Raw genomic sequence first — 264,131 nt, 5'->3', positions numbered from 1 at the left:
TCAGCTTCCTAGTCCATTGGGCATACCCGAGACATAAGACATCAGGAACTGTTCTGTGAAAACATCTATAATTTCTTTAAACATACACCACATGCAAGCCAGCCACTAAATGAAGTGGGGGGAAATATAGACAATAAAAGGAACATTCTAAGTTTAGTCTGATTTTTGTTCTGTTGCAAAGGAAAAAACTGGAATGATACAGCAGAAGATGGATTTGTTTTCTACAATGTTTTCAGTTTGAAAGGTAACTCAAAAAGGTAGAAAAGCACTGTCATACCGTAAGCAGAGTCCAGCTCCAGAACTGCAATGTCATCTCAACTGTTCAGCACCACTTACAGCATTACAAAAGTCAGTAGTTAGCTGAAAAAAGAGTCACAATGTTGTTAGAATCATGGCAAACGAATTTTGAAAGGCCCATCCCTTGGATTTTGAGAGTGCACTTTTCATGTGGATACTAAGAAGAGACCAAAGGAAAAGCAGCTTTGTTCTAGCTGATAAAACCTTGTGGAGCTTTAGAATTATGAAGTGTCCTTTTGAAGTCAGAATGAAGGCATTGATAAGACCATCTAAAACCAAAAATAATTTGGATAAACCCCTTCTAGCTTCCTAAGACACCTAGATTATTTCACTGTGATATAACAAAGCAGTCAAGGAACCTTGAAAAATTAGAAGAGATGGATAAGAGGTTAGTAACAGAAAGAGTTCAAGACCTCTATTATAAATTAAATTATAAGATTACTAAGGTTATTGTAACACATCTATTACTGGGGAGTCAAACCAAACCTAAGCCAAACTGAAAACTTTAGGGGACTGTGGTGGTTTTTAAGCTAGGAGGTAGCTAGTGTGTGAAAATTTCTTGAATTTGACCTGGAATAAATCAATCACTGTTGAACTCAAAATGGAATAGAACTGAAAAAATGTCACACTTACACAAACAGTTTAGCATACAGTAAACATGATAGACTGTGATATTGTATGAAGCACAAGAAATGATCCAGAAGGCATGACATTGGCAAAATTCATTGACCTTAGGTGAGAACTTTGCCTGAGTGAAGCACCCATGTGGGTATTATAAAGTAATACACTGGATAAAATAACTCAGATTGAAATGTAATTCAGCAGATGGAAAATGTGATGACTAAAGAGATCAGCAAGACAATGCCTACGTCTGGTGGAATTACACATACTCTGAGCATTATTGTGTCCTGGGGAAAATAATTTATGTCACCTTTGATGTCAGGCAAAAGTTCTCCCAACCGGACTTGCACTGAAGCACTGATCTGCACAAGCAGAGGGGGTTTGTGGACACACCCTTGATCCATCAGACTCACCAAGAATGCAATAAAGCAGGAATTCACACAGGTGTGATAAAGCCAAGGCACAAATAGCACCAGGTCTGTTGCACTCAAACCCGTCAGAGTAGAAACACATTCAGAAGTAGCCAGGAAGGACTGCAAGAGTTATCTAATCCCTCTTCCTTCTCCCTGCTAGAAGGCAGGATCTATTATACATAGATTATTGTTGGCACAAATTTTTCTGCCTTGTTCTGAAAGACCCCAAGACAGAAACTCCCCATGCTCATCTGAAAACATATTCCAATGCTTTGGGCTCTGAACTGGTAGTTTTTCTTAACATCCAACCTCAGTCTGTTTTGTTGCAATTTAAGCTTTTAATATCTTACTTTCTCCATTATGGATGTAGAAGTCTATTCCTCCTCTCTTTGAACAGACTTCTAATTCCTCAAAGTACCTTTAAAAATGTTTTAACACCTCTCCTTGCCTTCTAGAAGCAAAACAATGCCAATTTCTTCAGACTTTCCCCGTAGATCATATATTACATAGTTCTGATCCTTTCTGGTATTCTCTGGACTTGCCAGCTGGTTTACATCTATCTCGTAGTATGGTACCCATAACCTATACTTCTGTGCAATACCTCTGCCTTGCTGAAGATTTGCCTTTTTGGCATCTGTACATCATTGTTAATCCATGTTTAGTTTGGGATTCTCTGCCTTTTCTGCAGAACTGCTAGCCTGACTTTCCCCCATCCTGTATTTGCTAGTTAAAATTACTCCTGCCAAAGCATAGTGCCCTGCAGTTGTCCTTAATGAGTTTCATCTTATTTTATTCAGATCATATCACCAATTTGTCAAGATCACTTGAAATTTTAATCCTGCCTTCTAGTGTTCTTGCATTCAGTTCCAGTTTTGCCTCATCTACAGATTTAATAAGCATGCTCCTTCTTCCATCACTGAGGTCACTAAAGAAAACATTGGGAGGTTTGTCTCCATGTCTGTATCCTCAAACTATGTTCCTGTTCATTAACTGTTCATTAAACATTATTCAGTCACTGAGGGCTGCCTGCTTGCTTGATGCAGTACAGGACATAAACACTGAACTTATAAACTCTCCAGACCACAGACGGTCTTGAACTTCTACAACAAAACAAAGTACTTTGTTACATGCAGTGGAAGGAGCTACCAGGCTGCAATTTTCAATGAGTCACTGACTATAGGACATCCAGATTCAGTGGTATCTGAATGCTTAGCTGATTTGAAAAATCCATCCTGAGTCACGGACTCTCTCTGAATCTCAGAGAAGCAAGGACTTTCATGACCAAAGAATGTCTCAGTTTTGGACTCTGATATCCTCCTACTTCTCTCAATTTCCCCATGGACCCAGGTTGCCTGACTTGAGCAACGCAACATGAATGGGAGTCTGAGTTCCCTTTCTGTATTGTGGAAGTCACATAAAAGGGAGTGGGCTCATCCCCTTCCTGACAAAATACACAAGTAAAGGCACAAAAAACAGATAAGAAAGGATTTATGGAAATAAACTCCCTCTTCCCAGCTCCTGCACACCCCAGATGTTGTGCCATCCACCCTGTGGAGCCAAGGAACAGAAGAACCGGGAGGGATGCAAGTGGGGAGACTGGAATCCCCTTTCCTCCACACAGCAAACCTGTATGTTCCATCCGTATTTTTCCAGCTTCTACTGATTTTTTTCAAATCTCCTAGGAACTTTCCCTGTGGGCCATGACAATGAGGCCTTACCACAATAGTCTGCTTTTCTTAGCTCGGTTTCACAGGCCCCCTAGAAGTTGGCTATGGTCCTTCAAAAGTTTGTGGGCTGCAAGCTGAAAATTGCCTCACTGTAGCCATTGCACAGGGACCACCACCTCTGCAGCATGATTCTGCCCAGCTAAGACCTGAAATTGCCTCCAGTATTTTCACCTTAGATGTCTGCAGTTAAGGTGGATTAATAGCAGCCATATGCTTTCTCCCTTTTCTGTCCTCTACCTTGTTCTACAAACTGCTTACCTGCAGCCATCTGTCTTCACAATGCAAACTTCTTGCTAGTCAGTGCCTTCCTGCACCATCTTTGCCTGTGTTGGACCTTAGCACACAGGCTGCAGGACCTTCTGTTTCCTCCTTGCTGCAGGTGTTTCCCTGAGCCTGCTCTGGCATGGCTTTCACTATCTCTGTGTGTTACTGGTAAACAGTCAGCCACAATCCAACTGTCATACCTGTATTTTCCTTACAATTCTATCTTTACCTTACTCTGCTCTACAGCACTGTGTATCTAGATTCACAGGACCCCACTGATAGCTGACGTTACATATTTCTTGAAGCATTCACGTGAGCGTCTCCCTTCTCTGTCTTCATTCTTTTCCCAAGATCCTATTTTTCGAATTAAGTCTTGTTTTCATGGACTTTGTCTGTTTCAATGTGATTAATCCCCTTCATTATTTTAAAATCATTGACTGAATCACAGCAAGATCTCTTTTTAAACAAGATAATACCAAAGCTCTTCAGTCTTGCTTTCTAACTCAGAGCTGAAAGGCAGAGTATTATTCTCTTTTTCCCTGTTTTATCCCCTTAATCATATCCTTCTTAGGTAGAGTGAGCAGTACTGGAAAGAGCACTCTGAACAAGAACTCACCAGTGTTTTATGTAATAACAATAACACCTTTTTGATATATACTCTATTCTTACCGTAATGCAACCCAACATCCTGTTCAGTTGTTGGGGTCTTTTTTCTACAGCTGTGTGTTAGGCTGAGAGCTCTGGGGATTATGTAAAGGGAATATTCTCCAGATTTATCAATTTACCTTTATGAACATTTTGCTCTATTCATTCTAAGGGGAGCAATCATGTAAGTAAACCCCAAAACTGTTCAGTGGCGCGGTCTTGCTCTTTAGCTAGCTCTCTACCTAATCTCCTCTGTTGAATCTTACAGATTCCCCCATGGAAGCAATAAAAAGGCAGGTAAGGTGCTAAATATGAAAGAATCATTGTAAGCATTAAAGGCTAAAGTCACTGCAAGGCAATTGGATCCAAGTATTTCTTGGCTATGCACATGTACACTAATGCTAGCTTAGGTGTTCACAGTATACTCTAACGTCACCAATGGATACCACACCTAATGGGCTTGCTATCCAAAATCCACCCCTCTTCCAGGGCCTCTGGGTGGTTTTGTCAAACAAGCTGAGTCTGAGCACCTTCTTGAACAGGTTGCATGCAGATTTCCTTCCCCTCCTCGCTTCCATTTCTAAATGACCCAAACTGGAACTACTAAATTGTACTTTGCAAATATCCAGCTCCTTGCATAGAACACAGATCTCTCTTTCACCACAAGAAATGTTCTTCATCTCTCTCTGTTTTCCGTTCTGCCTAAGGGAGATCAGTCTCTCTACAGATGCAGAACCAATCCCCAAATAATCCTCTGGGATTACACTGGCTCTCAACCCCTCACACCATGGGGTCTCAGGCAGGAAGGATACATGGACTGTCAGTCTACACCCAGAAAGAATCTAGTTGAACTCCCTGACCTACCAGAGCCATCAGGCAATCTCTCAGTGCCTCCCTTTATAACACAGGGTTTAGTGCTTTGTTATATATCATGGCTATTGTAAGGATAATAAGAAATGGAATAAAATTGATATGGTATAAATAGTAAAAATAATGAAAGAAGAGAAGAAAAAAATAAAAGAAGCAAGATGAGATGTAATCTAAAGAGAGAGATAAATTGTTCTTTTTTTGGCAGAAGGAAATGATAAAGTCTGCAAGATACTATGAAATGTTTAAACTGATTGTTGCCCAAAAAAGAAATAAAAGCTTTTGACCAGACTAAGGAGATTTTTGGTATGTGATGGAATGGTAGGACAAGACTATCAGCCTTGCTGTGTGCCTGGAAAGAAGTGGCTCATAGCAAAACATTTTTTGGCTCAATTCACATCTTGAGTATTTAACTCTAAGATTGTTGTGAAAAACCCGGTGCAGTGCCCCAGCTGTAGGGTGATGCACTATTTTGCATTGAAAACAGGTGTTCAGCTGGCTGGCTTTCTAGCAGAGCACAGTAGATTTGTCCCAGATTTTCTGTACATGATCTCTAGGTAATACTTGCCTTTTTTTTAGATGTTTCAAGAAAATTAGATAATTATTTTCCATGTTCTGAGCCTTCCCTGAACTGACTGACAATAGATTTACAGAGCTGAGCTGTAGGTCAGGCGGAGAGGGAGTCTGGCCAGCTTACAGAGGAGGTAAGTGGACTTTGGAAAAAGCAGTGCTGCAATTCTGGAGCACGACTGAGAACAACCACAGCTTGTACATACACCCTGGCACACTGCAGTTATGGCTAGAGACCTACTGAGGTGCAGTCTCTGGCTGGGGAAGAGAAGAGAGCAAACAATCTTGATAACCCAACCGTTCATTTCCTTAGTTTTGAAGCTGTGTTAGGTAAAGAACTACATTAACTGAAACTCTCCACTGAATGTTTATTCATTTTATATGGCTTTGAGATACAGTTTCTTCAAAAGATCCTGTATAATCAATCTCCATTGTTCTGTATATATTTGCAGAAGATAACAGCTTCATTAAAATATGGTGTGCTATTAACAGCAGTAAATATATAGCCTTAAACCTTAAAATGTAATGCAATTAAATAAGAAATATGAACCTAAGGAGGTTAAGTGCAATCAACCACTGACATGTACATTTGATTTGAATTAAAAAACACACACAGAGGGAAATAAAGGGCCTCCGTACATACTTGGATAACAGGAAATCCCCTGGATGTTAAAATAGTGAATTTAAGAATGGAGAATATAAAGGTCTAGTTCAAATTAAAGATTTTTATGACTGAGGACTCCATTAAATCTTTGAACACTTACAGTAAAGAGCTTGGAATGTCTCCAGCCCAATTCTTTATGTTCTCACAAGTGACAGATTATACTTCTGAACTTCTACAGCAAAAGAAAGAAAGAGTGATTGTATTAATCCGTCTAAATCTGGAGCTTGCTAATTAAGATGAAAACTATAACAATCTGTGCTTAGGTGAAGCGTAGTATTTTTATAACCCCGCTCAAGACAACATCACTAGCCAAGCCAAAAGTAGAAGATTTAAGTTTTCAAATTATTGAAGAACAATAAAATAACGAACCACTTAATACCACATGATCAACAATCTGTACTAAATATGAACTCTTTTATAGTACTCAGTCTACTTCACTTTTTATATTTCCAAGACATTCCTCATGGTGTTTAAAATACATAGTACAGCACGCTGCTTCTAGCTCCACACCTACCTGCAGAAATGCAAGGATCTTCAACTGCAGCAAGTCCACAGTGGCAGGCCACATTCAAAGTGCCAGTCTCACACATAAGTGTATTTGTAGCCATAAGATATTAAGGAGGACCTTTCAAATGAGGAGTTTGCAAGTTAGTCAAGCATTGGAAACTAATGTACCACTTTTCACAGGTTTCAAAGGGAACTGAGGAAAATTATCAAGGCTACAGATTTTTAAGGCGAGGGCACAGAGTTAAGCATTCATCACTGTCTCCAGTACCTGAGCAAAGATTTGAGATCTTGTTCCAGACTCCTCAAAACGTACTAATTACTGGTATAAATCTGCTGTCTCTAATGGCACACTGCCAAGAGGTAATTGAGCCTTAAATGAAAATGAATGTGAGACATCTGAAAAGACAGCTGATTTGGCCCAGGATGTTAGCAGAAACTTAATGCCTGGAAGGACTGCAGGGTTAAGGAACTCCTGTGTTTGGCCATAAACTCCAAAGTAACACATAAGTCAAATCAGAGGATGAAAATGAGAGAAAACAAAATCTTCCTGTCAGTAAGATCTCCTTTCCTATAAGACCACGTGGCAGTCCCTCTAAAAACAGTACACGCTTTTTTGCTTGTTTTCTGTGAAGTCATTGAGGGTCTGGCCTTGAGTGAATAAATAAATCAGACAATGTTAATAAATGCAGACTCTTCCCAGACCGACAGACACCACAACTGTCAGTAAGAAACAAAACTTACTTTGAAATTTTGTATTCAAAACAAAAAGCATAAGGGTCTAATAGAAAAGGTTCCATGAGCCCTTGTGAATCACAAATAACAATAATCCTTTCATTGTCTTGTTTCAGTACCTTGTAGTCTACCACCTATGAAACCGTTTTTACCAAACATAAAGGTTTTTTGCCAAGCCCAACAAGGCTGCTATGCTCTCTTCTAAGAGTAAAGGGTGCCCAACACATCCCAGCACAATATTTCTCATTTCTCACCCATCAGGCTGTGTTTCTCTCTGACTGCTCTCACAAACAGGTATTGAGAACAGGTCTGACTAATGGTATGACTATATGCATACTTTAATTCAGTGTACATCTGCACAGTAGCCAAAAGAAATGGTCCCATACTTGTCCCACTTGGCCACGTTCCCATTGGTCCTCATTACCTTCTTTCTGTAAGCACCAGGTTTTTGTGCAGTTACACAGTGAACAGGTTCAGGGAGCTGATTTTTTTTCCCCCCAGAGGCATCAGACTAGTTTTCAATTGAATCAGTCCCATCTAAACAGGTGATTGGAAGGAAGCTAGATGGAGAGCTGGGGACATGAATGGAGGCAATACTACTTCTTTGAGTGGGTGGTGATACAAGTTTATGTCGTATGTAAAAGAGCATGCATCCACAGCATAAATTGAGTCCAGGCTCTGTCAACAGGCAGCAAAGACTCTCCTAAATAGATGCTTCCAACGGGTAATTTAGAATACCTAAACAAGAAGCCTAAAACTAGACAGCATGAATATGACAAGACCATAATGTCTCAGTACTCTTACTCCTACAAAGAGTTGAGGCTCTATTTACAAATGCAAATGATCTGGGCTTTAGCAGAAATACTTTTGCTTAATGTTTTTTTCCATGGAAAAATTGAAACTTCCCCCTGTGAGGCGGAAAGAAGACCCTCTGAAGGGCTCTCCTGCTAAACACAATAAACATCTGTGGGTTCTTTCCTCTCAAATGCTATTTTTCTAGGGGGTCCCTCTCTGATGAATTAGCAGTCCCAGCAGATCACGGCAAACAATCCTGCATACCACATCTTAAGAAATGGTACTTCTTGGAACAGATCGGTTTGGTCTGCCTTAACGCAGGCAAGTTAACACTACATTATCAAATGCAGTGAGGTCACCAACCTCCACCAGATGATCTGCTTGATCCTTTTCAGACAAAAAAAAAAAAAAAAAAGAAAAAGAAAAAAGCTTGGATTCCTTACAGAAATCTGAGTGCTCCAAGCTGGAAGCAGTAGGCTCGGCCACTCACAGCCCACCCACCTACAGATCAAGATGGACTGGAACAACCTCCTCCATGAGCCAGAAAAGTGAAGGGGGTTGGGAGGTGGGAGGAAGAGTTTCATATTTCATCTACCACTTTTAATAGAAAACAGAACATGGTGGGGGGTTGAAAGGAAAACGGCAAATCCCTGGAGATCCTAAGTGTTGGCTTTGCAAGTCAAAACTGTCAATCACACCATGTCCCCTCCAACTCTTGAAGGGAAGGAAAGGAGGCAATGGACTGGCGCATTTAGCCACTAGGTGTTACTGTTGCTCCACAGAATGCGATCAGAGCAACGACTCTAGACTAAGCAAAACATCTACCAGAGACATCATCTGCAGCTGTACCTTAAGATTTAATCCGTAGAAACTAAATCCTACTTCTGGATTCACATATTGTGACTCAAAAATCAGAGCACATTTTGGTGTGTTTTCTTGGGGGGTGTGTGGAGGTAGACTGCTGCTCCTTGTGTTCTGTTTATACATCACTGCATAAATGGAGCAAGTCAAATTCATCCCTTGGGAACTTCCACTGACTTTGATGAAGGTACTTAGGGGGAATTGGGCCTCTTAAGGTGTCACTGAGTTCATGTCCACTGGTCAGGAAAATACATTGGCCGCTGAGTTGTCTGCCTCCCTGCCTTCTCTGTGACTGGCCACAGCCTGCACTGACACTTAGAGGCATTTTAATTAATCTTAGATCTGCTGTCAGCCACATGGGTTCTTCAAGCAAGTCATTTAACCTTTCTCTGCTTTTGTTTCTCCATCTATAAAATGGAACTAAAGATCCTCATCTACTCTGGGAAGGACTTTGAGACCACAGATAAATCATTGCTGTAGTCCTTGACAATCTGTTGGCAAGAATCAAGCAACAGGTTTTGCATTAGCTTTTCCTTTTGATTCCAGAATAGGTTTTCTGAGAAAGACTGAACTGAGTGCTTACCCCTCCTTAGTAGCAACTTTTAAGTGAAACAGACTCATGATAAAGAACAGTGCTCCACTGCACCCCGTCAATGCACCTTAATGTCCTGTTTCTGTTTGGTCCTTTTTCATAGCTCTACCAAAACTTTATCCAGAACACAGCCACACTTCATCCAAACCTTCATCATTTACTTAATCAACTAGGCTTTGAATCTCAGAGACATATCCCTTCTCTGAGCTTCTTAAGCAACAAGCTTTGAGTCTACAACAATACTGATTTTCTCCTTAATTTTTAATAACAGGCTTCAGTGCACAAAAATAGGTGTTTCTTCCTTTCAATTCTTGTATTCTATGCCTTGCCCCCAAGTGAACCAGTATAAATAAACAGAGGATGTAATGCAGGTCTCTGCCTGCACCCACTAGAAAGCTGTTTCTGCACACAGACAATAAATGTCATGCAACGCACAACAAACGGGCATTTTCATGGTAAGTCTTGCCACGTGGTTGTACTTCTAACCAAGGCATTATTTTCACACACGATTTGAGTGCCCTAGGGTATGTTTTCCAAAGTTGGAAACATTGTTACAGGACATTAAACAAAGTACCAGTACTGAGCCACAAAATCTTATGAAATATTTTTTGAGTTGTTTGCATAGGAAAATTTTTATATGCCATATTAAATTATATATAATGCAAACTTAAAATACCATTCTCCGAAAGACTGAATGATTGGCAAGTGCTAAAGTATTATCTGAAAGGTGACTGGCACCATATTTTACTGCTGCTTCCAGTAAAACCTGTGGGCCTCTAACTTGGAGGCAAAGTCCTCTTATCTGCAATTCAGGCAACAAACATCACGTGCCTTGATACAGCAATCAATGTGTCTCAGAGTTTGAGTTCTCATACACATTCCTAGAGTGAAGAACAGTTTTATTGAAATGTTATTGATAGCCTGCAATTGCTTTTGGCTTTTGAAGGAAGAAGGAGGATCTGTCCATGGAGAATCACCTGGAGATGATAATTTTTGCTTGCTACCAAAAGATTATGCTGGCAAAACAGCTATCTAATAAATGCAAGACTTATAGACCATTACCAGTATTGTCTGGAAGTAGTTCACTTACTGCTGGAGTTTTCTCTCTGCTGCAGTCTAACAAAGAGTTTTCAATAAGTGAAACAAAATGGCCTTGCTGATTTGTACACGTGTACTCTCAGCAAACAATACATCAGTAACTAATGTAACTTTACCCATATGCCCAAGGCAGATGCTGATAACATCAAATGTACTTGACTTGGACGCCTGTGAAAACGTCACCCTAAGTGGCTTGGAAGCTTAATTCCCACTTTCTAAAGTGACTTCAAACCCTAAATCACATGGATAAATAAAAAAATTACAGCCTTAGTCAGCTGTGCTCTCCTTACTCTTCAGTGGCTAATATAAACACACAAAGACCCTATCTGACACTTCATCTAAAAATTAATCCTAATTGCTTTCTGGGCAGCTGCACAAACAGCCAGTTTTACCCAGTTTCAGTTACCTCTTACTCTTCCCCCCCGCCCCCTCCTCTTCTGTGCTGCTGTCCACAATAGGACCCTTTATAACACATTTCTCTTCATGTGCTAGGGGCAGCTAATAACATGTGCCAGCTAATAAGAGAGGTTATCCTAATTTCTTCTCTCTGGGTCACCCTTCCTGTCTTTTCTTTGGAAGTTAGTAGGTCTGAAATGTGGAAAACAACATGGCTGCAGAAAGGATCAACTAAGAGTTGTCCCAGTTCATTGTGAATTTGGTCCTGAATCACACGTGGATCTTCACAAACAGAAAATACACATCCAGTCTGCTACAGCAGAATCAAATTCAGTGCGAGGTGCAACTACTGTTTTTTCATTGTCTTTGTCCCACCAACCTGAAAACAAAGGGTTTTCTGAAGTTTGAAATACTGTGTGAATCATGTGATGCCACTGCTACACTGAAGCATCCTAAACTATCCCTATGTAAGGAGTGAAACAGCAAGTCTACAGTGTGATAGAAAAGACTCTACCTCAGTGAGAGCACAGCAATTCTGGTTCACATTTATTAGTAGTACTACTAATAAACATTTACATTATGGTAGCACCTAGAGGCCCTATTTGAAAGCTTGTCTAAAACTGCTATTGTACCTGGGCACTAAACAGCTCTGAAGCAGCACATCTGTCTGCCAGATGTTTTTTCCTTAGAAGCTGCAATTTAAAAAAGCCTCTTGCTTCCCCTAACAAGCCTTAATAAGAAACTTCAAGAGCTTGCTTCATCGTCCATTCAAGGAAAATCTGCAGTTAAAATCACAAGGAAACTTCAGGCAAGGACAGCACTTCTCAAGCTAGTGAGTGACACCAGAGAGGTGCATGAGCGCTGCGTGATTTTTAAGTGTGTTTAGTATCTGTTAGCCTGACTCTTGCTTTCCAGAGGACACAAAAGCCAAGTGGACACCTCTCCCGCAAAAGAGCGCGGGCAGGAGGATCCGCTGCCAGTCCCGCCCGATGGACACAAAAGCTGGCGGTCCCCTCAGGGCACACTGGTTAGGGTTTAAGGCCGTACAGGCGCTGCAAACCCCACTGCGGGCAGCCTGAGGGTGCTCACAGGGCCCGAGCCCGCCGCTGCCACACCGCCAGCTGCGTCAGGAAGGACTCGGGGCAAACCCACCACCAGGATACCTGCGAGGCCGCGTCCACCTCCCGCGCTACGGGCCCTGCTGTCTGTGAGGAGAAGAGGGACAGCAGCTGCCGCGGGCGGCTCAGCCAAGCGGAGCGGGGGCCAAGCTGGAGCGGGGACACAACGAGACACCCCCCGCTCCCTCGCTCGCTCCTGCTCCCCGCGGCAGTGCGGGGCTCCCCGCCGGCCGGGACGCCACCTCACGACGGGCGGGCGGCGGCCAGCCCCGCGCGCGCACCGCTCCCCCCCCCCCCCCCGGCACGTGACGGCGGCAACGCCAATCGCAGCGCGCCTTCCCCCGTTCCCCACCACCAGCGCCTCCCCGCGCGGGCAGAGCGGCCGCGTTGCTGGGCAACGGGCGGGAGGAGCTGCCCCCCTCCCGCCATGCTGAAGGCGAAGGTGCTGCTGGTGGGGCCCCGCGAGGTGAGCGCGCCCCGGGCCCGCGGGAGCCTCCCCCCCCCGCCGCCGCCCGCCTCCGGGGCCGCATTTACCTCGGCCCCGGCCCTTTGAGCGCCCTCCCCGAGGGCCGCGCCTGGCCCCTGGGGGCCGCGGTCCCTGCGGCCTGCTCTAGCCGGGGCCCGCTGTGGCGTGCTGGCGGCTTTGCCATTGAGGGGATCCGCCTGTGGAGGCTCGGGGGGGTCCCTGAGGCGGGAGGGCGGAGAGGGCGGGCCTGCATGCACAGGGCCTTAGCTGGAGGGAGAGCGGGGTGCTTGGATAAACACCGTGCTCTTCTCCTCGTTGTGGCTTTGGCACATTAAATTCCTACGGGTGACTTTCATTCCCGCTTTCTGCCAGTCTGGAAAGTCGGTGTTGGCAAACTTTGTTTCGGAGAGCATAGAAGGGATTGGCAGCTACAGCCCTACCCAAGGTGTAAGGTGAGCAAAACCTTGTGATGTGCTGACTGAATCAACCCGCTGACAATTGCCTGCCCCTCAGAAAGTCCTGCTCTCTGGTTGTGGTGGTGTGTAGAATGATACCACGTTGTATATCCACTCATTTTCACAGGATCCTGGAGTATGAGAAGCCAAACTTGAATGGTAACAGCAAGGGAGCTGGGTGTCGATTTGAGTTGTGGGATTGCAGTGGTGATCAAAAGTAAGCCATCATCATTGTTACTTCCTCCAGGTTACTTAATTCATAATAGTTCTGTTTACACAAAATATTCGTACTTAAGGGCTAAAACCAATGATCTGTTTGAGATGAGGAATATTCCTGACTCTTTACCCCATTATATTTTTTTATAGCTCTCTGCTATAAAGCATCTGATACTAAGTACTCTCTGCCATAATCCCAGCTGACACTGAACTTTGTTTTGGATAAAGACTGAGTATAACAGTAAAGTCTATAGCTCCTAGAATGAAATTACAGGTACAAGAGACAGAGGCCTGCTCTGTAATTGCCTTTATCTCCTTGAAGTTATTCTGCGAGTGGACTTCAAACAATGTATATATATGATTGAGGCTTTAATTTCCAAAAGATACAATTGAGAACTGGACAGATCCATTTTTAGGGAAAAAGTTGAAATAAGCATTTGACCAAATACTACATTGTCAGCAAATCATGGGACCAACTAACATAATAGGTAGGTCAAAATATTTGGAATATGATAGATCACTAGTAAGATTACTAATGTTATAAGAAAGAAAAAGTATTGAAATGTGTTCTTGAGGAGGAAAGAAAACTTGAGGAAGTTTGAGTGCATGTTTCTGTTTTCCAGCTATCAATCTTACCATTTTCCATGCACCTGTTTTTCAAGGTTTGAAACATGCTGGCCAGCTCTGATGAAGGACTCTCATGGCGTAATAATAATCTTCAATCCTGAGCTGCCTAGTCACCTGAAAGAAATTGAAATGTGGTACTCCTGTTTCGTGCAGCAGCAGCCACTGCTTGATAGTCAGTGTCTCCTAGTTGCACATCACAAGCCAGGCAGTGCGGGGGACACAGAAAATCTGTCCTTGGGTAAGGAGATGGAAAACTCAATCTGTAACTCAGAGTTTTTTATTGATCTATGTATCTTTAAAATTGTTCATACCTTATGGCTTGCATTTTTCATTTAAATCTGCTAATCAAAGAATATTAGAGTGCTCTGCAAAAACAGAAATAATTAATTTCAAAGGTTGTCTAGCAGGTGAGCAATATTCCTATTTCACAAAAGGGAAAGTAAAGGCAAGAAAAGTTTGAGTGACTTCCCTAAGGCCTCACAGTGGGTATTAGAACTCCTGTCATATTTCGTCATCACTAGTAGTTTGTTTCTTATGTTGAATTTTATCTTTTGTTAACTGACACTTTTGAGGCCCTTTAAGCCTGCATTTTATCGACCAAAAGAATAGGAGACCTTTGAAATAAAAGGCTAACAATCTTCCTCTTAAAATTCGTAATAGGTACCTTATATACTGCAAAATTATTTGTGGCTGTTTATACAAATGAGAACACACACTCCCTCTGGGCAACCTGTTCCTGTGTTCAAACAAATACATATTTATTATAAGTATTAATATATTAATACAAATTTAATGTAACAATATAATTCCATAATTTTGAAGTAATCAATGTCATATCACTTCAACAGTAAAATTGCAATTCAGTGCTGAACTGTTAGTTTCTGCTTAGCTGAATGTGAGACCAAAACCAGTACTTTAGGTTCTAATAATAATGTTTGAAGAATTTAATCTAGCAACAAGTTGTACTTGTTAGTGATGCTAACAAACTATGATGCATTTCTTCTTCGCATGTTATATGTTCTCTGGGATATCAAACATTGGATACTACTGAATTCCAACTGACTTCAGCATGAGCTGTCCCATGACCTTGACTGTGAATATTTCTTTTATAAAAGGAATATACTAATTATTTTTTACTTACCTTCAAAGCTTACCCGCTGAACAAGCTAAAACTAATACATTCCAACTTAGAAGAAGATCCTGAAGATGTCCGGATGGAATTTATGAAATACTTCAGAAGCATTATCACCTTAATAAATGAGAGCAGAGAGAGGGAAGAAATGTCGATTATCTCATAACGTTAAAAGAAATACTGAACAGGGAAGAGAAAGGATTATTTTTACTTTGTAAGCTATACTAGCCTTTGAACAGGTCCTCACAACAAGAATTTGCCAGCCTATAAACACTTCAGCCTATAAACAAGTGCTGACACCAGATGAACTGTGGTGCCAAAGGGATGGCTGCACATCCAGGAATTTGGGTAACTTTAGCTGCACTTTGGTTTCATTTGGCATCAGAGGTACAGGAAGGTATTGTTTAATAAGTTAGTGTGGACCAAAAGATAAAGGTATGGGTCATCACTTCAGAATCTCTTTTGTAGAGGTGCTAAGAGAAGAAAGCTTGACAGAACATAAGATTTGTGAAGTTCTGTTGAAGCATCTGCGTAAAGTGCTCATGTTAGCTGTGTTCCTGGAGAAGTTATGCTTTTGGAAGTCAGTACAAACGGATTGGAATAGAGATCTGAGAAGTAGTCGTGGTGTGGAATCCACATTTTTATGTTCCAAGTTCTCTTTATCTTTCTGTCCAGCATCTGAAGAGAGCACATTGCATAGCAATTGCCTTGGCAAGACAGAGTAGGTTGCAGTCTTTCTCAGGACTAGGTTTTTCTTCTATTCCAACAAAATAAACATCGTTGGGGACAATGTTTAGGTCTCTTTGGGAAGAAAAGAATTGAAATCTCAGTGTAGTGCAATGCTTCGACCTATGTCGGGAGCTCCAACAGACAAAAAAAAGTTCTGCATTCTCTAGAGGAGGAAAAGCTGTTTTGAAACTTACATTACTGTTCCCTATTGTATTGAAATAAGTGGTTTCATAGATAATTTACTTTCTGATTTGTTTGGTTTGCACTCATCCCTGTTCTTAGTGTGTTTTGCTGTGGAAGACTTTTTTTTGTAATATGCAGTACTAAGGCAATAAAAACATTTAAAAAATGCATCCTTTTTGTTCTCAAAGGGAAAGTTAATTATGGTTTTGTGGAACTCTTATTGACTTGCTTAATTTTTAGTAAGGAAAACAGTGATAAATTTGTAGTACATTTCACAGGGATTAGCTCCAACAAGAGACATTTACAGAAACTTGTCACCAACCCAAATAACCAAAGAAATGACAAATGAAAAACAGAAGCATGTATCCATACTGACACATGCTTTTTTTTTCAGAAGATAATGTAAAGGAGAGGGACTGGCAGCAAGAACTGCAGAAATCCTTGAGAAGCATCCCATTTCACCTTGTACTGCAGCTCACCTTGTGAAGCGTGAGATCAATGGCTTGTCAGAACTATGTCTCACCCACAGCACTAAATTTTACAGATTTTGTTTCACTGCATATTCGTGCCATACAGCTATATTTGAGCTGCTGCTGTTTTACAAGTATATGTTAAAACAGCCTCGTCCTCACACCTACATTGTCTTTTAGTAAACATCCTTTACAGAAAGTATGTTATAAAGCAGGAAGTACTTGATGTATTTTAGTTCAAGACAACAGGAGTGAGAGCTTCTTGGGTTTTTCAGTGATCAAGGTTAATTAGTCTACTATTTTTCCTATTTTCATAGTTTGCTCTTTTCTGAGTAATGAGTAGCCTGTCCTTGCGCAAATATTCTGTTTTCCAAGATGACAAGAACAGATGCCTCAAAAATCTACTCATTTGTTTACACATCTTTCTCCTGGCCTTCAAACAGTGTGCAATTGGGGCTTTCTCCTGGGTTTTGTCCGGGAAGCCTCAGTGAGAGCAGAGAGCAGTCGGTGTGTGATGCATGGCCACAGGCTGGTGTTAGCAGTAGCTCAGGTCTTGTCCTGGCCTCCTCAAAATGCCCACAGGTCTCAAGGCAAAAAATTGGCACTCCCTTTCTTTTGTCAGTCCCCTTCAATGGGATTAATTGTAGTGGCGTAACAATGATTGACTGTAGCAGCTCAAAATAAGTTACTTTTACTGCTGCTTCCAGGTAGAGGATTTTTCAGTTACTTTCATATACTGCTTGAAGCACTTCTACGAAGGACTTCTACATCATCATGCTCAAAATCAGCAAACACATTGCTAGAATCTGAAAGCCTTTTCATCTCAGTTGTGTTTTGTACTTCCCTGGGTATTTTTCTCTTTCATTATTAAGCCCTGTTTATTTAAAACAAAGGCATGTGAGGTGAAAGATTAAGAGAAGATGTTAGAACAGTTCCAAGTTGTAAAACTAATGGCTACAAATAACAAAACATACTGAGCTAGGCTCATACTTTAGAGAATTAGTATTCCAGTGATATGCTGGTTTGCTCAGGCTGGTACCAGCCGTGTGGCATATAAAGTTGAGTGCACACACAAATAACCTGCACTGTTCTTTTCTTGGGTGCTTGGTGTGCTCACAGAACTTGCTGCCCCAGCTTCTTTTCATTGTCTGCTGGCTCCTATTCTGCCATTAAAGCTAAAAGCTCCACTCGGTTCTGAGAGGAAAAGAGGGGGTGGTACTGAAAAGAAAACATCAGTGAGAGGAAGGACACCAGGAAAGAAAAAAGCAAAATAAGCAGTAAGAGATGAAAAGAAAAGGTTGGAGGCGAATAGTGGGAGGTTGGCATTTCAACATCTACATTTTATTTATATGACTTTCGAAACAATCAGGCTTTATATGTTTGCAATCAGTGTCATAGGGTGGTCTATTGGAGACAGTTATTGGAAAATTCACAGTCTAACTAGAGAACAAGTTTTTTACATGCTGCCTTAGATTATTTTTTCCTTGTTGCCAGCTGTGTGGTGCTGGAGCCAATTTTTAAAATATACTGCCTTAATAAATTCAGTTTTTCCCAATAGCAACATTGTGATACGCACTGGTAAAGACTGGTGTAAAACCCACCAAATATTTTATTTGGAATGTAAACCTGTGTTTGGGTGATTCCAGGGTTGAAAAGTCAATGAACTCTCCTATTCACCACCTTGCTTCATATAAAACGTTAATCATGATCTTACTTTAAACTCAAGAAAAGGATATAAATTACAGGTATCTATATACTGCAACACATTGTTCATTAGAGAAGAAAAATAATGTTAGATAGAACCAAAGACGGATCCCTAGACTTGACTTTATATCATCCAGAAAGGTCATAATATGTAAAAAACGTGGACCATCATTCATAAAATCTGGCCAAGAGATTAATTTCTGTGACTGCTGAAGAACAGAGTAAATGCATAGACCCACACAAAATTAATCCTTAGTATTGGAGAAGATACAGTGAAAGTATTTATTCAGAAGTATCATTTATTAATGATTTATGAAACAGCTCAACAGAGACACCCAGTTAGAATAGGGGTACGAGAATGCCAGATGAGCATACGTTATGTCTCTGTCTCTGCCTTTTACAGCCTGCCTTTCCTGTGCTATCAGGAAGTCTGCAGAGCTTCAAACGATGCCACATCACGGCATTACTCAGATTGGGGGTGGGCAGTACTATTTGTTTGCTTGAAGCAATGCGGTTAGTAAGTGACTGTTCTATGGCTCTGTCCATACTTCTGCTTTCGAGAGCAAAGAATTGCCCAGACAAGTGCAAAGGAAACTGGGAACATGAGGTAATCAGCCACAAGTTACACACAAGTCAGTTGGCAAGCCACAGGTTTAACTAGGAGTAAGAACAATTTAGGAGCAGAAGATAACAGCAAATTTGCAGCAAAAGCACTCTATTTTACTCTTCCACGCTGAGGACTTTACCACCATGCTTGGAAGTTTGGAAAGGCTTTTTGGATGACCTTTCGAAGAAGTGGAAGGGAAGGCAGAGAACCAGTGAAGTCTGTCAATTCCTTCAAATAAATGTAGCCTTCCCTAGGTGTCCTCAGTCCCTTGGAGTGAACAGTTCATGTCCCCTTCTCATTCTGTCAGCAGCCATGTACCCCCAAACCCCTGCTTTGTATGACCTGTGCACAAACTGGAAGTCTGAGTTCCTTTCTGTGGTTCCTTGTCCATACTGGAATTCAGTGGCTATTTGGTCAAGTGGCTTTTCTGTGATCACCTGCATTGTCATGGTTTGGGGAATTGAGGCTGGAATCAGGGGGGCATAGAACATTTTAAATATTAATTAATTGAAATACATTCAGCCTCCACAGTGCAGAATCCAGAGACTCCACGATATGCCAACAGTGCAGTGAGAAAACCACCTGTTTGTTACTTAAAGTTATTCAGGTGCAACACTGTTTTGCCACTTGGCATTGAGTATTGATAATCCCGACACCTTACATCGCTGTATTTATGATGTACAGGAATTATTTTCAAAGTTTTATTGCTGTATAGCTACAAAAATGTTTATACCTATAGGTGAGCTCTACTCAAGTTCACACTCATTTCCTACGAAAGTAGTTAGTAGATCATTGCTTTGGACAGTTGACCTATCTGGACAAAGAGACAGCATGGAAATTTGATAGGGAGTAGTCAGAATCAGAAGAACTCTGCAGGGCTAGAAATGCAGAATTTTAAGACTTCAGGGTCATATATAGAAAGTTAGCGGTTGTGGCTACCTTGCAGACTGGTGATTTAAGACATTTAAGCTCTTCAATTATAAAAAAAAGTTTGCTCAGGTTACCTTTTACAAGCTGTTTTCTGCACACGCAGAACATTATGAAGCCAATAACTACTTGTGATGATGAAAACAGTTACAGGCACTGCAGTCCAGATGTGTGGCTTCCAGGGTAAAAATCATACTTGTTTACAACCAAACTTTGGGAGTAGCAGCAAAGCCGAATGAAATACATTTGGACCTTACCAAAAAAATGCAGCTTTCCTTTCAAGTCATATATTTTGAAGGCCAGGCCTTTGGTCTCAGTTGCTCTCAGCAGTATTGTTCTAATGGACACAATAGACATAAGAAATCCTGTGTTCCTATTTCTATTATTGCCCTGCCAAGTGACTACAAGGAAGTCACGCAGGCCACCACATTTAAGTGTGCCCATCCATGCTGTGTTTTTACATGCTCAGTTTAAAACATGTAGGGTGCTGATGTGCAGACACTTTAGGAAGCAACTTCTAGAAGGTATCCAGGACCTCTTAAAATCAGGTCTTAAACGACTCAACTTTTCAACAGGAGTACCTTGCTCTGGAGGTCACCTGTGAGTATTTCCTCTTACCACTTTTCCAGAAGTCTTCACTGGTGGAATACTTCAGTGGTGCAGCAAAGATTCCCCAAAAGATTGATTTACCTTGTTGAGAAGTTGCCTCTTCTGAGATGCTAGAAACACTCTAACAGTAACTCACATAGCTTTAGTCAGCGCTCTTCATGCACAGATGCTATCGCACTTGTGAATAAAAGATACCATATGCTACTACTCTAAGCAGTTCAGGGGATTAATTCATGTGTGTGAAGCAGGCCCATTGTGGGTTCAGGCATATATTTTTGCATTGATGCATCTTGGGTTATTTACTTAGGACAAGATTCCCCCTTGAATGACTGAGGTTTACATCAACTAGATACCTCATAAAGGCACCAGTTTAGAATTTGCTGAGAATTCATCCTCAGAAGATCAGTCCTCTTCACAAACAATAGTATCTGGAAAGCTCTTACCTCTTGTAATCACCAATCTGATGGAACTGGCTTTGTGCAAACGGTGTACAGGTTTGGTCACGCATGCTCAGAAACCTACACTGAATCAGAAAAAGGCCACCCAAATGGCTCAAGAGGAAAGAAACAATTGTATGAGAAGTGTTTGGTTTTTTCACTCTAGCAACATAGGGAGAGAGGATACATGCTTGATTTCTGCAAATATATCACAAAGAAAGAAAACTGACTGTATTTACTTGGACTTAAGATAACAGGAGCAATCAGCAGAGCAGGGATGCTGTTGCTAAAAGGCTGGACCATTTTGACTAAGTTACACAAACCTAACTATAAAGCACTCTTATCACCCGCTCCTTTTGCTCACTCTCCCCCATGCCGCTGCCCTTGAATTGTAGGAGGAAATAGTTTGACCTTGAATACAAGGTGGCCTTATATTTAAACTCTTTTTTTTCTCCTGAAAGAGACAAAAAGCAGGAGAAACCTAATATTCTGGCTCACACATTCTACTTGTGTATAATCTAAACTAAACGACAGCTTTGGCACAATAATACATGTGAACAAACTAGTCATTAATAACTCTAGTCTGGAAATTGAAGAAGGTTTCTAACAAACAGAGTGGGAAAAACCTACCTGGTTTCAGAACGGTGCTTAATTAATAGTTTGTGATAGAGTGTCACTGGACTTGATCCTTCTAGTCCCTCTCTTATGAAAACAAGCAGCTTATTTCTTTTTTATCCATGCAGGTATTTTTTATTTATGTAGGTATTTTCTACAGAGGTGACAGTGAACCAGAACATCAGCTCCAAACTTCCTTGAACCTTGAGAAGCTTGGAATCTGGTTCACATTCTTCATCTGGAGATCAGTTGAAGACATAGGCTGTATTTATACATATGCAGAGGAAGTAAAGCAATTTTGTCAACTCATAACAGAAGAAAGGTAACAAATTTTTTCACGGGAGTCTCACTTTAGAGCGCACTGTCTGAGGATGGGCACTGGGTTTTGCTTGCGTAACTGTCAGACAGGAACAAAAAACCGCCATATGTTTTGCTGAGTTCCATTGTCTCTTCCTCCCTTTGTAAGGAAATGAAAGCCTATTTCTCTACTAGTTCCATGAAATCTATCTGAATCCTGGTAACATGTCTCTGAGAATTTTCTCAGAGGGAATAATAGACAAGGGTACACCCTCCATTGCTATGTTACTGTTCCATGAATTCCAGACAAAAGCATTTATTGTGGTTTGGCAGCAATCATCTATTCCTAAAACCCTGGGACTGCATTGTTCTTTACTTGTCAAAAGTTGATTTAGTACCTACAGGCACACATTTCAGGGTTCATCTTTTTAGGAAGGATCTTCAGGCTTTCTAGACTGCTGGGGTCAACTCTCACACCCAGTAAGACCACTTGGAGGAATCACACCAAAGCTGACTGTGAAGACCAGGCCCTCAAAGAAGCAAAAGGTCTGCTCTGCAATGAATATTCTGGGATTTTTATTCTGACCTAGGTTAAATGGTAATACTCCAAAAACTGAGGAACCAACTGCCAGGCCCATAATAATAACACTGTATCATTAAATAAAGATACATCTTAGGGAAAAATATTGCTAAGGCCCCAAGATTGTTTTGCTGTGTTTGGAATTCTAATAATGGTAGGCATGTTTGATTGGAACTCCTAATGATACAAAGATCTTGCAATCTTGCTTATCTGTAGCTAAGATAATGAGCCTGGGACCTAAACAATGCTATTAGGAGGCCCTTCTGTTTAGAATGGTGTATCTTTACTTTTAAAGCAGATCATTAAAAGCAATATCTAATGAAAACTCCATCTGGTTTCCATTGAGCATACACTTGGCTTTTTTTTCTTTTTTTTCCCTAAGGTTGCATGAAGCTTTGCAGCACACAGTGCTGACACCTTCACAACGTAACAGGACAGGCCAACCTTTGATGCAGTTCCTTTGTCCAGGGAAGTTAAATATCGGGTATATCTGGATCTATTAACATAAAGCTGAACTTTTGGACCTTTAATTTCTTTCATATCCAGGAACTGGAGAGAGATGTGCAAATATGGTAGTGGTGTAATAAATCTTAGGTCACACAAACCTGCACAGATCTGAGTCTCCAGACCATAGAGGTTATTTTACAAAGCATTAGCAATAAAACCTAAAACTTGCCAGTCTGTGCTCTCTTCTCTATTCAGCTAAATGGGAATTTCTGTGTCCTGTTAAGTCACAAGGTCTACGACACAAAGTTGGGCAGTTGTGATTCCTACAGACATTCCTACAGTTTTCTATAACATGAACCCACAGAAGCCAAACAGATACACATGCAGTTTCCATTACTTAATAATTCATTTGTCAGTCCCAGAAAAACCTAGTAGTAGTAGATAAACATTCTATGCTAAGTGCTGTTGAAGCCCTGTTTCCAACAGACTTGTGTCTTAAGAATTTACCCAAGTGTAGATTTTCTATCCTCTTAGAAGGGTCTTCCTCCCTTATTCTCTACAAAGACAAGGCTACCTATAGTAATGAATTTTTAAGGAATTTCATACCTTTAAGACTTCTCTCATTCTATCAGATGTGGTTGAAAATGGTCAATGGCTTAAGAAGGGACAGGTGAGATAAAAGAGCTGACACATAAGTAGACAGTATATTCTTATAGCCAGGCTAACAAAATTAAGTATGAAGATGGAATAACATGGCAAAGAGATCACTAACAGCACTTGTGTGGTGAGCAGGAATTTGCATGTGCTTCTTTTCTGGTAATATGAGCATACGCTATGTGGCTGTGGATTGCTCTTTGTTACATTGTTTGTTAAAGTGTAATATTAAAAAAAAAAGAAAGTCAGGACATTCATCCCCAACCATCTGCAGTTCCTGTTAGACTCTTGAGACCCCATCTGATTTCCTTTTTCTTTTACACCCAGACACCACTGGCCAATATCCATCATCCTGCCAGTTAAGAAAGACTTGGAAGACTTTGGCATAAGTTCCAGGCTGTGTCTGGCTTCCGTTTGTCAGTCCTGAAAGGGACCAGAAAACACGAAAAATCCATCCCAATCTTAATCTGCCAGGCACAGGGGAGATTCCTGGGTGATGGCTGCCTGCCACACACACCCTGGCAGACCCCTGGGATGGAGTGAGGCTCGGAGGAGGAAGGGGACCAATGTGGAAGATGGTGAGTTTAGTCAGATTCCACTCCAGTTATCTTTGGCTGCCGACATGTTTTCTTGGGGACCAGGATGAGCATTGTTCAGAAATCACTCACGTCTAAAGAATCTGAAGCAGGCCTCTGCAGCCAGCCTCCAAGCATGGCTGCTTAGCACCCACATGTGGGTTACTTCATAATACAGACACTGGTTCCAGCTGACAGGGTCTCCTAAAGGAAAAGCTCCACAGCAAGAACAGCCACAGTCCCAAATTTGGGTTTAAAATTTTCATTGCCATCTTTCTTGCGACCTTTCAAAGATCCAACTCAGATTTAGGGCTTAATCTGCCATTATCAAATATAATGAAGAAATCTGGCTACTTTGCAATAGAAGATGAGTGAGCCCTGATCTCTAGCTCTTGTTTTTTCCACGTGAAGGCTCCTCTTTAACCATAAACAGACGCCACCTCTTACATTGGCACAAGCGAAGCTGAACACATCAGATTTTGTCTGATCTACTTCTTCTACCTTCTTGTCTCATCTACTTCTACCTCTTGAATTATTGCCCCCCCCATGCTTTTAATTTTTAAATTAATTTTTCATTTACATTAAGCAAACTAAAGTAACCTTGCAGAAGATTAAAAAGACTTCCAGAATTGTCTTTCTTACAGGACTGCTCTCAAGATGTAAGCAGAAAATTGGATAGGTGTCATTTTTCTTTACTCTTTGTAACTTGAAATGTATCAAGGAGGTTTGAAAGAGGCAACTGTGATTTTTTTAAAGCTTTCTTCTTAAATCCTGCTGATGTTTTGTAATAGCCATATAAACATTTCTTAATCTAGAGGAAGCAAAAGTTACTTTTCCAATGCAAAAAGTAAGCAGAGAGTTTGAACGGCTAGTAGGGTTATTAATCAGAGAGATAATGATAAGGTTAATCAGACGTGTTATACAAGTAAAATGAATAAAATCAAGATGGACTTTTATTGTCACTGAGAAGGACGTGAAAGAAAAGTTAGCTTTGCTGAAGGTACAGAACCCTGACCCTTCACACGAAACTCAAGGAAGCTTAGTTTCCCAGGTCAGGCCCCAAGAAACCCCTGTCAAACCATGTGAAGCCTTGACTGGGTGTTATCAACATTGGAAAGATCAACATGGAAGGAACAGGGAAAGACTTCAGGCCTCTTATTTAGTACAAACAAACTAAAATGGCTATGATTTCCTCATTTTTTTCATGGTATCCTTAATTTTCATAAGACCCCCTTAGGCTGTGCAACAGTTCATCCTCCTATAGTCACTGAACTGAGACTGCTGCCAACCTTCCTACCACCCTTCTCACTTGACCAGTTCCTCAAATTATCTATGATCCACAGAAACTTTCCCGCTGCTTAATGTGACATATGAAAAATGCATGAAAAATTTGCTCTAAACAGCTAAAGCATGAAGGAAATAAGTGAAGGGCTGGCTATGAAGACTAACTCCTGCTTCCTTTACTGGACTTGGCACAGTAGAGCACATGCACAGTCTCAGTTTACTTAGATGGTGTAGAAAAGAACTAAGCAAACTAAGGGACATTCCTGGAACAAGAACAAGCATGCATAAAATGACTATGGAAATTAGAAAGGCTCTTCCTATCAAAAGAATGAAATTCTGGAGCAAACGCCCAAATAAAGTAGGAAATTGGGAGGATAGGACAGATGACAAGGAGGAAAGAGCATATTTTTGAATAGCACAATCTGTTATGAAAAAGATTGGGAATTTGGCTCACTGCAGAAGCAGAAGACTGGACTCGGCAACCCAAAAGGTCCTTTTCAATTCTAGGTTTCCTTTTTTCCTTTCCAAAACAGAACTGGTGAGGTCTAATTCTAAAGGAAAAACAATCTGTTCTTTGCATTTGCCTGTGCAAACATGTAAGTTAAAATGCATGTCACCTCTTTCCCATGCTCCAGCGAGGACAATAAAAAAGAATGTAATCTGTGTGGCCCATAACAAGTATAAATTAATGATGTTTTAATATGCATTCAATATGGCAAAAAAATTCCCATATTTCATAGAGCTTTACAAATAAAGCATATCTTACATGATTGATCACAAATAAAACAGAATGGAATCAAGCAGGTAATATACAAGGACAAAATATTGAAAAATAGATTCCTTTGCTTTTGTAAGAAAATGACACTCATCTTCACATTTGTATACATAACTGGTTCATAATTCCCACTCAAATTTGACATACTTGAGATACTTAATTCCTGTGAGTTTTGTGAAAGTAGATGGCAAAATAAAGAAGACAGATTATTCATCTCTCATTGAAGAAACAGGCTAAAATGAACTCAATCCCCATTAAACATCAGAGGGTCCATGCTGAAACATAATCCAAGACATAAATCCATAGGAAAAAAGATTTCACTGTTTGCAGAACTACTTGTATTGAATGAGATCACAGAGAGATAACATCAGTATGACAGAATCTAATCACCACTCAACAAACATTTTGGAAACAAGTCAGCAACCACATCTGCTTCAACAGAACCAGAGCCTCATGTGACAGGAAGCTTATTAGAGACCCTGTCTCTCATTATTTTGTTTTTGCTTATAACTTCCCAGCATGAATATTCAATATTGCAAAATAAAGCAGTTTCCTTCACAGACCGTCGAGAATGGAGAAAGAAATTGGGCCAGACATTCCAGATCCTGAAGAAATTGGTGCCTGTGGAGCTATGGATTTCTACCAGCAAAACATCTGGCACAAAATAGATTAAACACGAATAAATTGCATCTCCTTCCTCTTACCCTTGGTGTGAGGCAAGAACAACTCCACTGAAGTTTGCTTGATGTATCAAGCCTGAAAACAAGACAAAAGAGAAGAAAATCAGCCCTTTAAACATAGCAAGACATCTTAAAGGAATATACCTCAAAATATCTTATTTCCTCAATAGCATAAAATGTTACACTGAGAGACATTTTTCTTGGTTACTACATGTGAAACAGTTGCTTCACAATATTCTGCATGCAACTTAGGAATTCCCATTTGATGCTCTTTCGTGGCTTTGGTCATAGCTCCAGGAGTCAGAGCCTCTGCACAGGTAAATTTGGGCGATTCACAACACCACTCATCTGAAAATCTGCCCAGGAGTGGAGCCAAGTGTGGTAAGTCCCAGGAAGGGTAATGGGAGCTCTGCGTGCTCAGACTTTCTTAGCTGAAACATTTCCTGAAGTGAAAGGAGTTAATCTCAAACACATCTAAATTAGGTGGTCCATATGCACCAGCCCTTGATTTGCCTCTGCTGCCTCAGTTATTGAAGTGAAAAACATGTGACCCTGCCCTTCCTTGCTGTGCCCAGCAGTGGTACGTGCTTTGGAAGACTGGAGCTGTGGTTCTCTTAAGTATGGACACTTCCATCTGTTGTATGGCATCAGCCATACAACATGACAACAGCTCCCATTTCCCCTTCTCACTCTTCAACTCTGCAGGAGTTTTTATTGCACATAAAGCAGAACTGGCAGTGGGATCTGTCAGTGCTGAGCAGTGGGATACCATTCACTTCCCCTGGCAGGGAGGTCTTGCATGGATGTACCACTAGGTCCCTATGGGGGGCAGAGACGTATTTTACAGACAAAAACTCTCCAGCAGGGTTACACTCTGCAGACACATCAGGCAATACCTTCCCTAAGTCTCTGGATGACCACTCTTTCTTCTTTCTCCATCACCTTGAGGATAGATAAAAAGCCTTTCCAGGGAGATCTTAAGTCAGTGTTGCCTTTTCAACCCCACAGATGCCAAAGCGATTTTTATACTCTTTCTGCTCAACTAATTGCCAAGCCCCAGCAAAGGGACTTTAATGGGTTGCACCAGGCAATAAACCATCATCTGTTGGCTCTAGAAAGAGGGAAGCAAGAGAGGGAATGTAAAGCTGGAACAAAGCACAGACCCAGAGCAGGTCCAAATACTTGCAGAAACTGATTTATCCAAAGATTTGATACCAGATGTTCTATTCAGACAACTTTAACAGAGCTCCATAGAACATTAAATGCTTCTCATGTTTTCAGTATTCAAACCACTCCATCTGGGCACTTCTGCCACAGGGCACAAACAAAACACTGCTTAATATTAATCAAAAAAGTGAGTTCTGCTCTGCAAGTTCAATATAAAAAGAGTAAGAGCAAACACATGCTAAGTTGTTCCTGGGAAAGCTGAACACAACAGAGGAGCTGTCTTGGATTACAGCATTCCTAAATTATGCCAGCCCAAAGTCTGATTTTAGGGAGGATATAGTAGCGATATGTTACTACAAATATTGTGCTAAACTGGAGCACTCTGCATCTTTGATTAATAAATATCCTGTTCGTAATATTCCAAACACTCCTGGTTCCTTGTTTACCTAGAGTCTCCACAGATTGTTGCACAACTACTAGTCCATGGAAAAGTTGCATGCTTTTTATGGGACATCTATTTGGGTATCACTTCTTTGCAGATAATATTAATTTTTGCCTGTGCCCATTTTTAGCCTCATGGACTCCTTGTTCTCCTACTAGTTCCCACCAAAAGCCTGTATCCATATGTAATAAGAAGAATTACTACTTATTGCATGCTTCTGTGCAAAATCTTTTTCCAACTCATTTTCCTTCTTGAAATCCAGGACTACCTTCATTTGTCAAGCAATACAAGGCTGTTGAGACTGGGCAGTGGCAGCTGAAGTCACTTATCCCTTATTTTCTCAGCCACCAGTGCAACTTCCTAGCTTCTTTTTGCTGATTCTACTCTGCAAAGGGGAAGGATTATAGGATAAGGATCTGGCCCAATTTTCTCTCTCTGCTGTAGCTTCTTGCCTTCATGGATTTAACGTGCACACTTTTCTTGACCAGCCCCATCTATAACCACCTCCGCTTCCTCATGCTTGTGTCTTTTGCTCTCTCAATCATCAATAACTCCAACTCAGAAGACAGCTCTTCTTTAAAAGATGTGATCTTCCAGGTTGTCTCATGTTTTCCTGAAAGGTCGACAACTTTGCCGGTCTTCCCTTAGAAGTTCCTTCTATAGCTGACTGTAGCCTCTTTCTATTTAGATCATCATGCACCCCACCAGGTGTAGCTTGACTATGAGATGTGCAGAGATGCCTTTGTATCAATGCCATCGAGTTTTTGTGTATTTACTCTGATTAGACACTGGATGGTGCTCTTTGCACTTTCATGCCAGCGAAAGCACTTTCAAAGCAATCCCTCTTCTCATGAGAATTGTAAAAATTCCCCAGGGTTGGATACAGTTACATGTCTAAGCCTCTAAATCCTGTGGGAAGAGCATGTTTTGACTACAGAGAATTAGCTGAAGCTGCAGCAGAAGAAGCTCAGCTAGGTAAGGACAAATGCCAAATAAAATGTCACTGCCTATTACACACAAATCCACCAAGTAGTGGCTTTCACATTCCTCCTCAAATATTTTATTTGCTAATTTGTTCTCCATAGCAACAAGAGAGATGTAAGTGGCATAAAGCGGGCTGAATGACACTATGTCGGCATGTAAATGTAACTCGGATTGTGCATGGAGGAGATGATCTGGAGGAGCTTAACAATGTAATGTGAAACCTCCTGTGGTCTCAGAGGAGAAGGGAGCTTCTTAATGCTACATGAATGGTGAAAGAGTAAGGTAGGAAAGCATATCTCAGCAGCAAACATTTCTGAGAGAATTAAACGGAGATTCTGTATAAAATGAGTTCTTTGATCTTTTTACCTGCTAAGAAATACTTGTTTTACAACAGATGTTTGTCTTCAGCTATTTTTCAAAGAAGGTCAGAAGCTTTTTGATATTTTTGAAGGTGTGATGATTAAGCAAAGGAAATATACTTTATGGCAAAAAAAGCTATAGGGAGATAAGAGATACATGTTTGGGTTTTTCCCCCCCATTGCTGACTTTTGTGTATCCCCAGGCAAATCAGGCTCTCTCTCTGGGTCTTCCCAGCCTGTAAATATGAGATAATTTCTTCTCTTCTGGCTCTACTAAAAGGCTCCTTCTCCAGTGAAAGGTTCCATAGAAGTACAAAATATTTCATTTGTCTGCATCTAAGGGACATAGCTCTGGAAAAGGCACTCCAGTAAAAAAAATGCGGCAAATAGAGAGACCACTGTAACACCTAGGAGAAATCAGGGAAAATAGGGAATTGAAGGATTCATAAGGATGGGATAGCATTGATGAGAAACAGTTGGACTAGCTGGGTGAGCTGACCTAAGATCCCACTGACCTAAGGTGTGGTATTTAAGCTTGTATTAACAAGTATTGGAGCTGGTCCACCTCTGGACATACAGGCATAGGCAGAGCACCAGAAAAGGCTCAGGAATCATTGAAGAGTCCCACCTGGAGTAAGGCCTCGAGCTACACTTCTGGAGCTTCCAGCAATCCTACTTGGATTAAAGTGTTCAGAAGGGTGGGTTTGTTCAGCTGAAGGATTTGCAAAGACTTCGTGATCCTCTGAAATCCTATAGCATCTCTTCAGCTGCCTGGTCCATTGTTTACACAGACTGCTCCGTCTTCTTGGGTATCATGTTCTTCTAAGTATCTCCAAAGACAGTTCTGAAAGGGACATACTGAGAGTTAACAGTGGTTGGATTAATAAAACACTCCAAAATGAGCACTGTTGTTGATGTCTTAACATGGAAATCTTTTGGCTACACCATTTAATACAACACACATGGGACAATGAACTTCATGGTACTTGCAACACTCCCTCCTCTTGGCGAATGGGCATTGCAATCATTAGAATTTATGGGATATCTGATCTGCTTGTGCCTCAGAGGAAGAAAATGGGAGAAATGGCCCAATCCTGCAGATCTGACATGACTCATCTTACTGATGTTAATGAACGGGTCTTCTCAAGATTAGGAAGTTGAATGCACGAGATGCTACTGCTAACATGGTCTGTTGTTTTGAAAAATACTACTACATGCAATACTTACATGCAAAACAGCCTCAAAAAGCAGACCCCCGTGTTGTTATTTCAGGTTTTTTAAAGGAAAGCATAATCTCATGAACAGAGTGAAAAACAAGAGAGTTCTCTCTGGGGTCCCATTACCCTTGTTGTCCCTGCTGCTGGATCATGTTGGGCTTTGCTGGGTGAGGTCTGATGAATGTGTGGTGACTGACATGGGTGTTGCTGGTGCCTGCTCTCCTCTATTATAAAATCCTGCTACACTAACAGAGCTGGCAGGAGGGACTGTGTGTGTCCACACTTCAACTACTGCAATACGAAGTCCAGCGTCTCTACTTAAATCACTGATGAAGGCAGATTTGTGCTAAGGCTAAACACTGCATGGCTAAGTACAATCCTACACTCCACTGTCTCTGCTTCACTACAACAGTTCTCTCTAACACAAAGGCAGAGAAGGCTATAGGGCACTAGCAGTTTAAACCACTATGGGAAGGTTTGCCAGAATATCTGCTGAACCCCTTTGCATCCTTCTCTGTGTGTCTGTAGACAGGTGCAGATAACTTCGTTAATACAGGTATAGCGAGTCTGAATGGGTTACGGCATATTTTTACATCTTCCAATGGAGTGTGTAAGTACAAAGCAGTGTTGGTTTTGTGCCTCCCTGCAATGACAATTCTGATGAAGTATTGCTGAGCAAGGTTACCCAAAAGACTATGCTCTTAATGTGTCCTTTGTTATGCATACAGAATGAGTTTCTGATTCCTTGGTTATTCTGCAGTAAGAAAAATTGTTTAGTTTCATGGTACATCACAATATTCAATGAGTTTGCCCCTTGGGAACCCAGAGAGCTCTCAAATCTTAATATAGACATCTTTCAAATGAGATCATTAATGTGCATATATCTAGATTTAGGGCCAATGCAAACACTCTGATTTTTCCCTGCCAAATTTTCATTTTTGGCTTCATTTGCTTCCCATATATTCAAAGAACTGTACCACATGGAATCCTTTAAACAATAGATGGGATAACATAATTTTTCAATTGCTCTTGAAAAGGTTTTTAACCACATAAACTATTCCAGGGTTCGCTAAGAAGTTACCATTGCAAATAATGTAATTGTTCCAGAATGAATTCCTTGCATTCCAGAATAACTTTGAAGTGAAGAGCATGACTGGTTTGGGATTTTTAACCAACCTCTTTATGGTAATACTTAGATGAATGTAAATTTTCTCCAAACGCTTTGCATTAAAAAGAAAGGACCTACAAACACTCATATCTACAGAACTAATACTTAATGCTAATGACCCATCAATCTCAACAAAAGGAAAATAAATGTTTAAACATTAGGAAACCCTGAAACTTTTTTATTTTAAACAAATAAAAAAGTGAGAAAAACAGTAGACAAACTCTGGCAAACCTAGAAATACACAAAGTGCAAGCAATAAATTCTGGTTTTCCTCTTCTCTTTTGCTAGAAGTACATGTCCATTACTTGCCTTTTGAATGAACCCAAGGCTTGCTGTCCTGAGCAGCTGAGTCTCTCCCTGAAGATGTGTGCAACTTGTTTCCCTGGGCTTCACCTGGAGTAAAGAACACACAATTTTTTCTGGTCATATGTTTACTTTCCACATTCAAACCATTCTTGCTGCATTCATCTAAAGACAATATTGTTTCATGATTTGTCCAATGAAGGAGACTGTTACCAAAATCTTCACTCTGTAACACCTACTTGTAGAGTCATCGGGGATAGATGAGCTGCTGCTCTTGAAATTAATTCTCCTACTTGCTCAGGCAGAGGGTCCTCAGTTCTGCAATTTTCTTCCTCTATGAGTGCAGTGGAGTCTAGTCTTGGCAACCCACAAAACCGCTTCCCAAATCTACCTTGTTACTCAGCTTTCTTGGATGAATTGAATTAAACAGTGGGTGGTTTATGAGATGAACTACACTGGGGAGCAGGGCCTGTAATTCACTGCATACTCCTACCATACAGGGCACAATGGAATCAAACTTCTTTGTGGCCAGTAGGCCAGTAAAGCAACACAAATGGGAAACAGCACACTTCAGAGGGTCTTTTTGATCTCCATTTTGATTCTGTGCTACAGGCCAGCTTCTCATTTCCCACACATCAGCCTGTTTCCACTGAATTCACACCAGATGTAGACTTGGCCTTGCAAGTCCAGAACTTTAGTTTATCTTTTTAAAGACTTTGGTTTTTTGTAGAAACAGCGTAGCTGTCATATAAAACAATAGTATCTTGTACCATTCAAAACTAAAGGAATTAGCTCTGTATTTTATTAGCCTCACTTGCTATGAATACGAAGCTTTTGTGATCATACTCTTCATCAGACTGATCACAGCCCTGGCCCTCTGACCATCCACACCAAGGGACTTGCTGGAGTGTGCAGTGACCTCCCCCAAAGCTGTGTACTTTGTGGCAAGGGGTAGTACAATGTACGTAATGGACATAGCCGGGGTAACTCAACTAGACCTAGCACCTGGGACTAGTTTCACAGATAAACACAGCAATCGTTACATTCTTCAAAGCCTAATGAAAATAGATGCTTCAGTTGAGGTTAAAGTGCCCCAATTAAAAAAAAAAAAAAAAAAAAAAAAAAAAAGGAAAAAGCAAAGCCACACAGAGAAAAATCTTTCTACACGATCAAAAAAAAAGTAGGAAAAGTTTCATTTGGAACTTGTGCATTCATAAGCACTGAAGTCAATCAACCACAAGACAGATCTATTAGGAAAACCAGATTTAATTAGCTCATTTGCTACTTGTTTGTTTTACTTTCCTCAGGCAAAAAGAAAATACTTCTTCTCTCCTAGATGTGTTATGTAAATTACTTCACTATGCTTTTTGCAACCAAACAACCACGGTCCCCCTCAGTTTACTCCTGGTCTCCAGACAACCACCGAGTGTACACACTTACTGCTTGTGACTGGATGTTCCTGTTTAAACAAAAGCTGGAAACTTATCTTTTTCAGTAAGCCTGCAGGATTAAATTTCAGGCAAAGTGCAAGGTGACAGCTATTCCTCCAGCTTGTACTAACACAGCACACACTCTCCAGGAAGATGTATCTTCATTAACTTGTGTCCACTGCTTGTGGTACTGATGCTGAAAATGCCCATGTTAGACTTTTAGGCCAAATATATTTGATAAAAATGCATGGGATTCTAGGAGCATTATTATTTCTGGAGAAGCTTATTCCAGACATAGTCTCTGCCCACCTGCAGCTCTCTAGATCTGACCCATGCCTCACTGATTCACTAATACTGCACTTGTCCAACATTTACAGCATGGGGATTAGAATTCAGGACTTTTGGTCTCTGCTGGTCCTGCCACTGCAATAGACCTGTTTCTATGACTGCAAACTGCTGTTAAAACCTTGCTCACCTCTTTTAAAGTTTAGCTGAGTCATGTTGGGAAATTCTTTGAGATCAAGGCTATAAGAACTACAAGTGATTAGAATTAAATGGGACATTTTGGGAGGCACAGAGGAAGTTACCCAACTGTTCCAGGTTACAAGACATTGTGACTAGATACTACATAAACCTTTGCCTCTGTCAAGTCCAATTACTGTCCAGAAAAAGAAGGAAAGATTAAGTAAAAACCATACCCATAAAGCTAGTACAGCTTTAGATTGGAGAACAAGAAGTAAAAAAAAAAAAGTATGAGCCCCTTGAGAGTTTTTCTATTCTTCAAACTACTGTATAAAACCCATTTAATATGTAAGCTCAGGAGTTCTGGTAAAGATTTTGAAATGTTGCAATTCCAGTAGTCAATATTTTGTCTACAGAAGTGATGGAAGGGATATGATATTCATCCCTTAATAAGCACCTGTAGGTACAATAGATACCAAGCTTGATATTATCTTACATTCTGTTTGCAGCAGGAGTGATGCATAAGAGTTTGATCCCGGACCAATCAAAGGTGTGAGAGTTTTGCCTTGACATGAACAAGATGAAAGTAGCTGCTAATAGGGGTGGTTTGGGGTACCCATATGAACGCACACAAGGATGGAGTTTCAAAAGCTCAGTTCCCACAGTTAGGACTAGATTTTCAAAAGGATTTATGTGTTGAATGCTTATAATATCCAGCTACTTTTAAAAGAGCCTAAGCAGGAGCTAAGAAATTTGTAAATGTACCGCAAGTGGTAAGATACTTAGTCCTTTGATCATTTGTCACTAAGCCAGCAATTCTGTGAGCAATCAGCAGTTCTGTGTTCTCCAAACAGCCATGAAAAGAAAGCCCCACGTCTCAAGTTGGAAACACTGAAAAGTTAAGTCTTTAGTTTAAGCCTGCTTTTTACAACAGCGAAGACTGAGAAGATTTACCTCAACTGATCAAAATGGGCAAAATGTAAAGGAATCATTTTCAAAGACTCCCTATTTCACGTTTGCATTTGGTTTAACTGGGCAAAAATTCGATACAAAATGTAGAACCCCATGCCTTGCCATACCACGTACTTTGATACCAAGGCCTGAAAAACTGTGTCAACAAGTGAGATTCAGTTTTAAAATGACTGATTTTTAGGGTAGGCAAGCCATAAGAAAGGCTAGCTGTAAGAGATCCTGCCCTTGACAGGACTCGGTATCTTGCTCTCCACTCCAACTCTGCTTTCTGTAATTTTACATGCGCTCAAAGGATGCAAACCTACCTTTTTTACTGGTAAAACCCTGGAATTTAGACACAATCTCCCAGTTAGGTGGAAGGATTAATATCCTCTATCAGCAACACAGACCAACGCACCATGGGTGGTGGGGAAGCGCTCCAGTGCCTGGACAGGCTCCTTCCGCCACCCAGCCTGGTCACACCTGCTCCCCTCCCTGCGTTATACGACAGAATGGTATTTTGTTGGTGTCACTTACACCAATTCCCTGAATAATAAATACTAACGATCCTTTTAAGCTAGCCTAACCACGAGCAGCCCCGGGGATGTTTCCCGGCCCGGGGGAAGGCCTTGCTGCGGCCCGGGAGTCCAGCCGGGCTCGCCGGCGAGGCCGAGGGAACAGGCCGGGCGGAAGGGGCAGGCGGCGGCGAGGCCTACGACCGGGCTCCGGGGCGAAGTCGGGGCGGCGGGAACCCCGTCGGGCTCCTTCAGCCCCACCTGCTCCTCCGTCGGCCCGCAGCCGCCCCGGCCCTGCCCGTCCCGGGCGGAGGTTTCGGCCCCGCTCCCGCCGGAGCCGGCTCTGCCTCCCCTCTCGGCCGTTGGGTGACAAAACACCCCAGCGTGGGGCCGGGCGGCGGCAGCCGGACCGGGAGCAGCCACCCTACCCCTGCCTCTACCCCTACCCCTACCCCTACCCCTACCCCTGCCCCTGCCGCGGCGGCGGCCAGCGCGGCCCCGGCCCTCCCAGCCCCGCTGGCGGCAGCCGCTCCCGTGGTCTCACCGTGGGCGCCTGCGCGGCGCTCCTCCTCCTCCTCCTCCTCCTGCCGCCGGCGGCCGCTGTCAGGATGAGGCGGAGGAGGCGGAGGCCCAGGCCGGCAGCTCCCGTCTCTCGCCGGGGCCCCCTGGCGTAGCGGTTCCCGCTCCGACGCCGCGGCTGGAGGCGGAGGAGGCCGCGGCGGCGCCGCCCGCCCGCCGGAGCCATGGCCCAGCCCGGCCCGAGCCCCCCGACGGACGGTAAAGGGGGAGGCGGCCTCGCTCCGCGGAGCCGGGCGGCCGCGGCCTGCCCAGCCCCGGGCTCGCCTGCAGAACCGCGCCGGCCGGGGGGCGGGAAGGGGGGGGGGGGGGGGGGGCGGCGGTGGCCTGGGGCAAGGCGGCCTGGCCGGGCCGCGATGGTGGGTGGTGACGGCGGCGGGGAGGTGGGATCCGCCGGGACAGAGTGCGTGGGGCAGCGGCGGGGGCAGGCGCGAAGGGGAGACCTGCGGAGAGGCCTGTGGGGCCAGGAGGGAGCCGTGCCCGGACGGTGGCGGGGCAGTGGGAGCCGCCGTGTGAGGGGAGGGTGGGCGGTGGGCGCCCAGGGGGGAGCTTGGCTGGGAGAGGTGGGTCGGGAAGGCCTTGCGAGGAGGAAAGGGGTCATGGCAGGTGGTTATTTGTCTGTAAATGTGCCTAATGTGGAGCAAGGGCGGCTCCCCAGCGCGCACAAGGAGGGAGGATAATGCTTCAGAGGACGCGCTGCTCGCCGCTGCCAGGAAAGGGGCTCTCAGCCTGGGCGTGCGGTGGGACGAGGAAGGCCTCCCTGCCCGGGGAACGGGGGACCGCGGGAGGGGAGGAAAAGGGGGACGATGCTTGCGTCCAGGTAGACATTTCTCGGCCGGGCAGGACTCCGTCATTGATTTGGCCACGGCGGGTGATGTAGGGCTGAATTGGACGTGTGCGTGCAGTGAAGAGGCACTTCCAGAGGTTGAGGTCAGGATACGTGGCGTGGGCAGTTCGTTCCTGTGCTGGAGAAGACAAAGAAAATGACATCTCTCGAGATGGTATTTACCTGTGCAGGAGGAAGCTAAGCTTTCCCTGAAGGTTTTTGTTATGGAAAGGTTACTTGTTTCTGGTTTGGGAGGAATTACAAACAAGGAAGTGTTTTTTCCCTTGGAATGGGTTGCAGAACTGTATGCATATAGGTAATACTTAGCTTGGAAGGTGGCATTGGAGGGTCAATGTTTGCCTTATGGGATGTATAGGAAGGTGTGAGAGAGCAAGAAATTTAAGTTGAGGCTGTTCGTAATGTAGAAATAGGAGGACTAGAGATGTGCAGAATCTTGAAGGACAGGTGCTTACCCAGCCATGGGGCTATGCCAGAACTCTCTTTTTTTAGAGAGCAGATGAGTTTCCCTGGGAAAGCACTCTGTTAGAAAAGGGCAATGATATATTCTTAATTATGCATATCTAGGGAATTGTGTGGGCTTTTTTTTTTTTTTTTTTTCCTTTTTGGTGGAGTTACATGAGAAAGTGCTTATCCTCAGGGATTTCAGTCTACCTTTTCAATGTTTTAATGATGAAGGTGCGCAGATTGTGGGTTTTTTCCTACGTTAAGGTCAATGATTGCATGCTTGTTCTTTTAGAGCACTAAGGGGAAGGTGAATTTACTTGCTGTCATGCTTGTAAGATTGGTGTTGGTATGGGTTGCTTTTGTGTACTTTCTGGTGAATAACCATTGTTAATTGTTCTTTAGCCTTTTCTTCTGAGAGCTACAGAACAACTTCCAACAAATTTTCTTCTTGGCTCTTGCAGACTATCTGACTGCGGGTGTGCAGTGGAACTGCATTGTACAAATGTTTGCTGCCTCTTGACCAGGAAAGGTAGTTGTGTGTTAGTAGTATATTAGAATTTCCAAGTTGGATAGATTTTATTTTTTTGTTGTTGTTATTTAAAAAGAAGGCAAAAAGGTGCAAGTAAAATTTAGTAATTTGGTAGGTTGATGAAATCTTTCTTGTAGGAGGTACGGACTGCTGTCTTTCTCATGCTTTCTACTGTGGGAAGATGAGGATGCTGTAAATAAGGCACGTGGCGGGGGGGGAACTGGCTGCAAGTTGGATGGATTCTGAAAGTGGTTGCTGTGTTCTCGCACTAAAGAATTAGAGCTCCTAAAATGGCTCCTCTCCCCATCCTCCTTTGGCAGTAATAGGACCAGTTTGGGGTTTTTTTTACCCACTTTGATTACTATACTATTGTTCTCATGTGTGTTGGTTTTATTTTTAAGTAACTTGCCAAAAGTGTGCCCTAAAACTTCTCCATTCTATTTTAATGTAGAGAAAATATATTAAAGAAAGGAATTATTTAATATTTTTAGTTGCTTGCACTGAATTTATTGCTAAAAGGAGTAGTGTAACCTCTGATTTAAGATTACATGTAACAAAATAGAACTGGATTAGTATGTTCCCCTAAGGAAAAATAACGGCTTTTTATAATTACTTGTATTGATTATAAATACTTTATGCATTCTTTATTTGTGCAAGACACATCAGCTATGTTTGGGTTTTTTTTGAAAGCAAGTATAAAAGAACTACTTTTTCTACTGTAGTAGAAATAACATACATGGAACAACATGAGAGGAATATAATATAGAATGTATATTCTGTTCTAATGCCCATACTAAAATGGGCCCAAGAAGAGGGGAAGGAATAGCACAAAGAAATAGGAAAAGAATGGACGTCAGGTCCTACCCTGTTTTTGTACTTTGGCTTCGTATAGATGTTAATAACCCTCTGTTTCTTTTGTGTGGGGTAATAGAGTTTCCATATGATAACAATCACAGAAAGGCTAAGTGCAGAGTCCTTTGGCTGCTCGTGTAGCTTTGTGCACTGTGCTGTGAACTGTTAGTTAATAATGTCAACCTGTGTTACAAGTAGATGTGTGCTTCTTATTGAGCCTGGTCAAGGTCCTTTTTTTTTTTTTTGATATTTTAATTAATATGTGTGTTGTCTAGATTGCATGACCGGAACAGTAATGCCCTATTTTTCAAAATATTTTTATTTTTGAAGTTGGTGTGCTCTGAGCCTCCCTGGGTTTAATTCAGATCTGGATGCTTGCTGTCTCTGAAAATAAGGTTACCAAACAAAACATTTTGGCATAGTTATTCCTTATCAGAATGCTCAGGCTTTAGTATTATTCCCCTTCTCATATCTGGAAAATGCTTCTATGAAGAAACTGCAGTTACATAAAACACTAATTCTTCAAGACTAAAATTAATTACAATGATATGCAAATTATTAAACTGTTTTTACTGCACTAGTAAACTTAAACCATTAGTACAGTCAGACTGATAAATAGCATATCTGTTGATATTATTCTGTGATAAAGGAAATTGTTAATGGCATAGTCTATCAAATATTTCGGTAAGAATTTGCCAGCAGAAAGAATTAATACAGTATTGAAGTAACTTGTTCTTAGCCCTCTGCTTAGGCCAGTAAAAATGGTGTCCTTTTTTTATGGTCGGAGATTATGCCAGCTCTCAGTGGAGAGAACTGCTCAGCTCTATATAGAAGATTGGAGGATGTTGCCATATTGATTTTAGTACCACTAGCAGTGCCATGAGCTGCATTGTTTCCCTGTGGCAATAATATGGGATCCTTGCAAGAGCTGAGACTTGCTGTCGCCGTGCTTACCACATATCCCAGAGGCTGAGCGTTGTTAGTGGAGGGGTCTGGGATGTCATGTAGAAGATTAAGTAACAAAACTTAAGCCTTAGACACTTTTACACGTCTAGTTATTTTCCTTATAAGTATCACTTTTAAATGAAATTGAAGTATCTAAAAATGCTATTACTCATTTCAAAAGCTAGGTGTGGTTGATAGGGGACTGGTTTTGAGCACTGAACTTCAGCTCTCTGTGGTTGATGTAACTGTCAAATGTTAAACTCTTTTCTCTTGGGGAGTAACTTCAAAATTGTTGGTACTTTCCAAGAGCCAAAAACTTTCTTCCCTCACTTCCATTTTGCTTGATCTTTATTTTATTATTACTTAATAGTTACTAATATTATTAAACAAATATATTTTTAATTAAAACCCACAAACATTCACACTTCTTTTTTTTAAGCTGTATGTTTTTCCATGTCAATTCAGCGGACAAATCTGGGATTTGGCTTCAAGAGCAAAACAGACACCTTGAACGTATGTGTTTCCACCTTTTAGAATTTCTAAGGAAGTTTTGATCTGCTCAGCAGGTCAGTTTGCTCCAGAGTGGAAATACACACATTCAGGGTGTCTGTTTTCCTGTTGAAGCTGAGTCCCAAATGCCGCCATTTTGAAAAACACTGTGACCCTGATCTTTATAATTAGCTGTTGACTCGCCTGAAGGCACAATGAATATACTTCAAGACATGGACTGACTCCCTCTAGCATTTTGGACACTGGAAAATATAAATTCTTTGCCCATTTCTGTTCGTTCTTGGTCACCTCATCATCATCACAGAGAAGACGGCCTTAGTAAATGTTTTCTTGCCTTTCTGGCCTGGTGCCTCAGGATGCTTAGTTGCTTTCCCATAGCCCTTTGTGGGTGGAGCGGATTCCCACTGTGGAACTAGTTTGTGTGTGCTCCCTTGAAAGTGATTGAAGAAGGAATTTTGTTTTAAAACTTTAAAGAAGCTAAAACAAACAATGTCTCTCAGCATGGGAGTGGACCAAATCCCATAGGCTTCAGAACGTGTGATGGCTGAATGGCAGGCTTCCTGGGTTTTCACTCCAGGCACTTTATTAAAAAATACTTCTAAGATGTGAAGCTTTCTATATTACATTTAGGTATTTTATTACATTTGGTATTTTTCTAAAATCAAAGTATGTAGTTTAAAAAAAACCAACCAAACAAAAAAAACCCAAAAAACCAAAAAACCATGAGGTTATGGCTTTACTCTGACTGAAGTCTTCCAAGATAAGGATTGGTAACATTGATATGCAGCACTTACTAAGCACACTTCTAAACAGTCTCTGACAGCGAGGTTGGAAAAAAAGATGACTAGCTATAAATGCCATTGTGTGTGTATATTTAAGAGGAACATCTTTCACTCCAAAGGTCTAGTGCTTCTGAGCGGTTCATAGTCTTTACTTGCAGAATTGTTTCTAGTATCTGATTTAGTGGCGTCTGAGTTAATGGTACTAGCCTCTGCAAGTTATTCTATAAATAGTGTAAGCATTGTGTAATTTTAGTCGTGGTATATAGTCAGTTAAGCATGATGATTAATTACCACTGGAAAAATTTAAATCATTTGATATCTTTATATATATTGACATAGGAACAACAACTGAGTAACCTACCCTTAGTTAATATTTCTGTGTCTTTCAGAAAGAAGAGCATGGCTTTTTAGCTCTTCACTGAAATATACCTGGTGCTTGAGAAAACTTCTGGGTTGTCCTGTTGCTTCGTTAGCAGTGCCTATAGTACCTTAAGAATGCAGAACTGCAGCATGACTGCTAATATAGCAAGGAATTGCTGTGTTTATTTTATTTATTTTTTTCCATTCATGTCTGCTTCTGTCAGCCATGACTCCTGTTGGCATTCAGCTGACTTGAGCTTCTTCTCTCCTTCCTGTCGCCATCCTATGCCTGTCTTCCCTGGCCTGACTCCTGCAAATACAACGAAGAGGAAAAAGAAAAGCTTTTGAATCACTCTTCACATCTGTTTCCATCTTCCCTGGCAATTTCTGCTTCCACACAGTTAAGCGGCAGAAATGTGGCCTTACTTGACCTTTGGTCACAGATTTTTCCTCTCTGGTCAAAGAGCCAGTCATTTGACCTTGTCTTAGGCAACTACTGCTCTTCAGCTAATCCTCCGGTTTCCTCAGTCCTCCTTCCCAGCCATCACCTCATCTTTAAATATTGCTCTCCCTCTCGCAGGCCTTTTGCAACCGCCGGTCTGTGGGTGTCCTGTGCACCTTGCCCTTGTTTTGGCTGCTCCGGTCTTTGCTTGCTCTGCTCTGCAGTTAGCACGCCCTCACTCGCTGTTTCCTCCATGCCTCCATTCTTCTTCTAGAGAAAATCGCATGACCGTACAAACTTCCTCTGTGAAAAATGTCTTTTCCAAACAGCAGTGCTCCCTAGCTGTGTTGAATCTTAGCTTGTTTGCTGTTTTTTTAATATCTTTTTCTTTATTTAAGATCTCTCCAGTTTCTTTTACTGGGAAGGGAAGATCTTCCCGTGCTTCACTCTTGGTATAGAGCAAGTACTCATCTGCTTTTCAACCCTGCCTTATACATGTTCAGGTTCATAGTGTTTTCTCAGAATAGGTAATAGTATTTTGCAGGCAACAAACTTCAGTTACTCACCTATTTGACATGAGGTTGGCTGACATCTAATTCTTTAATACCTTGGTATCTTTATTTGTAAACCAAAGCAGTTAAGTGCCTCACAGATTGCAAAAATTAATTGCTGGAAGTTAGCTTATGCCTCTTGGAAAGGTAGAAAAATATGAGTTCCATCTTCTGGCTATCAGAGCAGTTCTGAAAGTTGGTATCAGTAGAGAGCAGGGCAGGAAACCCACACTGCTGCGATTTGCTTGTTTTGTTCTGTGTGCAGTGAAGAGCCCTGTCTTGTCTGGTGTGTCTGGCAGTGCTAAGAACTGAAAAATAGCTAAGATCTTAAAAAAATCCAAACAAACAACCAAAAAAAACCCCAGCCTGATTTAGTTACTTAATAAACAGAGGAGCCTTGCCTTACTGTGGTGAGTCACACCGAGAGAAGAAATTTGAATTCGGGTGGGATTTTTTTATTAATATTTATCTTCTTGTTATATTTTGTGGTTTCTGAAAATGTTTCTTAGTAAAACTATGGAGCAAAAATGCAATAACAGATAGAAGTTGTACATGGCAAAGTGAATCAGAATCAATAGTTGAAAGACAACAGAAGCATTAACCATGTGGTGCTCCAGAGGGAATGACCTGTAGGTGAGAGAAAAGGATTAACTGAGGATCAAACCAAACCAGCTTTGTTGATTATAGTGGTGTTGCCCATGCCTTTAAGGAAGTGACCTGAATAGACTGTATGTTTTTTATTGTATCTTTTGTGGATACATGTTTTTAACTTACAGATAATTGCAACAAGACTTGAAATGCTATTTAAATGGCAACAAAAGAGAGAAATATGCAAAATGAGAGAAGAGCGAGCTCTATTTCACCATTTTTGTCTAAGTGTTTCCATGTATGACTATTTACCCACCACACCCATGCCTTGGTAGGGTAACCTTTTTGTATTTGCATGGGTGGTCACCACTAAAATACTCCCCAACAGAAGTGATTTTTGTGTTATATTTTAATCTATGCTACATCAGCGCTATGCAAAATGATTAGACTAGCACCATGGTTGGTTGCTTTAAAAAAAAAAAAGAAAAAAAAAAAAGATACAGTAACTTGCAAACAGTAACTTTGATACAAGCACAGAGTATAAAACAGTCCTTAAATCAATATTTTCAGTGTCATTGGCTTAATCTACATTGGAAGAAACACAGATGAGTGCTAGAAGTTATTGCACAAGCAATAATTATGTTAACCATCCACTATAGATTTTCACGTCTGGTACCCTTTACAAAAATTGTCTTTCCTAAGGCCTACTGAAGTTCATATTAGACTCCCATTGACTTCAGACAGAGGAATTGAAACATTCATCTTGCATTAACGGTAGTCTGTGCCAAAATCACTGTGATATAATTTAGCTGTGGTGTTACTTGGTTTATTTTAGTGAAATATGAAGCATAAATTTGGCTCTGTTAGTTCAAATCATCTGACAAACTGGCATCTTTATGTCATATGCTACATCTTTTAAGTTTTCTTGTAAAGATTGGTTTCAAATAAGGTTTTCTTAATTGTCAGCTCGTAATGTCTGTTTATATCTTCTTCCTTGTGCTGTATCTAGAGATCCATGCTAAATTAATGGGAAAGCGATTAGCCAAACTCTGGATTCTGTGCTTGACTGACGCTTCTAGCTGTGAACATATTATAGCTGTCTGTCTGGTCTTCACAGCTTCTGTTTGAGTTTTAGATGAAACTGGAGATAAAGATGCTAAATCTCTAAATGGCGTAGAAACTCCTGATGTTACAAAGGTTACATTCATTTGAGGCACTGAGGCTTACATTTAGCAGGAACGGTTGTAATAGCACATTATAGGATTTAAACTAACTGCAGTTTTGTACTAGCATATTTACTTTCAAGAGTAAATGTGAGCCTAACCTCATTCTGAAATACAAATGTTTTCTGATATATTTTTATCTACAGCTCTAGGTTTTGTACCAGTGTAAACGGATCTATACTGGAGACACCCCTTCAGTTTCATTTGTTCAATACTTGTGTGTATACAAACACTGATGGGATATCTGAGCTTTGGAATTTGCTTTCTGATACAAATTAAGTTTGTAAGCTTCCCCTAGAGAGTCTGAATGGAAATCAGGGTTTGAGGAAGGTCATTTATCACTTACAAATGACAGTCATCAAGTGTTAAAAAGTAAGTTCTGCTGCATGACTACACCAATGTCAGTTGCCACAAGGGAGAGTGCAGGACAGAAGGAAGGCCAGGCTATTTCTTTTGGCAAGCAGCATGCACTTAGGTTTAAACTGATTATCAAACTGTACCCATAGGCTGTGGTTTCGTGTTACAGCTAAGCCAGTCTAGAAGCTTGCTGCTGCTGAAAGGAGTGATCCTGCTCTCTTCTTCCTGCTCCCACAATCGTGTTCCCATCATTTCCTTTGTGCCAGCTCTGTGCACCCATCACTGAGCCAGTTCAGCTCAGTCACCCAGTTGAGAACTACTTACTGCTGGATTAATGAGTCTGATTTAGTGAAAGACCTGATGAGCATTAGAGCTGGCATAAAGGAAGGGGTGGAGACCACACAGAAGTAATACACAAGTGTCCAAGGGTATAGTTCAGACTCTCTTTTTTTCCCATAGTTTAAACCAGTCTACATCCTTGCTGTCATGTCTGGTATATGCTCGGCCAAGTGATAAGCATGATCAGGGACCTGGTTTGACTGAAATTTGGCTTGACTCGCTCTCCTCCCACCCCCAACTTTTTGCTGTATCACTTCTCTGATCCTGTCACTGTGCAGCCTCAAAGGCTCTTGTAGCATGGTGAGGATAAAAGGCATGTGTGGTCAGGGTGAGGTGGTAGTACTGAGTTACCCTTTTAGATGACCACCAGTACTTAAGTTGACTTAAAATTATCATAACTGCAGGCTTAGTAAAGTCTTCATGTTCTGTATTGCTTATACCCCAAGCGTATTTAAAAATTTTTGAAAATTTCATGCTGGAGGAGGATTTTCTTCCATTTTAACTGTTCAGGAATTCATTTGGTTGACAAGTGGTGGCAAAAATTATGAATATATAGAAAGATGGCAGTGTTTTCTGTCAAGAAATAGATTATAGAGGCTTGGGGGAGTAGTATTCTGTTGTTCTCGGGGAAACTATTAAATTGCTGTAGAAACCTTCCTCCAAATGATAGGAACTGCATCCTGTTCCTTATCAAATAAAGATGTTAATCATCTTTTATTATTTGTCACACTGTATTTATCACCACAGTGTCTCCATAAATACATCTGGCAACAATATTCTCCAGGCCATTTATTAAGATTTATGTCCTTTAAGTGGCTACTCTAAGGTATCATGTTTTCATGCCTGCAACCTGCTTTTCTGACAACTAACACTTTTAAATTACTATTCCTTGAAACTAAGTCTCACCTTTCCCTTTCTCAGTTTATTCTGTCTACCAATTTGAGTGGCCAAATTATGTAGGAAGGGATAGGAAACCACAGACAGAAAGAAATCTGGTGTTAACTCCCTTTTGTGCTGCTTGGTCACATTCATAACTCTTGGATTATGGATGAATTACTGCTATTTCTGAAGCTTTTCTGGTACCCGGAGAAGTACAGTAGTGCTGTCTGGTAGCTGCACATGCAGAAGTGAGTTTGCATGCTATTATTGATTGTCAGCTTTTGAAAATGTCCACAAAGATGCTGATTTGCTTTAAATGGCAGTCTCATACCTGTAGCAGTGGTAAACTAGAGAAGCCATTGCCTATATAAATTTCACAAACAGTGACTTTTTTTTGGTTTTCTCCGCATTAATTTTCTTGGTTATGTGCTTATCTCTCCAACTGAATATTTCACTTTTGTTACCTTCCTTTTGAATTTTTAAGTGTATTAGGTCGTCATTAATTTGTTCTTTCTGCTCAGAAATTGGGAAGCAGAGTATTTGGGGTGGTCTGTAGCCTGAATGCTCTCAAAGCTACACCTCAATTGTTGTCACTATGACAAATGGCAAGACAGCATGAGATCTCAGACTAGTGGTATCTGGGGGAATTTTTGAATTAATGGAATGGTTTTGGTTTATATATTAAATTACTTCATCAAAGAGAACAATGCAGTAGGGTTGTTTTGGTGTGTTTTTTTCTTTCCCCTGAGAGCTGAGTCATACTTTATTCACTTTTTTCACCAAAAGAGGAAAGCCTTTAATAAATCTGTAGGTGAAGTGATAAACATATTATAAGGAGTTAAAGGGTTTTTTTTTCCCCTCCCACTGAAAATGAGTCAGCAATTATATTATCTTGAAACAAAATCAGTACTGAGTTTGTTGTCTGGGTTTAGCAAATGTTTATCTTTTAAGAAAACATTTATACTAGTGGTGTTAAGAGTGACAAATTGTGTAAGTGGTCTCCTGTATAGTGAAGTGCGTGTCACAATTTCTCCGTAAATATCTGTCAATCTGAAATATTCCTATTTGATCAGAACAGCAGATTTCTGATGGTTTATTAAAACAGACAATAGCCTCAATTTAAATTTTGTTTTTCTTGCAAGGCAAGATCCACTGAAAACCTCACTGCCAAGTGTAATTGCCACATGAAGTAGTTTAATCATGTTCTGAATTTTGTGGTTATATCATAAAAATGATGAGATGCGGTAGTGTGGAAAAGCTTGGCAGAAGCATTTCTGCATAAATACGAAGACTCATTGATATTTTCAGGGTTGCTTCGGTAAGAAGAATTAAGCGACTTGACATTTTGGGGGGACTTGCTTTAAACTACTGTGGAAGGTGAATAGGTGGCTCTGCTGGAGGTCTTGTTACAGGCTGAATGAGCCTCCTCTGTGTGTCTGCTTAAAATACCTTATGTTGAATGTTTAGCTTACCAGTTATTGAGGTAGGCTCAGACTGATGAAATAAAAGGAGTGGTGCATCTGTTTGACAGATGCATTGTTTAAGCTTAGATGTATTAAGTGCTCGAAAAGCTTTGCCAAGGGGGATCAAGTCAGGCTGTGACTGCAGGGTATGTAGATCTAACTAGGCTAGCTTTGAGCTGATAGTGGTGTAATCGTAGCAGCAATGACACTGAGTGCAAGCTGTGAACCCTTTTAGAGAAATGTGACCAATATGGGTACTTAATCTTCGCTGAGTTTTGTGCTGCCATCACCATGCTCTTGTTTGCTCAAGCAGTGACTAGTTTGAGTAAATGTACACAGCCTGTAGAGTAAATAAACCCTTCATAAACCCAAGAAGTCATCGAGCTTTTTTCCTGCTTTTAAAAATTGATCCTCTTGTAAAGAGCGGTTATTAAAATGAAAAATGGTTAAAGCAAGGGGAATAAGATACAAGCACTGAGAGAGCACGGAAAATGCTGATGATTGTAATGAGATTGGTAGCTCAGTTCTCTCCATTTTGTGTCGCTATAAATGAATTCAGAGTGTCTGTGTTCACCAGACTGTAGCTTGCCGTTGACTTTTGAAATACTCTGATATGCATTCAAGCTTACCAGGACTGCATTTCTGAGAAGATTCACTGATGGTAGCATTAGGATGCAGCCAAAATGCTTTATATAGGATACCATCTATTGTGATGTCCAGTTGACTTTTCCAACACTGTGGTTCATCCACTGCTGCCCTATTTAAGTTATCACTGAATTGATGAGGGACAAAGCGTGATTGATCCTCTTGAAAAAATGTGAACAAATAGTGTTTTCTTGAAATTTTATGAGGAATTGTTCTCCCCACCAAAACATCACTGGTGGCAATGAAAACTAATGGTGGCAAAACCTCTCACCAACTCATCGAGTTGAAACTTCTGTGGAGAAAATTAAGCGTGTGCACAAAACTGAGAGGTCTGATGGCAATGCTAGTTAAACAGTGAAGGAAAGAACCAGCTACTATGATAAGGGATGTAGGAAAAGCCAGGCTATAGTAATGGAAGTAGGGGACTGTCCTTGCGAAGAAATGGTGCTTTTAGCAAATGAAACGTAAATTGCTGGAAAAAAAAAGCCCACTTCTGTCAACGTGGACATAGTTGATTAGTATGATTAGTTGCATTCCTGTGATACTTGATGTGAGTGAACACTGTTCCATTGCAGTCTAATATAAATAATGTTTAACTAAGCATAAATGTAAAACTAGACTTAAGTTACCTGGGGCCAGAATGACTAAATGTGTAGAAGAGGTGAGGAGCATTACTCATCACATAAAGTGGGCTTATCAAAACTGGGAGGAAGTCAGGTCTGATTCCCCTTTATTGAGTACAAATGGAGTGTCAGGGGATGGAGCTTTGGACCCCAGAACAGCAACTGCCTGGGTTTGTGTCCAAGAAAGAAGATGAGGGAGGCAGTAACAAAGCAAGGAAGTAGTTAACATATTGTGAGCCCTGTGAAAAGGGAGAAAAAGTGGGAAGCGGAAGTGGAAAAAAATGGGGAAGGAGAAACAGTATGTTGGCTTTTTTCTGTGTAATTATGCATGAAGATGTTTGCTGTATAAACATACTTTGGGAAGAATACAGTAAAAATGGTTGCACATCAAAGATACAGGACGATATGTTGTCTTACTGACAAGTACTAAGTGACATTTTTGGTATTGGTGTTTGGCCTGAACCTGGAAATGCTCTCTCATACATTTGCCTGCTGTACAGTTCTGCATCGTTTTAAACCAGCAGCACCAGATGTAACTTTGGTGCTGATCTTGAACAATGCTTTATAGTGAATAGCAGCTACCCCAGCTACCCAGGAACAAGATCTTTAGAGATGATGCACATGTGAAATGCAAGCAACTCGTGTAAAATGCCATGAAGATGGTTATATAAACAGCTACGCAAGTTTTTACAATACCATGTCAAACATTACTTAGTTGTTATTGCTATTCAACTATGCAGGATTAATTAAGCCATTTAAAGGACCTGTGTTTTCTCTTCCATAATTCAATCAAGAAGAGAACAAAAACAAAGGGAAGATAATCTTCCCATTTATTCAAACACCTCCTTTTCTTTAGATTTTAATTATTTTAACTTGGTGGCGGCTTTTTCTTTTTTCTGAGATCCTTAATGTAGCATGTCATACAGTGTTTAACATAAAAAAGGAAAATAAAGAGTAGGAATAGGCAATACTGAGACCACAAGTTATAGTGGAAAGGTATGTGTCAGTCATTCAACTTCAATGAAAAAATAATACTACTTTCAAACTTTAATAGTATATTGCAAACTTCCACTTGTTAATATAGTATTTATAATGTGGTTAGATGTTTGTAACATGCAGTACTCAGTTGAATATTTTTGATCTTGCAGTTATTGATTTACTGCAATAAAGAAAAAGGTATTGTAACATATGATGCAGCAAGGCTCAATTCTTCATTGTGATATCTGCATTTGTCAGCAGCACTAAGTTTTTATGTATATAGCATTAAATTTGTACTGGATTGTTTGCCTGTGAGTGTTTAGTCAATAGAGAACAAATTGTAGATGTCAAATAGCCTTCAACTGTACAATAAACTAGAAATTGTTGGATGACTGCAATGTCTCAGAAAGCCATGCTGCCCAAAATGGGGAACTGCCTAACAGTTACTTCTGCAGAACTACTGGTGGTAATATTGGCAAGCAACAGCGTGTCTTCCATTGCACAGCTGCAAGTTAGAATCTCCCCCCCCCCCCCTTTTTTTTTTTCCTCCTCTTCTGTAGCTTAGTTATCATCATTGCATTCAGTGAAGTACTCCAGAAAGGAGAGGTGTGACAATCCAAAAGGATTTGTTGTCACTCTGAAAATGAAGGTGGTGAGGGAGAAGTCTGATGTAGTTCTCTGTCCTCAAATAAATCTAGAGAAGTGTATGCTGACCAGTAAGCTTTAGTCATTTGTCCAGGTAAATAAAACGCTTGATGCTTCCAAATGCAAGTTTGGGAAAAGCAAATAATTCTTTTCTTCCTCTTTTTTTATTTCAGTTTGGTCTGCTGCTGCTGAATATCTGTGTGTAAGGGCAAATTTTGTTCCTTGGAAATAAAGCAACCTCCATTTCATAAGTCAGGAATTATTTCTGTTCGATGTGCTTATTAAAAGAACCATAATCCGTTCCTTTACTTCAGGGTGCCTGTTACAGAACAACTGTATTGGAGTATATTTTAAGAATGTGGGGGTTTGGGGGGTTGTTGTGTTGGTTTTGTTTTTTTTAAGTCAAATCCTTTTTGAAGAAAATAAAGAAAAGCTTTTTGCAATCTAAATACACGTCCTAGTGGCAGACTCTTAGATTAAAAATTTATATAGTAATGTAATTGTTGTTCCAATGTGATGTCATGATGGATGAAAATTAGTACTCTTAGGAAATAAGCATGAAGAAAAATGGGTAGCCATATATTTTTATTTCTCCTTACTTCTGTCTCAAGCAATCATGACAGGAAAAGAAAGAGGTGGAAAATGACAGAAGTATGACCGAAGTGGGTTTCGGTTTTTTTGTCTCCAGAAAGTTTATTGTATATATAGGGTTTTTTTTCTGATCTGTTTTTCATATTTCAGCTATGTAGGACTGAACTCTTGATGTCATGTTTGACTCTTTAAATATCAAGTAGAAAGCTTTGTGGCATTAATTTTATAAATAGACCTAGTACTCAAAAATAGTCTTATTGATAATCAGCTTTGTCTGTCTTAGTTCTGGAATGGTCACTACATGTTTGTGTAACTGGAAATTTTGTCATACATAAAATTTAATCCTTTTGGGAGCTGATCTGTGGAACAGCATTTAAGTAATTAGCCAATAAGAAATGTATGTTTGTTCCTGTGTTTTCCTTTAATTGAAATTTTGCTGTGTAGTGGGTTAAGAGAAAGTTATATCTTTTTCACCAGAGTTTTTCTTTGTGTACTCCAATAATTTCATGGTTCTCCTGTAAATTGATGACTCCACTCTGAAATGAATTTTGCTGCCCTTCTTTTGAATTCTTCTACCTGATTAAGCCACATAATAGCATGCGCTGTACTTTGCTATAATCTTGGTGTTAAACAGGGAGATCATGATCCCTGCATCTGACCTGAAGTGTCTGCAAAATCTGTGTTGTTCATTAGAAACAAAGCTAGTAACTTAATTGGCATGTCTTATCTGTGTCATCAGTAGTCTATTTGCCCTAATATGCTGGGAAAAAAAGTGCGATTTACAACTAATAAATTGTTGGCCAAAGGGACTTCTTGTTTGTTTTTCAGTTTGGCATATCAATTTTAATTTAAATTCTTCTCAGTGCTATTTCAGGAGTTAACAAAATGGGTCTTCAGGTTTTTTGTTTGTTTCTTGATGAGTTAGGGCCCTAATTAGGGAATTAGCTCTTCCACACTACTGCTCTTAAGAAATACAGCATGTTCTGTGCCTGTTCTGATCTCATGTGTAACACAAGATCCGATTTCAGTCAGGCATAGCTCCAGCAGAACTGACCATCTATCGGGCTTTGTTTACTATATATTTCATCAGTGTTGCTAAACATTGATAGCTGCATTTCTGTGCACGGAAACAGGAGCACAGGGACAGTGACTCTGGCAAATTAATGAATACTGTCACCGCAAAATATATGTTTTGGTTTGGGGATTTTTTTTTTTTAAGTTGATAGCCTATGATGGCAAATAAAAAGTTTTCTTTTTCGGCTCTGTTACAGACCTGTGTGAGTTGGACCTAAATTCAGAGCAAGAAGTGAGCTATAAATGATAGAGGCCCAATTGAAAGTCTATGAATGAGTCCATTTACTGCCATTGACTTCAGTGCATGTCCAGGCGGACTTTAATCTGTGTCACGTAGCCGGTGGGTACCTGCATCAGGCAGTTCAGATTTGGGGTCATGCTTTCGTTTTGGAAAGTGGAGTGTCTGTATGGCTATCATACAAATCATACCCCCAGAGAAGAAAATAATTTTTTTGTGAACTGAATCACTACACTTAGTAGAAAGGAGGTAGTTGTCATGCTGTCTTAGAAAATAAACCTTCTTTTGCATTTACTTTTTATGCACCTGCGTTGTAGGGGGTCGATGTGTTGCATAGCTTATTGTCCTCAAGTTCATGTGCCTTGTATCACTGCAATGTAGCTATGCTAAGGTCTGTACTGAGCCATATACGTAGCACAGGTGGTAAAAACATTTTAAGCCTAGTATCTGAATAGAAAGAATGATGTTAATACACAGTTGCAGTAATGCATGACTTGCAGTTGAGATCTTAAACTGCTCATTTTTTTGAATGCCTACAGCTGGTCCTGACAGCTGCCAGAGCTCTGTTATGGTGGGGGTTGATTATTTATTTATTTATTATTTTTTACTTATAACTGCCAGGCTGCAGAGAGGGTGAATACTGTAAAGCTGTAAATATTTAAATTGTATTTCCTGCTTGGTGACTCTGCCATCCCTCTTTCTGTTTGGGCCAGAGGATTTTAAAAGGGTGAGTCTGTTGTTTCTCCAGCTTAAAGCGCTTGAACTTTCTGCTCTTGTGGTGATCTCTCGTCCTTCCATCCTCAGCAGAAGCACCTCTCACCTCTAGAAGAAATACGACTGGGTTGCTTTGCACAACAGCTTTCTGATGAGAGCAGTAGCACAGCTGCTACTGTCTCTCTGCAAAAGAAAGATGGAAAGGGAAACAAGTAAACAAGGAGTGCTTGAGTCTTGGCGGGGGGGTGTTGACTGATGTCTGCAGTTGATTTGTTAACTTTCAGAATTAGTAATTTTAGAATTAAACATTTTTTTGTATGGCTGTCAAACAGTGTTTGTAAGGTGAGCAATGTCCAGATTCCTCCTTGTTTTGATTTGAATGTGTGCGTGTGGCTTCAGGCCTCCTGACCGGTAACTGCATATGCAGAGCTGGCTGGCTGGACCTGTGGGGTTTAGCGACCTGCCCCTAACCACGGCTTACAGTTCACTTGGGCTTTAGTGCCTCTAATAGTTTCCTTTCAAGAGCTGAAACTGTGAGATCAAAACCACCTCCTTAGAGCCAAGCATCGCTTTTTGTTCCTCAGAGGTGTGAAGCAGGCGTTGCTGCGCAGGGGCCCTGGCCAGGGCCAGCAAGCGAGCTCCTCTCCCCCCGGGCTGCGGGAAGCAGCTTTGCTGGCAGCATCACCCTCTCTCAGAAGTCAGCGGGGAGTGGAAATGTAGGCAAACCCTTTCCCTTTGGAAGACTTCAGCAAGACATCAAAGGCGACTCTTGAGCCTTGGGAAGAGTTTTGCTACCTGGGCCTGGCTTCATGTGTGCTATTTCTTTCCTGGTTTTGATCCATCTGCTTTCCTAACTCACTTGAAGCTTTGCACTCAGCGTGTTGTCTTTGCTACAGGTTCCCTTTGTTTTCTGGAGAATAGTCCAGTGCAGTTGGCTTTGCACTATCCAGGTATGGGTTGCCGGCCAGAAAAACTGATGTGTTGATATGTAAGGTGATAAAAAACCAAAATGAGGTTTTCAATAAAAAAGCAACATAAACATTTCTTTCGTCCTGTATCTGCATGTACCTTTTATCTGACATAGAGTTGAACAGATTAAGTGCTGCATTTTGTAACACCATAAGCCCTCATAACCAGCAATCAGTAAAACATACCTGTGCTTTTAAAAGGTCCTTTTGTTTGTGTCTGCTCATACTCTTAAGTCATCTGGTACTAAAAAGAAATATAACTCACCCAATCTCAATGGCATTGACCGTCCAGTGTTTTACCACTGTAAGCTCTAGATCCGATTCCAGCTGTTTGTAAGGATAAATGTTTGCTGCTGAAGTCATGTAGCCTTTGTACTGTGTTTTCACTACTTGCTTTTGGTGGGAAGTGCGTTGGGTGTGATAAGTAAGCACTTCTGATGGATCAATATTGTATGTATCTAGTCTGTGCTGTACAGAGGCTATAACTGAAAAGAAGTGATTCAGCTTTGCGTGACAGTTGGGACACGTCCATAAAATGCTTTTGCAGAACAGATAGAGAATTGTGTAGAGAAACATTATTTGCCCAGTGCATTGCAGCATGGAGATGGATTTTGTTCTAGCTCATCTGTCTTTTTTTTCTACTTCATATTTGAATTCTGAGGTGTGCAATATGAAACTGTCTGGCATCTAAACCAGACCTATACTTCTTGAGGTGCAGAGAAGTTAAGATTGCACATGAAGATGAATATTACATGATTTTTATAGCATCATACAATGGTATTGTGTTTTTTCCAATAATAACTGTATAGTAACAATCTTCAGGTGCTTTGTGGACTTCCTACAGTTCCCTCTTTTGTCGCACCACCAGATCAACTGCTAATGTGGTAAATACTGGAAAATATGGAAAATAGTGTGATGTGTGTGTGCTCTTGAGGATTTTTACCTGCTGGAAATGAGGAGAGTTTGATCTTATGATCAGTTATTTCTCTATAGATTGTGGTCATCTTCTGGCAAACTTCTCTGTCGTCTGGTTTACCTTCTTTTGGTGAACGTGCAGAACTGAAGACGGGAAAGATAATGGCATCTAATTTTTAGCTTACGGGTTTTTCTGTGCTTTAGTTTTTAGCTGAGCAGCTGTCACTTTGTTTTCTTTGACCATAGCCTTTGAGAACTTGGAGCTTTGTTGCTCAGCCTTCAGACACTGTTCCTGTGCCTCGTGACTAAATTCCCAGTCTTTTGGAAAGAAGCACCAATAGAAATAATTCTGGCGGTGGTTTTTTTCGGTTTCTTCCTTCATTGTATATAGAAAATTGTGGTTTTCTTTGAGAAATTGATTGTTTTCTACAGAATTCCCTGCCACATGCACCTCTAGTGCTGTGAAGATGTCTAATTACAATTTGGTGCTACAGTCTAGAAAACTTATCTTCCTTTGTTGCTTAAAGGACTCTCACTAGTTGTCCTGGTATATCATGGGGCAACATCTGAGCTAATGAGTAAAGATATTTTTAAAAGAATAAGCCCCAAACCTCAAACTTGCAGAATGGGATGCCTTCACTGTTAGTGACATACCTTATCTTCTGTTTTATATTTAGTTGCTCTTCTACAGCGAGTAGCAGAATTGGAAAAGGTCAATGCAGAATTTCTGCGCACAAAGCAGCAACTTGAGCAAGAATTTAATCAAAAGAGAGCAAAATTTAAGGAGCTATACTTGGCTAAGGAAGGTAAGTTTTCAATTCTCTGAATTATTCTGAAGTTTATAAAACTTCATCTTCAGTTAATCCCCGTATGAAGAATAACCTTTGTAATGCCAACTACTACTCCCCATTTACCCATGCACACCACATGCTTTTTTTTTTTAGTTAAGGATAATTAGGATTTAAGGGGCTTTTCTGCTGGGATAGTTGACTGCATATTCAGCGTGGCTAGTGAGTTAAGACGTTGTTGTCTGATATGCCAAAAATGGAAAAATGACAGTAGTCTTTAAAACAGATATAATAACAGAAGAGACAAGCAGAGAGTAAAACTCAGTACGTGGCTATTTAGCTTCCTAGAATGAATTTTTAGAATTAAATTTAAAGATTTGCCTGCCTGGTTAGGAGTTAGCAGAGCAACTTGATGTACACTCAGAAACACCACCACCGAGTTTTAATTCTAACTTTCTGAAGTCATGCTGTGCTTGTTTTCTCTGAACAGCAGCTGATCTGGTAAGTGGAAAGGCATAGTCTAGATAGTGTGCTGTTTGTACTTTGTGGCTAGCTTTTTTTATGTAGTATTAATTTGTCTTAAATTTCCATCTGAGGTAGAATGTAAGCAGACAAACATTATAAAAGTTTTAATACCAGCCAAGGGCATCTATTTCAATAACATTCTTTATAGGAAAATTTGAACCATATGAGCTCAAATATCTGATGAAGATTTGGAGAGTAGAGATAGCTGTTGTTCTGAGAGCAAAATTGATTTATTTCTAATCCTGATGATTTTCCTGTCCTTAACATATGAAAGTAGAGCCAAAAAATAATGCATTAAGACTGCAGCTGCTTCTATAAGCTTATGAGGGCAGAAATACAACAGGCATAATGAAGATCAGATCATACAGAAGACCTGTTTCTTTGTATTTCTAGAAGCTGGATGAAAGGAAATTTAAGATACAAGACACTACTGATGAGATCAGCAATAATTCTTCCTTTTCAGAACAGTTGAAAAATAGAAAATAAAAATAGTGATGAGGGGAAAAAAAAAATAATCCAGGTTTCACATGTACTGAAGTGAAAGGATACCAGAGGAGAATATACAAGCAAGTACTTTTTTCTCTTCCCCCCAACCCCGCCAAAGCTTTTTTGCCCTCCCTGTTCTCCAAGACCCTTTCCTAAATGTACATTGGGACTGTTGCAACCCATCCTTAATACTGTTTTTTGAGAACTAAGTAATATAAATGCCACAGGATCTTGGTTTTTTTACATGAGGATTAATGCCCTTTTGAGTACCCCATTAGTTCTGGGTTCCATATTCTCTATCAAGGGGTAAGGTGTTGGGCACCAGGATTGATTAAGCTTTTTGGTATTGAGGGAAATACATGGAGATAGCTTGGTGTTTGTTGTACACTGGCCAGATGTTTCTGTTAAAAGTGCCACTGAAATAAGCTATATGGGCATAAAACTATATTTTGTGTTAGTGCTTTTGGAATGAATTGTATAATATATGTATATCTTCCAGAGCTTTTTGCTTCAGATTAACTGAAAACTCAGGAGGATAATGTGAAATTGGTTTAATTTCTGTTTATAGTTGCAACAATTAGAGAAGTAGTGGATGTTCCATTGAATGTATCCCTTTTTTTAGTAGAAGCTCAGTTTTAGCAAAGCCATGGTAAAGAGCAAATTAGGCTGCATAGTTTTCTTACATGGGCTCCATGTAGTGGTCACAGAGTGTTTCTGTTCAAGGAAGTGTTCTATCCAAATTCAGGACCAAGTTGGTGCCAAAAATGGGGGAAGAACTGGCTTCCTGTCTGTTCTTATCTGTTCCAGATTCTTTACCAGAATGAGTTAAATAATAACGAACTAATTAAAAGCACAGTTCGCTTTCATCAGGTATATTGATTCATAGGTTATATCTACAGTGTCTGCTTTGTGGCTGCATCCATGAGAAGGTACTTTTTTAATAAAAGGCAAGGGCAAGCGAAGTCAAGAAATAATATTCCCTAAAGATACCTGCTAACATTTGTTCGGTTGTTATGGGTAGGTGCTTTAATATCAGTGCTTCCTTCACCCCGTTATTAGAGCACTGTTCTTTGCCATAGCAACAATGGATACTTTGATTGAAGTACAGATTGAATTTATTAATCAAGCTAAATGTAAATAATACTTCCTTTCAGAGGACCTGAAAAGACAAAATGCAGTGCTCCAAGCAGCCCAAGATGATCTGGGACAACTGCGGACCCAGCTGATGGAAGCCCATGCTGAAATGGAGAACATCAAAGCTATAGCTACTGTATCTGAGAATACAAAGCAGGAAGCTATCGATGAGGTGAAGAGACAGTGGCAAGAAGAAGTAGCTTCACTACAAGCTATTATGAAAGGTAACAACCCAGCAAGCTGCTACCACTAAGATCAGACACCTCTTTAATATGCGTTTAGCGATTTGTGCCTGCCCTTGCACAGGATATGGATAGCTGTTTTTCATGGTTGGCAAAACTGGGCTACAGAACTGACAGATGAAGTGTAGTTCCTAAGTTTGTGAAAAGGAGCTTGGAGATTCTTTTCTGTTAATATGAGGATAGAATTTAGAAGGAATCTTGGAAATGGGAGCTCCCACATATATGCAAAGCATTTTTGTGATACTTCATCCTTCCAGGAAGATGAGTATAATGCATGTAATTTGACAAGTCTGAAAACAGCTTTAGACTGACAGCATGATTCTCTTTTCTTCTGTGTAAACATAATTCTGCTGTCAGACAGTTCAGTGTCCCTCCAGTACCATCACATGGACTTTTCCCCAAGCTAGTGACTGAACATGCATCAGTTGTGGGTCTTTTTTTTTTTTTTTATTCTTGATAGTTCTGAGATAATATTTGTTATGTTTGCATGTTGCACAGCTGTTGATGTTTCTGAGACAAACTATGTGCAAGGAACAACATGCAGGATGTAAACTGGGGACAAACTGTTGCCATAACTGGCTGTTTTCTTAAAGGTTCACAAACAGGATTCACAGTATCCTGAGCCCACAGCCTGTTGGCTGGCGGGAGTTTTTCCATCACCTGATTATGCTTTTCCCCCAGAGAAGACAAATCTTCATGTATATTCAGTACACAAATTTCTGTTTATTTATGATCTACAGAGATACATGAACCTAGATGAAGGCTCAGTTGTGCCAGCTGCTGTCCATATGTAAACAAAGACAGCCCCTTACCTGAAGGGGTGGTAGTAATAATAGGGAAATGAAAGCTGTGTGAGAAGTTCTAGTTCCTTTGCGTTTTGGAGTAGATAAGTAGGGTTTTGGAAGTTTGTATGTGCTTGGAGGTACAAAATATGCTGCCAAATAGGATGTTAGACATGTACGTTACTTTGAAATTAGGAGTTAGATGGTTTTGGGGGCTTGTTTGTTTGTGTTCTAGTGATGGTACAAATTGAGATGCAGTTCCTTTGGATGTTTTGCTTAATGTAGTTGGGTTTTGGGCAAAGAGTCAAAGGGAAGAGAGAGGAAGGAAGAGTTCACTGTTGTCATAGTTTTGATCAATTGTGATAAATCACTGACTGGTTAGAGATGGAGTTCCTAAAGCTCTGTTTTTTACCTTACATGAAAAATAAGTTTTGAAAATGCTGTTTTGTAGAGACTGTTCGTGACTATGAGCTCCAGTATCATCACAGGTTGGAGCAAGAGCGAGCTCAGTGGAATCAATATCGAGAAAATGTGGAACGTGAAATAGCTGAGTTAAGAAGGCGATTGTCTGAAGGTCAAGAGGAAGAAAACCTAGAAAATGAAATGAAAAAGGTACATTGAAATCTAGTTCTTCAATTTTTGTTTCAAGATACACTTGTGTTGTTATGCATGAGTTCATTTCTACGGCCTGCTATAATTCCTCAGAAACACACATAGCCTCGTTCTGCCAACTTTCAGCTCTTTGTTCATGGAAGTCATCATGACCTAATCCTGCATTTGAATCCGTAAAGGTATTGTACCTGATTATGTGGATTCAGTAAGAGGATTGCACCTGAGAAGATGGTAAGGTTTGGCCTTCAGCTTGTAAAAGCAGGAGGCCTTGTAAAGTCTCTTGTCATAATGTCAAATGAGCTCAAGTAAAGCCCCTTTTAGATTTTTCTGGATTGACTGCAGATTTATAGTTTCCTTTACACTTCTGCACCTTTATTCCTTTTCTCAGATCTTAGAAACTTCTTTTGAGGTTTTTAGTGGGCACTATATCTAAAATGTCTTTCGTCTTTAAGGTAAGCCATGTTTGTGCAACACAGTACTACTGGCTTCCTAGGAAATACAGAACCTTGCTGTCACAAAACAACAGGCTCTAGGTGATGAAAGGTATTTGCCCTGGAGCTTGGAAAGATTTTGTTGTTGATCAAAGATCTGTGACTTAGAAGAGTTCATAGAGGTAGATTGAGGTGCCTTGTGTTCAGTTTGGATTTTTTTTTTTTTTTTTTTTTTTTTGAGCTTGAAGATTTGGTGTATTTCTCTTTCAGGCAGGAAGGAAACTGAATCTGTTGTAACAGATGAATGTTTTAAAATCTTGTTTATCATATTGTAAAAACTTGCATTTAAGTGAATTTGTCTTCTCAGCAGGCGTACAGTAGTCTTCAAGGTATTCTAAGACAATTTTAGTGTAATAAATGATCCTATATTCAATAAAAGAATAGACTAACATCTGATAATCTGCCACATCACTGCATTTCCTTGTTTCTGCTTGCTGTCAACAGAAGAAATGCAGTATTGAATATCATAAACATTCCACATAATAAGTATTTTACCTATTTTTACTATGTTGTAACAAGCAATCAGTATTAGTGTTGCAAATTGGAATTCTTTTCCTGAGACTTATAAAGAGATTCTTGAATGTTGCTAGTTGTAGTTGCATAATTGCTGTTTGGTATTCAGTTAGACTGCTCTTCATATACTGCTGATTTATAAAGGTAGGAGTCATAGTAAAGCCTATTTGCCAATGTTCTGACTACAGAATTACTGCCACTGGAGTTTTAAGACTTAAACTGTTTTTAAGAGAAGGTTTTAGCCCTATTAAGAGAAAAAAGACTTTGGTCGAAGCTGGAAGGAAGGTTCAAAATTGAATCAGTGTGGTGAATCTTGTAGAAACAACCCAGAAGATGCAGAGTTCATAGTGTAAAAGTCCTGACAGTGCATTACCAACAAACTGCCAATAAGAATTTTCAGAAAATGATCTCTCTTGACTGAGAGAGTCTTTGCAGTAACTAAAATCTCAGCGCTTTTATTTTTTTTAATCTGAATGTATTGATCATGTAACAGTTGGAGTTGCAAGTAGCTCAAATGACAGCGCAGCTCACCTACGCTTAGTGGCTTTACTATGTGCAAGTTAGCATTTAGAAGTTTAGTATAGCAGATAAATAGCATTTTCAACTATACTCCTTTAAAAGGGAAATAAATATCCCTTGTGAGCCTAAAGGAAAAGGTGATTGGTTTATTAATCTCTGATTAATATGAGCTTGGAAAGCTTTATAGGCCTGTAAAGCAGAGGAACATGTACTTTATGTAATAGGAGGGGGAGGGGGAAATGCAGTCTTCAGAGTGCAGCTTGAAATAATTGCTTAAACTGCTTTGCATGGGTTTTTTAATCTTCTTTGCCATCAAACCTGTGAGTTTTTTCCTCAAGGAGACTAAGAATTAGACCACAATTAGGAAAAGGATGTTCAATTTTACCTAAAAACAAACGAGCAAATCCCAAGCCCATAAAAAGCTGTGTTTGGCTAGCAAAATAATGAATATTCATGCCTCAGCAGTCAGTGTGAAAGGAGGAGTTTTCTTGATCAGTTGGGATGTGCTGTTTGAAGACTTGTGATCAATTCCTTACGCAAAATGGCATTTCCAGCCGACAACGTTGTATTTGTCCTCCATCTTTATATGCTCCATTATAAGGGTGGATTTATTTTATTTTAAGGCATAAACTTGGAAAGTTTTAAAAAAATATCTTAATCTTCTAGCCAGTTCTAAGGAATCTCCAAACATCTCAAAGGAGTGAAAAAGAAAAAAAGTACTTTGCTCTCTGGGTTGTAAGTAGATGCTGTACCAGCATATAATATATCACATTTCTTAAAACTAGCAGAAAACCATACCATTGTCTAGCATTCTCAATGAGAGGTGAGGTGAGAAGAATGGACGGAGAAGAGAAAAGATTACAAGCCATATGTTTCAGTCCAGGACGCTAACCTTCTTGGCTCTCTTGACTGGATAGTATCTCAGTTCAGTTGTGTTCAATTTGGCTATAGAATCCATTTTAAACTACAGAGAAAATCAGTGAAATTTGATACTGTGTCCACATAATTGCTAACAATTATGCTTGTTGTCTGCATACTTTTTCCTCTGAAAGAGATGAGGGGTAGATAACAAATGTTGCTCCAAATTCTGTAAATATGTCTTTGAATTTAAAGTTTATTTATTTGGTTGACTGTACAGTTTTGGTATGTGTGCTTATCAGGCTTCCAGTGTGCATGTTATTTATCCTGGTTTGGGAGCGCTTAGAGCGGGTGGGTAATGTTTTGATAAGCATATTATTTTGAGCTGTATTTACTAGACTGTGACTACGTCGCCAGAGGTATCCAAGTCTAGCCTGCAAACCTGGCATTTGGCATTCTTGAGCATCTTCTTGTCAGAAAGAGTGTGTCTGGTGGAACACATGCACTTGTCTTCAAGCAGCTGTTTTGCTTTTCCATGTAAATATATTTCAAGTTGCAAATTGCCAAATCTCTGTAGGAAACTTGTGTGTTCTGTGATTTTTGTCATAAAGCAATGATTTCTAAGAAATCTGTGCTGAAAACTTTGTGGGTATTCTATAAATCTCCCTTCCCAACTCAAAAAAGGTAAATACTTTGTTCTAATGATAAGCATGCTTACCTAGTGATTCATCTTTCAGAAAATGTATTGGTGATTTGTAAAAATCTCTTTATCTTCCTGTTGCGTTGTAATACCAGATAGGTTTTGGGTTTTTTGTTATCACAGATGCTAAAAGCAGTCTAGCCATAGCAGCATGTACTTCCATGCAAGTTCTCTGCCTGGGAATGACTGGGCTCCCTCTGGATAATGGCTTGGTGGGAATCAGTCCTGCCCACTGGCAAAATTTGGCTAGTCCCTTTTTATTCAGACCTCATTTTCCATTCAGGAAATGATCTGGTTTGCTGTTGGAGCTGTGATGACTATAAAGACTCCTCTTAGCACAGTTGTGTCAAACTCTGAGTAGCAGAAACCTGCAGAATAGGTTGTTTTGCATACAGAGAGAGCAAGAAAGGACAAACCGCCTGTTATGAAGTGTGCTTACTAGTCAGAAGAGGGGAAATTGGAAGGGGGGAGTAATCTGATTTCTGTGACAGAGTTGGCCATAACATCTGATGTACAGTAAGCTGCTTTTGTTGGTAATGATAAAGAACAGTGGAATAGATTTAGAGGAACTTTGAATGGTTTACTCCTACTTTAAAGAGAGATTCTCAAATTGTGTCTGTGTTTTCTGCTTGTCTTGTTTTTAAGGAACAAATTCAGGTACAGTAATGCCTGAGATTTCTCTAGCCAGGTTTTTATTCTGCAAATGTTGGTTAGAATAACAGTAAAGGACGTTCAGGCTAGCAATGCAATGTTTTGTGTGGTGGTTTGGACTCATTTTTAGCATGTTCTCTCTGTGGTGTCATCTTCACGCTGTAATCTGCAGATCCCCTGCAGCGGGTTCTTCAGCTGCTGTGCTGGGGGAAGCAGGTTTTGCTGGGGCAGAAGTGGTTTGGGTGCTTTATTTTTAATTAGCTCACGAGTAAATACAAGCTGATAAGGTGTAAAACCTTGGTCTTTGGCAGTCAAATTAGTTTGGCAAAAAGTTTGAAGGATAAACATTTTAAGGATCACACCTCTGGAAGAGTCTGAATAACGCCTTTTAATACAGGAAATGTGATGCTGTGGCACCTCTTGCCACATGTGACAGTATCATTATGTAGCATTTTTCGACAGGATAGATATTTCATTAAAAGTTTGAGTGGGAACTTCAACCTCAATTTGGGCATCTTGGTAACTATACTTTACCTTCAAAGGCAGACCCAGTGACCAGCACTCATTTTGTTAGCAGATAAAGGCTAATTCTGAGTGTTTAGTTCAGTATCATACTGAGCTTTAATATGCATCCTTACCCCCTCAACCTCCCCTCCAGGCCCTTTTTTTTAAAGGAAACGTTTGCAATATGTTGCAACCATAGTGTCAAACTTCAGCTCTGTTTACCAAGCAGTAAAAGCTAGAGCAATTTTTCTGTCACCTGGGATTTGATACAGTTTTGTCTTTCCAGTTGGCTGCTGTTCAACAAGTATGATTTTGCTTTCAGAGAACTTTCTATTTCTCTGAACTGGTTGGTTCCAACATGGATGCATTTGTTGCTCTATATTCAGTGTTGAACCGTGTGAAATCAGACTGGTGATGAAATATTCCTGCAGTTATCATGAATAATTAGGAAAAAGCTTATTCAACAGTCTTAAAAATGTTGGGCTATCTTTAGTCCATATGAGCCGGCTACAGGTAGCATTAAATGAATAGAACTGATACAATAAATAAAATACAAAGCAATCTTTGAAGTTGAACTCCTGCTCCCATCTGTTCAAAAAATGTGACTGATGAGTTGCTGCCTGCAAGTGACAGGGTATGTATGTACATGTGACACCGTCACATGTCCCTGGTATTGAATTCACTGCGTCATGTGACGTCCCTTGCTTTCCTCACTGATTTTATTTGTACTCTTTGGACAAGCAAACTAGCAGTGGCAAAATGTAGCAGAAGTGAATGAAACATGAGGAAATTTAATTTTGTTTTGTCTATAGAGTTTTCTTTAAAGCTTTTTAGAGCCCAAGGGCCTGGTAGCATTTGTATAATTGACAGGTATTGCAACATTATTTTATTTTGTCTATTAATTTTAAGTTTAGAAAGCTTCAGTGGTTAAAAATATTGTCTATTTTTCTTCCTGAAAGTCTTGCTCAGAATACAGTTGTCAGTAAGCTTATCAGAAACTGAAAGTCAAATGAGTAGCCCCTAGGACCTGCATTCTAGTCTAGATTTAAAACAAGACATGAATGTTATCTTTTAGCGGCTGTCTTTGCTGATCAGGTTAGGAAAAGTGTCATCTTTTGAAACTTCGGCTTTGGGACATGGTTCTCTGCGTTCCCTCCCCTGCTGAGTTCCTCCAGTAGAAGACAGAGAACAATTGAGCATTCTGAGCCTTCATACATAAAACAAACCAAATTACGTTGCTTAAATTCTTTATGGCTTGAAGAATTTTACTGTGGTGAATATTTAGGCATTCTGCTTGCTGTTGTAGAGTCTATGGGAGCTGTTACTTTCACTTGGAAAGTTTTTAGTGCATCCATGAAGGAAAGCCAGAGCATTTAAGAAATGGGGAAGTCAGGGCTACTCTTTGACACGTGCAATTCTGAATTTGAACACTGAACACTAATTCTCATTTTAATTCTCGCTATATTTGCCCGGCTCTTTCTCTTCACCCCCCACCCCCAACGCCCCCCATATCAGTCTTCTCATTCTGTTATCCTGCTTTGATCTTTTTCAGAACTACTTTTTGAAAAAATCATGGGGGTTTTGATAAATTATCTGTATATAGTTTTGAAATATTTAGTACAGTAACACCCAAACCTGATGCTACATCCGTAATAATTTAAAGTTGAAAAATGGTCTTCCAAAACAGAACAAAGCTACACTATACATTACTGCGCAGATCCTTTTTCTGTTAAGTTCATGAGTAAATAAGTGAATGGCCAATAACTCACCATGCAGTTCTTGTGTTACACTTTTTTTTTTATGTGCTATGTGGCAGCAAGTTGCAGGACAGTTAGGCCTTTAATAACAGAAAAGTGTACGTATTTTGAAATGTCTGGTCCGTAAATTTTCTCCCAAGTATCAAGAGTGATAGATTTACTAACATTCTCTTTAAAAACAGATATTCATGGCCTAATCCATACATGGATTTAAAATTTACCTACGTTTTGTGAATGGAGTAATATCGGCCTGTTGTCGTAGAGAGGACTGCTGAACTAAATAAATAGCAATAAGGCGAGTATTGAAAGTGGAAGTTTAGTCAGCTATTTTTGTTGGCATAGACATTTTCTCCAAATGTCTCTGATAATGGAAACTGTTGTGGTGAAAACTATGATAATGTGTTATTCATAATTTATTGTGTTAACTTCAGGCCCAGGAAGATGCTGAGAAGCTGCGTTCGGTTGTGATGCCTATGGAGAAAGAGATTGCAGCGCTAAAGGAGAAATTGACAGGAGCTGAAGAAAAAATAAAAGAGTTAGAAGCATCAAAGGTGAGGTGGAATTGTAACTGTACCCTAATTTATATCTTGCATTGTGCTAGTTTGATGCAGATAAGTAAAGTCAAATTTTGTAAGAGAGAAAAAGGTGTATTGTGAAACTCTTCATGCGCAGTACATCTTTCCTCCTGTAGCTCAAATAACATATTTGGCCTATATATGTTTTCCCATCTTTCTGTTTTGAGGGTTGTGTTACATATGCGCGCACACGTGTGTGTGTACGTGAGTGTGATCTATGCTTAGCTTAAATTTCATGGCTTCAGGTCTACTGGTAATAAAAAAGAAAAAGCTCTAGAAAAATAGCTGCTTTGCGCCTCTCCAACAGCCTGGCCTTTAGATTGTTGTCATGCTTGCAGGCAAAGAAAGATTTGCATTTGGCAGAATTCTTTTAATCTACTTCCATCCAGCATCTGCTATATTTCATTTTCTAATCCTGGGCGTAAAACTGAGGCAATATCATCAGAATTTTTATATCTTAAAATTTAAGCAAATTTCAGATTAATAGAAAGGCGTACTGGTCATTGCTGCCAAGAAATCAATGTGAGTGACTTATCTAGCAATCTTGTATTCTTCAGATATGTCAGAACCCCTATTGAACTTTCTCATCAGCTGTGAAGGGTAAATAATATCTACATCACTGTAAGACAGTTGCATTTAATGTACTGTTTTATACAGAAGTGAAGATGTCTTCTGTTACAAATATTTTATCTTGGGAAGTCAAATAGGCTGAAATTGCAGAGTAGCTTACCATGTGGATTTTTATAAGACATATAAATAAATACCTTCCTTGTCTTCTGTATTCTCATTTAAATCATTTAAATAGATGCTCATCACTTGCTAGAATTCTTTCTCTCTCTCTCTTCCCCCCCCCTCCCCCTTTCCCTTTTATGCCAACTTGGAGGTCTGTCTGAGATTTAGGAGAACGGTGTAATTCATTTAACAATCTAAAAAAATTGTACTAGATTGAGAGTCCCTGCTTGAGTGTTTTCCTTCTTCATAGATTCTTTGTGCTTTATAGGTCAAATTTTTGAGATTGAAATGTTCCTAGGAATAATAGTTCTCCAGGTAGTTCTGCTTTTTCTCTTGACGCAAATAATACTTCCTTTCCATTGCCAGGATGAATTTCGGGAAGATGAGGAAACATGAACCTTCTCTTCTTGCTTGCTTGCTTGCTTGCTCTCAGAATGCTTTTTTTTTTTTTTTTTTTTTTTTTCTCCTTTTTATCTTTTCTTCTGTTCTTAAGAGTAGTCTAGAACTTTTCTTAGAACTTTTCTGAATTTGGTTTTAAAATTCATAGGTTGTTCTTGTCTCCCTCTTTCCTTACAGGCAAGGCCTGAGTAAAATTGATAGTGTTTCAGGACCAGGAATTGTGTTGGTGTCTTTGTCAGTCCTCTAAAATCTGAGCATGTCATTCTATGGGATGAGTAAAACACAAGCACGCATCTCTTGGAAAAAAAGAGAATAATCACTTTATCCATGCTTCCAGTTTATTGGGGTATTGTTTTTAAAGAAGTCTCACTTTAGATGGTGATTCTTACCAAAGAAAATAACTTAGGCCCTTAATTCTTACCTCTGGTCAATTCCATTTCATTATCCCTTACATCTGAAGTTGCCGATAGTCCTATTTCAAGTCACCTTTTTTAGCTTAATGGGAAAGAATTGCTATTTTCTATCTAGCAAGGAGATGTTTAAGCACAAACTTAGTAAGCTGTTAAAAGTACTTTAATCTATGGCACTATAAAAATGCGAGGTATTATTTACATGATTTATATTACTAGACAGGTATGAGGACTGATGTGCAGAATGAGCAATATATTTGGCTTTTCTGTTGGTCATGATGAAATCCCTCTGATCTGCTTAAGTCATGTAATTTTGTTTCTCAGTGTGGAGTATTTAGTTGGATTAGTGAAACAATGTGTTTCTTTTCTCTCCCTCTCCCCGCCTTCCATCCTTCCCAAGGGCTATTCTCTGGGAGTCAGATTTTTCTGTTTCAAAGGCTAAAATCCTAGCAGATAGAAGAGTTGGTATCCTAGGGCAGGAGCAGCTGTCCCTGCCATCAATGGCAAGTTAGAGCTGAAGGGCTGTCTTGAACTCTGAGTTGGTTTCTGTGGCTCCCATACTGTGTTGAGGAAGATGAACAGCAGCTCTGTCGAGCCAGTTAGGAATTGCCTGAAGGCTTTTGTTTCCTTTAAAATAAAAACTCCTGTGATTCCTGACTCAGCAAACTATAAAACTGAATAGTGCCATAAAGAAATCGTTCAACCCGTTCCTTGCTCCAAGATGGGATCCATTTCTACAAGCATCATGTTTGACAGGTATTTATGTTACCCTATCTTAAAAGATTCTCACTGGAGATTCTGCAATCTCTGCAGGATGTTCGTTCCAGTTCTTCTTTAGGTTTGCTATTTCAAAAACAAAAAAGAAGAAAAAAATCCTAGTATATTTCTTCAGTCTTTCTTGACGTTATTACTTTTCATTTGACAGATTTTCCTTTCTTTTTGCAGCAGTCTTTCATGGGTTTGAATGCATGTTTCCTTGTCTGTCCCCAAGTTTTCTATCTTCTTAGGCTTACCATCCCTGGTTTAATTCAAGCTTGCCTCATAGTCATGTTTTCTGACTACTGTTATTACTCTATTTTGAACCATCTCCATATCCTGCTTAGTTGTTGGCTTATCAGCACTGATTAAAGGATTGCTTCATTGTCTGCTTTTCTTAGATATTTGCGTCTACCATCTCTGTGCTCAGTGCCGCTGCTGTTGTGATCCAACTGTTACAACTATGATATGCTGATATGTTTGACTTAGCAGAATTCTAATGAGTAATTTATTCAGAAATAAATACAAGTACTGCTTGCACACTGGTAGTTGAATATTTGTGATTTCTAGAAATAAACTTGTCCTTCAGCACCTGTACATTACCCAAACAGGCCACACTATAATGCCTAACAAAAAGGAAATGCCTGAGAGTGTTCCCTCACTGAGATGGTAGATTTCCCTCTTTTTATTCAGGTTAAAGAACTGAACCATTATTTGGAAGCTGAGAAGTCATGTAGGACAGACTTAGAGATGTATGTGGCTGTTCTCAACACACAAAAATCAGTCCTGCAAGAAGATGCAGAGAAGTTGCGGAAAGAACTGCATGAAGGTACCTATTTAATAACAATCCTTTTGACTGTTTCACGTTAAGGATGCAAAAAACCAACATAGTTGTTTATTCTTTTCTGATTTCTTATTTGAATTGGATTTAAAGAAATTGTGGGAGGAGGAAGCAGTGCTTTTAAACGTGAAAGCCCTTAAAAAGTTTACAGAGTTGAATGTGGAGTTCTTTTATGATGGAGAAAAACAGAAGAGCCATTCATTCTCTTGAGGGATGCTATTGAATTTCTGCTAAGTTCTTATAGTATTGCAAGTTTCCTTCTTATTAAAGTGATTTTACTTGTGTCTTTTATTTGTGTACAATTATGAGCATTATTTCCACAATGTATTGATATGTCTCCCTGAGGTATGTCAATTCTGAATGCCTGGTGGTGGAATGGATGAATAAATGTACATGCATGTCAGTACAGCACAGAATCACTGTAGAGGAATGAAAAATGGAACCTCCTGTTGACATAAATAGGGATGTAGAAGACAGTCCTTTGAAACCAGCATTAAAAAAAGAAACTATTAGAATTCATGAATGAAGTTAAGGCATTAGTCTTCTAATTGGAAAATCTTAAACTGTCAGTAATACATCCCTAGTCAAAAGCCAAGTTTGGGAATAAAGGAAATGTCTTATTTCTTCCTAAATAGTTGTTGAACAAAGCCTGACTGTTCTTGATTAGAGCAATGATTACTTTTATTCGTGGAACATGCTTCTCTTTGGAAAAGAGGTTAAAAAAATTCTGGTTCAGAATGACTCTTTCTATTTTTGAATAGTCTGCCATCTCTTAGAGCAAGAGCGACAACAGCACAACCAGTTGAAACACACATGGCAAAAAGCCAACGACCAGTTCTTGGAGTCTCAGCGTTTGCTGATGAGGGACATGCAACGTATGGAAATTGTTCTGACCTCTGAGCAGCTCCGACAAGTTGAAGAACTGAAAAAAAAGGATCAGGTTACTTGCTGTTTTCCCTTTTCTTTTTTTTTTTCCCTTTTTTTTTTTTCTTCTTTAAATGCTGTAGATTTAATGTGATATAACAGGTATGGAAATCACATGTTGGAGACAAGTTATTTAAGTGTGTTTAATATTTCAAAAAATGATAGCTGACAGTTTTAATAGAAATTCTTCATTTGAATGACAGCCGACAGTTAAAACAGAAACTCTCCATTTGTGCAAATATTTTAATATTAATTTATATAGTAACTTTAAAAGTAATGTTTCCAATATTGTTAAATGAAAAAGTAATAATATCCAGAAGTTAATCTTGGAGGAAGAAAGTCATCTATGATGCAAAACATCTGGGTTAAGGATGTTAAGATAGCAAGTTTCACTTCTTTCTAGGTTTTTCCAATACAGTACCTAGCTCAGGCATAAATGAAGACCTTCATTTTAAATTAGCTTATGCAAGTGATTGTGTACATGCTTTATGACTTCTATGTTCTATAGATGTGTTCTATGATGTCTTTCTGTTGATTCTTTTTCCATATGTTATAGTCCATTGTTTAGAGTGATCAAGGCACTTCTTGTTTAATGTGCTGTTAGTGGGGCCGTTAGTGATGCAAATATGTTATCAGGTTCTATACAATAGCCAGTGTAACAGCTATTTTTGTTACTTATTTGGTAATCCCTATAATAAGAATTTTATCTAGGTAATATGTCTTCGAATAAAATTATTCTACAATGTGAATTGGTCGCTAAACTTGAAAAGTAAGTACTTATTTAAGTCAGTTTGGGTGCCTTGTGAAATGAACACTAGATTTTTAACCAAAAGAATCCTTATGTGATAAATACTGGGTTTTTAACCAAAATAACCTTTTCCAGTGCCGCCTTTGTAGCTTAGTTATCATAAAATATAATGTCATGACTACTACAGCAAAATTGAATCCCGTTTATATGTGTTCTCTATTGACTACTGATTTCTAGGAAGAAGATGATCAGCAAAGGCTTAGCAAGAGAAAGGAGCAGAAGCAAAAAGATTCAGATGATGAAACGAAAGCTTCATGTTCTCTAGCCCATGAGGAAGCCCTTACCCAGCTCTCTAATGAAGAGGTAAAACAATTGGATAGCTCAAAGCAACCTTGAGCACTCGTGCATTCCTCAGGGTGTTGATTATAAATGCAAAATTAGTGCCCTTTAGTCTCTGTAGTGCTTAATTCTTACTCAGCAATGAAAAATCTTTGGAGTTGCACTTGAATATATAAATTCTAATAAAGTTTGGAAGACAATACTTTACAATCCTGAGAGGTGCTGTTAAAAACTGTAATTTACCTTTTACGTACTGGATGTTTAACTGCAGTAATATTCTCTTTGGATATGTAACCACATTCTAACATACCTAAATGTTCAGAATTAAACCAATTATATCTGAACATTCAGCAAGTGTATTGTAGCTACTTTGCTAACCTACTTGTTGAATTCTGTACTAAGCTTACACTGGTTAGACAAGTCCGAGATCACCGATTGTGAAGTTAGCCAGTTGCTTAGCATGTGCAAAATAGTGTGATGTGTGTGTCTGTGTGTATTAAGCTACATCGAACTGTGCGAGTTGAGGTTTTTGGCCACATCTCTTCAGCAACCAAAAATAAGCTTTTTTTGGTTGAGCCAGTAGCTGGGTCTCAGCACCAAGTTTTTGCGGAAGCTGCTTGAGCTATATTAGTAAACCCATTATAACAGCCAGAAAAAGTGATGCTGCTGGATGTCATTAGTTAGCAAGCCATTTGGGTGTTGTAGATAGTCATACACTGGGACAAGCTGAAATTGTATTTGAAATTTGCCTAAGCTTGTGAGGAAACAAGTCCAATGAGCACATGGGTTGGAACTTGGAAACAATATCAAAATGGGCAGTTACTTATCCTTTTCCACTGCATTTTGCTTGTTTATCTGATCATCTGACAGGTTCCATTTTGGTTTTGTAAGTCAAAATAGGGACAAATTAATAAAAACAAACCAAGTTTTGTGCTATAGAAGCTCATGTAAGCTTCAAGAGACTGGTTCACACAATTCAGTGTGAACCAGTATTTTGCCTGTTTTGTTTATCCTTTTTGAGGGAAAAAAGTATATACTTCTAGAGTCTGCCTTTTTATTCTTATCAATGATTTATAACAGTTCAGAATGCAGAAAGATGTTCAGAATCATAACATCTAAATGTAGCTGAGATCTAGTTCTACCCTTTATCCTACATTAAGGACAGTAAGAATACAACTTTCTATTTCAAATACTGCGTTGCATACCATCACTTCTGTATCCAGATATGCAAATGAGACATACTGATGGTGAACAAAAGTTTTATCTTCTGATGGTTTTTTTTTAATCTCAGTTCCTAGGATACTCTGGAGCCCCTTAATCACAACATCCATTTAATTCTAGGAATTATACATAATGGAAAATCTTACATTTTGAGAAAGGGCATAGTTTCCAGAGTGGTATTGGTTTTGTTTATGGATTTGGTTTTGTTGCTATTTATGACCTTTTTTAACTGTACAGGATGTGTTTTACAAGTGGTAATGAATCATATTATCGGTCACATCTTACAACTTGTCATAATTTGACTTCTGAGCTCTTGTCTGTTGAGCAGTTTGCAATACAAACAAATTGTTAACTGTATCACCAAACAGTTGTTGTCTGAAGGTGCAATTTTATATGTCTATATTCTCTTGACTTTTTTGTTATGAACTTGAACTCACATGTATACATGTAAATATAAATATTATGCCTAAAAATTATTAAAACAAGGCATTTACAACAGTCATAAAAACAGTAGTAGATAATATATAGTTATGTTATAAACACCTATATGGAAGTATCAGCTGCCTTCTAGTCTCTGCTGGACCTATTTCAGAAAGTATTATTTTTCTCAAGAGGCTTGTTTTCGGTCTTATTTTCTTTACATGTCTAATGGCAAAGCAGAAGTGCATAATACATTGGAAGGTATCTTGAAGGCAGTCATATGCTTTTTAAATAAATCATTACTGCTCTCATTTCAGTGCTACAAATAAATAAAAATAGATCAAGAGACTTCATGTGCCTTATATATGTCACAGGATATTTAGTGTGGCTTTTGGTATTGGCATTCCCCAGGATACCTTTCTGTTTAAGCCCAGCCTTTACCCTTCTCATTTTGTTTTGTGTACAAATAATCTTTTCAAGAAAATATTTCTTTTTCTTACAATATTTTGTCAGACACTCAAAGCAGAAGAAAGAAGTCACTTGTCAGTATAGACTAGATTTTAAGTGTATCATTCTCCATTTATTTTTATGTTAATGTAAAGTTTTTTGTTTTACGAAAGACTTCTGAATTCACTTGTGGAGTATTTGCCTTCTGTTGTGTAGATCATAGTTCTAGAAGTGATATTGCAAGTATATCTCTTTAGTGGAAGAAGCACCTGGTTTCAAATACTGGAAGATGTTAGATGACTGTGTGTTTGGCAGGAAAATGGATTCTTACAAAAGCACTTTGTTAACAGAAGACTTTTTTGCTTGTTTGTTTGGTTTGGTTTTTAATTCTAGTTGGTACATTTCAGTTCTCTATCCTTTTGTCTGCCACCTTAAGCTTAGTGATCAGATGTTCTTGCCAAAGCCAATTTAAATTTGCCTTTTCCATGTCTGATAATTAGTGTCCAGCATTCCTCTTGTACGATGCTTCTAGAATGGAGTATATAATTTCTTCTTCCTTGTTTTTCATTTCCAGGAGCATGTCAATAGCACCCATGGCTCAGTCCATTCATTAGATGCAGACTTGCTTCTTTCTTCTGGCGAATCTTTCAATAAATCAGATAATGATATGTTTAAAGATGGACTACGGAGAGCACAGTCAACAGACAGTCTGGGGACATCTGGATCTTTACAGTCCAAAGCTTTAGGGTACAACAACAAAGCAAAATCTGCTGGGAATCTGGATGAGTCAGATTTTGGACCACTTGTTGGAGCAGATTCAGTGTCTGAGAACTTTGATACAGCTTCTCTCGGGTCTCTGCAAATGCCAAGTGGTTTCATGTTAACCAAAGATCAGGAAAAAGCAATCAAAGCAATGACGCCAGAGCAAGAAGAGACTGCTTCACTTCTTTCCAGTGTTACACAAGGGGTAGAAAGTGCTTATGTATCTCCTAGCGGTTACCGCTTGGTTAGTGAGACAGAGTGGAACCTACTGCAGAAGGAGGTGAGTACCTACTGCATGCATCTGCTGTGACCGCTGCCTGTGTGACAGGCTGCCTGCATGTTGTGGGCTGTCTGCTAGGTGAAAACTCTCTCTAATTTGCTTTACGCAGAGTCAGATGCAGAAGGAAATAGGTAGCATCATATGTAGCTATTCACTTTTCTCTCTTGGAATACTTCTGTAGGTGAAGCACATCTGACGTAAACTGTATCGGCTGACTCTGTTTGTGGGAAGGTCAGCTTTACTAAATACAGGATATTTTTATGCTTAGGGGAGGGTCTGGCAGAGGTAGCTGTTGACCTTGCAAATATGTGAGAGGGTGAAAAAAGATGGGAGAACTCAAAGAAAAGGAGAAAATGGGAAGCTAAGGAAAGGACGTTATAGCGCAACTGGGGTGACTAGGAAGGTGCAAAGATTAACAAAAGGAGCAGAGCTAACAGTGCTGTTTTGTACACCAAGGAGTTTTACTGAGGATTGTGCACGGAGTGCAATTTAGAAATGAGCAGCCAAGATATGCATAACACACAAAGCTACTACAAAGGAAGCTTCAGAAAGTTGTTGGGGACTTGCATCATCAGAAGCCAATTTCTGAGAGTGACAAGCAGCAGATTAGACTTAATGCTGTGCCAGTTTCAGTATGGGTGACCAAGGAAATTGTTGCTTCTGGGTGTTCTGCCTGTCAGTTTTTCAGCAGCTTTATATGATGCCAGTTCAAAGCTTGCATTTGGTTTCTTGCTGAAAAGAGGAGTATTGTGGAGCTCCTGTGGTTACTCTTGCAGGAGAGGCCAAGAAGTAACACTTTACAGGGGAAGAAAAGGCAGGGGGGAAGATAACAATCCATAATGGGTGAAAAGGAAGACAAGATGGGGGTAAAAAAAAAAAATGTAAGAATGCAGTAAAAAAGAAGAGGCCAGGCAAAGGACAGATGAAATTAAGAACTAGCAATATTTTATTTCCTCACCTTGTTGGAATTCAACTGATCTGCAAATCATTACTTAGGAGGTTTCTCCAAACCTCTTGTAAAGTTGCTTTTTTTGTGTTGCTACTAATTTGTAATATCTGGAGAAATTACGGTGTCGTGATCTTGGAGCTGAGTTAAATCCTCTACTCTTGAGTATTTCCTTGCCCTGTTGACATTTTGATGACACTTTACTCCAACCCTTTCTTAGAATTCAGAAAAGAAATGCGCTGCTTCCCACATGTTTCTGGAGGCAGGGTATGTGAATGCCAATCTGTGTGGGTGCGACATGGAGCAGCAAATACAAATACGATTTCAGCTCAAACCTGACTTGCAGCTGGAGCTTTGATAAAACTTCCATTTGTCCCCTTGGCCAAAACTGTTACAATCTCAAAATGGCAGCTGGTTTCCTCTTTGTTTCCCTGCTGCACACCCCAACCTTTCCCCCAACCCCCTCCCTGTTTGGTTTTGGGTTGGTTTTGTTTGTTTATTTGTTTTTAAATCTGCCTGTCTTCTACTTTATTCTTTCCCAATTGGTCTTTTAGCTAATTATTCAGTCTCTGATCCTCAGCCACACTGGAGGAGGGTATTAAAAAGTAAATAAAGCTTGATGACTGTTATAGAAGAAAATTAGTACATGCCATTGACAAATATTCAAAGCTCAGTTACAGGAGAAAAAAGATTTAAGGAAGTCCTGAGCTGATGATGAACTGACTTGCTTTTTAATTGCTTTGTGTTGATTTAAAGAAAAACTAAAAAAACCCCACCAAACCCAAAACCCAAACCACACACACACACAGAGACCCAGAAACAAACAAACAAACAAAAAAACACAAGCCCCCCAACCAGACACCATAATATTGTGTTTATAATTTGATTTGTAATACAAAATAATTGCATGAAAAAATGCTATGGCCTGTTGAAAGCTCTTCTCAGAGATGTCTGTTTATGTACAGGTAATTAAGTAATATATTTCAAAAGGACACACTGAATGACTTGATGAACGCTTGCATGTCATGGCTTATTGCTTTTGTGCTAATAGTAGGACTCATGCCAGGAAAAGCTGATATCCTGCAGCTGATTTACATTATCTGTTACTTTTAGAAAAACTTAATCTTGCCATTACATGATTCTACCACTGTCTTTTATCTGTAATATTTTGTGATCACACAACACACCTGAGAGTGTGTAGCACTCCTGCGTTCCTTGAAGAATTTTCTGGCCTTTATGGCAGGTGATAACTCTGTGTTCTCCAGGTGCAGAATGCAGGGAACAAGCTGGGTAGACGCTGTGATATGTGCTCGAATTATGAGAAGCAGTTGCAAGGTATCCAGATTCAGGAGGCTGAGACAAGAGACCAGGTAGGATTTCTCTTCTAGCTTTAGCAAGACTTTTGCAGCTATTCGAACTACTAAGGATGCAACAATGAACCATCTGCTGTTTTATTCATTGGTTTTAACCGAACAACGTCAGCATACTTAAAATCTGGATAACTTCTGACATGTTATTGACATAACCTGATTTGTTATTGGTATCTGGTCATGAGCACCACATGTACATATTTCTTAAGGATTCACCTTGGAGAACCACTTTATCCAGTGCTGTAAGACCATGCAGTAAAGGCATTGTTCTATAAAAAGTGGTGTGCTCATGCCAAAGTCAGTGTCTTTCATAATTTATATTCTAAAATGCTTGTCATGCATTAAATTCTATTATCTTTGATACTGCAAGAATTGCTAACAGCAAAGGAAAAATTAGAGGACCTCATCCTAGCAGCATAAAATGACTGTAAAGTATTGGAGGATGTTTGTTTCCTGCCATATACTGAAGAACAATTTTCACGTGGGTACGAAAGGCATGAGTCACATTCTGCTTTGAAATAAGTGATTGGAGACATTACATGGCTGTGGTCCAGTGCGGTTTGATGTCCCACGTTTCCTTATAGGTGTAATCTGTGATGCAGGGTGTTTCAGAACAACAACAAAGGAACTTCTTGTTTGCATAGCGTTTTGACGGATTTTGTTTTGTGGTTTGGGGATGCGGTGGGGTAGGTTGTATTTGTGTTCAGGAAATAAATGCACCCCAAAAGAATGGAAAATTAAATTATTTGTTGTAACAACACAGGTGAAAAAGCTGCAGGTGATGTTGAGGCAGGCTAATGATCAGCTGGAAAAGACAACAAAAGATAAACAGGAATTGGAGGATTACATGAAACAAAGTGCTGAAGACTCCTCTAATCAGGTACAAGCATTTCGTAATCAAGATGGTAGGAATCACAAAATGTTATTCAAAAGTATGTTAACAAGAACTCATCTTCTGTTAGATATGGATGGACTACCTGCTGTAGAGGCAAAAAAAAAAAAGAGAATTTATAGGGTTAGTTGTGCTCCACCTGAGTCTGCCAGTTTCTAGATAAGTCCAACATGTCTCTGATACCATGTTATCCAATTTTCGCCCTAAAGTTTCATCTCTAATCTTGAAATCCATTACAGAGGTGATAACTGGAATTTGAGTAGTGTTTGAGTCTTGAAGTGACCTGTGTATGAAATCACCTGAATGTGCAAAAGTAGCCCTGTGTTCTTGGTCACTGTCCTTATCAGTAGAAGAGCAGTACTAATCATACTACTTGCTCTCATCAATACTTGACATCCAGTTAATGGACTTGTGGTGAAGACATACAGTTAATGTGTAGCTAAGCAGGCAGTTAACAGTAGTTGGTCAAAATATGCACTAGACTTCTTTAAAATAATAGTCTGCTGAGAAGATTTTTCAGTCTGAGACTAATACGTAACTCTCTTGGAACAATGGAGCCAAATAGGACGTGTGGTAGTCATAGCTTTAAAAAAAAAAAAAAAAAAAAAAGTCACAGTCTTTGGCCTGTTAAAGGTTACGGTATTAGGTAAATGCTGTGTACAAGACATTGAATTTACTTCACTTGTGCTGGAAGACTTTCTCTCTTCCAGGCCACCCACTGTCCTTAGTAAGAAACAGTAGTCATTAGACAAAGTCTGTCTTAGATGACAGGAATATGTTTATACGTTCACTCTTTCGGCTGTACCAGGGTGCTCTTAAGTAATGCTTATCTTACTGTTAAGCATGTGTTGTAGAATAACTTAATTGTAAAGTTTTCGAAGATCTCTGCTTTTGGATAAAGGTACAAAAAATTACCTTAAAGAAAATACTGAAAACTTAGTAGCTCTGCAGTTTCCCTTCAGTATCTCTGAACTGGCTTACATTCAAGTTTGATTAGAATTAACTGTTTATTTGTTGTTTAGAGTTTGTTAAATAGAATACAAGTATATTATTGGTATAGAAGCACAGCATCTCTTCTTACTGACTTGAGCTGCATTACAGCTTTACTGAGTAAGGAATTAACAAAATAAACTTTAGTGGATTAGTTTGAAATTTCAAATTATTGACATTTCAAAGTATATATTAGTAATGATAAAGAGAACTTCAATGATTATTTCTTCTTCAAAATCTGTTTCATACTTTATATCTTTGTCTGTGTGGGTTTTCTTTTTTTAAGATCTCTTTGCTTATGGCTAAATGTCAAAAGTCAGAGAACTTCCTCAGTGAACTGCAGCAGGCGTTTTCACAAGCAAAGAGAAGCGTCCAGGAGCAAATGGTAAGGCAGCTTAAGCCCAGAGATCACTTGAACAGCACTGTTTGTCTAACCTTTGGAGCTCAATGAGTTTGTAAAAGGCTTTGTCTTGCTGCCCAGCCAAGCTTGGCTAGAGAGAGCTGGGCATCTTAACATGTAAAGATACTGATCAAGTGAGCTCTGATAGCAAGTGGTGGACCTGTAACAGTTTGTAGGGTCAGTCTGTCATACTTTCTGTGTGTATGCATATTGATTAATATGGAGATCACTCGTCAACTTCTTTTCCCCCTTATTCATTATGTACATTCCATGCCCATTTAGTATCTTATTTCACCTCAGATCTGAAGACAGAATAAATTTTCTCAAGATGATTTTTTAGGATTCATTGCAAGTACCATCACTAGTGAATATTTTCTTGAGTTTGAGATGAACGCTCAATCTTTCTACAGGTCAGACTTAAAATATCAGCCCTAACACCAGGAAGAGATGTCTATGGGAACTTAATTTTTTTAAACTATTTTGAGCATCTTGTAGGAATTAAGCCAAAGAATAGGAATAGGACCTCATTTTCTAGGGCAAAACAAAGTTTAACTTCCTTAGAGCAATTCATTCCCTTCTATATTAGAATCAAGTTTCTTCTTTTTTTTCTCCCCTGCACGGCATTGTGGGGTCTAAGAGCATTCATTCTCATGAATCCCAGTATTGCATTTCTGCAGTCTGGGATTGTCTGTAGGACATCAGCACATTGCTTGCAGAAATGTTCTGTTTGATGTTCTGCATGAAAGCACGCCTAATGGAGATGCAGGAGATTCAGTAAATGTATTGATCTGAATATGCTTTTTGTGCTGTCCACCTATGATACAAAGGGCAGCTTTTGTCAGAGTTCAAGTCCCTGTTTCCCTATACTGAAGCAATCATTCCTCTCAGAAAAGTTCACTGGATTTTTTTTTTCTTTTGTAATGCAAGCAAAACTATGTTTTCTTTAATCCTTTTTTTTTTTCATAAGGGGTCAGCTATTTTGATGTTTTCCTCAAAAGGCAGTGGGAGGCAGACACCTACCATTGAAAGTTTCAGGATGAATGTTTTAAGATTTTTTTTGAATAACCTGATCTTACAGCTGAGTTGTTAGGTGATTTTAATAAACATCACTGCCAGTTCCCAAAACCTCATGTGATTTTCCTCCCCTGCCCCCCCTCTATGAGCACACCTAGCTAATGGATAAATACGGAAGAAAACCGGGAGACTTAACAATGCTATATTTATCACTTGCTTCCTCCTATCTGCCTGTACAGTTAAGATTGATCTTCCCTTTATTTCTGGTGCATAGACCAGGCAAGAGAGAACTGATCGTGTTGAACCACACGATCATTTTGTTTCCCTTCTTTACAAAGAGTATCAATTCACCAGGCTGTTGAAAGCAATGCTAGTAAATGGATCATGAAGAGATCTGAGCATGACTCTAAGTGAGAATTTATGCTTTTCTTTGCATTGGAGGCTGTCCTGACACAGTCAAGGGAGCAGGTTTCAGAAGAGTTGGTGAGACTGCAAAAAGATAATGAAAGTCTTCAAGGAAAACATAGCTTGCATGTGTCTTTACAGCAAGCCGAAGATTTCATTCTACCAGAAGCAGCAGAGGTAAAACACTTTAAAATCATTAACACAAATAATGCACATGACTAGATCTCACTGGAACAATCTTCTTTATCAGAAAGCTGACTCAAATAGCACAATGAACAATAATCTGGATTTTAACCCTGTAAGTATATGATGTACAAAATTAGCAGTCTGATCCCACTGTGCCATAAGCATGCTTCAGAGTATGAGTAGATAATAATAAAATGAGTTAACTGTGGCCTGACATACTGTTGTCAGTAGAGCATGGGTTTATCCTAGTTCAGCTAGTGTAAGCTGTATTTTGCAACTGGGCACACAAGCGTTCAGTCACCATGGCTCCAATGTAGATATTGATTCAATAAATTAAGCTAAGTTAGTCACTTTAATTTCTGTCCAGGCATTAAGACCAGTAATAATCCTGAGCCTTGAATAATGATAAGCCTTGTCATCCTTTTCATGGCCACTCCCTTATGCTCAAGCACGTCAAGGTTAAAAGATTGTGGGGAGTGAAGGGCAGGGGGAGAGGCTCATAACGCTGTGGAGACACGAATCTTTACATGTTCTTCATTTACTATGGCCAAGCAAACTGTTTGCGACTTTGTTTTAATACCTTGCTGGATGCAAGATCTCGTAAGGTGGGACAAACCTCGGGGTAGCATAACTTTGGCTTGGATGCTGATAAACACAGTACTGCGTGTATCCGAAGATCATAATACAAATCTTTGCTAATCATTGATTCAGGAGCTCCGTGAGCTGATTTTAAAATATCGTGAAGACATAATTAGTGTGCGGACAGCGGCGGATCACCTTGAGGAGAAACTTAAGGCGGAGATTTTATTCTTAAAAGAACAGATTCAAGCTGAACAGTATTTGAAAGAAAATATAGAAGAAACTCTACAGCTGGAAATAGAGAATTGCAAAGAGGAAATAGGTGAGCAGGGGTAAAACAGTCTCAAAACAGGAATATTAGAAATCAGTAAGATAAGTGAAGACTTGATTTTGTGATAAGTAGACCTATCTGAATTTTAAATACTGTCCATTTTTGATAGCAGATACACCAAAACTGTGCAGCTGAAAACAAAAGTACAATTATTTGTTTATCTTTGAGGTACCTTTGATGTAGCACGTGCTTAATTCTCCTTTAAATATTAACAGAATTAAACAGGGTATGTCCAGTTTCCTGTGTTTTTCTTGTACTTAAGCTTTAATATTCTTGTTTTTCAGCTTCCATTTCCAGTTTAAAAGCTGAACTGGAAAGAATAAAAGTGGAAAAGGAACAGGTAAGGAGCCCTTTCACTGTGGGATTTTTGTTTTAAACAAAGAGAATAGGGTGATTTTTTTTTTCTGCTAGTTCTATCAGTGACACTGTGTTGCTGTCTTTGACATCAACCTCTTCACATCAGAGAAAATGAACGTTTTTCCTATCTGCCTTTGAGGTGTCGGTAACACTTAAGATATATTTTTGTGTGATGTTTAGTATGCCCAGTATTGGGAAGGAAAGAGAGCTGAACCAAGGAGAGAATTCTGAAACATGTAACATTATTGTTCCTCCATCTCAGCATGCTTGTGGGATGCTGCAGGGCTGGCTTCTTTGCATAGATAACCTTTCCTTTCTGTAAGAAGGAACACCAGTCTATGCATTTGCACAAATTTTTTTAGTGAAGGCACTGACACTGTACTGGACACTCTCAGTCTATTGCAACTCTTGGTATCAACTAAGAGTGTAGTTGCACCTGCATTGTAACTGCACCTGTGTAGCTTCTGTGACCATTTCAAAGGAAACACATAAAGTCATGCCTGGAACTTTGAAGGACAGAATAGCTGTATTGATGCCAGTGTAGGACTGGGACACATTCATAGTTCTGTTCCTTAAAAGGTGTTTTGTCTCTTTATTAATCTGTAACCTAAATATTGGGTTAACTAATTCCTAACTAATATTAGGCTACCTAATAATAACCTAAATGACAGGTTTGGCCATTTCTCTCCAGCTCCAAAAAGAAATAAATTGAGAGAAATAGATGTTATTTAGGCATTTTCTGTGTCCCTAGGAGAGATTATTTAGGTGTATTTCTGAGTCCCGGGAAAGACACTTAGGCTGTACTTACTGTTTGGAGGGACTGTGAGAAATTGAAATGTTAGGAGGTTTAGTTAATACTTTTTTTTATTATTATAATATAGTTGGAAAGTTCTTCACAGGAAAACCTGCAGCAACTGGAGAGTCTGCAGGAAACAAAAAACACTCTAGAAGAACAGCTGAAGAAGGAGACCGCAGCAAAGGTAGCTATGATGTCTCTGTATGAAGTATATATGCATCTTTTATGATGATCAAACTGTGGTCAGAGAATGTGTCACTACGTAAGAATGAAAAAGGAAACTTTTGAATGTTGATAAGATTCCGGCAGTGAAATAGTGTCCACTGGATGCGGTTTAAATCCTCATCCAATCACTTTGCACTTGGATTTGTAAAGCAGTTGATCTGAATTGCTGCTAACTTGAATATTTCTTTTGGGTTGTCTTCCAAAGTTAGGCTTCAGTAACATTTCTGCATATGGAAAGCTGCCTCACTAACCAGACCTTGGTTTGAATGCTTTGATACTTTTGCATAAATGTCATATTGCTCTTGCTGCAGGAAGGAGCACTACTTTGGCAGGCAGATGAATGAATTGTGATCTGATTTCTCTTTCTCTCTCTCTCGGTTTTGTGTGATTTTTTTTTTTTTTTTTCCTCTCCCCTCCCCTGCTCCCCCCCAACTCTTTTGACTAAAACTCAAGACAGCAAGATAGCTATATTTTCACCAGCAGATTACTGCCCTTCATCTACGGTCATGTTTCATTAAAACTCAGAAATCTGCTTTTTTATTTTGAGATCCTTGGGCATAGTGCTGTTAAAAGACCTGGGGCTTTTTCATACTTTAACCAGTCTAATGAGGTTGTTTGTCTGATGGGTATGTCTGATGGGTATGAGCCCTTGATTTTGCAGTTAGGAAAACTGAGGTGTAGAAAGAGTGATTGGTTTAATTTCTTGCCAGGACTCAACCATGCTTCTTTTCTCTAGTATAATGCTTTAATCAGTTTATACAAGCTTCCCCTTTTTTATTCAGTTTAAGCATAGCATAAAGGATCTTTTTCTCTTCAGGCAAACCTTGAACAGCTGGTATTTGAAGAGAAGAATAAAGCTCAGCGGTTGCAGACTGAATTAGATGTCAGTGAGCAAGTGCAGAGAGATTTTGTAAAGCTTTCTCAGACACTTCAGGTAAGGGAAGTGCAATCAGTTTGTAAGGTGCTACTTTTGTTTCTTTACTTCTCCAGAGCTGTGTAAAATAAGAAGTAGCAGTTGCAGATTTTCTTACACTGGTGTTTATGAACTATTTTAAAAGTTATTAGTATAATAAACTGATGAAGTATTCCTAGTATAATATTAGTATTAAAGCCTATTGGGGATTTTATTCTGATTGCTTGATTCCAACCAATTCTCAGCAGCAAAGATACACAATTATTGGACTAAAAGGAACTGTAGAGAGCCATAAACGATGGTATCTTTAGACCCTAGTATTTCATTGTCCATCTCCTGATGTTTTTCCAGTATGTTACTTTTCATAGCAAATCATTAGGGTACAAATATTTGAGGACAAAGTAAGGAACTTGTACTGTTTGATATGAATATATGAAATGGTTCTTCATGTTATATTTACTGCTTTCTATTTATTCTATCTAAAGTCTTATCCTTGCTGTTGTCACTGTCGCTATACTTCTGTTTCCTCCAAAAAGTAGAACCTGTGGTTGGCGATGAGATACCAAGAGGTGGCTGAAGGAAGGAGTTTTGGCAGGGGTGTTCATTGAGGCTAATTCCAGTTTGTCAGGCTGATCTCTCTTTCTTTTAACTGTAGAGAGCACAAAGGGACCTGCAGTTTTTGTGTTGCAGAGTGGCGAACTGTGTCCTCAGGAAGCCAGGCTAGATTGGTCTCACCTTCAGTGTCTGTGTTTTTAGAATTTGCATTCCCCCTCACATTCCAGCTCACTAGAAATCTTGCTCACAGAGGTACTGAATTTCAGCATTCTCTCTGAGTTTTTGGCCAGTCTACTCAGTGAAATTCAGCAGAATTAAAAACACAAATTTTTTGAGTCAAGTGTTCAGGTTTATTTGGAAAACTAAAACAGGACTATAGGAGGTTGTTTACTAGACAGAGTTTAGCTGGATGGACAATAGGCAACTGTCCTCTTTTTTTTCTGGCTGTTTCTGGAGGAGTAGGGTGGGACAAAGGAGACCATTGAATTGTCCTGGCTAGTGAAGTTGCTTCTTGCTTGTCATCATCCTCTCTCTCTTTTGTTTTTGTTGTTGTTAAGTACTGCATGTGCTGGTTTAGGCAGTTCTTAGAGCAAAAACCTATGTACCACTTTGAAGACGTGTGGCACGCTCTTCCAAAACTTGCCGATAGCTTAGTAGGCCTTCAATAACGAGCTCAGTAAGAGTGTTTTTGTGTATTTTGTGTTTTCTTTCTGCCCCTAAGCAGTTATTACACATTAGTTTCTCAGCAGTTAGCGCTTTCAGTTTAAACAATGGTTTGTGCCATCTCCACCTTACATAGTACAAGATCTGCTGTGTAACACAAGAGATTACCATCAAATAAGGATTTTGGTTTCTTGATAGCCAGACAGGGTTATTTCCTTCCTTGACCTTGTCAGTGGAGAGCCTGGGCAAGTATCACTTGTGTGAGGTGTCCACTGGCCAAATTAGGTATCAGCAATGCAGAGGAAGGGCTAAAAATCAATTAACGACTAGTTGGGAATTTACAACTGAAAGCCCAGATCCTAATAGAAAGAACATGAAAGTTTGAATGTAAAAAAAAAAAAAAAAAGGTGATATCTGCATTGATTTCAACACAGTTCTGCTGGGCACTTTTTTAGCATATAAGAAATAGCTAAGATAGATTATCAGAAAAGCAAGTAACAGGAGCGAGCTTGGAAATGAGACATTTCCTCCTAGAGCATTTTAGCTTTGATCTTGAGAGGCTTGAAGTCATATTGTTAGGCAGGTCTGTACTTCCTTTACATTCTTTCTGTGGAAGTTTACATTGCTTTGCACATCTTCTCTGGTTTGCCTGGCCAGAATGGTGTCAGTGACTGGTTATTAGGCAAAACATAGAGTGATGGTGAAGGCTTGCTTGAGCCCCCTAGAAAGTGGCTTTTTCTTGTAAAACCACAACTGCCTTATGTCTTCCTTCCTCCCATTCTTGGTTCTAAATTAAGCTTGTGCTCCTTCATGCCTTGCATTTTTCAGTGAATGATAATTTGATATCTCTTCTGCTTGCACAGGTACTAGGGATTGCTAACGTGGCCTGTTGGCTTAATTCTGGTTATGCGTCTATGGTCTTGCATCAGCACGTTTTACTAGCTCAATTGCGTCTGTTGGTTTTCTGTAGGTGCAGCTGGAGCGGATCCGGCAGGCAGATTCCCTGGAGAGAATCCGTGCAATCCTGAATGACACAAAACTGACGGACATTAATCAGCTTCCTGAAACATGACACCCTGATGAGCGGGCTCCAAGGCTGCATTTGGGGTTTTTAACTCATCTTTATAGCAACATTAATTATTATTTAACTCTAACCGAAAGAGCAGAAGACAACAGAGGGGAGCAATGACTAAGTTTTGTTTCTAGAGGGAAAAAGGTTTCGTACTGGGCAGGAAGAGAGCACAAGGGTGACTTGCAGTGTAGGAAGGAGAACTTTCTAATGGAAACACTAATGAGTGTGGTGTTTCGTGTTCCACTGAGTGGGATCAGTCCTTACATTCTGAAAAACTTCCCCTCTTTCAGCCGACTTCGTAACCTAATATAGAGTTTTGGAACATTTACCCCATCTTTCCCTCTTTCCTTTCCCCCCACTACTGTGATCAAAGTAGCTGCTGGAAACCATATTGTCCCTCCAAAACATTGAAGAGCAAAGTGGTTGAAGTTTTTCTGTTTGAATAGTCAGTAACAGTATTCAGCTAGCAGAGAGAATGAGGTGTAGAGTATGCTGTATGAATATTTTATATTAAAATATGACTTTATTAGCAGGACACTGGATATTGATCTTATTTCATAACTCAGTACTTTTTTTCTTTTTTTTTTTTTTTTTTAAACCATTGACTTTGTGTTGAAGAATCTGAATGCTGCTGAAATGTGGTGGACGTGAGCGACCTGTGTGTCTCCTGAACAGATAAATGCTAATCCAAAAAAAATGAAAAATGTACTGAGAATTTAGCTCCTTGAAATTTTTCCGTTGAATTCTGATACTTAAAGAAAAGCACAAGAAATGCACTGTTTTGTAATCTCTTTTCACAAATGTAATTTAGAATATGGAACTACAACTGGTTCTTTCTCATCTCTAAAGCTAAGCAGTACCTGTAATCCCTTCTCTGTGTTTAAAAAAAAAAAAAAAAAAAAAAGGCGCTAGTAAAAATCCTATGCATTGTCAGAGTATTGGCATGGGGTTTATGCAGGTTCGCTTTGCTCCAGTGGATGACACCAGATGTAAAGTTGCTAGCTTTCACTGGAAAGTGTCAAGGTAAGGTGCTGAATAAAGCAGTCAGCTTGACCCACCTCTTCTGGGTCAGCTTAATAGTATGCAAAACAGTGATTGCACTCTCAATCACAGAGCACAAATGCAAAAAAGCTGCATTATTCTGCTGGTTCAAGTTTGAAAGGTACAGTGCATCTCTTACTTTAAAGTATGGTATCATGGTATTGCTCAGAGTTGACTCCTACACTGTCCCGTATTTCTATAACCGTACATTTAAATTACACTGTGTAACATGACAGCAGAGGCAAGGAATTCTTGTGATCAGTCAGGTGCTGGGTTTAGGTTTCTTATTCTGTAAATGTATGGCAGTAATATGACCATTCCTCCTCCTTTTTCTCCTTTTGTTGGAGTTTCATGCACACAGTTGGATAGTAACGGTTTCATGTATGGCTGCAGGTGTTGAAATAATACTGGTGGTGCAAATTGAGTTCTTGAACTGGCCCCTACTTACAACTCAAGTAAAAGAAAGGAGGCTGAAGGAGCAGATCAGTACTGTCCAAAATTTGTAACTTAGACTTTCTTCCATTGCTTATTGTTTTTTCTTTACAAACCTGGCCATAGATCTGAAGGTGATGAAGAAAAACAGAAGTGATAGAAAATGCTCCAGACTGTAATGCACATGACTATTTTAAGTGCTTAAATCCTATTTTGAGCAGTGTATATCCTGCTACTAACATAAAGTTAGAACCAATGATTTTGAAGAGGAATGCCTTAAAAACAGCCAAAAAGAAGCATACAAGCTCAGTTTCTTGTCACTCATTGCAAGAATTAAAGCATTTTATTCACCCTAGCAATTAATTCCTTTCGTAATCCTGACACCCAAAAGCCATTTTTCCTACCTTAGTAATGACTAGACTACTAGATGGCAGAGTTGTCATCTTCTTAAGATGACGCTTAATTTCACTTAAAAGTGAAATTGAAATGTGGCTTAGGTTTGTTATTAATTGGCTATTACCAGATTTGGGGGTTTTTAACCTTTCTCACTATTTGCTGAACTGTGAGGTGACAGCAGCTGCCTCCTGATGCATAAATCCAATACCAGATGTTTTGCCTTCAGTTTTCCAATGGTTAGGGTCCTATTCTGTTGAGTAAACTTTGGAGAAAAAAATATAGGCCTTTATTAGGTGCTGCAGAAGGAAAAGCTTTTTCCTGTGTTCCCTTCCTTCCCAAAAACCAGCTTGTAACTGGCTACTGATACCTAACCTGTGCAGCGGTGTTTAAGGAAGCCTATTGTTGCATGGCAAAACTACAATAGATCCTATACATCTCTTCAGCAAGCTGAACACTTGCAAAACTGCACCTGAAGACTTACACAGACAAAGAATTTTTGACTGAGTTTCTGCACTGTCCTCCTAGTGCGAGAGAGCAAGGAAAGCAGCTGTTAATGGCCTTTCAGCATCCCTTTCTGGTCCCTGTGTCAGCGCCCGTTCTCAACAGCCCTGCCTTCTGTCTGCTCTCAACACCCGCGGCTGTAGCTGACCATTTTAGATTGTTTCAAATAGTACAGGGCTGGTGTGGCTTTTCCTTAGTGTATTTTTTACAAATTGTTGACATGGCTTTCTATAGGTGTTTCTATAGGTTGTCAGATTGCAGATGATGGCTGCACGGTGTCTTTCTGCAGTCCATAGGGGAAGACAGGTGAGTGGGCAATCAGTTTGTGATCTTTCATAGACACAGTAACAAATGTTAACAGTTGCCGAATGGAGTTCTGCACGTGTGTGTGTGCGTGTTCGTATGCATGCTTGTGTATTTTTTTCAGTAGGCAGCGATGGCACGTTGGTCTAGTTAGAGGAGGCTGGAGGCACATGCGGTAGGGCACGAAGGGGACTGAGATGAGAACCCACCTGAAAGGGGTGGTGCTGACTACGGGCTTCCTTGCTTTTAAACCAGTTCCAGTGAAGGAACTTCCTTTCGGTGTGGAAAGGAAGGGCGTACAATTGCTGTATGGTTGTTTTTCCTTTCTACCACCTTATTCCGTCATGCACCTGAACACCTTTACTCCTGTTTAAGTACTAGCTGTGACCATTTGAGAGTTGGAACGCGAGTGCCCTTTTTCACCAACTGCTGGAACTTAAGATCCTACCTTTTTAACAATTTCTTGTTTTTAAATGGAAAACCTGACTGTTCACAGCAGTGGTGGGAGATGTGCTCGCTACAAACAGCTGTCCTGCTGACCCAGAGGGGCTGTCCCTCCAGGGGAAGGAAAGCACAGCTTCAGAAGCACTAACTCAAGCTTCTGCTGAAATCAAACTTAAACTTAAAGGGGCCTTTAAAAACAAAATGGTGTGTGCCAAATTTGCAGAGCAAATTTTAAAAAACTGTAAATTAAGTGTAGTAAAAGCTCTTGGTGTAGATTACTCACTAGCTGGATTATGGTGTTATTGCTCATAAAACATCAGAAAACAAATGCTCTTCCCTCCAGTTCTTGGTGTTCTGGAGCTTGATTTGAGTAGGGTGGTAGGTTCTCCTCGCGTAGCAACAGATTCTTAACAGGCACTACTTCTAACCTGGCAGGTCAGCTACGATACACAGGGTGAGTGGATTACAAAACTGGATTCTGTTCATGTAGACTGTAAAAGGGACGAGATCAAGTTTTGTATGCATTCCTATACTTGTATAGTCTTAATCTGTACAAAAAAAAAGTGTTCTTGCAGCATGTCTGGTAACCTTGTTACCTAACGGTTAATAACAGCCCTCCTTTCCTTACAGCTTTACTTTGGCACCTCTTACTGTGCCACTTTTGTAGCAGTGCAGTACTACTTTTCAAAACTGAGCTTGACCATGTCACCTTTTCTAAGGGGTGGGGGGAGGGGACAACCAATATTTATTGTCCGCTAAAGTTTGTCTACAGCAGATAAACAATTAGCCTTTTAACATCAAGACGGACTCCAGAGCCATCTTTTGATAAAGGCAAACTGAGTGTTTGGAAGTTAATACTGCATTCCAGTGAACCAAGCCATTGGTGTCCTGTGCAATTGTGGGTGTAGAATTCTGCTGTCTACAGGATTCAAGTGTAACCATTTGTTAACTGTATTGAAGGTGTGTCCTTTATGAAGAAAGTGTTCCAAATTAAAAAAAGCTGCTGAAGTGTGTGCGCTTCTCTGGTCTTTCTACTCTGCCTTCTGCCACAGGCCTCCCCTGCAGTAACCATGCCATGGACCAAGGGCAGGAGAAGTCTCCCAGAATAACCCCAGGGAGCTTTCTGAAGGAAGTAGCAATTCCCACACTACCGAGCTAGCTGTAAGTATTACACTATCACCTACCTGATATAAAATACCTGCTGCACAGTCTCCTTCCCAGGAGAAAAGCAAAAAATCACAGCATGTAAGGAGTCTTATCAAAAGTATTTTATTTTGCAGTCCATCTTTACAAAATAATAAGTAAAAGGCATATTGTTCAACATACAAATGTTAAATATACAAGGGCAAATACCAGGGAAAATTAAAGCTCGTCCAGCCTTTCGGTGTAGGTTCCTCATCGTGGACATGTTAGAAGTTCACATGGCTTCTGATGTCATTGATCTGTTTTACCATTTCCCTTATGTGTTCTCCCCTTCAAGAAAAATAAATCCAAGTCAAAAGGCTGCAAGTCATTTTTGCTCGAAACTAATCAGGAAGGAAAAGACTTCATATGGTGGAGGCAGAGAATGGGAGCATTGTTGCAAATTATTTTGTTAATTATAGGCTGGATACAGACTGCCACAAGATCCTTGGGCAAAAAGCAGACTTAAACTTAACTCTGCTTTAATAGTGGCAGAAGATGGCCAGTGCTGCTGTCACGAGCTGGTGCATTTTATGCTTCAGACCATCTCAGCAAGCTCCAGCTGGTGCATCAGTCAGCCCCTCACGCAGCATAGAGGTTACATTATACCCTGGGCACTTGGATGGCATTGCTTATGTAAGTGCCAGGGCTGGAATTCTACAGGAGGATCCAAGCTTTAACTTACTCTTCTTTCAGGACAGTTTGGATACACTTGCTCTGGTAGGCACTGAGGGTGATGCTGGGTTTTCGGGGGCTGGTACCCTTTTCCATCTTTTTCTGCTGGTATTCCTTTTTCATTTTAACCTAGAAGTCATGTACAAAAAGACGACCCCGGTCAGTGTTGGTACTGCCTGACAAAGTGAAAGCATGTTATAGTTACAAACTGGTGTGTCCTACTGCAATGGATTGATTCTCTTTGGGTTGAAAATCTGCTTGCTTTTGCGCTCTTTCTCCCACAAAGAGAAGAAAATGTTACTTCTAGGATGGAGGAAGGTGTGTAGGCTTTCTTTCTTAGGGTTTATACTGGGTTGCAGAGGTTCTGTCTATATTACTAATAAGGATCAGAAGTTATTTTAGTATGTTGTTGCCAATTTAACAGAAGTACAAAGTTGCTCTATTGGAAGGACTGTATGCTATCAGCACTATCCTTAGGTGCGAGAGGTGTTCTCAACAACCTACCAGCTAGATAATTTGTTCTCTCACCTGTCTGATAGCATTGCTCAGGTGCTGCAGCTGGTCATGTATTGTCTGCAGTTCCTTCTTCATATCTTTTTCACTGTCTGATAGAACAGGAAGCTGAGAGTGGAAACTCCGAAGTACTTTCTTCATCCTTTTGATGTACCAAGCAAGAAATGTTGCTGAATTAACTTAGCCAGTTACGCTAAGACACCAACAGTCTTGCACTTCTGTCACTCTTCCCAAGTCTCAGGGGCTCAAGACTTCACTTTCCTCTTTCAGCTAGTCTCACATGGCATTTCTAAACAGCAGGCTGACTCGGTCTGGACCTGAAGTAGTACTGAAAAATCACCACTGAGCCCCAACAAAGAGAATTTCAGAAGCCCAGTCTTCAAACAAACCAGTGTGGCACTTTCTGCCCACTCTGTTCTACCACACTTGCAAACTTCTATTTAACAGCAAGTGATCTGTGATGAAACAGAGCATAGTTTGCACTCACCTGTTCATAATATCTTCTTGCTTCTCTTTGGCTTCCTCATACTTGTCCGCCAAGCGCTCAGCCATTTCCCGCAAACTTTTCCTTTATGCAAGTGAAAAATGTTTATTTACTTTAGATCTACATGCAAGGCAAGTCTGTATGTGGAAACAGGACAAGGAGCCTGAAAACCCAAGCTGGAGCAGGGAGTGAACCTACATGCTTAATTACAGCTGGAAATGCATTCACTTCTCACTTGTTTCACACAGGACCCTGTATAAAGTACTTTTCGCACAAAGGTGCATCATTCCTCACGTTTGACGTGATAAAAGCAGACAGATTACACTCACCTTTCCTCTCGACAGTAATTAAGATCTTCCAGTTGTTTCTTTTTCTGTCCCCACAGCAGCTTCACTCTTAAAATAAACACACACATAAAATCAAACCACCCACAACAGCAATCCAGTTGAATCGGGATTTACGCCACACAGAAAATATGACAGAAGTGATTAATGCTCCTGGTGGTACGAAGAACTAAAGATACTGAAAAATGGGCAGTGGTGAGAACAAACGCTTCCATTTTGTCCTAACTTTATAATATAAATAACTATAATTTGAAGAAGAGAGACTTAATGCAATTTTCTTTTGTTGGGATAATTACCGAGGTCAAAGGATCTGCTGCCATCCACAAGCACAGGCAAACTGACAACAGCAGAAGAGAAGTATTTTACGCGTGTGTTTACTTTTTTTCTTCGCCCTATGAGCCACTGTAGAGATCAAGTATTACACTCACCCCTGCTTTCCCTGGTAACTCAATTTTCAGTTCTGGTATTCCATTAGTCTTACCTGGGTACATTTTACTCATTTACAATGGTTAGTCCAGCAGAGGAGGTTGAGTGCTCAGTACTTAGTGCTGTTGTTTCACAGAGACATTGTACAGCACATATTTGTGAGGGTTTTGTATTACCTTTGCTGAATTTCCTCTTTTGCCAGATCTTGTTTCAGTATGTATTCCTCTCTGAACACTTGTGTGGCTCTGCTAAGAAGCTGAAGGCATTCTTCAGGGGGAGGAGCAGCATCTTTATCAGCAGACCTTAAGAATATGAGAGAGGTTTTTGCAGTCTTACTCCAACATGTTCCTTTGAAAGGCTAAACAACTTACAGTATTTATCATAAGGGCTCTGGGGGGCTCAGTTATGGAAGTGAGGGACTGTAATTAAATCCCTTTGCTATAAATCATTTTTCTGATATGAGGAAATCCTAAGGTATCTTAAGATATTCAAAACCAAATGGGACAAGCACTGAGCAACCTCATCAGCTGAGGTCAGCCCTGCTTTGAGCAGGGGACTGGAACAAGACGATTCCCCCCCCCCGCCCCCAACCTACATCATTACTTGATTGGATGCCACCCCTGTATGGACAGAGAGGCGCAAGTCAGCTGCAGGAGCTGTGTCCCCATTATTGCTACATCCAAGCTAATGCGCTGTTCAAGCAGGAGCTGATGAACACCCACTATTCCTGAGAGTCTTCCCTCTTCAGGTCCCCTAGGAAAACATATTTACTTACTTCAGAAGGAAGGGATTGGCAGAGCTGCGCTGCAGGATGCTTCGGATGTGCTTCTCAAATGAATGCTGTGACTCAGCCAGGATACGAAGAGGGGAAACAGCAACATCTTTGTCTTCTCTGGTACACAGCAGGGGAGGGGATGCAGGGTGGACTGTACTTCTACCAAAGAACATCAAATTGGAGAACACAGTTTAAACCAGAAACATTTAAACTATGTCAGAGTTTAAATAGTAGTTAAAGTGAGGAACTCATCCACTGTGGAATTAATGTATTGCAGGAATAAGTCAGAAGAGTTCTAAGAGGAAATATTTCAATTATGTGGTAAATCCAGCTCTAGACAAGGTTGGTAGAGTGCACATCCCCACATCTTTGGCCACAGCTGAAACCAGCAAGAATCATAAATATCCTTTTACTTAAAGAGAAGAAAGTTCCATAACAAGGCAAGCAAGTGCTTGAACAGCAGAATGCCCTCCTCTTCAAAGCAGCCTCCTAGGTCACTGTCCACCTTGACAGGCTCAAGAAGTGGGCCCATGCAAAGCTCAGGAAGTTCCACAAGGCCAAGTGCAAGGTCCTGCATGTGGGTCAGGGCAATCCCAAGCACAAATACAGGCTGGGTGGAGAATGGATTGAGAGCAGCCCTGAGGAGAAGGGCTTGGGGGTGTTGGTTGATGAGAAGCTCAACATGACCAGGCAATGTGCAGTTGCACCCCAGAAAGCCAACCGTATCCTGGCCTGCATCAAGAGAAGCGTGACCAGCAGGTTGAGGGAGGTGATTCTGCCCCTCTATTCTGCTCTCATGACACCCCACCTGGAGTACTGCATCCAGCTCTGGGGCCCCCAACATAAGAAGGCCATGGACTTGTTGGAGCAAGTCTAGAGGAGGGACATGAGGATGATCAGAGGGCTGGAGCACCTGTCCTATGAAGACAGGCTGAGAGAGTTGGGGTGGTTCAGCCTGGAGAAGAGAAGGCTCTGGGGAGACCTTAGAGCTGCCTTCCAGTACCTAAAGGGGGCCTACAAGAAAGCTGGAGAGGGACTTTTTCCAAGGGCATGTAGTGACAGGACAAGGGGCCATGGCTTTAAACTGAAAGAGGGTAGATTTAGATTGGGTGTAAGGAAGAAGTTCTTTACTGTGAGGGTGGTGAGGCATTGGAACAGGTTGCCCAGAGAGGTTGTGGGTGCCCCAGCCCTGGAAGTGTTCAAGGCCAGGTTGGATGGGGCTTTGAGCAACCTGGTCTAGTGGAAGGTGTCCCCGCCCATGGCAGGGGGGGGTTGGAACGAGATGATCTTTAAGGTCCCTTCCAACCCAAACCATTCTGTGATGCAATGTAATTTCAGATAATAAGGTTTAAAAGAGCTGTAAGAAAAACCTTTTTATGAACACTGCAGAAATAGTTAAAAAAAAAATAACGTGAGGTCTGTAAGAGAACCTGACGTTAATACTAGCTCTGCTGAAGGTACCTGTCCTACATTAAACAGTGTTCTCAGCAATAAATAAACTGAAAATAGTGCCCTCCGCTCAATGTGTTCACTTAATTGTGCAAATGCAAATCTACCACACTAGGCTGTATCTTTCCCACCACCCTCAAAGTAAAGTTGCTTTGGAAATGCATACTAAAATCCCACTACTTTAAAGCACTTGAAGAACCTACTTTTTTTTTTTCCCCCTTTCATGCAAACATAACCTTGGTGCCCATTAAGAATCTCTGTACTCCTGTCTGTAAACAAGTTTTTGATTTGCAGATTCTTCATTATAAAAATGAAGAAAAAAACCCCAACAATACTGTCAAGAACCTTTTGATGCAACTCTTGTCCTAATACTCGTTAAAAGTGATATAGATTAATTATATCCCCTACAAACACCTTAGTAGTAAATAACTACTATAGTAATACTTAAGTGCTCAGCCAGGGAGTGTTCAGAAGGCAAACTTCATTGTGTGTCATAAGAGGTGCAGAAGTCTGGGGTGAAAGGATCAAAGGAATGATTAAAAAAAAAAATATCTTGAGATCCTTTTCATGCAACAGTCACAGATTTCAAACCAGTTAAGAACCACGTACAAGAGAGGCCTTGTAATACACTCATAGGTGTTTGTGATGCAGATCATTGTGGGCCCCAGGATGTCAGAAACGATCCAAAATCCTCTAATCGGCGCAGGTTGCCTGAAAGGAAGAAAACACAAGAATTACCTGGTCAAAAGAGTTCTTTGTCCCTGCAGTTGTGCAAGTTCACTCTTTTGGAAAAGCTCCAGCTATAGCAATTGGCCTACGCCAGACACCTCTCACTAAGCTACGAACCACTCCCCAGAATGAGTCCTGCAAAATCGTTATTCTCATACCACACAATCTGACTGGCAGTCAGCTGTACCAGGACAAACTCATCCAGCCAGAGAGAGGGAGCACTTGTACAACTTCACTGTGAAAAAGAAGCAAAAACCTGCTGTGACCCAGGAAACATTACCCACTTTTAGTGCAAGGCACAGACCTCCTCAGGAAAGAACACAGGTGCTCCCACGTACCACCTTTTTGGTCCAAATGCCCTCTCTCCAGGTAACTACTAACAACATTGGAGGGTCACCACCAGTGCTGACTTAGAGAGCCCTTTAGATTAATGACTTAACACCTATGAATAAACATTTTTTCTGTATTTTTACAGCGTTTAATCCATAGCAGTCTATCGATATGATTAGGCATTATAAAAGTGAGAAAAAAAAGCAGATAAAGATATATTACATGGCCCAGCAAATGATGCCTCTTAAACCTGACCAAGCTCAAAAATTCAGATGTTCTTTTGAGGCATTGTTTGATCCTTAAAAAGCGGATGAAAGGAACATGTCAGCATTCAAGACTCTTAGCCAAATCAAGCCTCAGAGTCGTGCAGGGTTAAGTAAATGGAAGTGACAATTTCTGCTGGTTTGATAGATCATTTTCAGACAGTAACACAGGAATTTAAGCTTACTTCCCTAACTGCATTAAGAATTCTGATGCACAAATTGCTTATTTGTATTATTTGAATTCTTTTGAGCTGACTTCATTATTTTTAACAGCAAGAATACAGCAAAAGAGGGTAAATCATAAATATTTTCCATAGCAACTCACTGATTTGGAAGCAATAGACAGAGTTTGGTTTTTACCTGCATGGCAATGGTTTTGTACAAAGAATATGTTCAACAAAGCACTTCTGTTCTGCTCCCAACTCCTGTAAACTGTCTTTGTCTTCTTCATCTACAAAGAGATTTGTCAGAATGCATCAGATGCACTTTGCAGGGCAAGGGATTCTCGGCATTACCCACATCCACCAGCTTGTCACTAGAAAATTGTACGTGTTCAGATACTACTCTCTTCCCTCTACACGCAATAGAGTCTCGCTACTTACCTGAACCAAGGAATTTGTGCAGTTTATTGATCCATGTCAACCCCACACTATGGACACCAGCTTCATGTGTGCAGTGGTATCTAGAGGGACATTTCGGATCTGAAATTTAAACAGCAAATGTAGGAGAAGGCACTGAACTGAGCAAAACTCATCCTTCAAACCTGCATCGTTGAACATGCATATCAACTTACTGTCCAGTCAGCATTAACATCTTGTTGCAAGTTCTAACTCATCCCCATTCAAAAATTGAGCTAGCTGCATTAGCCACCTTATTAGAGTTCTGCATAACATAAAATTACACTTGAAATACCTGATGAATTGTTTTGAGCTATTCCTATCACATGACATCTGTATCAATCCACTAGATTTTAAAGGGAAGGTCAGTTAAAGCCAGCAGACCAGCATTCTGACAAGCTTCTTGTTCAGAAAGACCCAAACACTTTGTCCTACCTGACCTCCTGCCCCACAATTACATTGGATAGTCTAATAAGCAGATACCAATTCCTCCCTCAGGATTACCATCCCCACAGCACTTGCTTACATACTTAGGTCATCACAGATGCAACAACTTCTACTTTATAATCCACAGCTGAAAGAATTTAGTATTATGTGACCATATGCAATCTGCCCTTGGTTAAACACCAAAGCACCTCCCAGGCTTGCTTCTTCCACAGCTTTCTTGAAGACATCAGGCAAATCCTTATTCTAATACCACTGTTTATTTGACACCAATGATAATTTGTAAATAGCTTGATCCTAAATGCATGAAATAAAGCAAGTAAAAGCCAACAACCTGAGCGACAACCCTACCTCGATGCAGTTTGATTGGGCAAGAGAAATCAGACTCCAAAGGCTCTTCTTCATCTCCTGATGCCAGTTTCAGTGCAAGTTCCAGCTCAACACATTCAAACACATACAGGGAAGGAATTACATCAGATCTTGGGTCCCATGACTTTTCTGACTGTAAAGAGCATTGAATTCTTCTGTGAGACATTATTTAAATAGAAATGCCAACATAAACAGCATCAAGAGAGTTACATAATACAGGCAAGAGCATTAACTGCCAGGGAAAGTAGTTCAAGTCCCTTTTTTTTTTTTTTTTTTTTACTGTCCTAGTTTCAGCTGGGATAGAGTTAACTGTCTTCCTAGTAGTTGGTACGGTGCTATGTTTTGAGTTCAGTATGTGAAGAATGTTGATAACACTGATGTTTTCAGTTGTTGCTAAGTAGTGTTTAGACTAATGTCAAGGATTTTTCAGCTTCTCATGCCCAGCCAGTGAGAAAGCTGGAGGGGCACAAGAAGTTGGCACAGGACACAGCCAGGGCAGCTGACCCAAACTGGCCAACAGGGTATTCCATACCATGTGATGCCACATCTAGTGTATAAACTGGGGGGAGTGGGGACGGGGGATCGCCGCTGGGGGACTAGCTGGGTGCCGGTCAGTGGGTGGTGAGCAATTGCACTGCGCATCATGTGTACATTCCAATCCTTTCATTATTGCTGTTGTCATTTTATTAGCGTTATCATTATCATTATTAGTTTCTTCTTTTCTGTTCTATTAAATTGGTCTTATCTCAACCCGTGGGTTTTGCTTCTTTTTCCCGATTTTCTCCGCCATCCCACTGGGTGCGGGGGGAGTGAGTGAGCGGCTGCGTGGTGCTTAGTTGCTGGCTGGGGTTAAACCACGACATTTATTTAAAAAAACTTATCTCAGAAACAGGGTTTCTTCTTAGAAGATCCTCTTTAAAGTAGTTCATAGTAAGTTTGCTCAAAAACTGATCGGCCATCAGGATACACAGAATTGACATTTAAAATAAAAGCATCAGAGAATCACAGGGACTGGCTGGAATAGGAGGAAGACCCACTACCTCATTATAAAAGAATGCAGGTTTGGCACTTGGCATTCACGTCCAGGCATCCTGCCATCTTGCAGCCAGGAACTTTGGCTAGAATAGAAAAAAAAAAAAAAAAACCAAGAAAGGGTACCTGCTCGTCATCCTCTTCTCCATCCAGTACCACGCAGTGATAAAGCATTCCCGACTCAGTCGCAATCACCAGGATGTTTGGAACACAGGGCAGGCAAAGGACAGCACAGGCATCATAGCCATAGTTATCTTCTGCAGCAGGGTGCATGGGCAGAGGGCCAAGCAGCTTGCCAAGATTTCCAGTGCTGCAATAAAGAAGATGTGTTCACAACACAAGGTGTGGAAGGAGAGTTCCCCATGGTTGCCCGTGGGAGTTTGCTGCAAAATAACTATAAAATAAGGATGATCTTTAAAAAAACCCAAACAACCCAATGGTTTGGAGTTCTGTCTGATTTCCGTCAGATAGCAGCAACCCAGACTTCTGCAGATTAAGAGTCTGAACTACACCTGCTCGGTGGAGATCTCAGAGAAGAAACTGGAGCTCAGTAGTAATGTTTTATGCTTTGAAAGCAATCAAGCTACATTTCAACAAATTCAAGAGGAAACATTTTCATACAAGAAAACACAAAGTACGCATGGAAAGCTCAAGTTAATTACCTTTATCACTTAATTGGCTTCTCGCTTAATAAAGCACTTTACAAGCAGCATTTTGTGGCATGGCATTTCTCTAGGTAGAAGGACTAAGCCCATTTCATTGCCTACAGACAGGATCTGCTCAGTGCTGCATCATTTCTCATGCAAACAGTGCTGTTTCTAACCCGAATACCGCACGTTTTAATATTCAGTTACACTAGATCTAACTTGTAAGTTTTCCACCATCTTCTCAGTTTTCTGAAGTAATCTTTTCTTGTATTGTGTTTATATTCTTGATTCATATTCTTGACTTCTCATTATGGAACATGCCTGCAAACCTTCTATGATCTTGAAGTATTTCTTTTCCTAAGATGCCACTGGCTCATTCAGCCTCATCCAAAGCTAAGGATGTCTGTGCTGTGAACTGAATGCCCCAAAATACACCTTAACAGCCTCAGACCCACCAATCTTTTTAACAGTCCAGTGTCTTCATTTCAGATTTCTGACGGTAAATAACGGACAGTGGATTCTCAGCAGTGGAAACTGCACCCTTAATGTCTAGATGAAAAAAGATGACACACTATTCTTGGATTTCAGTCTATTAGCACTGCCGCAAAGAGATAAAACAGGCTGCAATACAATAAAACTCAGCCCAGCATCCATTACAGAGAGTCCCAGCCAAACTGAGAGATGGTTCTCCAACCCTAACGTTGTACAAACGTACAAGCGCCCCATGAAACCTGAGGATGAATGCGATCCTACCTCTGCAGCAGGCTGATATACGTGAGGAACGTCTCTCCGTTTTCATACAAAATGTAAAGCGGATAGGCCAACACTTCTTCACTCCCTCGCTGTCCAAGTATGTTCTTTGGGACCGGCACTAGCGGGCCAAAGTCAAACGCCACCGCAGTCTCTCCCAGCGATGCCGTATAGGCTCTCCTGGGGACAAGTCAGAAAAAGACCTGAAGTCAGCCGTGATTGTGAGAACACAAGTATTTAACCAGGTCCATCGGTACATGCTGACAAATTACTGCTAAACACCTGTCCATCAGTTCTTTGACATATGCTGTTTTCAGCAGCAAAAGCATGCAAGTAACATCCTTCTTATGGTACCTCATTTCTGCAATACGCCCACCAGCCAGCCCAGTTTCACAGGATAAAAGAGGAGGGCGTACTGGTATTTCCTGGTTAGTGCAACAGTTTGTGACTTGACTAGTAGAGACCCTCAAGTATTTCCTTTCCAACTAGGCTAAGAGGGAAATAAAAAGATCATCCTTTTTTTGCATTCCTCACTCAAAAAGCCCTTCTTAACCCCATTTTGAAGACAAATGACTACTCTGACAAACTGTGACTGTACAGTTTGTTACCACTTTCTTTTAGAAGGATGGGGAAAAAAGGGGGAAAAAAGAAAAGTGCAGTTACTGTGCTAGGAGGAAGTCCTAGCACTGAAGAAGTCCATGAAAAATATCACATCAGATTTTCAGGTAGATTTATCACTTATTCATTAAAAACACAACTGAAAATATAGAGCTTATTCTGTCAAAAGCATTTCAAAACACAAGAAGCCACACAAACCCTTTTTTGATTGTAAGAGTCTCCTCCTCAGTGTCTGAAAGAGCAATCACTTTGACAGGTGTCTGAGGTACCTTCAGACTATAAAACCTAGAGGAAAGAGACAGCAGCAATGTTCATTCAGCTGGCAGCATTGCACATGTCCCTGCTGATGCAGGAACATCAGTTGGTATCACTCTTAAATTTCTCCCATCCTATTTTTTATTGGTAATCCTGCTAAGAATGGCAGGACACAAACATCTAGCAAAAAATCAGACTGACTATGACAAAAGAAATACTAGATAATCAACTACAAACAGGTTTTACCTTATAGTGTTATCTGAAGTCAAGAGCACAATATGGGGCTCTAATGTCTCACAGGGATACCAGGCAGCATGCTTTAAAGTCAGAGATGTTGAGCTTGTGAAGAACCTTTCCGCAATGGGAATAGTGCTGAAATACAGAGCAGAAATGTGCACTGTTGTTATAAGAAACACAGAATTTACTTCTAAGGGGAAGTGGGGGCAAGAGGAGCTAGAAACCAAATTAAAAGGTTTCAAAGCCATTAGCTGTATTATTCTTACAGTTGGAGGGGCAGCTTTAACTTGAAACGCTTTGTTATTTCCATCTGGACATGCGTGCTTTTAGCTACCACAGCTAAAAGACCCCAGGAAGGCTAGAGCACCCCGCTCCTCAGCTTTTGCAACAAGTTTAGAAGGTCATTTATTTGGGTCCCTTGACAATCAGCAAGTCCCTGAGCCAACAAAATAACTTCATTTGCGATTGTCCCCCTACAACCCTGATACAACCAACGCCTTCCATATCTGTTTGGCCCCAAGAAGAGGAGAGGCTGCAGAGGAACGGCGGCAGGACAGGGATGCTGTTAACCGCCTGAGGTCTCACCCACCTACAGTTCACCGTGGATTTCCCACCTTCAAACTCCGAATTCTTCCCCCAGCGTTTAGGCAGCTCCAGCACCATGAGCCCCTTCGTACCGATGAGCGCCACATGATGCTGCGTGGGGCTTAGCAGCGTCTGATAAACCTCAAAAAGGGGTGGGTTTATGCAGATAAGGGTCTGAAAGTACAAGTATTACAGTTAAGCACAAGCCATGGAAAGTGCTCACGGAAGCACGGCACGTCTTTATTGCGGACGGTGACTTATACAACGGCTACGAGCTGCAGAACGGGGCACGAACGTGCTTCCAGCCACGGCCGAGCACAAAGCCGAACGGTTCCACTGAGGCGAGGACCCACCGAGAGCGGGCTGGAGGGGGTGACCACCCGGCCCGGAGCCTTCGGGGACCGGCCCCCCTCAGCCCCGCGCCCGCCACGACACCCCCCCTCCCCTTAACGGTCCCCTCACAGGGCCCGCCGGCCCCTCACGGCTCCCCCCCTCAGCGCCGGGCCCCACCTGGTAGCGGCCGAGCCCCGCGGGGTCGGGCCCGCCGAGGCGTCGGAGGCCGATGGTGTGGAGGGCGCTGCGCTCGCCGTCCCAGAGGAAGAGGTCGCCGTCGAGGCCGAAGAGGAGGTTGCGGATGAGGGGCGGCCGGGCGGCGGGGGCGGGGGCGCGCTCGCGGAGGCGGCTCAGCACCGCGTGCTGCGGCAGGGCCGCGCGCCACTGCTCCGCCGGGCCCCACTCGGCCGCCATCGCCGCCGCCGCCGCCGCGCAGCCGCTGGCGCGACCGCGGCGTCACCGGCCGCGCCGCCAATCGGCGGAGCCGCCGCCCCCCCCCCCCCCGCTCCGGTGCCGGGACTACATTTCCCGGCGTGCCCCGCGGCAGAGGCGCGCTGCGGCTGCCGGGCGGGCGATGGAGTCGCCGCTCCGGCGACACCGGGCTCGCTACAAGGGCCCGGCCGCGCCGCCCTGGAAGGAGACCTACCGCCGCGTGAGTCGGGACGCCGCGGGGGTCCGGGGCGGTTGGGTTGGGGTGGGGTGGGGTGGGGTGGGGGGAGCTCTGCCCGCTCCTTTGGCACCGGTTCGCCGCCTCGCCCCGGGCCGGCCGGGCTCGGTCCCGCCCGGGCGGGTGAGCCGAGCCGGGCCCCTTCCCAAGTCCTCCTCATGAGAGTCCAGCGCTGCCGTCGCGGGCTGGCGGAGGCCAACCCCCGGTGGGAGCTGTCACCCCGCTCCCGCGCAACCCCGTCCGGGATGTGACCGGCACTCGGGCCTCGTCCCCTCCGCTAACGGGCTCCGTGCGGTCCGCTCCCTCCCAGCGCTGCATGGAGAGGCTGAGGAGGAGCCGGGCGAAGCTGCTGGACCGGTACCGCCAGGCCGGGGAGAGAGTGTGCGGGCCGGCCACGGGCGCGCTGCTGGTGCGGGAGGTGATGGAGCAGGAGTGGCAGACGCTGCAGGCCGCGCAGGAGGGCCAGCCGCCCCGCCGGGGAACGGAGGCCCTGGCCCAGGTCAGTACGAGCTCCGTCGGGCCGATGCGGTCTCCAGCACCCTCGCGTCAACGCGCTACCTAATGCCGGCGTTCCGAACGCGCCTCTCTGCAGCTGTAACTCTGGTCTTTCGCTGGGTGGAGTTGGCAAAACTCGGGGCGACTGGGTTTCCTGCTCCCGCAGCTCGCGTGGGGCGTCGTGCTGTGAAAGTGCTTGCCTTTGGGCCCACGAGTGGGGAACTTCCTAGTTTCCTTCACAAACTGCCTGTGAGTCACGGCAGAGGGTGGGTTCCTCATCTCTGGTTTTTAAAGCCGGTCTGTCACTTCCCGCTCCTGAGAATGGGAATAGAAGTTCAGCGGTTTGAAAAGCAAGTTCTTGGACAGGCTGTGTTCAGACCCATTCTGGCTGGCTTTGCACAGGTGATTATATCATAGATTCCTTTACACGGCGCATGGTTTTGCAAGCACAGAGATTGACCAGACAGAAGAATAAGCAGAGTGAATTTATGTTACAGTGACAGTTCAGTCAGGTGCTGGAAGTTAAGTGAGAAAGTAGTCAGAATGGGAGAATCACTGACTGATGCACCTTTCAGATGCTAGAGGACCCCGATGAGCTAGCAGTACTGGAGGAGATCCAACAAGAATTGATCTTGCAAGGTAATGTCTCTACACGCTTTCTGACTCCTGTTTGATTTGTAATATTCCTGACTTTCTAGTAATCCATACTAGCTGAGGCTGCACTCCTTGGTTCTTGTAGACCACGTGATAGAGGGGAAGAGCCTCCTTAGGAATCTCTGTAGCCTCTCTAATGCATGAAGACCCTTTTTGACAGTTTTAAAAGTGGCATTTTAATGTCTGTGAGAAGCTAATAAGAGAGGAGACCAGAGAAACAGCACTGAGGTGTTTGGGAGCTGTAGGAACCTGTATAAATCATTTCAGAATGTTTCTAAATTGTTGGTTGGAAAGCAGAAAGTCACCCCCTTGAGACTGGCTAAAGATTGAGCCATAGGAAAAACTGGATTAGCAGGAATGATTTCCTCAAGTGTAGAAATCTGATCCAAAGAAAGTTCTTAGAAACTAGTGGCTGCCCCAGCCTCTACCTACCCAGCAGCTTCACGTGTGCTGCTTTGTCTTCAGTTCATAACCATAACGGATGCCTGAGGGTATTTTGCTGTGTTATTGCAGAACAGCTGGTTATAGAAGAGTATGAGCGAAGCCTGCAGTTTGATGAAGAATGTCTCAACGCAATGCTCGATGGCTTGGATGCTAGCGACAGGGTCATCTGCCCAGTGTGTAGAAAGTAAGCAAGCCCTTAGCATTGGAATGAGGTTCTCCTCTCCCCTACCGCAGTTTGCACTTAGAAACAGGCCAAAACAGCGGGCAAACGGAAGCCGCTGTTAATTTCAGCAAAATAATAAAAAAAAAAACTCATCTCCTAAACCTTAGCAGGTTTTTTTGCTAAAATCTACCTTTGTTCTGGTTGTTGTGATGATCCTCATTGTGTGCTCTTTCTAGGAATAACCTGACTGTGAGGAATCACTTAGTTTTTTGCCAGTGTGGATTATACATCAGCACGCAGGTAAGCTGCACCGTGAGTTAACGTGTTAAATGCGACATCTGAAGTCTGCTGCTGCAAAGAGGCAGTTTTAAGCTACAGACAGCAACTTAAGTGTAAGATTTCTTTTAACCCAATTTTTTTTCTCAGGATATGACAGAAGGGAAGCTTCGGTCACTTCTAGAAAACACTGTAACAGAGCACAGTCACAGGTGCTTGCACAACCCAGAGTTCACAGTTACCAGTGGAATGGAGGAAGAAGCCAGTCTCCTCATGAGCTGTCCGGTGAGTCTAAATGTCAGGTTCCATGAAAGGATCTCTGCTTGGATCCACTTCTCAATTACATGGGCAGAAATCACAAGCCCATTCATCCCATGGGTTTGTGTTGGCTGTTTTTCCACAAACTTCCTTGGAAATGGTTTTACTTTTGACCACCAGTAACCATAAAAAGAAGAGCCAAATTACACAACTTACCTTAACTGCTGGGTTAGGGAACGTTTCAAGGACCTACCGCGTTCAGTGCCTTATCTTTCTCACACCTTAGCCAACAACTTCCAAGTCTTGTGTGGAGCGTCTGTTCAGGTAAGTGGTTCATGAAGAGAAGTTCCAAAAATTACTTGTTTAAGCCTCCTTGAAAGGCTCGCCCATACCTCTTAGAAAACACATACCATCCCTTTGGCTCAAGCTAGAGCTAGCAAGTTCTTAGCTTTGCTGTTTACATAAAATTACTGAGGACAGTGCTAGGAGCAGAGCTTTCAAATAGTTCTGAACATTAATAATGCATTTTATACATTGCTATAGCTTCTCTGTTCAACTTACCTTTTGTAAAGGTCTGTGACTCTTGGACGATTCTCCTGTAAGTTGATTCAGCTGCTGCTTTTTTACCGGAAGGACTCCAAGACTAAAAATCCACCCAGAGCTGCTAGTACTTTTATGTATATATGTGTAATTAACTGCTGTGTCAAAAAGATACTTGAAAAGGCAGTAGTACTGCCTTGACCTGCACTTTTAATGGCACAATATATGTTTTGAAATAAATATACTTCATTTATTTCAGCCTTAGTGTTGTCTTTAACAATGCATTGGTGATCTCACGTTGGACTTTAGTTTTGGTTTCTGTTTAAACTTAGTATGACCTTCAGGCAACAACTGGAGACAGTGGCTTGAGTAGAAGACCACAGCTGCTGCCCTGCAGCAGTGCCTTTGACATCAGCAGCCACAGCCTTTCAGTCATTCTGCTGGAACTAAAGTGCTCCAGCCTTTCCACAGTATTTTGCTAAAACACCTACATTAATAGTAAAATAATAGGTTATGGCAGCACATCCCTTTTTAAAACGGCTCCTCAAACCATGTTCAAGACCCTGAATTCTATTCCCTAACATGTAGGCAGACAGCCAAGACCTCTAGAATGAGTCACGTACATAATTAGCACTGCTTGGCCAGCAACATTCCTCCTACAGACACAACTCTGACAGAGGGCACGCTGTGTGTTTGGAGGTGCTGGAATAGCTCTCTCTGGAGAAAACTCTGGACCAGCACACGCCATTGCTGCAGCAACAGCTCTGTGAGCAGCTGTATTCGTACCGGCTCAGGCACAGACAAACACTAGCAATCATTTTTATGGCAGCTCTCTGGTCAGCAATGGTACAGCAGGAAGAAGAGAAACCATCAGTTTTCAGTGATATGTTGAACATATTTTATTCTTCACATTCATCCTTAATTGTACAAAACCCACCAAGTAGGGCGAGGCAATTCTGGACCATAATGTCAGAGAACTTGATCTGGGCTGCAACATAAATACACGTCCCCAAATACAAGTAAGAATCCTCATTCTCCCATTCTCCAAATTCAAAGTTGCTTACTCTCCGTATCTGTTGTGAAGATATATTTGGGTATTGCTGGCTAGAGCAGTGCTGTGGAATACCCACACTTGAAGACAAGTTTCCTAGCCTGACCTACTGACATTTGACAAAGCTTTTAAGGTCTTCAAGGAATTTAATGTACTCCTGGTGCTCCAGTGCGGTGCTGAGCTCTATTAACTCATCGGCAAATGTGTTGTCCACTCCTCGATCAGCCAGGAAATCCATTAAGTGATCATACAGAGCCTGGAAGCAATGAACAGGAAACTTCCTTAGCAGAGTGCACCTGGGTAGGGGTTGCTTTTAAAATGTCCCATGGCAGCTGACATTTCTTTCTGCCAGGAAGATCAGGCCCACCTCCCACAGGAGACCAGGCAGCTCCCCATCCCCTTCTTGTCAGGCCTGGCCTTGGGTGTAACATTTGGAGGGAAGGGGCCATGGAACAGGTCATCCAAACTTTGTCATGTAAACCCAAACCCAACAAATACAAATGAGCTGTGCCCTGAAGATGATCAACTGACTATCAGAGTCAGCAGGTAAAGTCTCTCAAAGATTACATGTGCCAAGCTCTGCCTGTACCCCTCTATATAAAGCTACAGCCTTGGGGGTGAATTGTTTTAACACTCTGGAAATGGTGGTATCGGATGTAAAAGATTTACTCTTTCAAACAAGTATTTACAATCATCAACTTTTTTTTTTCTTTTTAATCCTGCTTCACTGTTGCAACTCCAGCATATGTTAATGCTTGTGGGTTCCCCCCTTGCTCCTCAGGTGAACAGATTTGTCATTACTGCGTAAGGCAGTAATGCTAATACCTGTCATGCGTTTCTTGGTTTGGGGGAGTTTTTTTGCTTGTGGGTTTTTTTTAAACAAACCAATATTACTGAGCAAATGATTCATTTTGGACTTCTGTAATCTGAGCAGATCACAAATCATATGCATTTTTAATTAATTTTCTGTCTCAAGTCAGAGAGGGATAAAAAAAAAAAAGCCATGTGGGATGTTCCAGAGCACACTAACCAATTTTAACATGCTTCCCAAAGAGAGATACACTCTAGGAATAAAGTTTTAAAAGCTTTTGAAAGCCTGGCATTGAGAACATATAAGCAGATGCCAGATTCTTGGGCATACTAGTTTTTAGTGTCAGCACTATAAAAACATACCTGGAAAACCCAGAAAACAGACATTTACACATGGCATCTGATAAGCTACGTTGTTAAACACACAGATCAAAAGATGTTTGAGCAAGTGTGAAAGCATCTCTAAAATGTAATATAGCTGCTGGGAAATCAACTTAATAAAGCCTGGAACAGAGCAAGTTTCGTTGTCTCAGTCTCCGACTGCCAGTAACGCCACCAGCACTGCACGACTGCTGGGACCATGTAATAATCCTGAGTTTGCAGAACCACTATCTCATGGCAAGCTGGGGCTTAGCAGGGGAATCCCCCATCCCAGGCATCCGGGACAGGACTCATTCGTAACTCAGGAGCAAACGGACAGCCAGGCAAGATACGCTGAAGTGCCCTCCGCAGCCTACGGCCATGTTAGCAACACTTACCCAATCAAGGGAATCCGTGTTGAGGGTGTAGTTGGTGTCCTTCCAATCTGATTCTCCAGTGGGCTGAAAACTGACCTCCCGAATTGTAAAAATATCACTTTCTTCCTCTCCCTCATGTCCAACCTGAAACAGGAAATGAGATGCAAGACATACAATTATCTCTAATCACTTGGCACCTTCAGCCATCTCATCCCAAAGCTAGGAATACTGCACTGCAGGCAAATCCCCAAGACCGGTACTAAAGCTGTGCCTCTCCCCCTCTCAACGCATGCCTTGAAGACAAGCACAGACATGCATGAGAACACAGCAAATCATGTCAGTCTACCAGCTCATGCTGCCAGAAGCAACCTGATGTAAGTCAGCAGCCTGGTTTTTACAAAGACATAAAAACCTCTTCTGTGTGGTTCTAAATCTGTCTTCACAAGTCTGTCTAACCTTTGTCAGTCAGGACTGCCTGCATAAATGATCTGTTAAGGTTTACAAAATAAACCACAAAGATCAGTCTGAAGCAAAGATCTCCATTTTATTCCTCCCGCTCTTTATTTAATCGCTACTTCTCGTTGTGACACCTCACAACAATGAGATTTCTCAGTTACTGACACACTGTATTAAATCTATCTTGTTTTGGCCATTCTTGTTTACCCCCTCAAGTTGCCGCACTGTTACAGTTAAGCCACGCCTCCCTTCTCTAATGTAATTCAATAAATGGGCCAATAAGCAGCTGATCAGAAACACCAGGTCAGGATGTGAGGAGTGCAATGGAACATCTCCTCCCCAATGAGCGTTCTTGAAAACACAAAGCCTTTTTTTTTGTGTGTGCTAAAAAAGAGGTAAGAGAAGACTGCATTTTCTGCAGATTCAGAAAACCAACAAACTATAAAGAGTAGTTAAGATTCAACAGCGGCACAATTACACTACAGTCAAGCAGGAAACGCACAGTAAGTTACAGATCAGAGTTGGCCAAGAGGCAACCAGTTTGGTACCTACCTCATCTTCGGGATAATGGCAGTCAAGAACAAGGGTCTGTTTTGTATCATCTTTTATTACTTCCACAACAAAGTTTGGAGTTGATGTAAGATCAGGCTAAATAAGAGAAAAATTGCATCAGCATTGGAGTCTGAACAGGAGCCAAAGTGATGACAGTACAGCCCAGCAACACAGCCCATCCAGTGCAGATTGTTCCATGTCGCCCTCTTTCTGGAGTCTCTGACTTGGCCTGGGCAACCCATGCCTCCCCCAGCCTCACCTTCAGCCCCTCCTCTGCTCCGTGGCTGGTCACACGCATAAAATGACAGCTGAGAGCATCTGCCACCCCCTGACAACCCAGAGAGCCTGCAGCTCGCCTGGATGGGTCCCTCCAAAGGGACAGGAACTAGGAAGAGACTCAACGTTGTTTTGAGAGCAGGAGCTGCTCGCGCCTGACCTCCTTTGTGGAGGAAACTTGGCAGGGCACAGAGACTGCCAAACACACGTACACGTGCACAGATCGAGTGCACTGCGCCTTCTCAGCGGACACAGGCACACCCAGGAAGGGAAGCAACGTGCAAACGTCCCCAGTATTATCCCACCCAGCTGAGTGCAATGCACTGGAACAAACACTACCCTTCAGAAAGTGCAACTAAACTGCTACAAACAGAGCAGCTGCATTCCTGACTCGTTCTGCATCAGTGTCACTGCAGGTGAAGCTGTCTGCCTCAAATTATATTGCTCATTTACAGTTTTTACTGGTATTTTGACTAACAGTCTTATTAAACGGGAGTGAAACACTTTTGACCAACAAAACCACACAAGTGGATTCATGTCAATAGCTTTGCGTTTTGTTGGCGTTGTCTACCAGCATTGTGAGTTACGCTAAGTACAAAAGGCAGTATTTATCGCAGGGGGTTGCGAAGGCAAGAGATACCAGAGTTCCTCTCATATCTCCTCATAGAGCCCTCTCACCCTGCTCTGCCTTTCTGCTGCAGAGAGGAAGGTCACAGCCAAGTGACAGGCAACCTAGAAAAATCTGCATTTTGTGACTTAAGGCTCCCAAATATCAAGTCAGAGGGGAAAAAAGCCTTAACACTTAAGGGCAAGGCTCTAACCTCCCTCTGTGTACCCATCACTAAAGTGCACGTCAAGACTAAGTTACCTCCTGCTCATCAGGTTTCTGCTCTTCTTGTGTTTCATCCTCAGCTGAGGGTGGAATGCTGTTATTGATGTTGAATGTGACTGTTATCCTTCAAAAGAAACAGAAGCAGTTACTCAACACACTCAAAAACCACTCATCAAAATTCCTCCTATTTGAAGCTTTTGTCGTGGGGACAGCATTACCGGTGTTGAATTCACACACCGTGAACAAGACCAGGTATTGCAGTGAAAAGTTTAAGACACACGCCTGAATGAACCTGGCTTCCCCCAACTGCTCTCATAAGCAAGCGTTTTTCAAGTTTTACTGGACTGAACTGTTATTTTTAATGCAAGAAGACTGCAGGAAACTTTGCAACACGCAATACAGTAGCAAACTTGTGCAAAAACCCAAAAAAGCGCATTGGGCCCAAGGTGGTAAAACAAAGGGCCTCTGCAACGCCTGGTTTGCACCGACTGAGCAGATAGCAATGAAACTAACAGGAGCGCAAGGACAGATCTGGTGACTCGTATCTACTGGTCCTCTCGGGTACAGGGACTCGCCCAGACGAATCCTTCCAAAGACCGCACTTACTTCTCGCCGGCTATCTTCCGCACCAGCTTGGCCTCCGTGCCGTGCACTTCCAGCTCCCACCCCCCGGAGACCTTGGGCAGAGATTTGTGTTTCTGGATCTTCTTCTCCTCCTTGATCTCATCCGTCAGGAACTGCGCGAAGGCTTTGTCACCTGGCGGGAAAATGGCGCCGGGGGGGGGGGGGGGCGTTAAGGGAAGGGCCCCCGCGCTGCGAGCGGGCAGGACGAGCCCTTCCCCCCCCCCCCACCACGTGCTGCCTGGGGTGGGGGGGCCCGGCAGCGCACGTGTCCGCCTCGCGCCCCGCCGAGGGCGGGAGCGCTCCGTGCCCCTCACAACGCCCCCCCCCCGCCCCCGGGGGTTTCCCTCACAAACGCCCCCGCCCCGCGGTCCGCGCTCCCCTCAGGGCAGGACTCGTCCCCCCGCTTCCCGCTCACCCTCGGTGTGGAGGCCGCCGCAGCCGCAGGAGACGCCGCCGGCCGAGCCCCGCCGCGGGCGGAGCAGCGCCGTCCGCCAGCCGCCGCCCAGCTGCCAGAGGGAGCGGGCCAGCGGCGGGGCGGCGCCGGGCGGCGGCAGGAGGGCGCGGGGAGAGGAAGAGGAGAGGAGGCGGCGGGGCGGGTGGCGCGGCGGCGGGCGCAGGGCGGCGGCGGCGGCGGCGCGTAGGGCCCGGGCGAGCAGCATGGTGCGGCGGCGAGAGGGCGGCGGGGCGGGCAGAGGACACGGCCGGCCCCGGAACCGCCCGCTCCGCTTCCGGCGACAGCCGGCCCCGGCGGCCCCCGCGGCGGGGAGATGGGGGACCCGGGTTCGAGGCCCGGCCCCGGCGGCCCCCGCGGCGGGGAGATGGGGGACCCGGGTTCGAGGCCCGGCCCCGGCGGGAGGGAGCGCGCCGACAGGATCGTTCGCTGCGGTTTTAACTTAAAATTAAAAAGCAAGGACAGGAGGAGGGGGCGGGGACGCCACGTACAGAGGACTGTGAGGTGAGGCTGGGGCACCGCTGAAGGCGCAGAGGAAGCTTTAGGGATGCGGGAAAAATGCTGGCGCTTCCCTCTTGACTGCAAGCAGAAAAAGCAGCGTACATGGTGAAAGCTTTACACCTGTACATCACCCCACTCTTTATTAGAATAGTCAGCTTCCCGGCAACACCTCACCAGTTTACTCAGAAAAAAGGAAAAATGAATTTTTTTTTCTTCCTTTAGCAATAAATATTTTAGAGGGAAGACTGACCAAGGCAAACTGTTTCCTGGCACGAAGCGTTCCCTTTGTCTGAAAGCTGGCACTATTGCCCTCTATTGAGTAGCAGCACAAAAGCCCCAGTGCTGCTCACTGCAATGCTGCAGGAGAGCATTGCCATCACCCCATCGCATCGAAGGACCGGGATTTTTACTCCCAGCTCCCCACTGGTGTTTGAGCACTGCACCCGTAACGACAGGGTCCGTTCTGCATGCGAACGCACCTTAACATCTTCAACATCTGCACGCAGACACCCCAGACTGCTTTAAAATGAAGACACTCCCACAAGAACTGAAAATGCTGGGACTTGTCCCATAGGGATGTCCTGTGATCATGTCTTCCATCCACACTGCTTTCGTGTCTCACAAAACAACACCCTGGACTTGGATTTTTGCCATCACTTCTTTATTTTGGGAAAAATATACAAATTAGTTTGAAATAAACACCCATCCCCTCCCTCTTAATTTAAGAGTCTGTTTAAGACTGCCCAAACAAACTGTGCTTATGCTCCATTTTCCCCTACAGATGCAAAGTCTATAAAACCAAGAAACGGATACAGTGCTTCGACAATTCCCTGCAATTCGTGTAAGTGAGAACAACTGAAATAGCCGCATACTCTTGAAATATCAATCCAAAACTGCAGCTGGTCATACATACAAAAATAGCAAGTCACCCCCTTTTTTTTTTTTTTTTTCCTTTTTTTCAAACCACTAAAGAACAATATTGCAAAGATGCACAACAAAGGGATGTGTGTGCCTTTCCACTGCACCCCTGCAGACATTCAGTATCACCCTTCCTAAGAACAGGCTGAGAGATGAGACCATTCCAGGTACACCAGGTACCTGCTTACACTCTTTGGGAGATGGCAATTTGCAGATCAGCACAAGTGACACTCCGGTTAACAGCAGAAAAAAGAACAAAGGAGGTATTTGCCCCAGTTTTCAAAGAGAAAACCAAGGTAAGCCAATACTGGAGCCCAAAGAAAAGGCATATTACAATGTGTTGTGTAACTGTTTTGCGTGTAACCAGAAAGGACAAATTATTACATGGCAAATGCAGCTTGTCCCCACAGATCACAAGCAAAGTCAGCAGCTTTCCCCAAGCAAATGGAGTGAATAAGGGCTTGCCAATAGTCAATATGACTGCATCCCTGAGCAGCCCTATTAATAGGTTATAAACTGTTTTTTAAAAAAAGTTGCTATTTGAAGGATACAAGGACAATCCCATCACAGCCCATGTAAACTAACCCCATTATATTACACAATGACACTGCATGTGCAGAACAGCTTCCTCTCCCACCCTTTCAGACACCTAACCAGCTTTAGTTCAACTTGTCCAAAAATCTGTATAAATTACACTATGTCAACAGACTCTGTTGAAACTGGAAATTACCTCTCCCAGAGAGGTTATTTTAGAAGTACTTAGGATATCATTTAAAAATATTTTTCCCCCCACCAACACACAGCGATAATGGAATAAAATCCACTTTCCTTCACATTAAATTCCTGCACATTAAAGAACAAGTTTTCCCTTTAGAGTGGGACTAGTTTCTTAATTCCAGTATTTAAAAAGACAATTAGTTTGGTATTGCCACTTTTCTCCAACGGGAAACAAAGAGATGGGTAGATGCCAAGGGAATATGGAAGAAAAAACCCAAATAATAGATATTAATGGTAGATCTGTGGTTCTTGACAACGTCAAGCTCCAAACTTCTAATGGAAAACCAAAGTATAACCGGCACAGGGTTGGTGGAGGCAGAATGGGGAAGAATCACTGGTGTCAGAGCAGAAGACACAAACATTTGATGAATCAAGGATCTTTAAAGGAAGTCCAATCTCTAAACCACATCTTCACTCTCATTTTGCTAAGTCTCCCTCAAATTGGCCTGATTAGCTCTTGTGGCTGGTGTGCCAACTCCAAAGCTAGAAGTGCACAGACAAGAGTCAGAAAAGCCAGAAGTATTTGCTGAGGAACAAAATGCCCTAACAGCAAAAGGGTGAACAAAGATGATGCCAAACATGCAGGCAGCTAGACAACCTCTCCAAGAAACCACTGCCAGCCCCTGAGGCTTAGACACAAACAGTGAAGACCTTGTCCAAGCAGGCATTCCCACTCCTGGCCTTTGTAAGGTCCCAAGTAAGACAGTGAACATGACATGCAGGCAGAAAGATGTTTGATGAAGTAAAAGACAGTAGCACCTCCCTTCTAGAAATAGTAAAAAAAGGCATTTTTTTCCCTGTATGTAGACATTTAAAACTTTTTTCTCCTATTTCCCCAATAAAACCTGCTAAGGATAAAAGCACAATCGTCAAAAATACAAAATCTGCTCAGAAGAGCTCTTAGGATTTCATTTCCTATCTAAGCCTATTAAACTTCAGTAAGTGTTAAAAACTGGAATCTGATACCAGCTCCCCTTTCGCCCCCAGTATAGGTTTATCACACACACATACACCCGCGCACAGAGTACATACTATGTTCCCCTTTTTACAGATTAACTGTTAAACTGTTCTAAGCCTCTAAGACACTTGTGAGGCCTGGCTCTCATGGAGAAGACACTTTCCTCTAAGATTTTTACCCATTTTGCAAGGCAAAGCTCTACTGCTCCCGTACATTCATTACAAAACAAAGTCTTTTAGGGTCAGCCTAAAAACCCTGAACCTGTTGGTCCCAGACCCACAGGTCAGTTCTTGGCTGTTCGGAGCTTCTTGCGGAAATAGTCAGGTGCTGCATCGTACAGCCAGTCTGCATCCACCACGCACAGGTCCCGCATATAGCACTTGTTGGTGTGAAGCAGCCCGTTGTAAACCACGCAGGCTGGCTTGCAGTGGAAGAGCACGGAGGAGGGGTGGATGGCCACCGACTGGTGAGAGTCCACAGTTCTGTAGGTGCCGTCCGGCTGCAGCTCCGCGGCGTTCATGAAGAGGCTGTGAGCCAGGCAGCGGCGGATGTTTCCCGTGTCTGAGCGGGAGGACTGAATCGGTATCGATAGCTGTTCAGCAGCATGAGACACAAGAGTAAGCAAGCGTGTATATGCACCCTCGTGGGGAAACACAGCCCCATGGTAGCGGGCTTCTGAGATCAGGCAATATTGTGCCAGCAATCCTGCTAGCGTGGGAAATATAAAAGGACCACTAGGAATTCAGCTCAGGTAGATGTTAGGCTAATCCAGACTAATAGCAAACAAAAGACGAGCTGCAAAATGGATCGAGATTCTCCTGGGAGTGAGTTTCAGGCCAACTAGCATTCACAGCAGGACAGGGGTGCTGAATGGCTGCTCCCATGTCACATACAGACTGCAGGCAATTCAGCAGTAGCTCCCACGCTGCGCCTTATGCTCTGTGACGGGCAGGAATAGTGCTGATGTGAAAACTGCTGTTAAATTGAATGGCTGACTCCATGAAGAAGCCAGCCTGCATGGGCTGCTGAGGCCGATACCACTCAGTGGCACACATAGCACAGTCACATCTAAACTAAAGCAGCGAAACGCCTTAGGAAAAACAATCCTGTAGCCGAGAAGCCTTCCCAGAGCTCCCCTTCCCTCTTCACATCTCCTCAACCCACCGAGCCCTGCAGCTCTGAGATTTTGGGGTGCAGCTGCAGAGTTAAGAATTTTACCTGACTATTCATGGGAGACTGAAAACAAAACCACATTCTTTCACTCCTGGGACAGTGAAATCAGTTTGGGGACAAACAAAAATACAAACAGGTGAAACAGAGAAATACAGTATGGCACAAGTTACCTTTACACAAATGTCCCTGAGCTGAGCTCTGACGTCTGACACAAGCATCATGTTCCTGCTGTTGACAAAGTTCTCTCTGCACCATTCCTGCAGCAGAGACACCGGGAGTTAGAAGGGCCTGTTTCTTCACCCAAGAAGCATGACAGTCTTCAGATACCATGAAAAGCAGAATCCTCCAAACACACTATCTTTCTCAGAGAAAAGGTGCTAACCCAATTCCTTGTCATATTTCTACCCTCGATTACTCCCCTCTGTCTACATTCCCTTCCACAGTGCTAAGAAACAGCATGTTGTTCTCTTCCCACTCAGAATTGCTCTGCAAGGCCACCGAGTGCTGCAAAACAGCACTTGCTATCCCACAGGTTGTGAAAACAAATCGCCTAAGAATGACAGATGCTGCAACGAATGGGGTACACTAGTCTACAGATCTACAAATGAAACTGAGGAGTTTATAGGGTAGGATAAATCAAAATCTGCTTGTAAATATGCTCAGTGTTTCTGCAATGAATCTTGCCAAAGAGCATGTCTAGGTATTTATCAGCAAGTCTCAACACTCTCCTACTCCCTCCTCTTTCCAGCTGGAACCAGTGAAGGAAGAGACCTGGCTCTGATTACAGAACTGGCCTCCTGAAGCTTTGATAACCAGTTTTGCTACAGCTTTCTGAGGAACCTTCGGCATTTGAACAGCTTTCTCCAATTGCTCAATTGTAAAGGATGAGTAAGTCCTCTCTTCTCATTGCTTTGGAAGCATGCATACTGCATCAACCACAAAGGATGCAGATGTCACTCTGCTGTATGCCAAAAAAGCTCCTCACCCCCAGAGAGCACTGGCATCCTCGGAGCATCCTACCTTGCTGCCACTGACATTTTTGAAGGCCCTGTACATGCTGAGCAGGGTAAGATGATCCCCCTCACTGGAGATGAATTTCTTCCTGACGGATTGCACTTCATCCCGCCGGGCAGGGGGATTGTAGAGGACACTGTCCACTGATAACAGCGACATGATGGTCAGGATCTCTTCTGTACAGTGGAATTTGGGGGACATGAGGATGGTCTGCAAATCACAGAACAAAACTGATTTTTGGTCAACCAAATCCACTTCAGGTGGGCAGACTTTTCTGCTCACTGGCACCCCAGGAACTTTACCAGGCATTGTTCAGGACAATTTCATAAGCATTTGGGCCTAGAGATAATGGTAAATCCTCCTATGGGCCCACCAGGCACCTTTAACAGCAACTGTCATGCTCTTTCCTGAGACTGGCCAGTTCATATACAGTATAAACGTGGCAACTAAAATCAACTACAGCATGAGGCACTTCATGAAACTGCTAAACAGTGCTACCAGCAATCCCAGAAATCGCAAGGAAATTAGCCTTGTTTCAGCTTCAGAGGTGCCAGAGGAAATAAATTATCTTTTAAAAGATCTCCCTGAATTAAACAACAAATGACAAGCAAACCAGCACACAGCTGCTGTAAATAAAGCTGTGCTTCATTAATGTATGGCAAATATACTAGTACAGCTGCAGTCACCCCAAATTCCAGACCTTGTTTAAGGAGTTTGAAAGACAATGTTACTGGGAAGAGTACATGAGATAAAAATTAGCTGATTTTTCTGCAGTTTTTACTTTAGAGAACTTTGGTTCCAGTGGAAAGGCTGCCATCTTCCTTCCCAGGGGGGTTAGGACAAGCTGATCTTCCTTTCGTTCCACAGCTCCCAGCAGGTCCAGCTCCTCAATTGCTGCTTGAATGGCATCTGTCAAAACAAGGATGTTCCGGCTGTGAGGCCTCGGGCTGGCACTGGCAGGGATGTGAAGGATGAGCTGGTACCATCACCACCTCTTTCCCCTGGTCAGAGGGACAAGTACTTTCTGTTTAGAGAAATTAGTGCCCCAAACTGTGGTTTATCCCCCTCTATCCAGTAGAACAATCATCTTTTCCAATTTAAGCAGCAAAAACGGAGGCAAAACGAAAGCTGTCATCTCTAGCTTTGAGCAGAGGCTGTGTGAGATTCTCTATGACTTTCCTTGACAGCCAAGGCACACCTTCATGTTCTTTATGACTCAGAACTGCTCCCTGCTCTGTTTGGAAGCCAGACTCTCCAGCTCTCTGCCATAACCATAACCATGGCTGCTCTGATGAGACTGAGCACAAGCAATGAGAAGCGAATGAATCTGAGACTTCTGGACCACCAGCAGAAGATGCAGCAGAGAGAGGCTGCTCCTCTTTCACAGCCCTGACCTTCCATACTCCATCTTCTCTGGCTGGCCTGAAGACATTATTTTTAAGCAATTCCTCAGTGACTCATTTGTCATTTTTTTTCCAAGGCTGCCTTTGTAACCACTTACCAGGAGATGGTTTGGACATGAAGTCAAAGGTGAGCACATTGGGAATTCTCAGGGCAAGGAGCTGAAGCATCACGCTGGCCAGGTTACACCTACATAGGCAGAAAAAATAACTGAGATTGTTCTCTTATTTTTTTAATTCTTTTTTTCTTTTCTTCTACTTGTCTATAAGCTGAGATAGAGTCCTCAGATCTGTGCTACAACTTGACAGAGACTAATGCAATGCTGGCTGGTGAAGCCTTACTTCCTAAACCAGAAAGGGTAAGAGGCAAGTCCAAGATTTGGAGGAAAGTCAAGAGAACTATTGCCCATGTGTTCGGAGACTCAGAGCCCAACTGTCCACCCCGAGCAAATGCTTCCTAATTTTTCTGTTTAGTCTCCACAGTTCATTTTTCTTAAAAGTCAATCAGTCAAACCCTAGATCCAGTTTTGCTGCTCAGTTCTTTACACAGCTCCATCCGTAACAGTACATAAAAGAGGTGTGGCAAGAAGTATGACAGTATCAGGGTGCTGTCCTCACCTCTGTATCTCAGGTATTGTCATTTTGTCAAACTTCTCAAACTCATCCTCTGTGTAGAGCCGGTAACAGATCCCACTGTCCTCTCGCCCTGCTCTCCCTGTGCGTTGCCAAGCCTGGGCCTTCGACACCCGCTGGACTGCCAACACTTCCAGACCAATTTCTATGTATGGAAAAGCATCACTTCAGTCAATGTCTGTGTAATGCACAGCTTTGAAGAACATGTAGGATTAACAACAAAAAAATCCCAGGGTCTGCCATCCAAATATTGCTCAGACTTTACTTGGTTTAGCACCCTGAAGCAAAGCTATCACGCACTGTGTCCTTGAAGAGAAGATTCATATTTGACAGATTTTTACCCCCACATGGCTGGTACTCAAAAAAAACAAAAAAACAACCAAAACCCAACACCAAAACCCACACCTAAAACCTGGGATATTAATTTAGACAGTGCAGAGGGTGTTTTAAATGAGCTGTCAGTGGGGCTCATTGCCTCAAATAACTTCTACAAAACTGAAAACAATCTCTGCATTGCTCCTTAGAATTCCTCACCAGGGCTGTACTTCTTTGCTTTGACCATGCCTGTGTCCACAACGTATTTTATTCCCGCAATGGTGATGGAGGTTTCTGCAATGTTGGTGGAGAGGATCACTTTGCGACAGCCCTGGAAGGAAAAGCAAACAAAAGCCAGTCAAAAGCCAGCTTAGATTAGCTGCAATGAAGAAACACTGCTACTTCTGGCCAGCATGGGCCAAGCCTACATACCGTTGCAGCATGTTATGACCACATGCCACGCTTGCTATGCCAGCTCTCGTAAATTAAGATAATCTCTAGCTCCTCATCAGTTTCTAAAACATGTGCTTACACTTGCAACAAAATACACCACCCAGGACAGCTGTTATCAATATGTCTTTAAACCATTTTGGTTTCATTTCTGGCACAAGTACAAGATCTGAATTCTTATTTATCTGCTAAATAGGTACAAAAGTGCCTGAGGCAGCGCAATTTCCTTTTCTTACAGCCCTGCCAAATATGCCCAGGTTTTTAGCTTTCTTAGTATTTGGCCCATTGACTGCTGTAGCTTTTTTGTGATATGGACATAAAATTCCTATGAAATGGGGCAAGTTTCAATTCCACTGCCCTTTTCACTCCCCCTAACCCTTCCTTCTTTTTATGATCCCAGATGACTTATTGTATGCATCTGTTAGTACCATTACAGATGCATTGTCTTATATCACACTGGAACCATTCAGCCTAAAGACAGTGGAGACTATCACTTACTATCAGTACATGCAGCTTTAGCCCTTTAAATTCCACATGCTTTTTCCAAACACTCATGCAAGCAAACTTATCCTGTTTACCCATCACATTGCCTCACCTTGGGGGCAGCTTGAAAGACGCGGAGTTGTTGAGAGTAGGGCAAAGAAGCATAAAGAGGCATCACCATCATCTGTGGGCAGCCATCAGGGAGATGCTTGGCAATGTCTCGACATGTTTTGGTCATTGCTTCAATTTCTTCCTGACCAGTCAGAAACACCAGGATATCCTGAGAAGAGGGTGCTTCCTGGAGCCAGAGGAAAAAGCAAGTGAGAAGTTAAGATGGTTTGGATAGGGAGAGAGAACTGAGATTGTAATGAGATGTTGTCCTGACAGCAAGTCAGCAAAGCAGGTAAGGAAGAAAGAAAAGACACACATGTGGTGCAAGGTATGCAACAGGCTGAAGTTCCTCATGGATTCACCAGAGGTGAAGAGTAAACTACATTTTGCAGGACTGAGTCTTAACAGGATGGAGGAGTCACTTAAAGTCACATGTCTATTTCATAAATAACTGTCCAGGACATGCAAATGAGAGAGCCAGCAAGCACCCAGGTACAAGCCAGTAAACAGAGAACTCAGGTGAGAGGAACATTTAGGTATTAGGTATGAATTGACAACAGAGAGCTTTGCTTAGCAGTCTCCTTTCAACTCGAGCCCTGATGTACAAGTCCCCAAATCCTAACAGCAGCAGCATCTTCAAAGCATTAAATGCAGTTTAATTAAATGACATAACCATCTGGCAGTTTTGCATTCAAACATTTAGTCACAAAATGCCTATAAGGTGTCATTTTAATAGATTTCTACTTGCTCTGCAGTTACAGTTTGACAGTAAATTAGAATCTTCTTCACGCTACTGTTAGCTTACACCTGGATTTTCCCCACACGAGCCAAGGCTCTTTACAGTTGACCACTTCCAATCTTTCTTTTCACTTTTAGAATAACACTGGCATTTGTCAACCCCTCCCTTGAGCCAATTCAATTCACTAACCCAGCATGCTCCCTAACCATCCATTTTTCCCAGAGGATGCAGTGAGCACTTCAGGGACATCTCTGATCTGGCAGCAGCAAGCTCAAGCCATTTCTTCTGCCACAGCAACCTGTGAGCCCCCCGATCAACAATCCATGGCCCCAGAGAGGCACAAACCTGACAAGACGGCCATACCTGGTGGATTTGGAAGACTGACACCAGTGCTGCTTGGAGGTAATCACTCTGAGGCTGTTTGGTGTAAAAGACCTGAATGGGATGCTGCCTGCCTTCTAAATAGAGAACAGGAGCTCCATTGAAGTACTGGGAGAACTGGTCAACATCCATCGTAGCTGACATGATGACCACCTTCGATATGAGCAGAAGATGAGTTAGCATGCACTTTCTATCCAGCAGGACACTTACCAGTCTGGACTAGCCAAAAGTCAGCTTTCTGAGACTGAGATACATGCTCAGAACAGCAAAAAGCACACAGCGTTTGGGACAGAAGAGAGTGATCTTTCCTTCTTAAAGCCATCAGCTTTGGTATCACACAAGCGTAACGTGTTGGTATGATAAAATGAGCAAAGACGTGCTAAAATTCTTTTCTGACAAAAGAATTTGTTTTCTTAACAAAGAGAGTCGAGTACCCACAAAGCTAGGCTGTAGAATGGTCTGTTGAACAAGGCTGTGCTAGGACCCTACCAGTCCCCTACATGCCTCCCCCATCAAAACCAACGTGCTTCCACACACTTCATTATGTACTCACATAAATTCATTACATGTCCACCCAACACACACGTGCAACCTCCTTCCCCAGTGTGAGCATATCATAGAGCTGTCGTATCAGGGAGAGAGCTCCTGTATCCAGGGTGCTCTCAGCAACAGTACCACAACTTCCCCCAACAATGCATCTAGTCTGTAGCTCACACCCAAAAGGCTCTTATGAAAAAAGGCAGCATGGAGGTGACCAGATACCTTGTTCAGATGTGTCATATCAGGCCCACACATAGCAAGTTGGCCACCCTTAACTATTCAGATTTAAAGGGACTTTTTAGGAACAGAAAAATAGTCAAGGCTGAAATTTCAAACACTTCAGCAAACCCCAGGAGATACTCATAGCACTCAGAGTCCAAGCCCCACCCCTTGCCCTTCGTTTCCATCCTAGATGTACATACTTTTAGTGGCAGTTTGCCCAGTTCCTTTCGTTTCTTTTGTGCAGCTTTCACCACTCCAAAGAGTACATCAGTATGGATCGTCCTCTCGTGGGCTTCATCCAGGATGACAATGCTGTACTTCCGCAGCATAGGGTCCCCAATAGCTTCACGAAGCAGCATTCCATCTGTTAAAAACTTGATTCTCGTTTCATCAGATGTAAGATCGTCGAAGCGTACAGTATAGCCAACCTATGGAAGTGAACATTACAGAAAGTACAAGCACAAAGTTACCTGCATTTCTCGTTGCCATCATACCATGAGGAAGGACTACAAAGCACTCTGGTCAATGCATCAGAGAGAGCCAACTAGAACTCCACGGAGGCTCTGGAAAGCGTAACAGTGTATTTGCAGTCTGTGAGCAGTTAATCTTGCAAATCTAATAATCCACCCAAAGGATGCTCTCAACACTGTATCCCAATTGGCTTTTTCCCAACTAGAAGTTTATCACAAATGCTCCAAGTTTCCTTTCCTTCCTCCCCTGCTAGAAACTACTCCATGCTCTCCAAAGTTTTTATGTAGGGGGAAGTCTTTCTCCTCCACTCTTCTCCTGCAGATTCACAGATCTCCACAGATTCAGCATTCTGCTTTCCTTGACAGTGACTTTTGATACAGGGAGCAATGGAAGAGAGCACAACATTTTTGTTTTATTCATTAACGAGTATTTTTTCAAATGGAGGAACACAGACAATAATCAAGAAGTAAAATACCACAGAGAGTGTCAAACATGGCCCGCCCCAAGCCAGAAGCAGGTAAACAGCCATTTTTTTCTATTGAGGCATATTATTAAATGAAGAGTACCTATTACCCCTGTGGCTGTTTTTTATCTTACCCATTAAGCCCTGATACAGCCCCATCGACACTGCAGTACTAAACCAAATCTCTAAAGACTCTGTAAAGCACCTACCAGTTTCCCCAGCTCTGTCTTCTTCTCGTCCGAGACTCTGGTAGCTAAGGCTATAGCTGCTACTCTGCGAGGTTGGGTCACAGCAATGATGCCTTGGCGGCCAATTCCCGCTTCGTAGAGGTACTGAGGGATCTGAGTGGTCTTCCCTGAGCCCGTTTCTCCTAAGGAACATCAAGGGAATAGTTTTTCCCTTTTATAGCATCTTCAAATGAAAGGTCCCTACCCATTTTTTTATGTTAACTTTTAACGATATTTCAGGATGTGGAGGCTGAAGACAGGAAGAGGTTCGACAGCTGGCCCAAAGTCACACCATAAAGCAGCAGCAGGCCAGAGACAGACCCAACACCTTGCTCTAGTTGCTAGACCACTCCTCTACAAAACTCCTTTCACCCAGGTTCTCTCCAGCCACACTCTGGTTTAGAAACACATTCCAGTCTGTCTAGGTATGAAGCGTTTGGTGTGTAACACAGCCAACATAAGAAGATAACCATGCAGAGCAAGGAATAGACATCAATTTGGTTTTATGCATATATTCACACTATGCACTAGGAAGTTTCAAAGTAAAGCTGTAAGCAAATTAAAGCTTTTGTCACAACAGCAAGTAGCGAGTTAAGGTTTGAGGCTCTCTTAGAGGAGCACTCAGGGCACCAACAAGCCAACAAGTCCTTCTCTGCGCCTTCCGGAAATCAGAGATGGTCCTTTCAGGCTCAGGTGAATGTATTCTCTGTCCATACAGCACTAGCACACAACATAACAAACACTATCCCATTTCCCCCCAGGTATATTTCCAACATGAACTCTGTGTAGACCCCTCTACCAAAGACAGGATACAGACAGCTACCATCAATACTTACCACAGTGTCAGCAGCAAAAAGTGTAACTTACTGGGCACACTATAACGTCGCACAAATCATAGTGCTTAGAGGCACCGCAAGTGAAACCGTCTGAAGTGCAATGTGCATGGAAAAGCAGAGAATGTTTTCAACATCGCTGTCGTTTTCCTGCACATTTTATTACAGCTTAAAACACACCTGTGACTCAAATCAGATCCCCTTCGGCTTTCTACTGGCCTGTTACAAGAATTGCTCTACGTGAAAGAGCGTGAGGCTCTGGAAAACAGTGCCCTGTACTCTCAATCCTTGCAAGACAGCAACAGCACAGAGCACATGGGGGAGTGAGGTGAGAACTGACAAGAGAAGGAGGAAGAAGCATGAGAAATTCAGAAGGATGGCCACCAAGCAGAGAAGAATTGGAAAGCCAAATTGTAAGCACTGCAGCTGCAGACTGGAAATCATGAGTGAGCTTTCTTACCTCACTCCACAGCCACAAAATTCTAAGTGGCATGTTATACTGTATATTTAGCAAGCAATAATGACGGTCTCAGGATTGTAGAGAGGAAAGGAGATAAATGCAGTCGCGCCTATCAGCTACCACGACTGATTTTTTTTGAAGTGTTCACTTATAGGAGTGAAATACAAAGCATTTCTCATTTAATTCTAATAAACGCCGAGTCTTTAGACTTCCAGGTGGGAAGCTGTACGTCTTCAGCTCCTGAAAGTCAGACAAACAGCTTATTAGTTTGGCCTCAAAGGAAACCTAATAAAACTAGCGAACGTCCCTGAAAATTTAGCTGAGGAGATACTTTTCCCAAAGAGTAGGGGTTTGCCATTTGGCTTTAAGCTGACTGAACTCCAGGCAGATGGCGAAACAGAGAGGAGAGAGAAATACTTTTGCCGTCTCCCTAAAAACCAAGTCACCAGCCGCCTCCGCCAGTCGAAACTCACGAACGGCAACATTACTAATTTACCACGTTTCACGTTTACGCCCAAACCGTTCCTTCTCACAGGCCGCGCCGTTCCCCGCCGCCCGCCTCGCCGGCGCTGAGCCCCGCTTCAGCGGGCGGCCGCGCCAAGGCTCTCCCCGGGCGGAGGCCGCGCCGACGGGGAGCCCCGCTCGCCGAGGCCCCGGACCCGCCCGGCCGGGCTGTGGCGCTGAGGAAACCCGCCGCCCCCCCCCCCCCCCCCGGCCCTCACCGATGAGGACGGCGCTGTCGAGGCCGCGGAGCTGGCTCAGCAGCGGCCCCCGCGCCTGGAAGATGGGCAGGCCGCGACGCTGCGAGCTGGCGGGCGGCGGTTGCCGGCGCGGCGCGGGGGAGCCGTGCGGCATGGCGGGGCGGGGGGGCCGCACCGCCGCCTTGGGCCGCTTGGCCGGGGGCGCCTCGCCGCCGTGCCGCATCGCGTCGCCGACCGCCGACCGCCGCCGGCGCCGCCGACCGCGTCGCCCGGGATACGGCTGCCGCCTGGCGAACCTCCGCGGCGTCATCGCGCCGCCCCGGCGGTCTCGCGCCGCCGCCGCCGCCGCCCCGCCCACGTGACTCGCCGGCCGGAGCGGGGCGCTATGGGAGATGTAGTCCCGGGGCCTCGCCGCGGAGAGGGCAGGGCCCGCGGCCTGCCCCGGCGGCACGGGCACCTCGCCCAGGCCTCTCTCCCGGCTGGGGAGCCCGCAGAATAAGGGCAGAGAGCCGGCTGGCAGTAACATCGCGGGGACCTGCGGCCTTCCCGCGTACCGTTCGCCGGCACTAACGATCTCCGGCCGATGACGCGCTCTCCCAAGAGGACTCTGGTACTTAAACACACCTCTTGGTGGGACTCGCTGCCCGAGAATGGCTTCATGGTTAGGTGGTAACCTGCCAGTAACAGTCCATTTTGTCCTAGGGTGCAAGCAAGCAACACTTCAAGGTTAGTCCCAGATACGGATACCGTGGCATTTCCCTGTAAAGAGGGGGGTACAACCTTAAATACCCCACCAGAGCGGAAGGAAGCGTGCGAGGAAAACAGCTTTGGAAGAGCAAGGATGGACGAGCCGTCTTATCACAACACAACTTAGAACAGGAGGTCATCCTCAGGAAGGGGCACATCACCTTGCCCGCTTCACACTGGTGATTTGCATTTACAGAAGGTTTTACCCCAGCCACAGGGCTGGCTGTCTTTTTGCTTCACCCCCACTCCCTAACTTCCCACCGGCAAACTACTAGGAGGCTCTTAAACACTGAACTAAAAACAACAACAACAACAACAACAACAAAACCACAACACAAAAACCCAACAAACAAAATCCAAAAAGGATTCCTGTCTCACAAGCTACCTTGAAGCAACATTGTCCAAAACATTTTTAGTACTCCTAGCGAGCAAGATTTAAAGTTGTTTTGGAAAAAAAAAATCTCCCTTAAATTTTCATAATCTTTAACAGATAAAATGCAGATACAAATGGACTCACCGATTTTTTTTATCAGAATCTAATACAATGCTTGTGGACAAAGCATTTGCCCGTGAGATCCCAACACATTCATCACCTGGACTACAAAACAAGTTAAAAACCTGTAACCAGTTTTTTAAGAACAGCAAAATCTGAGACTAATCAAGATGATCACATGTGTGTCAAGGGTGAGCCTATCCTCCCAAATTTAGGAGGAAGATGCAGTTTCAACAATATCTCTTTTTATCTATTACGATATAATCAATAAAGAGTTACCCAGTACAGACCATAGCATCTTATGAATGACTGAACATGACGAGCTGAACTGTGCTCTGAATTTGTTATGTGGCTCCTCATACAGATATTTATAATCAACATAACTTCACGCTAAATCCCACTCAGTGTCACTGACCTGTGTTGGACACTCAGTTCTCCCACAACAAGCTTCATACACAGACCACGAACGGAACATCTTGAGCAGACAATCCTGTTTCCTAGCAGTTCTGAGAAACACTGGTGGGAAAAGCTTGCATTAATGCCGTCTCTTCAGGGACTTGCTTTTTGCAGCCTCTGCTTTTTCACCAGCTGCCTCAAGGCTATAGGACTACACAAAGGATTAACAAAAAAAAGGATCCACAAGACATTTTATTCAACTTATTGTCTGAGCTATTTGAGCAGTTCTGACTCCAGACAAGTTTTCTTCCCTAGTGCTCCAAGTCATTTAACAACAGTTAGAATTGTGCATGTGTGGGGATGCATTTTGTAGAACTACCTATTTAAACAAACCAGTCAGACTCAAACTGGTCATCTGAACACACAGTCTTTGGGGGAAAAGTCATCAAAACATAGTCTCAGCCTGCAAGCGTATTCACACAGAGGCACATTCCAGAAACCCAACTGGCAAAGTGAAAAGACTGCATTATGCTGCACGTTGTACTTCTTACAATTCAAACAAGACTGGAGACAATAGCATCTCAGATTGAAAAACCTTTTGCCATTGAAATAGGGACTTACACATTCAACCATCTTGCAGCTGTTTTATCCAAGAATAAAAAAATGAGTTAAAACCCAAAAAGTTGGTTTTGTCCCCTGTAAAGTTTCCCATATAGTTTCCTGTATCAAATAACTTGAAAAAATGCTTTAGAAATCACTTTAAACAAGTACTTGCAGTCTTGTTAACTGAAGTTGACAGGAAATGGTTTCCAGTTTTAGGGTTTTGGCTCCACTGGATTAGTATTTTCATTACCAGCACAATAAATTCCCTGACTGGGAAAGACACTGGTAGCCTGGAAGTGTCCTGGATTAGACTGCCATTTCATAAAGTGCTTGTATTCAAAACCATAGAGCTGTCAAAAAGTCTCTTTCTGCCATGGGGAGTGAGAAAGTCCCCAGTATGGAACTTCATTCAGGTCAGTCTCTCCCAGTTGTCGCTGGGTTTTGGCACAGACACATTAGCCTCCAAGGCGCTGACCTTCTCCCCATGCAAATCCTCCCGGTCGTTCTTCTGGCAAGGGATTGTAATTAGGATCATCTTCCGGTGTATCAAATATTGCTTTCCTGGAAAACAGAAAAGATGGGGGTTTTTTTTTCCCTTTAGAATACGTGTTTCACAATAAGACCAAGACTGCTCAAATTCTGCACATGTAACAGCATCCTCCCTCAGAAACAGCCTGCCAAAGCACTGGTGATTTATACCCAAGCCACACTTGCTCTCCAATTAGGAGCCATCTGGAAGAAGGTCTAGAATTATGTGCCTAAATCAACCAAGACTGATGAGATTCAGCTGAAAGTTAAAATTCCACCTCCAGTGTAAAGCAGAATTTCACACAGCTAACATGTTCTCCCAGGACAAGGGAGCAAAATGTGAATGGGATATTGAAGACCTCTTCGCATCTTGAGACAGGGACAAAGCAAGAGTCAAATACAGGCAGTATTATCTCAATCTCACAGGCAAGATGCAGGCATTGACAAGCAGACTTGAAATCCACAGAAAAGTCTGCATTTGAGACAGCATTAGCGACTTGGAGTTTCCGATTTATTACAAAAATCATGCTTAATCTCGTAGGTTATTTTGCCACTCTCAAAACTAGTTTTAGAGGTTCTCTCTCTGTAGATTTGTTATCCAGAAACAAAAATGTAGTACATTCTTTGAAATAAACAAACAAAAAAGTCACAGGCTACATACAAGCAATCATTATATCAAATATGTCTTAAAAGTAAAGTGTGTTTAACAAGACAGCTTCAGAATAGCTGAAGGGATTATTTCTCCTCACCCAGAGTGAGAGGCCATTTCAGAGAAGTTTTCAGAACAGGAAAAAAGAAAATACCAGGGGTATTACAGGATTACAACTAACACATCAAAGAAAATTAAAGCATCCAGGAAAAAATCCACAATTCTAGACCCAGACAAGAATCATAAGCAGCCTTCCGAACACAGACATGTAAAAGGATTTTAATGGCAGCCTGAAGACAGGCTGACACTTTTTCCAGAGGAAGAGAGTTACTGAGACAGCACGCATTGCTCCAACAGCTTTAAGATTCCTCTTGCACTCAGCTGGGTGCATATACCCTCTGAAAATGGGAAATCTCAAATATACCCTTACTGCTCATGTGTCATTGGACTCTCAATTTGTCTAGAATTGCATTTATATGAAGGTAGCCCTCACCAGAAACAGCCTCCAGCTGCTAAGGCCAAGTTAGAACAGTGTAGGCCTACAAAAGTGACCAGCACAGCTGTCCTGGGACAGCCATTCCTGCAGCCATCACCTGGTACAATTACTTGCTGAAGACAAAGCCTATACTGAACAGAAATAAACTATCAGTGTAAGTGTACTTGTCCAATCAAACAGGTATGACCCATCAGTTAAACTAAGCAGGGGTCTGAATATGACATTTTAATTACTCCAGCTTCTGAAGGCTAGTTAAAAAAAAAAAAAAAAAAGACAATCAGTTCAGCTTTAGAGAGTTCTAAGAGTCTCACAGAGCTCAACTTTCAACATCTCAGCTGCCCTGTTCAGGCAAGCTTCTCTCACCCAGGCTGCTGTACAGCATTACAGGTGATTACAGCCCTCTACACCACTCAACAGTACAAACATTGAAGTCTTTTGCCAAAGTTGTGAAATAGAGAATGATTTACAAATAAAAAAAAGATTCGACATTTAACACCTCAGTCACTCTGTTTGTACACAGCAGGACTACTCTTACTCCTCACACCTCAATAAGAGACATGCATCTATGGTGCCACCAACAGGCAAAACTCAGCAAAGCCTAAAAAGTGTCACCAGAGAAATCAAGGGTTACAAAACCCCTTTAGCCCTTCTTCGCAAGAAGTTAGTTCCCACTTACACATCTGCTAAGACCCCCCCCCCCCCCCTTCCTTGTTTGGCAACACATGAGTTAACTAAAAGAGCTAGTACAGACACACCACAATTCTGCCTCAAGCTGTCTAATTTACCAGAAGTTGATGCGACTGAATTATAAACAGTTTTCCATGCAAGCACTTTTTCTACATCCATTCCAAATCAGACACCAATACTTACAGGACAGATGGTGTTCTCAGAAGCCTTCCACCACCAGGCTGATTGGGAAAGACATCCTCTAAGAAAAAATATATATGCCCAACGGCAATGCCTAGTATATAAAGAAAAGTCAAATGGTGATTTTTCAATACTTCTTTACAACTTCCAAATGGTTCACTAGAGTTTTCAACAAAAAAAAAAAAAACACCAAACCACCACACATTGATTCTTTCACGGAAAATACAGTAAGAGATACAGAAATACAAAAAACAATGAAGCACACTGACATCAGCCAGAAAGCTTAACTTACACTACAAGACATTAATACAAGGAAAACTGCTTGTCATTATTGAACATACTGATGTTATGGCTTTATTAGAGTTGACAAAAATAGTAATATAAGCTATTTTACTTCAATAGTCTGATGCTCACAATCAGATTACATACCTGGGCTGATTCCAACCAATAAAAAGCCAAAGCACCAGAAGCTCTTTCCATCCTTGTTACAGTACAAAATATGCTACAGTGTTTAGAAATCAAGAAAAGCCTGGTATAAATATAGCACCGTTATAACAGACTAACACCAAGTAAGAGGCATTTAACCATTTGTTTTTTCCACATTTTTTGTTTCATGTAAAATACTCGCAGAAACAAATCCTTGTGGTTGTTGCAATTCCTTACCCAGGAGATCCACAATGATGGAGTTCCCCAGAAGCAGTGAAAAGCCCATCAATACCCAGGGTAGAAATGGGGCTTGAAAGATGAGAAGACCAAAAAAGTTCATACGGACATAGGGATTCCTGCGGCTCCATACATACACGAGCATTATTGTGAATGCCTGACCCAAGAAAACCAAGTTCACAAACAGGCCAAAAAGCTGTGATGAGTCGTTAAAGAAAACAGTTCACCAAGTATGTGTTGTGAGGTCAAGCATGAGAAGAATTTCACAGCTTAACCTGTAATCCTATGTCTTCCATACAACTGCTAACTCTACTTTCCCAGGTTCAAGTAAATCAAACCCACTGTCAAATTCAACACCTACAGCAGGATTCAGGGTACCTGCAGCATGAATAATCTCTTTAAAGTATAATTTACCATGAAACCACTGAAGCACCAGCATTTCACCTGGACAACCTGAGCATGATTACACACTTGAGCAGTCCCCTTTTATCTGATAATCTCATTTTCATAATCCTGTAAAGCAGCAAAAAGCGTGAAAGACCAGCCCAGTATTTAACAGCAATAGTCCTCGTACTACAACAAAATATATTATCATCTAAGAAGATAAAAGTAACATCACGGTTTCAGTTCTCATTCACATATTTTAGCTTTACTAAAGCTGTTTGCAATAAAAAAAGGATACAGTCATTAAAAGTCCTCCAAAAAGGAACATAAATACAAAATCTGCCGTCCGACCTCGAAAAGAGCCTTCTTCAAGCATTCGGCAGTAACGATATCTGAAGTCACAGGTCAGGAAAATTTGATTGCAAACGAGTTTAAAGAAAGATCCAAGTGGAAAAGGATTCAGTTATACATGAGCTTAGATGTAAGTTTTGTATCAATTTACTTCATCAACCACCTCTTTCCGGGTGCCTCAGCAGAGAGGTCAGACCCAGGAGTTACTTGGAATTTTCTCCTGTATGTCAGAACCAACCTGAAGGATCAGGCTTGTATGACAAAATCTGAACACCACAAAAATAAATGGCAAAGTTCTTGACAACTTCTGAAGGAAATCCCATTGATATCCATTCATGACATCAGTGAAGTCGGCATCGCTAAACTCCCAGGAACTTCACGGTGGAGCAGAACTGAACCTTTGCCTATATGCACATATAGCAACGTGCCTGTACTCTGGAGCTCTGCTTTCCAAGGAAAGAAGACAAACTTGATGAAGGATACAAAAAGATCATGTTAAATAAAAAATTAAAGCCAACTGGTCCAAAGAATAAGTAGTTTGTGATTAACCTCCATACCTGGAAATAAGACAAATACAAGGACTTTAAACATGACAGCTTATTTTTATTGTCTAAATAGAAAAGCAAGTAACAACGTGACTGAAATCTCCTTTACAGTCAACAAATCTAAGACCTATGCTAAGATACAGTGATCGGCACTCTAGCTTCATTAGCTTTTTTAAAATATAACTTCAACATGAAAAGTCATAGTCATTTGTAACACTCGATTTTGAGAGGACACGCACTTGCAAACTCAAGAGTTCACTTAAAAACTCCCCATACTTTAGAAAACACTTACTTGAAAGTGTTTAAATATTAATTCAGGGTTGAAATACAGCTGAAAGGGTGTGATTAGTTCTAATTGCTGGAAAAAAAAAAAAGAACAGTTGATGGAATCAGAACACCAAGCAAAAGTTGTACACACCCAAATAAGGAACCCCCTTCCTCTGTACCAAAAAGAGCCCAACAAGTTCTCAATCAGCACAACAAGCTTTCTAGCAAAAGCCAGCCTCGACAACCAATTCAGCCCCCCTCACGTTGTTACTATTTATCTGTGCTTTGCACCTCCCCAGGTTTCACGGCGGGCTGACAGCGGGGGCTCTGGAAGCGCTGCTTTTAGGGAACCCCTCGGCTTCCCGAGGGGAAGAGACCCGGCCCTGGGGGGGGGGGGGGCGTCTGAGGGAACCCCTTCCACCCTTCCCAAGCGCACTCCTCTCCCCAGCCCGCCGGCACGGCTCCCAGGAGCCACCCCCCACTCCCCCCCCCGCCCCGTCCCGGGCACCCTCCGAGCAGCCTTCCCCTCCGCCGCCGGCTCTGTCAGGCTGCGGCCGGCCGGGGCCCCGCGGAGCCGGCCCCACCGCCCCCCACCCAGGGAGCCGGGCCCTCAGGAGGGTCTGCGGAGGCGCGGGCCGGAGGGAGCGCGGCCGGCGGGGGCGGGGCGGCCCCACTCACCACAGCGGCGGTGGTGAGGACGCAGGCGGTGGTGTAGGCCCGCGTAACGGGCGGCACCTGCAGGTACTCCTGCCGGAAGGTCTGGTACGCCATCTTAGCGCTTCCGCGCCGCTTCCGCTTCCGCCACGCCTCTGCGCCTGCGCGCATCGCCCGCCGCCAACCCCCGGCGGAACCAATCGGCGTCGCCAACGCCCGGGCGGTCGCGCTGCTCTCTCATTGGCCGAGCAGAGAGGGCGGCAGCTGGCTCCCCTCGCTTTCCCCGCCCCCGAGGGCTGGAGCGCTTGATGATTGGGCGGTGCCTTTGTCCTCGCGGCCACTGATTGGCTGCTGGCGGGGCTGCCCTCCTGAGGGAGTTCGAACGAGGCGGGAAGCGGCGGAGGGAGCCATAGCGGCGGCGGCAGAGGGGGGCTCGGCACCGCCACCGGCACCGGCCTCGGTCACCAGCCTCGGTCTGCGGCACTCGAGCGGGAGGAGCGGCCGCGGTGCCTCCGGTAACGGCTCGGGAGGCCGCGGCTGCGCTGGACCTCCTGTGGGAACCGGCTTCCCCTCAGCTGCGGGCTCGGCCTTCCCGCCTACAGCAAGGCCCGTCTTCCCCGGGCCCTGCCTTTCTCGCTCCTTTCCTTACCGGCTTTCCTCCGCCACCATGTCGGTCAATCCCATGGCCTACGAAGCGCAGTTCTTTGGCTTCACCCCCCAGACGTGCATGTTGCGCATCTACATCGCGTTCCAGGACTACCTCTTTGAAATGATGCTGGTGGTTGAGAGCGTAATCCTGAAGAAGCTGGACGGATTTCCCGGCTGTAAAATCGGCCCCTTCCAAATCCGGAAAAGCACGGAGAAATTTCTTCTCTTCATGAAGGAGCACTTTGATAAACTCTTCAGTAAAATGGAAGAAGTGCTTCTGCAGCTGGTGTTAAACATCCCTAAGAACGTGCTCCTTCCCGAGGATAAGGTCCACGAGCAGTACCCCTACAGCAAAGCACAGTTCCAGGCACTTCAGGATGAGATCCATCAGCTGCAGCAGCAGTACAGGGCTGAGGCATCTGCTGGGCAGGCACTGCGTGCAGAACTGGAAGAACAGAAGGCTGTTCAGGCTGAGCTTGAGAAGATTTTGCAATGGTTTGACGGGCTTGAGAATATCTGTAGGGAGCACGGGACCGGCAACTTGAAAGAAAGCTTTGCTTTCTTGACACAGAACTCTAAGAAACTGCAAGATGTGCTGAAAGATGTTGAAGAGAAAAGCAAAAAAATAAAGCAACATGATCAGTTATTGTAATGGAAATTCTGAAAAGGCAACAAAAATCATTTAGACAGCTTGCTTAAAATGATAGGGCCTTATCTTTCCAGAAGCATTTCCCCTAATCCCTTACTCCTCTAGTCCTGCCAGGATCTAGACTAAAAACTGTTGAACTGTGTCAGTTTGCACCTATTTAGCACCTCCCTAGGGAAGTAGGGGGAGAAAAAAGTCTGTAAAATGTAACTCTCATTGGGAATAAATTTTGGGTTGGATAACCTGGCTGCAAAGGTGCCTTCCTGACTTTATGAATGCTAACTTTGAACACAACATAGCGCTTGTTTATTTTAAGGATTATTAAAAAAAAACAAAAAAGCCCAAGTAAGACCTGTAAGGATATGTAAGTACGTTTCCAGCCTGATACCAGTTCAGGTAACAGAGTCGATGTTTCTGTCTTTGAGGACCTTGGGATTTGTACCAGTTTCCTGCAGGAGCCGTATTGCACAAGCAGTGAGTGTCTGGTTAAGGCTGAGATGCCGTTCACTGTGTTTTAAAAGCCAACAGCTAGGAAGTGAACAGAGAAGAGTGAGACAGTGACACCGTTGTCAAGGTTCTGATGAGAAATAGATCTATTTGCATCAATACTGAGTTTCAACCCAATTTCTGAAGTTTCAGGGTTACTTACCACTCCACATAAGTTTGCAAAGAGGTAGCTTGTGTTTTCTTTAAGCAAGGACAGCATGCTGCTCCACAGACCAAAGGTACAGAAGCCACTGGAGGAAATGAGCAACTCAATCACCTTGTCCTACTTTAGCTTATGTTGCTTTATACATATATTTTGCTTATTTGGTTGTTTTTATTTTTGTTGTCCAGTGTCCTTTTTCTACTAAATAGCAAAGGTCATTTTATTCACGTTTAATCAGATTTTCCTGTAAAAATGTTGTGAAGACTGACTGCTATGCTCGAGTTCCTTGAAGTGACTTAATTAAGCTTATTCTATCTGTACTTGATTCATAATACATTACAGTCTCTGTGCATCTTTCCGTTGGCCTCAGCAGGTTTTGAATCTCCTGTACAGACGTATCATGAAATAGCAATACTAATTTCTACTTTACTAGCATAGCTGTTTGAAAGACATTAAACTTATGAATAATTTAGAAGTTACTGCAATAAAAAAATGTATTAAAAGCATAAAATACCCTTTGCAATTCTTTCTTCCCCGACTTATGAAGACTTCATACAGAATCAGCTTGGTAGAACCAGTGTCTTTAAACATACATTGCTTTGATATGTGGCTGGAGGCCTGTGAGACTCGGTGGCCGCTGTTGAAATCCTCACAAAGGAAGTTAATTTCTGATGTTGAGCTCAGGACTTCTGTAGTGAATGTTAGCCTGTGTGGAGGCTAGAGTTCAGAGGAGGAAAAACTAGGGCATCAGGTAAAAATTAAGTTGCTTGTTTAGGAAACAACTTAGGGACTTAAAAGTTATCTAATATTCTCAAAGTTTGAAGAGTAGAAAAATGTCATGATTCATACAAGGTCCACTGTAGAAAATCTTGCTGAAAAAGTCTGTCTTCATTTACCGTTACTGTCAGTTTTGTTGCAGAAATCAAGCAGCCACTAGTCTGTAAATTGAATGCAAATATGTACATACTGTTTCATTTAATGCTAAACTGTAAAGAAGAACATTTGAAAAATCTACTACGAAACAAAGGTGGTAACTTGAACCCAAAAAGCCTATGAACATTTCCACAAGAGAAGAACTACAAGCAAGAATTTGACAAAGGGGAATAAAACAATCCATTGCTGCCTGTTCTTCAGGGCACAGTTGAGCGCAATTGCTGTCCAAATCCCATAATGTCATGATACATTCATTAACATCCTCAAAATTACTGCTATCTTGTATTAGAAATAAAGAGGAGGGAAAAGTGGTGTGCCAGATAGTACTGATGTATCCGAAACCTTTTACCTTCTGCCTGCAATCTGAAGAAAGGCATTGCTGCACACGGAGGGGGAATGTCCCGACGGTGAAGGGCGTCACGTGTTTTCATGCAACGTTTCAGCACCTGCACGTTCGGGCCTGCATCGCTGTGAAATGCTTTGGTATGTAGGCACTGGTGGACTAAAGGGTGACCTGACTTCTCTTGTTGAATTAGATCTTTTAAGGTACTTATTTCTGAAAAAGGGGTGGGGTTTTTTTTTGCTGTATGAATAAATCATTAATATGAACACATAAGACAGCCATTTACAGCTAGTAGAGGTTCTCAACAGGAGATTTATTACACTGACCTCTTTGTTTAGACTTCTCTTCAGCCACGATTAAATGCTGGTGGTCTGATGACAAGACCATTTAGTTGAAATATGGAGAAGAGCAGATATGTGAAGAAAAAAATGAACTTTGCCATGACCCCTCTGGAGATACCGGCTTCTGAAATTCAACTGCTATTAAAATCCTGTAACCTAATTTCTCCTCTTCATTTTTGTTCATAAAATCACTTTTAAGAATAAAAGTCTTGAACTGCAGGGGTGGTGGGTGGGATACATGGAGAAGGGTGTTGCCAAATATAATCTTCCAAAGAGTAATGAAAAGTCTTACTAGGAGATCCAGCATATTTCAGTAACACATGTGGTAGCAGTATATTGAAGAACAACTGTTTTGTGAGAGGGAATAATGCTATGGTTTTTTAAATGCTTACCTATGAAATTCAAATAAGCATTAAAAGTCCTTTTTTAAGAACATTTTCAATAAAACAGGGAATGAAATGGGTATCCACAGAAGTTTTAGTGGAGGGAGGGTAATACTCATGGGAGCTCACCTCACCTAATGCCAACGTTATGGTATGAAACTGAAAATACTGTCACAGTGCAAAATTAGCTCCAAGGAAGCAAAATCGTTGAGTCCCATCACTGGGCAAGAGCCCGCCTGGAGCTGCCCGGGCACTGAGATGCCACCACAGCCCGGCTGGGCTGCCGGCCGGAGACTCTTTGGCAGCAGAGGGCACCAGGAGGCTGGCCCAAGGCTTCGCTTCCAGAAAAGGCTGGTTTATTCCCCCCCCCCCCGGCCCATAACTTCCCTGTGCACCAAGAATTACCAAGTGTCTCCTCAGATAAATCACTTGTTTTAACCTTAATGAGTAGGAGACACTTTTCTTTGGGCATTGCATGCCACGGACGTGTTTGCAGAAAGCTGGATCAGGATGTACCGAGTTTACACATACCGATGCTGTGTTTTCCTTTAAAGAAGAATTATTCTTATTTTCACTCATTTGTCCTCAGACCTCTGCACTTTCCCCTCTCCCGACCAGGCAGCTTGCACAGTGCCAAGGTCTTCTCCAGCGTGTTCTTCATGACTGGAGCTGTGGGCGAGCAGGGAGTGCCGGTACTGGACATGATGGTTGTACTGGGATTTGCCTGGATGTTGCAATCGCTACATGACGCTTGTGTTGTGATTTCAGTGTATTGCTGTAACACGCTGCTAAAGCAAAATCCCCTGTATCGTCAAATAGGTAAATATGTCGAATGAGTAAATCTGATATTAAACATTCCACCCTCCTGGTGCGGATATCAAGCAGAGCCAGTCAGGGAGCGCTGGGCTCTGGCAGGGCTGTACCCACACCGGCCTCGCGCCCTCCTGCGAACACCCCTTCTTACCTGCTTCCCAAAATGACGTCCTGTCACGTGCGCTCCCATCAGTCGAGTCATCATAATGAAATATTTAAAAAATTAATTATTTCCTGATGCTCTGGAGAACAGTGCAGGAAACACCTTTGGCCAGCACCCCCAGACCTCGGGCAACGAGCCTGGGAGCCACCGCCACACTTTGCCAAAGCTCATTAGGCAGCTGCCTGCAAACGCCCCGCTCTGCTCCAGGCTGCCGCTGCCCGAATCCCTAATTGCCAGGGAAGCTCCCAGAGACTGGGCAATCCCCCCCGATTAACCTCAGACACTCACACAGCGTTTCAGCGTCCGGCAAAGGCCACGGGGTTTTCTTCCCAGATTCATCCGCTGCTGCGGCAGCTCATCCTTCAGCTGCTGCTTCCGACGGTACCGGGGGGGCATTCCCAGCCCCGAATTGTGCTCACGCATTTGTGGGGCCCCTCAAGGTCCAGACACTGGAAAGCAGCTCGATGTACCCTGACTCCATTCTCGGTGGCCTCTCTGTCCATCCTTGTCCCACTCTCCAGGGGCTCCCATCCCTCACAGCGGCTGATTCAGTGCGTCGGAACGGCGATGGCCACGGCACATGTCCCGTCGGTGACAGCGGTACGGGTACAAGGCAGGCAGAGGGAGGATGGCACCGAGCTGCTGCAGGAGCGGGACCTGGGGCTGGCTTTTAAAGAAAGGAGAGAAATTCCATGTGGGTGATGTTAATGCTCGTTTTCTCTAAACAGTTGTGCAGAGCTGGAAGATTCAGAGCCTCAGGCTGGGAGCGAGGTACTTTACAAGACCCAATATAAAAAATATAACCATTATCAAGAGCCTTTTGCAGGGGGAAAACAGCCTTGCTCTCATGCACTTCGTCCAACAAACACCCCAGCAGCAGAGCTGAGGTCTAAGGGGAACAAAGCCAAGCTACCCATTTTCTTACCGGGGTAACACGCGCTCCTGGTCCGGGGACACGCAGGAGCCCCGAGGCTCGTTGGGGCTGGGGATGTCCCAGCAGCTGGATACGCCATCGGGATGGGGAAAGGCTTCGAGCCCCGCTGCAGCTACCGGGACTATCAGGTTTTCAGCAAAACTCACCTCAGGGAATACAAAGTGCTCGCTGGCTGTGAGGAGGACGTGCAGCCAGGATTGGAGCCCCTGCGCGTGGAGGAGGGGGTCAGGTGCAGCGGGAAGGAGCTGGCACAATGTCCCAGGGGTGGGGGTGTCCCCCGATGCCCTCCAAACACCTGGGGGTTCAGTTCCCAATGCAAGGGGAAAGAAGATAAATAAAATTAAGAGGGTTTTTTGGCAGCATTCACAGCCGATTCCAGTGCTCAGGGCCAGGCGACGCAGCCCTCCTCAACTGTATACACTGAATGACGGTGTAATTAGCAGCCGTTAATAAACCCACACCTGGCAAAATGCCAGCCTGGGGCCGAGGCCGTTACCATATGTCTCCTCATTAAAAGCTTTAATTACAGGCAGGAAGCGCCAGTGGCAGCCACACAATTTGATTGCTTCACCTGAAGCTGGCAGCAGGTCAGCTTCCTCCCTTGCCGGCAATCCCACGGTGGCTGGGGGCTGCTGTCCCCATCCCCATCCCTGTCCCCATCCCCATCCCGCAGCAGGGCTGACGGGACCAACAGGGCAGGGAGGAGATGCTCATGCCACACCATCCCATGATAATGATGAAAAAAACCAAACCCTGTTATGCGAAAAAAATTCCTTTCACAGGGATTTTCGGCTGGCTTAGACTAAGCAAGAGCATCCCCCTTCCCAAAATACAGCCCTGAGAAACCTCCTCTGCCAAAAAAAAATTGAGAGGATGCAGGGAGACAGGCAGGCACTGCGAGGCACCGCGACTGACGCGAGTTAGCCCGGCTAGGGTGCGTGGAGGCTCTCCCCTAATGTGTTTGCACATCACACATCGTAAAATCAGATGGGAGTGAAAGTGCCGAGTGCCTCGGTGGGATTTATGGAGAGCTGCCCTGGTGCCACCTCCCCCTGCACCCCAGCCCCCGCATTAAAATAAATGGGGCACAGAAAATGGGCATTCAGATCACATTAGTGGCAAAACATTGATTTACTCAGGCGAAGAAAGTCGGTCAGGGCTTGATGCTGGCATTTCTTGGCTGTGTTTGCTGGACCTCCCTGGAAATTTCTTTAGAAAAGAACATGGTAAACAGCTTTTTCCTACTCAAGGAGATGAAAAGACAAATCCTGGACATGTTTGGCAACAAAGGGATCACTTTCACATGTAAGATCTTCCCCCCCCCCCCGATTAAACCATAGGAAAGAGGGAGCGTGATTAAACAGCCTTTGCTGGAGGGAAGCCTTGGAGGCAGCTGTGCAGCTTGGTGTGGAGCAGCATGGATAACAATAAAGGGTGAAGTTTATAAGGAGGTTACTCCTGGTTGGGGCTGTGTCTTCTGAGGGCGGATGACTCCCCCTTCACCGGGGACAGGAAAAAACCCCACATCCCTTGCACAGCCCAGCATGGCTTTGGGTGCTTCCCCAGCCGTTCATCCCACCCCCGCATCCATCCCACCTATACTGCAGTTAGTTTTAAGTGGCAGTCGTGGCTCTCAGGGCGAAACTTGGCATGACAAGATGTAATTCAGAGGTTAGTTTAGCTCCACCTTGGCTGTAACTAAGGACTCAGGCTTTTGCTTTAAAACCACCACCCGTTTGCAGCTGGACCATGCCCAAAGCCTGAGCAGCAACTGCTTACCAGCACCCAAACCTGCAGCTCATAAGGACATGCACCAGCAGCTAATATCAGACCCAGCAAAAACGTCTTCCCATCTTTTGTTGGAAATTAGTATAGGAAATTTAATTTCAGACTGAAGAGGAAATAAAAAGCAAACGAACCAGGGAAATAATGTCAAGGCAAGATTGAGCCTTTGGAGTTCATTTCCCTGTATGGATCCTGCCAGGTGGCGATGCCCCAAAACCGGACACTTTGGACCCAATGGTCCCACGCCAGTGACCCCTCTGCTTGGTGCTCTCCCACCCACCAGCAGCTCTGATTATTTTTGTCCCCTTCCCCCAGGCAGCTCCCCTGCCCGGCACCTCACTGCATACCTGCTGCCCAGGCAGCCCTGGCTCCCGTACGCCTGCTTCTGGGGATTTTATTACCTCTCATTTCCCCGTAGAAAGGAAATTCTCCTGCTGCTTTGCCTCGCTTATCCCTCCCGGGCTATTATTACTCCTACTTACACAACTCAGAATATTATTCCCTCCTGTCACCTTAATTTCTAATAATTAGTATTTGGTGTAACGCTACAGCAGTCAGCTCAATGAATGTTATAATAAGCACTAAATTATAATTTACTGCTCAAGAAATCCATTTTGAAATGCAGTCCATTTAAAAGAAAACGAGGGGGAGCAGCTTTCAAGCCATTTACCTGGCTGGATCAAACCCCAAATTGAGTTCCCAGCAAGATCCTAAAATGACCATAAACCCTGGGGGCATTTACTGCCCTGGGACACGTCACCGACCATGTCTCGGGGCTGGATGTGTGATGGTGGCAGCGACGTGACCCACCAAGGTGGGACCAGGACGCTGCATCCCCAGGGAACAAGCAATTACGTGACTTCAGTATTTTATTTACTCTCTGACAAAATGCTGGGGTATTAATCCACCTGGCATGGGAATGGGCAATAGCATTAATCCAGCAAAAGTGCTTGTGCATTAATGAGTCCTCGATGTCCCCATTTGCACACCTGAGCCTCTGCCGGTCCCTCTTACGCCGTGGTTTTCCTTCCTTTTGTGGTGCTGGTTGCAGTAGGTTCAGGCCCTTTGCTCTGGCCTGATGGGCACATCTGGGCATGTTTTTCTGAGCTTATCACACAAATAGCTTTGCCGATAGCACAAAGCAACGCGGTACCTCCCTTACCCACTAAGGCTCGGCCGGTCGGGATCGCTGCAGCACCGAATGACCTGGCCCCAAAGGGGGTTTCAGCTCTTCAGTCACTAATTAGGGGGTGCTGTGCCAGAAACAAGCTGGGAAAGCCAACTGGGGGGAAAAAAAGGAGGATAGAAGTTTAAAGTGATGTTCAGTGGCTGCCTTGAGCCCACAGGAGCTGGTGATGGAGCTCGTTCCCTTCTTTCCAGCGCCAAGTCAGCCCATGCCCCTTGCAGCCACTGAGCCCCGGCCATTTCTGCCGTCATTTTGGGAAAGCCGCAGGTGCCCATCCTCATTGCCAACCTGGAGAGGGCCATTCCCTTAACAAAAATGCAAAGACTGGACTTGTTAGGAAGAAACATCTCCAGGTGAGAAATAAAGCTACACAGCTTATAAAATTCAAGCAACACCCTCTCTGTTTTAATTTGGGCTGCACCTAAGAGATGGTAATCGCGTTAGCCTTCGTTACAAGTCACAGGGCCACAAAGTGCTTTTTGCTCAGTGTTTGCAAAATAAATAGCAGGTTTTTGTCTTTGTGTGGTTTGCTGGGAAACACCAGTCATCATCTCGGTGTGCAGCCTGCTGCTGCAAGCAGAACGGGAAAATGAAGCCGTAACATCCTAATTTGAAGCACGGATGTGCCTCGTTATCCTCCACCAGCTGTTGGGGAAGATGTGAGGACTGGCTCAGACAGGGACGTTTCTGTGACAGGATGAGAGTTTCCCACCACACGACAACTGGCTCACAGCACAAAGTGGGCTCCTGCTTTCTTCAGGGAGGAAGGAAAGGGAAGTTAGGGATTTCCAAAGCTGTGCCTACACTTGGAGACTGCTGAAGCATTTAGAAACAATGCTTGTCCCACAAAACTGAACTTTCACCCCCCCCAACGCATCCCCTCACGACAACACAACAGCAAACAGCCCAGCTCTCCTGGAAAAACACGCTTCAGGATATGATACATCCAAGTTTCTTCTTTTTCCATTTACTTTCACTGCCTCGGCATGGCTGCAGACCTGGACCCGTGTGTGAGACCATCCCTGGCTGGAAAGGTTTTTGGTCTTCCCATTTCTGTCCCCTGACTGTAAAGCCAAACAAATCAGCTTATGGGAAGGGGAAGCCGAGTCTGGTTTGCTTAACCAAAGGGACTGAGTACTGTGCTCCCTGAGCGATGAGCTGTTTCTGGGGACACGCAGTCCGGCTGTTCCCTTGTGTCAGGGAGACTCGGTTCCTCCTGGGCAGCTCACTGTGGTACTCGGGAACAGGCTGCAAAGGTGTCAGGAGAACAAATAAAGCCCAGGGCATCTCGGTGAACAGACCAAGACTCTAAAGCCAGTTCACTACAAGTACTTTGTAACTCGGGTCCTTTTACATTCAGATCCAGAGGGTGCTAGCAATTTATATATATGTTATATAAATAAATAAATGTATATTATATAAAGTCACATACCCATGAATTAACGGGTGTGTTTAGCATTAGCGGTTATTGGGCCCATTGTGTGCGTGTTTGGGCAGAACAGTAATGACAGGTGATGAGATAGATACCTTCATCTTTTTTTGTTGTTTGTTTTCTTTTTCAGTACTCTAAGAACGAGACGAGAGCGGTGCCTCTGTGTGCCTCACCTGGAGGAAGGTCCCCGGAGCACGGTGGGATCGGCCGGCCGGTCCTGCCCCACAGCACCAGACGAGCCCAGGATTTGCTGTGGTTTCCACAACCGTGCTGAGTTAGCTCTAGCCCAGGCCAACCCCTCTTCAAAGCAAACTGCATGTTTCTTTGGAAGCAAATGCAATTAAGGCAAGACAACTTCACAGGTGACATTACAGCAAGATGCTGTAACAGTTGGTGATGTGGTACTGAAGCACGACGGGTCCCTGAGCATTTTTGTCCAGGGAAAAGCCCACCAGGGAAAGGGCAGGAAGCACGACGGGTCCCTGAGCATTTTTGTCCAGGGAAAAGCCCACCAGGGAAAGGGCAGGGACAAAAGGAGTGGTGGAAGCCCTGTAAGCCCCTCTTTGCTGTAGCTAAAAGCACAGAGAGGGCTTGAACAGCAGAGAGCACGCGAGAGCCAGCAGCAAGTGCCACGTTAGGAACTGCACTTAGACCGAGTGTCATTTCTGTGGACTTTATTGTCATTTTCTCTTCAGTTCTAGAGTACAAAAGCATGCAAAAAATAGCCTCTCTATTCATGGTACATATTTACAGTGTAATGGCCACGTGCCATTACAGTACTGAGTGCATATACATCATGCTTGAATTATAGCAGAGTACATACAGAGTCATATATTTAACATCAAGTATAACAAGAGACTTAAATACTAACAGAACAGGCCTATAAATCAGAAACAGCAGCAAAGTTACGGCACAGAGGATCCGAATTATATCCTCAAAAGTTGCAATATATTTTTTCTTGAATTTACACAATTTTTTGGAACGCTTTGACTGATGGCTTGTGGTTACTGACCGAGGCCCTGGGCATCTGCTAGCAGCAATTCTGCCCATACATGGCTTTCCTTCAGGGAAGGGAAGGTGAAAGGCAGCAACTAGCTCTTGAGCTCCTTTCTTTCCCTGGTCCCACGGGGGGCTGCGTTCAGAGTAACAGAGTAACATGGGATAATCCAGGTTAAATCAGGTTGGGAGGGACCTGATCAGAGAGTGGTTTTCTGTAGGAGGCTCTGGGCCAGAAAAGAAATCCCTTTCACTGCTTTGCTCAGCAAACAACACTGTAAACGTGCCCTGGGAAAGTGGAAAAGTTTGGTACCTGAACTAAGTTACACAAAACCCCCGCTATCTGCTTTCCAGTCTCCAGTATTCCTGCTGGACACCCGACGTGCTCATGCTCTCATCTCAGCAGGACCCCCCAGCACTGCAGCACAGTACTCCTTCCTTTGGAAAGGTTTTTACATTTACTGAGATCCCTATCCCTCAGGGCAGAAAGGAGCCTGCCTATCCTGCTATCCCCATCCAACACAAAGGTGAGATCGCCTGTCTCAAAGAAGGACCATCTTTTATTGTAGCAGAACAGTAACACTGAGCAGCTAGCAAAACACCTCTATGCCTGGAAATCACCAACGAAGCTGTCCAAGACCATAAGTGATCCTTTTAACTCGCACAGCCAGTCTGCCCAGATGCAACACTGGAGAGACAACAGTCCTTGCTGCATTTGTTCTAAAGCTCTTGCATTAGCTGCCCCATTAAAGGATAACTTGCAATCATGCACCAGCTTCTCACATACCTGATTGTGCTGCTTGGCGTAAGAGAGCCCAAAGCACCAGCTACGGGATGTTGCTCGCTGCAGCCGGCGGGAGATGAGGGGCTCTGGGCACGAGCGAGGGCAGCCGGGACCCTTAGAGAGAGCCTGGGTCTCTGAGGGGCTGGGACGAAGCCCCTGGGCTGGCAGGACAAAGCTCATGGTTTGCTTGGGCAAGACACGGGAGGGAAAGCACTGAGCCGGAGGAGAGCAAATGAGCTCGCCGGGCCACACACCACAGAAATGGAGAAAAACCTCCTTCAGCCCCTGCCGCAGCGCTGCTGATGGCTTCGGGATATGGAGCCGTGCTGAAGGAACATAAAATTCCTCCCACCAGCTCCCCGCTGCAAGTCTGGCAATAAATAAGGAATTAAACCCCGTCCTGGGAGTCGTTTCATTGAGTTGCAATTTGTTTTGCATGGAGCAGCTACTCTGTCCCCTCGCCAGGCTCCCTTTGGATGCAGCCGTATACAAAAATAGCTTTCCTGCGACAAACCCGGATGCTGCTTGACCACCCGCTGCTCCTGCCTTCCCTGTTTTATTCCCCAGGAATATTTTCCAGGGCAGCATTTGTCAAACCACTGTCCCTAGGACCCGCAAACACCACAGCTTGAGTTAGCAACCCCCACACTGCAAGGAGCTGGGCATGTATTTAGCCTTAGTGGGTTTTGCACCATTTTGCTTGCCTTAAGGGCCAAATTCTGGCATGTAGCAGGTGAGATGAAGGCCTGCTGAAGGGGACAGGCATGCACACAACAGGGCATAGCGGCAGGAGCGTGCTGGGCTCGCCAGAGACCCTGTACTTATCATGTGTCCCCTCCGTGGTGTATCACAGGGGACATGCCAGGAGAAGACACCTCAAGCTGCCCCATTTTTCATCTCCAGCCCCGCAAGGTCTCTCTGCAGCGGGAAAAGGCAGCAGCCCGTGCTGGTGCCCCAGGCAGGCTGCAGCCCCCCGCTCCTGCAAACCTGCAACCCACATGCACCGCTGCCTCGGCACAAATCTCAAGGTGTGCTTTCAGCTCTGAAACGCAAAGATTTCTCTAACCTGCAAGATGCAAAAAGTGAACCAGCATCCGGACAGGAGATGTTGGCCCCAGACACGGCACAAACAAGATATGTAACTGATGCCACCATGACCAGCAAAGGACAGGCCTGACTTACCCACCCTCGAATGATGATAAAGAAAACATGTCAAAGACATGTGTGGCACTTGATCTTTCAGAAAGCCCAGTCTTTTGCTGTGCAGCTTGCTGCTTCTGTCTCAAGGCATGGGAAAAAAAAAAAAAAAAAAAAAAAAAATCACAGTCCAGTCACACTTACTGCTGCAGGTGATTTAGTTTCTCTTGCGAGCGTGGGCTCCTACATGGATCGGGCTGGAGAGATGGTGCTGCAGCCAAAACTTCCAAGTCTTCCTTCTGCCTCCAGCAGCACGGACACCTGGAAACACCCAACCACAGGCTCGCTACAAATACCCTCTCGGTCCTGCACACCCCCTCCATAGATCTGCTCCTGCTCCAGGGCTAAACCATGTGGCTACACCATGTCTGCCCATGCTGCAACTTCTCATGGAAACATCACTGCGAAAACCACTGCCCAACGCAGAGCCCCTGCATGGGCACAGCTGGGGGAGGTGGTGTTATAAACACCGTGAGTGATTATCCATGCATCCACTCACACACTGCAACGCATCATTAAAGAGCTGAAAAACTCAATTACTTGCAAGTGTGACATTCATAGCGATATATTCCTGCCCAAAGGGTTAAAGACATTCACTGCAGTATTCCTCTGTGCCAGACAGTAGAGACTAAACCAGGATTTTTACTTAGCACTGCCTCCCAAACTGAAGGCCCACAGCTATTAATTGAGCAAGACAAAGAAATCTACCTCCTGGAGATCAAAAAGATGTGCGATTTCCTCAAAAGAGAAATTTCCTTCAAGATCCCTCAATCTGGGCCCATCCCCGAGCTGGAAGAGCCAACTGGGACAGACCAAAGCCAACCGTGCCACCACGCGGCAGGGGAAAGAGGAGCCCTCCCTGGGACGCAGAGCCCAGCTAAGGCAGTTCAGAGCATCCCGGTATCTCTTCTCACAGGATGCCAGTGCTCCAGGAATAGCACAGGCAAGCGAGGATTTGGAGGAGAAAAATATAGAGCATATACAAAAGCATCAGAGCGTGCCTACGCCAGCTCTTCTCACTGCTCGGAGGAGCCCTGTCACACCAAACCCCATCCCTGAGTTCATAGAGAGAAGCGAGACAAATATTTAGCCATGCAGCTACAGAGAATGACTTTCCTGAACAGATAAAAGGGCTGGCTTGCCAGAGTTGTTTATTTTCAAATAAATACTCTTTAGTCTCTTCCTTTCTTCAGAGCAGAAATAGCATTGCTCTGAGCTGCCCTAACATGCACATAAACAAGCAAGGACTTCATTTCACCTAAGTGAGAAGTACAGCATATTTTTGCAGGAGTCCTACCAAGCCTCTGGATAAATCTGAATGTTTCTCTTGCTGCTAGGGCAGCTTCCACCATTTTCATTTCATGCAAGTTTTCAGGCTGCTGTCTGCAACGCAATACAGATGGTTTCTGGAGGTATAAAGGAAAAACCCACAAGGCTGGCAGATTTGCTGGAGCAACAAGGTATGACACAAGCCCAGCTGTACAATTCTGGTTGCTCCCTGGACCTGTGGAAACAGCTCCACAAGGATTTCCTTCAGCAAAAACGGCAATTTTTTCAAAGTAGATTTTGGGGTAATCATAATAAACACCCATTTCCCCCATTCCCCTCCAAAACTGAAGCGGCGCTCCAGCTACCACTAAAGGAACATGACACAGAGCTAATTTGTAAACATACATCTGTTTGGTGCATTACTTGAGGCTGAGAGCAGCTTTCCGGCAGCCTTGCGCTGCTAGCTCCCACCCCCTTGGGCATTACTAGAATAACCCCAGCAACTGGCTGGATCAACAAAGTCTGTCTCTATCCCCAAATTATTCTTAGCATATATAAGAAATACAATAAATAACACCATGTTTGCAGTCTTACGAGATCTTTGAGCACCACCCAAGTGTTGCTAAGACCTCAGAATTCCCACGGGGATCAGGATTACAGGTACTCCCTTTTCTCCCAGGGCTAAGGCAACTTCCCGAGATGTGTCCTTGTCCTGCGATCATTCCTCTGCGCAGGCTGGGGGCTCACCTGGCATCGCAGCTGTCCTCCCTGCTGTTGGCAGCCCAGCCCTGCCGCAGCAGAGCTCTGCCATGGCCAGCTCCAGGGGTACCAGCTGGAGAGACCCCATTTTTCCGCAAACTGGAGAACAGAGAGTTCACTCCTACCATCTCCCCGGGGCTGCTCAGCTCAGCCCCTGGTGTGCAGCACGAACTGGTGACACCCCAGCGCTTTGTCCCCAGCACAGACCAGTTTGCATGCAGAGACCATCCTCTCCGAAGGCAGCGGTTCCTCCCGGCCAGTCCCTTCTCCTACATTTGCAGAGCACCCCTGTGCTCTCAGACTTGCCAAGTCCCCATCTCCATTCTCACTCCCTTTCACCGGGTGCTTAAATCTTCATTACAAGGCAGCAGGGTCCCAGCTGGCGCCCGAGTACGCTAACCTGCAGGATGGATCATGGCACACAGCCGAAGCAGAACCACAGGCCCTCAGAGGATGCTGAGCGCACAGTTGGTGCAGGCAGACACACAAAGCAGGCAGGATTTACTGTCCAGATGCGAGCGATGCAAAGCACAAGCCCAGAGCAGCAACCTTTACAGGATCTAATGCCTGCTTCAAAAATTAAAGGTCTCCTTAATAAAATACATTAGCTGCAATACTATTTCCCAATTTGCCAATATCTACAGGTGACACGTGGGGCAGAGCCCAGGCTGGTGACTGCTTCTCGGCATCCCACCGAGGTGGCTGAAAATGAGCAACGGGAGACAGCAGGCTGGGGATGGGCAGCAGAAGGCACCGGTAGCAAAGCCCAGCTATGAAAACATTGGGAACCACCAAACTAAATTGTAGTAAACAGAACAGGAACACCAGTACACCAGTCGCTACCAACAATCCTCGTACATGTATCCCCTCGCAAAAAAAAAAAAATAAAAATTAGGGGACAAAGTCCCAAGTCCTCAGTATTAACCTAAAAAAAGACAGTAAGATGATTACATAGGAAGCAAATTTAATCGTGTCCTTTATTTAAGTACTATAAAATAAGAATCCAATCCCATTGGCTTCCTAGGGGCATGTTCAGGCCCCACAAAGCTCAAGAGAAAATATTGACATATATTCTGACGGATTGGTGTCACTGTTTTTTTACTCTGAGTGCAAGAGTGAATTCCTCATTACATACACAGTCTGTACAGTCAACAGCCACTGAAATAGCGGCATTCACCCTTTTAAGTGCAATCTCTCACCTACTGTCCAACTGTAGAGATGAAGCTTCTAATCCCAAGTTTAGAAGCAATCTATGGATAAAATAGCAGCATCAGCACGTGCATAAAAATGACAGTCTTAAAATAAAATTAAAAATTAAAGCCTTAAAAACCCAAAAGATCAAGTTTTGATCTCTTTTGTGTTCTGTAGCTTTCCTTAGTCTAAAACCCCTCCAAATCTTTCATCCTAGCAAGCTCTCCCAGTTTGGGTCATTTATCAGGAAATAAGAGTTCAAAAGCATCAGGTATGTAATTTTAAAGGAGCTAAGAGATGAGTGAGGGAAAGGAAGTCACCCTTAAATAAAATAAACCCCAAACCTGCCACTTCTTTTCAGCTCTAAGAACAACGTTTGTGCACAGGACTGGGTGCAGCTGAGTGCGATCCCAGCTCTTTGGGAAGAGCGCACTTTGTTAGCAGATATCCTCAGTGCACTAAGCCTTTCCGTGTAACAGCATATCCCAACGCTCCAGATCTCTACGATGTTCAAGGGCTCACTGCACATTACAGGGAATACCATGTAGTGCTTCTATTTTATGACACTGCCCTGACTAAAGCCATCAACACTGGCAGGATTTACACTGTGCAAAACAGAGGGATAAGAAGAGAAGGAAAAAAAGAGAAAGGCAGGCATAGAGAGTGACAGCATTCACTCCAAAAGCAAGATCTCTTCCCCGTTTAACTGATATCCACAGAAATTTTGCCATCAACTCCAACAGGAGCAGGACTGTGTCCCGATATAGAGAAGTGCTTTACCCGTGCATTAAATGAGACAGTTGCCCCCTGATATAAAACCTAGCTCTGATGTAATTTTTTTTTCCTGATGCTTGAAATAGAGAATGCAAAAGAGCAAGGAAAAAGTCTCCGGGGCAAACAACCCATGAGACGTTTGGTTTGCTGCATTACAAATAAAACCACATTCATCGGCCAAGACACCCAACTACAAAGCCCACACGTGAAGCACAAGTGGAGAGCAAGGCACACACGGAGGAGCGCATGGACACCTCGCACAAGGAACGCAGCTGCCCACGAGGCCGAGCCAGCCCTCTGCCAGCCACACTGCCTGAGGACTTGCTCTTCTCCTTACTGCTGCTCTGTTCCTCCTTTCTGGTTTTCTGGATTGGTCCATTTTGTTTTGGGGTTTTTTTTCTGCTTTGCAGGCCCCGGACTTGGTGATGAGGGCAGATGTGTGCTAGACAACACCATGATGGGTACAACAGCAGCAGCACGTGAGCGACCAGCCTGTGGCTTCAGGACGTAGCTTCGTCTTCACACACATCGGGCAGCTCTGGGTCCCTGCCTCCTTCTCTGCTCCCTTGTTTTCTACATGAACAGCAAAGAGATTAAGAGATTAATTAAGAGATTATAGGCACATAGCAATGCAAGAAATAAAGCAGGGAGTGTTTTTTCCAACAGGAAATCCAGGTCAACAACATCAATATTAAGGGGGAATAGCAATGAACCAGCCTGTTGTGCTGGTACCATGTAAACAGCTCAGCAATATCCCAGCTCGATGCGCTGCAGTGCTGTGCCTATACACTTGCTTGGTCTCTGTGCCCCGAAGACTGAGCTTTGTGCTTCCCTGAATGCCCTTCTCCCAGCTGCAGCATCACGAGGAGGTATCTGGTTCTTGGAGAAAGTCTTGCAGGCCAGCAGCAATGTTTCCAAATTATCTAGTTTGTATTTGGGGAGTTCTGGTTTGCTTTTCTTTAACCTGATTTTTTTAAAAAAAAAGACCAGAGTGATGGCTTGATATCAAGAAGTGATGGCTTCTCCAAAGCCGCACTGTAAATGGACTAAAAACTGCATGCTCCTACCAGAACCCAGTTTTCCCTATGAAACAGCTGTTTCATTTCAGTTTCTGTGAGTTTGTCTGGTCCCCAAAACAGCTCAGCACCTGAGAGCAGCAGTCCTTAAAACATAGCCAAGGTAACTTACTTGCATTGTACGTCCACCATGATACCATCCATAAGACAGCCTGTGACTCAGATTTGACCAGAGAAAGCTGTCACTGCTCTAGACTGAATGGAGAAAATGTGACACCTCCAGGTGCCATCCACAACACCCCACAGCAGAGACCTATGGCGGGCAGATAACTTGCACTTAAAATGCCTGTTTCTCCATCGTGAAGATGTGAAGATATCCACAGCGTAAAGGAGGTGATGCTACCCCAAGCATCTGCGTCTCCCAGGGTGTCTGGCCTCGCTCACGCCAGCCTGGCTGCAGGAGAATCAGTCTGCGTGGACAAGCCAAATCGGCAGTGGAGAGTCAGCGCTGGAGCACACGTGCCTGGAGCACACAGTGTTCGGGAAGTGTGGGTCTGGGGCTCTGGGGTTACTGTCTGGCTGGGAACGACACTAAAAGCACACACAGGTCTATACCAATTTTTAAAGAAACCAGAAATGATTAAAGATCACGTTCCCTTCTCCCTCTGCTCCAGCAAAGCCCTGCGATAAACCTGACCTCGACCCCAGAGCGTGGACCATTTCCCTGTGGGGGAGGCTGAGGAACAGCCCCCTTTTTGGTGCCTGTCATCGCCCTCTTTAAATGATTTATCACCCCACGCAGCAGCAGAGGCTCCTTTCTCCAGCACAGCACAGGCAGCTCCACACAGCACAGCTCCCTGCCCGCAGCTGCCTGGCACATTCTGCCGAGCCTGCTCCATGCCTGGGGTGCGTTCAACGCTTCCCTGCCGCCCCGAGCAGGTTCTGCCTCTCCAAACACCTTGCAGCAGGGCAGGAGGGGTGTGATGCAAAACAGGCTGAAACGATACCCGCATGGTGGTGAATATCTGCTAAGCTGGGGTTGCATGTAAGGCGGCAGAGATCAAGGCATCAGTGCTCTGCAGTCTGCATGGGAGCCGAGGCTCGTGCTGAGGCCTGCGGCTGAATGTGAATCTCCACTGAATAACTCTTTTTAAGAAATAGGACTGTATTTCTGCTACATTTCTTAAACCACAGGTGAGCGAAGCCTGACCTGTGCAATTATCCAGGAGACAACACCACTGTTAACCACAGCAGCTGCAGGAAGATCACAGCCACTGAGTATTTACACAGCGTTTCATGCCCAGCAGGGAACGAGCCTCACAGAACCTCCCTCCAAAATGCAGGCAGCACGGGACAGGGATGGAGTGGGACAACCTACAGAGCTGAATCACAGAATACACACACTCCTGGGAAGTGTTTAATTCCACCACTGAGTCCCCATTAAATACCAATAATCTGCCCTCATCTAGGCCAGTGAAGTCCCCCTCCTCTCTATGAAAGTTCTCTATGAAAAATATAGCAGCAGGCAGTGGCACCAGCTGTCACCCACGGCACCACGTCAGTCCCCATCCTCCTCCGCCTGCCTTCTCCTAACTATTTTTGGAGAATCTCTGCAAGTCTGTCCTCACTCAGAGCGGGTGGCATCCTGGCTCGAGCTCCTCCGTTTGTCTCGGAGTGATAAACCAGGCCAGCCAGAGTCTCCAGAGCGGTGGAGCAGCTCCCAAAGGTATGTAGAGGCATGTGGTTGTTTCCTGGTCTCCCACATCTCCTCAGGCCTGGGTGGAGGCTGTGTCCTGCCTAAGCACTAGATCCTGAGACTTCACAGGGAGGTGTTTGTAAGCAGCCTGTCACAGTTTGCATTGAATGTTATTCTGGTATTTAACGGAATCAATTGGACCAACCGCTTCCTAGAAGGGTCTGTGCAAGTGGTCGGACAAATGACTGTGTTTTAATGAAGTCCCGACTGAGGTGGGGTGGGTGGTCACACAGAGTGGCCGATTTCAGTCCCAGCATACTATCAGAGGCAGAAGCACAGAGAAGCGGTACAGCAGCTGGAGCAGAGATGGCTCCAGCTCTATTTCTTTTGCATAACCACTAAATATTAAACCTGAGCCCAAATTACAAAGCTCAGCCTTTCCCAAATTCTGTAGCTATTTCCCCTGCGAATGTGGGGCTGAGCAGTAGTTCCTGCTAAAACCCAACCGGCTTTTTTCACCCCTCCCTCCCCAAAGAAGGCTGAAATGCCAAAGAACCACAAATAGTAATAATAAAAAAAAGCATACATAAACGTTAGTGTCACACACAGAGAATTACTGCAGTAAAATTGCTCCTACAGGAAGGAAGGATGGAGCCAAATACTCTCACTACCACACAAATCACGCTGGCTGAGGAGAGGACACACGTTTCTACAGCACCCAGGGGAAACACAAACACTGAATTACCTTAAAGATGGATGCACATATACAGATGTGTTTAAGAGGAGTCTGTCCCTGAGAGCAAAACAATGAGACAAAGAAGAAAGTGATCATGAAGATGATGGCAGCAGGCAAAGGAGCTTGTATTTCTGTACCTAACAAGCCTAGCGAGCAGAGTGAAATGGAGGATGGAGCTTCAGTCGCGTTTACTTGCAGCCTGAAGGACAGATGAGGACGGGCACTGGTAACAGTGGTACAAACCCACTCTAGCCCCTACCGCTGCTGAAAGCTCCAGATGGTTTCCAGCATGCTGCTGATGTCCAGCTGTGCTTTCCTGAGCCACGTAATTTGGTACCTCTGGGGGTTTTGTGTCCTATCACGGTCACGGCATCACCACCACATGCAATGGGGCGTGCAGCGGCCGAGCTCGGCGCAGACAGAGCCACACGAGCACAGGGCCACTCGCTGGAGGGTCCTGCTGATGGTGGGTCTTTGCCAGAGGAAAATCCTGTGCCAGTCAGTACCTTGGTCCTTAGGCAGACTACGAGGATGCCTACCTGCCCCGTGGGGCATGGCTCTTCCCATGAAGACATGCAGTTCTCTCTTTGCAGTGAAAATCAATAGGGCTTTTGGTTGGGTTTGACTCTGTTCTGACAGCATCTACGTGGTACCTATCTGAAATCTTCCTGGGACTGAAGAGACAGACACCGAGCACTAGCAGAGACCAAGGGAGCATCTTTAGTGGAAACATCTGGCAAATTTAAATCCAAGCTACAGCTGTTCCCTTGTCAAAGATGATGCTGTAAACCTGGCTGCCCTAGGGGGATCTCTGCAGCCTATTTTTGAACAGCTCTATGGCATCAAGGTCTGGGGGTTTCTCAACACAAAGCCCCCACAAAGCAGGTACCTCTGGGCTGCTTTGGGAGAAGCTGTTTCTGCTTGGAGACCTGGATCAGCCACTTTTTTACCTCCCTCTCCCCCCGGCTTCCTTGTGCTTAGTCTACATGGACAGTATGGCCCTCAGGGCAGTGATGACTGTTTTGCTCTCTTTTTGGGAAGCCTGGAAACAGGGTAGGCTTTCTAAATACAGACCGATCCCCCATACAGGAGCTGACAACCACATTTCATCAATAGTAATAGCAGCCATAATGGGAAAGTAAATTGGGTCTGTCAAAATACAGCAATTAATTTGATAGGTAGTAGTTGCAATAAATGAGAGTAATAAAATGTGGTGAAGCCAGGGCTGACTCAATTAGGAGAAATCTGGAGCAGACAGAAGAAATGTAGCAAACGCTGCTAACAGAAACCCAGAACTTAGCTGCGAACGCTAAACAGCTGGGTTTAAAAAAATACTCTGCAACTGGAAAAATTAGAAAAGGTCAGTTGCTTCTGCAGCCACCGTTAACAACAGCCTTGAACCTGGCCATAGTCTGCAGGATCTGCAAGGCTCGATGAATCACTGCATCTTCTGGGAGATCCTGCACGAAAGGCAGGATCCGGTGCCATCCGGACACCCGGCCCCAGCTACCGTGCAGCTCACACAGTAAAGTGACAGCTGGCAGCACTCACACACCGCTTCTAGGTGTGCGGAGGTGCTCTCGTGAGAGAGACAGCTGTTGCAAAATAAGAGTTGCTAAAGTGGGGCATCTTCATTTTAGTTCCCTTCTGCCTGGTGAATGTGCCTGCCATTTTAACAGCTGCCTTTTTAACTTTTCAGTGCTATTAAACAAAGCAATAAATAACACCCAGGAGAGGATTTGCTTCTTCCAGGTCTAAGGATTGAAAAAAAAGCCCTCTCTCCTCCCAGTACTAATTTAAGAACTATTCCAATTCACTGGTGTCTTAATGGTGTCCCCGGAAGGAACAAAGGCTGCAGCAAACATGAAAGACCTCCTGCTATTGCAAAGACTTCTGCACACGCAGCTTCTGCACAAAGCATTTCCAAGACCAGAGCCCGCCACACTGCGTATAGGTAATGCAGGGAGAAATTAAAAAAAATATTCAACCACATGATTTAGTTTCCTCCTCTCCAAATCCCAAAGACTGAGCTTAAAGGACAGATCCATTTTAAATACCAGAAAGCAGACTCAGCTGTCAGAGGATTTCCTGCAAAATATATTCTCAGTATGGGCACAGATGTAAGATGCTTGAAGCAGCAGTGAGTGGGGCTTTTGCAATTTCACATGCAGCCTAATCAAAAAAATTGAATGTGAAACTGGAGTTTTCTAGTTGCTTTTCTTTTTTCTTATGTAGAAACACAACAAGTTATTTTCTACCTATAACTAGAAGGACAGGCATTACAAAAGCTGATTTATCTCTCCCTCTAAAGACACTGCCACTGGGGAGGAGAAGCTCTGTGGTGGAGAGCTTGGGACCTTGTGGCTCATTTTTCTCTCAGCTTGTTGCGGGCAACCACATGGCAGCGTGTCCAGAGAGCAGCAATGCCTGCAGGCACTGCCCTTCTGTCAAGTCTCACTTTTGGAGTGCCCTGTCCAGCTACAGGGGTGGCAACAGTGCCTGACATGCAGGAACTCTGCAGAGCCTTTATGCTACAACAATATTATCTGTTCCTGCTAGGTCCTAGAAATTTATAGTCATCCAGACTCACTCAAAACTTATTTTAACTAACACAGCGCTATTCATAACATTTGCACTGATGTTATATTTTGTATGTGTATTAAGGGTGGTTTTACTAGAGAACAACCCACTATTAATTAAGAACTGGATGGGCTTAGTGTCTAGCTCTGTTTGCCTCTGTGGAAATAACACTGTAATCAAGAGATAACTCACTGAACAATGAACATTCCCATTTAGACTCAGTTCACTTAAAATCAATGTCATTAGATTCAAAAAATCAATCTAAATTTGAAGCAATTTTCATTAGATTCAACCAGTATAGCATTTTTCAAAGTTTGAAATAATAATCCACATGCCTTAAAAAAAAGCATCCCTACTGTAGTGTTTAATATATGACACTATTTGTTGAAGAGATTTAGCCAATGTCTTTCTTTTAAACAGAAGGGTTTCAAGATGGGTTCTCAAAGCTCCAGTTGTGCGTGAATTAATTTAGGATAAAGTCAATTGATGGCATGAGACTGAGAAATTAAGCACAGGGTTTAGTGGAGAACTGGCACATTCAAAAACCATTCACATTCTTTTGGGGCATTTCTAAGCACTTACACTGCTGGGCAGAGGCCAGTCCAGCATGGCCACAGCTCCATCACTGACCTGACATGTTTTTGTAAACCAAGGGCACTGGACACAGCGGCACAACAGTGGAAATTATACACAGTTTTCAAAAACCTTTTAGTCCTGTGCAAGGAGCCTGAATGCAAACATGGGGCTGAAATGAGTAGAGACAGGGCAAGATGCTGGGTTTGTATAAGCTGAGAAGAATTTGACTAGCAACTTTAGAAAGGAGACAAATAAAAGTGGAGTCTTACAGTTCATCTTGAAGGCCTAAAAAGATTTAAAAAGGGATTAGACACTAATAATGTGGCTAATCAGAAACTTCACATCTACATTAGATCAAATGAACTTTACTTATTCTGAGCAGATAATAAAGCACTCGGCTCCAGGCAGGAACCAGCCACAGTGTCAAGGGTCAAGAAGTTTTCCCCTTTGGTTAGTTAGTGGCATGGGCTTTCAAGCATCTCAAATGAAGGTGGAAGAGAACAGGTCCCTTTTGGAAACAGGCTCAGGGTACTAGAAGAACAGACCACCTTGAGATATCAATTCAGGCAGGGTTTGAAAAGAAGAAATCCTGCCTTGCTCTGAATTAGCTGTCCTGGACAGTGGGAAGCATACAAAACATTTTTCTTCAAATTTAGTAAAAGTTTCCCCATCTCAGAGCAATGCAATGCAGTGACTATGAATGATAGTGAAGATCAATATCAATAACTAATTCGGAAGGCAATGAGCCAAGGGAAAAAAATGAGGACAAATCCCTTGCGCTAAGCTGGCAAAGGAGCTGTGACTGCCACACTCTTCAGATATGTCCCCACAGCAGCACTTGTGTATGAGGTGTTTAAATGTTAAACTGGAGTCTAATACTAACTGCTCCTGGACTCAAAGGCAAAGCCTTTACTGAAGTCTCCAATACACAGTTGGGCCCTAAAGCATTATCATCCTTAATTGAGCTGAGCCCTTAAATCCCCACACATCCATGAGAGAGACAGACTCCTCTATTTGCATTGTCAAAGGTGCAATGAGACTCTTAGCACACCCTCATGGGAGTCTGCTAGGCCTGGTACTGGGATTTTGGGTGGAAAAGGATAATTTTGGGACTACATAGCTTTGTTGTGAACCACAGCCTTACAGATCCTGTGGGGTGAGAACATGAAAATAATTGTCCCAGGTCAAGCTAATGATCCAGCTGTTACTTAACTGGACTGATGGCCCAGAATCCTGGCTCCAAAAGGGATCAGTAACAAACATGAGGGAGAAAGAGTAAGAACCAAGTAAAGGACAGAGGAATCCTCCCCCCACCCCTGTACATCCAGACCACTGTGTTTAAAAATTGTTGACGAATTTAATAGTCATTAATTTGTCTATTCCCTTTTCAATCCCAATATAACCATTTATATCCAGCCTCCAAAATATCCCGTTGCAATATGTTCCACTATTTCATAACTGGCAGTGTGAAAAAATACTGTATGTTTTCTCAAATGAAAAAGCAATGTCAAAGTGTTCTCCACTGTCTGTCCATGTGTCTCCACAGTGTCTCTGCCCAGACTTGGGCCCCAGACCACAGACAAACCACATCATCTCATTTTGAGTTTATAAAACATGTAAACTGCTCATCTGACACCTTTTCTGTTGTCCATAAAAAGAAGAGAAGAATTAAACCCTTCAATACATATTTAGACTAGAGTCTAATTAAACTTATTTTAGTTCACCAATTTCTAATGAATTTTTGATCACAGTGTATTATAAACTAACAGGTTAAAAACCAGACCCAAGTTTAGCACCTTACATGTATTTAGGCCAAACCCATCTTACAGATAGAACTGCATCCATAAAAAGAGTTTTTAGGCTGCTTTAATGCATTGTATTTTAATCCTAGAGGACTTAAGGGAGTTTTGTCTTTAAATGCTGCAGAAGAGATTTTCAAACTGTTTCCTTCATCCACTCCACACACCTTTATTCTGCACGTGCAGCAGAGTCAGGCAAGGCTGTATATACGTACATCAGTAAGTTCCCTGGAGCAGACATGGATCTCTCCTCCCGCCTCGTCTGAACCTCGAATGGATTTCCAAAGGAGCGTTTTCTTAGCATGGCCTTCACTAGGATCTTTGAGGAAGAAAAACAGACCAGTGAGAACAGCAGGACTGACCGACTCCTTGAAGCTAGTTCAAACATCAACCAACAACAGCTTCTTTAACAATTCAACTGACATTTAACAGCATTACAGCTAGAGCACGAACTAAAGGAACCCACAGAACAGCTATCTGACTTCCCGGCAGTGACAATGCCACTCCCTCAGACCCCTGGGTGCACACCATTGCTGGCAAGAGGTGAAGCAGATGCTGCTGACCACTGCCTGCTACTCGTAGTGGTCCAAGCCCATGAGAAGGAGGCACCAGACCTCTCCTGGGCCATCCTCCCAGGCAGGCACTACTGCCTGCAGAGTGCTGCTAGCTCCTGCGGGTTCAAAGGCAAAGGTCCTGCTATCAAGGGGAAAGGATAGTTTTCATTCCCCCTGCTGGCTGTTGCAGCGAGTGTCTATGTTAACATCACGCCACAAGAGCTGTAAAAACAGGTCCTCATTGTGCTCAGCACCTCTCTCCCCATAAGGAACAAACACCCCAAAGGCACCTGCACCATACTAACTGCCCACAGCAGACCTCCAGCTGGCTATACACAAACAACTGAGAGAGCCCTCAACACCTTCCTGAGGTCCCCTGTGGCTGGCAGGCAAGCACCAGCTGTATACTCTGTGGCAGATGCCTGCTTCTCTGGCCAGGTCACCTCCATGTTTGGAGCCTTCACTTTGAGGATCCAAAGGAGGTGTCTTGCAACCTCTAGATTAATGAAACAAAACACACTTGGGATGCTTCTGGTGTTCTGGGATGTCTGATGCCAGGCACTTTGGGGGTGTGACCCTACAGCTCTCATTAGAGCAGCCAGACAGATATAAACAGGACTGCTCACACGGTCAGGTCCTGCAGAGTCAGGCTGCTGTAGTACCCAGAGACACAAAAACTTCACACTGGGTTGAAAGGCCAAGCTTTTCATGCCAGGAGCACATGTGTACCCTCTCCAAACCTCCTTCACCAGTTGAAAGCTCCAGCAAGTCCCATGCTCTTGACCCATGCAGAGGATGCGGTTGTGGTTTATACATACCACAGCTGGCAAACTCGGAATCGTCTTCACCGAGTTCTTCACCTCCTCCTCCGTCACCTCCACCACAGTACAGTGCTCTTCCTCCAGTGGCAGAGGCTCCTCACCACCCTTGGTTAGCCATGGATGCACCTGCGTGGGGAGGAACAGAGACAGCTGTAGGTCTCCCTTCTACAGCAGAGCGCTGTGGTGTTGGTGATGAGAAATAGGGGCACAGGACTAAGCTGTCGGTATTGCTCCATTTTCCACTTCCAGCGATGCACTTCAACCAGCTACCTTCGAAATTGCTGCAGTCCGGTGCCTGGCCAGATGGCATCCCCTAATGCCCAGTGCTGTCACATCCACTGCCACCAACCAGCATCTTGGAGGAACCTGGCACCCTCTGAATCAAGTTTGAAACACTTTGAAAATCTGAGTTATCTAGAGTGTTTTCATCTTTTTCTCTCACATGCACACGTTTCATATAGGATTATGCGTGCTTGCTACCTGGGAGAATCAAGATTGTTTATGCATCTGCACAAACAAGGGTTCGGGTGCTTAAAATGGAGTACTTGGGTCTGAGTACTGAGGCCTCTCACGCTACCGCAACGGCCTCCTCCCTACATAAACAGCGAAATAACACACCTTGCCACCTGGGCACCATGTAAACCTCTACATACCCACACAGGAGAGAGAAGGCAGCTTCCCACCATCCCTCCCTGTCACTGGCGTGCTGCTGTGGAAGGGAGCTGATGGCAGGATGGGATGAGGGTCTCTGCTACCCACATCCAGGGCTGGACGTTTTGCCTGTCAGGGAATGCATCCTCCAGTGTTGCTGCTAGAAATGCCTGCCTCACCCTCCAGGATGAGGAGTTTAATTAGGACGGATGCTCACTGCTTACTGCCATTCCAATGAGTTGGATGCAGGTGTCCAGAGTGTTCTCTGAGGGCTTAGTGATGAGCTGCTTTACAGCACTTAATTAAGTTGTGTTTTCCAAAGATCATTAATTGTGCTTATAATAACTCTTTTCAAAGGCACATCACCACGTCCAGCTTTAAGTGAAACCAGTGCACTAAACCCTAGTCTACCTGGGGCTTGCGAATGTTTCAGCTAGAAAGAGGACTCTGTCTATCCGTTATGTTCAGTGTTCCTCATACAAAATCATTTGCTTGATTTATTTTGATGGTGAACAGCAATTCCAAAGCCAGTTGGGCAGAGCAGTTAAGATATTTGTCCAGTCTAACCCCCTTATACAATTTTACCGCCTCCTTCCAGCTTTTGCTATGTTTATCTTCACAGGAGATTTATCAACAATAAATGATCACATATGAGAAGCAGCACTGAGCTAATGCTTGCCAGTAGAAGAAAGTTTGCAGCCACATCAGGATTTTACCTTACAAGTAAGGAACATGAGGAGGGGAGTGTGAAAACATGGGAAAACAAAAAGGGAAGTAACCCTGGGAGGAGGAGGAGAAGGAGGCCTGGAGCAGCCACTTAGAAACATCTAACTATGCAAGAAGCCAAGGCTCGAGCCCTGATGCCATGTGGCCTGCTATAAGCTACTTCAGAGCGAAGAAGTTCCTTGGCATTGTCTGTGAATACAAATACAGAGGGTGTGTGCCATCTCCTTGTCTGGATTGCATCAGCTGCACACGTCAGGCTCTCCTGTAGTCTCTAGGTTGGATTCCTCTGACCAGGGCGTTCAGTGATGGTGGAAGTCACTCCACAGCCACCTCTGCCAAGAAGGTGCTCAGCCATCATCTTACTTGGGGGAACAGCAGAGGAAAGCTACCCTTTTTCTACTGCCTCTCATGGGGTGGTTTCCTTGGTTGTGAACATGAGGAAAGCTGTGTTCAAGGCCCTGGGCTCAGCCCAGAGCCCAGACTGATGCTAGAGACACGTGCTTTTTCAGCATCAAATGCAAGTCCTCAAGCACACCAAGCATTTTCAGTGCATGGCCAGCAATAAGATCCAGCACCCTGCTCTGCTCTTCTACCCAACGGGCTGTACAGGGCACATGTTTCCACATGAAGTGCCTGCAAGAGCTGCCAAGTGAAATCCCTTAAATACAGCTCCAAAGGACTTCCCACCATCACTGGCTGCGGCCTCCTGGGCATGGAGGGAAGGGACGTCACATTTTTTACTTGAAGTTCAACCTTCCTACTGTCAAGCTTTGGTGGCAAATGTGCTGGTGTTGGCATGAGACAAAGCAAAGAAGAGTTGTGTGCCCTGCAGAGGATGCTAATGGAGCTCTGTGGAAATCTTGAGATCCTCCAGTAGGTCCAAGGCCTTGGTGAGGGGTGACAGGAGGACAGAAAGCCCATGCAAAAACAGAATGAAGCCAAACCCTGCAAGGCATTGTGCTCTACCAGGCATATTCCTCTTTTCTATTAATAAGCATCTCCCAAGTAATGCTGATAGAAACAAGTGTGCTGCCTTGAGGCCTTTGACCATGCAAGCACCAGAGGAGGAACACACTTCCAGCCTCTGTAACACAGGTCCAACACTGCCAGCACACGCTCTGCAGCTAGCAGTCCCCATGACAATGTCGATTCTCCAAGGGATTTGCTGAGGATCAGCCAGCTTTTGAGTAATTTTAATTTAAATAAGTAAACAAGAAAGCTTTTGTCAATATTCCCCAAGCAAGCAGCAGCAATGGAGTTGTTACATGCTGCAAAATGAGCACTCTTCCTTTTTGAGGCGGCGTGCCAGAGAAAGCTCCCAAAACAAACACAAGGAACAGCTCTGCCTCATTAGAAGGTACCAAAGGAAAAACAAAATCAGCTGAGACAAAAGACTATAAGATCAATGGCTAATTTACCTTAATTTCAGGGACTGTTATCCTTGTTTCTGGATTTTTATCAAGCATACGCAGGATCAACTCCTTCAGCTCTTCACTTATCTGTGCTCTGAGTAAAGAAAACAGCAGTATACAGTTAACAAGGGAATTGTAAGTGCTCAAGGCATGCATAGTCCTTACTGTGTTACTTGGTAGAGAATCTGCTCTGCTCAGAAGATATTTTCTCCGCAGACCCAGCTTGAGAAAGGAAGGTCTAGTTGGCTTGGTTCCTTCTCAGGCATCACGGTCATGGCTACAGGGCTTGGTCATCCTGTTCTGCCCACTAACATAGCCGCATGCTTGCAAAATGCAGGACAAGGGATCAGGTGAATGGATCTAAGGACATTTTTAAGGACAGCACATTATAGGAGAATTTCAGAGGACAGATTCTAGGACAACAATGTGTTATTGAGAGCAGAACTAGAGCTGGGCTCTGATACAAGAACGGCACAACTTGATTTGCCAAACCTGCATCATGAGCAACCACGTGCTGCAAGAAAAATCCCCATTTGACACTCAAGTTCCCAGCTGAGCTTGCAGGTTGTGTTAATTAAATTGCTTCTATGAACACTGATGGCAGCCAGTTCCATAACTTAGTATTTCTCACCTGTATGGCTCAGCCTTAGGGTAACATAAGGAGGGGATGAACAGATGAGATTAAGAGAAATAAATCTAATTTTTTAACACTATTTCCAAGATCTAAATGCTAGAGCACCTGAACCCAGAAGCCACCTTATTCACACGGAGCCCTTGGTCCTGCAGTCTGCCTCTCTAGTCCAAAGGCTTCAATGACTTCTGTTGCTAATGATGCAGGCAATGTCTTTAAAACACACTTGATCTGTATGATCAAAGTGCTACTGAAACAAAATGCCAGTGTATGACAGAATCGTATTAGGCAGTTGAAAGTCAGTATCACAAATGACTTTCGAGGAGCTGTGTTTCTGCATGGAAATGGGATTTGGCAGCATAAAATGTCACTCCCCAGCAGGGTTGGATTTCAGATTGAAAACACTGATGAGGAACCAGGTGCTGTGCCCAGTTCCTCTGCACCCCCCACAAGCAGAGGAGGGAATAAACTATCATAAACCTAAATGAAGACCACATCACAGTAAGGGATATTATAGTCTGATGAAAACAGAGCTGCTGTTTAATAATTTATGAATACTTTATGTGGACTTTGGTTATGGGATCTTTAACAAACAACCACAAGGAAACACTGCTCATTCAGTGGGAAGGGGCAGAAAGTGGGTTCAGTTTAAAGTCTGAACACTTTCAGAGTTGCGTCAAGGGTCTGCAATACACAGGCAATATGGCCCAGACAAGTGGAACGGCAGGATGAGTCCTCAGAGGCTTCCCACTTCCTAGGCTGCACTGCAGGTGACAATTTGGGTGGGAATGGGAAGAACGGTCCTGCTCTTGAGATGAGCTCCAGGCATAGAGGAACAGCTATGGGGAGTGACAGTGCATTTAGCAGGTCAGAATAAACAAGACTGTTAATGAAAGACCACACTGAGATGTGGGTGGGATGGTGTTTTTGAAATACTTAACACCAGATCTGTGCCAGACTGGCAACGTCTTTATTTAAAATACAAGCAATAGACTATATATAATCACCTAACATTTCTGGGCACAAGATTGATTTCTGTACAACATCGGATTAACGTCATAAGGAAAAGCCCTGTAAACAGGATTGCAAAGTGTCAGGTGGGTTATGGCCAGGTGACAGACTGCATCACCCTGTCTCTGTTTTTCCTTCTCTCCTTTCTGCCAGGGTGCATGCTGTACCCGAAGGCATTTTTCATCTGAAAAGCCTGTGCTATCTGGAATTTCTCACAGTCATAGTCCTGTCATGGCTCTCAGGAAAATGCCAAGCATCACAGAGCTCAGCATCCATTTGGGAGTGCTGCCAGCACCATAGATAGTTTTACAGGGTGCCCGCAGGTCAGAGAACATTGTTCTGGACTTCAGCTCTTCACCTGGAGAGACGATGCAATTTCTGGCTCTTTTAATACATCTCTGGACAGAAACTTCTCCAGCTTGCTTTTCAGTTATGCCAGGATCATCAGGGTGTGAGCTAACCCCATTTACCTTGTGTCAGGCCAAGGACTCACTGACATGAATGAGAACTCCAGAGCAATAAATATTTATCCCAGCGTCTCTAAGGGAGGGGAACGCACAATGACGCCGGTAGAGTCAGCTCCATCTCTGTCCTAAAGGTTGTCAGGAAACAGGCAATGAGTTTCCATGGATTGTCTGCAAACAGGAATGTGTCTTTTGTAGCCATGGTGAAATAAATTGAAACCAAAATATTCCTAACTGTAGCGAGGTGCTAATTCTGTGGGAGGTCAGGGTGGATCCAGTCCAGTGAATTCCAGCTTTATGTGCAGTCTCTGTTACTGCCTTTATCTAACAAATAGATGCAGTTTAGACAGCCGTCAACACCCAGTAACCCTCTGCTCCTCCAACAACCTAATGAGGGGTGCAGCTTTTTTTAGGCTGGGAGAGCAGGTCACTGAGAAATCCAAATAAATCATGCAGCCAAATTACCGCTGAAGGAAATGTCTGAATGAAGAAAAGGTTCTTAGCACAACCCAGTTAGCCCATTAAATGTTAATAACTTACTGCAGAGGCAGATGGGAACAGTCACTTGTAAGCTGACTGCTAACCCAAATATATGATGGCTGAGAGAGGATGGGCATTTTGCCAAGACCCAAGCAAGCAGAGAGAAGACTGCCAGGGAAACATAAACAATTTTTTTTTTTTTTGCTGCAGTGCTGTCAAGTCAAAGTCCTGCCCCGACCGCAGAGCAACCGGTGGGAACAGAGCAATGTGGCATGACCAGCCTTTGTGCTCTTAATGCCTGAAACCCAGTTAACTATAAAACCTCACCAATGGCACAGGGCTGGCTTGCCAGAATTGCTCCATACCCACGACTGGGGCCTGTGGTTGCCATCTAACAAGTGGCCTGACCTTGTGGCCACAGATCCTTGGGAGATGTGTTCCACACAGTCCTTGGTGTGGGCTCTACCAGCCTGAGTGGAGATGGCTCCATCTGAGCTATTTGCAGTGGCTGTGCTTCATAGTCAATGGAGAGGTAATTAATACAGCCCGTGGAGCATGGGGTGTGAGTCATCCCATCTAAAGCAGATGTCTAAAATAGGACAGCCTGAGTACCCATTGCTGCAGACTCAGAAGGAAGCCTGGGACTGCCAAGTCAAATTCAGTGAGCATCTCACAAAAAATTAACGTGATAGATGGCGGATACATGCACGTATCGCAGGCTGCCTGACAACAGCCTTCCCTTCCTCTCTAATACCAGACGTGCTTTTCATTAGAGTTTTAATTTCTTCATGCTTGTTTTAAATCAAGTCATTTTATCTCTATGTTTTTATTAGAATGAGCAATTGGGTCAAGAAGGTAAAAAATTCTTTGCCTGATTACTGTGCTGATTTGGGAAGGAAAATAAAGAGTGCAGTTTTGGCTACTTCACCTGATAGCAACCAGGAGAAACAAATTAATCACCAACAGAAAGTCACCAGAGACCTGAAGTTGGAAGAAATGCCGAGGAGTGGCCAATACATGAAGGGGAAGGCATGGTGGCTCCGTGGCAGAGACTGAGCATGCATCGAGTGTAATCATCTCCTGACAGGCTCATCTGACAAGACCGCGAACACCCATTGCTCAGTGGCCCGATGCTGAACTTCCCACTGCTCCAACGGCATGCCAGTGGCCTTGGCTTGTCCCCCTGCACCGAGTGCGCTTTTGTGGGTTAGAGGACGCAGTGTGACAGGGCAGCCAGCCATCCCACCTCACACAGCCCAGTAGTCTTCATCACAAAGCTCTGACGGTGGCCAACATGAGTCTCCTTCGCTGACCAAAGCAGGGTGGGGGGCAGCCTCTCAATATCAAATAGGTAAATTAATTTCTGTTTTTTTCATAAGTAGCCTCGGTCTGCCAGCATGCAAGACAAACCCATATTTTCCCGGAGTGTGTTGGAGGAGGCAGAGGAATGAGGATGCAACACGCTGTATATCTCAGGACAAGCCTTTTTCCACCAGACACTTCCCCCAGAGCTCCAAGGTAAGTCCACAGAAGCAGCAGGTGCTTACTTAGACTGAGACCAAGGTCTATAAACGACATTGCTTTTGAAAACTAAATACATTGAATCATTCCGGTGGCTACCACATGGGACAAACTTAAAATCCCAACCAAGCCATGCTTCCAGCATTCATAGGGTCAAGTAGCTGACCCTAGACCCACACTGAAACCCCTCTGCTTCCAAAGATTTCAAGAGCCATTTCCTTTAGTCCCTGCCTGCAAAACATGGACACAGGAGCAGCAGAGGCAGCTGTAATGCTTTGACAACATCTGCACAAAACCCACGTGAAGGACCCAGGAGAACACAAAGCACCTCACCTGCCCTTGTCTGTCCCTCCATGGTGACCTACCAGCATTTATGCTGCACAGTGAATAACACTGAAAACTGAACTTTATTTTACAGTAGCTGAGTAAAGTTTACTTACTCTTCTGGGAACTCTACAGGCTTGTTCTTGATCCTGTTATGAAGACCCAGAATATATTCATCTATAAAAGGGCACTGTAAAGCAAACAAAAGATTTTCCAGTTGTCAGAGATCCTGGCACTGCTTAAGCGTTTGTCATTCACCTAACAGAATTATACTGTTTGCACTCTCTTGATTTTACGCAGAGATGGAAATAAACAAAATCTCCCCCCCCCCCCCCCAATAAATTGATTTGTTCCTTATTAAAAAAATAAATGCAGAAGAACAGCAGAGGGATCTAGGGAATACATAACTGGATTGGGATACCCACCCCCCCCCCCCCCCATCCAGCCTACCAGGTGACCATGAACTACTCATTTTCCTCTCTCTGCTCCACTTCTACCTGCAAAATGGAGATACTGATAGCAGCTGGCTTGTATCACTGCTTTGAGGTCTCTCTGTGACAAGCATCATTTGGAGCTAGGTATTACTATTAAAACACTTGGATTTCCACTTTAAATTCAGATATCTGAATTCAAAGCATATTTTTCTCCAGCACGACTTTTTACACTGGATTCATTTAGACCTAGATTCTGGCTCTTCCTACCTGGCAGGGCAGGCAGGCGGTTAACTGAGCTGCGGTGAATACTGTGGAGGATGCAGGAGCAGCATATTCACAGGCTCTATGAACATCTGCATCAAAACTGAAGGAGCAGGTATGCTTGTTTCAGTGGGCTGCTGGCGGGCCCTGCACCAGCCTGCCTGGCCAGATTAAATTATGAAATATAAAATAGGTACAAAATGTACAATATTTACTGTACAGGGTCACATGGAACAGACAAATGTATCCTTGCGCTTGGCTTTATATTCCCTCTATTTCCTCCAGTCCTTGCCACAGAAGGAAGTAATATCACCATGAGGTTATACCAAAATATAATATCAAGGTTATACCCTTTCACTTGAGGATTTGGCCCAAATGAGACACCGTTATAGGCAGAGGTCAGAGAATATTTTCCATCCTGACTTAGCTCAGTGATATCACACTAGCAATGGAGATAGTTCTGCCTCTGCCATCTCCCCCAGCCACTTCTCACCCCTGAGCTGGATGCCTCATGCCTGTGTGGTGGTATCTGCAGTGGTCTGTGCTTGGATAGGAGGTTCAGGTAACATACATGCACACACAGACCGCATGTACCTGCTGCACTGCTCGCCCTGGGAGAACACAGGTGGGACGAGGGGCTTCTGGCCACAGGAGAGGGAAAAGCCATGACAGGACATGGAGTTTGCAGAAGGCAGATCTGAAGAGCTGGCTCTGCTAAAGTGGCCTCCATCTGGCCCAGGTCAGCTCTGGCTGACACAGCTTTCTGTAATCTGGATTGCTAAAGTGCTGCAGTGGCTTGGGATCAAACCTATGCCTCTCTCCGTGCTCTATCTGGCTTGTTTCTAAATACAAGCAATATGGATAACCCCTCAACAAACTGTTGTTGGTGCTACTGATGGTGCTCTGGGTTTGTAGCACAAACAACTGCTCCGAGTACAGGGGCCAACTCTAGAAACCATCCTTTCCACAGATCACAATGTCAGCCCCTTCTCATTCACAGGGTGATTTGGGAAAACAGGAGCTTGCAGAAGGTAGGTCTTTGTTTCTAGTATTTGCCTTTATTTGGAAAGGAATGAGTCAAAAGGCAGACAGGCAGACACTCCCATGCAGGGCTCCAGCATCTGAAAGCCAGCTTACCTTCCCATAAACAAAGCAGTACAGGGTAATTCCCATGGCCCATACATCAAGTGCCTGAAAGAAAGCATGTGCAGGCAGTAAATGAGACACAACACAGAGATGATCTGAATGAGCTGGATTTTCCCACCGACTCACAGAATATTATTTGTATACATTTACCATTTTCTATTTTATTGCGCAGACTCTCTCTGAAGTTGGGGTCCTAAAGGCATCTGTAGCATGCCTGGGGAATGAGGACTGTGCTGGGCCGGACACTGCCACCCTTGTCCTTGCTGTAGAGATCAGTGACCAGCAAGCAGCACCTTCTTACAGGAGATGACACCATTCAGGGCTGAACATCAAAGAGGAGCTGAACCTCAAAAGTCTTCTTCCAGGCAAAAAAACCCACACTAGACCCTATCCCCACATCTGCAACACCACGCTTCACAGTGCCCCTCACTTTCAGGGGATCAAGACACGACCTTGGTGTCCAGCAGCCCCCTGTGCCTCTTGATTATTTTGGAAGGGAATCAGGAATTTCCTCCTTCCTTTGGACAGGGACAGCGTTCTAACATGGCTCCTGTCTGGGCAGGGATCCACAGCAAAGTCTGTCTGCCCGCTGCACAGAACAACCACTGTGAGTTTTGCCTGGACTGAACACAGAATTAAGAGCTTCAGTTTTACTTAATAACAACCCTAATTTGCACCACAATCCCTGGGTGGGCAACACACAAAGGATGCAGATGTGGTGCTGTCCCTTGTGCCATGCCTGGGGCTCCCAGAAGACATCAGCTGTGAGCAAAGACCTACCTTTCCACTGAAACTTTTGCCAGTGTCTGAAATGGCCTCCGGTGCCATGAAGGCTGGTGTCCCTGCCGTGCTGGAAAGCTGGGCATCGTTCCCTTCAAATTGATTGCTGACTCCAAAATCAGCGATTTTGACATGCCCATCATCTCCTAAGAGCAAGTTGGAAGGCTTGATGTCCCGGTGAATGATCTTCTGGTAGTGCACTGAAAAAAAAACCAAAACAGGAGCATGGTCTGCCATGGCAGCCAACACACCCAGGGGAAACCTTTCCAGGAGGACGAAAATAAAGGTGCAAGCTCAGGCACCCCACTCAAAGCTGCTGCTGGATATGTAATATAATGTAGTAGAAGTACCATTTCCTATAGCCATTCCTTTTTGGTGCCTCACTGGGATGTACATTGGAGTACAACACTCAGAAACACATCTGTCACCAGTAATTGTGCAAAGAATGGATGTGAACCCAGAAACAGCCCAACCAGCAAGACCGAGCAGAGCTGTTAGAGAAGGAAACCACTCAAATCCTGCAGATTTTCTTGGACTTATTGGACCAGCGGATGGGTTGGGCATCTTGCTGTATTAAAGGTTTATGGGATCCAAATAAAGACGTTAATTTTTAATTTGTTTATTTTGAAACTGCAGTACCATAAAGCTAATCAAAAGGGGCAGAATCACAGGCAGAATGAAACAGGCCCAGAGGAGATATTTGGGCAACTAGCAGCTGAGCGCCAAGTCCAGCCAACAGCTCAGAAATCAGTGGGTATTTCCAACTCAAAAGATGCCTCTGACCATGGAGCATTCACCAGCTGGTTGGTGCTAGCACCCCCAAAAAGGCGCTCGCTCTCTAGCCATGCTTCGCAATAGAGCCCATGAATAGAGATACAACCTCAACTTGTTTTGCATCACCCCAAATCCCCACCGCCACACAAAGCTGCCAGCCACTCCAACCACTCTCGCACCCAGAACCATGGCCAAACCTCTGCCACACAGCCCTTCAGAGAGATGGCTGTTCCTATGTGTTGCACTTCACGAGGCCAACGGTGGGCACCAGCTGAAGTGCTTGTGCATCAAAAATGAAAGAAACCCTTGCAAAGAGCTTGGAGGCTGAGATGCACTGAAAACAACAACAAAAAAATCCCTCTTGTTACAAGCTGTCTGGGAAGCAATATTGCAGTTACAAGAAAGCCACTTTTGGGCCACTGAGTGAAGCAGGGAGTTGTAGGAAAGTGGCTGACTTCTCAGGAACTTGGAGGACAAATTCAAAAATAAAAAAAACAACTTTCAGGACACGAAATGACCCCAGAAGCAGAACTGTAGAAAACCCAAGAGACTTTACTGAACAAGAGAGGAAATCCTTTAAGTCTTGACCGCACTTCTCAGGGGAACAGGACCTCTCAGCCTCCCTCCTCCCCCAGCCCCAACCACCATCTTCACATTTCCTTCTTGCAAACGGAGCATGTTTGGTTTTATACCTCCCCACGAGCACTTTTCATATCTCCTAGGAAACATGCAGTTGGGTGGGGGAAAATGCTGGTCTAACCCTTTCCTGCTTTACAAACCTGGTCAACAGGTTGCCATAAAAGCAGCCTGCCCTACAGAACATCCCAGCTTGTGTTTTAGGTCCAAGAAAGAACAAACTTCATGTAACTGTTCTGCTCTTTTCAAGCCAGCTTTCCAGCAGGCTGTGTCTGGGGAGGGGAAGTCATGCTTGCAGATACTTTTTCTGCAAGGACCTCTCAGTTTAAAGCACTGCTGGGGGATGCTGTCCTTGGCACATTAAAGAGCTGATCGGGAGACCCAGCAGACAAAAAACTTGCTGGAGAGCACCGGCACTTACATCCTCTTCCAGATGTGCAGCAACTGTGTGGCCACGCTGTGATGTGAGCCAGTTAACGCTGTAACAGCCCAGCTAGACAGTCAGGATAAACACTGAAAACCCTGCAACAACAGTAATTATGAGGAGACATCTGCTCCACAGCAAAGCTGGTGGCAAGCTGACATTTCATTATGGTAATATAGGGAGAGCAAAACACAATGAGGGAGGGAGCGAAGTTGCCCTTCAGGAGATGATGAGCTGCCTTTCAGGCAGGTGTCTGGTATCATGCCCGATACCACAGGGCTAAGATTCCCAGTGCCTCTAAAAAAAAACACAGGCCACAAATATATGTGGGCCATACAAATACATCCCTGGGGCTAAGCCTGTGGAAACTGAGGGATTTACACTAAAATTTATTTTGTAAAACACATTCCCTGCCTTTGCACAATCTAATAAAAGTAGAAGAAAAACGCGGGCCATTTGCCAGATGCTCTGTGTTTGTTCAGTGCCCATCTCAGCCTGGTATCCAGCAGGTCTGGGCACTGCTGGCTGTTAGGCACAGGAGCAATATGAATGTTGAAAAAAGAAATAAGAAACACGTCCTTTACAAAAATCAAAGCCATCAAACACTGGGATAATGAACATTTGCACTTCCCAGACCAGAATATCTATGTGCTTGATGTGAGTGTTAGGGACAGTGACAGTCTGACCTCGACTGATCAGGGGAGAAAATTAGAAGTGCCTGCAGGGCAGAGGAGCACAGGCTGCGCTTTCAGAAGTGAGCCTGACATGTCCCAGGGCTTTGCAATGCAATGTCAGCCAGGTGCTTCTGCAAAGCTGGCACATAGTTTAAATAATAACAAACCAGGATGGGAAGAAGACAGGTGTGGAGGGGAAGTGGCTGGCCAGGTCAGGAGCAGCAGTGCTGGGAGCAGTGTCCAACCCACACACCATGCTGCTTTGCCGTGCTGTTTGGGTGACAGCAGTGAAAGTCTTGTGCCAGCTGGCTCGAAAGACTTCTGTTATCTGCAAATCCCCTCCCCCATCCAGCTGCCTTGTGCAGAGGCAATAGCCATGAAGGGAGAAGGACGGGGGACAGGAATTGTGCACCGAGCACCATCTGGTGTAACTGAATGAGGTTCCATCACAGCTATAAAAATTGTAAGAGCAAGAGCTCACATCTGCCAAGAAATGATTTGGTGTGGAGCTGCTAACCTGATGAAAGCAACCTGAAATCCCTTTTCTGCTCTGAAGAAACACAATTCTTAAAGTCTTAGTCTGCCAGCTGCTGTGGGCCTCCTCCCCTCCACAGCTATCCAAAGTGGGCTTCAGGCTTCAAAATGCATGGTCTTATCCTCTCCTGTGCTGTGCCTTGCCACTGGTACAGTTCAGTACAACACAAGGCTGCAGAAAGAAGAGTAAAAGATTCCCCCAAAATCATTCCCAAGTCCATATGTAGGCAATAGAAAAAAACTGGCTTCTTTGAGAGCTACAGAAAAGAAGCAGGACTGCTCATCTGCAGGACATCAACACAACTAAGCTCAGAAAACTTTCCAACCCACCAACTTCTGCTGCAAGTCCAGATCTCTTGCAGATAACACATTGCAGGGAGAAGGGCAGGGAACAATTAATTCAGCAGGGCTGGCCAAAGGCTGACTGGCCAAGTGGCAGGACGTGCCTGCAGTGACACAAGCATCACTGCCACACACTGAGAAAGGAGCCTGGGGACAGAGCTGTCTTACAGGAAAGGTACTTGTTAAACCAGCATGATCTGCATTCCCAGCACGACTCACAGAGGAAAAGATGGTGTTATCCCTGCAGAACTCCAGAGGGAGAGCTAAGCATCTCAGAAATAGAAGCTTACCACTAATGACACCCTCCAGACTGCTAATGACTGTACAGAAGGGACAATGGCACAAGGAGCATGCAACCCACAGAGCCACCCAAGGGGAGCAGGTGACAGCCATAGTCAAACACAACCACCAGCTCAAATTAACCCTCTGATTTCACCAGCCTGAAGCATCTGGGAGCAAGCTTCTTCCCTCTGCAGATGTAAGAGCAGGAGGTAGGAAAGGCACCTTCATTAGGATTGCTATTCAATGTCACTGGAAGCCAGGACCAGAGGTCCCAGAAACAAAACACTTGTCCTGTCCTTGGGATTAAGGACACATTGCAACACAGCCGCTAGCAAACAGGAGCAGGGCTGCATCAGGCACTGAAGAAAAGGAAAAGCACTTTCAACATCTGAATAAAAACCTCAAATGTGCTTTAAAGAAACACAACCAAAATAACTATCTGTATTGCTGCACCTAAACTTGTTCCAAGAGGGTTTGGGGATTATTCTTCTTTTAAACGAACCCATGACCTCCCCTTAGTTCCCTTCATGGGCAACTGGGACCCCTAAGTCGAGTCCATGCCTTTGAGGGAACTTCCAGCTACTCTGTGCCCTGCTCAAAGAGACTGGCCACAGCAAGGCATTAGGGTTTTTTTGCTTGCGACATTACAGAAACAGTCACAAAGCTGGCAGACATCAGCCCTGGCGAGACTGCCCTCAGACCCACGCTGTCCAGCCATGGGGATGTGGCTGCTGGATGCACGCAGCCTTGGGAAGGACCATCCCATCGGTGCTCCTCTCCCAGGCCCCATGCACCACACACACAAGGTGGACATCTACCACCAAAAAACACTCAGTCCCATGCAAATGTACCTGTCTGCATACCTCCCAAGGTTAAAACTGATGCTGAGCTGGCCGAAGCAGAGCACTTTACTGAGGCTGCTTTGACAAACTGACAAAATGGTTCCACTCATTGCTTTTGCCTGGAAAGGATCTTGCTCTAAAAGCAGAGGTCAGTAGCTCACTGGAACAACTTCCCTCGGCTCTAAGACGCTCTGTACTTCCTGTGCTGACAGACCCGATTCAAAGAATAGATCAATACCTCTTCACAATGAAAATGAAACAATGTAGGATATTACAGACCCCTTAGGAGAAAGTCTGATTGTGCAGCGCTCTGTTAAATTCGGTTTTATTAGACCCATCCTTCACTTCTGTGGAAAGGTAACAGTATTTCAGGTCTATTTGCATCTGAATAACAATCCCATGGATTTCTAGAGCATCCTCTAGGCAAAGATCCCAAAGCACATTAAAAATACCTGTTTGCTAAGCCTTGCAGCCACCCCATGAATGCAGCAGGTATGACAGGTGAGGGCACATGTATTACGTTTTCATCACAACTTGTGTTAGAAAGCCTGACCAGGCACATCCGAAGTTGGATTTAGTCAAATGCTAGAGCCCTGGGGTGCTCAGAAACAAGGGAAATCATGCCTAAAAGTCTACACTGTCTCCTGACTGTGGGCATGGAGCACAGGTACCTAAGAAAAGACTGCTGAAGGCTGCTGCTATGTGGTGGAGAAATACAACCTCAGAGGAGGATTCAGAGCACTCAGCATGTGAGCAGCAGTTAGGAAAGGACCATCTTCCTCTGCCCCTCTTGATTTCAGACAGAGCCTCTAGCAGGTATGCTGCACCTACTGCCTATAGCAGCTGGGAGGAACCCACACTCGGGTGTTCAAATTCGAACCCGTATGAAACAACGACCCAAAATAAAAGGTCTCCTTGAAAATATGGCTTTTCAGGACTTTGTTTTGGTTTTTTGTTACGATGTATTTTAAGTCAGTTGGTATTAGCAGCATGGATACAATAGTTCGGGTGTTTAATGTACAAAGCAGAGAAATCCAGTTTCTCAGAGCAATGAGGATGTGGGGTGTGCTGTGCTGGGGCTGCCTGCTTCTCCTGCTTTCACACCTTCCCAACAGGGGCAGAAAAAAGCACCCAACAACTTCATGAAAAGCTACCCGTGACCTTGCAGCTGGTCCTTATGGCAGACCTTGTCCCAGGATGAACTCTCTGAAAGCCCCTCCAGCTGTGCACCTGGATTACTCACATCATTTCAACAGTTTCAGGCAGTGTGCACCCACTTCTCCCGTAGCTTCATCAGTACCACAAACACGGTTTCTCACCTAGGCCCTAGACAACAAGACAGCGTGCCTGTCAGACCTACCCAGTTGTATTCTGCTGTCTAGACACCTCAGAGTCTGCAAACAGTCTCAGTGTCGACTGTCCAGGGAATGAGCAGCTAGCTTGTACTTCCAGGTGACAAAACATGACCATTTAGGACACCACTTTGGCATATGCCAAACATCATCTCTGTGAAAAGCCAGCAGGTGATGTGGGAATGGTATTAAAAGAAAGCACACGTTTACGTGCCTCTGAACGGGGGTCAGCGTCCCTGAAGAACCAAGCTTGCAATATAGTCAGAGCCAAACAACTTCAATAACCACAAAATGAAACTCTTGCAGAAAGCCAGTACTCCAAGTATTATCACTGCTGTTAGCACGCACATTGCCCCCGAGAGGATCTCACTGCTCGGCTGTACCCCAGCCACTCGGAAAGGTATGGGGCAAGACCAAGGTCCTAGAGCATCATGGCTGTAAACGGTGCCATGGCTTACAGATCCTGCAGCACTCGTATTGCAAAGCAGCGTTCAGGCAGGGTGAATCTTCGGTGGCTGTGGTACAGTGGATGGGGCTGGAGAATGGGGCAGACTTTGGGGAGGATCTCTGCTGCTGGGCCAGCTGGCTCCACTCTGTGCGTGCAGCACACAGCCCTGCCTGGGGTCTCCGCAGGTCTCCTGCTGCTCTGCCTCCCTGCTCCTTCACTGCTTGTTAGCAAAGCCCTGCTGAGCACGTAATTTCTTTCTGTTCAGTCCCTTGGCTGCCTTCAGTGGGACAAGCCAGTTTTTTCACAACATGCAACTCATTTCACAAATGCTCCTCGTTTCCAGATACCGCAGGCTATTCGGAGACTAAATAGGCTTTCCTTTTCATTCAGAAGCAAACGCCTGGGAACTGTCTGCCTAGATTAACAGCCGGTGAAGACCAAGAGGGAGCAGAGATAAAAGTGCTAGAAAAAGAAAGATTGTTCCTTGGTCCTTTAAAAAAGGTGCCTTTCACTGCATTCCCTTCTGGAAACCTTAGAGCTCCAGCAGGTTAATACCAACTTGCTAAAAGCTAATTTAAAAATTATACATATAAAATTTTGCAATGCACTGACACATCCTGCTATTTACTGAGGCCAATGCTGAATTATACTTGATTAAAACCAGAATCCCATTCCTATTCAAGGGCAAAAGCAATCCATATGGTGCTACTGCAGAGTCTGCTTAGTATTACTCTCACATCACCCCTGTAGCAAAGAAATGATTTAACACCCTCCCAAAGAAACTGCTGCACCACCATCCAGAGCTTAAAACAGAAGGCTGCTCTTTGAATCAAGCCTCTGTACTTGTCTGCAGTGCTCCACCAAGAAAGAGCCGGAGGACATGGACATAGCGGGCTGTGCCAGGGGAACACCTTCCATCCCATGCTCAGCTCATTGCAGGGGTTTCGTGTAGCAGCTGGGGTGAGGATCCCAGCTCTGATTTTCTCAGCTCTGTTCGCTATTTTGCCACTCTTTTGCTGCATCCATCAAACTTCCGCCACTTAAACATGTTGCTTAAGCCCAGGTTTTACAAAGGGAGATCCCAACACCCAGCACTGCCCAGCCCTTTTTGAAGAGTTCAGCTTCCATTGGTGCTCCATCTTCAGCATCTGGCTGACCATCGCCCTCCTGGCAGAAGGGATAGGTATGGGATACTGCCGGTAGGAAGCAACGAGGAAGAGGAAGAAGAAGTAGCCCTGCCAAAGGCTGCCCTTTTACACCTGTCCTCCAACCCACGTGAGCACATCATATATCAGCAGTCAGAGAGGACACGCAGAGCTTCTTGCCACAGCTACACACGTGCCAACATTCAAGGGACCACTGGGAAAGTGGGGAGCAGGACACGTGCAGCAAGTACTGCCAAAACAATCTGCACAGTCTGTGCCATGGGATGCTTCTAACCCCAAGCACAATCACTTATGTAACTGCATTAAACAATGACAACAAAAATCAAAGTGCTTGCTCTTTCTTAAGAGGCTCTAGCACATCTCTCTGATCTGCTCCACCAGCTAATTACTCTCACTCTTACACAAAGTCCTCATCGATCAGTATCAGCAACACTTGCAGCTACGTGAAAGGTTTTTTGTTTGGTTTTTTTATCATCTGAACAGAGCTTGTCTGCACGTGATAAAGCACAAGCCAGCCCATCTTCTCCTGGTGGTGTCATTTATAACACCCAGCACCTTGCAGCTGTAGTTGCAGTTGAGAGCCCTCACGTCAACATGCTCCATTTTGAGGGGCTCTGAACTTGCACAGGCAAGAGGCTGGAGCAGAGAAGGAGCAGGTCCCCATTTCCCACATGGGAATGGAGGCACAGATGGATCAAGTAGCTTGCTGGGAATCACAGTAGAACAGGCAGCAGCTACATCACAGACTCGCGTACCAGCTGTGCTGGCCCACGCCAACATGAGGTCTGAGGAACTCACCTCTGCCAAGAGCCAAACAGGATCAAACCCATCTACACCACTGATGCTTCAAGCACACCTGCCCCGAGCTTACGCTCCAGTAGATATTCTTCAGAAAAGACAAGCATGTGTTGACGCAGTTGTTGATTTATTTGCTTAAATTTCCTTTTAAGACAATGGAAATTATACTCACAGATCGATGATGAAGTAGATTAAGCCTTATCCCAGAAAAGCCAGCTTTGATCTGCATGTCAGGCACTTCGTTATTGCTCCAGGCTTAGCGTGCAGGGCTCCAGAGCATCGCAGGCATTCATACAGGTGCCCTGCAGAAAACTGCTGCTGGAAAGGTAACTCCCCAACTGCTTTAGCTGCGTGTCATGACCCCTTCAACCTAATAGCTCAGAGGAGACAAGGATGCCTCTGCAGAGGGGACCAGAATTGCCACCCTTAGTTTCCCTAGGCACAGTTGCAGGGGGGAAATTGTGCATTTTCTACAGATGATGCAGGAAATAACATTTTGTCTTCCTTTCAGCCACACTGACAGCAACGGTTTCAGCTTCTTGTGAGCTGGATAAAATACTGAGCTTGCAGCTAAACAGCAGAAGGGACAATTGCTGTGTTTCATCTTGACTGTGCAAGTCAGCAGGGTTTTCCCCTGGGTCAAGCTTGCGTGCGTGTTCTGCGCTGTCTGCTCCTGGCTAGTGTCACAGCCAGGCTACCTGCTTAGACAGACCTTCCATTTGCTTATTCTTATTCCTTACTTAGGCTCTTACTAAATGAAGCTACTTGTGTCCCGATCCTAAAGCCAAACTGGGATACCTGCCTGGCATATCCCTCATGTCTTTTGATGGAGTATGCTTCTCCCTCACGACCTCTCCTGCAGCTCCCACATACATCCTCTGCCACTGGAGAAAAGTTTAAGGTATCTACTCCTTGTGTTGAACCAAACATCTGCTCACATCAAGGAAAATATTTCTGGCCAGCAGACAGCAGCCTGACACTGGAAGAAAATCCTCCTGTTACACGCTTCACCTGGTACTGGTTTCCACTGTTCATCTGCCAAAGCAAACTGGCATGACACCAAATTCACCTTCACTCAAACCCATTTACTGTGCAGTTATTAAATATAAGTCACCACTGAGTCAATCCAGAAAGAAATTTAACTGCCTTTAAGAAGTCAAACCTGTATTCAGATATCACCATATCCAGGATATCTGAAGTAAAACAGCAAAATATGTCTTTGTCCAGCAAACCTGTAAGCTTTGTTGGGAGAGGGATATGTCAACTCCTGCAGTATTTTCAGCCAAATTTACTGTAGAAGACAACTCTGAAATACTGTCATACTCCCAACTAACAAGGCTTGGGGGGGCTCCAGGACTGCTAGCTTTTTCTAACTGATGGTCAAAGGGGTGGAAGGACACTTGGCACAGACAAGAACTCTGTGGTCTTGAAAAGCCACCCATGAGGATGTGACAGAGGTCTATAACCCAGGGGTGGCACAGAGAGGGCATGATGGTTCCCAGTCACTTCTGGCATCAGCTGAAACCTGCAGGATCAGACTCAACCCCGAATGGGAACTGCTCCCCACAGCATGTAAATTAGGAGGTAACAGATGTTGAAGATTTACACAAGTTTAAAAAGGGATTGACAAATGAATGGAACAATATCAGAGACCATTAAATACAAAGACAAAACCACTGGCTGAGGAAATACCTGGGCCACTGATCTCAGGGTGCTGGAAGGCATGCTGCAGGGTGCACAGCTGGACGCCCGCATGGCCAGCACAGCTGGACCCCTGCCTGGCCAGCACAGCTGGTGGGTCCCAGCTGCAAGGCACTCTGGGCTGACCCACAGCTGCCTGGCTCTGCCGGGGAGCACCGTATTCACCTCCCAGCTTTCAGGATTGACTCCTGCTGCAGCTGCTAACTCCTTCGGTGACTATTCGCTATCCAGCACATCCATTTCTGTTGAGTGTCATTGGGAAACCAATGTTTGCCTTACTAGAAGGGAGACTGAAGCTTAAATAACCCCAGATAAGCACTACTAGAGGGAAGTTACAAGTGGAAAGGGAGGTAATTGCATGTATCCTCAATTCACAGAGATGCTTAAGCACATGCTTTAGTTAATGACACAAATAATCCAGCAGAACTTTTCCATCCAAAGCACTTAAGTACATCGTGAAATTACCACTCCAGTGGTACTTACAACACCCAGATGACAGCCTACCTCTCCAGTTCACGAGCATGCGCGTGCAATGCCGTAAGTACTGGGGAAGTCTTGCAAGTGGGAGTAAAAGCACTTTCCTTCATAGGCCCCATTTCACCAGGATGGGAATTAAAGTTTGCATGTGCTCAAATAACTCCTGACATAATCCCCACAACAGAGCCCAGGTCTAAGACAGGCATACAAAAACAGAACATGTGAACCAGTAATATTACCACACTTAAGCTCAAAACATTTTCCCAGCAGTTTGTGGGCCAGAGGAAGGGATACTCTACAATGGGCAGATCTCCCCAACTCTCAGTCCTTGAACCTGCCTCTGTTTCTTCATTGCTCAGTGAATGAGGCTGGGACCATGCATATATCAAAGTGCACTTCCCGGAAACATACGAAACCCAGAAACCCAGCCAAAAGCAGTCAACAAAGCAAGGTGGCACTGTGCCATTGCCTGAATGGAGGAGTTCTTGGCTCTCTCCAGGGCATCTGTCCCTGCCTCCCACCGTGCCTAAGCCAGGCTTCCCGCCCAGCATGGGATGTTTCTGCTCTCATCACACTGACCACTGCCTCCCTCCAAACACTTCTCCCCACAGCCAGCCCTCTTGCAGGAGACCTCCACCCCAGGCAAGCATCATGAATAACCAGTGGTGACCAGTCCTCATGGACACACAGAGGCCATGGACAGTGTGCCACCACTGGTAATTTAAAAGGTCAGCCCATGTCTCCCACCAGCTTAGCTCCTGTGGCCCCTTCCCGCTCACCACAGATCGTTTGCACCAAGGGTAGCACACTGGCCTGGATTAACGCCTTGCAGGCTCTGACAGTAATCCAGTTTGCAACTTCTAATGTAATAAAACCCAATCAGCAATGATGCATTTGCTGTTGTGATGACTGCAAGCTTCAAGCAGCTGCATGGTTATTGAGTCTCCCAAATTATATAACAATTATGTATGCTTACATTAAAATTACCTTGCAATCTCTAGATTGCCTGGCAACACTTTTCCTTCAGCGTGCACAGACGGTGAGCTTTTCCTCTTAATTACATAATAATTACCACGCATTTACACAGGAGTTCTGAGAGAACGCCATTTTTAAACTTTCATTCACTAATAAAATAAGCGGTTACTCAATAGGCCAAAATAAAGCATCCTGTTGTTCCTGTTGCTGGGAGTGCTTGGGCATCCTATAATGTATTGCCCAGTTTCACTCCCTCTGCCTAGGACTACCCACAGCTTACTACTACTTTTTAAAACTTTTTTTTTTAAACTCTCTTCTAAACTCGAAGTTTCCTCTGAGCAGGAACTATTATGCCAGCAGCATCCAGCACAGCAGAGGTTGGATCCCCCAGCTGAGGCATACAGGTTCCGCTATAATGTGAATGCTAATGAAAATTAAAAAGCTGCAGTCTTCACCCTTCAAACTCTACTGAAAAACAGTCTTGAGCTTCCCATTCCTGTATACATTTCCACCACCTTTCTGGGGTGACCTGACTGATTTTGGCAGCACCTGGAAGCTTTTGGACTGTCATGGACTTGCAAACATTGACTTTCTCCCACCCACTGGTTTTAGACAAAAAATGAGGTGGTGTTGCATTTCAATGTGGAGATGGGCCAGGGCACTGCAAACCACCTTCCACTTTCTCGGCAAGGTCCATCAAGCTCAGAGACTCTGTGGGTGTTTGAAATCAGGTGAGTCTTCAACAAAAGCCTTGTAGAAGTGAGGGGCTTGCTCTGGCTCTGAGGAGCTGCTGAGCTTGCAAGGGCCAGCAGAGATTGGTGAAATTAAGGCAGACGTGGCTCAAAGCACTGCAGTAGCATGAAATGTTACTTTTGAGTTTGACGCATCTACACATTGGCTTTTTGAAAGCACATTTGAAACAATTCCCTCTGGTTTGTGAAAGAAGCAGGTATTTATTTCCTAAGGTTGAAACAGCTGGAGAAAACCTCACCTTGGACTAAACAAGGAGGGTGATGCAGCCCTGTCTTGCACATGGTCTGACCTTTCACGCTTTGCACTGCTCATTGAGTGGGGATGACAATCACTTGCTCAAGCGTCCTTGTCCCTCCCTCTGCCCTGCCTTCAGATTTGCCATCAAAACCATGCATTTGCACTGCCAAAGTAAGCCAGGTTTATAAAAGTTTGTCACACCTGAGATATGCCAAGCTAACCTAAATCAGAGAACCTGGCACAGCGCAGCTACCTCTGCCGTCAGGTAAGCACGGTGACAACCTCAAGGACAACGTGGACAAGCTGCTGGACAAGAGACGAGGATAGAAGAGAGCCAAACCAAAGGCCCACCTACCCCAGCACCCCATCTCCTGCCAGGGTCAATAGCTTGGGGAAAAGCATCAGGCAGAGAGATGTAACACCTGCAGTACCCACACTTCCCGCTTTAGGCAGCCCAATGGCAAACTCTGCCTGTATCCTCATATTTCATCATCCTTGATACGCCTTTCCTCTATAGACCTGTCTAATCACTTGGAGCCCATTTAGTTCTGGCACCTGCTATCTCCCTAACACTGAATTTCACAGTTTAATTACATGCTACATGAAAGAGTAATTCCTTCTGGTTTAAACTGGCTACCTGAGTATTTTGTTTCCTACCCCTTAGTTCTTGTGTTGTTAGAGACAGAGAAGATTCATTCCCTGTTCATCGCTTCTCTGACACTTAGGATTTTATAAGCCTCTGTCATATCACCCTTTCCCATGATAATTTTCAAATCCTAAGAGCTTTGGTCTTATGTTCCATCTCTGTACAGAAGATGTTCCAGGACCATCCTGATCACCCTTCTTGGGTCTTTTTCAGTTCTAGAGAGCTGTTTCTAAGACAGGGTGAGCAGAGTTGCACAAAATAATCAAGATACTCCTCGCCTGCACCTAAGAGCTCTTACAGATCCAAATAACTGTATAATGACATTTTCTGTTTTCTTTTCTATTTCATTCCCAATAATTCCCCAAATCTTGTTAGCTTTGTTGAATGTCACTAAGTAATGGGCTGGCATTTTCAAGAGAACTATCCAGAATGAAGTCTGAGTGAGAACAGCTAATTTAGAGCAGTCACGATGTATGTATTTTTAGTTTTGTTTCTCCCCCTCATGCATTACCCTGCAGTCAGCAACAAGAAATTTTATCTGTCATTTTATCATGCCATCACTCGCTATCATGGCATCTTCCTGCCAGTCTTCGCAGTCAGTTCTAACAATGACTATCCTGAATAACCAGATGTCATCACCAATACCTCTTATTGTACTCTATCCTTTTTCTGGTCATTTAGGAATATATTGAACAACGCAGGCCACACTATGGATTCCTGTTTAACTGCACTAGTGACTTTTCTTCATTGTGAAAGCTTTACTCCTACCTTCCTGATTGTCTAGTTATTAATCCACAAGAGGCCATCCAACCAAAGAGACTTATGAGCTTCTTTATGAGCTACTGTTAATGGATCTAATCAAAAGCTGTGTGGCAATCGAAACACAACATAGTAACAGAATCACCTTATCTACATGTTTGTTATCTCCTCTGGAAAACTAATAGATCTGTGAGGTGTGAATTGCCTCTGCGAAAGCTGTATTGACTCTTCCTTATATTCAGCTGTCCAACCATGGTCAATCCTTTAGTGTATCAGTATGCAGAGAAAGCAGTCAATGATGAGATCACTAAACTCTATGGAAGGCTGTCTGCAAGGAGGACAGCAGAATCAAACAGGCACAGAGACAAACAGCTCACCAGCAGTTTGACAATGTGCCCAGCTGGTACAGAACTAGTAACTGCAGACCAGCTGACTCATGGGTACCTCTCGCGTATTAGACCATGCTACGTGGGTCCCCATCAGCACCCTGTACGTGAACTGCTCCAGTGCAAGCAGTAGAGCTGAGGATAAAGGCAGGGACCTAAGGTGAGCGAGCAGCAGGAGATCCGAGTTGTGCCTTCTGACTTGGTGACAATGCTGGTAGGAGGCTCAGGAGTGGGAATGTGCAGTGTAATGTCAACACAGCATGGGAGTAATGCCAGCTACCAGGGCCACACCACATCAAAGCACCAGGCTTTCTGACCCACACCCGACTGCATGGTAGGGATGTGTCCTGTACCATAAATGCCCAGCTCTACTGTGCTTGCTACTTGCAGAAGTCTGTCTTACAGAAAAGAAAGCAACCAGCAATTTCATGGGTATCCTCCCACTGCTGGCACAGGTCAGAAGAGAAGCCCAGCCATGAAGCCTGCAGCACAAGGTCTGCAGATCAGCAGTGAGAAAAACACACCATCTGACAGCCTCACAGCCCCTGCTATGGAGAGCAAGAGGTTACATGGACATGCCAGCTCTGCTAAGAATCCACGAGGGGAAACACCAGCCAGCCCTCGCTGCTCCTCAGGGCCCATGCTCACAAGATGCTAGCACACAGACCGCTCTACCTTGTGTCTTCAATTCAGGGACCCCTCTTCTCCCACCCCTGCCAGGTTCATGCCAACAGGGACATGTCCACTACAATGGGGCCGGAAAAATCCCTGCTGTCATTTACAGACCTATCATGGCCTTCTTGTACTCTTCAGGACAGGCCCTCAGCAAAGAATCTGGCCTCAGCCACACCGGGAGAAGACTTACTAGAAAAAGGTGACAATAACCAAATAGGCTACAAAGAGGAACCCTGCTGCTGGCATCTTCAGACAGAACACACTCGAGTCACCACCTCCCTGAGAGGGCACAGCAGTGCTGGGCTCTCGTCACCCAGCAGCCCTAAGCGACAAGGAGTCACTCAGACTGATGCTGCAGAGGGAGTGGACGAGGACAGACACCCTCCCCATGCCGCTCGCCAGCTCTCCCCATGACCAGCACTTGCCCTGCTAAGCTACAGACAGAAATTTGTTCCAGCTGAAGCTAACTAATTCAGTCCGTATCACTGCAAACACCCATTTTCTGGCTCTGCTATTGCCTTAAAAGAGGCTCTCCAAAAAGAGATAAATGGAAGAAAGAAGGAAGCCACTATTTTCCTAACATCCTTTGTAAGGAATGCCTGCTCCCGGCATCTGTGGTACTGCCTGGGTAAAACCTGAGCTGAGTGGGGCCACCACCAACTGCAAACCTCATCACATGCAATTAGAGGGGACCTCACTCGCTCAACTGACAGCCCACCAGAGTCGAGAGGCTTCTCCCCAGCTTAGCAGGAGGCCGACGCACATGCTCTGCAAAGCTGCTGTCAGTGCTGGTGGTACTCACAGTACTCAATGCCCAAGACGATGTCTCGGAAGTAAAGCCGAGCCTGCTCCTCGCTGAAGGGCTGGTCACTTGGTACCTCCATGACAGGCCTGTTAGGAAGAGGGAGAGTAACTAAGTACTTTGCAGAATGGCAGTAACACTCCTTGCTGGAGGAGTTTCATGTTGTCCATCACCATGTCGCCAGCACTGATGGCCAGGCTGCCAAGAGGTTCTGGGTGCTGTGACACAGGATGGAGGTGTAGCCATCCTTTCTGGATGTGGTGACACCTAGGTTAGTGAGCTCGGCTAGCGGTGACGGGTGGCTTTGCACAGTCCCTGAGCCAGCAAGAGCCACAGAGCCCTCGTCAACGTCAGGATTAACTGCTGCTGTGTGCAGCAAATACAAAATAAGGCAAACACTATTTACTGAGAGTCCTAATAGGAAAAGTGTAGTGAAAGAACGAAACTGGATCTGGCCTTTGGTTTCTTGCTAAAGCTGCTCATGGCTGTGAGCACCAGCATCACCAGGAGGTACCGGGCAGCAGTGGGGACAGAGTGCCCATTGCTGTGCACTGGAAGTCATGCCTGCTGGGGCTGAGTCCTGAAGCAACACCAGTGTGCAGCTAGTCTAAACCAAGGCAGAACTTAGACAGAAACCACTGGCTCAAAGGTTAAGTGGGAATATTTCCAGTGCACTGTGCTAAACTGCTCTGAAAACCTATTTAGCTGTTCAGGGTTCAGCCACCACCAGAACTCAGCCATTCAGCCTTAAACAGCCAAGGTTACCTGGTCAGCTTCTCCTCTCCTTTCCTTTGTATGCCGCCACTGCTGAGAGACGCACAGTATCCTCTAAAAGCCCCTCTTCTGCCTGTGCCTGCTGAAAGCTGAGGGCAAAGAGGCTGTAAGAGCTAGTCAGCATCTTCTGTTCCCCAGCAGATGAATGGCAGGAGCTAAGGACTTCACTGCACTGGGCGTTAATCCTGCTTGTGCTCATCAGCTTGACCTTGCATTTGGACATATGCTTACTGACTCGAGCAGAATTTAAGTGAGGTGCTCCTGAGACACTGTCCTTGCAAGCCAAACCCTGGCAGAGAATAGCCCATTGCCAAAACCAGGCTCTGCAGCTCTTCCCCTCAGCACCCAGCAGCAAATCCTTCCTGCAGCGTTTCTCTCTTCTGCCTTGCTGCCCATTTGATTGATGACCTTCATCTCCCATTTGCATTTTTCTGCCACTGCCTTCCCTCCCTCTTCATGCACATTTTTCTGCTGCTGAAACCAGGGAGAAATGATGTGAGCAGCAGGAATGGCAGAGCCACTAATGGAGTCTAATTGCCTTCTGCTAGAGGCAGACAGGCTGCACTTGGCCGAGCTGCACGTTCCCTGGCCACAGCTGATTACAGGAGCTTTTTGTTCCTCCCCCTCTCCTACAGGAGAGTCATCAGCCTGGTCACCAGGGAGACTGGGGAGCCTCTCACCAGCAACCCGCTGGAGCTGGCAGCCTGCAAGAGGCTTGTTCATGGGGCCAGAGAGAAAAAAAATAAGCCCTTCGGGAATCTCCCCCATCCTGGGCACAGCTCTTCTGATGTCACTGTGACTCTGCAGAGCTGCAGAATCAGTGCAGGTGTAGCAAAAAGCAGTGAGGAGACTCCCGTCACCTTATCACTTCTGCTGCTATGGAAAAACGTGCCAACAAAACAGCCTCCCACAATATGTTAGTGCTAGGGGCAAAATAAGGCAGTGGGTGGCAAGTAAATGTTGATGCAACCACACACCCCTTGTGCCAGAGGAAGCCATGATGTGGCTGTTAACCCAGCAGAGTATTCCTATTAAAACCTTTTCTTCCAGGCACCTGATGGGGAATAGGCATCAAATTTGTTTTTCAGATCAAAGCCTGACACCAGGACATGTCCTCCCAGCCCGTGACTATTCACCACATCATTCCAGGCTGTAACTGTGGAAAGGCAACTACAGCTGGATTTTGCCTGCTCTGTCCTTGCTTGCAGACAGCGGTTTGCCCCACTGTACATATCAAACGTCCATTTCACGTAGGAAGCTAATGATGAACGCCAAAAATTTCAACACAAGGGATCCCAGGAAGGCTACTTACCCTTTCCTCAGGAGGTCAAACACTGCAAGAAAAGGAAATCAAACCATGAATGAATCAGAAGAAGGGACTGGGCTTATTCATTTTTTAGCATCTACAAAAACACATCCATTCCCATACCTGCAAAATCAATTTATCTCCATTCACTTCTCTTCCCTCACCCATGACAAGGACACCAGAGGATGCAAAATGAAAATATTCATCTCTTCAGTAAAGAAAAATATCCCCACCTCCTGCCAGCTCCACGCAGGAAGATAGCGGGTGCTAATTTATCAGCCACATTTCTGCTGCTCCCAGTGTCAGCCCTTGCTGAGTTGAGCCCCATCTTTTTCAGTACCTTCAGGCAGGGTGTTTGGTGTGATATGTCTGCTAAATTGCTGATACCGAATGAGATGCTGTAAGAACATGTTGCTCCATTTCTGCTGTGTCAATCAGCAGCACAGCTACATGGCTGTCAGAGGTAAACGCTCCCTGGCAGGAGCAATTGGAGAGGATTTGTTAGTGTGAGTTGAGGTTTGTAGAGCACATGAGTTTTTGTGTCTTAGAGGGGTAGTGGCAATGTGTTTTTCTGATCGTGTCTCTGACCTGTTCTGCAAACAGGAGAAGGATCTGCCTTTATCTAGTAGGAGCGCTGTTTCCTCATGAATTACTAAAGGATTTTTTGCACCTCCCAAGAAATCTGAGCAGATCACCCTCCCCAAAGCACCAGGCAGGCCTGCTTACAGCTACGATGTTAGACCAACTGAAGGTACAAACACAACAAGCCAGCCTGCACTGGCTCTTCTTGCTCTCCAGGCTGAAGAAGCTGCAGCTTGTGGCAGCATTTCATTATTCAACCATCTTGTGCCATTGAAGGTTGCTCAATTTCTATCAGCACCCTCCATCCCCTGCTTTCTTCCCAATGAGCACACAGCAGAGAGTGCGCACAGCAGTACTTAGCAAAGAGCAAATTAGCAAAGAGCAAACTCCACTTTCTCTAGTTTTGCTTTGTAGTGGGGGACATTTTTGGAAGGAGAAATGTGCAGTTATCATCGGCTGGGTCAGCAGCAGGAGGGAGGAAACCCACTTGCAGAAGGCTCAATCCTGAGCAGCGCTGAGCACCCACAGCTTCCCCTTGCTGCCAAGGGAACTCCAGACGCAGGAGCTTGATTTGCCTGCATCTGTCTGCCTGAACCACTCACGGGATCCCAGGCAGAGCAAAAAGGTGATGGGGCATGGACAACACAGACACAAACACTACTCGCTGCCCAAGGACCAGTGCAATCTCCCCAGGACCACCAATGGGACCAAGAGATTTCCCACTTGTCCTGCTGCTATTACCGCCATTTCTGGGACTGTTATCTTGCTCCACAGGGAGAGCTTGGGTTTGGTTTGGTTTTTTTTTTTTTTTTTTTCTTTTCTGCAGCTTTTTTGACTTCCTCATGCATTTATTTTCATTCAACAAAAAAGCTTGCTACCTCCTCTCTCCCCTTCTCTCCATCCCAGGAGTTCAGGCCTTTTAAACAATGGCCTCAGCCGCCCTCCCCACCACACGTGCATCTGCCTTGGCTGCAGCTTTGCGATGCTGCCGGAGTGCCACTGGGGCTTCAGCCAAAAGGGAAAAGCGGCCTTTCAAAGGCAAATAGCTTCATTTGCTAGGCAGAGCCCCCTTTTACTGGCAGCTTCAAAAGCTTCCCATAATTATTTCATGAGAAGCAGCCTTTGAGCCTGTCTTATCAGGAAACATTACCGGGAAGCAGAGATGTAATAGGGTCAGATATCCCCCTCCTCTGGCCCACTTCAGAGGGCACCTCAGTGCCTCCCAGGCCTGCCCCTCCAGGTTTTGCCCAAATGGGGGTTAGGCTGTGGCTGGCACTTCCAAGGTTTGGGGGAGAGGAAGACAAAATGGGTGGGAATTCCCCTGCCCTCTGCATAAACGCACAGTCAGCTATGGCTTTCCATCTGAGCACCCCACGGCAGGGTCTGGGCTCAGAGGCCAAAGGCAGGAGTGCTGCTATCTTAGGAGGTCCTGAGGCTCAGCAGGGTGGTCAGTCTCTCTGCAGGGGTTAGAGGGAACACCCTGAGACAAGACTGATTTCCAGAGTCACTACCAGTATCCACAGTCTACAGGAGGAGTCTGGAGAGACCAACCTCATACCAGGAGGATGAAAAACCATCCTGCACCCTTCCCTTCTCTCCTGGCTCTAGGACTGGAACCGACGTATACATCGGGGAGGGCAGAGCTGCTGTCACGTCTTTTTAGTGTCCCCATGGCAAGGAGATGTGCACAGCTGTACTAACACACAAGGCTGCCTTACCCTACTGCAAGGGGCCCTTTAATCCCAGCTGCCTTTACAGGCATATAACTTCAGAAAAAATAAGTCCACTGAAGTTGGTACAAGTTTCCTCCTGGTATTGATGCTGAGCCCTGGTACATGTTACTTGCACCACTAGCTCTAAGCCCAGACGGTTCTGTTAGCATTTAGTGATTCACATACCCATGTACAAGTTGTCCTCTGCAGGATCATCAAGGACCTGTAATTGATAACAGAGAGATAAGGGGAAAGGGGAAAAGAGAAAAACAGCAGAAGAAGAGAAGAGATTTTTAATCAACATTTTACTGCTCCCTGTACACTGTGTTGAGTGGCAGAGCACTGAGAATGACTTAGACTAATATTTAGAGATTCCTGCAGAGAGAGGGGCTTTGGAGGACACAGATCTTGTCTCCAGAAAAGTCTGGGCTTCTGCCTGTATTTGGAGAAACAGCCTACCAATAAAGGCACTGCTTGTCCTAATCTGACCTCAGCCAATATTGAAAATGGCACCGAAGTCTTGCAGTTGTGCACCTTCCCAGGCTTGTCTACGCACAAGTTGCACTAGTCAAAGCTTGCTGTTATTTCTACCAGCACAGCTAGCTGCCTTCTCTTGGGCAACCAGCCCAAAACCCAGGATAAGTATGTCAGTTTGTCATACATAATTGGTATGATCTTGCTTGGAATCACCAGCCTAAATTTCTGAACAACTATTTTAAACCAATTTTGGCTGAAGTAGGAGCAGTTGAAGAAAGATCCTTTTGTTGCAATACAAACCAGACTTGTTTCAGTATAGCTTAGGTGGAGAAGCAGCTCACCTCTATCAGCTTAACTATGTTGACATGGTCCAGTTTCTTTAAGATGGCTATTTCCTGATAGACTCTGTCCAGTGGTGCCATGGGTTTTGGCTGCTCTCCGGAGGATGCTTTTGACCCTCTGGGAGGAGGCCGACCTGCAATCGTGATAACATGGTGAAGAACTACTCACTTTTCAGCAGCACCTGGCACGCAGGAGTGAGCAGCCACTGGCCCCTCTGCAGATACCTCCAGCTAGTCTGGAAGGTCTCATCACCTTGTTAACGTGCCAAAGTATCACTGTCTCCACCCAGACAGAGATCTCCAAGCCCCATTCAGATCAGGTCCTACTGGCTTCCCAGCCTGGTCTGTTTGCCAGGTCCCATGGCCCAGCCACTGGAGCCAGGTGCTATCTGAGGGGGTAGGAGACCCCCTGGGAGGAGGGGGTCTACCCTGCCTAACTTCCAGCACTTAATTAGGCTTCATGGATGGTGAACATGGAAGAGTCAGCACTTCAGAAAAACTCAGAAAATCAGAGCCAGGAACCTAATTACCAAGTGTGTTGAATTTTCCTGTGGTGGTGCCTGCCCTTTCACTACCCACTGCATTTTAACCAGCCCCCAATTACTTGGGCAGCTTTAAATTGAGGCCAAGCTCCGCATCCCTTGCAGACAACTTTTCTACAGAGACATTTGCCTGGCTGAGGACAACAGGCAGACCTCTAAATGCGAGATACCCACGTGGAAATCCATACTGCTTCAAGAGCTTCTTTTTGGAGAGGACTTTCATAGCCTGAAGGAAGAAAAAAAAGTAGTGTTAAAACTGAACAAGAGCCAAAGTGCTCATTGCTGTGACCCAGAAGTATGCTGGGCATCAGGGACTGGCTCAGGTCTGTTCCTCAACCTAGAGAAGAAGTCTCCTGGTTAGTGGTGGCCACAACAGACACACACACACACACTGACCCAGGCTTTCCTAAAGGCACTGCTAACCATTTGTTTCATTCATCTTTTTCCCATGGAAAAAAAAAATGGTATTGATTTATTTTAAATTGGACAAAGAAAAAGGAGCCCAACTTCTGCATCTGGGGCAGGAGCTTGAGAGAAGAGGTGGGTTGCTCTAGCTGACCTTTATGTACTTGCTATTTTGGATGACACTATGGCCATGCTGCAAGTCAGAGCCACTTCCAGGCTGCTCCAACTTTACTTTACCAGAGGGTCTAGGAGGGAAAAGAGCTGGAGTGTCACAGCCATACCACTGACACCCTTTCAACCTACATCACAGACCTGGAATAGGGTGAGGACACAGACCTTCCACCAGCTCTGCACTACCTGGGGAAGCCTTTTGTATTCTCAGAGACCTTTTTTGCCCCATAAACCTCTTCCATGCTGCCAGAGCAATACAGGTGACCTGCAGCATGATCCAGCACCATGTCCAAGACCATGAACAAGACACTTCATGGGCATCTGTCCCTGCATCATCAGAAATGGTGAAGCCAGCTCTGTGCAGGAGCATGGTGAAGGCACAAGGAGGGAAGCAGGTTTTTTGCCAACAGCTTCCCTCCCTTCTCGTACCTGATCATATGCTGGCACTGTTGCAAACCCAGGAAGCTGAGGCACGGGAGAGGGTCAGAGTAATTTTTTCTGCCATCCAATTGGTTTTAGCACAGTGGCAAAAGGCAATCTGAATTTAATAAACAGTCTTTGCACCTCCATCTGCTCTGTGCGTTAATAACCTTTCTGAGGGCCACTCAAACAGACCTGAGTGGCCCAGCAGATAAATATTTCATGAGAAACCAGCTCATGGTACAATTTGCTTAGGAAAACAGTCTATGCCCCCAGGAGCTGGGACGGTTACTTGCTCCTTCCCCTAGAATAGGTAGTTACTCCTATTAATTAAGTATCCAAATCTGTAATTCACACTGGAGTGACCCCTGCAAAATATAATTAACCACGGACTCCTGCAGGACACAGTCAAATGCCAAGGAATTTTACATCAATACCATGGAGGCAGGCTCCGCACGCTACCTGTTTTTAACATGTACACCAGGAACAAGTCACCGAAACCACTTCGGCGAGCGCCTTCCCAAGCTGTTTTTCCTGGCAGCGATGCCGCCACGCGCCCCAGGATCCCCACCTCCCATCAGTGCTCCCACTGCAGCCAGGTTCATGGCTCGCTGAAAGGATAGTTATTTTTGGTACTGATCCAGTGAAATCCTCTGGATTTGCACCCATGTAATTGAGAAGAGACACTGTGTAGTTCTCAGTCCTGCCTGACAGCTCGCAAGCCAACTGTTGGAAATGATGGTGTTGAGAGACAGACTCAGAAGTGCTTATTTTTTACTTAGCACAGTGCTGTGTCCAATACAGACAGCCAAATGATTCATGGTCTGCTGAAAGAGGATCCGAGATGTGCGCAACCACTTCCAAGGATGGCCAGGACCAAGCCTGGAGGACTTCCTACACTCCCCACTTTTATCTCTCCATATAGAAAACTTGTGGGAAAAATCAAAGAGATTCATACACCTATTCTTCTTTCAACCAGTGTCACAGCCTGAGAGGGGAAGGCTCCCCTTGCGCCAATTCCACCTTGAGTCCTCTCTGCCTTCTGGCAAGAAGCTTTAGAAAAAGGAGAAATAGAAGATGCAATTTGCTGCTGAAAGCTCCCAAGTCGCATCAATGCTTGGGGAATCGAACCATTGTCACCAGCCGTGCCTGCATCAGGCTAGCTCTGGGGAGAGGCTGGAGGGAACAGGAAGGTACAGAGAGCAGCGACAGCAAAGACAAGATTTGCTCTTGGGGACAGAAACAGAGAGAACAAGAGCTACTGCTGTCACCCAAACTCCTTGAAGGTTGCTACAAGGGGTGATGGGGAGATGAGTGAGGGTTACTGTATCATAGGTGAACTGACTGTAAACCACCTCTACTGCCATGGAAGAAGCACCAGGACATGCTTACACCAACTTCAAAGCACTGGTATCTGCTACTACACAGGCAGGGCTGGATCAGAAGAGAAGACCTGTCCCACTGCACTTTCAAATGCAAACAGGGGGACGAAGAGAAAACTTCATCATGCAATGGGCCAGAGTCACTTAATTATCACAAGAGCACAGACAAGAGCACGTGGCGGTGAAGCCTCACTTTAATTACAGCGTGAGCTGGCAGGGCAAGGCTTTCTCACTGAATTGTTGCTGCACATAATGGCAGCAACACAGGGATGCTTCAGCAAACCTCTCCTTCCGGGCTCACATGCATGAAAGAGCCAAAGACATTTGTACTCACAGGCAGAGCTAATTACCCAGATAATGCCTTTCTGATAAAGAACCAGCTCAGAGCCAAGCTGAGGGATTTTCCCTCTGCACTGGCAAGTATTGCTTCAGCTTCCTCAGGAAAAGAGGCAGTCTAGAGATTTCCTCCACACATACCCTTGCACCCATCTTCCTTCCAACTATTCACACGTGGACATGGGTCGTGACATTTTCCTTTGAGAGGCAGCAGGAACTGTGTGCTTTCCTTTGATGTACATTTATTATCTAAGTTTACTGCTCTCCTCCTAGCAACCTTGCAGGTGGAAGCCACAGAGAAGCTGCTTCATGGGGATGCCCGAGGGACAGGAGATCCCAGGTTTATGGAGAGGAGGGATGCCTGGGACACAGCAGCTTTCAGAACAGCAAGACCTGGAGCCTGCATCCTGCTGCTGGTAATGACAACAGCAAAATGGGCATTATCTGGGGGAGGGAAAGGTGATAAAATGGATTGAGCCAAGAGAACTTATCACCTGTTCCTTGTGATGCTCTCACAGCACTTAAGATGTCATTTTATTTGCTAACGGAGACACTTGCATTGCAAGGGCAGAAGACCTGTGCACATTCCCTACCTGCAGCTCGCAGGGGAGTGGGATGTTGCTCAAAGGTTGCTACTATCTACCTAAATCCTCTGCTAGTGTGTGACAGCACCCTGTGGAGTGCTAAGCAGACCAGAGAGCACTTCCAGCCCTTCCTCACCTGTCCTGTCTGAACAACAACATCCCTCAGACAGAGAAAGTGGCTGAGGGAAGCTCTGCCAGGAGTGTCACGCACTGAGAGAAAAGCCTAAACCAGACAGCCTTAGCTGCCATACCCCTAAAATCCTGCCCTGCATTTGTCACCTTCTGTTCCAGACACCACTTGTCACAGCAGCAGCAGAATTATATTGGCAGGCTGTGCCCTATCCATGCCGTGATGCACCGGGCTGGCAGCACCACAGCCAGGATACCTTCCTAGAGCAGCCATACTTGCCTGCCTCCAGCTGTCTCCCAGGGTCTCCTGCTCTTACTCTGGGTGACCTAGCTCCTTGCAACCCTCCTGCTGAACAGCACAGGGTATTAAAGTAAACCAGAGATCATTTCCCTGGTCCTCACCACACTGGAGTGCAGCTGACAGTGGTTCAGTAGCTGTTACGTAAGCAAGATGAGCAACATGGGAGCCATTCCTTCCCTTCCTGCCTGGGTGGCAATCAAAGTGGATTCTCTAGGGGCTAGAAAGTTCAAGGCTTGCTGCTGGTGACCTTTCCCTCAGCAGCAGCATTTTGTTCAGCCATCTCTTACCAAAAACTTGGAAGGAATTTCTCCCCATCATTGAGAGTTTGTAGAAAACAGCCTTCCATGCAAAGGTTGTTAGGTACAGACAGAGGCAGAGAGCACAATCACACAAATCTTGTTTCTTAGGAAACCAGATTAAAAAAGAAAAAAAAAAAAAAACCAACAAAAAAACCCAAAACAAAAAGAGAGAAACCCACTGACAACCTACAATGCTATTGCTTTTGTCCAGAAGTAGCATAACAAATGTCTATCATAACCACTTTTCTTTGCAAGCTGATTTAGAGATTGAAAACAGGAAGGAGACATGACCTGAGGCACCACAGAATCAAATTCCATCAGCACAATGACTCCAAACTAGATCTCCGCCTGGACACATTTGCCTTTGCTTTTTATTTGCTGCTTTTTCACAGAGCTTAGCTTTTCTTCTTTTTTTCCCCAGTCACTGTCAAAGCATCTCCTGCAAACTGAGACACTGAAGCCTTTCCAGCTGTAAAGGATTCCTTGGCAGAGCCCTGTGAGTGCTGCTGTAACAGCTTCACATGCCCCAGCAGCAGCAGGGACTGAGCATCGGGCAGGGACCTCTGCTCTGGGAGCCAGCTCTGCATCCCGATGGGGTCTCATCCTTGGAGGGAGCACTGGGTCACATGCTTGGGGCTGAAAGTTCAATTTCCTTGGTCTAATAACATTCCCTGCATCTGCTGATGCAAGTCAGCACACTTTCACAGCCATCCACAGCACTGCGGTTGTTCACAGCAATGAAGGATAAAGCTCCTGGAAGCACTCGCTCATCTTTAATGGAAGGTAAAAAAAACCACAAAGTAAATACAACCCATCTACATTTTTCCCAAATGTGGTGATCAGCTTTTTTTCTTGAGAGTTTTTCCTAATTCTAGGCCAGATCCAAAACTCATTAAAGCAACAGAAACCTTTCCTTTTGCTTTGACAGGAGCTAGATACAGTTCCTGGTCCTATAAACTCTGCATTTATGAAGAGAGCTAGCAAAGGGCCTCATGCCTCATCAAGAATCAGCAGTCACACTCTGAATTATACTCCAAAACAAAAATGTTCTGCTTTCTTTAAAGTTTTGCTCCTTTTTATTGCAGCACACTAGCTTAAAGAAAAGAAAGCAGACAGCAACACCCTGGCCTCATGCTGAAACACTGCACATGTGAATTGGTTATTAGGGACTGCTCACTAAGGGCCAACCAAGGGCCGATTTCCTACAATTATCTGTTATTGCTTTTTACTACTGCGACAAAAACAACCCTCCAGAGCTAAATCAGAGGAAAACTAAACACACAGAAAAGGCCCTCCCCAACTATCAGAATTGCAATTGCTTCTACTAACTGCTGGTAACAGGTAGCTGCACTAGGTAAGCCCCTCGGGTAGTCAGGGTGCATTGCTGCAACGCAGCCTTGGATGGGAAGGATAAGCAGAGCAGCATGGAAGTTATCTCAGTGTTGGGAGAGCACGTGGGTCAGACACACTGGGAGGCGTGGGAAGCTAAGCAACCATTAGCCAGTTATGCAATTTGCTGCTATTTCTCTGAAGCTTTAAAAGGTCTGCCAGCTCCTGGGCTGTTTTAGCATCTTGGAAAAGTGGAGGTCTCTCCATCACGGCTTGCCCCCCTGGAAAACACAAGCATGGGCACCTGGAAGAATCAGGGGCCACAGCCTGTCTGCCTGTGACTGCAGTTGGGGAAGGAGGAAAGCTCCCACTGCCCCAGCCAAAAGGGTAGCAAGCACATGAAACACAGACCTTAGCACCACAGCCTTTCGGCAGCAGTGCAGCCATCTGCCCTTTCCTCTCCCATATGCTGACATTGACTGCAATAAAATGCAGGCAGACACTGCCAATGCTCTTTCTGTGGTCCCATCTCTCCATCCGCTGTAGCCCTCTACACATCTCCCAGGATCACCTTCACAGCCCCAGCGTCGCTACTGAAATCTGGTTCAGACCCTGCCTCAACCCCCCACAACAACCCCCCACAAGGAGGATCGGGGTGAACCAAAGTGTGTCCCTGCAGCGTTGACAGTAAGGGGGTCTGTGCACCCTCTCCCTCTTCAGGTAGCGAGGCTGAAACAGAAGTGCCCAGGCATGGGAGCCACTCTCAGGCTGCAGTAGCTTTAAAGTGTTTGCTTAGATTAGAAAAAGAAATGGAGATTAAGTGGGGATTAACTAACACACACCAGGCTAACCTGGACACAGGCTTTCACTTTTGGCTTCGATTTGACCAGCTAAATCTACATCCACGGCGTTAACCTATATCCAAAACATGGACAAGAACGCAGCAGGCAATGCTATCCTAAACTGACCTCTCCCTGCCGAGTTGTGACAACCACCCTGCCCGCCCTGGGCAGCCCACAGCACAGCATCAGGATTCCCAGAACAAAAGGGAAGTGCCAAAATGTAAATTTTCAAAGCAAAATTACAATTTTCAAAGCAAAGCCACTGGTCTTGGCACTGCCTACACTGGTGCAACAGACAGATCCGGGAAGCCACAGCTGGCACCATTGCTTTCTGCAGAACAAAACTGTCCTGCTGCAGGGCACGGGAGAGAGGACTTGGAGGGCAGTGGAGAAAGGGAGCCATCGGAAACAGCAACCACTCTGGTATAGCGGGTGAGTCAGCTTGGAAAGCAAAGGGTATGGAAAGAATTGTGGTTCCTTTGCTTGGCCAGCTCCAGAGCACTTTGTCCAGATTTTTGTCTCATCTCTTCCATCCTTCATTTCAAGACATTTCTCCTGCAATTTCATGCCCACTGGAAGCACAGAAGGGCTAATGAATACTAAGAGGCATGCAACTCCCACCCGGTCCCTCCAACCTGGTATATCACTTGTAAATCCAAGAGTCAGGGAGGAAAAGCTAGCTGGGGAGTAGCAGGGAATGAGCACGCTTTATATCTCCATGGCATATTCTTATTCCCCTTTGTGTGAAGACCAACAGCTCTGTGCACTGGGACAGGGAGAAGCACACAAGTCTGCCCAGGTGCTCTGATGGGCCCATTTTCACCCATGTGAGGCCACTCCATCACAGCAGTGAAAGCAGGACCCCTCTCACCAAATACAGTATGGAACAGCAGCTGAAGTGCAGGGCCAAACTGGCAGGGCTGCGTTGAGGGCAGCGGGGTTCAGGTTCAACAGCACTGCAACCACTGAGCTCTGCTCAGCAGATACCTGCCCTGGGATCCATGAGAAACTGCTGAAAGCTGTTTCCACAAGCCTTCAGGAACAGCCACACACAGCAAGGCAGCTTTCCTTTTGCCAGCTGTCCAGCTCCTGCTCTCAGCCTGAACAAAACATGCCACAGGGCAAGCCCAGGGACATAAGCACATCTGCAGACAGATTTTGCAGGAATCCCAGCTGGGACAGTTAGGATTCACCTGCCTCTGAAAGAGGAGGGACAGAGAAGGAGCCTTCAGCATAAGCAGCCTTTCTGAATCTGAAACCCTCCAACTCTGGCTTCAGCTCAGCAAAGGATTTAAAAGCCAAGGTTTGCCTTCTGCCCTGCACCCTACACCTCCTGACCTGACAGTGAGGTTCTGTTCGGTGTACAGGGAGGCATCCCGCAAGGGGGTAAGATGCAGGGGAGCCAGGCACTGCCCAGCTAGGCCACACTGTTCAGCATCTTTCTAATAAATTCCCCCATTTCCTTACAAAACATGCCTGTTCGTTCCAGGCCGAGCTTCCAATGCACAGCAGGTGCTGCATACCACCACCCACATGCCTCTAATTTCAGGTGACCTGCTTCATAGCTAGAAAATGTCAAGACAAATCAGCGATACGCTTCTGCAGCCTGCCTCCAAGATCCCCGCCTGTTATATAAAGGCAGCCCACCCGATTTCCCTCCCGTTCGGAACCGCACGCAACCAGACACAGAGGCAGCAGCTCTATGCCCAGCGGGGAGGTTCAATTCCTTGTATGCTACCCAAATCAGAAATGCATATGCTAAAAGCAGCAAGGCAGAGGGGACCTAGCTCTCAGGAGGGCAAAGGGGAATGAGGAGCAGCGGTGGCAGCGAGGAATGGAGGAGAGAGACACTTACGTAATACTTGTCATCGTTCTCATTGTAGGCCAGTTTCACAACACCATAGGAACCCTAAAAATAAACACAAATTGCACAGTCAGTTCAGCAGCTTCACCTTGTCTCCTTGCTGCTCAAAGCTGGTAGACCGTGGCCTTAGACAGGGAAAAAAAAATCTTCAAGGCCCCAGGCCATACCTACCCTTGAGCAAAGTCTGCAGGTGATGTGACCCCACAGTGAGGTCATCTGTTTAGGCAGCTCTGTTGAGCCACGGGGCATTTGAGGATTAACAATGTCTGGAGGAGTTGAGTGTTAGTCCATCACCTCCTGCCCTGAGCCAAAGCCACTGTGTCTGTCTTAACTCAAACGTGGGTGGGGAGCAGAGAGAATAATTTTCAGGAAGATTTTTTTTTTGTGCAAGTTTGGAAATTCTGCATGAACACTTCTACTGTAGTTCTGCACAAGACCATTTTCAGCACAAAACCTCTCCCTCTCTTGACAGCAAATGGACTTCAGTGAGGACCAGCTGCCTGCTTTCCACCAACTGCATGTTGCCCAGGCAGATGCAGACCTGGATTGCTGCTGTATCCACAGCTCCAGTGACAGCCCAAAGCCAAACTCCATCCAAATCACTGTTTTTTTGCAGTTCTGTGTCAACACTATACATTTTATGCAAGCGAGACATGACACCGTGGCTAGGTATCATCGCTGACAGATGCCTGTTGAATAAATGAGTGGGATGAACACTATAGCCTTCAAAACATTTCTCTTGACTTCACTGAGGGCTGCAATGAAGGTCCTGTTCTCAGAGGAGACAGACAAGCCATCTGGCTGATCCAGAAGCACAGCAGGTCCAGCAGACCCTCCACCAGCCTCAGGGTGCCCATCTGCTCACTGTGACCCACAGGGAAAGAGGAGGCAGGGGCAAATCCACCAGAGAGAAGGCCTCACACTCTCCTTAAAACATACTTAAGCCAATGACAAGAGCCATAACTGGGTGTGAGGCTGTATGTGAGTTTCAGATGATATCTGCTGTACTACCAGCAGTGTTATCTCTAGCCTTACACCCTGACTGCCAGCAGCCAAACACACAGCCCACTGCCCACACAGGAAGGGTGCCTCCTCCCACAGCCTGGGGCCTCTCACTTTGGAGAGGAGTTTGGGCTAATGAAGCTCTTGGTGAAGGTCTCTGCAGCTCAGGGTGCAGTCCTTTCTGACTGCAATGTTCCAACTGCAAAGGTAGGTACAGCTTCTAGACAGCACTGTCACTCGTGGACCCATCTGCAATGGTGGCAGATGTCCAAATGTGCAGGTGTCTGAACTGCTCACCAGCCCAGACCTCTAAATAACTTTGAAGGAATCTCTTCTGAATCATTCTGCAGCTTTTAAACGTGGACTAGAATTAAGCTAGCATTTAATTCATGGACATAAAAACTTAAACTAGTCCTGATGAGGACCATACACCTGCCCCGATCTTTTTTTGGTTTTCTTTCCTTGTTGGGTTGTATTAATGCATCAAAGGCTGTTAATGTTACATTTGGCAAGCAAACACCCTGGAAGGGAGCCAGCTTAACCACCTTCAGAGGGAAGGAAAATAAATTTAGATTTCAGGAGGAAGTAGCTCCACTCTGACCTTGAACAAAACTTGCTCAAACTAATAAGGCAAAAAACAAATGAAAAAACCCCAAAACAAACACAAGTTGCAAGGAGTCTTGGCCAGTAAGATCCCTTGGGCTGACACAGTCCTTCCACCCATACTTGTGTGTGTGCATGCAGGTTGCTTGTGACAAACACGAGCTCAAATAACGTACCTTCCCTATTTCGCTCTGCAGCTTGTACTGGTTTAATTGCACGCAGTCCTGCAGATCAAAGGAGAACATAGTTAGAGTATTGGTAAAAGGAAATGATTGAGTTTGAATCAGTATCAAGTAGAGGCAGAGTGCTGAATAATGAAAGACTAAATCTCATTTAAACTGCTATATGTTGCACTATAAGCACTGCATTGGTTTTTTTTGACAGCCCAGGACAAAGCAATTATGGGCTGAATTCTGACTCGGGTTACGCTGGCTTAACACCAGAGGCCCCCTCCACCGCGATTCCCCAGCGTCACTCCGGATTCAGCCCAGTGAGGCTGACAGCAGCTTCTGGCCTCTTTACATTAACCATCTACATTGGACTGTGCTGAATACCAAGCAGAAAAACACCTGTCCCCAGCTCCACGGGGCTCTCACAGCCTGGCAGCTCCCAGCACCCAGGCACCCATGGCAGCCCCAGGGTCACAGCACGAGCCCATGCCCTTCCCAACATCAGCCTGGCAAAGACAGGGACCCTCTGCGGGCCATGCATGAAAGCTGTGGCTGCACCCAGAGGAACCCTCACCTGGATCGTGGGCTGCTCTTTGAGGAGAGCACATGGAGTCAAGCTCCTTCGCTATGCAACACAAACAATAGTAGATTCCCTTAAGCTGATACAGTATTTGCTAAAATAAATCACCCCTAAGGAGGTCTGATCTCTGTTTGCAAACTATCCAGCACTGAAACCCCAGGAGGTGGGAAGGTGGTGGATGTAGACACCCAGCAAGCTGTGACAAGGATGTCATGATGGGGTGCTGAGTTACTCAACACATGAGGAACAGTGCAGAGAGCGATGGTGGCTGCAGGCATCGACTGCTGGAAAGCAAGGCGGAACAGAAGAGCCATGCAGTCATCTGATGTTAAATCCACCCTTCCTTTAGTATTGTACTACCTAAAGGGAAACACTTCCACAGCAGCAGCAAAACCTCCACAGCTTCATTTGGAGATGGCCCCCCCACCCTCATTAATTACAAGAAAAAAATCCCAGACGCCACAGAAGCCTGAGGGGCTCAAGACCACCAGCGCAGGGTGAGCAGCATGCACCGCCCGCACCGAGCTCTCCCTGCAACTGCCCGGCTGCTGGGGAGCACCCAGGGGACCTGCCTGGCTCAGCCACTGAGACAGGGTCCGCGGGAGGACAGCACACACCTTGCTGCAATGCAAAGCTCCTGGCAAAGAGTCAGGGTGCTCTTGCAGGGATCTCTGCAGTGCTGGCACCACGGAGGGTGGGCTGCAGTGGCTTTTGCCTTGGTCCTGACTTAATACACAGCACTTAACTGCATTGCAGGGGAACGGAGAGCCCCAAACTCAGTGGGGTGAGGGAAGGGGGGAGTTTCCAACCACAGCGCATGGTGTGGGCTGAGCCTTAGATGGGACACACTCCCCCAGACAGCATTTTTGAACACAGCATTTCTCCCCAAAATTGCCAAGCACGAAAGCAGGCTGGAAATTCACTTCCGGCCTCTGCACCAGGCACTTCTTTGGGAACAAAGCTGAAATAAAACATGCAGACAGGTGGATTAGCCTTCCCATAAACCTCAAAATAGCCCTGCAATCTACAGAAGCAGCACCAGGACAGCAAAGCTGTGCCAGATGCTTTCAGTCTCTTTGTAAAAACAGGGGGTGTTACAGCCCCAGTCCCATGCAGCATCCCCACTGAAAGCAACACTCGAGACTCTTGAGCTGCATTAGAGCATGGATGTGGTAAATGATAATTTTTACTTTTCCCCATCACCAGCCAGAAAACACTCTAATGCAAGCGATCGTCACAGTGAAGGAGAATAAAGGAATGGGAAATTGACGACTTTTAAAGCCTGCAAGCAGTGGTTTGTCAGGAATACAAGGAATGATTTAAATCTTGATCTTCTTTCCAGTGAAGGAAGTTTTTTCCACCACCCTGACAGGCAAGAAGAGCCAACTGTGAGTAATGGGGCCATAGAAGCGTATTAACTCTGCTGCTAGCAAAGCACCTATCTTTCCAAAGGCAAAAACCAATCCATCAGAACTAGAAGCAACAAGAGAGGAGAGAGCATGACCCAACAAAAGCCAAGATGTAAAGCACAAGGCCACTGAAATACATGGAAAAGAAAAACCCCATTGAATTTTGTAGAAAGGACTCCCCTCCCTAAAGGAGGGGACAGCACACAGGAACCCAGAGTATGGACACGTGGAGGACAAATTCTCCTGCAAACACTGTGTCAGCAGATTCACTTCCCAGCATGAGGCTGTGCTTTGCATCGTGGCGATTTTCACAAATTAAGCAGGAACAGTTTTCTGTTGATGTCTCCTGCCCTGGGTTTCCCCGTGCTCAGCTTCGCACCCCTCGCCTTGTCCTGTGCAAAACTGCAGTGCTGCAGAGATGGGGAAACGCTCACCAGAGTGGCTGAGACAGGCAGGAAAAGTGACCACCCCTCTGAGAAAGCCTCCAACCACCTCAGTATCTCCTGCTCTTCAAACCAGCAAACTTGCAATGACCAGGTCCTGTTATCAGGCCTCCTCCCCGGAGTAGGGATTACTTGAACAAGTAAATACAGCCTTTTACATGTAGCCATAGACTTTTTGGTACCTTGTTTCAAGCTAAGGTGGAATCTCTAAAGCACCAAGTTTGCTGCTGCTTCTTGCCAGCACGCTGTCGAGGGAGCCATGGCAGCATTTTTTCCCTCCCTCCTGAAGGAGCAGAGTCCTTTGTGTAGGATGTAGTCCATCCAGCTGGGCAAACCCCCTTACAAAGCATTTAGTGCAAATGAGGAGGGGCTATGCCTTGTCCCTGTGTCTGAGGCACCAATTCCTTTGACTCTGACCATCAACTTCCCACCTTCCCTCTTACCTCCGGCTAGAAATTACCACTCTTATCCCGCACCAGACCAATCACCTGAAGCATATCTCTGGTCTTTCACTGCTGCCAAATGGAGCTTGCGAGCAATGCCAGGACACCCACCTTTGGGGAATGTTTTTTTAAAAGGGATGGATAAATACTGGTATGGAAACATCCAGAGAGGGTCCAAAGGAAAGGCAATGACAGGGTCTGCAGCACAGCCTCTGAGAGTTTACATGTGCTATCGCTGCATCCCTACTTGATCCACACCTCCATCACTCTCCACTCCGATAATTACTGGTGAGAAGCACTATCATCTTAGCTTCTGCGGTGCTTCAAGCACTTGAGCTGAACGCAGCAAAAATCAAACCAGATTATAGGTGCTTTCTACCTTTTTTTTTCCTTGTAGAAAGACCGTAATTCACAGCCTAAGCAACTCCTGCCACGTGTTGCTGCAGACTGGCAGGGTTGTTATTATGTTGTTTGGTTCTCCTGCAGGAAGTGGGATAATTGTACTATTCCTCTATCGGAGAGAAACACCTATCTCTGGGCCAAGTGTTCCTTAAAGATAACATTGTACAATCCTCTTGATTTCATCACGCCAATATATTTGCAACTGCTGATAAACATGAGCAGAGCAAGAACCTTAATGAGATCCTTTAATGAAAAGCTGTCAGCAAATCAGACTACTGTGTCTGTCCAAGTGTGCAATAATTGTTCTGCCTTAAAAAACAAGATGCCCCATTTGTTAACATGTCCAAAGTATTATACAAGAGAGGGAGGGGGGAATCAATGCCACAGAAAATAAAAATTGATCAAAAATCATAAAGTGCTGTGAAGTCCAGAGTCCAGGCCCAATTCCATAAATGCCACGGCTGGGTGACAGAAACCCCGAGAAATTGAGAATTGAGCTTTTGCTGTCCAGGGGGAGGACATGGGGATGGGAAGGAAGAGCCAGAGCTAGTTTCCAAAGAAAGACATTTCTGAAAACAATCAGACTGCCTACATACATACATATATAATAGAGAATTTTGCCCCCTAAAAGAAGCCAAGTTCACCCATCTGAAAAGAATGACAAGTTTCAGCAATTCAGAGATACCCTTTAAAGAGAAGCATGGAAAAGAAAAATGGGAACTAAAAGCCAGTAATGAAGACAACACTGGTTTAAACTCATCCTCTCTGGAAGGGGAAGGGAAAGCAGTTCTAAAAACAGACAAAATGAAAATAAAAGCCAGAGAAGGGGTATTAGGGGCAGCAATGAATACAAATTAGAAAGTTGTTCAGGGACAGAGAAGGACACATAGCAAGCCCAGAGCTCATGGAGTTTAGAAAAATAAACAGATTTTTAAACAACATCTAAAACCAAGTGCAAAACTGGAAGCCCAGCACCACAACCGGCTGCTGGCAAGAGCACTGGCCACAGCTGGGCATAAAGTGCAACACCGAGGCTCAGCATTGCTGTCTGGGCTCACCCACCCAAGACCCCAAAGCTGGATACAGAAGCCTGGGCACCTGCTGGGTGCCTGGGGTATCACTGGGAAAGTGGCTAGAAGAATAAAAGGGGGCTGGAACCGGTGGGATGAAGGCAGCCCCCCTTTCCAGCCCCTCTGCAACTCCAGCTTTGGCCTTCTCCTTCCCTCAAACCTTGCCCTTAGACAAGCTGGAAATGAAAACTTCTAAATAAAGTTTAATTAATCCAAGGAAAAGAAATTAGCAATGCCTGGGGGTGAATCTTCTTTGAAGAAATGTTTTCCAAGTATCTTTGATCTTTTCAAGAGAGCTCTAGTTTGAGCACCACAGTAAGACCTCTAGAAAAATTAGTTTGGGGAACTGTGGGGCTGGAAGGGGAAGTGCTCCAGCCCAAGCTGCATAGGAGCTCAGTCCCTGCCACTGCCCTGGTCCCACCTTTGTGCACAGCAAGGAAATCATGACCTTATGAAGAAAACCAGGCAGCTCCCAGAGACTGGAAGACTGGAAGAGTGTGAGATCTGGATCAGGCAGGCACTGAAGCACTGCCTCTCACAGCTCTTGATACCAGTTGCTTCAAACCAGTTGGGCAAACAAGCAGGAGGCCTATGATAAAGATGTGGAAAGCCAAGGAAAGAAAGGACAAAGCAACAATTTATTTTCCATGCCTCTGGGATAAGCCATGGACATCAAGTGTAGGAAAATTCCCTTTGTCAGCTCGTCCTCCTCCCTGCGTGCTCGGGCTAGCAGCAGCACCGAGAAGGGAGAACGCACTGACCCGACTCATCCTCTCCACTCCTGCTAAAGCACACACAGCCCCAGCTCACCACCACCACGTGTGGGGCTGCCCAGGCAGCGAGGAGCTGTGGTGGTGCATTCCCCCCCTTCCTTCCTGGGCCGCTCTACAATCTCAGGAATTCCCATTAGGCCTTGGCCTTTGTGTAATGAGTTGGGTGGTTAAGTGTCCCCTGATCGTACCAGGAACTCTCGTGTAGCTAAGGTGGAAAGAGGCACTGACTGTACCAAGAGCTCCTGTTGCCTGGCCAAGGCAGGGAACGAGAGCGGGAATAACTAGTCATCCCCTGACAGCCTTGGAACATCCCTTACCTGGACTGTAGCTCAAGTGGAACTGTACCAGTGCTACTGGAATCCCAGTAATTTGCTGATGACTAAAGCCAGTCATCTTGTGAACCTATAAACAGCGGTCCTAAGTGAGGTCCTTTGAGCTCTCCTGGACCGCAGCGGGCTGCGACCAGCATTGCCCTTTGAGTGGGACGCCTCTCAGAGCTCGCCAACTCTCCTGTTTGTGAAATTCAGAGGACCGTTGCCAAAAGCTGATGACAGGACCTGGGCGGAAACCCTTCACTCCTTGAGGCTCAACCCTCACCCGTTTAGAAATGCAGAGACATTTGAACTGAATTTTTCACTGAACTCAAGGGGAATTTTTAACAGGTATACCTTTGTTTATGTATGTATCTTCATGTCTGTGTGCATGCATGTGTGTGAATTGACCTAGGTATCCAGTAGCAAGTATAGTATAAATATCGCCATTTTGAATCTATAATTAAATCACTGTTGTGATTGTAGTAAATTCTACTGAATCACTTTGTAAATGTTAAATTAGTCAATGATTAAGTGCTGCTAAATCTTGTGATCCACCTTAAACTGTGTATGAACCTTAGACTGCTGCTACACACATAATCCTTTAAGACATAAACCGTTGACCAAGTCTGGGACTAGGAGTGGATCCAGCCGCACTTAAGCTCCATTAAGAGTTTAGAAAGCAAGGGGGTCTTCTCTGAACCTCATGACTCAACGGGAAGGTCTTCCTTACTCTTTGTATTCCTTCCATTAGACATAAACCGTTGCCCAAGTCTGAGACTAAGACCGGACCTAGCTGCACCTAAGCTCCATCAGGAGTTTAGAAAGCAAGGGGGTCTTCTCTGAACCTTGTGACTCAATGGGAGGGTCTTCTTTACCCTTTTGCATCTTCGGTCTTTACATAAATCGTTCTAGACTGATTCTAACTTGATTTTCCTTTCCTTCATCCACGTATTAAGTAACAGAGTGAACCTTGCCATCGAACTTTGTGAAGTCGTGCTTTTATAAACTCCTATTAAAACACTTTTGCTAATACCCTTTAAGACCCTTGTGATTCTTTAAGTCGCCCAAACCACTCATTCGCAACAGGAGCTACAACGACCTCCTGCTGATCCCAGAGGCTGGAGAGACCGCACAGATGCCGGGGCTAGAAGAACCAGGATGCCAGGGAGTGGGTGGATGCAGGGTGAGAAAGGGAACATGTGAAAAAGAAAGGACGATTCAGCCAGAACAGACTGGAGGAAGAGAAAGTATAAAGCAATTAACTGTGCTGGCAGGCTGGGGAGAAAGCCTGGAAAAAGACATCTTTATTATTCTTCTAGCTACTCTCCAAGTGAGACTTTTCTTGTCTACCTAAAAAGGTTAGTTTGGGATGGCAGAACAAAAAAAACAGCATTACATTTTCAAATGCCACTTTCCAGCAAGCAGCACCTCTACCCTTTCACAGACACAAGCCCTGCCATTTTAGGCAGGACAAGCTCTGTCAAACACAGCGACAAGATGCCCATCGGTCTGTACGAAGATGTTCACAGAGAGCCTTGCCCTGGTACATACAAGCACCAGAGCATCAACCGTGCAGCAAAGCAGAAACTGCTTTTAGCAGCCCCAGGAAAGCCCTCTCCTCTCGCCATGCTGCCAGCACCAAACAGGAGCCGGGAATGTCACATCAACAGAGACAATGTGGGCCAACAACCTACACTCTGGGGCCTGTGCCTCAGCTCTGCAGCGTTATGTACCCTTAATAGCTTCAGCTGAATCAATTCTGTGCCACAGCTAAAGACAAAGCCATTCCCTTGTTAGAGCAAGGCACTGATGGGCAGCAAAGGCAGCAGAAATCTCAACAGCCTAGCGGGTACTCCTACCAGAGAAGGCGGCGCTGAAAGGACCGTCTAAGCCATAGTCCATGAATAATCTAAGAAAGGAGGGGAACAAGCAGGAAATTTTTTAAATTACAGATCAATTTTGACAGAGATACAACAGAACAGGTTAAGTACACAGCAATGCTGTCAGGAGAGCAGAACTGGTTACTTCTCTTGCAGAGTTAATATTGCAGATCCAGAGTTGTCAGCAGTGGCTGCAAGACACCAGCAGCTGCCAACTCTTTGTCCCATGGCAATTAGCTAATTGTTGGCTCTGCTTGGTTGATCAGGACTGCCTCTGTGCAAGACAACAAGCCCTGGCTCTGCTGCAGCCGTGCTGGCCCAGGAGCCATTGTCTTCCTAAATAATAAACCCAACAAACTCCACTCAGAAGGCAGGCATTGGGGGTATTGGACATGGGGGATAGGACAGCATGATTCACTGCCCGCTCACAGCACCGGGTGAATCCTCCTGCAGCGTCACAGGCTCAGCTTCAGCTCTTGGCCCTCTGATCCCTGAATGTAAGTTCTCCTCCTAGCCTGTGAACAAGTATTAAACTAGCATTAAAAAGCTCAGCAGTGCCTCTCTAACTGAACACATAGTTCTTCCATAATTCAGCAGAGAACAACAGAAAATTCACCTCTGCCTTATCCCCATATTCCGTTTCCCCATAGCCCATCTCCGTTTTTTCTCCAGCTCAGTCAAGGATACAGAACAACTGACAGCAAGGCAATGAGCCACCACTCCTGCTATCACTGAAGAAGGAAAGCGGATTCAATCCTAGGTGGCTATCAGCATAGCACAGGAAATTTTGATATGCAGCTGTGCCATCCATCTCTGCTCCTGATGGATGGCGCCTGCACGTGTGCCACTGATAAAGCCTGAATGCTCATGAATTTCATCTTCATTTTTGCACAGACTAACTCACTCGGGCAGCAGCCACAAGCTGGAGCGATGAATGTCCTGCCACCTGAAAGGCACTGTCTGATGATGCCAGATACTCAATGCAAGGAGAAAGGAGCAACTCCAAAATAGCTTTAAGCAGGTGAGAGATATGGACTAGAGTACCAATGTGCAGCTTGCTTAGAACAAGATGTGTCAGAGTCATTTGCAGGGAGACCAGGGGCAATATCGTGACCAGTGAGCTGGATCTTGTCAGAGTGACCTACAGCCTCCCTGCTCACTGAGGGTGTTCGTATCAAAATGATCAACAGAAAACATGACAGCAGCTGCCGCTAAGTACGCCATAATTGTATTTCTCATCACAGGGTTATTTTATTCCCCATAGGGCCAAAAGCCTCAATAGAGAGTCCCCCATAAATCTTAGAAGCCCTGCCCCTACCTCCTGGCTCTGCTCAGTCTTCCCTGCCCACATGCAAGGCTCTGCTAATTGCTTAGAGCAAACGTACTGAGCAAATGCATGTAACAACAGACGATCTGCTCTCCATTTGTCTTCGGAGTTCCCTGCTGTATTTAGTCAGCTGTATAGCTCAGATGTGGACTGTCAGTGCCTCTCACAGCCATGAACACAACAACCCTACAACAACCACTTAGCAGCAACTGGTAGGTCATATGCAGGATGCTGGAGTTGGGCTGCACCCAGGCTGCACGCTCACCTTGCTGTCACACATCTAACACTTACTTCTCATCATTCAGTGGCCAGCCTCAAACTTTATCCTATAAACAAGCATGCATCTTCTTAGTCCTTTTGCTATTCCTTACAGAATACAGATACTGTCCCTACAAGCTGGGAAGATGAAGCACAGCTCCGGAGAGCACCACTGCAAGGGTGAGCACCCACCTCCAAACGCGCACAGCTCTCGCCTGGGCTCCCTTCCCCCTCCTACTGCAGCAATTCTCCATTAATATGAATGATGGTTTCCAATGAGCACAGCTTTGTTAAGCATCTGGGCTGCACCAGAGCAGGGCTCTAAATAGTTATATCAAAGTGACCATTAAAAACGCAGTACTGCATAAAGAATTGCTGCAGGAGCAGGGAAATGAAGGGTTCTGCATCTGCATTTCAAACTAAGCATTTCCTACCCCAAGGCAGTAACTATTGCTGCCCAGGATGCAGATGCTGTGGAAGAGGACGGAGTGTTTTGAATTTGCTTGCAGATGGGAATGTGCTAGTCACACTCGACTGCAGTTACTTTGAAAGAGATTTCAGACAAGCCTCACTCCTGGCACAGTCAAAGTACTGCAGGATGGGAGAGCTGGCACACAAGTCACGTCCGCTTCCAAGAACTGGCTCCTCTCCCTCCTCGTCTCCCTTATTAAAGCATACGGCTGCCATCAAAGAAGCTGCAATCTCTGCAGTGCACCTTCTGCAGATATCCTCTTATCAGCTGGGGATGCCACGACCCATCTCACAGCTAATGTGACTTGCAAAACTTCCCAGAGGACAACAGCTGATTTGCCTGTGCACAGCACCCATCCTCTCAGATGTGCAAGGGGAAAACACCCACTTTTCAGGAGGGAAGCACTAAGCCACACAGATGTTAAGCTCCAGGTCACTTGGACCCACACTGGCAAAAGTCTAAACTCCAGTAATTTCGGTCCCTTACGACACAGGGCGGGACTGTGGTGGGATTTAGGCATCGCAGCTGGGAGCAGCACAGTGCCCAAGAGCAACATATTGTCACAGTGGCACGGGCAGAGCCATGTTCAGCAACATATTCCCCATCGCCTAGGTGAGGAAGAGTCAGATGGGCACTGCTCCTGAGCCCCCAGCTGCTGTCTCTGTCCCGCTTCAGTGCCTGGGCACAGCAGCAGAGGTGAATTCACTGGGTGAGCATCTGGAGAGAAATGGTGATGCAAGGAAAACTTGGGGATTTTTCCTCCACAAATAGCAGATAAAAATCTCAGGCAACACACAGCCTGGGCTTGGAGGATAATTCAGGTGCGAGCCTGTGTTTTTTCCCAAACTAGCTGCCAGCCCCACAGAGATGACATTCCCTCTCCGGTACTCCAGGCAGCCCATTCCCTTCTTAAAATCCTTCCCCAGCCAGTAGCATTTTACAAAACATTTTGCCTTCAAGAACCACCCATTTACACCACCTCCATCATGCTTGGCTTCCAAAGAAAGCCCTGCTGAAGTCTGTTTGATCTGCATGCCCCTTTCTCATAGGCACTGCTGCAGGCTCAGCATCTTCAGTGCAACGCCAGGCAGCGTGATCTGAGCAGCCCCTCTTTCTGCTCCCCGTGACAACACGTCACAGCACGTATGCCGGTGGAAAAGAAAGGCTGCAAAGAAAAGCTGCAGCTGCAGATGCCTTCCTTCTTGTCCTTCCCCAGGACAGCAGAAGGGGACAGGTTTCCCCACCTGGCACAACACAGGGAATTGCAACCTGCAGCCACTTCCATCAACACACTTGACCACTAACAGCGTGTTACACCTCTGGGACAGGTCTGAGCCCAGGTCTGGTACTGGGAGAGCAGCTGCAAGATGGACGAGCAGGAACAACCTCAGCCACCCTGAGACACTCCTCTGAACGAGAGGGGGTCACGGCCCGCCGTTACCACTGCTGTTACCAATGCTTTAAAGACAAAGGAAAATCCTGACAGGAGTAGGAAACACCAGTGCATTTAAGCTCTTTATAAAATTAAATCATGCCTTCAATAATGGCAAAATACAATAGGAGATACATAATCTCCAGAAGCTTAAATCCGTAAAATACCAGCAGCAAAGCTGCCGTGACTGATAAAATCCCGAAGGGCACATACAGCAGGGACATGAGAGCAAAGCCATTTGGCCACAGCCCTCTCTCTGAACAGCCTGACAGGCCTTCTGCATGCTACCGCTACAACACAGGGGGTCCTGGCCCCTCAAAGGACTATCCCAGGCAGGTGGGGGGCTGCAGGAGCCAATGTCAGGACCAGGGCTACACCCAGCAGAGGTCTGGGGGATGGACACAAAGGTGTTCAGCCATTCCACGTGAATACAATCCCTGGTTTAGGGATTTCCCCCCCCTGCCCCCACCCTCCACCTTAGAAAAAAATGGTGCTTTCAGATCTACTAATCCCAAAGACTGAAGACTCCCATTACCAGTTTAGAAAGACTTACCTTACCTTGACAACACAATTATAGGGGAGAACACGCCTACCTCAGAATCTGATATGGAGACCCGATTGGACTCTATCGTTGGTCTCCTCATTATACGTGGCGATGGTCCTGTGGCATAAGGACCATAACCTGGAGTGTTGCTAGAAGCCAAATAACCTCCTGATGACCTTTCCTGAAGAGACAATTTCCTACTTGATAGGACGGGTCTAGTGAGAGGTCTCTTGGGAACATGCCTCCAGTGAGCATCTTCTGACCGTTGGGAAGGCAGTTCATTCATTCCCACATCACTGTTGACTCCATTTCTTTGGACGTCTTTTATGTTATCAGAAAAGACTGTGTCATTTTCTTCAGTGTTGTCTTCACCATTTTGGTCACTTCTGTCTGGGCCAACAGCCACATCCATGGCTGCTACCCGCTCTGCCAGTTCAGTCTGTGTGTCTTTGCAGCACGTGTCTATGCCATCATCCATGGCATTTGTTGGAGAGTCCTCCATCGCTGCGTCCAACTCGTATGGTCTCAGATGGCACTGCAGAGAGCTGTGATGCTAGCACTCACAGACAACATGTGGCATGAAGGAATCTCTCCATGAAATACCTAAAAGGAAACACAAACAGAGGTAAACTGAATAATAATGTTCACTCAACACAAACATAACCAAGACGCCCATCTTTGGCTTCTTCCAGCGTAAAAGAAACGGAAGGCAAAACACTGACAGGCTATTAACAAATTGCAAACACTCAGCAGGAAAGGCAAACCCAAGCATCAAGCCAGATATGAAAGTGATAAAGATGAGATTTTTATCTGATGTGCAACAAGCGACACAGCTAAAGAGAACTTCTTCTGTAGCTGGACCAACAGTCAACCTGAGCTTACAATAAAGAGAGAAGTATAGCTTCTTAACAAGCCAAGGGTAAAGGGTCAAACTTTTTACCTCTTGAATTCTTATCTATAGGGTACAAGAGCTTCTGGTACGTATCCAAACCCAATGAGCATAACAAAAAAGCCATAGCCATTTAGGGCTCCACAGTACTCTCTCTCTTGCCCTGTAGGGCCCTAGAGAGTGTCACAGAATGGCTTGGAAACCAAGCCATGGCTGGTCACTTCCACACTCTCAGTTATTTGCAACATAGTCAACAGCAAAGGCAGAATTTAAAAGCAAGTCTGGTTCCAGGGTCACCCCTGGCCCCCCACAGTTGCAGCCTGTGTGCAAACACACATTAACCTTGCTGCCCACCATGTATAAAAGCCACATTGAATTGCAAATCAACAACGCTTAATGATTACCAGCATGTGGGAATCAGCTTTTCCTTTGGAAAAGACCTACCGAACACAAAAATGCAATACAAAGCTAAAACTGCTGAATAAAATCGCTGTTTCCTGGATGCTAATTTCAGTTTCAATTTAAAACAGATTTCAGTCTTCCCAGCACAGTCCGGAGCAGGAAATGATCCTCTGCAGCACATGGCTGTCATCCCTTAATCACCCTTGAAGATGCAGTGCTGCAGGATGCATCATCTCAACCCTCTGCCCAGTTTCTAGGGTCAGTGGGGGAGAACTTAGTTTTAGTCACAGCATCCTGGACTGCATCCAGTGAATTTCAGTGTCGGCTTAACTCTGAAATATTGCAACCTTTGCTTCGCTACACACAAAGCAGGTTGTGCATAAAAATCCATGCAAGCCAGGTGACACTTGCATTGCCCTGTTTTCACGCTGGCTACTTTTAATTTACATGAGGAAGGGTGGGCGTGAGCGAGTTCAAAAACCCCCATCCAGCATTAGCCTCGGAACACACACGACACCCTCGTCGAGGAGCAAAGGCTGAGCCTGGCTTGAAGCTGTCCAACAACGCTCACTTAAATACACTACAGCTGAACTCGCTGCAAAGAGAGACGACCTCCCGAGTCGTCCGCAGAAGTGCAGCAGCCAAGCTCAAGCAATCTTTTATATCAATAAGGAAACTAGAGAAAGATCTGGATGGGAGGCTTCACCCTAGGTCAGGTGCCAATCAAGAGGGACACACACTGGGCACTCAAGTGTCACAGAAAGGGAACATCCAAATCTAACACGTTCCTCCCCACAGTCCGCTGTTCACCTCCTTCCCCCCCTTCTCCACCCGGGAATAATCTTCCCCGCTTCTCCTGCCTTTTCTGAAGGCTTGTTTGAAACAAATTGACAGAAGTGTCACTCACTCAAACCAGTAATGAAATGGTAAGATCAGCTTTAAAAGCTTCTATTAAAACTATATTTAAATCCTTCAATCCCAAAGCACAAATCCCTTTCAGAGCCAGGATGCAGGCACTGGGGGGTGGCTCACAGCAGCAAGGGAAAGGGTGCAAGGTTTGGTCCAACACATACTGCACATGGTCCCACAAACCCACAGGCAAAGCAGCGCAAGCCTGCCCTCTGCTAGACCTCCCTGCTCTCCCAAACCAGGCTTCAAGGTAGAAAGCCAGCTGCAGCCCTGCACTGGCTCAGCGATGACCTTGTCCTTCAAAACAGATTCACAGGAAGCCCACAGAGGGCTTGCTGTCTGCAAAATGCTCGTGCGAGGTTTGCACTTGGAAAGCTTCTGAGCTGACCTAGGAGCATCATGTCAGGGCAACTGCAAGCCCGGGGCCACTCTGCTATCTCTGAGGAGGCTTTCCTTGCACTCCTGAGCCTGCAGAGCAGCACATTTCCCAACCAGACACTCATGAGGACTCCTCGTGGAATGCCTGTGTGCTCAGCTTTGGGTGAAGGTTAGTGCCTCAGCCCCTAGGAAGAAGCACAGACCATCCTCCAGCCCTGCCTGCGGGGCAGCAGCTTCCCAGGGCTCCTCTGCATGGCTGGGAAAGCACCAGTCCACATCTCCGCCATCAGCAGACATCTCCCGCGCCACTGGGGCTGGGCTGCAGCTCTCCTCGCAGTCCAGCCTGTGTGTTCCCCTCAATCAGGGAAACAATTTTAAATGGAAGGAGGGAGTAAAAATGCTTTCACTGTTTAATCCAACTTGCACAAGGGATAGGAGGAAACCTCTGATTCCACCCTGCGTTAAAAGCCTGAATTTGCTCTTCTGCCTACGGAGAAACAAACCCAAGGCCTTTCCTTGCAGCAGCTTTAGTTTCTGGACAGTCACAGCTCACCTCACCCCTAGGGAGCATCAAGAGGAAAATCAACCTGCAACTGAAGTCTGCAGCTCCCCCACCTTCTTCCCTTCTCCTGCCACAACGTTTTCCCCACATGCAGGAGCAAGGGGAGGGAAGCATCTGCCCGCGTTGCTGTGCGGCTGGCTGTGAAAGCCCACAAATCACCCACCTGGATTGAACACTTGGGCATCTCACACTGCTCAGCCAACAGGAAAAAGAGCCAGAAGCGCTGGGAACAGCAGCCAGGCCCCAGCAAACAGCGATGCTCGTGTAAGCCGCCTGCACAGCTCTTCATTGCCCAGACCAGGAAGCCTGGGGTGCCACCCCGTCAAAAGCAGAAGCACACTTGTACAGCTTTAACCCACAGCTCAGGCTGCAAAATAAATCTTCCGCTAATTCACAACTTATTTAAATAGATAAACTTAAGATAAACCCCATAAATCAGTTCATCCGATCAAAACAAATAGACCCATACAGCATCACAACAAATAATACAGTGCTGCTAGAGGTATGCTAAAAAAAATCCAGCAAGACTTAACAGAAAATAATTGTTCATCTGTAGAGCTGGGCTTTGTTTCAGGTTCTGCTGTTTTGAAGGATTCCTTTTCACTGATAAATCCTCCAAAAGTGTATTGGAAAGCAATGGTTTCCGAATAAGCAAATCAGTTACGCACAGACCAGTCTTACTGTGCATAAAACTCAGTACAAAACGCAATTATTTATTTCTGCGAGGCAAAATCAATGGTGGATTTGCAGTTTGTCAGGCTGTAACACAACCGCACCTTGCTGTGATGGGAAATCCCAGTGAAACAGAGACACCACCACTACCTTCTACAAGCCTGACGCTCTTCATGCAGTCAGCAGCCTGATCCCCCACAACACTAAACACCTGCTGTACATCAGAGGATTATGCTGCAGACATGAACTAAAGCTGCAAACAAGCTTATATGAGCAAAATTAATTTACTTACACATATCTTATTTACCATTTTTTCCTGTAGCTACTCCTCTGTTGCAGGCAGGCTGCCACTTAACAGTGTTTTTTGCAATATATTTATCAAATGGCTGCACATGTTACCCAGACAGGCACTGAGCAGAGCATGGTACAAAATACCCTTTTGAAAGGAATATGATTCTGGAGAAAATCTCTCTGTATTGTACGTGGGAGCAGGAGATGAGTGAATGCAATTAATTTTGCTGCTCAATAAAGTATTTCAAGGCATTGTTTGAAAAAAAAAAAAAAACACCTGCAAATCTAGTTTACTGCTTGGTTCTTCCATTTGGGTAACTAGAAACATTCCTATGAGGAAGGATGGGGAGGTTAAAAGGCCCTGGGCCTTGGCAAATCCAGCTTCATTTCCTGATTTTGCTACAGGCTACCCAGAAAAGTGACTTTACAGCTTCACCTGTTGCAGTTCCCAGGTTAAGAAGGATGACGCTGCCCTCAACCCACCGTGTCCCGCTTCCCCTTCCTGCCTCTGAGAACATACCTGCCCTGTGCTGAGGCACCAAGGGCCTTTGCAGTAAAAGAATTCACAGTGAATAATAACTATAAAGAGCATTTGCATGGAAAGCGTTCAGGCAGCAATTTTGTTGCTGCTCAGAGTTGGAGACTTCTTCAAATGCCTGTGGATGGTGTCCCCCATGCCAGCATGTGGACCGGCAGGGACATCACACTGAAACCCTGTTTGAAGGCCACAGCCATTAGGTGCCTCTTGACCACACAAGACCCACAGGCACTGTCACCAAGTCAGGTCCCAAAGATCACTGAAGGCTTTAGTCTGCCGCTTTAATATACACTACCAAGGTCAGGAATCAGGTCAAGTTTTCTAAATGGTGCAGGCAGCCATGTACCAGGGCAGGCTGCCTGCAGAGGGGATGTCATCTCCATCACCAGCATCCTTCAGCTCAGGTCAGACTCCCCACCAGGAAGCCAGTCCTGCCTTGGGGCAGAGCTGGGCTGCACATTCAGCCCTATCTTGTATCACCCTGTGCTTGTCTTGTGTTTCCTTCGGGTGATCCCCCACAGCAGCACAGCCAGGGTGAAGAATCTGCTCTGACTGCTGTCAACTGGCGCCAGAAACTCCCTTTAAGGAGAGAAGCGGCAAGTCCTGGGCTGGGCTGCCAAATCCTGAACAGCTCCTCAAATGACATTTTTGAAATATTAGGTCAGCAAGTCCCTTCCAGAGCCCGAGCTGTCTCCCCACACCAAGCAAATACAGCCTATGACTATTTCCATCCTGGAGTCTCTCATCCGCTCCTTATTCTGCAGTTGGGTCTGCACGACTTACCCAAGCACTCAGCATTAGTCCACTGTTCTGACATGAGGGAGATATTTCCACACCCCCACCCTGACCCTATCAACTTTTTATACACGGGGAGACGCCTGCCCCAAATCCAGCCAGCTCACTCCGACACCTTCAGTCTGGAGAAGCTGAAGAGGAACTTGCATCCCACAGCCATGCACTGGACCAACATCTGAGCTGCCACGAGCCCCACAAGCACAAAGTGGTTTGCAACACATGGGTCTTCAGACCTAAGGAGCCAGCCACTTACAGGTCTCATTGCTGTGGTGGAAGAGCAGCCACAGGGTTCATTTTTGATGCAGCAATTCAACTCAGAGCACACTGGCCTTCATTTCAGCTCTGTTCACTCCCGACACACAGAGCAGGGCACCTGAAGATAAGGTTGCCTCCTGCCTACCTCCACTCACACTGCTGCTGCAAGGAATCAGGCCTCAGAGAAGCACATGAGCTTCTTGGCATATGTGAAAACTACTTTCAGACATCCACTGGCCGAAAGGCAGCCCAAACCAAGCGGTGAAGAATGACGAGAAGCTGCAGCTTTGTGAAGCCAAAAGAAAGCAAATCCCTGCAGCCCTTGCAGAGATAATCAAGACAGATGTACACCAGACCAGCCATTTGGACTGTGTTCTAGCTGGGAAGAGGGTAATCAGTTTTGGTACTGATTCGTGACTAGAAGCAGCAGACATTAACACAACCCAAATAATAAATAAGAATATACTGTTTGTGCTTTTTGCATACACACCATACGTTTGCTTCATCCTGTGGCTTACGAGGCTCTTGTTTCAGAGCACAGACAATCGTGTCTTGCTGAGAAATCACTCGATCCTGCTATAATCATCCTAGTCCTTTTCCCTCTTCTCTCTACAGTTCTTGGCAGTGAGCCTAGCTGTTGTGCCACAGCTGAAAATTAGATCATAAAAGCGAGGCGCTTTGATTACTTCTGTGAAGCTCCTAGCACAGCTTTAAAAGTAACTGCTGAATGACAAAGAACAGTATTTTTTGCAATTCAAGCACTGCATGAGAAATTTGAAAAGCAAGTTCAGGCCCCTGCTCCTGCCAGATTTCTTGAATGACAACAAATATCTCCAGACCACAGTCTGGAAAATGCACCATTTCTACCTCCTTCTTCTCAGACCTTACCAAGGCAGGGTGTTTTCAAAAGGGATTTCAGGGCCCCTGAGCTATAGACAACAAGCACCCCAAGCACCCATCACTCCATGTTTGTCCTGCTCTCCCTCTCTTCCCCATGAGAGACCCCAGCTGAAGACAGGATCCGGGGTTTGGGTCCGATGCAGGACTGATGCTTTCGTGTCCCTGGGTGCAAGGTGTGGATGCAGATGTGAGACAGCTGGGCTGGGCTTGGCAGCAAGCTCCCTGATATTATCATTTAAAAAATAAAACTTACACGCCTTCACACCATAAAGGCCATGTAACCAATTTTAAGAGCATTTAACAGCACATTTTAAATATGTTTTGAAACTAGCCAGGATACTGAACTAAAATCTCCAGTCTACCAACCTACAGCACAAGAGATAACAACCACCTTGTGCACAGAGTACTGAGCTCAGGAATTTTTACAAAAGATTTCCCAACTGCATTATATTTCATCCCTTCATGTTCTAATTATATGATTAAATAAATTTGCATAATCAGACGCAATTACACTAATTGCATATATAAGCAATAATCAACCAAAAATTACTCTGAAGAAAAAGTTTCTACTTAAGGAAATTCCTGTAACAAGAAAACATTGAGGAGTGCCAAATCTAAGTGAGAGCAATATTAACATTAAACACTCCAGATAATGCCGGTGAAACAGGAGCCCTGTCGGAACATTTGACTGGGTGCAGCTATGTCAGCACATTTTAACCACGGCGTTGGTGGGGACAGCACCAATGAATCGAAGAGGAGTTGTGCTTCTTTGTACTCGAGCCCTGGCTACAAACTACTTTTGTACGACAGTTTGGCTGCCATGTTTTATAGCAGACAGAGGTTCAGCAAGACTTGTGGGCATCAGACCCTGATGCTGGCCTATATTAGCTTCTGCTTTCATCTTTTAAAGCTGTTTATCAGTGTATGAGAATTGGACGTAGTTTTATTTTGCAAATTACACCTGGGAAAGCACGGGGAATGGTCAGTGTGAGGCACTCGGCCCACATATCCCACAGGTTTCGCTAGCAACGATGCCAAGTGCTTCAACTCACCATCTCTGTAACATCCAAGTAGTGACCACAAACCCAGCACATCCCAACACCCAACTCCACATGTCCACACCGTCCCTGCAGATGACCTGAGCTCAGATTATAATAAATCCCATTTGCCCTTGTGACAAAGGACACAAAAGCCTTGCAGGAGAATGACCCCAGCCGCTGTGCCAGCCTGACGTCAGCCCCTGACACCGCGGCAATAAAAGATGGGAGGATGGTATGGGCAGAGAGCACCAAGCCTGGTTCTGCTGTGTGAACACGCAGAGGATGTCCCAGCATGTCCCTAGCCATACCGGATGGTTTGCCCTACCTCCAAGTGACCCTAGGGAAAGCAATATGAAGGAATTGGGCTTGTTAATGCACACACAGAGCCTGGACAACATTCGAATAACTCAGTTTGATGTCAGAGGAGAGCAAAAACTCGGGAGACCCCCATTTCCAAAGATGCTCCTGTGCGTGCTCCCATCTGGCACTCAGCTGATGCTGACTCAGACCTCAGAGCCTGCCTACCCCAACCTCCTCTTCCAATACCCATCAAGAGTGCAGAAAATACCCCAAATGCAACTTGCACCATGCACAGGGAAAGCTGAACCCCATAATCCAGTGGAAAAGCAGCCTTCTGACCACCAACTATAAGAGTACATGCTGTTACAGCTTGAGGTTGCACAGGTGGGTATGGGCAATATCAACTCACACAGAGAGGTTCCTTGTAGGGTCAGTGCAGAATTTGTGCAGCGACGGAAGCAGACTCCTGGGGCTGAACCTGAGCAGGGAGGAGGAAGACGAGGAAGAGGAGGAAGAAGTGTCATGGTTGCTGTCACTTGCTGAGCTGAGAGGCAGTGTGATTCCCAGGAGAGGGGACAGCAATGGCAGGGAACACAGCTTGCTGGAGGTGGCATTTAAACAGCCAGCGAGAGGGTGCTTCAAAAAATAACTGAGAATGTCAGATTACATGAAGTTTGAAAGACTTAGATTATTTGTAAAATATTAACAAGCAAGGCAGTAGCCAGAGCAACTACCTCAGAATTAGGGAGTCTTTAATATTTAGGGTCTTCACTGCAATAATGACTTTTCAAGTATCTGTACCATGGTGAGGTAAATGGCAGGTTAAAGAAAAAAAGGTTTTAAAATGTTCTAAGGGAAAGAGATTCATCTCAGATGAGCCATCTTCTGCTGCAATCTGTAATGATACCTCAAAATTGCTACCGAAGATGGTAACAGTGCTGAACAAACCAAAAATGAAGAGATCAAGAGGACCTGAAGAGCATATCAGTCTGCAAGGACGAGGTCTAACCCTCCACAATAGCCAAATCCCCTCTGATCTCACAGGAGCAGAACTGAGCACTCAAATCACACCTGTCTCTAAACCACTGCAATTGCAGCAGTGCCTTTGGGTGACTGTGCTGCAAAGCAGGACACATCTGATGAAAATGGGACCAGGGCACTAGCAAGCAGCCTACAGAAAGCATCTCTTGTGGCACGGAGAGAAAGAAAAGGGAATATAAGAAAAATGGAACTGAAAACGCAATGCACAGCAGTGAGCACATGCACGGATTTGCATGAACAGCCACAGCACATGGCATCCACCCTCTGGTTTTAGTATAACGTCTGGTTTTTAAGCCTGATACGCCCAGCCTGCAGCAAAGGCTCCAGAAAAGCAGGGGAGCCTGTCAACCAGGCAAACCAGCAGTCACACACCAATCTGTGACCCTGAAGAACAGAAATGTAAGCAACAGCTGATCTTCTGGGATTGCTCCCTCGTGGGGCTATGCGGTCACTCCTGCACCAGAGTGTGACCAGGAGCCTGAAGCAGGTGCTTGCACATGTTAAACCAGAGACCAGAAGGACCATGCATTGCATATGGCTGTGCCCACCTTGCACTGACGATGAGGAACAGCCTGCCTGCTCCCTTTGCAAGGCAATTTTGTTCAAGGATGGCAGCCTCCACTCAGCTGCCTGCTATGCAGTTAAAAAAAGGTTTTTTTTCTTTTTAAATGGTTTCTGTATTTCAGTTTGTGCCCATTGCCTCTTGTCTTTTCACTGGACACCACTGAGACGAATCTGCCTCCATCTTCTTCACAGACTCCCCCCATCAGGCATTTACACAAGTGGAGAAGGCCTCCTTCAGCCCCATTCCCTACTGCTGCCAACGTCCACCACACATGCAGGAACCTCACACCTCTGAGGGTTCTTCCTCTGCTCAGTCAGACTCAAAAGCTGCAGAGAGGAGGAGCAGAGGAAAACACACCACCCTCCTCCTGCCAGGATGAGTTTACAGGAGTCTTGTAAAAAAAACAGGTAAAGCAGCACTACTTTCAGTGCTCTGCATCAATCCTAAGCAGGTTACAAGTGAACCAGGGGGTTTCCCAACCATGAATGCTGCCAGCTCAACTCAGGGCCTACAACTTTTTTTCTACTCGAATTCTTGAATTTCTGGGATATATTCTGCAGCAAGGCCCTGTGAGCCTGAGCAGCATCCTGCTTCCTCAGCAGAGCCCATGATATACTCTAGTAAATAAATAAAATGAAGAAGCAGCAACCTGAAATTGTGCAGACAGGCTGCTTCTTCAGCAGCAGTGTCTCAGCGCACAGCTGCACATCGGCACCCAGCAGACAGCCTGCACGCTTGCAGGCCATTTTGTTCCTCCTCCCCAATTTATTTATTTCAGCATATTTCTCAGTCCTGCCTGCCTCCTCCCCTGCACCCATTAGCACCTTCCATACCAACTGTCATGGTTAATTCTGCTCTTGAGGTGCCCACGGATGCTCAGATTTCCTATTGCTGCACAATATATAAGAATTCAATGACAGAAAAGCAAATCACTGCAGAACAACGCTGGTATAGTTTAGGAGCAGCAAAGTGGGATCTGGGAAAGCACACGTATAGATCATCAACACAGCAAAGTAATTCAGCATCAGACACCTTTGCCAGCCTCAGATCTCACAGCACAGGCCAGCATTGAAGTTAGTGTTGGTTAAAAAGCATCCACAACAAACCACACAAGCCACCAGGCAGAACAAGTTCACATTTATACATGTCGGTCTTAGAGGTTTATCTTTCTCCCAGATAAGGAAAAAGCTTTCAGCTGCCTTTGAGAGATCTGGAGGTATTTCAGGGGATATATCCAGTTGCTTAGTTCTGTAAGCCAGCTGCAGTGAAAAGTATTTCCAGCATTTTAAAAACATTAATTCCCAGCTGTTCCAGGATTGCCAATCTACAATAAAAATGAACAGAACAGAACACAGCAGGCTTTCCTCTTCCCAGCAGTTCAAAGATGGGTAGAGATTCCTATTCAAGGTGATCTCCGCAAAGAGTTTTAACGAGAGAAATGATCCCAGCCCCCATCTCTAAGTGTCCATGGGCGCTGAAGGTCTTCATCAACTCTGCTAATCTACATACCCTAAGGCAAAAGGCACAGAAGAACTACACAGGGCAAGACAAAAAGCAGTGAACGCTGTAAGAAAAGACAAATGGACTTCAACTTTAGAGCTCAAAGTATTTGCTGTATTTCCACACGGATAACTCCCATCTTCTGATAATCCTGTCTTTAGAAACCCCAGGACTTGAAAACATGGCCTCAGTTAACCTGCACAAAATCAAAGGCAGCAGCAGCAAGGCTCTCTGTACAGAGGGAACAGGCCCCAGGGGATAAGTGACAGATCCTGCAGGAGTCAGAACCAGGTAAACCACCCCCACGATTACCCTTGTCCATGCACACATAACCCAGGCTGCTTGGAAATTTAAAGGGTAGGAGGCTTCCCAATTGCTTTGAAGCCTTAAGCTTTAGCTCTTTAAGCCAAAATGCACTTTCAAAGCCCCAAGGTCAATGACTGGAGATTATCCAGGGAGTCACTGGGCAAAGGCTGCTGGGAAGAAGGCTGTTCTTTTGAGTCACTGCAATGTATTCCAGAAATTGAGGGTGATGATAATCTCAGCATTTGTCAGAGCATGAAAAAGGCTTTGCAGCACTGAAGGATCAATAGAAGTTTTCAGGTACAGCTTTACTTGGAAAAACAAGTGTGATAATGCCATCCTGGGGCAACCTAGTTGCACCCCAGCAATTCTGGCTCTGCACAGCGAGCCTGGGGCTGAGCGGCAGCCGTGGTTGGGGTGCCAGGCTGCCCTGGGACACCAAAGCAGTCCCCCCCGTTCTTTGTGGCTCAGGACAAGTACTGCACATTGTACTCAACCAGCTAGACCCTTTCTGAAGTGTTAGAAATTATGCGAACCCATCCAACTGCTCTGTCACTTCTGCAGAGCTGCAACAAGAGCAGAAAAAGGCATGTTTCTGGTCATCAAGTCAGCAGGTGCAGGAGCAAAACAGGGAGTAAATCTGCTGGCAAGGAGACATCCCTTGCTGAGGGAGGTGCAGTTTTCGACAGCAATACAGGATTTAGTCTTGCTTCACATGCCCCAGTGAGGCATGCTCAGCTACAGGAGGAGCTGCGCCAGCTGAAGACATAGGGACAGAAGAGACACAGCCGATATTGATGGCAGCACGCACAGGGCCATCTCTTTGAGGAATCAAAGCCTCCTTCCCAGACTCTGACTAGGGCTGTAGCACCTTTCTCCTGCACACAGCTGGCAAAGCCAAAGAACAACGCCTTGAAAACCCAAGAGCAGTTAGAAGCCATCAACCTCAAGAGAATTTTTAGGCTCCTCTCTGCCCTGCCCTGGGCTCCACTGCAGATGATGCCACTTCCAAATAAAACCTGAATTTGGCAGTTTGTTGCCAAAATTTTCAAGGCGGGGAAAGGCAAATACAGTCTAAGAGGAAAGCGGGGAAGGAAATACGATCTATGTAGTTTAATAGCAAGCAAAGACTTGTGGATAGAAGAGATGTGGTTTACAAATGTAGTTTGAGCATTGCTCATGCAGCCTGGCCTATCCCATGCGGAGCAGGAGAATGCAGAGGAGAAAATCTGAAGCCAATTGACTTGGGCACTGGTAGCAATACCTGCTCCTGTCAGCCATCCCATGTCCTGTGAGACATCCCTGCGGTACAGGTCAGGGTATCACTGGCAGATGAATTACACTGCTCTGGCTACTCAGATATCCTTCACTAGTTGCCAGGGGAAAAGAAATGAAAGAACAAAACTGGTAACAATGTGAAAAAAATAAGCAAAGCATGTGTTTAAAAGCCTTGCTGGCTCCCAGCCAGGGAGCTCAACACCTTCCAGGATGCATCTCAGAACAATTAGTCTGTATGCAGCCACTGAGTCTCCCAACACACTGCTTCCCTCTGCAATGGAGATGTCGGCTCTACTCCAGCAAAACACTTAAGCACATACTTGAACTATGGTCTCAGAACATCAGAAGGGACAACATTCACATGCCAAAGTGTGAACAACACTGAAAATCTCAGCCTCAAAAATGTGGAAATACTCATATGAGTGTCTGGGTGAATGTGTTTCACATGTCTAAATGAGAGAGTTGCCCAGTTACACTGGAGCCATCCCAGGGCTCCTTTCCCAGGAGAGGAGGATGATGACAGCATTTTCTTCCCCACTTGCATTTACAGCTCTTTCTTAGACTAGCAGGGCTCACGTCAAGGAATCATCAGAAATAATTCCCATCGCATCCATCCTCTTAGACGGGGTCCACCTCTATCCAGCTTTCTTCCTTCCACCTGCGCAAGTTGCAACACACAAACAGCCACCTTGAGCTCTGCATCCTACCATGTGGCAAGTGAGGAGAGAGCACCACAGCATCACTGCCCTGGTACCAGCACTCCCCATCAGCCCCCAGGGTACCACACACACCACAGAGGCAGGGCTGGGCTCGGTCCTGATGAGTTTGCAGCTGCTTGCACACAAGACATGGAGAGCGAGGACGCAATCCAGCCGTGGGGTGGCAGAGGGCTGTAGGAATGTCTCACCCGGTCGTGCAGATCAGCTATGTTCAGATCCAGTCTTCCAAAATCGCTGCTCCCACCATAGGCTGAAGATGCTCTAGTGTCACACCTGGAGGCAGCTCCTGCTCAGTTCCCCTTGCTGTCTCCCTCTCCAGCGCTAAACCGCCATGGCTGTTTGCTGCACAGCCACTCAAGACCATGAAAGATATGGGGGGATGCAGGGAGCACGGTAGTCTCCCATGCTTTCCTAGTTCCTTGTTGATGTCTGAGACACACACACTCATTTGGAAAGGGATGCCAGAAACACCCAATATCATCAACTAAACACTGACCAGAAGTACAAATAAACCAACAGATATAACCCACTTAGAGGCAGCTTTACCTGCATTCTCTGCACACGAACTAACCTTATCTGGAAGGTTTTCTGTGCAGTAACAACACCAAATTGCTAACATTTGCCTTTAATATTATTATTATGTTATTATTATTATCATCATGTATTAGTATAATTCCTTTGCCTTTAAGGTTTAGCAACAATCTTGTAAATTAGTTACATTTTAAAACAGAGAACACAAAGAAACTTCTGCAACTAAAAGAGGCAAAACAAACTGGAAAACTTCCTTAAGAAGTGATAAATTCCTCTTGACTTGAATTCTCCAAAAGGGACTGCTGGTAAAATCCTCCACGCTTGTGACCCAGGAGACAGAGCATAGACAATTATAGAGACCTTAAAACCTACAAGCCTGTGAATTATTCTCTAGTACCTGACAAAGGACACTCGTAAGAAAACTATTTTTGGCTTTCCTTTCACCAGTTCTGTTTAACAATAAAACCCTATTCTTCGGCTTCCTGTTTTTGAAATTGTAGCCTAATACATTTCAATGGGAAATTCTCGTTTACATAGTATCTGTCACCTGCCAAGACCTACCCGTGTTTTACAGATGGTGCCTATACACCAAGGGCCAAAAGAACATTTACAGAGAGGAGTTAGGAAGAGACACAGTCTTGCTCAGGGTCACCCAGACAGCACTGCAATGCTCGGTAGGAGAATCCCAAATTTCTGATTCCCAACCTCTGGCTACTTCATGTGCCTTTGTACTCTTCCTACAGTTGAACACACTGTTGTAAGAGTAGATCTAACACCAGCATCATTTTTTGTAACAACACTACATCATCATTCCTGACACAAAACAAAACTTCTGCACTGAAGTCATGCTTACAGACCTGTTATTGACAGTCAGTGCATCCCCATTTTCAACATTTGAAGCACTGATAAGAGTTTAACCACATCCAGCTTAGCAAAGCCTATGCCTAAGCCGGCAGCAATGCCCCACGTCACTCCCTGCACAGCTCTCCCACTTTGGCTGCTGCCCAGCCATGCGGGTCAAGTAAGAAGCAGAGATCACACTGTGCCACTCTGAGCTCACCTGATTCATCAGGAGCCTGGTTAGATCAGGAATAGCCTATATTGTATTTGTTGCAGGATGACTGCAAGATTAGAAAGAAGAAAGATATTAGAAAGAAAAAGGAAAAAACCCCACAGTTTATTTACTATGTAAGCTTACAGTGGATTACAAAGTAATTTTTCATTGTTTCCCCAGGTTCTCAGATATGCTATTCACTTGCTTAAACATGTGCACGTTTCTGAACAATCAGGTTTAAGTCAACTTCAATATTTTGGTAATGGAAAAATATAATTACATATAAATAACAGTTGAGAACAGCAGGGTTTTATTTGCACAGCAATTTTGAGAGTGTCTGAGGGGCCAGCTTCCATCTAAGAATGCTTTTACATACTGCTGGTGGCACAGGAATTTGAGAATACGCTCAGACTTGCAGCGACCCACAATGTGGACTCACTAGAGTAACACTAGAGTAACCTGAGAACAAAGCTTGAGAAGTCTGATGTGAAGCATGAGATCACTCTGCCTGACCAGGAAGCAAACAGCAAAATTAATTAAAGTCTCACAGTGCTGTAGAATTCAGGCTAAACTGCTGGGATGCACCTTACTTGCCAGATAGGGCTGTTTCCTCTTCTGTCCGACAAACCATCCCATCACATTCTTTCCAAAGACCTTGATTTGACTATATTATCTTCCCTCCCACAATCTTTCTTTTCTTAGATACTTTTTAAAAAATTATCAAAGAGGGAGGTGGAAGTTTTAAGCTTATCTCTACCGTGCCATTCTAGAAGCACCCAAAAAGAGAAGCACTTATTCTAAAAGTGACTAAGACATGAGTCATCTGATGAATAAGCACATTGGCTCTAGAAGTCTCATTCACCATGACCAAATCCAAATCAATTCATTACCTAAATTAGTTGTCCATTTTATATGTTAATGCAGCAGCACTCTAAGGTCAGGAAGGGGCTCCTGTTTCCTATGCCAGTGTAATTGCTGCTGATCTTGTCAGGCTAAGATAGACAGAGCACTGCCAGAAAACCCTGTGCTGAAAGAGCAGAGGAAAACCACGTCACAAGTTTGCATTTAAAGTGTTCTGAAAGTCAACTTTGGAGACACCTCCAACCTCAGCTAACACTTGGGTTAAGCGTGTACAAGCTGCTGGCACCAGCCACTCCTGCAGCTCAGCACCCCTGCAAATGCAAACACAAGCCCTGCTCCTGGCAGCAGGGACGGACAGAGCCTGGCTCTGGAGCCAGCAGGGCTCCACACAGGCAGGTGCCAGGACTGCAGCCAAACTCTTTCAACATCCTTCTGTTACTCTCGCAAAAGCTCTTATACGAAGCTGCAAAAGCATTAAGTTAAACCACTTACGGTACTTAAATATCTCTCCATTCTGGAGGAATATGAGCACCTCTCAAAACAAACGTGCTCATCTTCACAAACACGCTGCAGGATACATTCACTGGCAGGGAAATAGAGCACTGGGGAGCAGATGTAGTTCCCATAAATACTTCTTAACAGACCCCAACAGATACCTTGATGCCTTTGAAATGTTAGCTTAAGATGTGACAGCAGGTCTATGGCAGATGTCCCTCTGCCCTCTTTGTAAAATCTAGGTGAGGACAGCAGTCAGCAGGTCTGGTCTGTCCTCTGAAGGCCCCTCGCACCGCTGTGCTCCATCAGGGCAGCTGCAAGCAAAGAAGCGGTAACGCACCCAGCAAACAGCCTGGGTACCCCCAGAAACGATTAGTCTGTTCAATCTGTTTTACGGTCCAGTGCACAGCCTTTCTGTGGCGCCGCTAATTTCTCCATGTTCAATTAGCGCAGCACAAAAAATACACTTGTAAGTGGAATAACTTCACAGAACTAATTTAAATTGTTCTGCACCATACTGCTGGCATCACACTACAACCAATGTCTTGGTACTGCATTTCCACAGTTTTTAGGTTTTCTGAATCTTTCAACAGACTCGCAGGAGAACGCAGCCAGGGCTTTCACGTAACTGGCCAGCCCTGTGAGCATCTGCCTTTACATAAACAAATATAAAAGAATAGAGATTTCTCACCAGGGAGCGAATCTGCAATTTGCCTGTGCTGGACTAAAGGTGTTAACAGTTGCCAACACCCACCTGCTTTCCTCCATGGAGCTGAGGCCACTCTGCCTTCATTATTCCCCTTGGCACAGAGGAAGACTTTGCACCCCTTTGCACTAAATCCAGTGACCACAACTCAACCTCTCGCAAACTGAGGTCAGACAATGGGACTTAATCCCATAAAGACAGTCAGCCTTGGCTCCACAGCTGCTGTGCTGGAGTGTGGCAGTGATCTTCCTTGGCTGAAACATTAGACTGTGTCTGCCCATGCCTCCTGGCCACCTTTCTACGCCCTGCTTCCCCCCCAAGAACTTCAACTTCACCACTGAAATAATCTACTAATATGGAAAATGACCCATCTCAGGTAGCAGAAGGGAAGAGAGCCCCAGCAACAGGCTGGCCTGAGGATGGAGAGGCTTACACCCAAAGAAACAGCCCAGAAAAACCTGGATGTTATAACTCAGTCAAAATTACCATGAAGCAGAAGCAGCACCTGCCAGCATGATGAGGAAGGATGAAAAGCTGAAAATCTCCACAAAGGCTCACAACAGCAGCCTGCGGGTACAGGTACAAGATTAGCAAAGGATAAGCCAGTTTTCAGCATCATTACAGCGAACACTGCTAAAGCTGCAAGCGGGTCAACACACACCTCCGAAGCATTAGGACAGAGGTGCTCAGGACTGACAGTTCAGCTGTGACCACAGCCCAGCTGCTGCCAGGATGGCATACATGTTCACGCACAACTTCACAGACACGCGTGCGTGCAAATTTAAGCAAACAGCTCAGATACCACCAGCACATCATCATCTATTGCCCCCCATGGCAATCATATCAGATGCACGGACAAAGTCTCCAGGAAGGAGGAAAACCTGACAGCCTTCAAGAAGAGTGCACAGCAGCTCCACCTCGAATCCACTTCATGCTGATGCAAACACATCCCCTCTCCCACACTAAAGGCATCCTTCAAAATAAAGGGTAATTACCAGCTTTTCTGCTATGGTTATAATGTCAAGAGATCTGTCTGCTCCCTGCTGTAATAACTGCTCCGCGTGTCTGTCTCCTTTCAAGCCACTCTCCCAAGCACCAGTGAGGCCGCAAGACTTCACTGGTCGCCTCCAGCTCTCCTGGCCATCACACAAGGCACTCGCTGGCTGCTGGAGGATTACAGACCAGCATGCTGCCGTGGCACTTTGAACTTACGTCTCTGGCACTGCTGAAAAGCAAACCCAAAGACAGACAGATCCTCTCAGCAGACAAATAGCTGTACCTTGGGGAAAGAAAGAGCCAGGCAGAAAGGAGCTTACTGTTATCCTTAATCCCTTTCTCTGGGAGTCCACTGCAGGGGCGTAAGGACAGTCTCACCCCTGGAAATACTCCCTCAGCTGTTTGCATCCGACCTGCTGGCAAGGCAGGTCTGCCCTGGGGATAACCAGCAACACACCGATGCAGCTCTCTTTCCTGGCAGCTGAATTCAAAGAGGACTGTGGGAGCAAAGAAGCAGTAGCAAAACATCCAGAATAAAACACTTTATAAAAAGACCCACCTATTACAAGCCCCTGGTTTCAGGCTGAGTTTCACCCTGCTCCAACTGGAAATCACTGGTGAGATTTCATTCACGCTCTGCTCTGTGACAGCACAAATCCCAGAGAGGTTACACACTTCACATGGATTTCTCATTCCCTGGGAAGACTCCTTCCCACCCCACCGTAAGCACATTAGTAAAGTCAGTAACGACAAAGCTCCCCAAGGATGGAGCTGTGCAGCCACCACCGCACCCACCACCGGCACCAGATCTGCTCCATGGACGACTGTTGACTGTGGCCAAGGCAATTTCATCGCCACTCTGTTTTTAAACAACCAGAGCTCTCTGAGTCATTAACTCATATAAACATTCCACGTCTGCTTAGGGAGCTCCATTTTTACAAGCATTCATACATGAAAAGCAATCACTGAGTGCATTCAAGAAGAGGTGAAATCAAGAGAGGAAGAAGCTTTTGCTGTAAATAGTGTAACGTTTCTTCAAGTGCATGTTGCGTAGCCTGGTTCCTCCAGCTCCATGCCACATTGTATTTTGTGCCATGAAGCCTTTAAATCCTGTTACCTTCAACATTCGCATCTTGCTTCCCCATACTGCTGCTGTATTTTTCAGAAAGTCAAAGCCAGCCAGAGCATTTGTGGCCTGCCCAGGGGAGACGCTAGTCTGACTGACTAAAAATTTGTACTCTTTCCCCTGCTTTCCCACCCTTCTCTCCTCCCCTTGCTCTATCTTGACCTTTAGACAGTAAGTTTCTGAGCGTCAGGGTCTGTCTCCAACTCTTTGTACAGCATCAGTGCCATCTCCGCAGTATGAACCATAAATAATAGAAATCCAAAATTCTGCTTGTACAGGGTCTGGTCCAAAGCTCATCGGAAAGATGTCTCTCTCTTCAATGGCATATAGACCAGAGCCATAATACCAGCATGAGCAGAAAAAAAGCGATTTGCAAAGCTAACTATTTGGGGAAAACAATCATGCAAAAACATGATCTTCCAGCAGAATGTCTTCGCACTTTCCAACAGACCAAAAAAAGTGTGTGCACACGTATATGTATGTTTTTATCACGTGTTTTTGGCATAGAAAGCATTTTGATGCCATGGTGACGGGTGCTCTTGCAAACCCTTAACATAATAGATACAGATAAACCTGAAGCCAATTAGGAAACCAATACTGCTGTGCTTACATGATCCACAGCTACTCTGAAAGGGACAAAAATTTAACTCTCATGAAAAAGATCAAAACAAAAACCCAGATCCATTGTTAAACAGATTAATCAGACTCTTGGAAAGCTCATAAGGGATTGGGTTCAATCTCTGCTGTTGTTATTAGCATAAGCCTGTACAGCAGTAACAAAAGACTCGCCTAAATCCCACGCTCTCAGTTACTTTGCAATGAGATTCTGCATTTAACATACACACTCTTAATTAAGGGGACAGGGACAAGCAGAAGAGTTTGGCTGAAATTTATACTGCGGCAAAAGAAAACTCTTAATGGCCCTTTTCATAAGGGTAGGACTACCAGTCCCTCCTCTCCTGAGGAAGATCAGTATGGGAGAGAAAGGAGCGCCAGTGCCAGCATTGCTTCCCCTGACCCAGCAGAGTCTGGGCAAGATGCTGTGCAGGAACCCATGCTGCTGCAGGCCAGGCACTGTACCCGCATACAACAAGAGCTAGTCCTTCCCCAGGGTGATGATAACCATGTCGGGGAGAGAGGAGAGCTAGGGATGACCGTAGGCAAGGTAAGTAAAAACCACGTTGCATTGGCAGGAGTGAGCCTGGAGCTGATGTGACATCCGCCAGCTCAAGGCTGGGCAGTGCTGGGCTGTGCCTGGTCCATCAGCAACGAGCCACAGATAGACTTGGAGCAGAAAGGCTCCTGCTCACCAGTGCAGCAAAGATAAAGCTGAGAAAAACAAGCCAAAGCACAACCCCAAAGTGGTTCCCTGCAGCTGCGGGGACTGGATGGGGCCCCTCGTATGCTGCTGGCTCCCAGGAGAGGCTGCAGGGATGTGTTGTGGGAAATAGGTTAATGGCATCCAAAGAGAGAAGTCTCCACGGGAGTGCTGACAGGTAAATGGAGTAGAGGAATGACAGCCTGCTGAGAAACAACATCCTGCACCCCTCGTTGGGCGTCAATCACACATTCCCAAAAAATCCACAAATTATAATTAAATACGACGCTGCCGCCTCTGCACCAAGAATTATTCATTCCATAAAAAGCATTTTCCTACACCTCTTTTATGACTCTTCCATTCCTCTCCGAGCCCCCTCACTCCTATCCCGCAGGAGTGATTTGATTAAGGAACTTTTCCAATTGCACCATTCTGCAAACTTTTTTTGCAGAAGGGTTAAAAAAGCATATCCCTGCAGGGATGGCCAACGCTGGAGGAAAGGGCCCACCTCTAGTTACACTAGCAATAGCAAGGGGAAAGGGATTATTCCCATTGCAACTAAGCATTGCATCTACTTTGCTGAAGGCAGAAGGAGTCCCACCACCCCTCCCCTTCCACTGTGATTTTATCATGTTATTCTTCCAGATGTGAAGATTAGAACTAAATAACTACCTCAACACATGCCTCATTTGCTTAGGTCTTGTTAAAGCTAAGCAAATGCTTAAGAGCACGTATTGCTTAGGGAAGAACTGCTGGATAAGATCTGTGCTTTGCTCACCCAGGGCTTTGGGTGGGCTTCACATGAATTAAAGAGGTTTTCCAGTTACAGCTCAGAAACCTGAGCAGGAAGAGATATGGTGGTGCACGGTCTTACATACAGCAACGTCTAACAAAGGGGTCCAGGGAGGACGTGGAGCCAGCAGGTTGCTGTACAGTGTGCCCTGCGAGCCCATGGATTCAGAACCAGTTGCATGGCTGGGACAGATAAGAGTCACCTCCTTTTTTCAAGTAATTACTCTGCACTTCTCTATTCCAGTCCAGAGGAGGAATCACCACTGTAGAAGCAGGGAGTCTAAGTCCCTGCTGGCAGTCCGATGCTTAGGAGCCAAGTTTTACTGCTGACTGTCATCACTTCATCACACAAACTTCAGACACGTTAACCCCACCTTGCCGCTTCTCCACAAAATGGGGGCCAGCAAGTCCTCACCCTGGTGCTGGAAGGACTGAGCCATCACCAAGTGTCTCACCGGTCCCATCCGCTTACAGATCTCACTTCCACTGGTGCTTGCACCAAGTGTCACACTGTCATCTTCCACTGCTCAAACTCCCAACTTCCATACATCAACTGCGGCACTTTCATCTCCTGCAAAGTTTAACTGGGACAAATGCCAGCATATACATTGCTGGAGCATTGCTTGGTGAAGAGTATGCAGAGCCATAATGCCAACCAAAAGGTTTCAAGTGGTAATTAATCAGCTACAATAATAAATAATACATATACTTTCAAGCGTTTGCTCATTTCCTGAATGTCTCCCATAAACATCTAACCAGTAAACCATGCTTTGAACACTGACACTTGTATCTTTTCCCTTCTGAGCTAACTCTGTGCTATTTACTTAAAATAGAAAATTCAGTAGGAGAAACACTGCTTGAAAGGTAACAGGCTTTTGGAAGTATTTTGAGCACTCAAACCTGCTCGGAACAACAAATAGTTAACACAAGCGTTTAATCTTTTCTCAATTTTTACATTATTTTATAGACAAATTTTATTTTAATCCCTTCAGTCAGCCAGGTTGCTGGTCAACTACCTTCAATATCATATGATGCTTGCTGGGCAGGCTGCAATCCTGCCAGAGCAGAGCTTGGGCATGCGGCCTCATGGAAACCAGCACCAAGATAAAAGCCTGGCCTAAAAAATACAGCCCAAAGTGGCCTTCGATGAAGTACAAGAGCTTTGCTTTTAACGTAGGTGGAATTTCTAGTTCAGGCTTTTGAAACCAAGCATTGTGGTTTAAAAAAAAAAAAAAAAGAAAGAAATCAGTGCAAATCTCCCCCAAAAATGCAAAGTGGAGTTCTCAAAACAGCTGGAATAGCACCGTGCTCTCCACAGCCATCAGCATTTGCTAAAGAGGAGGCTGGAAAAGGTCAGTGTCATTTGGCTCTTAGCAAGGCTTAAATGAGCTTCAGCCCTTTAGGTGGGGGCTGGCCAGTCTGACAGAGTTAATTTACAATACCGAGCCCTGGTGCCCTGCAAAACACTCCAGCATAGGCAGTCAGTGCCAAAAGATGCACACCGCTGCTGTCCTCCCAGGGAAACTCCTTGGGTGATCCGTTGGCCTCTGTGCCGCAGCAAGTCTCCTCTCTACCACAGCAAAGGCACGCTCAGCTGTAACCACCCGTCCCATCAGGGCTGACTGGGCTTTTAAGCTACATTATTTAGAAGGAAGGTGCAAAAAAACCTACCTTAATATTCCAGCGGGTACCTAATCCCTTAAACACTCCTGGAGAGGTGCTTTTCATTTCCAAAGAAAAGTGAGTTAATGTTCTTGCCAGTGCTGTTAATCAGAGCAGCAAAGCCTCTTTTCATCACGCAGGGCCCAGGTGACTGTTTCCAAGGGATTAGCTGTTACCGCATTTAGTTCAGTAAAGGGTTTATCTCAGCCACGTTCACAAAGGCCGACCACGAAGCCTTTCGCCTGCCGAATTCCCGCGGGCTGACACCTCGAGCAGCCGCAGGGCTCAGAGAGCACCCGGGGAAGGCATGAAATGGTAATTGCTAGGAGTAAGGAGTTTTTCACCAGTCTCCGGCACAAGAAGCCAGGGCAAGAGACAGCTCTTTTTGAGGGATACGGCCACCACCGGCTGCCAGCGGACTGAGCTCTCGAGACCAGAGAAGGGTGAGGGAGCCAGGGGCAGGAGAGGGAAGATTTTCTAAGGCCCCCTCAGGGCAGGCACCAAGTCTTTCAGCAATCTGTCTGCTAATGGTCACAGCAGCTGCCGTCAGGGACGCCTGGTTGTCAAACCCATGAAACACGTATTCCAGAGAGCCTCTGAAAATTGCATGGGGTGAAACCATTGGACTTTTGCCACCAACATTAATCTAGAGCTCAGGCAGACTCTGCTAAACACTGCAAGCAAGGAGCAGCACTAAAGGAAGCACTGGCGTCTGCAGCCACCCTGAAGGTTTCAAAGGAGACAACCAGTTAAGCATCCAGGTTCTTTTCAAACCAGTGCAAGCTTCCAGCCGATGAAAAGCAATCATGTTTTAAAATCTAGATTTTACACACTGCTGTGCCCTCGGGCATTGATCAAGCATTTTGATTCCCAACTCACTGCTGGCTCCATCCTCTTGAGCAACAACTCAGGTTTTCATTAGTGCCAAGGACAAACACTGAAGCTTTGGCACTGCTTCCCAAACTCTTCAGCAGACCAGAGGGAAATTAATATTTTCCCTCTTGCTCATCGAGAAAGCAGGCTGGGGTGGGGCTGGAAAGACTTATAAAGCCCTGGGTGTCCAAGGATAAGAAATTCCACTCTGATGCCACCTCCCCTGCTTCCTGCAGCCTCGCAGGGGGCTCTGCTGGCATCCTGCACCAGCTGGCCCAGCGCTCACTGCCTGCATCATGCCAACACGGCTGCCTGCAGCCCCAGAGAGAGCTTTTATAACAGCAGTGTCAAGTGGCTGAATGCAGAAATATCAGAAAAGAGGACTGGAAGGAGAATGCCTGAAGATACCAGTGAGGGGGACATCACCGGGCATTTAGAAGAATGACAAAGGCAGTTTTCACAAATGGAGGGGGGAAATAAAGGAGAAATGAGACTAAAGATTGAAAACAATTTCCTAGTGTTTGGCATGCTCTAAAATTAGTGCTGTAATGGATCTCATCAGCCAGCATTTATTTTCCATTCTAAAGACAAGAATTCAAATAGGCAAGCTGCAGCAAGAGAAGCACTTGCTTAGCTGAACAGCCAACCTCTAACACAGGCAGCAACGCAAACGCAAACCTCGCTATTCCATTCCTGCTGTCTCTTGCTTGGGATTTTCATAAGTGACAACTCAAGTTGGAGACCCATTTTGCTTGACCACATTACAACCCCACCATTACAGAAGCGACAGAGCCTCGGGAGCAGGGAGGGCCAGGCTGTCCATGGCAGAGCTGCTCCGAAGCTTTGCTGCATTCATACAACTGTATGAGACAACTGAGGGAGTCCCAAAATTATTCCACCTGGATAGGACCTGAAGCAGCAGGTTACACACCACACTTTGGGAAACCCTGCTGTTAATGATCCTGATGGATCTCACTCCTGCTGTCCCCAATGAACAAGCCCTGCTCACCTGGCTCATGCCTGGGCAGAGAGACCCCGACAGCTCTGCCGTCTTGCTGTGACTGCACAGGGCCAGCTCTCACCCAGCTGGGCTCAAACCCACTCTGGCACCAAAACCCTGCACATGGGTCACCAGATCCCGAGAGGATGTGCTGGTACACATCAGCATCCCACTTGCTGCTGTGCTGATCTGCACGCCTTGAGGACCTGGCCCACAAAGTTCTGTCACAAACAAAGGCTACGTGGTTTTTAATTGAAAAAGCAAGCAGCAAATCACTACAGGCTTTATCTTGCAACTCTCATAGTTATGCTCCCTCTTTCAAACACGCACACACCAGGTAAAGGTACATTGCACACCCCAAGGCTGCAGAGTGCCAGGGACACACAGCACTGTCTGGGTAGCTCTGGAAAGGCCACCAAGCTCAGCTGGGAGCAGCGATGGGAGCACTGATGTGACGCACCCATTGCTCTTTCAAAGTTTCAGAACAAATCCCTGATGGCAGAGGAGAACTGGCAGCGTCACTCGGCTATGAGGTGTCAGAGATATTTCAGGCAGCCAGATATTCCCATGCAGAAACCCAGAAAAAGTCACCTCCTCACTCCCCCAGCTGCCTCTCTTTGCATTATTGCTAACATGGATGTGACTCACTTGAGCTGGGTTTATATTAAACTCCTGAAACAGATTGTTTGGCTGTTATGTAAATCCAGTAAATGTTAAAATACTAGAATAAATCAGTCAAGCAGTTACCATAGCCAGCTCTCCAGAGACAGCCAAAAGAATTTATTTTTTTTTTTAAAGGGAGAGATGGCAAGAGATGAGGGGGAAAAAAATAGTGATTTAAAAAAAAAAAAAAAAAAAAAAAATCACAGCCGCCTTTCAGTGGAGGGAGAGCTGTGCTGGTAGCTGCAGTAGCCCCAGCAGTGCTGCTACTAGTGTCCTGCCCAGCTACTTACAGGCAAATTGCCCGATTGCTGCTCTGCACAGGTGAATTTATGCAGAATCACCTGCACAAAACACAAGCTCTGTGTCAGCAGGACTGCCTCCTTACTATGCCACATGAAACCACAATGCAACCTCAAGGGGAGGTCAGTATGATAGCACTGATGCTGAGGTTAGGACTTCAGCCCCACCACACTTTAAAATAACATAAACCAAAACCAGGCATGAAGTTGCTACTTCCCATCCTGCCACTGGGAGGGAGGTTCTGCTTTAGGAGCTGCCCCTCTCCCATGGAGCAGAGGGCATCTGCCACCCATAGAAAAGTCTCCTGCCCACAGCGACATCAGCAAGCAGGCATAGGAACAGATTTTAAAATTTGCAAACACAAGTGTTTTTACCAGAAACCTGACTCCAGGATTTTAAACAGTCTACAGGCCAAAGGATTAGTCAGAAAAATTATCTGGCAAATAATCTGCAACAATAAGCAAAACCAGAGCATATCACCATCTGCTCACAGATACCTCCCAAGACAGAAATAAGGAGCCTTCAGATTAAAGTCTTCACTTTGTATTTAATTGTTGACAACCAAGCCATCCTACTCAAAATGCTCCTATACCTACATTAGCAACAAAAAAAGGAAGCAGGTAGAAATTAGGACCCCAAATCTTAGTTGTAATGTAAAGGACGTTAGTTGAGCTGCCACTTGAATGGGCCACATGGCTCAACCCAAGCACCTGCTCAGCTTCAGAGGCTGCCCCAAGTGCCACATTCCCCATCATACTAAAGAGCAGCTGAAGCCTGTGGGTCCCTACGTACGTGAGCCCCTCCAGGATTAGCACACCATTGGGCACATCTGGACAGGCACATCTGGGCAGGGGACAGTGACCCACCTGGCCTGTGCACTGGCAGAGCACAAGCTCCATTCCTCACTGCCCCAGAGGTGAGACTGTAGAGCAACATAGTCACAGCATTAAAATGAAGCGGAAGAGATCTCTGAGCTCTGTTTAATTAAATATAGTCTGGGAAAATCTCTGCTTTTGTTAAACACTGCCTCAAAAGAACAGAGCTGAGTAATTCACCTATGGGGAAAAACATACTCTTTAGCTACAAGGTGTTATTATTATAGGCTCAATATCAAAATGGCTTGCGCGGCTTACAGTATTAGACTGGAGCAAATGCTCCCAGTCTTGGCAAGACTCATAGATACTACAGATCTACATTACACACCTACATAAGCACTTGAAGGTTCGTATACAGAGGAGTCTCCAGTCTGGAGAGGTAAGGCATTGATTTGCACCAGGTTTCCATGGCACAGCAAAACTGGTTAGACAGATTATAGAAGAGCATGCATGTTGTAGTGGGCACCAACAGGGATGGGAGCCAGAACTGCAGCAAGGCCAGTGAAATCAGTGCAGGAATCGATCCCATTGACTGGAGCCAGCAGCATTACAGATGGGTGGCTGCAGGAACTCCAGGCACGGACAACACAAGCACAGGCCATCAGGGAAACACTCCAGAGGTGTCCTGAATACCAAGGGCACCTTGAGCAGCACCATATGTTCGACCCTGAACTTACACCCTGCTTAATCTCAGGCTACTGCTTCCTCACTTTCCCCTTCTGCAAAACAGAGGTGATCACATATAAACACTTAGGTAAAAGGCTTTGGAGCAGGGGGTTAAGCAGTATTACTGCTACTGACCGCCCTTGGGGAATCCAACCGGCAACAAGCAGCCACTGATTGTTCCGTGCAGTTGTAGTACTGCTGGGGCTGGTGAGCCATTGCTGCCACCAGCACCCGCTCGCCTCCCCGCAGGTGCAGCCAGCCCCAGGCTGACTCCCATCTCAAACACCCAAGCTGTTACAAATAATAATTGTAATGGCCCGAGACTTCCGAGAAACCATGACATTTAAGGCTCTTTTTGAGCATTCAGTGAAGAAGAATCTCTCACTTCTCAAGTTGAAAAACAAACCCTTTCTCTATCCTTTATTCGCTAATTAAATGCATTCATTGTATTCAGATCTCATTTTTTGTGCATAATGTTTTGCCCATCTGTTTGATTAAAAAAGAACCCAACCACCCAGCTTCATTAAGCTAATTAGATGCATTCAGCCATTGGTTAATATTCTGAAGTACTTTACAATTATTCTCCCCAGTTATTAAATCTCCTCTGAGGATTTTATATTCTGCGCTACACTCTTTATTAGCCAGCACCCAAGTCAAACTGCATTTGCCCAGTCCTTACCCACATGCAAAGACCCCACTGACTCCTTCAATGGCTTGTGATCCAAGACACACAGATAAATTCATGCCTGGATCTGACACTGTTCAGTTCACCCTGACCTCAAAACACAGCATCTTGCTCCCTCTGTGCAACAGGGGTTCAACACTGCCTGCTCAGGGACTGCTGAAGGATGATGAAGTATTAAAAAGAGCACCACAAATTCTGTTTCCTAGGGAGTTGTATCCAGTTGAAGACTGTAGGAATCTTTCAGGGATTTCTCTGTTCCATATTTACTCTCCATATGAACTTTTAAAGGGAAAAATGGTCTTAGAAAGGCTTGGGACCACAGTCCAAGATGGACCATCCTAGATGATGAAAACTAACAACAACTAAACTGGTGTAGCAACAGCATGGCTGTGTGGCATCATGCATGTTAGCCTTGCTGGCAGTCCTGTGAAGGCTTCTAAGATTTCTTCTTAGGGTTCAGGTTTCTGTACTAAGTTGCGGTCAGGCAAGCTACCTGCATCCTGGACCTCCAACATGCCATTCTCCCCAAGCTCTCTGCTCCATCGCAGAGAGCATGCAGCAGTTCTGAGGCTCATTCTCCCCATATCCCCTTCAGTGCCCCACTGCTCCTCCAAAATGACCCAAGCTTTGACCAGCACTGCCCCCACAGCAGCCCAGCCCTGAACCAGAGCAGTCCTTGCTCAGCCTCAGAAACAGTCACAGGACAAGGATCCTTCAGGACCAAGCATAATGGGCAGGCAAAGGGAAAGAATGGCACTAGACAGATGGCAGGAAAGAGACTGAAGATGAGAGAAGCAGCATTAAGTCACCTCGTCCTGGTATGGGCAGAACTAATGACTGGAGCCCCTCACCTTTCCCTCACCGTAACATCTTCCCCCTCTACCCAGCCATCCATTTCCATGAAAACTTGTAACAAATCTTTGAAGCCTTAACCACTGCAAGGCACTTGAGTCCAGGAGGACAAAGGCTCCAAAAGCTGATAGGTGGCAGGGTGGGAGACAGGACCAACAGACAGAGATACACTTTCACACAGGGTCTGGTTTCAGAAGGAAACCAGGTTAAATAATGTTTGGGGTTTTTTTACAGCAAGCTCTGATTTACATGGTTCTAGTCCCACCTCCTGGCCCTAGCTGACACCAAGACCTCCCATCTTGAGAAGGAGCTGCAAGAGATAATGCACTCACGTGCATTATGGACTCATGACTGCTCTTCCTACCTGAACCAGCGCTAAATTTGAGATGTACATCAAGAGCTTCTAGAAAGCAAACCAGCAGATTGTTTATAGAAAAAGCCATGCTGAGTCAGGCCACATATCCACCTTGCCCTGATTTCTGTCTCCAACAGGGGCCAGTAGTGGATGCTCAGAGGGGTGCTGGTGCAGAAATTTAGAGCTTAAAAACAGTAATGATAATAAGGAAAAGTTTAGAGTTTGTCCCCCTGACAGCGCCTCCCAGCTTCAAGCAGTCATTCAGGGAGCCCTGAGAGCGCATCTCCAAATTTGTCTACCACAATTTTGAAGCTATTTATTTTTTCAGCCTCCACAACACTGTAAGGAATTCAGCTCTGCAACATGACAAGCATTGCACAGAAAGCACTACCTGTGCCATATCTGCTGGCCACCCAGGGAAGTTCAGGTCCCCCAAACACCCATCTCATGGTGTCAGAGAGGATAAACCCACACACACACACTCACTGCCCCATGGTAGACCTTAACACAGGGTCAGCAGGAAGCCAACACAAATGCTCAATACAGTGTTACAGAACAAGAAGGAAGGGCAAGGGAAAAACCTGTCCTCTTCTATTTGCTTCTGTAATCCCAGCCCAACCTCTATTATTTGGATTTAGAGAAAATAGCCAGTATTCATTCCTTGGTATAAAAGGTGGTTACACTTGCAGGAAATCACTTGGTGATAATTTAACTGAAGGAGGAAGAAATTTAGAGACTGATGCAGCTGTGATTTGACACAGGCTGACCTGGGGCCTGAGGAGAACCTTAACAACATTTCCTTCAGGCCAGCCTGTTCTCCTTGGTTCACACTGTAATTAGCTTTCCCTTTTCGACATCCAGGAAGAGAGCCTAGACCAGCACTTGAAAATTTGGCCAGGTTATTACAACTTTTCAATATTAATTGGTGCCATTGCCAGGCTATAGAGCTCACTGCCCCACTGTGCTTAATGCTGTAAAGCACACTGAAAGGCAAGCTTTGGCTCAAAGAGCTTATAATCAAAGCAGGCATTAAAAAGAGAGCTTAAGAAATTATCCCCAAAAGGCCAGTGCATTTAAGTAGGTGCTGAACTCCCTTGAAAGTCTAGCCCCAACTGGCACCTGCACAAACAAGCCTACTGTGTCTGTTTAAGAAGTAGCAGCAAGAAAAACCCTAACAAGTGACATGTGAGGTGTGATTTTTCAAAATGCTCATAAAATATAACAGCATCTGCAACATACTGACCACTCAGTAGATGAACCACACTCCTAGATTTAAAAAAAAAAAAACAACAAACAAAAAAAAAAAAAACCAAAAAAACCACACAACATTTTGCTCCTTCCTTAATGCTTCCTTTCATTTATCTTCCAGGTTTGGAGCCTTCCAAATTCAAGGTTTCAGCTGCTTCTCTGTGATCCCAAGGTATTTCTATATGCCCTTTATAAATGACAAGGTGAAAGTCACCCAGTTACAGGCCTCCAGCAGGTCTTGAAGGCACCCAAATACCATGCTCTGGCTGCACACAAAGCTCTTAATTTGACTCTGTGAAACTTGCCCAGGGAGCATGATACAGAGAGCTCTGAAAAGCTGCAGGCAAGGTGGGATGATGAGCTCCCCACCACCCCTTCATGGGTGCACAGCTTTTGTGAAATCTTATTCCAGCTAGACTGAACAGCCAACAGCTCTGCAGCCCTCCAGAGAGGGGAGGAATGTAGGATCAGGCCTCATTCCTGACAAGCTCTGCCTCCTTGAGCGCATGGCCTTCCCTTGGGGAGACAGTCAAAACGAAAGGGAGAGCACTGAGGGCTGGGTCTGAGGTCTTGGGAAACACAAAACAAGCTGCTCTTCTGCATCTCCAATTACCAGCAGTATTTCTTTATCTTAGCCTTAACAAGAAATTAAAATTGCCAAGGACTAATTCACACTGTTCTTAAAGTGCCACCAAGGAGTAGGTGAGCTCTGCTGCACATCCCACCAGCCATGCAGGAATCAAGGGACAAACAGGGCTGGAAAACTAATGCCCATGTTAGTCAAACTCAAGAGCAGTGCTGGCTTTCAGCCAGGGGTTACTCCAGATGTGCTCTGCTGAAAGGGCCACAGGTCCCAACAGGAAAAACTCAAGGCGGCAGATTTCCAAAGGGAAAAATCCAGTGCTTCACTCCCCTGAATTCCCTTTATTCAGGCTGAATCCACCTCATGCCACCAACTCCAATCACCTTCCCAGCATACCAGTTCAGGGAAACTGGTCAGTACCCATGGGAGTGGGAAGCACCATCTCACCCACCCATTTGGGAAGAAAGCATGAGCCTCACAGCAAAAGCTGTCCCCCATTAACCCAAATAGTGCAAACAAAGGTGCTGGTTAGTCCCATCTCCCTACCACCTGATGAGCAGTGTGAGCCAGGTGATCTGTGCCAAAGCTGGCAACAGCAATAGCAGCCCCATAGCATTATGTGAACTATGGATTTACATCCTCCAGCGAAACCACCCCCCCCCCACCCTCAACCCCAAAAATCCATTCAGTGGTTTCTTCTTGGAATTGGCCAATGCACCAGCCAACCTAGAGGACAGGAGAAGGATGCTACTGCCTGGGAGAGACCTGCAGCAGTACACAAATGCACTGCAGAAGGGACACCTACCCTTCAGTTTGTTCCCTTCACTCCCAAGCTTCCTTTTTGTTTCCCCTAAGATGATGTCTGCAGCTAAATGAACACATTACAGCAGAAATTTTATTCTTTATTTGTCCCTTGGGTGTTTTGCTGACCCTACCAAGAACTATATTTAAATGTGCAATTTCCTGGCTAGGCTCATTTGCAGTCCCTTCCCCCCGGCTGCCTGTGCAAGTCTGGCCCAGAATCCAATTAGCTACTACCACCCTTTAAATCAAAAGAATTAAAAAACTCAAACAAGAAAAATAAAATTAAGGATTTTAATTACTTCATTCTTATTATATGTCTAAATACTTACAATTCCCATGCTCTCTGGGAGGTGGGCTTGAAAGGCTAGAAAAGTGACAAGTTTCCAAGCAACAAAATTGTAGCCAGAACAAACAGTTTGACAGGAAAGAGACTCTGCTCACCCTAATCATCAGAGCATATTTGGTTTAATACACTGCAAAGCCAGATGCAAGACCTGCCTGGCACCAGGGGAAAGAGCAGCTACTCCCCAAAATCTGCAAGAGGTGTAGCAAGCCCAACAGCTTCCAGCTTCCTACATGAAGGAGCAGCTGCAGTCCATCTGGTTTTAATGCAAGGAACCTCCTTTCATCAACATCACCCCCAGACGCCCGGGATGTGTTATCACTGTAGTTTTCAGAGGAGTCTAAAAGTGAAGGGACCCAAAGCCCACAGACACTTCAAGAATCCCTTCTACTAGGGCCATAGCTTCTGGCAGTTCCAGTATGGTGAATGAGACTGGGACGAAGAACAGCAAGACTGTGGTTTACACTTGGTCAGAGACAGCCGTCTCCCACAGACAAGCCCAGAGAGCACCCAGCTCTGTTTCTGAATAAGTGACCCAGCAATCAGAAGACTGGTTTGCTTCTAGGATTTTGCTGGTGTCACACTTACTCCTTGACCACTTTCAGCTGGTCACAGTGACAGCCACTGAAGCAGCTGTACTGTGTTCCCAACAGCCCCAGCTTTGCATAGGAACAAGGCAAGGAGGATGTGGATTCCCAAGGCCATATAGCCCAGGCCTTCACCATGACAAAGGGGTGTTTCACTCCTTTCCCTGTCACATTCTTTAAGGCTCCAGCTCTTGCAGGTCAGGTTCCCCACTGAGCATTGCTGTGGCTGTTCAGACTTAACAGTGACCTCAGAGCATCTTCAGAGTCCCTTTTGGACAGGCTTCTCCACACCCCCTCCTGCTCAGCAGCATGTGCTCCAGCTCTTGGCTTCCTGCCTGCCTCCAGGAGCTGCTCAGCTGATCCCCACAAAGCCTTTGGCTCTGATGAATTTCCACAGGACTGTCTAGCCAGAAGATGGGGCTGTGCAGGGCAGGAAGAGCCAGGCCCTGTGAGGTTGGAAGCCATCAGGAGAGCAGACATGCCACGTGCCTCAGAGCTGGCTGACTGCAGGTGTCTCAGCCTGGACACAGGAGTTCCCAACTGCCCGCACTGCTCATCTTGGGAGATACCAAGGCCACAGAAATGTTCAGAGGAGGTCAGGTACTTTCAAATAGACAAGCTGTTGCTGGAAATGGTGCTTCTCAATGTCAGCAAGTAAGGAGTGGCTGGGATGACTTTGCTTCAAGGTATTAACTGTCCAGGTACAAGCAAGATGCCTTCAGCTGCTGGAAGGAGCTCAGTCCATCCTGAACAGTGCAATCACCTGTACCTGCTCCTGAAAAACACAGGGGCTTCACTCAGACCTCCTGCCCCTCAGGAGCCACACTTGCCACCAAATCAGGGGACTGCAGAAATCCCACAGATGAAGCAAAAAAACCTCTTTTATGAGAGAGTGTTAGACAGCTCAGCCTCCTGGGGAGTGGAGCAGGAAAGGGACTTAGTATGAGTCACAGGCATCTTGCCAAGAAAGTAGAACAAGAACTGCAGAGGCACCGAGTGATCCACAGGTCATGACAGTGGAACAGACAGCTTCAAAGAGGCTCACATCAGTACACTTGCATGGTGGGACAGGGATTCTCTACAGGAGGGAGCACTGGCAAAATGAATGCATTAAAGAACAATGATGAAATATCTTTCTTCATTGACTCCCCAATCCCACACCCTTCCTTTAAAGGGGAACAGATAGACATGGATGGAGCTGCCAACCACTTCTGCAGAAAGCCATCAGCTAGGAAGAGCAAACTCCCCAGGAGATGAACAGCTCTGAGCCATCTTCCTTTTCTCTTGCATGCAGCTACACTGACAACTTGCAAAGACACTCTGCAGAGCTCCCTAACATGCTAGAAACCAGTTTGATGGTGAAGTGTCAGCACATTTCTAGGTTAATAAAAGCTGGGGCATGGAAGGAAAGAGGGAAGGAAGGAGACTGTCTTAGACAAAGAAACTGGAATGGATTTCACAACAGGACAATGTTTCAGGCCAAGGAAATATTTATTCATACATAAAGAGCATGGAATATTAAATACTCTGGAAGGTTTCCTTTCCTCCACAAGACCTTAGTGGAATGAGACTCTCAGCACTTTGCAGTAACCACAACACACCCTCAATGAATCCAGGTGTGCTTATCCAGCTCACAGCAAAAACTCAAAAGTACCTTGGCATTACAGCCATGCTATTAGCAGGAGGCTGATGCACCCACTGTGAGCAGCAAGCAAGGGCAAGCAGCCTCAACCCCAAGAGCAGTGAGGGCCAGGGACCTCTCTGGGAATGAAGGGAGGGGGCTTCCCCCAGGAAGCTGGGCAGGCACTGAACCAAAGGCAGCCCAGCAACATGCTACTCTGGAGTCAAATCAGAGACATCACCTTAGCTAACAACGGCCCTTTGGCCTTGCATCCCCAGAGCATCTGCAGTTTTTGACTCAGATCTGGAGGCTTATTTTCCATTGCTGTGGCATTTCAGACTAAGTTATCACCTGTACCTGATACTGTACAGAGAAAACACTGGTCCCTGCTGTGAAGTTTATGCTCTTAACACAAGAAACAGTGAGGCAAGCAGACAGATGTTTGGAAGGGCATAGGGAAAGCTGTACTGGTTTTGCTCATTCATTCATTTGGTGGCTGGGAGGATGTGCCACAGAACTGACTCCCATAGGTGGGGCATAATCTTATATTGCCCTTTTGCATTGTGATAATCATTCTGGATGGCAGACAGATACAGTGGCATTCAGGTGGAGTATAGCCACTTTTTGGCTCCTTGGAAACAGCAAACTCTGAAAATTAACAAAAAAATGTCAGTTCCATTCTGCAGTCTGACTTAAATCAATCTATCTGGCATTAAGGAATGGACTCCCAGCAATTGCTATGACTAAACCATGCCTTTTAACTATTTCTTCACAGCAAATTATGAGCACTGCTCACATCAATACTGTATGAGAAAGGAAAAAGCAGAAGCCTGATTAGAGTATGGAAACATGCTGCAAGAGATGCCTGAACTGTCTAACATGTAAGCGCACAGTAGTAATGTGGCCTGATTTGCCAGCTGAGAGCACTGAAGTTCGAGAGCACTGAAGTTCAAGACGACTACTACAGGACAAAGGCAGGCAAAGCCTACATCACACCCTTGAGTGGACTGACCTGACAGGACTGTAGAGGAAGCTCCAAGCCCTCTCAAGTTTGTATAAAACTCTTCCTTCTACCTCTTTCTTTATAGGTTCACACTTCCCCAGCCTCTCCTCTGCCAGTGCTGTGCACATTAGACAAGCTGAGCCAGAGGACCTTGTTCTCACCATTTCAACAAATCACACCCTGCACACACAGTAACCCCATAACCCAGCCCTGAGGCAGAGGCACATGTTTGCTCCCTCTGCACTCAGAAGAGTTGGCCTGGCAAGCTGCACTGAGACATCTTCCACTTCTCCAGGCCCATCTGTCAGCCTGGGAATGAGGTGCGGACACAGCAAGGAAAAAAAACAAAAACAAAACAAAACAAAAAAAAAAACAACACCCACCCCATCTCAGGTCTGTTTTACACTCTGCCTCGCAGAGCTGGGAGCCTCAGATATCATTAACCTCTGTCAGTCAAGCTACCTGACAGCTACAGAAGGGTCAATCAAAGCATCCCATCAGTAAGAGGTCAGTGGATGAATCTTCTGTCCTCATACGGCCACTTGAGGTAGGCACACCATCAGCACAAGCAGACCCAAACCCTTGCCTCCAGCACAAATAATATCACAGAACAGCACTACCCCAACAGCATTACTAGAAGCAGGTGTTAGGAAGTGCCAAAATTAAGACTTGACTTGTCTAAGTGGTTGGCTTATGCATGTGTACTGTAATAATTTTTGTCACAGGAACACTGCACTAGGTCCTGCTGTCTTTCAAGGATCTGGATTTCTTTGGCACAGGGCTACCACCTTCTATATCACCAGTATCCAAACCCAGTTCTCTCGCCTTCCCTCCCAGTTTTTCCACGCTGATCTGTAACCATTCATAAAAGACAAGGAAGGAAGCTCTGAAGAAGCAGAATACACTTTTCCAAGGCAGCACTCAACTCCCTTGAGGGACAAATCCATCTTTTTTCTTTGATGTTACCATCAATCACTTTTCACATGCTGCAGCAAGGAAGCCTCCTTCCCTAATGGAGCTGTGATTCATCCTCAGATCTCATCCATCCTAGACTCCTAATAAGGAGGCAGCTCACACTTCTTCCAGCTTCTTGTCCACAAAGAGGCAAGGCCCAACATGCTAGGGTTGTATGAGGGGAAGGGAGGGCCTGGTAGCAGACACCCAGCATGAAGCAACATCGACAGATCCTCTTCTAGCAGGGGTCCCTTTGAGCACCCCAATTTCTCTCCAAGAGTCCACATCAGAGCAGCAGATCAGGCTAAGACCACCAGCTGCATCTAGCACATGAGGAGGTCCAGAGGCAGGAGAAAAGCTCCACCGATGCCTGTGTGTTGCCAGTACCATGGTGAGGAAGCACAAAGGCAGCAGCTAGTTGAGAGTAACTTGACAGAGCTGGATGCGGTAGCAGAACAGCATGGGAGCTGGTAATTAAAGCCAGCCTCAGGCAGGTATGCATGCACACAGTGCTCTGCAAAGCTGTGCTGGCACTTTTTTTTTTTCCTGCTGCTGCCTGATTCCTTCAGCTTTATCTACTGCAGATATGAGAGCCTGCAACTGTGGGCTTCATCAGGCTGTGCCCATGCTACTTGTGTATAAAAAAAATCCTATCCTCACCAGCTCTTTTGTGGTTTTAGGACTCACTTCTATTCTATAGAATAGAAACCTCAACTACTGCCTAGAGTGGGAGGGGGGAAGGAGAGACAGACACCCATGATAAAGTCTGTCATGACTACAAGGGATCAACAGCAAAATAGTCTTTGAGTTAATATGTACACCATCCAAAAGCAGGGTAAAGCCAAGACAAACTATGGGGTGACTGGTCTGAGCTTTGCTGCACTCCCAAGACTACAAGATAAAATTGTGAATAATCTCTGCAACAAAGGGACAGCTGAGAAACACAAGCCACCAGAAGGAGGACAGCAGCATTTGACTGCAGAGCACTGCTCCAACACAGTACCAAACTGGCAAATGTAGGCACTAAAGTCCAGGTCACTAGAGTATGATGATCTCACACCCTTCGGTACAACTGATTCACACCTTCACCACAGTCAACAGCAGTCACAAATCCAACACTTACACATCCTCAGAAGGTGTTATTCAGCCTGGGCTTCCACAGCACTTCTTTATTCCTCCTTTTCCCACCCCAGCTGAGCCCCTCATGTCTGCTCCTAGTTTAACACCCATGCTAAGCACTCAATGTTTGGGTCTATCTGTGAATTGGAGCTCCAGGTTACCAAGGAAATCTGTAGCCAGAGGTAACAACTGAATGAGTCTTTTTTCTGTTAATTTAACATCCTACATACCAAAGCATCCTTCTCCAGTTGAAAGCCTTGTGGGGCTGTAGGACTTGCTTCTACATAGCATGCTTCGAGTTCAACAGCCATACCAGAAATCCATGTAAAGTGAGAATACCAGAGACAAAATTTTTTTCCTCTGAAATTGAAGAAAATGTTATCTGCACAGTTGTGCAAAATCAGGAGTCTTGCCCTGCACAGTTTCCCTATGGGAACAGGGACCTAACATCCATCCAAAATGTGTCATTAATGCTTTGTCCTCAGAAGGTCACACAATTATGGAGCCACTTGGCTGAGAAAAACAATCAGCACACCCCAGAAACTTTCCCGGGGTATTGCACAGGAACTACAGGTTTCAGGAAGCTGCTCTCTTCCTCCCACATTGGCACACAGCTCTGTGCTCCCGATGGCTTAACACAGACCCCTCTGCCCCATCTGCTCTGCAGCAGGGACTCCCATCGAAACCCCAGGCTATTCTGCCAGCTGAAAAGGATGCGACATAGTCCTCCTCATTTACACTGGTGTGAGTGAGTGGAAACTACTGGAGACAGGGAATTGCAGAAGGTAGCAAAAAACCTGAGGTAATGGAATTTGGCTCCACTGACCTCAGGGGAACAGTTGCCACTCAGCACCAGTATCACCAGAAAGGAAGGCTGGACTTCCAGAAGGCTGTCCAAGACATATGCCTATATTGCAGAAAGACACATATTCAAGTGCTGCTCCAGCAGACAGTGGCACATCACAGCCTCACTGTTTACACTCACACCAGAATAATTAGAGCAGTCACTGTTAACTAGCTAACAACTTCACCATAAACTCTCTGAACAATACTGAAGAATTAATCACAACATTTCACAGCCTTCCCTGAACACAGCCACCAATCTGCAGAAACACTGAAACCACCCCAGAGACAAACAGGCTAAATTAATCCCACATGGCTTCTGGCAAAAAGAACTACAACTATTTCAGAGGTACTCACCCTAAAATAATGTCTGCCCAGGGCAGCAACCCAAAAGAAACAAGTCCTCAGCAAACCACACCTTTATCCACAAGGCATGACTCAGCTCATATGCTGGGTGTCATCAAGAACTAAAATACAAGGGTTCATATTCAGCCAGGTTCACTCCCTGAACCAGCAGGTTTCTGGGCTGAGCAGCTCCCAGCTGCCACAGGACAGCCTTCCCTTTCAGCTGCAAGCCTCAGCCCACTGAGAAGCTGCGTCCTCAAAAGGTTTTGACCTTTTGGGAGAACTTCCCTATCCAGGGACACCAGCACATGAAAGCAATAAAAAAAAATTCTCCAATGTCATGTACTTGACACTTACAACGAAGATTTATGCTTCTCCCTCTGTTTCTGTCCATATCACTTATGCCAAAAATAAAACTGAAGACTGCAATGGAACAGGAAAATGTTTCTAAAGACTTAACCTAGTAAAAAAAGTGACCAAATCCAGACTGCAAATTCCTAAGCAAGTTAGAACTGCAAGTTGTGCAGTGCTTGACTGCAACACATCATTAATGAATGAAGACTATAAAATGACTGTATTTGTATAGGGTACAGGGAAAAAATAGATGGAGAGCAACACAGTAGCTGGAAACTAGGAAAATAGGAAAGGTTGAGTCAGATTTCCAGATGGATTTTTTGATAGCCCTGATGTTTGGTTCTGGGGGGGGGGGGGGAAGCACTACACTTGCTAATTCATAGCAACCCTTGAAGTAAGGCACAAGCCTTCCCTAGGAACCCATGGGAGACCTCTCTGCTTCACTACATCTCTGGCTTCATCCCTTCTCCCCTGTGCCTGTCACCAGGTGCCACTTCTTACCCAGACCAACACCAAGGGCCCCCATCTGTAGGACAGGCAGCTCTGGGCCCGAGACATACTACACTTGCTGGTGCAGGGCTGACACTGTCACCCAGGGCCTGAGCAGCTCTATTTCTTGGCAGTTCTGCAACATCCTCCAAAGGAATCTGCAACATCCTGGTCTGGTGCAGATGTCCCTAACTAAGCATGTTTTTCTGTGATTAAGGACTCAATCCTTAAAGCCACCACCTGTGGCCAACTACACAAGCCTGAGAAACATACAAGTTTCTGAAGAGCTGGAAACACGCATGTATACTTACACCTCACCCACCACCACAAATCAGCAGCCATCCTCCCACACATCCATGAAAGTCACTGCAGCTTCTTCCCACTGTTATCTTTTAGATTAATATCCTACCCCAATTTATCAATTATCAGGATTTCTTCTTTAGAAGATTTCAGACATTTTTCTCCAACCATGCTAAGCTTAACCATTGTCTTAATTAAAACAACATGCTTGACTACATGATATTATTTGATATCATTCATTTATCTGCTGTACCCAATGCTTTGATGCTTTATCTATCACAAACAGCACTAACCTTCAGATCTGCCACGATTACTGCATTATGCCAACAATTGCTTCTGCACACTTCAATCATCCCCACCGCTTTTGCAGCCAGCTACCCACATTCATTTCTTCAACCACATATTTTCTGATGACTGGGTCACCTCCCTGCATGTTGGATGCTTGCTTCTCAAAGCAAGCGACATCCTGCGCCAAAAAATAAAGGACTGAAGATCAGAGAAGAAACCATGACGAGAAAGACATAAGAGGAAGAATTTTGATAAAGGTTACTGCATACCTAGTTTTCCCCAGATGTGTCTGCTTTCCTACCTTTTAAGGCACAAGCCAATAACATTTTATCTCATACCAACTTTATACTTGGCTCTTACGCTGACAGCTCAGGCCTCGCTTTCGTCCAAAAGACAAAGGGGTATCACAGAATCATACAACAGTTTGGGTTGGAAGGGACCTTAAAGATCATCTCGTTCCAACCCCCCTGCCATGGGCGGGGACACCTTCCACTAGACCAGGTTGCTCAAAGCCCCATCCAACCTGGCCTTGAACACTTCCAGGGCTGGGGCACACACAACCTCTCTGGGCAACCTGTTCCAATGCCTCACCACCCTCACAGTAAAGAACTTCTTCCTTACACCCAATCTAAATCTACCTTCTTTCAGTTTAAAGCCATTACCCCTTGTCCTGTCAACTACATGCCCTTGCAACAAGTCCCTCTCCAGCTTTCTTGTAGGCCCCCTTTAGGTACTGGAAGGCAGCTCTAAGGTCTCCCCAGAGCCTTCTCTTCTCCAGGCTGAACCACCCCAACTCTCTCAGCCTGTCTTCACAGGACAGGTGCTCCAGCCATCTGATCACCTTCATGGCCCTCCTCTGGACTCGCTGGAACAGGTCCATGTCCTTCCTATGCTGGGGGCCCCAGACCTGAATGCAGTACTCCACGGGTATGGGTAACTTGCCTTCTCACTGGTTCTCGGCAAAAGGACAGTCTCAGCTTCCCATCTTCTCCAACTGCCAAACTTCAGCAGCAGTGGCAGGGCTGAGTAGCAGCAAGCATCTGCCAGAGGCTGTGCAGGAAGATGTCTCCCCCCACCCCAAGTTAGAGGTGGGTAAAAACACACCCAGAAGCCTTGTTTGCCCACCCTCCTTCACACTCAGGTGTCAGGAGAGCTCCTGCTATAGCCTGATGCTGCCCAAAGCTAGGGTCTGCTGCTGAGCCCGCACAAACCATTTTCCCCTCCCACCTTTTGCCTAGTTACATTGCCTAACACCGTGTGCTCAGCATCCACACAGAGCCCTGAGGCGAAGTGTGATCTCCCACATAAGCAGAGCCTGCCTTTCCCTACACCCAGTGTTTGTCAGTGCTTTGAGCTGCTGAACAGACCCATTGACACTCCACCTGCACTTTAGGGCAGAAATGGGTATGCTCTCTCCAGGCATCTTCCCAAGGCAGAGTAATTGCACATATCGATTTCAGATGTTATCAAACAAACTGCCTTCCACAACTCCAGCACAGACAAAATCCTCACACTGAGCTCCCCACCAATACACATCCCTTCCCCTCCACTAGCTTGGCACACCCTGATTTGCATCAGATTTACCCTCTCTGTCCCTCAGCCAGGCAGATACATCCTCTGGAGACCCAAACCACCCTGCTAATAGTCTACAGAAGCCATCCAGCACCCCCAGCCTTTTCCTGAAGCCTCTTACAAAAGGCTTCTCCTCCCCCTGCTCCCAGATAGCAATGACCCTATAAAGGCTCTTCTAAGGCCACCACTGACACTCCACAGAAGACCTGGCTTTCAGACAGGACTCTTCTTTCCACAGCTCAAGAGGGGCTGGCACAAATGACTGGGTTAATACACCCTTCAGTAACTTCAGGGAACAAACACCAGCAAGAAGAGATGCTGTATTCTGGCAAGCAGACCCTTGGCTGAAGTACAGAGTGACGCGCTCAGCATAGTGCCACCTCTTCAAACGCAGCCAAGGTCTAAACCACATAAGCACCTGTGGTGACCGCTACCTAAACAGTGCTTCTTCCTCCAGCAAACAGAACACTGCTACACTGTCCTTCCAAGTATCTCCTCTGCTGCAGGCTGATGGGATTCCCACTGTATCCACCCCACAAGAGCCCACAAGGGAAGAGAAATCCCGCAATCCCTTCCCAGCAAAAGCAAGCCGAGCCGTGAAAGTCTGGTTAGTGCAGGGACAATTAGTTGTATCAGGCAAAGACATTTGGAGCTTAATGAACACTGCAATTAGGGGGCATAGGGTATCTGTGCCCCCAGCAGCACAGGCTCTGAAACCAATGGCGGAAGTAAAGCACCAACAAAGGTGCACAACACAAAGGCTGCGTGAAGCGATGGGGGCACCTCACCACGCTCTGGGGCAATGCTGGGAGAGATGAGGTCCCCATGCAGCTCAGCTCCAGAAGAGGCTGGATGAGCAGCTCTGCCCACCCCCCTGGGCCAGGAGCTGTCCTGGGAGCATACGCACCCACACATATCCCACTCCAAGCATGCCATCTCCAACCCACAAGACACATCCCAAAAGCAAGAAGAAGAAATAGCTGGAGACAGTTCCACATTGAAGGCACTTCATGCCAGGGAACATAGCTTGCCTCAAAAAAGAAAACCGTCAGGACCCAGTGGCCCAGCACCTACTGTGACTTAAAGCCCATCCTTCATACTGTATCAAACAATAACATGCCTGATCTCCTCGCTGGAATGACGAGGCTGGTGCTTACGCTCCTGGTTGCTAAGACCTGGCCTTCTCCAGGCAAAAGCCAAGAGAGCAAGTCCAGGAAAGCAATTTATTGCTATACCTGGAGATTAGTCCGATTCACACCACACACCCCAGCCCGAGCACAGGGTGCAGTACAGCAAGCTGCACCATGTGCAGGGACATGTTGGAGCACAGCCCCAGCGCGCTGGCTTTAGTTTTTCTCTTCAAGCAACTGAGATAACGGCTCTCTGCTTGCTTTATCCAGTTTCGAAAGCAACACTTCAAAACCATCCCATGCCAAATGCCAGAACAAATTGAAGCTGCCAGAGATGCCTCACAGGGAGGAAATTAACACATTATGGGAAGAGGCACTGTAAGCTTAACTTTGAACCACAGACTATTGTAAATAGAAAAGCAACAGTTTCCTACTAAACAAACCTTTTCCATAAAGTAACAACTGCAACAGAACGGTAATTTTAGCTCCATCAGGGCAGCTGAAGAAAGTAATATCCCTGCAGGATCAGCAGTTTTCCTTGTTCACAGCATACAGGCCTTTGAGAGCTGCAGTCTGTTCTCCCTCAGAGCCAAGGTAAGCAAAGAGGAAGATAAGCCCCTCTTCATGCCAGTCTGGCTGCAAGGTGCGTGCTCTGAGACACTGCCAGGGCAGGACAGTTCAGACCAAAGCACTGACCCATGAGAAAATCCAAACTCTGAGGAGCTCAGACTGATCCCCAAGGGCAGCAAGGAGGATTAGGAAGCAGTGACAAACCAGCATGGAGCTCACCGCGCTTCTTACTTTCTCCTCTGCCCTCTCTTTCTCTCAAGAAAAGGGAGAGAGATAACTGGTGTGATCGGTAAACTTCTCAAAATCCCAGTTTTCAGAAGGTTGGGGGTTTTTTTCCATTTATTTTCGGGCTTGGTAAAAGCAACGGCTCCGGAGCTGCGGCTGCCCGGCACCACGGCGCATCCCCAGCCCCGCTGTGGCGGCGGCGGAGCGCAGCTCCCGCAGCCCAGGGAAGCGAGGCAGCTGCCCGAGCACGCCGGCCCGGGAGAGCCCACCCGCAGCGGCGACCTGCCCCTGGCCGGTGACACACCTCCGACACCCGGAGCTCGGACCCCATCCGCGTCCCGCCCGCCGCGTCCCCTCCACAGCCGCCGCGGGACGCTGCCCGCGGAGTAAACCCGCCTGTCCCCCCCGCCGCGCCGCACCTGCCCCAAGCCGGTGAAGTGCCGCCGCCCCGGGCAGGGTTGAAGGCGGGCGACCCGCGGGGCGGGCAGCGCGGCCTAAGGCGGCCCCTCACACCGCCCCGGCGGCGGAGCCCCCGCTGGGGCGACGGCCCGCGCAGGAGCCCCGCGGCCGCGGAAGGGAAGGGAGGGGAGGGGAGAGAAGAGGAGGGGAAGGGAGCGCGGCGCGCGCGCGCCCGCCGCCGCCGCCCCGCGCTCACCTGCGCCCGGCGCCGCTCGGCTCCAACGTGCCTCTGTTTGCAGCGCCCGGCGAAACTCCCCGGCTCGCGCCCTATCAGCGCGCGCCACCCCCACGCCGCCGCGGCCACCCGCCCCCCATTGGCCGCGCGGAGCCTGAACTCCCACCCCACCCCACCCCGCTACCCGCCCGCGGGGTGTAAATAACCGCCCGCGCGCCCGCTTCCATTGGCTGGCGGCGGCCGCGCCTCCCGGGGCCCGCGCGGCGGCCGTTGGTCGCTGCCCGGCGGCTGCCGTGTGGCCGTGAGGGTGAGGCGGCGCTGGGCGCCCCGAGGGGGGGGCGCCGGCTTGCCCCTGCCCTGCCAGGCACAGCCGTGGTTTTTACGGAAAAAAAAAACCTTTTTCGGGGGCGTGTGGTGTCCAACCAGAAGGACACCTGGGCTAGGGGCAGGCTCTTGGGTAAAAACCCGGGGATTTTTGCCAATATAATCTGGCAAAGTGGTGCTGACAGGACAGGGAGCGGAGGGTCTGCTGGGCCCGGAGGAGGGGTTGTGCCAGGCAGAGGGCTGGGGTGTGAGGGATACAGTGTGGGGACAGGCTGTGGGGGACCCTGATGGTGTGGGGACAGGCAGCAAGTTGGCTGCTCCCAGGGTCATGGGCGGTGGAGCTGTGGGTGCGGGTGGTTTTCCCAGTGCAGAAGTGCCGTGCCCATGTTCTCCCCAGGCACCGAGGAGGTGGTGGTGAGAGCGCACCTCCTGGGGCAGGATGGCCTTGTTCTCCAGGGTGCTGGCACAGGGGCGCCTGCTCGCCATCCATGTGGCCAGGTGTCCCCTCATCCAGGCTCCATCTCTAGGTTAATAACGGTCAACCTTGTTCATATGCACAAGCGTTTTCTGAAGTCTTAGAGCAATGGGGAGAAACGTTGCACATCACCTAATCCACTGCCATCACTGAAGGAATTCTGACAAGCGAATGCCCTCTATGTTTCATGACTCATGTTTTGGCTTTTACTTTTTTCCCGCTCTCTTTCACCTACTTGGCTCATGGTTGACCATGCCCTGGGTCGAGGGGTTCCCACTGCAGCCCTGCACCCAGCTGTGAAGTGCGTTTCCTGTGGGATTTGTGAGGATGTTGATTTTGTGACAAGTGACCCGCAGCTGGGCTCGCTGGGCTCTGCTGTGACCCTGCTCGCAGTCAGGGTCCCCACCAGGGGATCTTGGCTTTAGCTGGAGAGCAAGAATTGGATAAAATCCACATCCTGACTCAACCCACTGCTGACTGCTGGTCCTTCCTGCTGTGACGACAAGCAGAAAGAAATGCCTGCGCCTACTTCCAGTGGGTCTCTAATAATCCTCTGCTCTGGAAACAAATTAATTTCTTACCATGGGTTTCATATCTCAAAACAGCTCTACATATTAATAATGCAGCTTGTGGTTTACCACCAACTTTGTTTCCCATCCCCAAAAAACCTTGCTCAGGTTGTCACTGTGTTTAGAGAAGTATCGAAATGTAATTAAGAGACACTAATCATTAAAACAGCAAAGTTGTCTTGTAAGCCTTGCAAAGACCATGAACTTTATCACTTACTCATTCTGTGGGTATGTGTCTTGCAGTCACACATACCCTACTGCAATTTACCATGTGCATCCAAGTCTTACGTTTCCTGCAGAAATGTGCTTTGTCGCCCTGGTTGGTCACAGGCACCTGAGCAGCTCTCTACAGATGAACAGGTTTATCCAGGGCTAATGCCCTTTCACTTCCACCTGAAATATTTGTCCATTCTGTGTGCCAATTTTCAGTCAAAAGTACTTTGAACTAAAATGTTTTAAATTTCACTTGACACCTTTGAGACCTTATTTGCCTACTGTTAATCTTTAAATTGAGTAATAAAATAATGGATCTAATTATATGACCACAACATACTCTGTCCCCTTATTTATTTTGCAAGGAAGAAAACAAAAAGAAGTGTTTTTTTCTTTAACCAGCAAGCTAAAAATTCAGTAGTTGTGTGGTTCTAAACTTGACTATTAAAGAGTTGTTACATTCAGTGAAATTATTAGAAAGCTAGAAAGGATTGTTCTTTCAGCTCACCACAGGGAAAATCCAGCGGAGAAGATCTTCCATGGACAGGAAACACTTGGGCAGAGAAGGGCTCTTGGACCAGGTGAACAGCAGTGTGACGTGAACCAGCAGAGGAGGGTGGCCAAGCCTGCCATATTTTAGAGTGGCCAACGAACATGTCTTATAGTTTTTACTATTGGCCATTTGTCAGTTAGTCTCCTTCAACACGTTTTATTCATAATTCTAACAGTGTTTCCATGGTTTCATATCTTTAACTATTATTTGGTCCAGTTTTGCACTTCAGGTATACACAATTCCTTCCTGCAGCAGCCAGAGCAAAGAAACTGAACCAAAAATATAAATGATGCATTGAGGGCCCATGGTTTCTGAAGGCCGACAGTTGGGACAGCATTTCTCTGCCCTTGGATAAACCACCAGCAGCTGGAAATACTTTTTCGTGTCTCTTTCCATGCAGAAAGCCTTTCTGACAGAAATAAGAAGGGAAGAAAATGCTAGGGTTTATTTTCAACACCAAAGACTGGCACAAAAGGTTTCCAGCATCTCACGCTGCCCAGGTTTTCTGGGACTTCTCCCTTCCAGCCCATGTTCTGTCTCTGCTCAAAGCAGTGGAGCTTCACTTGACTAAAACCCAAGGCATTTAGGAGCAGGGATTTGGCTGGTCTTTCTGTTGCAGTTCCCTGGTTCCTTTGTGTGTCCAAAGATGGGCAAAGAAGCTGGTGAAGGGTCTAGAGCACAAGTCATCCCTGGCTGAGGGAACTGGGGTTGTTCAGTCTGGAGAAAAGGTGGCTGAGGGAAGACCTTATCACTCTCTACAACTACCTGAAAGGTGGTTGTAGCGAGGTGGGTGCTGGTCTCTTCTCCCAAGTAACAAGCAATAGGACAAGAGGAAATGGCCTCAAGTTGCACCAGTGGAGGTTTAGGTTGGATATTAGGAAAAACTTCTTCACCAAAAGGGTTGTCAAGCACTGGAACAGGCTGCTCAGGGAAGTGGTTGAGTCACCATGCCTGGAGATATTTAAAGGATGTGTAGATGTGGCGCTTAGGGATGTGGCTTAGTGGTGGACTTGGCAGTGTTAGGTTAACAGCTGGACTCGATGATCTTAAAGGTCTTTTCCAACTAAACAATTCTATGATTGTAACAGGACAGCAGAGAGCCTCATCACCTCAAGTTCATGCTTCCAAAGCTGTTGCCTTCTTCCAGCAGCTCTGGATATTAGCTAATAATTACCAGTTAGATATCACCTCAGGACTGCTCATCTGCAATCACTGATTAGATATCATCTCAAGACAGCCACCAGCCTGAGCTCCTGGGCTGTCTGTTGGCCATGGGGGACTCTCAGGAAAAGTAAGACGTGCCCATGAGCAAAAAAAGCAAAGCCTCCACCCAGCCCTGAGCAGTGAAAGCCCCAGCAATCTCCTTCTTGGATGCCCAGGTGTAAGTACCCAGGAATGTGGCTGTGCCTATGGAAAGACTGTGCTCCTGTGGCTCCAGGCCATGAGAGATGCTCTGAAAGACCATAACATATGTAAGATAAAACATTGACCTGTTTCACAGGGGCTTTCAATTCAATCAAGCAGGGCCTTGCTCATGCAGAGACAACTTAGCTTGTCTTGAGCAATGAGTAAAACTTTCAGCCTCCTGGTCCTCCTGCTGTAACTTACTGGCTGAGAAGTATTTTCAAGGGTTTCAGAAGTCATTTAGGCTGATTCACATTTGGCTTTGAGGTATCTAGAAGATGCTGACTGTTTGGAAAGTGCTGAGGATTGTCCCCTAAAGACCTGCCTCCTTTAGCATCAGGCAGTTTAAATCACCAGTGACGTCTGAAACACAAGTTTTAGTGCCAGCATTGGGGTTTGAAACTATCGCCTCTGGCAAAGACTGCTAGCACTTGACCTAATGAAATAACCTGGTTAGCTAGTCTTAGTCAGAAGTTGCTATTTCTTCCAGAAAACAAAACAAAACAGTTTCCCTTTTCATAATACACAAGCGATTGCACTGCAGAGCAGCAATGACCAGTGCAAAAAGAGTCCCAGATAATATCTCTCTGGTGCTTAGACCATGATGGCTATAACAACGTTAAAATAAGACTTTGGTATTTCTGTTCAATCATGATTGGGTGTAGTTGTTTGGTAACTCTTATTTCCCACGTGTTTTCTGGGTGGAAGGACTGGGAGAGCGTTTATTTAATCTGTCCTTGAGTTACAGTCATGAGAGGGAGGAAGACTTTACATTTCCCCCGGCATTTCACAAGTATGTTTAGGGAAAAAAAAAAGTTGAAGCCATAATTTCTTTTAAAAATGGCTTGGGCCAAATCTCATTGTGGGGCCACAAAGCTGAACAGGATCTGTGCTTGGTAGCAGTAGGCAGAGCTCTGTTAACTGGAACAATCCCGATTCACCCCGGCTAAAGAGCCCATCTGTTGACAGTGCTGTCGCTATATTCAGAATCCAGTTGAACACTTTTGACTTTTATGCTTTCTAAAATAAGGCAATAAAGCAATTAGAAATAGATAACAGAAAGAGAGAGCACTTCACTAAAGAAAGCAAAAGAAAATAGCATGGCATAATTAATACAGAGCTGGCAGCAGCGAAAACGAGCTGTAACAACCGTAGTGTCACCAGGAGTATGACTGCAGGCCGAGCTGCAGATGTCTAGTGCTCTAATGGCAGAGAGGCCCTTTTGCCACCCAGCACAATCTGGCCCGAGAATGCATATCTTTGGGACAGAAGGAAATAAAAGCATCCTTTAGAGCTGGGAGGACATAAATGTTCCTGCCAGTCCTTCACTGTGTGTCAGCCAGAGGATTTATCTGACCAAAAACATGCTCCCACATCAAAAGAGAAAGGGAATTAGTGTAATCAGAAAGGCAGGTGCTTTTTTTAGGGAAAAATCCAAGAAAGTCCTAAATGGAGGACTGTGTTAAAAATAAAAGGGAGTCTGCTGTGCCAGGGAAAGAATGAGTGGGCTTAGAGATAGGAGAGATTGCACAGGGAAGGAGCTATCTCTTTCTTTAGTGTTTCTTTAATTTTTAATTTGCATTGTTACAGTGTCTGGAAGCACCAGGTGGAAATCAGGGCCTCTTTGTGCTGGGAATTGTGCGCAAACATAATGATTAAATGTTGCCAGCTCTGCAGAGGTTGAAATATAATTCCTCATCTCTGCAGCGTCACTAACCAGCAGAATTATTGCTGAATAAGTTTTTCTGCAATTGCTCTTCTGGAATATCTGTGCCACTTGATTTCTTTCAGTGTAACCACTCCTGAGGGGATGAAAAGATATATTTGTATCAGGTCCAACCTGGTAACCTTCACAGATAATAATAACTGGTCAGAGGCAGAATCTGCTCACCACATTTGCATACACCTTCAGAAATTATTTGCTTGTGTCTTGGTTTCCCTTTCTGTAAAATGGGAATAGTAACAGTGCACTCATGGCTCGCTCACTTCATCTAACACCCATGACCAGTGCAAGAGTCCTCTGTTAGACCGTTAGAGCACTATACTGACAACATCACATACAAGGGCTTGTTAGTGCTGTTTGTAATGATTAAGGATTAGCCGGAGAATATATATTCTTTCTTGTATGTTTGGCTGAAAGGACTGGAAGCAGTGTTTGATTTGCTGAAGGTTCCTTTTCTATTAGTATTTGTCTATTAGCTAAATAATCATGTAAAAACCAAAACACAATTAAACAAGGAGTTTTTCTTAAAAAAACAACCTAATCCTCAATTGCCACAGCATAAATAGGAAGCAACACAGCAAACTGTCATTGAAGGGGTCTTCGCATGATGACCAAATCCCTTCAGGTTTCTGTGACACATTGGCTCACTACTCAGAGGTCGGAGAGCAGCGGGATACACTGGCCGCATTTTTATAGATTCAAATACAGTCGCTTTCTGGCCACAACAGATGCCAAGCACAGGAAATTCTTCCCTGATCCTAAGAGCAAGATCAGGTCAAACCAAGAGGACAGGAGTATGGTCCTGCTGGTCACCCATACCTCCCCACTGGGACTTGCACTGAAAGATCTCCATGCAACGAGCTCAGTAGCAACACCAGGACACCGCAGGGTGCAGCCTTTCCCAGGGCAAATCTTAAACTTGTCATTATTTCCATTTTTCAGTGCTTTAGATGTGTAGACTTTTAACTGTTGTGTACTATCCTGCATTCAGTAATTTTGCATGAATTTTAGCAAACTGGAAGGCACTGGGAGAAGGGGCTGGGAGCTGCAATGCTGAAATAGAGCATGTACACCAACAAAGGCTCTCCCAAGGGGCTGAGCAGAGCAGCCCTTCCTCCTTGCTCTCCCATCCCTGAGCACCAGCTCCAGCCCCTCTGGCAAAAGGAGGGATCGAAACAATTGCTCTGGGCTTTCCCTGCCTTTTCATACTGCAGAGGGGACCTGTGTATGTTAAAAGCAGACACTTGCTCAATTTCCTCCAGACAGCTATCACTCTGCATGGCACCCACCTGAAAGCCACCGGCCCTGGGGGCCCTGGCTTAGAGGAGGAGCTTGTTTTGGTGAAAGAATTAAAATTACAATATCTCATTCTTCTGGTGGCAGAAATGGTTGGTGAAAGAAAAGGATCCCCAAAGATTGTGCATATTAAAAAGCAAGCAAGGAGATGAAAATAAACCCTCTCACGATTTTTAAAGCAACCTTGGGACTTTTAGGGATCCCAGCTCAGAGGTTTTGAATAGCAACTACAGGGGATCATTTACAAGTAGCACTTTTCCTAATTTCCTATTCTGCCTTTTAATACTTCCTAGGAAAGAATAGCGGCTTTGCATTACAAGCAGCTTGAAAGATTAAGCAGGCAGAAACAATCCCCTGCTCTACCTGCAGCCTTGCACTGGTTATTCTAAGTTATGACTGGAGATTCACCCAGTTTAAGTGGGTGCGAAAGGTTACCTGAACAATCTCACTTCACTGCCTCTAATCTTTGGCAACCGAATTTTCCCCAGGCATGTATGCGTGAAATGGTCTTCCAGTCCCCTCTGCTGGTTGCAGCTTGCTGGAGAGCTGCACCGTTGCACCAGGCAGCAACTGTGCAGTGCTTCGCCTCGACAAGTGCTGCAGGAGAGCCCATGCTGCACAGGGATGCCACCAGCCCCATGCCCTCAGTGCCTGCTAGGGAAGTGCTAACTCCTCTAGAGACCAGGGAGCTTTCCCTCACTCTCATCTCTGCATCTTTAATATAAGGACCTGGCACCTCTCTTACACAGGACAGCATCATGAGAAAGGGTGAAAAAGTTAGCCAAATGGATTATCTTAAAATAAAAAACCCTGCCTATGAAAGCTGAGGCATCCTTCTGAGAGCAAATAATCTCCCCACAGGGAATGTAGGACTTGAAAGGTTTGTTGACCTTATGACCAAATATCACCTGCAACTGTTTGCAGCACGTGCCTCTGTGTCCTTACGAGCCCAGCACGGTGTGTCCATCCTGCAGACTGCTGGCTCATGCTCCCCACCACCGTCAGCAGCATTGCAGTCACAGGCAGAGCAATCCCTATAGCTTCTTTACTGACTTTCCCATGGCAGCTGGGATCCAGTTTTGAAGAGACCAAGGCAAAATTTCCTCCGAGGGATGCAAAACAACATTCAGAGAGAGACTGCGCAGAAGGTCTGTGCTGGTGAATTCTGGAGAACTGAACACAGCCAGCAGCACAGGGCAGGGGCTGCTCGTAGTGATGTGGGGCTTGGGCATAGTTCATGATGTCCAACTGCACAGGCTGAGTAGTGCAAATCT

General features: G+C 44.9%; 8 protein-coding genes across 14 annotated transcripts; 3 read left to right on the top strand and 5 right to left on the bottom strand.

The window, feature by feature from the left end:
• Positions 1-12,512: 12,512 nt before the first annotated feature.
• On the top strand, positions 12,513-16,145 carry IFT22 (intraflagellar transport 22). Its single transcript, XM_030028932.1, has 5 exons — positions 12,513-12,633; positions 13,006-13,085; positions 13,216-13,305; positions 13,967-14,169; positions 15,081-16,145. Exons 1-5 carry the CDS (start codon positions 12,595-12,597, stop codon positions 15,227-15,229), a joined length of 561 nt encoding a protein of 186 aa, XP_029884792.1. The 5' UTR covers positions 12,513-12,594; the 3' UTR covers positions 15,230-16,145.
• Positions 16,146-36,241: 20,096 nt separating this feature from the next.
• Positions 36,242-89,947, top strand: RABEP1 (rabaptin, RAB GTPase binding effector protein 1). Its single transcript, XM_030028929.2, has 18 exons — positions 36,242-36,411; positions 55,390-55,518; positions 57,666-57,869; positions 59,121-59,281; positions 65,706-65,825; positions 68,840-68,975; positions 69,749-69,927; positions 70,897-71,022; positions 73,661-74,128; positions 76,340-76,444; positions 77,208-77,324; positions 78,613-78,711; positions 80,182-80,322; positions 81,043-81,232; positions 81,526-81,581; positions 82,480-82,578; positions 83,437-83,553; positions 85,721-89,947. The coding sequence occupies exons 1-18, from the start codon at positions 36,378-36,380 to the stop codon at positions 85,820-85,822; spliced, it is 2,583 nt and encodes an 860-aa protein (XP_029884789.1). The 5' UTR covers positions 36,242-36,377; the 3' UTR covers positions 85,823-89,947.
• Positions 89,948-90,192: 245 nt separating this feature from the next.
• On the bottom strand, positions 90,193-102,436 carry NUP88 (nucleoporin 88). Its single transcript, XM_030028930.2, has 17 exons — positions 102,174-102,436; positions 101,668-101,837; positions 101,088-101,213; positions 100,785-100,871; positions 99,972-100,148; positions 98,698-98,881; positions 97,522-97,672; positions 96,712-96,810; positions 96,470-96,560; positions 95,397-95,498; positions 93,339-93,497; positions 92,740-92,865; positions 92,123-92,188; positions 91,797-91,877; positions 91,325-91,451; positions 90,807-90,925; positions 90,193-90,412 (listed from the first exon to the last, which is right to left on the bottom strand). The coding sequence occupies exons 1-17, from the start codon at positions 102,408-102,410 to the stop codon at positions 90,349-90,351; spliced, it is 2,166 nt and encodes a 721-aa protein (XP_029884790.1). The 5' UTR covers positions 102,411-102,436; the 3' UTR covers positions 90,193-90,348.
• Positions 102,437-106,377: 3,941 nt separating this feature from the next.
• On the bottom strand, positions 106,378-111,505 carry LOC115347484 (complement C1q binding protein). Its single transcript, XM_030028931.2, has 6 exons — positions 111,247-111,505; positions 110,814-110,964; positions 110,244-110,331; positions 109,100-109,195; positions 108,113-108,235; positions 106,378-106,800 (listed from the first exon to the last, which is right to left on the bottom strand). The coding sequence occupies exons 1-6, from the start codon at positions 111,488-111,490 to the stop codon at positions 106,651-106,653; spliced, it is 852 nt and encodes a 283-aa protein (XP_029884791.1). The 5' UTR covers positions 111,491-111,505; the 3' UTR covers positions 106,378-106,650.
• A 917-nt stretch (positions 111,506-112,422) lies between these two features.
• DHX33 (DEAH-box helicase 33) lies at positions 112,423-125,626 on the bottom strand. Of its 3 annotated transcripts, none has more exons than XM_041126706.1 (12): positions 125,607-125,626; positions 123,041-123,201; positions 122,098-122,325; positions 121,118-121,288; positions 120,017-120,202; positions 119,191-119,302; positions 118,642-118,801; positions 118,125-118,213; positions 117,405-117,532; positions 116,630-116,833; positions 115,780-115,866; positions 112,423-115,028 (listed from the first exon to the last, which is right to left on the bottom strand). In XM_041126706.1, the coding sequence occupies exons 3-12, from the start codon at positions 122,254-122,256 to the stop codon at positions 114,720-114,722; spliced, it is 1,605 nt and encodes a 534-aa protein (XP_040982640.1). In that variant the 5' UTR covers positions 122,257-122,325; positions 123,041-123,201; positions 125,607-125,626; the 3' UTR covers positions 112,423-114,719. The 3 variants fall into 3 exon arrangements, with proteins under 3 accessions (XP_040982640.1, XP_029883732.2, XP_029883733.1); XM_030027872.2 differs by lacking the exon at positions 125,607-125,626 and adding an exon at positions 125,074-125,274; XM_030027873.2 differs by lacking the exon at positions 125,607-125,626 and adding an exon at positions 123,895-124,478.
• A 1,296-nt stretch (positions 125,627-126,922) lies between these two features.
• On the bottom strand, positions 126,923-132,939 carry DERL2 (derlin 2). Of its 2 annotated transcripts, XM_030027874.1 has the most exons (7): positions 132,720-132,939; positions 132,067-132,132; positions 131,713-131,786; positions 131,177-131,270; positions 130,495-130,690; positions 129,835-129,925; positions 126,923-127,852 (listed from the first exon to the last, which is right to left on the bottom strand). In XM_030027874.1, exons 1-7 carry the CDS (start codon positions 132,864-132,866, stop codon positions 127,747-127,749), a joined length of 774 nt encoding a protein of 257 aa, XP_029883734.1. In that variant the 5' UTR covers positions 132,867-132,939; the 3' UTR covers positions 126,923-127,746. The 2 variants fall into 2 exon arrangements, 1 of the variants encoding a protein (XP_029883734.1); XR_005933363.1 differs by lacking the exon at positions 126,923-127,852 and having other exon boundaries at positions 130,261-130,690.
• A 404-nt stretch (positions 132,940-133,343) lies between these two features.
• MIS12 (MIS12 kinetochore complex component) lies at positions 133,344-135,149 on the top strand. Its single transcript, XM_030027875.2, has one exon. It carries the CDS (start codon positions 133,363-133,365, stop codon positions 133,993-133,995), a length of 633 nt encoding a protein of 210 aa, XP_029883735.1. The 5' UTR covers positions 133,344-133,362; the 3' UTR covers positions 133,996-135,149.
• Positions 135,150-143,608: 8,459 nt separating this feature from the next.
• On the bottom strand, positions 143,609-256,427 carry CAMKK1 (calcium/calmodulin dependent protein kinase kinase 1). 4 transcript variants are annotated; one of them, XM_030028304.1, is made up of 17 exons: positions 256,322-256,427; positions 212,191-212,744; positions 200,801-200,848; positions 199,011-199,064; positions 191,132-191,183; positions 190,416-190,549; positions 189,784-189,820; positions 187,310-187,331; positions 185,224-185,312; positions 169,541-169,740; positions 168,752-168,805; positions 167,036-167,109; positions 162,495-162,582; positions 159,697-159,825; positions 158,540-158,643; positions 153,379-153,426; positions 143,609-150,494 (listed from the first exon to the last, which is right to left on the bottom strand). In XM_030028304.1, exons 2-17 carry the CDS (start codon positions 212,641-212,643, stop codon positions 150,422-150,424), a joined length of 1,659 nt encoding a protein of 552 aa, XP_029884164.1. In that variant the 5' UTR covers positions 212,644-212,744; positions 256,322-256,427; the 3' UTR covers positions 143,609-150,421. The 4 variants fall into 4 exon arrangements, with proteins under 4 accessions (XP_029884164.1, XP_029884165.1, XP_029884166.1 ...); XM_030028305.1 differs by lacking the exon at positions 256,322-256,427 and adding an exon at positions 235,029-235,114; XM_030028306.2 differs by lacking the exon at positions 256,322-256,427 and adding an exon at positions 230,121-230,243.
• Positions 256,428-264,131: the final 7,704 nt, after the last annotated feature.

The sequence above is a fragment of the Aquila chrysaetos genome, chromosome 10 (assembly GCF_900496995.4).
Source record: "Aquila chrysaetos chrysaetos chromosome 10, bAquChr1.4, whole genome shotgun sequence".
NCBI classification, from domain to species: Eukaryota; Metazoa; Chordata; class Aves; order Accipitriformes; family Accipitridae; genus Aquila; species Aquila chrysaetos.
Note: the sequence above shows the minus strand (reverse complement) of the source record. Positions and strands in the feature narration are given on the sequence as shown.

Bases quoted from the DNA above. Each gene is read 5' to 3' on its own strand.
- DHX33 (XM_030027872.2), bottom strand. From the start codon at position 125,206: ATGCCGCACGGCTCCCCCGCGCCGCGCCGGCAACCGCCGCCCGCCAGC. The intron at 120,203-121,117 runs GTATGGCCGTCT...CTCTGGCTCCAG, and splicing joins CAGTCTTCCAAATCCACCAG to GAAGCACCCTCTTCTCAGGA. The intron at 115,867-116,629 runs GTAGGATGCTCC...TCTCTGCTGCAG, and splicing joins AAAATGTCAGTGGCAGCAAG to GAATGGTGCAGAGAGAACTT.
- RABEP1 (XM_030028929.2), top strand. From the start codon at position 36,378: ATGGCCCAGCCCGGCCCGAGCCCCCCGACGGACG. The intron at 59,282-65,705 runs GTACATTGAAAT...TGTTAACTTCAG, and splicing joins TAGAAAATGAAATGAAAAAG to GCCCAGGAAGATGCTGAGAA. The intron at 81,233-81,525 runs GTGAGCAGGGGT...CTTGTTTTTCAG, and splicing joins GAATTGCAAAGAGGAAATAG to CTTCCATTTCCAGTTTAAAA.
- LOC115347484 (XM_030028931.2), bottom strand. From the start codon at position 111,490: ATGCTGCTCGCCCGGGCCCTACGCGCCGCCGCCGCCGCCGCCCTGCGC. The intron at 108,236-109,099 runs GTAGGTACCAAA...TTCCTGTTTCAG, and splicing joins GCCATTATCCCGAAGATGAG to GTTGGACATGAGGGAGAGGA. The intron at 106,801-108,112 runs GTAAGTGTTGCT...CATTGCTTCCAG, and splicing joins ACACGGATTCCCTTGATTGG to GCTCTGTATGATCACTTAAT.
- IFT22 (XM_030028932.1), top strand. From the start codon at position 12,595: ATGCTGAAGGCGAAGGTGCTGCTGGTGGGGCCCCGCGAG. The intron at 13,086-13,215 runs GTGAGCAAAACC...TCATTTTCACAG, and splicing joins AGCCCTACCCAAGGTGTAAG to GATCCTGGAGTATGAGAAGC. The intron at 13,306-13,966 runs GTAAGCCATCAT...CTGTTTTTCAAG, and splicing joins GATTGCAGTGGTGATCAAAA to GTTTGAAACATGCTGGCCAG.
- MIS12 (XM_030027875.2), top strand. From the start codon at position 133,363: ATGTCGGTCAATCCCATGGCCTACGAAGCGCAGTTCTTTGGCTTCACC.
- CAMKK1 (XM_030028304.1), bottom strand. From the start codon at position 212,643: ATGGAGGACTCTCCAACAAATGCCATGGATGATGGCATAGACACGTGC. The intron at 189,821-190,415 runs GTGAGCTGCTTC...TATCAATTACAG, and splicing joins ACATAGTTAAGCTGATAGAG to GTCCTTGATGATCCTGCAGA. The intron at 159,826-162,494 runs GTAAATTAGCCA...CTCCCCACGCAG, and splicing joins TAACAGTCCCTGAAATTAAG to GTGCATCCATGGCTAACCAA.
- NUP88 (XM_030028930.2), bottom strand. From the start codon at position 102,410: ATGGCGGCCGAGTGGGGCCCGGCGGAGCAGTGGCGCGCGGCCCTGCCG. The intron at 101,838-102,173 runs GTGGGGCCCGGC...TTGTACTTTCAG, and splicing joins CGGGGCTCGGCCGCTACCAG to ACCCTTATCTGCATAAACCC. The intron at 101,214-101,667 runs GTGGGTGAGACC...TCTGTATTTCAG, and splicing joins AAATCCACGGTGAACTGTAG to CACTATTCCCATTGCGGAAA.
- DERL2 (XM_030027874.1), bottom strand. From the start codon at position 132,866: ATGCGCGCAGGCGCAGAGGCGTGGCGGAAGCGGAAGCGGCGCGGAAGC. The intron at 130,691-131,176 runs GTATCCTTTTTT...GACTCATCACAG, and splicing joins TTGGAGGACTTTTAATGACT to CTTTTTGGCCTGTTTGTGAA. The intron at 127,853-129,834 runs GTAAGTATTGGT...TCTGTTTTCCAG, and splicing joins CTGAGAACACCATCTGTCCT to GAAAGCAATATTTGATACAC.